General features: G+C 42.0%; 4 protein-coding genes across 10 annotated transcripts in view; all 4 read right to left on the minus strand.

Annotated features, from left to right (window-relative positions):
- Positions 1 to 4528: 4528 nt before the first annotated feature.
- ttyh2 (tweety family member 2) lies at positions 4529 to 139502 on the minus strand. Its single transcript, XM_078225547.1, has 14 exons — positions 139163 to 139502; positions 111469 to 111641; positions 83423 to 83534; positions 72396 to 72616; positions 59756 to 59851; positions 39021 to 39093; positions 25883 to 25952; positions 24539 to 24594; positions 23602 to 23694; positions 22895 to 22987; positions 17744 to 17886; positions 14992 to 15192; positions 14226 to 14304; positions 4529 to 8825 (listed from the first exon to the last, which is right to left on the minus strand). The coding sequence occupies exons 1-14, from the start codon at positions 139286 to 139288 to the stop codon at positions 8745 to 8747; spliced, it is 1617 nt and encodes a 538-aa protein (XP_078081673.1). The 5' UTR covers positions 139289 to 139502; the 3' UTR covers positions 4529 to 8744.
- Positions 139503 to 153596: 14094 nt separating this feature from the next.
- Positions 153597 to 204905, minus strand: rpl38 (ribosomal protein L38). Of its 4 annotated transcripts, none has more exons than XM_078225566.1 (5): positions 204808 to 204905; positions 160743 to 160785; positions 156981 to 157041; positions 156218 to 156340; positions 153597 to 153680 (listed from the first exon to the last, which is right to left on the minus strand). In XM_078225566.1, exons 1-5 carry the CDS (start codon positions 204888 to 204890, stop codon positions 153655 to 153657), a joined length of 336 nt encoding a protein of 111 aa, XP_078081692.1. In that variant the 5' UTR covers positions 204891 to 204905; the 3' UTR covers positions 153597 to 153654. The 4 variants fall into 4 exon arrangements, with proteins under 4 accessions (XP_078081692.1, XP_078081694.1, XP_078081693.1 ...); XM_078225568.1 differs by lacking the exon at positions 204808 to 204905 and adding an exon at positions 192161 to 192293; XM_078225567.1 differs by lacking the exon at positions 204808 to 204905 and adding an exon at positions 161001 to 161055.
- On the minus strand, positions 180345 to 204909 carry cdc42ep4b (CDC42 effector protein (Rho GTPase binding) 4b). Of its 4 annotated transcripts, none has more exons than XM_078225561.1 (2): positions 204808 to 204909; positions 180345 to 186260 (listed from the first exon to the last, which is right to left on the minus strand). In XM_078225561.1, the coding sequence occupies exon 2, from the start codon at positions 185973 to 185975 to the stop codon at positions 184962 to 184964; it is 1014 nt and encodes a 337-aa protein (XP_078081687.1). In that variant the 5' UTR covers positions 185976 to 186260; positions 204808 to 204909; the 3' UTR covers positions 180345 to 184961. The 4 variants fall into 4 exon arrangements, with proteins under 4 accessions (XP_078081687.1, XP_078081689.1, XP_078081686.1 ...); XM_078225563.1 differs by lacking the exon at positions 204808 to 204909 and adding an exon at positions 192386 to 192460; XM_078225560.1 differs by lacking the exon at positions 204808 to 204909 and adding an exon at positions 192161 to 192296.
- A 38125-nt stretch (positions 204910 to 243034) lies between these two features.
- sdk2b (sidekick cell adhesion molecule 2b) overlaps positions 243035 to 288358 on the minus strand; it is a 939592-nt gene continuing 894268 nt past the window's right edge. The window contains exons 44-45 of the mRNA XM_078225548.1: positions 274657 to 274786; positions 243035 to 245844 (exon numbers count right to left, since the gene is read on the minus strand). Coding sequence (XP_078081674.1) covers positions 245464 to 245844; positions 274657 to 274786 — 511 coding nt within the window. The 3' untranslated portion in view covers positions 243035 to 245463. The remainder of the gene's footprint in view (positions 245845 to 274656; positions 274787 to 288358) is intronic.

Here is a 288358-nt window from a genome sequence, read left to right on the forward strand (position 1 = left end):
TCTTTACCTGAGGTGGTTGTGAATGTTCCATTGTAGAATATATTTAAGGCTGATACAGACAAATTTTTGGTGTCTCAAGAAATAAAAGGATATGGGGGAGCAAGCAGGAAAACAGACTTGAAGCCCAAGATCATCAACAATCATATTAAATGATGGATCAGGCTCGACAAGCACTATGGTCTACATCTGTTCCTATCTCTCATGTTTTTGTAAGTTGGGAGTGGGAAGACTGTTTGACTTGATGGCTGCATTGGAGGCAGGCAGTTGTATGGTGAAACCTTTGGATAAAAAGTGCTAGAAATAAGAGAAGTAGCGTTGAATGAATATTTTGTCAGATTTGTCGAGGAGCACGGCAAATGATGCAAATATTCAAATAACCTATATTCTTTCTTCTAAGCTCCACAAACTTTAAAAACAAAACACTTAATATCTTCTGCTTTTCTTTCTCGGATACCCAACACAAAGCTTGTGCTCTCCCCATGAATTCAGGGCTCCATTTCAAATCACAATTAGGCACGAGCCCTTTATTTTTGGTGTGTTAAAATAATGGCACTCCTTACCTAATGGTTCAAGAAGGCAGCCTGCAACCAGCTTCTTAGGGGCAAGGTAAAGCCAAAGCAGTGACACCCACATCATGAAAATGAATGAAAATTCTATAAGAGGCAGTGAAAATAGCAGAGTTTTTAATGACATTCATTGAGACAATGAATAGGAACAAATAAATTAGCATGTAAATATTAATAGAACAATAACTTGTATTTATATAGTCTCTTCCTTCACAACACCAAAATGTCCAACGTGCTTTATATCCAATAAAGTTATTTTTGAAAAGTAGTTGCTGTTGTAGTAAATCTAACAGCCAAAATGTACACAGCAAGGGCCCGCAAACAGCAGAGAGATAATGTTTAATTAATCCTTTTTAGTGATGTTGGTTGAAGGATTAATATTGGTCAGATTACCACAGACAACTCCTCTATTCTTTGACTAATGCTGCAGGATCTTTTACATTCAACGAAAAGGGCAGACAGGATGTTGATTTTACAAAGGTCACATTTGAAAGGTGGCACACCTGGTAGTGCAGCATTCTCTCAGTAAGGCCAAAAAGTATCAGCTTGGGTTTAGTATTCAAATCTCTGGAGTGGACAACAATCCACAACCTTCTGACTAAGAGGTAAGAATGCGTATCAGTGAGCCAAGGCTCACACGTATCAAACTCAACTGTATCCCCGAAATAAGTTTCAAAGTTGATGCATCAAGATAAAGGGTCATGGCAATGCATGGTCAACTTAAGAATCAGGTTTGGGGAAGATAGATAAGGAAAATTTGCATCTTGTCATCTTAGTCATTTCTATTAAAATCTTGCAATTGCTACACTTCATGAATCAAATGTTATAATGGAAAATCCATGTGCTATATTGTATGAAATTGTAATATTTCTTCTTCCTATTTTGATGAACCAGTTGATTGATTCAAAATTAAAAAGGTAGTGTCCTAGGCCCAACTATCTTCAGCAACTTCATCAATTATCTCTCCTCCATATAAAGTCAGAAGTGGGTGTGTTTGCTTATGTTTGCACTATGTTCAGCACTCTCTGCGTCTCCTCGGATACTGAAGCAGTCCATGTTTGTATGTAGCAAGACTTGGAAAACATGCATGCTTAACTGATAAATTCCAAGTAATATTTGCATCCCAAAAATGCCAGGCAATTACTATCTCCAAAAAGAGGGAATCTAACCATCTGCCTTTGACATTACCAATCACTGTCTCCCCACAATTAATATCTGGCAGGGAGGGGGTTTATCATTCACTCTCCAGTAACCTGGGGTTACGACTGACCATGAACAAAACTTCCATATACAGTGGCTACAAGAGCAGGTCAGCGGCTGGGAATTCTGTGACCAATGTGATGATACTGTGCTATTTTGATGTATTTTGTGTTTAAGGTGGGGCTGCTTTAAGAGGCAATGTTTTGTTACAGGAGTCGATTTGTCTTGGGAAATATGCAGCAAATGCTGAGAGTGCAGAATCATAACTGATTTTAGTTGGGACGTGTTTCTTTGTAGAGTTAATGGACCTTTTGTTTATATAGGTTCTCCTGGAATTTCAGACTAGGTAGACAGTAATGTGGTTAATGAGTGCAGCTAAGCTGGCAGGGAAGAAAAGACTTTCAATTTAATTTTAAAAACAAAGGGAGTGTCTGCCTGGCTACCAGAAAAAAGCACTGGTTCTCTTTCTCTCTGAAAGCTCCAGGGTTTGAAACCTAAGTCACAGCAAGTATGCTTGTGGTTTGCTAACTACTTTTAAAGAGGGGATTTAAGTCTATATGAGGAATATTGCTCGAATTGGAACTCATAGGGATAGGTTAGCAGTTAATAAATGTATCTTGTCATGTTCATGTATTGTTCACTCTGGATAAGTGATGGAGATACAGAACTTATGGAAAGCAAATCTTTAAAGTAGCTACTGCCTGTTGCTTATTCAACCATTAAAAAATACAGGATAGTAGTATAGCATAGTGGAGGACATGTCCCTGTCTACATCAACGGGGACAAAGTGGAAGTGGTCAAGAGCTTCAGGTTTTTAGGTGTCCAGATCACCAACAACCTATCCTGGTCCCTCCACGTTGATGCTACAGTTATGAAAGCCCACCAACACCTGTACTTTCTCAGGAGGCTAAGGAAATTTGGCATGTCAGCTATGACTCTCACCAACTTTTACTGATGCACCATAGAAACCATTCTTTCTGTTTGTATCACAGCTTGGTATGGCTCCTGTTCTGTCCAAGACTGCAAAAAACTACAAAGGGTCGTGAACGAAGCCCACTCCATCACACAAACCAGCCTCCCATCTATTAACTCTGTCTACACTTTCCACTGCCTTGGAAAGGCAGCCAGCATAAACAAAGACCCCATGCACCCCGTGAAGAAGAGCGTCTTCCCTGCTGCCATCAGACTTTCGAATGACCCTACCTCGTATTAAGTTGATCTTTCTCTACACCCTTAGCTATGACTGTAAAGCTACATTCTGCACTCTCTCCTTTCCTTCTCTATGTATGGTATGCTTTGTCTGTATAACGCACAAGAAACAATACTTTTCATTGTATACTAATATATGTGACAATAATAAATCAAACCAAAGTAAAATGATGGTTAAACCACCAAGGAATTTTGTACCACATTTGGGCGTGCACCAAAGGACGCTTTCCCCATCCCCAGCCATCTTGGAGGTGCCAACAATACATCTTTTCCCAGTACATATAATTTGTCTGTACCATAACAGGAGTTAAGAGATTCTATAATCTGAAATACAAAAAATACACAAGCCCATAATTTCTAAGGGGGGTTTTCCTCACTGGCTCTGAGAACTCATAGGGCCCTACCCACTACCTCCATATTAAACCATTCTCCCACCTACCTGCAATAGCGCTTCTCATTTCAACCACAATTATAATAAAGGATATCAGATGAAAAAGTCCACCACTATATAGGCCAGGATTATAAGATGAGAAGAGTATAAAAATCACACAACTCTGCTACCATAAAACCGAAACACATTCCTCAGAAACGAGAAGTACATTGCGAGATGTATTCCACTAAGGATAAATGGACATCCCTGGGTTCACCAGTGAAAATTTGCTACCTTGTTCACTCATTGGATTGCCCCTATTAATGTGATAAATGACATAGCACGATCAATCATGAGATGAAATTACAGAGGATACATTCAAGGATTAACAAAGAACACAGGATAGCAGATGATAAATACCTCTGTGCTCATGTATCATACATCCTTGTCAGGATAAAAGATAAGATCACAAAATCAGGATTATAATCACAAGGGAACAAAGTTCAGGATTAATGATGAACTGCAAGATAACATAACCAACCATGGAACTTGAAAAGGCCAAAACCATGACAGGAACATTGAGCAACATCCAGGGTCCATCCAGAGTTTCACCAAAGCCTTTGCATCTCCGCCACGTTGAAGCCTTTGCACCTCCTTGAATCCTGTTCTGGATCTCTCTCCCACCCAAGGACGCTAGAATATGCTAACAAGGCTTCAAAGGCTGCCTGTTAGACCATCACAGCCTTTTTGTTTGTATATAAATACTAGTGATGGGGGAAAAACACTGATGAGATAAATGATTTATTTATTTTTGATTAATCTGTATGATTAGTTAGAAAATCAAAATGTGCACACTCCGTGTTGCCACATGAACCAAGCATCAAATTTGATAGTTGCACCAAATGACAAAGAAGTAGGGCATTTGGCCCAACTGGTCTATGTAAAGATGTTTATGCTCCACATTAATCTGCTGCCAACTCTTTTATCTGTCTATGGTTAATAATCTGTAACACAAGGGATAATTTGTCAGTCCCAGGCTGCAATATATTTAGTCAAATAAACCAAAACTGCCAAGTCCTTTTGAAGATTTAGAATGGTTTAAATTGAGTCAGTACCAATGAATCATTTCAATAATCCTGCGCATTTAGTTTTCATTAACATAGTCTGAAACTTGCAACACAATGAAGATAAACTGTTTATTGAAAATCAATAATTTATTCTGTATATAGTTGCATTTTTCATTGTGAAATGGTTACTTCTTTGCAGAGAAGATAAAAAAAGATTCCTAATGCAATACCTTGAGAACAATGTTGACACAATTCAATACATTTACAAAAATTGCTATAAAAAAACTAAATTGAAAATAACTAGACAATATAAAATGAGGATATTACACCAGAGTTAAATATTGCTGATATCTCATCAATGCCAATGGTCCTAATGATTCATAAACAACTTTTGCCTTCTAACACTGAAACAACAGCTGGATGATTGGTTCTAGTCAGTCACCGTTGAACAGACTGGATGCAGATTACTTAAATTCCTGTATAATCCTTAATAGCTCTCACGATAAGCAAAGTCCATCACTCATCCCTGAGGTCGATTTAGTCCACAAACGTAGAGTAGTCTTGTTAAATGAATCATTTCAACATCTTGACAACTGAGTTACTGTTTGGTTTTGAGATCATTTTCCAGTGTTAAATCGCAGACAGAGTTATTTTATGATGCAGATTTACTGAATTTTGCATGATTCCTTTTTTCCCACCAATTTCACTGGGAATGGCAGAGCAGGAAAAATGGTGGCAAGACTTAACTTGGTTTTAATACTTATGTTTTCAGTCTATATGGTGGAAATTAATGCCTTAAAAAAAGTTAAAGTATTAGTCCGCAAGAACTAATTTCTCATTGAAATTAATGAGGAATTGGTAAAAATAAATTTACTTACAGCATGGTAGTCAAACTCTACAAAATATCAAAATGTTATCTTGCGTTCATTGTTTTGCCCACAGCAGATCACAAGGGATTCATCAGTGGAGAAAAATCACATAGGAATCTAGCTTTGCATGGTGATTCTATGAATTGAACAGTGATTCAATACAGAGAAAAATGCTTTGTCTCTATTCCAGAGATAAAGTACAAAATCCTTAATAACAGTATTAGAATAGATTCCATTAATTATGCGTGCTTCATTCATACACAAAGTCACATTGCATCGGAATGTAATGGAACGTAAAGGCATGCCAAAAACAAAGATAAAACCTTCTCTCCCAAACCTTATAGGATTTTGGTGCAACTGTACCATTAAAGGAAAATTAAGCATGTTTGAAGAATCACATGGGTTTTAAATTGTGCTTTACAACTCTTAAATATAGAACTTTGAAGACAAAGTTAATACTAGTCTGCAGTGAAGTAGTGAACAGATTTTAAAATTTTAATAATATAGGATATTCACTAGTACAATAAGAAAGGAGCTGCTGCCCATGTGCCATTTGATGCACATGAACAAATTGTAGCCTCAAAGTTCTTCATTTTATCCAGTTAGTCTATTACTTCTTAGGGGCTAACTTGATAAAACAATTAACTAAATGGACTTGAAATAATTTTCCTTTGAATTATCTCTGTACTATAGTCATTCCACATGTTGACATCATATGGTACCCCCTATGATTATTGTTGGCACAGTAAAACATCATGTACCTAAGTTAACTGTCACTACACTATCACTATATAATAAAACCAAAAATACATTACAATTAAAACATTATATTCACAAAACCATTATTGTTGGCTGAATTGGTTTGAATTCAAGAAGCTCGCTCAGGCAGCATGCTATTTGAGGTATTCATTTTAATCTTTTGACCACTCTCATTGTTAAAAGCAGCCAGCATAATCAAGGACCCCACGCACCCCGGACACTCTCTCTTCCACCTTCTTCTGTCGGGAAAAAGATACAAAAGTCTGAGGTCACGTACCCAACCGACTCAAGAACAGCTCCTTCCCTACTGCCATCAGACTTTTGAATGGATCTACCTTGCATTAAGTTGATCTTTCTCTACACCCTAGCTACGACTGTAACACTACATTTTGCACTCTCTCCTTTCCATCTCTATGAACGGTATGCTTTATCTGTATAGCGCACAAAAAACAATACTTCTCATTTATGTTAATACATGTGACAATAATAAATCAAATCAAAATCAAATTAATGGAATGGTTATTTCTTCCAAATAATATTGTGATAATTTAAGAATTTATAGCTACTCGTTGTGAGAAATTTAGAATTATTTCTGCCATAACTGAAAAAGCATTAATGATTAGCTTGGAAAAGCCAAACAGCATCAGTTCCCTTATTCTGATTAGAAACTGGAACACAGCATATATTTTAGTTACATATGCCAGAATTCTACCACCATGGAAGCGGAGCAGGCGAGGGGCGGACATTGGAAATATCCATTGACCTCGGGCGGGATTTTCCAGTCTCCTTCGAGTGAGGCTGCAAAATCCTGCCCATAATCCTTTCTATTGGCTTGGTTCAGATCCACTTCGTTTTACATTGCAACATAGAGGTTACCTGCTATAATTGGCTTTATGCTTTGAGAGAATCATTTGGAATTACTACTAAAAGTATTAACTATCTGAAAGTATTATATAGTCCTCTTAAAATTGTCACTAAATTTTCCACAATTCCAATTTGGTGATCTTAATTTGCCTTAATCCTTTGTGACATGGACCCAGTGAATTTATAATACATCAAACATGCTCAAAGTAGATCACAAATGGCTACTTTGTTTCACAGACAGAATGTTAAAAGACAGTCTTTTTGTTGGCTCAACCCAAAATAGACTGGATTACAATCAGATTACATAACATTTGCTCAAAAAGTATCACTACATACAGATAAATCACTGAAATACAGGCACACAACTAGTTAGGAAAATCTGCTCATTTGACACACTCTCAGGAATATAAAAGAGGATTCCTAAACAAGGTTGGTTTCTTAATTTATGGAAGCAAATTACATCCAAAACCACTTCACTGGAGTACATGTAATATTTTAAACCATAGCTGCTCCTTTAATTGTAAAAAACTTCAACATTTTTTCTCCATATAAGTGTAATATGCAGGAAACAGCATTTACTGCAACTCCACAGGGGAGATAAGACCTGGAAGAAGGAATCTATAAATGGTTATCATACCATAATACAGGTAACAAATAATTCAAGTTGGTGAAATATTGTCAAGTTATTTCATAGAACATTTTACAATGTGACGATTTAAATCGAGAACTTAATAAATATCTGACAATGAATTTGGCAGCTGTATTAGAAAGAATGATGTGTGAGCAACTTGAAATATTATGTTGCCAGTCACAAATTGTAGTTTACATATAGTGCCAGTGTCTGTCATACCTATCACAAATGACTTGGGTGGGAGATTGGAGGCAGTCATCAAGTACGAAATGGGATTAAGCACTTAAAATTCAGAGCAGATGACTCAATTTCTGAAAGAAACCATTATGTGCTGAGCGTTGAATTTTTTTTTGTAAAATGAGTAGTTTAGATTTTTCGGCCACCCCACCCCAACTCAGTTTTATGCAAGAGCCAGTTCCAATTTGTCCTCCTGGAAAGATGTGCTTGCTCCATAATCATTCAACCTTGCTCTGCAATTAGCCAAAAGAAACCAAAGCCACAGTAGCATGAACTGACCAGGTTAGGTTACTTTTGCTTTTTTTTGGAGATACAGTGCGGAATTTTCCCATCCCACCCACCACGGGAATCGTAGCGGGTGAGACATGGACCTTGGGCAGAATTTTCCGGTCTCGGGGCAAGCACAGCCGGAAAATCCCACCCACAGTGTTTGAATATATCTGAAGTGCACTGTATATACTAGTCAAGAATAACATGAAGCATCATTCTAACAGTTATATGCAGGCAACATTCACAACCCTAGAATCAATTCTATTATCCAATTGAGAGTTAGGCACCTTGGATGTTAAGTTCAAATTTACACCATTTTTTAAAAGTCTGTCTGCTTACAAGGCACTTCTTATGTCAGATTCTAATCACAATTCAATTTAAATTCAATACCTCAGCACATACCAATTATATACCAGCTCCAATAAGAATGATACTTTAAAAACAATGCAAAATTTTCAGATATAACCTCAAGCATTCAGTTTAACAGTTGTTTTGAACACTAAGACTCAGGGAATCCATTTGATAGCTGGACAGCATCAAGCTTCAACAGTTCTCTATTGCTCCCTTGTGGTGATTATCACTTCAAATTCAGAGAATGGGGAAGAGTTTTAGCCAGAACAACTTTTCTTTTAGTACAGTGATACTTCTTTCTAGCTGGCATTAAGGAACCTTGAAGTCAACTTATGAAGAACAGCGTAATTGTTAAACAGGAAATATATTTCCATAAATTCTGGTAGGTTCTTCACTCACTGCAAGGTAGGTGGCTCTCATACTGGGCGAGTACTAGGAGAGAAAAAAAGAAACTCAGTAAGTAAACCTTTCAGTTCAACATTTTGAGTAATAAATTCAAACTCAGAAGGAGAGAGAAATGGTACTGTCATCTCAAATAACCAATTTTTGGTACTAGTCTACTGAGAAATGGTGCATCTCTCTAAATTCAGGGATCACAGAATGAAGTCAAAAAACAGTCGGATTATAAACCATTCTAGGTGAATGGACAGAACCCTTTACAAGAGCCATAGCATTTCCACTAGTGAGGGTTCAAGGAGGGTGCAAATAAATATCTTGTTCCACAATAATTGTACTACTAGTTAGCTATTGATAGAATCAACCTGGTGTGGAAACACAATGAAAAGAAAATGGAGGATAACAGAAGAAAGATAAATGCCAGTGGGACTTTAGGCTTAGCTACAATATGACAAATTACTTCATTTATTGATCATGTAATCTCAATTTTACACAAATTGTAGGGTATAGTATAGATCATTTTAAAGCAATTTGGACATTTGAGTGACAGGATTAATACATAATTACTGCTAATGCTCCTTCACTCCAGGTGGCAGACTATAGAATACAATTAGGCAAATACCCAGCTGTTAATTCCGATACTCCATCTATCCAGTTACCGAGATGCCAACCACGAAAACCCAAGGTAGGCAAGTTTGAGACAAGCGGGATTTTATTGCCTCGCTCATCCCAAAACTGTAAAATCCCGCCTGAGGTCAACGGACCTTCCCATGCCCCGCCCCTCGCTTGCTCTGGTTCCCATGGCGGGTGGGCCAGTAAAATTCCAGCCAAGATCTTACAACCTTTTGGAAGAATTGCAAGATCCAGATTTATGACAAGGTTGGCAATCATGCTAAACCCCAGATAGCCAATGATATATAAGAGTGTGCAGTCTTCACTGGGGAGATATTTAAAACAGAGAAAAGATTTGTTCAAAATATAAAATGGGATACAAGTAATTATGCATACATATATAATAAGAGAAGCAAACTTTCTGATTGACACCATGATAATATTGGGTCAAGGATATTTCACATTTCTGGTTGTAATTTTTTTCAAAACCAGTCTAATCAATGCTTATAATCAGATGATATTGTGTTTTTCTTGAAAATCTTTTTCTTTCTTACATCATATAGATGTTTGGATGATGTAACCATGTAGAGATACTTAGTTAATTAATCATTATAATTTGACAAGCATATGGAGGCTATAATTGGTTAACTATATTCATCTGACATAAATGAAGGAATCAGAACTATTAGTTGTAATTGGATATCAATGACTTCAGAACAAGTGTATACTGATTGGTATATGCAAATTATTTTAAGATAAGCAAAGATATAATTGTGCCCATGTATCATTCAGGAAATCTGTATGCCATCTTGTGGGAGGCAGATTTCCTTGTTACAGCGTGAATTAGGGCCAATTTAAAACTCTGAAAGCTTTGTCTGATCTGTCAAGGGTGCGAGGTACGATTTCAGTGGATGGCGGCAAAATTCCGTATCGATCTTCTTAGTGACGTCGGTTGGGACATAAATATTGGCCTTGACACCAGTCGAACTCTCCTATTCTGATTTGAAGGGCTTTGAGATCTTTTGCATCCATAAGGGGCCATGGCTTAACATCTCATCCAAACAACAGTGCCTCAGACCATGCAGCACTTAATCAGTGCAGCACTGAAGTATTAAATGAGGTTATGTGCCTAGGTTTCTGGAGTGGTGCATGCACCCATTGAGCCAAGACTGACACTTCAAAGTTGGCCTTGTATCCAAAATATTGAAGTGTGCCTGAAACAGGTCATTTTACTAGGGCTAGTATCCTGGGGTTACTGCAACAGCATTGGTCCTCACTGAGCTTGTATATGAGGAATAAACAAAATAAATAGAAAAGACAGCTAAAGGGATAACTAAAAGCTAAAACTATACTTAACTCTTCTGAAACTCATGGAAAAAAAGCAGCAGGACCTAACTGGGGAGTTAAGAATCGAGAGAACCTTTCCAAACTTGGGAAAAGGAGAAAAAGTAACTGTTGGGAAATTTTTATCTTAATTGTCAGTGTGTGGCAAGGACATCAAATCATGAAAAATAAGAATAGAATCCAACAAGATTGGACAAGTTTCTATGGTGTATGAAAGGGGGTGTCTGAATAAGGAAGTAAAATTAAAAATTCTGATGATCCAAAGCCATATACAAACTTGCATGCTGAATTCAAATATTTTGCTTCGCCTTATTAAATAGGTAGAAAGTAATGAATCCAACAAATAACGAAACAATGGAACAAAAAAGCACAGAACATCAGTTCAAAGAATATTAAATGACAACTGGATGGAAATGAAACAAAATGTGATGTAACATACTCAAATTCACAAATGTTGAAAACTTACTGTTTTAAATCACTCATATTTCAGCTCCAAAACTCAGTCAAAAAAAAGATGAAAGATGAAATAGTAAAACAGCATAGCCAGTAACACAATGCAGATTTAATTTGAGTGCATGGAGTATTCCTCAATCTTGAGGGGGAAGAGATAATTTTAAAACATCTTTAACTTACCATTAGGAATACACTGTTGTTAGAAAACTCTTGCTCCAACTAGAAAGACACTTTTCTCAAAGATGCAAAACGGAGTTTTGTACAGAAAAGAATGACTGGGGAACAGTACACATGTTTAAGCAACTGTACAGTAAGTTTACAGTATGGAACCAAACTAGAACTGACAACGAAGCTGCTCAAATTCAGGGACCCAGCAAAGAACTGGATTCAAATCTCTGCCCTGGGATTTAAAATGGTATTTGACAAACCCAAGGCTGATATGAAATAGCAGGAAATGCTGGAAAAACCCCAGCAGGTCTGGCAGCGTCTGTGGAGAGAGAAACAGAGCTAACATTTCAACATTGACGCTGTTTATCTTTCCACAGATGCTGCCGGATCTGAGGAGTTTTCCCAGCATTTCCTGTTTTTACTTCAGATTCAAGGCATCATGAACGGCATGGGTTTGGAGGACTGAAGGGCCTGTTCCTGTGCTTTGTTCTCTTTCTTTCCAGCCTCTGCAGTATTTTGCTTTTTATTCAAAGTTAAGGTGACTTGATTACAATGGGAACTAGGCAGATTCTCAGCCTTGTGCACCCCACCAAATTATAACTGTGCACCCTAATCCAGTCTCTATCTTTTAAATTGGCATACAGAAGTACACATCCAGGCTTTACCAATGTATTTTCTCCCTCAAATACGTAATCTTCACCAAAAGGGTGAAAAGTTTAGCAATCAACTGGTTTCTAGGCCTGTGGCAATGTTGTTCTACAGCTAGTTATTAAAGGAAATGCATGGCACAAGTGGATATATTGCATTCCTATACATCTTTCTTCCATCGGTGGATGAATCATATTTTAATTTCCATCTTGCCCAGTTCAGAGCAGAACATCATTGTATTACAGAATTATACAGCACAGTATATTGTGCCTGTGCTGGCTCTGCAAAAGAGCTACCAATTAGTCCCACTTACTACATTTGGATTGTTCTGCAACTCCACATTAACATGGCTGTGTGTGAAAGTTGTGCATTCACTTCTTTTCTACACCTCTTCTTCATGCACCACCTCCTCCTTGCCCTTACTGGTCAAAGGTCAGGATATGGAAAAATGATGTTAGAAAGATAAGGTAACACAACATAGAATCATAGGAGCAGCATGGTGGCAGAGTGGTTAGCACTGTTGCCTTACAGCATCAGGTACCCAGGTTCAATTCCGGCCTCGGGTCACTGTCTGTGTGGAGTTTGCACATTCTTCCCATGTTCATGTGGATTTTCTCCAGGTGCTCCGGTTTCCTCCCACAGTCCAAAGGTGTGTGGGTTAGGTTGATTGGCCATGCTAAATTGCCCCCGAGTGTCAGGGGGACGAGTAAATCATTGGGTTACGGGGATAGGACCTGGATGGGATTGTCGGATCAGTGAAATGGGCCAGCACATTCCACTTGAGATTAAGAATTAGTTTACCAATACAAATATTTAGATTAATCTATTATAACCTTTTTGATTAAGCCTCGAAATTAAACTGAAACTTTTCAAAGTAATTGACTCCATAACTGCAATGATAATTACTGACAATAAATCAATACAGCAGCGCCATTTACTGGCAGAAATGTTGTACTACATGGACAAGGATTCCTTTGTTGAACAAACATCTGTGATGAACTTTCGCTTTGAAATTATTTAAGTTTGTTGTGCAGTGTGTTGCTGAGAAAATTAAAAGCCAACTGTCAAGCATTTAACGTGCCCAATTTAACGATGAAAGTTAATTTCAAAGTAAAATATGTCATTACAGGAATTAATTTCATTGTCATTCCTGTTTTCCTGTGCTTTTAAAGCAAAACCTTGAATAACAATTAAGAGATGTGCCTTGCCATAAAATATATTTTAAAATTACATTTTGCTTTCTCTTAAGCATCATTTTAATTCCCTCCAATGAGAGTCAACTGCTGTATAAAAGGATTATCACCATTATCTTTGCTAAAAATACCCTTGTCTTGCCATTTCATACACGGTCAGTGATAAAGCTGCAAGCTGGAAAATACGAGAAATGCAGAAGTATCATTTCAGGAAAAGGGAGAGGGATCGTTCCCCATCCTCAGTCCTATTTTGAAGGCAGTAATTTACCCTGGAGTTATGAGACCATGAGGTTCTGATGGCTTCCGGCACCTCATACAAGTGGCAAATCTTTAATGCTTGAGCCTGTACAATGAGTGAACTATTCAACCATCACAGACAGTCCATTATCTACTTACGTACACTTTCAAGATGGCGAAACTTGGAAACATGGCCCTCCCTAGTCAAGGTTGTTGGTTAAATCATTGTACACCAGCTCACGATAATCTTGATAGAGACTGAATGACCACATCTAAGAATTTTGAGAGCAGTATTCTTCAGGATTGACTTTATATTAATGCTACTGGAATTAAGGGGCCTAGTCAAAGGTGAGGACAGAGTTTATTTAGGCCATTATGACTTTATTCCTGCTTCCTTTAAGAGGCGAGTCAGACATGCTGCACAATGGTGATCTGCCTGGCCATATCACCTCACCTTCGCCCCGAAAAAATCTACCTGCAAGTGTATCCACCGTTCATTTAACTGCTGTTACTTTTCCCAGCAGCCTACAGAGTGAACTAGCTCACTGTTTGATATTTCTACGGTCAAGCAGATCATATACAAATCATACTTTCACAGTTCAATTATGTACTTGCAATTATGTACGGTGCAAAAATGGTACATTGATTTGAGGTACCAGTTATTGTCCCAAAGAATACTAACAGCCCAAAGGAGCCAGTCACCAATATCAAAGAGGAAAAGTGAAGAAGAGAATTGCAAAGTGGGTCATAAAAATGACTCTGTCTCAAATGCCCAACGTACCGAAGGTGGAGGTGAATTTCTTCCAATCAGTGGAACATTTTCGTAGCGAGGGTTTCCACCAAATAACACTGTGTTATTCCTGTGTTGGAGAATGGATATTAATAGTGGCAGCCACTAATTTTCACAGTAAATATAAACATAGCCAGAGTACACACGATCACTTATGCCTCCTGGGACAAGTACTCTTTGATTGAACTCTTTACAGAAGTGTTAGATGTAATCTGCTGCAATACGTACGAGCCAGGTAGAAAGTGTAACAGTTTAAACTTTAGTCATTACAGTTTTCATCAATCAATGAGATTGATTTTCATCTCAATCTGAATTGATTAAGAATCTTAATTCTTTTCAGATATTTACAGTATAAAATCATTGATACAATCACACAATAACATTGCAGTGTTTATAGTGATCAGATAAACTAGATCCCTTGTTTTGCTAATGTAAAACCTTTTAAATTGAACAATACATTCCTTCACAGAAGCATCGGAAGCTAACTTCTGCTTCAGTAGACAGTAGTTTTAATTTGGATTGACAGTTGTTTTTTTCTATCCAGTTCAGTCTGTGTGTACATTGAGCGATGAAATACACTTGATACTAAAATTGCACCTTGTAATGTAGCCTAGGGTGGACAGGTAGTCTGCTCATTTATGACAAAACCCTGCACATTTCAGTATTGGCACAGAGTCTGAACGTGCATTTGAGCAGGTGAAAGAATTGGAGTTTAGGAGAGAGATGCAGCCAGAGTTTGTTTGGTCACTGTACTTACATATACTCAGGTGCAGGTGCTGTGGTGGCTGTTTGAGTGGTGGTCGTGTTTGCAGGTGGCTGGAGGCTGGTCTGACTGCCCAAACTACTGTTATAACTACAAAAACTACGTATCTGGCCTCGGGTTGGGTTATGTGCTGCTATGCGACGGGCCTGAGGATTAAAAGGATCAGCCTCGTCCATATCATCATAATCCCGATCTCTGAAACACAAAAGGAGCTCATTCAGGCCAGCAGCAGTTAAACAGCAAAATACCCAACCTATGCAATGGTGGATCATCAGAAAGCAAAATTTCCATATTTCGCTTTGTTATTTACACGCTTCAGACAAACTGTATTTGGATCGACGCACATAAAACCACCATAGCTTAACTTGCTTCTCAAGTTTAATTCCTCGGATGAGATTAATTAAAATTTGGGTACGATTGTCACCTGCTTCTTAAATAGCAATGTAATATCTGAAAACAATTTAACACATTTTCTGAACAACTAAACTGCAGTAAGATAACTGGAGATACTTAACACAAGGCTGACCACAACCCACTCACTGTTCAGCTCAGAGGATGGGTGGAGATGTTTTTTTATGCAAAGTTGACTGTAACATGCTTGTGAATCAGTTTGTGGGTTATCTAGTCAGCCTATCTCAGATTGCTTACCGTGTTCTTATCAAGAGTTCAGTTAGAGTGCTACGTGCAGTATTGTGTTCCACATTAGCAGGAAGGATACTGAGCTTTAGGGAGGGTGCAATGCATACTCACCAAGACACTGATTACCAATCTGAAAAAATATATTGTAAAAATAGTCCTATCCCATTAAGCACCACAATATTTTCAGTGATATTGCATTAGTGTTGAAAATTAGGAAAGGCTGGGGATAGGAGAGGTTGGATCGAAGGAGTAGACTCTTTCCAATAATTTCAGGGGTCAGGTTGAGATCTATAATCTCAAGGTGACATGAAAGAGATGTAAAACAGGGAGCAAACAAATCTTCACGGAGAACTTTTTAAAGTTTTTAAGTTTTAAAGTTTATTTATTAGAGTCACAAGTAGGTTTACATTAACACTGCAATGAAGTTACCGTGAAAATCCCCCAGTCACCACACTCCGGCGCCTGTTCGGGTACACTGAGGGAGAATTTAACATGGCCAATGCACCTAACCTGCACGTCTTTTGGACTGTGGGAGGAAATCGGTGCACTGGGAGGAAACCCACGCAGACACAGGGAGAACGTGCAGACTCCATTGACAGTGACCCAAGCCGGGAATCAAACCCAGTCCCTGGCGCTGTGAGGCAGCAGTGCTAACCACTGTGCCACCCTTTTGAGGTTGTGGAATTTACTTCCATGGATCGTGAAATTATTTCATCCTTGAAGGTTTGATTGGATAGATGGATGATGAATGAGAGATGTGGGATAATGCTAGATAAACATAATTAGAACTCTCTGCTCATGTTGAAGGTAAATGGCAGCACAGACTGAGTGGCCCAAATGACACATTTTATGACATGGTTATGCATTTCTAAGCCTATTCACGTATTTAGTTATCATGTTTGCTTATGTCATAAAATCTGGTGAGGAAGACCTTAAGCCAGTAACCATTATTTTTAAAAAAACGATGTTCCTCCCTCCTAACTTCATACACTGTTTAAACCCCTCACTAGATTTTATTTTCTGAAATACTTCCTATTTACAAATCAAAAACTGAATGACCAAACAATTTAAATGTCATTAAACATGATGGTGAAGGTCAAGTGATGAATATCAGTGCAAATTTAATGATGTACTGCAGTCTATAACACTCCTTCCTAGTTGGTCTATCGAGTGTTATATGACATCATGTATACTTTTCAATATACACTACTGGCATGCTTTATTCACTTTATGCTGAATCATCTGTTTTAATGCTTACATTGTGCAAGTGAAGACTGTTAGAACTATATTTGTATGGTGAGATATCAGGATATACTTTATTAATCTGAAAATACTCCATATCGCTTGAGATTTATAATAATTCCGTCACTCGGTATTATTCACCAACTGTAAAATGATGTACTATAACTACACTTGAATAGTCCTCGTTCAGTGAACAATCATAAAAATGTCAACAAAATGTGTTACTTGATGATCAGATAATCACACATATGATTACCACAGTGCTTATGACCATTCCAATATCAGATTGGATCACTTGCCTTTTAGTTGGCACCCTTTGTCCAACATATAAAATAGGAATAGAAGGCGGCCACTTGGTCCCTCCTGTCTGCTCTGCCATTCAATAAGATCTTGGCTCTACTTTGTAATAGGTTGTAATTTTCTACTTAGAAAACATGAAAGCAGACAATTTGGCCCAACCAGATTATGTTATTCTTTAACCTCCAGGCAAGCAGTAGTCATAATCCCATGTGCCTATTCAGTTTGCAAGTCCCTTTATTCTCTTCTTCAACCACCTGTCCAAGTTATATTTAAATGTCATGGTTCTCTATTTAAGTTGTTAACTCAGTGGGGTAGGTACGCCATTCCGTAGTCTCATTACTTGCTGTGTATTAAGGTTTTTGCCTGCTCTCTATCCTAAATCATTTCCCTAATTCTAGATCCCTCAATCATTTGAAAGTGTTCTTTGGCTGACTCTGATCCCATTTATTCATTATTTCAAATACCTCTATCATCTCACACTTTAACCCTCCTCTCTTCTTTATAATAGGAATTGTGATGACAATCCCCATAATCTGTACATGACATAAGATGCCACGGCACTTACCTGATTGCTAAGTGATTGCAGGCACGAGAAATTGAACATATCATGGCACAAAATGCAACCGCAGCCAGGATAGAAAAGAGTGAAAGGTAGAGTAACCCCTCAACCCCATCGTAACACACGCCAATCAGGGCATCCAGATAATCCTATAGAAAAACAAAGAGACAAGCTGGGAGGTGGGACACTGTACAGAGGCAGGGCCATGTTACTGCACCAGAGATGTATAGAGATATATAAATTCTTAATCTTAGTTATATTGTATATCACACCAAGGTCAATCTTAACTGAAGTGGATGGAAAGGAAACAAATTGGGCCAAGTGTAAAAATAGGCAGTTGACCCACTGCTGCCCATTTCATACTGGGCAGGAACAACTAAAATCCGATCCACAATGTATTATTCTGCTGTTAAAGTACAGCTACTGTAATTGCTATAAGACCTCCCCTTCAAAGCAACAAGGTACAATTGCTAAGGAAAAGTAATGGGGGTGGGGCACAGGTGGACGCAAGTAGGAAGGCACCTAGTCTGGATGGAATGGGCTTGGTGAGTTTGTGTATGTATTTTATAAAGCAGACTCCTGCAAGTTGCTAAATTCTTCCTCCTGTTTGGCATACTTTTTTCCTGATGATCATCCCTGAAGCGCCTAGGAAAATCTCTTTCAAAATACCACGCCAGTGATTGCTGCAGGTTTTTGCAAATATATCTGAAGAACAGTCATACGGAGTGGAAACATTAATCTGTTTCTCCTGTCACAGATGCTGCCTGAACAGCTGAGTCTTTCCAACATTTTCTGTTTTCATTTCACATTTCCAGCCTTCGCAATATTTTGTTTTTATTTGAAAATATGTCACTTCTTTTCATAGAATTCCCACAGTGCAGGAGGAGGCTATTCGGCCCATTGAGTCTGCACTGACTCTCTGACAGAGCATCCCACCCAGGCCCTATCCACGTAATCCCAACCATTTAGCCCGCTAATTCCCCCTAACCTACAGATCTTGGGCCTCTAAGGGGCAAATCCACCTAACTCGCACAACCTTTGGACTGTGGGAGGAAACCGGAGCACCCAAAATAAATCCATGCAGACATGGGGGAGAAGGTGCAAACTCCACACAGTCACTCAAGGCCGGAATTGAACCCAGGTGCCTGGCACTGTGAGGCAGCAGTTCTAACCACTGCGCCACCTGTTATAAAAATATTTTTTCACCTGCTGGCTAAATAAAAAACATGGCATAGCATTTTCAGCAATTTAATAGCAAATGGGTCACCCTGGCCTTGCTCAGAAATCTGCATATTTAATATCCTTTCTGCCATAACGATCTTTTCTTTCCTCGGTAACATTGCTCAGCTCTGACCTAACACCAGGCCTTTACATATCAATCAACTGTAAAAGTTGGCTACGAACATGTGTGATGCTCAAAATCTAAGGAACACGGGCTATATGTATATAGATATATAGGATATATATGTGCAGCTAAGTGTATAGATATATACAGATGGATATAATTATGTATAGATTTAGATGCTAGCGGATCTCTCAGCATTGTTCATGATTAAATCGGATGATATGCTGCTTTAAAGGGACAGGAATGTTGTATCAGGCAACTCACAAAGCAGCATTTTGCTCAAGTGGAAGTCTATTCCTTTAAAAACCACAAAATATAATTTTATAACATAAAAACAGCCTCAGTTCATAGAATCCCTACAGTGCAGAAGGAGGGCATTCTACCCATCGAGTCGGCACCGACCACAATCCCACCCAACCCCTATACCCATAGTCCCACATATTTACCCTGCTGATCCCCCCTGAAACTACGGTCAACTTAGCATGGCCAATTAACCTAACCCGCATATCTTTGGACTGAGGGAGGAAACTGGAGCACCCGGAGGAAACCCACGCAGACACGAGGAGAATATGCAAGCTCCACACAGACAGTAACCCAAGCTGGGAATCGAACCCAGGTCCCCGGCTGCTGTGATGCAGCAGTGCTAATCACTGTGCCACTGTTGAATCAAGCTCACTGGGCAGGAACCAGACTACGTCGGGGGGGGGGCCGCCCCAATGCAATCTGCTCGAGGCACGACATGGCCACAGAATGGTGGGCATGATTTTTAATATCTCTAACATATCTCCTCTCAACCTTCTCTTCAAAGAGAACTTCTCCAACCTTTCTACATAACTGAAGTTCCTCTTGTGAATCTTTTCTGCAGCCTCTCTAACGTCTTCACATTCTTCCTAATGTGTGGCGTCCAGTGTTTTATAAAGGCTTAACATAACTTCCTTTCTTTTGTTCTCTATCTCCCTACTGATAAAACTTCAGATACCGTTTGCTTTATTAACGACGCTCTCAACCTGTCCTGTCACTTTCAATGATTTATACACGTATACATCCAGGTCTCTCTGCTCCTGCACCTTCTTTACTACCCTTTATTTTATATTGTCTCTGTGTTTTTCCTACCAAAATGAATCACTTCACACTTCTCCTCATTGACCTTCATCTGCCACTTGTCTGTCCAATCCACTAACCTGTCAATGTCCTTTTGAAGTTCTGCACTATCCTCCTCATGATTCGTAACACTTCCAAGTTTTGTATAATATGCAAAATTTTGAAATTGTGCTCTGTGCTCCAAGAAGAGCAGAGGTCCTAACACTGATGACTATAAACCTTCCTCCAGTCTGAAAAACAACAAGTCATCACTACTTTTTTGTTTCCTGCCACTCCGTCAATATCATGTCCATGTTGCTACTGTCCCTTTTATTCCATGAGCTTTAACTTTGCTCACAAGTTTGTTGTGCATCACTTTATCAAATGCCTTTTGGAAGTCCATATATACCACATCAACAGCATTACCCTCATCAGCCCTCTCTATTACCATATCAAAAAACTCAAGCAAGTTAGTTAAACGTAATCAATCCATGCTGGTTTTCTTTAATTAACCCATATTCGCCAAGTGACTATTAAACTTGTCATCCAATTGTCATTTCTCGAAGCTTTCCCAGCAGAGGTTAACCTGACTGGCTTGTTCTTGCTGCGCTTATCTACATCCTTTTTTGAACAAAATTTGCAATTCTCCTGTCTTCAATATCACCCGTGAGTCTAAAGAAGATTGGGAGATTATGGCCATTGCCTCCACAATTTCTACTCTCACTTCCCTTGGTATCCTTGGATGCATCTCAACTGGTCCTAGTACCTTATCAACTTTACATATCAAATTAAACCCTTCAAATGTCTAGACTACCTCCTCTATCACTGCAACTGGGCAGTGTCCTCTTCCTAGGTAAAGATGTTTCATATATAAAGTACTCATTTAATAAGTCAGCCATGCCCTCTGTCTCCATGTGTAAATCTTTGTTTAAATCCCTAATCAGCCCCGCTCCTCCTCTTACCACCCTTTTACTATTAAAAGACATTTAGATTCTATCTCATGTGAGCAGATAGTCTTTTCTCACACTCTATCTATGCTTCTCTTATTTTCTTTTTCAATTCCCCTCTGAACATTCCATATTCAGCCTGCTTTTCAATTGTATAATCCAACCTGACATCTGTCATAAGCACACTTTCTCTGCTTCATCTTAATCTCTGTCTCTTTCGTCATCCAGGGAGCCCTGGATTTACAGTCTTGTCTGTTAATCTTTGGTTCCAATTTATCTGGGCCAGATCCATTCTTATCTCAATGAAGTTGGCTCACCCCAGTTAGTTATTTTTACTTTTGATTGTCTTTGTCCTTTTCCATAGCCAACATAAACCTTATGATCCAATGAGCAAAGTCCGCCTACTGACACTTGATCCATGTGGTCCTCCTCTTTCCCAAGAAACAGGTCCAGCAATGCTCAGTAAAGGCACGTCTTATTCATACCTTCAACACGGACTACATTCAGAATATAATTGCCTGGGACTGTCTTTTCTTCTAAAAATGGGACAATGCAAGGTTGGTAAGGCGGCTGCTGAAGGTCCGGTGACTTTTCTGTTTGGAATCAGAACTACCTCACATCTCCAGTAAGTTCCTAATTGAATGACTATGGGCATGTTGCCCCATGAATGGGCATACCAAGACAAGATATAGCAATGGCTTCTAACTTCAAATCATTCTGGGTGAACAACAGAAGCATTGGTGTGATCACATAGAATCATAGAAACCTTACAGTGCAGAAAGAGGCCATTTGGCCCATCGAGTCTGCACCGACCACAATCCCACCCAGGCCCTACCCCCATATCCCTACATATTTCCCCGCTAATCCCTCTAACCTACACATCTCAGGACACTAAGGGGCAATTTTTAGCATGGCCAATCAATCTAACCCGCACATCTTTGGACTGTGGGAGGAAACCGGAGCACCCGGAGGAAACCCACGCAGACACGAGGAGAATGTGCAAACTCCACACAGACAGTGACCCAAGCTGGGAATCGAGCCCAGGTCCCTGGAGCTGTGAAGCAGCAGTGCTAACCACTGTGCTACCGTGCCGCCCCTAAACTTTACCATCTGCCGTGGTGAGAGTCGAACTCTGGTCCCCGGAGCATTAACCCGGGTCTCTGAATTACTAGTCCAGTGATAATACCACTACACCACCACCTCCCCCAAAACCATGACCAAAACCAACCATAGATAATATATTATTATCCCACGAACCAGGGAGAAACCACTCAGTCTGCAAACAACACAGCAAGAAATAGCAGTAGCAGCGAAGGCAGCAACATCTATATCTTAAGGCTGCAGACTACAACATCATGAGGTCTCCAAGCCTATTCCTTTACAAGTCTGCCAGTACAGAAAACTGACCTGCTAATAATAGGACCGCAAACAACTAACATTGAGATCTGCTGAAAATCAACTCTTGGAGGGAATCCTGCAATGATTTTGATATATGGTTATTTAATTCTCCTGAATACACTTTAAGGGTGACACAGAACTGTTTTTTCATCAGGCAGGCCTACACCAAAATGGGCCAATCACATGACTTACAAACTATTATTATGTTTGCATCTTGCAAAAGTGCACTATCTTCTTTAACTGTATTTTCATAGAAAGAGGACAAATGGGAGTGCACACGCATGCAGTACTCCCCATCGGGAAAAGGTAGCAAACGGAGTATAGAAAACAAAAACATAAATCGTTTAAAACAAGCAAAGGTATCACTTCACTTCTTTGACAATTCACCTTGTGGAGTCCTCGGCAGTCAAGCATTGCTGTGAGCTGGTGCAAATTTGATTCAGATCGATTCAGCAGTGTCTGTATCCCAAGAAGATCCTTCTGTGAAAATAGAATGGACAGATTTTTTTTGCATACAAACATATTCAGCCATGCAAGTATCACGTTAACCCCAATCTCAAAGTATCATAAATAATGTGGAGTCACCCAATGGCTCAGAGTTTAAGGGAAAAGGCAATGTATGCTGCAATTGAGGAAGATCCCAGTTCACTCGCACACAACGCAATTAGCTTATTTCAGTTAAGAAGCACAACAAGTCATAATAATGTTGTGTAGAGAAGTAGATCATAGGCAGGCTCCAGAGGCAACAGTGCAGGCACAGGAAGAGAAGCCATTTTAGGAGATGCTCTGGGTATTATTGGACAGTAAGGGTAACAGGGTGGATTAACACAGGAGAAGTGTGGTTGATGGTGTGGCTGACTTTGACAAAACAACAGAGGTCGAGAAGGGATAATGTACTGTAGTTACAGTCAACAAGGATGCCACTGGTAAGCTTGGTTATTCTGAGAGGGGCAAAACTCTGATTGGATAGCCTGGAACAAGGTGCTATGGTAAATTCAAATGGAGTTGGGAGATGACAACATGTTTAAAGATTCAATCGCAGGAAGACTAAAAAACAAATTGAAGGCTTTGCAAAGAGAAATTTTATCTCCTACCTTTGCCATTGGGAATAGCGGCACTGCAATATGCATCATTCCTTGGATCTGCAGTTCCATGGTAGTCAGAGATCGTTGGAAAATTGATAGAATCTATAGGGCAGGAAAGAAATGTTGTTGTCTGATTCAAACAATATGTTGTACTGGAAATTCAAAAATCAAATACATTCTGCTTTCAGTTTACATGTGAATTATATAGCTATTAATAGTAGAAAAAAATCCTCCTTTCCAAAAGAAAATCAAGGTCTTTTCCTGTCAACAGCAGTTGACAGGAAAAGACCTTCGGGCCCATCCAATCTGTACCATGTGATTGTGCCACATTCTGTTTCACATTACATACGCTTTCCACCCCTATTTGAAAACCGTTCCTTCACCTCACCCATTCAAATCTATACAAATGAAATAGCACCACAGAATTTATCAACATGGAAACAGGCGCTTCAGCCCATTGCATCTATGCCAGCTTCCTCAAAGATCTATCTACTTAGTTCCATTCCCACTCCCTCTTCCTTTTCAAATAGATTGACGCCTATAATGAAGAACTCAGTTTGCACCTGTATTGTTGGAATAGTGTACTCAACCAGAGGGTGGTGAATGTATGGAATTCACGACCACGGAAAGTAGTTGAAGTCAAAACGTTGTCTGATTTCAAGAGGAAATTAGACATAGCTCTTGAGGCTAAAGGGATCAAGGGTTATGGGGGGATATGGGAGGAAGTGGGGGGGATATGGGAGGAAGTGGGGGGGATCAGGATATTGAATTTGATGATCAGCCTTGATCATAATGAATGGTGGAGCAGGCTCGAAGGGCTGAATGGCTTACTCCTGCTTCTAGTTTCTACGTTAACCTCACAATTTCAAACTGTACATTACAACCATTTAAAAATAGTCAATCCAACTATTTCCCAAAAGTTGCAGCAATATAAAAAATTGCATACCTGCTGAAATGGGTTGGTTATGCTGTGGCTGCAATACAGGTAGTAATGTACCACTTCTGTAAGGGAAACAAATAAATATCAATTAGAAGAACTCCCATAGGACAACATGTATTATGTGCTGAAACTATGTATGAATGTGCACATCTTATAGGTCAGCTATTTTTAGTCAGATTCTTGATGTGAGGTAGACTAAACTTGAAAATTATAATTTCAGCTGATGAATGAATTATTTGGATTTCATATTTTTGGGGAAAAATGAGACAAGAGGATGTGTTCAATGGCTTGTGTCAACGTCACTGCAGTTTTGTTACTTTCTAATAATGCATGTTTAACATTTGAGATGATTTGGGAAGGTCATCAAAATTACGAAGAGAACAGAATGCAACCTCAAGGAAGACACAGACAGATTGTGGGCAGATAATTATTTGAAATTTGAGACAGAATAAGGAGAAACGCATACTCAAAGGGAAAAACCCTCAAAAGAGTAGAGTTGCAAAAAATAACTTGGGCAATTCAGATAGAAAAATTCTGAAAAGCGGGAGGAGGAATTGAAAAAGTTGTTAATAAAGGATAGACTCCGACGTTATACAGAGTAGGGCAGACACAAGCAAATAGATGTTAATCTTACACAAATTATTAGATTGGTCACAGTTAGAACATAGGGGCCAATTCTGAGAATCTTACATTGGAAAAGACAGTAGGCCATGGACAAGATACAGAAAGATTCACTGAGGTGATACCGAGGGGTGAGGGGTTTTAGTCTGAGAGGAAAACTATGGCTCATTTGTACCAGAACAGTAAAAAGTTTTCTAATCAATGTTATCAAAATTATGAAAGGGTTTGGTCAAAGTGAGTCAGTAAATGAAGAGCATAAATTGTCACCAAATGAAGAAGTAATATATGTATGAAAAAAAAACCACAGGAGGCTGTGGGTACATAGAGCATCTGAGCAAAACCAACGACGGAAGCAGAATCTCAATGCTTTTAAAAGGGAAGTAAATGAAAATTTGTAAAGTTTTAAATAAAGTAAAAGTTATCAGGAAAAGAGAGTGGGAATGGGACTAGATTCTTTCAAAAATCTGGAAAAAGGCATGGTGGGCTGAACTGCTGTGTTAGAAATTTCTGTAATTTTGTGTACAACAGAATCAGCCTGAGCTCTGACAGCACCCACAGATGAAAAGCTATCACTGACTGTCTGGAGTCAGATGTAATGACTGGCTGCCGAAACAAAATGGTTAGAAAACCACTGATCCGGAGAACTGTATTCCCACATTCATTGCATACTCTGAGGGAAAGGAGAAGTGAAAAATTGATTTTTTTTTTAATGGGAGTGTGGAAGGTTACCTGAGGTAATTTTATTGTGTGTCATGTTCATGATGAATTTGTCTGGAGCAACGCAGAAATCACTGATCCCCTGAAATATATGAAAGATAAGCAATTTGTAATGACGGGAAAAAAAAAGACAGTTCTAATAAATTTGTCTCATTAAAAAATTGAAAAGGAAGAAATATAACCCAAGTACATTGGAGTGATGCCAAAATAACACAGACGCTTTTAAAATATGGAGTAAAACTGCATCCACAGTTCTGTAGTTTACAACATCACTTATACAAAGAGTTCTACATCAAAATGAGGCAAAATTCAGGGTTATTGGTGCATTTATTTATAAATTTCAGGAATCAAAAGACTATTTTGCAAGATACTAACTTCTTGCCTACACCAAATCTTTTCTAATAAAATCAGCATTACTCATGAATGATTCAGATGTTTCTGTGACGACTGATCTTGAATTCGGAGCTGCTTCACAATCAGTTAGTTATTGTGAAATGTGGCTGATGGTCTTGTCAGGAAACACAAGCCTTTTTTGATCCACAAACAGCACATGAAGGGAATGACCAGCTAATTAGGTATCTGTGGTGCTGGCTGATGGAAATAGGTGGGCCAGGATACTGGGGTGTGGAATTTACTGGGATCTTTTACATTCACCTGAACAGCTCAATAAAACTCAGTAAGAAGTTTAACAACACCAGGTTAAAGTCCAACAGGTTTATTTGGTAGCAAATGCTAAATAGTAGTGGCATTTGGTAGTGGCAATTGCTACTAAATAAACCTGTTGGACTTTAACCTGGTGTTGTTAAACTTCTTACTGTGTTTACCCCAGTCCAACGCCGGCATCTCCACATCAATAAAACTCAGCCAGCATCTCTGGCCGCTACTGCAAATGACACGCTCCAATTCTACCATTCTTCCCAGCTGCCCTCAGGCTGAACTGGAGAGGAGAATGCGCAGTGAAATTAAAAACCTGCAAAATCAGGGGGAAAGCACACATGTTCTCAGTGTGGCAGGAAGACCCGACACGACACGAGCAGGAAGAATGGCCAGCAGGGGGAGCAGAGTGCCACAACTGTGGGGAGTCAGGTCATTTTCAAACTGCAGGTCCAAAGTTCTCATCGTTCACAGGAAGGAAAAGATAACAATGAAACCCAAGTAAAATCCAAGAAGTGGAAGAGCCACAGCAAAAATAAATAACCTTCTGAGGAGAAGTTAACAAAACAGAAAATAATTATTAGAGCATTAAACTAGAAGTTGATGGTCACCCTTTGGAATTCAAGCTCAATACTCGTGCAGGTGGTTCTGTATTATCTGATGAAATATCATGGCTTAAAAAGCCTTCAACCAGTCACCCTCCGCCCCGTCACCCTCCGCCCTGTCACATGGTCCACAGAAGGACAACACAAAGTAATAGGCCAACCCTTGGCAACACTAAGGTTCCAGGATAAACAAAATGTGATAAAGAACCAGGAGTCATCATTACGGAGCAGAAAAGCATGTTTGCAGCTGAGGCTGATGTACAAGGTACAAGGAAATTGCTGATGAGCAATCCAGTAACGGTGGCACAGCGGTTAACACTGCTGCCTCACAGTGCCAGGGATCTGGATTTGATTCCTGGCTTGGGTCGCTGTCTGTGTGGAGTTTGCACGTTCTCCCCGTGTCTGTGTGGGTTTCCTCTGGGTGCTCCGGTTTCCTCCCACAGTCCAAAGATCTGCGGGTTAGGTTGATAGGCCATGCTAAATTGCCCCTTGGTATCGGGGAATTAGCAGGGTAAATGCATGGAGTTATGGCGATAGGGTCTAGGTGGGATTGTTGTTAGTGCAGACTTGATGGACCGAATGGCCTCCTTCTATACTGTAAGGAGTCCATGACTTCTATGAAAAAGTGAATAGACAACAGCAGAGTGAACCACTGACACTCAGCACTTTTCAGCACCGTGGTGGAAGCAACCAAATACATCATCGCGATGAATCTTCACGACACGTGACATCTCAGGCATGGTGGTCAGACAACAGACCTCACTTTGCTAATCTGTTCCATAACTTTGTGCTGGAACATGGTTCCATGCAAGTGACTAGTTCACCTAGAAAAACTCATTTAAATGGAGAGGCAGAAAGAGGAATTCGAACAATCAAGGAGTTGATGAAAAACAAGATATTAACTTAGCCCTTCTTAACTACACCCCTCACTGCTAAAATACATGTTCTTGCCATTGGAGCTATTGGTGGGAAGATGGCTGCGAATACAACAGCTCTACAACACTATAATCTAACATTACCTCAGATGATCATGAGAAAGTTAGGATGCATGAGGAACAACAAAGACAGTCAAGTTCGTAATGTCAACTGTACACAGGGCACGAGGGCCCAGGGAGAGTGTGGATATGAGTTCAACAGAAAGAATGCACTGTAATAGAATGAGCTCTGACAGAATTGAGACAGAACAGGGAAATATCAGAAGTAACCAAGGAGCTTTGGTATCATTAAATTCTACGACTACCCATGTGGTTTATTGAACAATGAGAGTGTGCTTAACCTCGAAATGAAAGCAGGGACAGATTGGGGAGATGAGTCAAGACACCACAAGAGACTAACCCTGTGAAACATGAGCCTTTGGGGGACCATGTATATCATTGGGATAAAGACCTGGGGAGAGATGTAGAATAAAGGGTTAGCAGGAGCATATGATACCGATGTAACTATGATGCAATGTCACATGACTAAAAGACTGAGATCTGATGGGAAGCAGTTGTACTACTTCATGTAGAGTACTGTAGTGTATATAGATCTGTGTACACACAAGAACGTTTTTTTTAGGAGTAACAGTCCAACAGGCAAACCCTAAAAAAAACACCCCATATAGACCCAGAACACAAGATGAAACAGGCCCCTGAAATCCAATCAGGCAGAGCTAGTAAGATGACCAAGAACCTGTTTGAAGGAGTGCAGAGGAAGGCAAGTGGAGCTCCAAAATCAACAGATCGTGTGTCGACAGTTGCATTCTGAGCAAATTTCAAGGCAGATTAATGTATATTACTCAAAAAAATCATCTGTATCCTCTTTTAGTAAGTACTCTGCTAACACATGGGCTGTAATTTTCCGGCCGTTCCCGCTAGGATCTTCCGGTCCCGCTGATGGCGTACACCCAACGCAGGTTTCCCAGTGGCGAGGGGTGCATTCAATGGGAAAGAAACACTGTTGTCAATGGCGGGATCAGAAGGTCCTGCCGTCAACCAATGATGGGCCACCTCTGTAAAACATGCAGCGTGTTGCATAACTCCTGCCCATGGTATCAAAGTCCCCTCAATAAACGAATGATCCCAAGGTTTGGTGCAAAGGACTAAAGGCAGAATTATCCCATTTTGAGACCAAGTTGGTGGCGGGTGGTTCTGGCAGTGCCTGTCCCACTGACCAGATGCCAGGATCCCGGTGCCACATCCTGCGCTTGGAACCTCGTTAATTATGCACAAGCACTTTCCCCTCAGTCACCAGGTGGGCCATCAGCTGGCAGGTTCAAAGGTCCCGGCACCACAATGAAATACCAGTTCAACACATTCATATCAATCTCTCCAGCCTAGCTGTCTTCACCAGACTGTGCAGGACGTCAGCAACCCAGGAGGAAAAGGCTTGCAGCCACGAGAAGAAATCTGCCCCTCGATTCAACTACACCCCACCCAAGTTGTTGCACTCACCCCAAAGTCTCTGAGGACCGCCTTGTGCACGCCGCTCATTAACAATTGGGTTTGATGCTGACATAATTTCCCGCTGGCATGAGGCAAGATTGAAAGGCCTGATGGGATGCTGGCAGGAAGTTGTTTTAATGAGCATTCATGAGATGCAAATAAATGCAAATGCTGTCTGTGCCACCTGCCAATGGGAAAAGCGACCATTAACCTGTTGGCCATTAACCTGCCATTAGGAGAATTGCAAAAAGATTTCACGCTGGCGGGTTTCCAACTTTTTGCTTCTTGCCAGATTCTCCGCGCCCGCCCACAATCAAACCTACCACAGGTTGGGAGAATTCTGCCCTGTGGTGGGATTTTCCAGTCCCGCCAGTGACTGGCATCATCACAGGCAGGAGCAGAAAATTTGGAGAGTTGGCCAAATTTTCCTGACCCGCCCACGACAATGCCTGCCACTGACAGGATTGGAAAATCCCAGCCTATATGATGGGAAATTGTCTTTGATTAGGCACTTTGAGTCAGAAACAACAGCAGCACCTTTATTGTTATAAAATATCCCAAGATGCTTCACAGTAGCAAGATAAAATTGAGACCGAGTCAAAGAAGGAGACATCAGGACAGGTGGCCAAAGCTTGGCAAAAAAAAGTAGGTTTTAAAGGGAGACAGATGGAGAGATAACGAGGGTTGGGGTGAAAAGTCCAGATCTTAGGTCCTAAACAATTAAAGGCCACAGCTGGCCCAGGAATTGAGCCCGTGCTGTTGACGTCGCTCTGCATCATGAACCCGCCCCCAACTGAGCTAACCAACCCCCTTACAACCAAGCAGCAGTAAAATAAGAGTTATTTCAGAATGTCTTGACTTATATTCTCATAAGACACTTGATAAAGTTCTAAAGGTAATACTTCCAGAAGAGGTTAGGATTCAAAAAATTAACAAGTTAGCCAGCTGGATTAAAAACAACTGGAATTGAAAGCCAAAAGTCAATGAAATATGGAAAACCACACCTGTCAAATTGAAGTGAAATCCCAAGGGATTAGAATATGGCTAACAATTTAACCACGTTGCCTGTTTTTAACCTTCATTGTAAGGGGGAAAAAAGTCTTCAAAGCAATTTTGGGCAAGTGTGTGAAAGGCAGCAGATGACAGGATATCGGTGATATGAGAATGGGTGAACATGTTGAGTTTAGCTCATTCTTGATGTACTTATACAGACCACATTGTCAAGAGACTAAAATGCCTTTTCTGGCCTCAGCCAGCCTATACTTTGCTCATTCATCCTTCAGCTTGAATCAATCAGGGAAACATCTGCAGACCTCATCTTAAAAACTGAATTACAGTCTCACTAGATAGTTCCAAAAACCAGAGAATTGATCTTTCGTGAATCCATATTCTAATGTTGTTGAAAGTGCTAGGATTTATCTTTCCATTTTAATATCTATAATTATTTTCCATAATCTTTCTTAATTATATATACAAAATGAAGTGTTATGAAGTTATTGCTCTAGAAAGGCAACTGTAGGTAGCAGTGCTAAGTATTATCTTGATCTTACTGTAGATTATGGCGTATCGTCAACCTCTGACGCCTCCAAATGTGGGGGGGGGTGCTCGACATTTGCCCAATATAAAATGTGAACTGCCGGTGTGGGTGTTCTCAATTTTGAAATGTGAAGGTAAACATAACGATAATTTGTATTGTGTGGTATGGTTTATTGAATGAATTATTCATACAATGATACCTCAAACGAAGATTAAAGCATTTTAAAACTGTCAAATTCATTGTCTTCGGCAGAGAACTTAAAATGTTCTCCAAATTCATTGAGTCACTTTGGCAATGACATCATCAAAAGGATCCCAACCTGGAATTGGCGCTTTTCCTTTTGGAATTGTCCCCACCATTCCTCCCCACCTCTGCCCCCACCCCCACAACAAATTGTCTTCCTCTTCATTGGATATATGCAGATATTCCATATTCCACCATCAGATGACAATTGGCACATTTATAGTATCCCACAATTTGATGATGAAACCACGCGCTGTATCAAGCGGGGCACCACACAGATTTTCATTCTGAGAGGTTTTTTTCTCCGTTAACCATCCACCTGTTCCATTCACCACAAACGTTATCCTTCATTGGCTTGTGGAGACACACATCCAAAGGCTGAACTATGGATGTTAGTTAGATTCCTTGATGTATCTACAATGTGGGTGCTATTTCTTCACAAACATATTTTGATCGTATTATTTATGTTGGATCTGAAGATGTCCCACACTAATAAGCTCTTTGTTTACATAAGCAAACAGGATACTTATTCCACACATTACCGATCCATAATTTCTCTCTGTCTTCAACCATTGTCATGGGCATGCACAGAAATGCCTGCAGGAAAGTTGATGTATGTACGGATGACAACACACACGGGTGCACACACACAAAGCAGCTACACCAACTAGCTCTTGGTCTGAAATTTTTGCTGGACTCACTGATTTGGCCCGTTTAAGTGCATATACACGCAATGCATTCTGTTGAAGATGGAACCATTCCGACAAATGCTTCTCACGCTCAGGCTGGTGGTGGGTTTCTTATTCTCAGGACACATTTGGTCTTGGGCATCTTCTTCAGGACAGATTCCTCTTTCCTTCTTGCACCAGTTTTTCACTAACATTGAATTCCCTTGCTGCAGCAATTTATTTCACAAGTTCGCAAACATCACAATTTTTGGCTTGAAAGCAATTTGATACTTCATTCTTTTTGCTGAAGGACCCATTTCTGCTCATCACTCACCATTCCATGCATGTTCTGCTTTGTGTGGGCATGTCTTAAACTCCCAGGCACCTTCTTTATAACACAACTCACTGCCTCCTTGAAGCCATGCATTGGCCTACAGTACAAGGTAAGTAAAATATATTGTTCTGTGGTGAAAAGTTGAGGCTGACTACTAATGCTGGTTTAGCATTTTGTAAAGATGACTTAGACACTGAGCATATGCAAAAAGCATGATTTTTTTGTGCTAAAACATGGAGTTGTCTTATATGCTGGGTCAACTTATGCATCGCAATCTATGGTACTTAAAATGATTACTTTTTAAGCTTTAAGGACATGGGAAATATCTATATATTAAATATCTGTATATAACATACACTTCCTGTCTATAAATCGCAATTTTTGTGTCAAAAGTTTGATTCGCAAATCTAATACTGAAACAGCCTATGTGGATATTTATAATTGGCATCAGTATAATATTTACAATATTCAAAGAGGAATTGGTTAAGGAGGAAAGTGAAGAAAGAAAAGGAAAGAATAGGAGGAAGAAAAGCCAAGAATGGAAAGATCCCAATCTATAAATCTTAGCAGAAAGCAACATCATCCTGCACATGACATTTTCAAAACCTGCTTTACAGATTACACAAATAGGTACCTGTGCTAGAAGCTATGTCCATTTCTAACAGCTGTAAAGAGTCGATCAGCTGTTTAAATTGAACCAAATTGAGCCAAATTAATGTGAACAGACAACTAAAGGAATTAAAAATAGCAATGGGGGAAAATGAATTATTTAAAAGAAAAACTTAACTTAAGGAAGTGCTGAAGTAAACTGATTCACCCAACACTTAATGGACAGGTTTGCCGTTGCTGTGCATTTAGAGAATATAATGCCATCGCATAATAATCCAGTTAGGTGTTGGAAGACCCAAAGACAGCAGAAATGTCAATCAAATCAGAAGATTTCAACTAAGCACAACATGGTTTCAATCAATCAGTTGACTTCAGCTACTGCCAGTAATCTGCTTACCAGATTTAGCAGCTGACAGGGCTGTAGATGGGGGAATGGAATAACTAAAAGGGAATCATTTTGTATCTATACTGAAAATTTCAAGCAATATTCAAAGGACTTTAACCAAACTAAACATGCCCATGTTAACCACCTGCTCCTGACCGAAATATTCTTTCAGTGCTCATTTCTCCTAAGTGAATGGCACAGAAATGTCACAATTTGTCCAAAAGCATTTGGAATAAATCCATAATTTAGCACTTAATGCTTCACCACGATGGAACCTTGAATTAGATCCTCTGTCTGCAGTGCTGGTACATTAGGCAGAATGCCCACTTATGTAATGTAGAATATGTTCAGCTAATTAAGTGAACTGGGAATATATGAATATGATTCATCTTTAGTCAGTATTTAGGTTGCTCTTCCAGTTTATTGTTCAATCATGTAGAAATACATAAATACAATGTAGTTATATGATTACCCCTTCGATCTTCTACAAATTTCCAATCTTAAAAACAATACCTGTTCCTGAATGTCATTTGGGACCACATGATAAAAGTCCAAAGATGTGCGGGTTAGGTGCACTGGCCATGCTAAATTGCCCCTTAGTGTCCCAGGGTGAGTAGGTTAGAGAGATTAGCGGGATAAATACATGGGATTACAGGGATAGAGCCTATGTGGGATTGTTGTCAGTGCAGATTCGATGGACCGAATGGCCTCCTTCTGCACTGCAGGGTTTCTATGATTCTATACACTCCAGAAACAAGAAAACCCTGAAACCTATTGTGAATGGTGTTGAAAAGTGGAACTTTATCCACTCTTGAAAGAATCCACTCTTTGAGGAGACGGTGGCATTGTCACTAGCCTAGCAATCCAGAGACCCGGGGTAATCCTCTGGGGACCCAGATTTGAATCCCACTATGGCAGATAATGGGATTTGAATTAAATTTAAAAATCTGTAATTATAAGTCTAATGATGACCATTGTTGTAAAAACCCATCTGGTTCACTAATGTCCTATAGGGAAGGAAATCAAATGCCCTGACCTGGTCTGGCCTACATGTGACTCCAGACCCACCCTCTGAAATGGCCAAGCAAACCACTCAGTGCAATTAGGAATGGACAATAAGTGCTGGCCCAGCCAGCAATGCCCACATCCCATGACAGAATTTGAAAAAAATTGTTGGCAATTTATAACTTGCAAAATCTGGGAAAATATTTGTTTTTTTAAATTAACACCAGATAAGCAGTAAGATCACAAGAAAGAAATTACATGCACACTGCTGCCTACACATCATCCTGGTTTCATTATGTTGAATGGTTGAAATAGGCACTGAATTTTCAAGCATCAGAGCTGACAAATGGTTTTAAACTCAAGTGAAAATTGACATCTCTGTGTGCGGCTTGACATCGAGAATCCAGTCTGATTGGAATACATCTGGCTAAAATAGACTGTGTGTTAACAAGGAAATTGGTAGTTGCCAGCAGCCTAAGAACACCACAAACACACTCTGTTCCATATCTTGAGGTAAAAGGGACAATGCTTCCACTGCAGAATCCACACCCGCAAAGCTAGTCAGTTTGTCTCTGCCTTCAACTCTTCATCTCCTTTCTACATGCTTTTTCTCTTTCCCTTAACCTTTTTTTTTTACTTTTCTATGTGTGGTGCTCCCTCTGCATGGTAGTATGGACAGCAGAAGACCAAAGCATGCAGGCTTAGGTGTTAGGCTAAGTGGGCAGCATGGTAGCACAGTGGTTAGCACTACTGCTTCACAGCGCAGGGACCTGGGTTCAATTCCCGGCTTGGGTCACTGTGTGGAGTTTGCACGTTCTCCCTGTGTCTGCTCTGGTTGCTCCGGTTTCTTCCCACATTGTGAAAGATGTGCTGGTTAGGTGCATTGACCCGAACAGGCGCCAGACTGTGGCGACTAGGGGAATTTCACAGTAACTTCATTGCAGTGTTAATGTAAGCCTTACTTGTGATTAGTAAATAAACTTTACGTTACAGGCAACAGTAGGTGCAACTCAGTCGGCAGAAAGCAGCAGCACCAGGAACTAGGGAGGTGGACAGACAAGAAGCAGCTAGCGAGTCTTGAACATGTTGGGAAAGGCTGCCACTAATGCTGCTAGATCTTTGGGACTGGGTCCAAAAATCCCTCGATTGGTGGCTGACTATCAGGGGCAGGGCTGCTCGTATTTTCAAACATAGCCTTTCAGAGCCTGGGTCAGTCAGTTGCTCCAAATTTAATTCCCCTGCCACTCCCACAACTACAACAAAGCCACTGATGAAATGAGTGCTAATATTTTAAAAAACACACCTCTGAAAAGACAAGCATCAAAATGGAAGTTTATCTGCCACTGGGATAAATAAATATAGAAATATAATGTACAAAATTGCAGGTAGAACTGTCAGCTTTGACATGCATCTCTTGCTTCAAGCAGTTACACAATATTTATAGCTCAATAAAAGGCCATTTGGCCAAACAGGTGTCAACTCCAATCAAGCCTCTTCGCACCTTCCTTTATTTCATCCCATCAACATATCTTTCTCTTCTTTTCTCTTTCATGTCTATATATCTAATTTCTCTTTAAAATGCATTTATTCCCTCTGAGTCGCAAGGTTCCAGGTTGAAGCCCTACTCCAGGACTTGAGCACAAAAATCAAGGATGACACTCCAGTGCAGTACTGCAGGCGTGCTGCACTGTCTTTCAGATGACATGTTAAGCCAAGGCCCCAACTGCTTGCTTGGGTGCATGTAAAAGATGCCATGGTGCTATTCTGAAAAGGAATAGGGGTGTCCAGGCCAGTATTTATCCCTCAATCGACGTCATAAAAAGTAGATTATCTGGTTAGCATTATTGCTGATTGTGAGAGTTTGCTGTGTGCAAATTGGTTACATTTCAAAAAATACTTCAATAAAAAGTATTTAATTGGCTGTTTTGAGACATTAAGTGCTCATGAAATTGTTACATAAATACACGTCTTTTTTTCCCCCCCTCGATTCACCTCAACTATTTCTTGCAGTAGCAAGGTCGGCACAAGTTCCTAAATTGCTTATTGGACTTACTATGATTTAGTTACTACTAATTATTTTGGCTGTAATGTGTCTGCTCTCTCAAGCCAGGGTGTGAAGTATTGTTAATTCCTGAAATTGATCCGAATAAACCTCATGTACAAAGGAGGTAACTAGACTGTCAAATCAATAAACGATAGTGACCTCTTCTCAACTCCTCTCCTCCAGACACTGCAAATTGTGCTAAAGGCACAATAGCACTTTGCTCCAGTTGTCATTCTCCATTTGTGACTGGACAGTTGGTTCCAGCAAGTTGTTTGATTGCAAAGCACATCACAGTCAAATTAAATTCTCATCAGATGTGCACACACATGAAATTCCAGATGGTAGTGGATTGTGACTAGGAGTATGCAACATGATCAAATTCTCTCCTCTTGAACCTGGGTATGTATTTGCCACTTCAGATAAGTTACCGCTGGCTTGTTTTTATTTCCCCTGCTTGTTTTTAATCAAAGAAACCAAGAGCAGTGAAGTTTTGTCGTAAAACCAAGCAACTTGAACCATGCAAAACCAGGTCATCCCTGGCTTTGATCTGTGGCCCGTATTTAGCTTGTCAATTTCAGCATTTAAGTATCACTTCCACTGACTGCATTCCACTCAGAATGGCACTAAAATCCCCCCTACTTAAAACCTTCGCCACAGACATACTTAAATTAGAACAACGCATCGCGTGAAAGGACTTGAATCTGATTTTCATCTGAAGTGCATTTTCTTCTGAGGGTTTAAATTTCACATACATTACTCTGCAAAAGCACTGCAGATCTACTAGATGTATTGTAGTCTGAATGTTTATCAAATTCACTTAAAGCAATAATCAGTGCATCAAAGGGAGAGAAATAATCAGCCACTTCCAGTGCCTTACTAACAGCTTCTGCATACTGAGTTCACTGCTGACTCATTTTGCAGGGGGCTTGGGAACAAGGAGACCAATAAATGTTTCCGGATTTAACACGTACAGTTTGCTGAATAGTACTTACAATATTTGCGAGGTGAAAAGGAGACAAGGCACTCCATTCAAGGTGGGGCAGAGAGCCAAACGTTAAGAAGCAACCACGATCAGCTTTTGAACAGTTCCTGGCTTCAAAGCCAATAGCCAGGATTTGATGAGGGAAGGCAGAAGGACCCTGCTGCACGGAAATAACTAATTGGAAATGTACAACTGTGTTCGTGACAGAGGCTGGGAATAAAGGCTTTTACTTAAATTGCCCTGTCCACTCCAAGGGAATTCTGCATTGCATTGTCTACGAAGTGTTAAACCAAGCTGTGTCCTTTTAAGATAAACAGAAAAGATCCCATTGTAACATGGGCAGCATGTTGGCAAAGTGGTGAGCACTGCTGCCTCACAGCACCAGGGACCCGGGTTCGATTCCCGGCTTGGGTCACTGTCTGTGTGGAGTCTGCACGTTCTCCCTGTGTCTGCGTGGGTTTCCTCCGGGTGCTCTGGTTTCTTCCCACAGTCTGAAAGACGTGCTGGTTAGGTGCATTGACCATGCTAAAATTCTCCCTCAGTGTACCCGAACAGGTGCCCAAGTGTGGCGATTTTCACAGTAACTTCATTGCAGTGTTAATGTAAGCCTACTCGTGACACTAATAAATCAACTTAAACTTAAGAGGAGGGGGTGGGAGGAGGACAATGATGAGGACACAATCCCAGTGTACATTCTTCCCACAAACTACACGACCATAATCTGATTTAACTGGTCCATCATCTCAAATATTGTCTTTGGAATCCTGCTCAGTGCAAACTGACTGCAATGATTGGCTACATGATTGCACTTTAAAGGCGTTTTGTTAGCTGTGAGATAGATGTTTTTTAATATTCTGAGAATGAAGTAACGGTGCTACACAAATCCTTCCTCTTCCACAGAATCTCCAAGCTTAAAACCCTGCAGCCCAGCAAGCCCACCATGGTTAAAACTTGTGATTAAGCCAGGTCCTAATATTGGGATCAACAGTGGGTGCCAATTCTGTTCGGGCAGCAGCTGGCCAATTAACATACAGGAGGTGCAGACGCCTATCAGCTAAAGTGCATTTCTTCTGCTCTCTGGCAGCAGGCCCCCGCAGTGCTGACAACTTTCCCCATGCCCACCCCTGGCTTTGTGGCTGCTATCCTTGCTACTCCACTCTCCCTGGCATGCCACTCTAACTCTCTTGATGGCTACCAGAGACAGCCAACACTGAACTCACACTTGCTTGTTGCCCCCTTTAACTGAGTGAGTCTCTGAAACACGGTGGATGTTTGTGCACCATTAGTGATATTAAAAAATCCCACAAACCTGCTCTCAATTTGCCAAATAATTGCCTTAATTACCTCCCCAACACATCCATGGGCAATGTCTCCTCACCATGCCAGCTGCCATCAGAAAAACGTGGAAACCATGTTCAGACAGCAGAATTCTGGTCCAAATTTTATGACTCCCCATCCCTATCCCAAAGCCCATTCCTACAGGGCCTGGAAAGTTCCAAGTTTTGATTCCAAGAAAAGCATAACATGCCCGAATACCTATACTCTGAGTTTCTAGAAACATAGTGACGCTTTACACATGCAATTTTCTAAAAAAAATCTGTTATTCACTTGATAGAAATACATATAGCAAGAAAGGTCACCATGAGCATTCTGTCACTTACCACAGCTGCAGCGGTATCCAGGCCCAGGGACCCCCAGCTAAGGATTAAAGTCAGGACCCCACTGATAATCACTCTGGAAAGAAAACGTAAATGTAACGAGTTTCAAATAGAACAAAGCAATCGTTAAGGATTTAACTTTAGATCTAGTTCCCTCAATGTTACAGGACATTAACAACTGAAGCCAGATTCCATGTTTAATGTTGAAGAGAAGTTACTTTACACAGCACAAAATATTATTAACAGGCTTCTGCTGTAGAATCAAAACTTTCAGAATAAAGAATGACCATTGAGCCCTTCACTCCTGTGCTGGCTCATTCTCAAGATATTTCCCCATACACTTAAACATTTAATCCAATTCAGTCGTATAATGTTGATCTACATGTCATGGAACATTTGAAGTGGTAGATATTGTGGATTGGCTGGGTGTTTCCCCAGACAACTTGGTGAATTGTTCATGAGAAGCTGTACTTTGCACGGGGCAGGAATTGAACAAGTTTGATCTTCTGACCTGTTGTCAGTCAGAACAACTGGCTGGGGGGTGGGGGGAACAAAATCTGTGAGCGTTCCTTTCCCTGGCTGCCACATACCTCCCTACAGCTGCTGGAGGTATCCACTGACATTTGGATTTTCTCAAGCTATTACCGAGTTCTGAAAACACAGGAACCCTATTTCCATGAACGAGTTTCCCTACAACCTAAAATCCATTGTTTTACACATACCATGAGTGACGAAGCATGTCACAGGACCACTAATCACCCATAACCAGATTATACTGCACCAAAGATCATATGGTAAATACTACAATATAAAGTTAAAAGTTTATTTATTAGTCACACGTATGCTTACATTAACACTGCAATGAAGTTACTGTGTAAATCCCCTCGTCCCCACACTCCAGCGCCTATTCTGGTACACTGAGGGAGAATTTAGCATGGCCAATCCACCTAACCTGCACATCTTTGGACTGTGGGAGGAAACCGGAGCACCCAGAGGAAACCCACGCAGACACGAGGAGAATGTGCAAACTCCACACAGACCCAAGCTGGGAATCGAACCTGGGTCCCTAGTGCTGTGAGGCAGTAGCGCTAACCACTGTGCCATCAAATGCAATATGCCAAAATGCGACAAAATCATCAGGCCAATGTGGAAGATTAAAACTATATAGATTTGCTTTTAATTGAGATTATAAGTAAAGCAAAAATGCCCAGCAAGTTGTCTATGGTAGAAATTATTGAAAGAAAATAAGGCCACCGAGAAATCTAAGTATCTTCTTTAAGATGTATTTATTAAGCTGGATTTGGAAGAAACAGACTTCTGGTGGTTTCCCAAGATAGTGGGTGCATATGGGTACTGCAAATTGCTGCCCTTTGCACAAAGCCCACTTGTTCATTAGGCTGAACTGAAATGGAAATGAAGGTCAGCAGCTAGGTTATTTGTGTTAAATGAAGCCTGGACGTGTACCCAGGGAATTAAATTATCAGACTTCCATTAATCTGCATTTGTTATAGTTCAATAACTGGATTCAATGTGGTCTCAAATTCTGCTTCTAAACGCTTCCAAAGTGACAACTGGCATTGACCGGAGATTACAGAATTATATTTGAATCACAGTCAAATAGTTCAATGCATAGAAAATAGGAAAATACTATGGATACATTTTAAAAGTCCCAATCTGGTCTCAATTTCATGACAAAAGTTCTGATTCTTAACTGAAAATTCTGTCATCTTTACCCTCTCCCACTCAAATCTTAACTTTCTCTTGGACAGGGCCTGTTTAAGTGATACCTTTGATGATTCAGAAAACTAGCTTTCAAAAGAACTCTTGTACAGTATTAGACACGTGCTTTTAACTCCATGTTAGAGAGACTGACAGCATGAATCAAGACCATTGCATTTCAACTGGCTTTTCCCAGATAAAACTGCTCCGAGGCTTCCTTTGATGAAATCAGATATTACAGCCGTTTGAAATTGGAAAAATTGCAACCTATTATCTGCAATAAAATCAAATGAATCTCAAGTCAATTATTCATATATTGACACAGCAAAGTATTTGATTCAACTTCCAATTATTGCCCAGTGGTGGGTAAAACCGGAAGGCAACACGAACAACAGTTATGAAAGATATATTAGGATGATAATCATTATCTGTCAGATTATCCGAGGACAATCCTTCCTCTCGCCCACACACACAAAATAGTCATGCCACGGCAGAGTCAAAAACATAATTTAGTGAATCGTCAGTTCTGTTCGGAACGTGAAGGAATAATAATTTTCAGACAGATTGGAAAGATGCAGCATTATTTTTAAAACAACATCAGAGTAGAGTTCCTTTTGCTTTATTTTTGCAAATAGTAATGATTCGCTAAAAATAAGCAGCATGGCTAGGTTTAGAAAATTCTGGTTAAAACCTCCCATTCTTGTTTGTCACCCCAAGGCATTGGTACCCGAGAACATGTTCACTGTATACTAATACATGTGACAATGATAAATCAAATCAAAATGTTCTTATTATTTATATTTTCTGAAGTGAGTAGAGGAAGACAAAATTCTCCAGAATTTCTCAGGTGTTGTAACAAAACCTCTGTAATTCCCACACTCTTAGCAGTTGCATAGAATACAGCACATCTCCATGGCGAACAGCAGCTGAACGTCACTTATGTACAAAATAAAAACTCTATTGTTGAAACATTTGTATAGTGTTGGCTAGTGAAATTGTGTCGCAAAGCACAGCGCCACAGCAGCAGGGCACGGAGGCTTAGTCCCACTGCCCACCTCACAATGCCACTAAGCTCACAAATCCAGCTGGCCTGTTTGTCATGCACTTAAGGAGCTTTTATTTCGAGCTGTAATAAACTCCAGCCCGGAGAGCAGCAGGTTACCAACCTCCTGGTGGCACTCTCCCCTTCCATTTAATTTTTCATCAAGCTTCATATATATACTGACTGGCACCATGGAGATACATTTTCTGTGCACATTCACAGGTCCCCGTTTTCATCTCAGCATGTATTTCACGCTAGTAACAATATTATGTTATTCATATCAGGCTGCAAGATGTACTGAACCAGCTCCAAAATTCAGAAGGCCAGGAGTAGGGAGTGGGTCTATTGACAGTTCACAAGACCCCTCAGAAAGAAATCAGGAGGTCAGTCTTTAACCATCTCCAAGCAGACTGGGAGAGAACGGCATTTTCCATTAGCTGAGCTTATCGTAATGCGAAAGCATCTTTAGTGGCCTGTCAGAAGCACAGTGGTTAGCACTGCTGCCTCTCAGCGCCAGGGACCCGGGTTCAATTCCCGGCTTGGGTCACTGTCTGTGTGGAGTTTGCACATTTTCCCCGTGTCTGCGTGGGTTTCCTCCGGGTGCTCAGGTTTCTTCCCACAGTCTGAAAGACGTGCTGGTTAGGTGCATTGACCCTAACAGGTGCCGGAATGTGGCGGTTAGGGGAATTTCTCAGTAACTTTATGCAGTGTCAATGTAAGCCTTACTTGCAACTAATAAATAAACTTTTTTTACTTTAAACTTTAAAAAGATCTAAACCTGGACTCCTAATTCGCCCTGTAGGCCACAGAATGCATTTAGGTCCAGTGACATGGAAGGAAACAGGATGGTAAAAATCACGCTGTCCAATAAATTGCATTTTCTTTTAAATGATGAATAAGCAATATAACTCAGAATCTGAAAGCTTTACACAATAATCTTTTTAAATGTGTTGAACAGCATGAGGCTGCTGTCGCAATCAAGTGCTGCTTCCCAAGTGAAATGGTGAAACTCCATTAGCCAGCTGAACCTCTTCACACAAGACTGCATTTTCTATGTTTTGTATTGTCAGTAATGGAGTGCTATTTTAAAACTGTTTCGCAACAGTTACAACTTATAATTAAATTTGATGCTGGTTTCACCATACATACAACTACCCAATTTCATACAAATACATTGGATATACAGCATAAAAACGTGCTATTCTGTCTAACCAGTCCATGTCAGTGTTTATGCTTCACCTGAGCCACCCTTCCATCTTTCCTGATAGACCTAAAATCGCAACCTTCTATTCCTTTATCCCTCAAATACATCTTGGTAAATGTATCTATACTTTTCTCTTTAACAATTTACTGACTTCCACAGTCTCACCATTGTCTGTGAAGAGGTTTCTTCCCAATTCCCTACTGAATTTTCTTGGTGACTTGGCTATCAGTTATTATGCTTTTCCCCGCAGAAGGAAACATTCTCATTGCATCCTCCCTGTTAACATCTGTCATAGTTTTAAAGGTCTCTATTAGGTCGTCCCTCAGCATTGATCCTTGTGTGGAACACCACTTCCCACCTCCTGTCACTCTGAATAACCGTTCTTTATCCCTACCCCTCTGCTTTCAGTCTTGAAGCCAGCCAGCATTCTATTCTGCCACTTGTGCCTCAATTCCACTGCATTCTCTGACCTTATTCATTGGTCAATTATATACAAACACATGAAACAGGAGTAGACCATTTGGCCCATCGAGGCTGTTCCGCGATTCAATAAGATCGCAGCTGATCTGTTTGAGTTTCAAATTCCACATTCCCATTTACCCCTGATAAGCCTCAATTCCCTTTCCTAATAAGAAGAATCCATCTACCCCACCTTAAAAATATTCAATGACCCTGCCTCCACCAGCTTCTGAGGCAGAGAGTTCTAAAGTTGCACAACCCTCAGAGAAAGAAATTCTCCTCATCTCTGTCCTAAAAGGGTGACTCCTAATTTTAAAACAGTGCCCCCTAGTTCTGGATTCACCCATAAGAGGTGACACCCCTTCCACATCCACCTTGTCAAGACAGTTTAGGATATAGAAACAGAAAAACTACAGCACAAACAGGCCCTTCAGCCCCACAAGTTGTGCCGAAGATATCTCTACCTTCTAGGCCTACCTATAACCCTCCATCCTATTAAGTCCCATGTACTCATCCAGGAGTCTCTTAAAAGTCCCTATTGAGTTTGCCTCCACCACCACTGACGGCAGCCAATTCCACTTGCCCACCACCCTCTGTGTGAAAAACTTCCCCCTAACATTTCTCCTGTACCTACCCCCCAGCACCTTAAACCTGTGTCCTCTCGTAGCAGCCATTTCCACCCTGGGAAAAAGCCTCTGAGAGTCCACCCGATCTATGCCTCTCAACATCTTATATATCTCTATTAGGTCTCCTCTCATCCTACGTCTCTCCAAGGAGAAAAGACCGAGCTCCCTCAGCCTATCCTCATGAGGCATGCCACTCAATCCAGGCAACCTCCTTGTAAATCTCCTCTGCACCCTTTCACTAATTTCCACATCCTTCCTGTAATGAGGCGACCAGAACTGAGCACAGTACTCCAAGTGGGGTCTGACGAGGGTCTTATATAGCTGCACCATTATCCCCGGACTCCGAAACTCAATCCCTCGATTGATAAAGGCCAGCACACCATACGCTTTCTTAACCACCTCCTCCACCTGCAGGGCCGATTTTAGAGTCCTATGGACCCGGACCCCAAGGTCCTTCTGATCCTCTACCATACTAAGAGTCTTTCCCTTTATATTGTACTCCTTCATCCCATTTGACCTGCCAAAATGGACCACGACGCATTTATCTGGGTTGAAGTCCATCTGCCACTTCTCCGCCCAGTCTTGCATCCTATCTTACATAGTTCAATCAAGCCATCTCTCACTGTTCTAAACCCCAGTGGAAACAAGCCCAATCTGTCCAACCTTTCCTCATAAGACAATCCGCTAACAATTTTGTAAACCTTCTCTGAACCATCTCCAATGCATTCACCTCCTTTCTTAAATAAGGTGACCAAAATAAAATCTTTGTGATTTTTATAAATGACCTGGATGAGGAAGTGGAAGGATGGGTTGGCAAGTTTGCTGATGACACAAAGGTTGGAGGTGTTGTGGATAGTGTAGAGGGATGTCAGCAGTTGCAACGAGACATAGATAAGATGCAAGACTGGGCGGGGAAGTGGCAGATGGACTTCAACCCAGATAAGTGTGTGGTGGTTCATTTTGGCAGGTCGAATAGGATGAAAGAATATAATATTAAGGGTAAGATACTTGGCAGTATGGAAGATCAGAAGGATCTTGGGGTCCGGGTTCATAGGACGCTCAAAGCAGCGTTGCAGGTAGAGGCTGTGGTTAAGAAGGTGTATGGAATACTGGCCTTCATCAATAGAGGAATTGAGTTTAGAAATCGGGAGATAATGCTGCAGCTGTATAGGACCCTGGTCAGACCCCACCTGGAGAACTGTACCCAGTTCTGGTCGCCTCATTACAGAAAGGATGTGGAAGCCATAGAAAGAGTGCAGAGGAGATTTACAAGGACGTTGCCTGGGTTAGGTGGCATGCCTTATGAGGATAGGTTGAGAGAGTTAGGTCTTTTCTCCTTGGAGAGGCGAAGGATGAGAGGTGACCTGATAGAGGTGTATAAGATGTTGAGAGGTGTTGATAGAGTGGATTCTCAGAGGCTTTTACCCAGGGCTGAAATGGTTGCCACAAGAGGCCACAGGTTTAGGGTGCTGAGGAGTAAGTGTAGAGATGTTAGGGGTAAGTTTTTCACTCAGAGGGTGGTGGGTGCGTGGAATCGGCTGCCGGTAGTGGTGGTGGATTCGATAGGGTCTTGTAAGAGACTTTTGGATAAGTTCATGGAAGTTAGTAAGATAGGTTATAGGTAAGCCTAATGGGTAGGGACATGTTTGGCGCAACTTGTGAGCCGAAGGGCCTGTTTGTGCTGTAGCTTTTCTATGTTCTAAAACTGCACACAGTATTCAAGATGTGATCTCATCAATACCCTGTATTAACTGAAGCATAACTTTTATTGAACTTTAATTGAACTTTCATGTTCAATTCCTCTCGTAATAAAGGATAGCATTCAATTAGCCACCTTAATAACTTGCTGCACCTGCAGACTAACTATTATGATTCAAATAACTGTGGGTCTACTAGTTGCACACATACGGTTATGGGTCACCTTATCAAAGGTCTATTGAAAAAATAAAATACATCTACTGTATTACCATTGTCTACTCTCTCTGTTGTCCTCAAAAAATTGAAGAAGGTTGGTCAAGCAAGACGCTCATTTTTGAAACCTATTCAATCTATTCATTATTTATTTTCCATATGCTCTTCTATTTGCTCCTTTGGTAAGGATTCTATTACTTAGGGCGGCAGCACAGTGGTTAGCACTGCTGCTTCACAGCTCCAGGGTCCTGGGTTCGATTCCCAGCTCGGGTCACTGTCTGTGTGGAGTTTGCACATTCTCCTCGTGTCTGCGTGGGTTTCCTCCGGGTGCTCCGGTTTCCTCCCACAGTCCAAAGATGTGCAGGTTAGGTTGATTGGCCAGGTTAAAAAATTGCCCCTTAGAGTCCTGAGATGCGTAGGTTAGAGGGATTAGCAGGTAAATATGTGGGGGTAGGGCCTGGGTGGGATTGTGGTCGGTGCAGACTCGATGGGCCAAATGGCCTCCTTCTGCACTGTTGGGTTTCTATGATTTCTATGATTTCTCCTGCCACTTATGTTAAGCTGTCTCTTCCCTGAGCATATTCTGTCCCTCTTCTTCAGTAAAGGAAGTACATTAGCCATCCTCCAGTCTAGAACCTTCTTAGCAAATTGATATGTGTCATGATGATTTATTTGATTCTTAATTTAAATAATAGTTAACAATAAATTGTGACTCAACTTTACTGCCCAGCACTTTAACCTGAAAAACAATTTACTCACCATTGGGTTTTTATGTCCGTTGGAACTGATAAATATTAATGACAAACTATATATTTTTTTTTTAAATGGAGGATTTAGAGCAGGATAATGGGGCTGACTGGATTGCTTTACAGAGAGCTGGCATGCACTCAATGGGCCAAATGGCCTCTCTCTGTGCCGTAAATGGCTACGATGACATGAATCACCATCAAATGATGAAGTGTATCCCAGGACATTGTGGGAGGCTAGGGAGGAAATTGTGGGTCCCCTAGCTGAGATATTTGATTCATCGATAGTCACGGGTGAGGTGCCTGAAGATTGGAGAGTGGCAAACGTTGTGCCTTTGTTTAAAAAGGGCTGCAGGGAAAAGCCTGGGAACTACAGGCCAGTGAGCCTCACATCTGTGGTGGGTAAATTGTTGGAAGGTATTTTGAGAGACAGGATCAACAGGCATTTAGAGACGCAAGGACTGATTAGGGACAGTCAGCATGGCTTTGTGAGTGGAAAATCATGTCTCACAAATTTGATTGAGTTTTTTGAAGGGGTAACCAAGAAGGTGGATGAGGGCAGTGCAGTTGATGTTGTCTACAAGGACTTTACCAAGGCCTCTGGCAAGGTACTGCATGGTAGGTTGTTGCATAAGGTTAAATCTCACGGGATCCAGGGTGAGGTATCTAAATGGATACAAAATTGGCTTCTAGACAGAATAAGAAGTCTCACAACACCAGGTTAAAGTCCAACAGATTTATTTGGTAGCAAATACCATAAGCTTTCGGAGCACTGCTCCTTCGTCAGATGGAGTGGAAATGTGCTCTCAAACAGTGCACAGACACGGAAATCAAGTTACAGAACACTAACTAGAATGCAAATCTCTACAGCCAGCCAGGTCTTAAAGGTACAGACAATGTGGGTGGAGGGAGCATTCAACACAGGTTAAAGAGATGTGTATTGTCTCCAGACAGAACAGCTAGTGAGATTCTGCAAGACCAGGGGCAAGCTGTGGGGGTTACTGATAATGTGACATAAATCCAACATCCCGGTTTAGGCCGTCCTCATGTGTGCGGAACTTGGCTATCAGTTTCTGCTCAGCGACTCTGCGCTGTCGTGTGTCTTGACAGAAGCCAGAGGGTGGTTGTAGAAAATTGTTTTTCAAACTGGAGGCCTGTGACCAGCGGTGTGCCTCAGGGATCAGTGCTGGGTCCACTGTTATTTCTCATTTATATTAATGATTTGGATGAGAATATAGGGGGTATGGTTAGTAAGTTTGCAGATGACACTAAGATTGGTGGCATAGTGGACAGTGAAGAAAGTTATCTCCAATTGCAACGGGATCTTGATCAACTGGGCCAGTGGGCTGACGAATAGCAGATGGAGTTTAATTTAGACAAATGCGAGGTGATGCATTTTGGTAGATTGAACCAGGGCAGGACTTACTCAGTTAATGGTCGGGCGTTGGTGAGAGTTACAAAACAAAGAGATCTAGGGGTACATGTTCATAGCTCCTTGAAAGTGGAGTCACAGGAGGACAGAGTGGTGAAGAATGCATTCAGCATGCTTGGTTTCATCGGTCAAAACATTGAATACAGGAGTTGGGACGTCTTGTTGAAGTTGTACAAGACATTGGTAAGGCCACACTTGGAATACTGTATGCAACCTACCAATGCTTGGTAGGTTGTTGCCTCCTATTATAGAAAGGATATTATTAAACTAGAAAGAGTGCAGAAAAGATTTACTAGGATGCTACGGGACTTGATGGATTGAGTTATAAGGAGAGGCTGGATAGACAGGGACTTTTTTCTCTGGAGCGTAGGAGGCTGAGGGGTGATCTTATAGAGGTCTATAAAATAATGAGGGGCACAGATCAGTGAGATAGTGAATATCTTTTCCCAAAGGTAGGGGAGTCTAAAACTAGAGGGCATAGGTTTAAGATGAGAGGGGAGAGATACAAAAGTGTCCAGAGGGGCAATTTTGTCACACAGAGGGTGGTGAGTGTCTGGAACAAGCTGCTGGAGGTAGTAGTAGAGGTGGGTACAATTTTATCTTTTAAAAAGCATTTAGTTAGTTACATGGGTACGATGGGTATAGAGGGATATGGGCCAAATGCAGGCAATTGGGATTAGCTTAGGGGTTTTAAAAAAAAGGGCGGCATGGACAGGTTGGACCGAAGGTCCTGTTTCCATGCTGTAAACCTCTATGACTCTATAAATGATAACGGATTATTTGCAATGATTGCATTTGACCTGTTTCAACTGATCTGGAACTTCTCAATCTGGAAAACTCAACTAGGACGTGAAAAGAATGATGTGGAGATTCCGGCGTTGGACTGGGGTAAACACAGTAAGAAGTTTAACAACACCAGGTTAAAGTCCAACAGGTTTATTTGGTAGCAAAAGCCACAAGCTTTCGGAGCCTTAAGGCAAGAACGGGCTTAAGGCTCCGAAAGCTTGTGGCTTTTGCTACCAAATAAACCTGTTGGACTTTAACCTGGTGTTGTTAAACTTCTTACATGAGAAGACGACAAGGGGGTGAGCAGAAAGGGGAGAGGTTTCATTCTGCACAACACTCGTTATAGTTTAGTCAAAGTTAATCAGTGTATTTGAATAATTATACACTATTCTCTATCAGGCAAACAGAGGAGTACAGATTTGCTCTCAAGAAAACTATCATAAACAGCTCACCACCACCTTATCAAGGGCAATTAGGAATGAGCAATAAATGCTAGCCTAGTCAGCGATGCCCACATCCCAGGAATGAATAATGAAACAAAAAATAATTTCAGAGCACAATTTTAGCTAAATTCTCACATTGCCAATATTTTCAAATGAAATATTGGAAACATAAAATAGACTGTAAATGTTTAAATTCGTCAAAGTGATTATATACTGCAGCATACACCAAAGCTTTCCTGTTCCATCAATTATTAACTAAAACATTGGTAATTAGATTTTATAGCAGCTGCAATTGGTCAGAGGTCAGGACAGAAAATCGATAGCTACTACTCAGGCTGAGTAAAGCGAGACTGCTTTTCCAAGCCACTCCCATGAATGAATTCAAACTTTATTTCTGAACTTGCCAAATGTCAGGAAATTTGTAACCAATCTTTCAGTTTCATTACAGGGTGGGCACAAGGGAAGGGGGAACCAATTCACTCACAAGCACAAGTGTTGAGGATCTAACTAAAGCTGCACCAATATGAACATGGCTCCGAGTAGCTCTGTCTGGCAGTGGATTGGAGAATTAGCACCACAATTACGACTGTCCTTTTCAATGAAGTGGTGATGCCGGCGTTGGACTGGGGTGGGTACAGTAAGAACTGAGAAATAAAAAGGGGGAAATCACTTTGATAGGGTTGTACTATAGACCCCCAAATAGTCAGCGGGAAATTGAGGAGCAAATATGTAAGGAGGTTACAGATAGCTCCAAGAAAAATAGGGTGGTAATAGTAGGGGATTTTAACTTTCCCAATATTGACTGGGACAGCCATAGTATTAGAGGGTTGGATGGAGAGAAATTTGTTGAGTGTATTCAGGAAGAATTTCTCATTCAGTATATGGATGGCCCGACTAGAGAGGGGGTAAAACTTGACCTCCTCTTGGGAAGAGCCGTGGGGTTATGCTGCAACTGTACAGGACCTTGGTGAGACCACATTTGGAATATTGTGTGCAGTTCTGGTCACCTCACTATAAGAAGGATGTGGAAGCGCTGGAAAGAGTGCAGAGGAGATTTACCAGGATGCTGCCTGGTTTGGAGGGTAGGTCTTATGAGGAAAGGTTGAGGGAGCTAGGGCTGTTCTCTCTGGAGCGGAGGAGGCTGAGGGGAGACTTAATAGAGGTTTATAAAATGATGAAGGGGATAGATAGAGTGAACGTTCAAAGACTATTTCCTCGGGTGGATGGAGCTATTACAAGGGGGCATAACTATAGGGTTCGTGGTGGGAGATACAGGAAGGATATCAGAGGTAGGTTCTTTACGCAGAGAGTGGTTGGGGTGTGGAATGGACTGGCTGCAGTGATAGTGGAGTCAGATACTTTAGGAACATTTAAGCGGTTATTGGATAGGCACATGGAGCACACCAGGATGATAGGGAGTGGGATAGCTTGATCTTGGTTTCAGATAAAGCTCGGCACAACATCGTGGGCCGAAGGGCCTGTTCTGTGCTGTACTGTTCTATGTTCTATGAAATAAGGAAGGGCAGGTGACAGAAGTATTAGTGAGGGATTACTTTGGGACCAGTGACCACAATTCCATTAGTTTTAAGATAGCTATGGAGAATGATAGGTCTGGCCCAAAAGCTAAAATTCTAAATTGGGACAAGGCCAACTTTGATGGTTTCAGGCAGGAACTTTCAAAAGTTAATTGGGGGGAGTCTGTTGGCAGGCAAAGGGACATCTGGTAAGTGGGAGGCTTTCAAAAATGTATTAACCAGGGTTCAGGGTAAGCACATTCCTCTTAGAGTGAAGGGCAAGGCTGGTAGAAGTAGGGAATCCTGGATGACTCGGGATATTGAGGCCCTGGTCAAGAAGAAAAAGGAGGTACATGATATGCATAGGCAGCTGGGATCAAGTGGATCCCTTGAAGAGTATAGAGGATGTAAGAGTAGAGTTAAGAAAGAAATCAGGAGGGCAAAAAGGGGACACAAGATTTGGCGGGATAAGGCAAAGGAAAACCCAAAGAGATTCTACAAATACATAAAGGGCAAAAGAGTAACTAAGGAGAGAGTAGGTCCTCTTAAGGATCAACAAGGTCATCTATGTGCGGATCCACAAGAGATGGGTGAGATCCTACCTGAATATTTCTCATCAGTATTTACTGTTGAGAAAGGCATAGATGTTAGGGAACTTGGGGAAATAAATAGTGATGTCTTGAGGAGTGTACATATAACAGAGAAGGAGGTGCTGGAAGTCTTAAAGAGCATCAAGGTAGATAAATCCCCGGGACCTAATGAAGTTATCCCAGGAGGTTGTGGGAGGCTAGGGAGGAAATTGCTGGTCCCCTAGCAGAGATATTTGAATCATCAACAGGTGAGGTGCCTAAAGATTGGAGGGTGGCAAATGTTGTGCCTTTGTTTAAAAAGGGCTGCAGGGAAAAGCCTGGGAACTACAGGCCGGTGAGCCTCACATCTGTAGTGGGTAAGTTGTTAGAAGGTATTCTGAGAGACAGGATCTACAGGCATTTAGAGACGCAAGGACTGATTAGGGACAGTCAGCATGACTTTGAGAGTGGAAAATCATGTCTCACAAATTTGATTGAGTTTTTTGAAGGAGTAACCAAGTCGTCGATGAGGGCAGTTCAGTTGATGTTGTCTACATGCACTTTGGCAAGGCCTTTGACAAGGTACCGCATGGTAGCTTGTTGCATAAGGTTAAATCTCACGGGATCCAGGGTGAGGTAGTCAAATGGATACAAAATTGGCTTGATGACAGAAGACAGAGGATGGTTCTAGAGGATTGTTTTCCAAACTGGAGGCCTGTGCCTCAGCGATCAGTGTTGGGTCCACTGTTATTTGTCATTTATATTAATGATTTGGATGAGAATTTAGGAGGCATGGTTAGTAACTTTGCAGATGACACCATGATAGTGGATAGTGAAGAAGGTTATCTAGGATAGCAACGGGATCTTGTTCAATTGGGCCAGTGGGCTGACAAATGGCAGATGGAGTTTAATTTAGATAAATGCAAGCTGATGCATTTTGGTAAATCGAACCAGGGCAGGATTTACTCAGTTAATGGTAGGGCGTTGGGGAGAGTTATAGAACAAAGAGATCTAGGGGTACAGGTTCGTAGCTCCTTTAAAGCGGAGTCAGTCACAGGTGGACAAAGTGGTGAAGAAGACATTCAGCATGTTTGGTTTCATTGGTCAGAACATTGAAAACAGGAGTTGGGACATCTTGTTGAAGTTGTACAAGACATTGGTAAGGCCACATTTGGAATTCTGTAAAAAAAGATGCAAAAAAGATTTACTAGGATGCTACCTGGACTTGATGGTTCAAGTTATAAGAAGAGGTTGGATAGACTAGGACATTTTTCCTCTGGAACGTAGGAGACTGAGGGGTGATCTCATATAAAATAATAAAGGGCACAGATTAGCGAGATAGTCAATATCTTTTTTCAAAGGTAGGGAGTCTAAAACTAGAGGGCATAGCTTTAAGGTGAGAGTGGAACATAGAACATAGAACATTACAGCGCAGAACAGGCCCTTCGGCCCACGATGTTGCACCGACCAGTTAAAAAAAAAACTGTGACCCCCCAACCTAAACCAATTTCTTTTCGTCCATGAACCTATCTACGGATCTCTTAAACGCCCCCAAACTAGGCGCATTTACAACTGATGCTGGCAGGGCATTCCAATCCCTCACCACCCTCTGGGTAAAGAACCTACCCCTGACATCGGTTCTATAACTACCCCCCCTCAATTTAAAGCCATGCCCCCTCGTGCTGGATTTCTCCATCAGAGGAAAAAGGCTATCACTATCCACCCTATCTAAACCTCTAATCATCTTATATGTTTCAATAAGATCCCCTCTTAGCCGCCGCCTTTCCAGCGAAAACAATCCCAAATCCCTCAGCCTCTCCTCATAGGATCTCCCCTCCATACCAGGCAACATCCTGGTAAACCTCCTCTGCACCCTCTCCAAAGCCTCCACATCCTTCCTGTAATGTGGGGACCAGAACTGCACACAGTACTCCAAGTGCGGCCGCACCAGAGTTGTGTACAGTTGCAACATAACGCTACGACTCCTAAATTCAATCCCCCTACCAATAAACGCCAAGACACCATATGCCTTCTTAACAACCTTATCTACTTGATTCCCAACTTTCAGGGATCTATGCACACATAGACCTAGATCCCTCTGCTCCTCCACACTATTCAAAGTCCTCCCGTTAGCCCTATACTCAACACATCTGTTATTCCTACCAAAGTGAATTACCTCACACTTCTCCGCATTAAACTCCATCCGCCACCTCTCGGCCCAACTTTGCAACCTGTCTAAGTCTTCCTGCAAACTACGACACCCTTCCTCACTGTCTACCACACCACCGACTTTGGTGTCATCAGCAAATTTGCTAATCCACCCAACTATACCCTCATCCAGATCATTAATAAATATTACAAACAGCAGTGGCCCCAAAACAGATCCCTGAGGTACACCACTTGTAACCGCACTCCATGATGAATATTTACTATCAACCACCACCCTCTGTTTCCTATCCGCTAGCCAATTCCTGATCCAATTTCCTAGATCACCCCCAATCCCATACATCTGCATTTTCTGCAGAAGCCTACCATGGTGAACCTTATCAAATGCCTTACTAAAATCCATATATACCACGTCCACTGCCTTGCCCCCATCCACCTCCTTGGTCACTTTCTCAAAAAACTCAATAAGGTTAGTAAGGCACGACCTACCTGCCACAAAACCATGCTGACTATCACCTATCAATTCATTACTCTCCAAATAACTATAAATCCTATCCCTTATAATTTTTTCCAACATCTTGCCGACAACAGAAGTGAGACTCACCGGTCTATAATTCCCGGGGAAGTCTCTGTTCCCCTTCTTAAACAATGGGACAACATTCGCTAACCTCCAATCTTCTGGTACTATACCAGAGGCCAACGACGACCTGAAGATCAGAGCCAGAGGCTCTGCAATCACTTCTCTTGCCTCCCAGAGAATCCTTGGATAAATCCCATCCGGACCAGGGGATTTATCTATTTTCAGACCCTCCAGAATATCCTGCACATCCTCCTTATCAACTGTAATACTGTCTATTCTACTCCCCTGCAACCCAGTGTCCTCCTCAGCTATATTCATGTCCCCTTGCGTGAACACCGAAGAGAAATATTGGTTCAATGCTTCACCAATCTCCTCCGGTTCCACACATAACTTCCCTCTGCCATCTATAACTGGCCCTAAACTTGCCCTAACCAACCTTCTGTTCTTGACATACCTATAGAACGCCTTAGGATTCTCTTTAACCCTATCCGCCAAAGTCTTCTCATGTCCCCTTTTAGCCCTTCTAAGCTCGCTCTTCAACTCCCTCTTAGCCAATCTAAAGCTTTCTAGTGCACTACCCGAGTGCTCACGTCTCATCCGAACATAAGCCTCCTTTTTCTTTTTAACCAACAAAGAAACTTTTTTGGTGCACCACGGTTCCCTAGCCCTACCAATTCCTCCTTGCCTGACAGGGACATACCTATCACAGACTCGCAGTAGCTGCTCCTTGAAAAAACTCCACATGTCGGACGTTCCCAGTCCCTGTAATCTCCTAGTCCAACCTATGTTTCCTAATTCTCTCCTAATAGCCTCATAATTACCCTTCCCCCAGCTAAAACCACTGGCCCGAGGTTCATGCCTATCCCTTTCCATCACTAAGGTGAACGTAACCGAATTGTGGTCACTATCACCAAAATGCACACCAACTTCCAAGTCTAGCACCTGGTCTGGCTCATTTCCCAGCACCAGATCCAATATAGCCTCACCTCTAGTTGGCCTGTCTACATACTGAGTCAAAAAACCTTCCTGCACGCTTTGAACAAAAACTGACCCCTCTAACGAGCTAGAGCTATAACAATTCCAGTCAATATTAGTCAAGTTAAAATCCCCCATAACAATTGCCCTATTACTTTCACTCCTAAGCAGGATTGACTCCGCAATCCTTTCCTCAACCTCTCTAGAACTTTTAGGAGGTCTATAAAAGACTCCCAACAGGGTGACCTCTCCTCTCCTATTTCTAATCTCCGCCCATACTACCTCAACAGATAAGTCCTCATCAAACCTCCTCTCTGACACTGTGATACAATCTCTGACCAATAATGCTACCCCTCCCCCTCTTCTACCTCCTTCCCTACTTCGACTAAAACATTTGAACCCCGGGACCTGCAGCATCCATTCCTGCCCCTGCTCTATCCATGTCTCTGAAATAGCCACAACATCGAAGTCCCAGGTACTGATCCACGCTGCAAGTTCACCCACTTTATTGCGAATACTCCTGGCATTGAAGTATACACATTTCAAACCCTGCTCCACCCCACCTCTGCAATGCCGTGCATTGCAGTCCCCATCCATGCATCCATGCAGTGGAGAGGTACAAAAGGATCCAGAGGGGCAATTTTTTCACACACAGGGTGGTGAGTGTCTGGAACAAGCTGCCAGAGGTAGTAGTAGAGGCGGGTAGAATTTTATCTTAAAAAGTGTTTAGACAGTTACATGGGTAAGATGGCTATAGAGGGATATGGACCAAACGCGGGCAATTGGGACTAGCTTCATGGTTAAAAAAAAAAGGGTGGCATGGACAAGTTGGGCCGAAGGGCCTGTTTCCATGCTGTAAACCTCTATGACTCTAAGAAGTCTCTCAACACCAGGTTAAAGTCCGACACGTTTATTTGGAATCACAAGCTTTCAGAGCGTTGCTCCTTCATCAGGGAGTCAAGGGGTAGGTTCACAAACACGGCATATATAGACAAAGACACAATTGCAAGATATCTTGCAATCATGCAATTGTGTCTCTGTCTATATACGCCCTGTTTATGAACCCATCTCTCCGCTCACCTGATGAACGAGCAGTGCTCCGAAAGCTCGTGATTCCAAATAAACTTGTTGGGACTTTAACCTGGTGTTGTGAGACTTCTTACTCTTTTCAATGAAGGTAAAGAGATAAGATCAGCATTTTCCCCAGCATGTTCACAAAGTAAATCAAACTTATTTTGAAATAAGAAACTCTTTCAAAGAGGACATGCTCAAACCAGGATAACCTGTGATTTTGTCCCCTGCTTAGTTGACCATCTTTCTATTTCCACCATTTTCTGCTTTCATTTCAGATTTCCAGCAAACATCAAAGTTGATCCTGGCTGGGGACAAAGTCCCAAACAAAAACAAGTTTCAATCTGCATGGCATAGCTGACTGCATAATGCGGTTTACAGCAGGTTACATTTCCAGAAAATCACTCGTCATATCATTTCCAAGAAAAACCATCACTGTCAACATTAAAGTGAAAGGTACTTCAAAATACTTTGGTCCTTAAATAACACTAAAGTTAATGATAACTGGTACAACAGGTAACAGGAAATGAAAGGGTGCTTCCAACATGTAGCCTTGTTCCTTGGAAGGGCATTTTGGACACGTGCTCCACACCATTTACCATAAAAAAACATTCTGTTTGTATCACAGCTTGATACGGCTCCTGCTCTGACCGAGATCTCAAGAAACTACAAAAAATCATGAACGCAAACCAGCCTCCCATCCATTGACACTGTCTACACTTCCCGCGCTTCGGAAAAGCAGCCTTCATAATCAAAGACCTCATGTACCCAGACATACTTTCTTCCACCTTCTTCCGTCGGGAAAAAGATACAAACGTCTAGGCCACGTACCAACCTACTCAAGAACAGCTTCATAGTTCATAGAATCCCCACAGTGCAGAAAGAGGCCATTTGGCCCATCGAGTCTGCACCGACCACAATCCCACCCAGGCCCTACTCCCACATCCCTACACATTTATCCGCTAATCCCTCTAACCTAAGGGGCAATTTTAGCATGGCCAATCAACCTAACCCGCATATCTTTGGACTGTGGGAGGAAACCGGAGCACCCGGAGGAAACCCACGCAGACACAAGGAGAATGTGCAAACTCCACACAGACAGTGACCCAAGCCGGGAATCGAACCCAGGTCCCTGGAGCTGTGAAGCAGCACTGCTAACCACTGTGCTACCGTGCCACCCCTGCTGCCGTCAGGCTTTTGAATGGACCTACCTCGTATCAAGCTGATCTTTCTCTACACCCTAGCTACGGCTGTAACACGACATTCTGCACCCTCTCCTTTCCTTCTCTATGAACAGTATGCTTTGTCTGTATAGCGTGCAAGAAACAATACTTTTCACTGTATACTAATACATGTGACAATAACATATCAAATCAAAATTAATCATCACATTAGTTTCTAGCCTCAGCCTTTTGGCGTCAGGTCAAGCCCAAGATGGGGTGCAATGCATTATCTTGTCAGCTTGGATCTTATTCGTCTCCCTTGTGGGGACCTTGAATTGGATTCAATTGGAATTTGAATTTGGTTTTTGGAGCAAGCAAGGAATGTATTTAGATTTGCCCAGTCCATTCTGAGCATTGGCTTTGTAACTTTAAGGATGAAGTAAACAATTTTAAAAATTGGTTCCTAGTATTTCTACAATCTTTCTCTTTTCATCTCTCAGGGAACAGGCATGTGGTTATCATGCAAAAACGTATTTATGTCATTCCACGGGTTAGAAAGTCAAGTGGCATAGTGGGCATTATCCCTGCCTCTAAGCCGCTGGCTCCAGGTTTGAGTTTCACCCGGGACCTGACGACCATATGTTCATAATGTGGCCAAAAGAGGTCGAGTGGCGACAGACCAGCAATCTGTTCCAGGAAATTTGAGCTATGTATGTGCCTTCTCTGCCTTGTGTGCCTGTAGGCACTGGAAGAGATTGTGATGATCATTTCATGGGCTAATTAGAGAAAGAAAATTCCAACACAAATTACTTAATGCAATCTTTCACCTTGGCCAATGGATTTCATTTTTAAAAGTTTAGATCCTTTTAGCCCAATCTGAGCAATTTAATGAATTTTCCTCATTCTGCACGCTTTCGAAATAAAACTTTTAAAATTAGCTCTCATGAATGAAAGGTTTTTTTTATTCATTCGTGGCCAGCAGTTATTGCCCATCTCTAGTTGCCCGTGGAGGACAGTTGAGAGTCAACCATGTTACTGTGGATCTGGAGTCACATGTAGGCCAGACTGGGTAAAGATGGCAGATTTCCTTCCCTAAAGGACATTAGTGAACCAGATGGGTCTTTCCGACAATTGACAATGATTTTGTGGTCATCAGGAGATTCTTAATTCCAGATTTGTGTTGAATTGAATTCAAATTCCACCATTTGCCATGGTGGGATTCAAACCTGGGTCCCCAGAACATTAGCTGAGTTTCTGGATTAATAGTCTCGCGATAATATCACTCGGCTATTGCCTCCCCAAAGGGGAGGTAAACCTGGTGAAAAGTGGTATAGGATTAAATGCCCATGAAACTGACATTTGACTGGTCAATTACATGCCCCACTATCCCAATTAAAATGGTTAATTCAGCAATGTCTAGAATTCAAACCCAACACTTTGCTCTGATCAGGCGAAGCATTTTTTTTGAAGATGTAACATGTAAAATAGTTCAGCAAAAAAACCAGACGTGTTAATGTATCTATCTTGACTGTTCCTAACCGAACAAATAAATATACAAATTAGGAGCACGAGTAGGCCATTCAGCATCTCAAGCGTGCTCCACCATTCAATAAGATCATGGCTGATCTAACAGTGGCCTCAACTCAACATTCCACCTACACCCAATAACCTTTGACTCCCTTGTTAGTTAAAAGTCTACCTATCTCTCCTGCCTCCACTGCTCTCTGGGGAAGAGAGTTCCAAAGACTCTCAATCCTCAGAAAATACTTCTTCACATCTCCATCTTGGTATCAATTCTTAACTCAGCTTTTTGGCTAAGGTCAAACCTAAGATGGGGTGCAATGTCTTATCTTGTCAGCTTGGACCTTGTCTCTCTTATGGGGATCATGAATTGTATTCAATTTGAATTTGATTTTTGGAGCAAGCAAGAAATGGATTTGCCCAGTCCACTCTGAGCACTCGCTTTGTAACTTAAAGGATGGAGTAAAAGGTTTTTTAAAAATCTCCATCTTAAATGGGAGGTGCTTTATTTTTAAACTATGGCCCCTAGTTCTAGTCTCACCCACAAGGAGAAACATCCTATCAGCATCCGCCCTGCTAAGGTTATCAAAGGTCACCACTACCTAGAGATGCCCAGTAAAGTTGACTCAGAGTGCAAGTGTGTGAAAAGGGAAGCTGAAGTTGAGGCCCTGACAAGAAAGTATCAGTATTAGTGTGTGCGAAGCCAGACGTCTTTTTAATCTATAAAAATTACCTTTCAAAAAAAATGTGGTTCCTTCATATGCATTGCTCTGGAGGTTATGCATTCTATAATAATGGATATGATACTTACATTGTGAGAAGCCACCTGGATCGTTTGGCCAGACCCAGGAACGCCACCAGACAAATAACCAAATCAATAACAAGGAGCAGAAGATACGATAGCCATCTGGAATGAGAGATACGGTGAGAAAGTTAAATACCAAGTTAAAACGCAATAATTAAAAATGTGAGACAGCAACAGTCTTTCAAAGTTTTAGAAATGATTGGTGGGGCAATGGTATGTTACAGATCACTTGGCATTCCAGCTGCTGTGGCAACAAGTTCCTTTACATCCATGTTATAGTCTGGAGCTAGGGATAGTGATGGTGGAGGCTTCAATTTCTTTCCGTCACATGGCTGACCAAGAATCTCTTACTCTTACCATCTACCATTGGCATGTGTTGGGAGGATTTGCAGGCCGATTATCAACCTATATGGCCGCGTTATGAATGTACCTCCCTTGGCCATCATCTTGGGGTGGGACTCAAACCCCAAGCTTCTTGCTCAGTAGCAGGGTCACTGTGCCACAAGCCCTCCTAGAAATTATTGAGGTTAAATATTGGACACTGTTCAAACTTTACCGGTTAATTTGATTAGGTATTGAAGGACACTGGAAAAACTCTTTTGCCAAAGGATTTATTCCGGCAACTTGAACATACAGACGGGGTCTCAACTTAATCTAATCTTAATCCAAAAGGCATCATACACCAGAGGCTTTCGCAGAGGCTTATGTGCTACCCACAGAGCCAAGTTGATATGAAAATGGTTGCAGCAGCACCATTTTCTCTAACCCAAAATGCTGAAGTGATGCCAGAAACTCTTACTTCCCTTTCTGTTCACACAGATGCAATTGCATCATAAAACCTCAGGGACAGAACATGATGCCATTGCTTAATCCAAAGAATTCAAGTTTAAATCCCACCATGGCTGTTTGAGAAGTTGAATTCACCTTAAACATGTTTTTTCATATTAGTTCATGGGATGTGGGTATCTCTGACTAGGCCAACGTTTATTGCCCACCCAAAATTGCCCTCGAGAAGGTAGCTGCATGCTGCCTTCTTGAACCACTGCAATCCATATGGTGTAGGTACATTCTGTGCTGTGAAGAAGGCAGTTCCAGGATTTTGACCTAGTGGCAACGAAGGGGCAGTGATATAGTCTCAAGTCAAGATGGTGTGCGACTTGGAGGGAAACTTACATGTGGTGGTTTTGATTTTGTACACCTCAATCAGGCTTTCTCGCCACCGCCACCGCCACCACCACCCCAGCCTTCTCTGTTTTAAGGAAATCAACTCCAATCCAGCCAGCCTCACTTCATAGCTGGAACGCTCCATCCCAGGCAATATCTTGGTGAATCTGGGTTCCAGTATATCGCATGATGAATAAGATATTTGGATTGGATGGAATCTAGTCGATCCACCGGGTAGCCAGTTTTGGGTTTGTGAAACTTGTTAGTTAATTGATGGTCATGACTATCCAAAGTCATGACCATCAATCCAAAGATGTGCGGGTTAAGTTGATTGGCCATGTTAAATTGACCCTGGTGTCAGAGGGATTAGCAGAGTAAATGTAGAGGGTTACGGGAATAGGGCCTGGGTGGTATTGTGGTCAGTACAGACTCGATGGGCCAAATGGCCTCCTTCTGTACTGTAGGGATTCTATGACTATAGTTTTAAAAAGCAATCAGCCAGTTTTGCTAATGCTACTTTGTCTAACCTGGAATACAACTGTAGCAAGTGCTTATCCTGAAACAATACGAGGATGTAGACATGCGTTAGATTCTCTTCAGTTGAGGTATTGATCACTCCTCAAGTTATATAAGGTACAACAAACACATGGGCCACTCAGCTCAAACAATCATTGCTGGTATTTATCATCCACGTGAGAGAAATCGATTTCATCACATTTGTCGACCCAGTTTTATTGTCCACCTTTCCAACAATTTCCAACTCGCCACATAAACAATGTGGCTACAATAGCAGGTCAGAGGCTAGGAATACTGCGGTGAGTAACTCACCTCCTGACACCCCAAAGACTGTCCACCATCTAAAGTTTATTCATTAGTGTCACAAGTAGGCTTACATTAACACTGCAATGAAGTTACTGTGAAAATCCCCTAGTCGCCACACTCCGGCACCTACTCGGGTACGTTGAGGAAGAATTTACCATGGCCATTGCACCTAACCAGCAGATCTTTCGGACTGTGGGAGGAAACCCACGCAAACACAGGGAAGATGTGCAGACTCTGCATAGACATTGACCCAAGCTGGGAATCGAACCCAGGTCCCTGGCGCTGAGAGGCAGCAGTGCTAACCAAGCTTGCAACCATGCAATCTACAAGGCACAAGTCAGGAGTGTGATGGAATACTCCCCACTTGCCTGGGTGGGTGCAGCTCCAACAACACAAGAAGCTTGACACTATCCAGGAAAAAGCAGCCCGCTTGATTGACACCAGATTCACAAACATCCACTTCCTCCACCACCGACACTCAGTAACAGTAGTATACACTATCTACAAAGTGCACTGCAGCAATTCACCAAAGATCTTTTGATGAACAGCACCTTCCAAACCCATGACCACTTCCAAGGGCAGGGACAGCCGATGCATGGGAACACCACCACCTGCAAGTTCCCCTCCAAGCCACTCACCATCCTGACTTGGAAATATATCGCCATTCCTTCCTGGAATTTCCTTCCAAACGGCTTTGTGGATCAACCCACAGCACGTGGACTACAGCGTTTCAAGAAGGCAGCTCACCACCACCTTCTCAAGAGCAACTAGGGATGGGCAATAAATGCTGGACCAGCCAGTGACGCCCATGTCCCACGAATTAAAAAATTGAATTGAGATAGCAAGTTGAGGAGGAGAGGTAGAATAATGGCATTGATTTTATAGTAATAATAACCACAAAACCATCAACAGAATAATGTGGTCATCCATGTTTCTGTCAGTGATTCTCTACTTCACCAGAGGGTGCGCTGTTGAGGCTGCAAACAGTGGAAGTCAATTGAATTGACAAGAACTCCCATTCCTACATTATTGGTCTCTGTGGAAAAAACATCGAAAATGTTGCAACCTGTTGAATAAGGTGCAATTGAGTTTTTAACAAAGTACTTTAAAAAAATATATAATTCATGGGATAGCAAAGGCAGCATTTTTTGCCCATCTTTAATTGCCCTTGGCAAGGTGGTGGTGAGCTGCCTCCTTGAACCGTTGAAGTCCATGTGGGGTAGATACACCCACTGTGCTGTTGGGGGGGGGGGGGGGGGGGGGGGTGGAGTTCCAGGATTTTGATCCAGCAACAGTGAAGAAAAGGCAATATATTTGCAAGACAGGATTGTTAGTGGCTTGGAGAGGAATTTGCAGACAGTGGTGCTCCCATGTCTGCTGTAGATGGTAGCATTTATGGGTTTGGATGGTGCTAAGAAGTCTTGGTAAGTTCCTGCAGTGCATCCTGGAGATGGTACACACTGCTGCCACTGTGCGTCAGTGGTGGAGAGAGTGAATATTTATTGTGGTGGATAGGGTGTCAATCAACTGGGCTGCTTTGTCCTGGATGGTGTTGAACTTCTTGAATATTGTTGGAACTGCGCTTATCCAGGCAAGTAGAGAGAAATTATGCCCTGATTTCTGGCTTGTAGATAAGGAGGACAGGGTTTGGGGAGTCAGGTGGTGAGTTACTTGCTGCAGGATTCCTAGCCTCTGATCTGCTCTTGTAGCCACATTATTTATAAGGCTGGTCCAGTTCAGTTTCTGGTCAACGGTAATCCCCAGGATGTTGATAGTGGCCGATGCAGCAATGGTAATGGCACTGAATGTCAAGGGGTAATGAGGTAATGCTTAGCTTCTCTCTTGCTGGAGATAGTCATTGTCACTTGTCAGCCCGAGCCTGGATATTGTCCAGGTCATGCTGTATTTGAAACAGACTGCCCCACTTGAGTGTCACAAGTGGTGCAGAACATCATACAATCATCAGCCAATATCTGTTAGGACAGATGTAAAGACAGTTCACTGAGGCACTCGGTTCATTATTACTTTTAAACACCTCCTCTCAGCTTAAAAAGCTAATTCTGTGTTTGCCTTAAAAGTTTGTCTTGTCTTTGATTATTTTAGGTTCTGTCCTAATACAATCATTTACTTAACTATCTGAAAACTTGTGAATACCACCATGATTACCAGCTTACCTGTTTGACATCATTACTGCTGCACGGCAAGCCACCACCTTGACTCGGTGCCAGGTTTAAACTGCCACCTCAGAGATCACTAGAACTAGATCCATGTGGGCAGCTTTCTTCAAGGTCAGCAGTGAACAAACATGCTTGCTTTGCCCCTGTCCCCAAACTCCGGGCTTTTATGCCCCGTCATGTGGGTACTCTCCTGCCCCATGGCCATCAGAAGAGGTGGACATGTCAGATAAACTTTGGCACATTTCATATTATGAGCTGAAAAATATTCTCATTCATTTAGTTGAAAGGTAGGCTGCGGAATTTGATCTGACGGTTTTATGCAGGTTAGTGCATGTTAAAAGTTCCTGCGGTAGATTTATCAAGGACATGCAATATTGGTATGAGAGCTATCATTCAAAAAAAATTATCTACAAATCAAACTTTTTCAGTTTAAACCTTCTTTATTATTCTTCTATTAAATGCTGCCACATTCTCCAAACATTGCACATTACCTTCCTTGTGTTCGTGTCAGTGAACACGATTGTGTACAAATCCAATGAATTGGTACGCTAGTTAGAGCCGAATGAGTCACTGTGCCCAGCTAGCATCAGCAGTTCCAAGCACTTTTGTTTTAGATGACCTTTTAATTTTGTTCAAAATCTCAACAGGGTTATTAGAGTGGAAGTAATGCTTTTTAGTCAAGTTGGAGCCAGGCTGCAAAAAGCTGGGGGTAGGGGAGAGCGGACACCAGGATGGAATTTAAATAAAAATATGTCCTTGCCATTCAAGCTGGTTTGTTTCCTGCCACCGCCCCCCCCCCCCCCACCCCATTGCATTATTTTTTATTTACATGAACAATAGAGTGAGTAAATTGTGAGAGTAATTAAAGTCCGACTCCATTCAAGGATTCAGTCTGATTTTTCTTTGGCTGCTTGTCAACCTCATTTGGTTGCTCTGGAGTGGGTGTATTACAGCATTAACCCACAGCCGTGCAGCATTGCAGAAAGCTCCATTCGGGGACATGGGGATCGCGGCTGGTGGAATGTACAAGGGATGACTTGGAGAAGACAAAACCAGAATCTGAGGATCTGGTTGCCATTAATTTCTTGCTGACTGATCATGAAACAACTGATGGCGGTTTACAACAGCCTGTGGCCAGACGATCTGATAAAGCAGGAAACAGTTGGGCTGATGATGTCTGTGGGGAAAAGAAAAGCTTTTGAAGGGAAGATTGGCTGAAATTATGACTTGTTTTGTGTTTTCTGGGCACTTGGAAGGATTTTTTTTTGTACCTTGGTAATCCTGTTGTGTTCACATTAAAAGGTTTCTACTATACCCAGGATCACTTTTCAGTATTTACTCAATCATTGCCAAGACAGATTTACAGCTGAGGTCAATCAGAATTTTCCAAATAACCAAATTCCTTAGAGTGCGGTTTCAGATTTTTAGCTGCAACACCACCGTCTAAAAAGAAACTAATGAGCAAAGACAAGGGTAAAATGAACGTAATATAGATATTGAATGAATGCATAGCACTTTTCCTGTTTTCACCCCTTTCTTGCCCTTTTCCCTCCCCAATCTTTTTCAGAACTGCAGATGTAGTTGTTCTGTTCAGCCTTATGCAGAATTTACGGATCTCCGTGTATGTTCCCGATGATCCAAAGTGAAGTGAAATGATATTTTTTGCTTCCTGAATAATCAGGTCTGTTGTGACAGGAATTGTTTCTAATATTCTCTACATTACAATAAGAAGTCTCACAACACCAGGTTAAACAGGTTTATTTGGAATCACGAACTTTCGGAGCGCTGCTCCTTCACCAGGTGAGTCACACACCTGATGAAGGAGCAGCACTCCGAAAGTTTGTGATTCCAACTAAACCTGTTGGACTTTAACCTGGTGGGGTTTCTTACTGTGCCCACCCCAGTCCAACGCCAGCATCTCCACATCACAATATCGAGAAGCCAGAAACTCCTAATAAATTGCAATGACTTTTAAATTTCTCTCGTGATTTTGAGAGGACTGGTGTTTTTCTGCTTGGGGTGAAGTGCTAGTTAAACATCCTGTCTGGCTCTGCAATGACTGTATCCATAAACTATGAAGCTTTGGCTTTCTTTCCTTTGTGAGTATGTCATATTGCTGTGTAATAGGATGTGTAACAGAAGTGTTCTCATTATACCAGATGATGTTGGAGATAATTGTCTGCATCAGCTGATCTTGGAAGGCAACTGAGCAGTTGATTTTGTGCTTTCTGTCCAGTAACATGTCATCTGGTGCTTCAGCAGTGAGATTTTAACCTATTTCTACAGTTTGTGGCATTGAAATCAATTTTGATTGATTATTTCGACCCATTATGCACAAATTCAATTACCTTCCCTCATAAAAGCTGGGATCAAAGAGGAGGGATGGTGTGTGTGATAGAAAGAGAGAGAGATGTGCAGCAAATATATTTCAGTTCCCCTCTCACTGTAGCAACGACAACGGGCGGGAGGTGTAGGGATTTTTTGAGGCATCTTTGTCACAAAGCTTTTTTGTACAATAGGATCTTACAAGATGGAAAGAGAATGAGGCCATTCTGCCCACCATACTTTGAAAGAGTTATCCCATTAATCCCTTTCCCTTTTTATATCAGTTTGCAATCTTAAGTGTATATTCCTAAGTACACTGTAGCATTCTGTTAGAGCTTTAGGAAATGTATTCTTTTGGAACTGTTTTACAAGACTCTCTTTAAAATGTACATGCAAATTTATATAAGGTGGATGAAAAAAGCTGATGGTACAAGGATTTGGGGGACACAAATTTATGGTTTTAGGCAATGAATGCATGCGGTGGGTGGGGGGATGTGAGGAAGAGCTTGTTTATGGAGAGGTAATGACCTGGAACACTCTACCTGGCAGAGTGGTAGAAGCAAAAGACTTAACGATTGCTGAAGGAGAACTGCATGAACATTTAAGGGAAATAAACTTGCAGGGCTACTGGGATAGAGCAGAGGAATGGGGCTAACTAGATTGCTTGACAGAGCATTGGCATGGACTCAAGGGGCTGAAGGCCACTTCCTGCAGGGCGACATGTTGGCACAGTGGTTAGCACTGTTGCCTCACAACTCCAGGGACCTGGATTCGATTGCCAGCTTGGGTCACTGTCCGTGCGGAGTCTGCACGTTCTCCCTGTGTCTGCATGGGTTTCCTCCCACGGTACAAAGATGTACAAGTTATGTTTATTGGCCATGCTTAATTGCCCCTTCGTGTCCCAGGATGTGTACATTAGAGGGATTAGCGGGGTAAGCATGTGGGGTTTCGGGGATAGGGCCTGGGTGGGATTGTTGTCAGTGCAGACTCGCTGGGCCAAATGGCCTCCTTCTGCACTGTAGGGCTTCTATGATTCTGTGTATTGGAATGACTCCATTACTCTGTCAAACATTGCTGTGTTAAGTTGGGTCATTAATCCATTTTGCTCCTGCATTATTTCTGTCCCTTAAGAGAATCATATTAGTTTTAACCTGAATGAAATGGTCTTTTGGGTGCATTCTGCTGATTCAAGATGATCAGCATAACTGTATATCTGATGTATGCACTTGGACACAGTGATATTAGTGGGTGTGGATAGTGAGTTGTTTTAATAACAGGCAGCTGATCCACAGTATCAGCTGAATGTGCAGATGGCATGTTGAAAATGTCGTTCATTATATCCTCTATCCTTGGACAAGATAAAGCTTCAGTTCATAGGAAATGAGCACTCTATTCAGCACAGTTTATAAAGTGCCTTGAAGCAGCCCAAATTATAATTCTATGAACAGTCAATGCTCTGTGTTCGTAACTTGCTTGCACTCTGCCTGGCTTTAATATTGTACAATGATTCCGACATTGTTGCTCGAGTGGAACTACTCTACTGAGCAGCCTGAATGTATCTTGGTGAGCTGCTAGGCCCCTAGCAGGCTTTTTGTTTAATTCTCTGGGCAAGACTGATAACTCCAGGGCACCTTTTAACCTCCTGCATATTAGTTTGTCAAGAGCAATTAGAAATCGATCCAAGTGTTGAAATGCTGTTGCTATTAGCACCATTTCAATACAGCTAAGAGTCTTGCCGGGCCACTTCCAAGGAAGATCCAGCACACTGGCTTGGGATGGGAGTCTCAGACGGGCCAGACTGGGTAAGATTGGCACCTGTCCTTCCCTAACGGGCATGACTGAGCCTGCTGGAATTTTATGACAATCCGACAGCTTTAAGATGACTTTTTACAGAAAACAACATCTTTGTTGTGAAGTGACCATGGCACCATTGTCGATTGCCTTGAAAACCCATCAAAACTATGGGTGTGCTAAATTGGATAGATTTCCAACAGGCCTAGCAACTCAAAAAAAAAATTGGACGTCTGTGAGATGCTGTGGGCTATCAGTAGTTGTAGAATGGTATTCAAACACAAGCTGTAACCTCCTGGCCCAACATATCCCCCACTCTGTACAATTAGCATCAAGCCAGGAGATCAACCCAGGTTTAATGAAGAGTGCAGAAGGGCATGTCAGGTGTGGCATCAGGCAGACCGAAAGATGAAATGTCAACCTGGTGAAGCTACTTGCATACCAAGCCTCTTCCTGGTTACAACATGGAGGAAGCACCGAATGTGGCAAAGATACAGAATGTACACTCAATGGGGAACTTCAACTTGGAAGCCAGCATGTAATAGCCGGAATGAAGTGATCTCACAACCAGAGATTAGATCGAAGCTCTGCAGTCCTGACACATCCAGTCGTGAATGGTTTTAGACAATCAAATGACAAAATGGAGGAGGAGGCTCCACAAATATCCCCATCCTCAATTATGCGGGAGCAAAGCACATCAGTGTAAAAGTCAAACTTAATGCACATGCAACCACCTTCAGCAATGACGAGTGATCCATCTCCGCTTCCTCCCGAGGTCCTCTATCACAGATGTCAGTCCATAACATGTGGCCATTGCTGGCTGGGCCAGCATTTCTTGCCCATCCCTAATTGCCCTTGAACTGAGTGGCTTGCTAGGCCATTTAAGAGTCAATGACATTGCCGTGGATCTGGAGTCACATGTAGGCCAGAGCAGGTAAGGACGGCAGATTTCCTTCCCGAAGGGAAATTAGTGAACCTGATGCATTTTTACAAGAATCAACATTAATTAGACTTCTAATTTCAGATTTTTAAAAATTGAATTTCAACTTTACCATCTGCCGTGGTGAGAGTCGAACTCTGGTCCCCGGAGCATTAACCCGGGTCTCTGAATTACTAGTCCAGTGATAATACCACTACACCACCATCTCCTCCAAGAAATGGCTGTCGGCACTGAATAGTGCAAAGGTCCTGACAATATTCGGGAAATAGTACTGAAGACTTTTGTTCCAAAATTAGCTGCGCTCCCTAGCCAATCTCTTCCAGTCCAGTTACAACACGAAGATCGAGCCAGCAATGTGGAAAATTGCCCAGTTGCTGCCTTCCACAAACAGCAGGATAATTCCAACCCAACCAATTATTGCCAATTAATCTACTCGCAATCAAAGTGATGAGAAGTGCCGTTGTCAGTGCTATCAAGTGGCACTTACACAGCAATAACGTGCTCACTGACGCTCAGTGGTGGTTCGGCCAGGATTACTCGGCTCTTGATCTCATTACAGCCTTAATCCAAAAATGGATAAGAGATGAATTCAAGAGGTGAGGTGAGAGACTGGCCTTGACACCAAACATTTGACCAAGTATGGCAAACTGAAGTCAATGGGAATCGGGGAAATTCTCCACTGATTGGGATCATATCTAGCATAAAGGTAGATGATTGTGGTTGTTGGAAGTCAATCATCTCTGTCCTGGGACATGACTGCAAGAGTTTCAGACCCTACCGTCTTCAGCTGCTCCATCAATCATCTTCCTTCCATCATAACGTCAGAAGTGTGGATGTTCACTGATGATTGCATAATGTTCAGCATCATTTGCAATTCCTCAGATACTGAAGTAGTCCCTGTCCAGCAAGACCTGGACAATATCCAGGCTCGGGTTGAAAACTAGCAAAAAAGTGCCAAGCAATGACCATCTCCCAACAAGTGGGAATCTAACCACCGCCCTATGACATTCAATGACATTATCATTGCTGGACCACTCACTATGAACATCCTGGGGGTTACCATTGAACAGAAACTTAACTGCACTAGCCATATAAATACTGTGGCTAGAAGAGCAAATCAAAGGCAGGGAATCCTGCAGTGAGTAACTCACCTCCTGACTCCCCAAAGCCCGTCCACCATCTGCAAGGCACAAGTCAGGAGAGTGTTGGAATACTGTCCACCCGCCTGGATAAGCGCAGCACCAACAACACTCAAGAAGCTCAACACCATCCAGGACAAAGCAGCCTGTTTGATAGGCATCCCATCCATCACAATAAACATTCACTCCTCCCCACCACCACACACAGTCGAGTATGATGGAATACTCCTCCTTTGCATGGAGGATGACCAAACAGCTGTTTTTTGTGCTTTTTGTCCAGTAACAGGTTATCTCATGCTTTAAGGAAGCAAATATATGGGAACACAATCACCTGCAAGTTCCCCTCCAAGCCACACATCATCCTCACTTGGAATTACATCACTGTTCCTTCACTGGCACTGTATCTACATCACATGGAGTACAGTGGTTCAAGGCAACAGCTCACTACCATCTTCTCAAGAGCAATTAGGGATGGGCAATAAATGCTGACCTTGCCTATGATACTCAAATCTCATGAACATGAAAAAAAATACAAGTGACAGCCACAGTGACCAGACAAGTAATAAAATCAGACTATTATTTTGCAACAACCCCGTTCTACACACTAAAGTAGCTCAGAATTCAATTACACCCCTCCCACCTTCGCAATTATAAACACTAAACTGATAAATTCCCTTCTAATATACTTTAATGATCAAATGCTACACAAATGACTGAGCGTAAGACTATCTTGGAAATACCAGGGGGAAACTTCCAGTCCCACCAGCAATGGGAAGCTTGGCAGGGGGGGAACTTAATTTGATGCAAAGCCAAAAATCAGTTTCCTGATAGCAGAATGAACTCCAGCAATTAAATTCTTAGGACTATAAAGGTGGGTACAGATGAACAATGTCAGGAAGTCCTTTTGCATATATTAGCATGTCATGCATGCTCATTAAAAGGCCAGCTTGCCAGAATTACATTCCCCCATCAAATTAAGTTCCCCACCAGCGAGGAGTTCACTTTTACAACTGTGCATAAGTGGCATGCACTGGAGAGGTTGACTGCTTCTATGATTAACGGAGAGTTGCTGCTGTGTTGCCCCTTTTGGGGAGCGCCTGTAAATGCCAGCCTACGATTGACACTGGGAGCTGGCAGTGAGAGTTGCGTGGCGGGTGACTGAGGGAGAGTTAGCAAGGAAGGGTGGAGGAGTGGGCCGGGCACAGGTGGAAGGGATAGTGCAGACAGTCCAGCTGCCCTTTAAATACGACGCCCACCCTTTGACCCGAGGTGGTAATGGCGTGGATGACAAATTCCTGTCTGCCCCCGCCAGGAGAATTGGTGAGCACCTTGTGGATGCACATTTAATGTGCTGGACAATGCAGAATCGCATGTGGTCAGCCGTCCCGCACCCCCCCAATGGAAATTACTCCCAATACCATGCCCTTCAGAACGGAAGATTCCAGCCGTATATTGGGATTCTATTAGTCCAGATCAACCTATTTATTTGTATTTGATGTCAACAAAAATATTTCACTCAAAGGTCTCATTTGTGAGAGTTTAAATTTTTTAATTTATTTATTAGTGTCGCTAGTAGGCTTACATTAACACTGCAATGAAGTTACTGTGAAAATCCCCTAGTCGCCACACTCCAGCGTCTGTTCAGGTACACTGAGGGAGAATTTAGCATGGCCAATGCACCTAACCAACAGGTCTTTCGGACTGTGGGAGGAAACGGAGCACCCGGAGGAAACCCACACAAACACAGGGAGAAGGTGCAGACGCCGCACAGCCAGTGACCCAAGTTGGGAATCAAGCTGCGAGGCATGATGTGGAGATGCCGGCGTTGGACTGGGGTAAACACAGTAAGAATTCTCACAACACCAGGTTAAAGTCTAACAGGTTTATTTGGTAGCAAAAGCCACTAGCTTTCGGAGCGCTGCTCCTTCATCAGGAGAGTGAGGCAGCAGTGCTAACCACTGTGCCACCGTGCCGTCTCTGGTATACCCTCTGAGTCGGTGTATTTAAAGATCATAAAGTTGCATCAAGAATGACCTGTTTTAATAACAACATTAATTGTATCAATGCTGCAAAACTACAAGAAACTGCAGAACAATTTTCTTCCTTAGCCATGGACTACACAACAACCGTTACACAATTTGCTGTACTATTCATTTTTATTAACTTCAGTGTGATACGGAGTTTCCTGTATCCAATACTTTCATTTAATCAGAAATAATCGTGGCTCATATAAAAATCTTGATCGTGTTAGTTTATTTCAGGAAGGTTAATATCCTGCAGGTCCTTACCTGTAATATTCGAAGTAGCTGATATCATCAGCTATTTTTGCCATGTTCAAGTTTATATTACGCCATGTTGGGAGACCAGCGAGTTGTGAAACAATCGCATCCGCCATCTGCTGCATGAACTTCAGTGTCTGAATAAACTCTATCCTCTGTGCAAAGATCTCATCGAGCCTCGCTATATGCTGCTTCATATCGACTTTCATATTAATTGTCGTCCCAGAGACCTGAACAAAGCAAAAAGACATATTTTTAAATTAAATGCCCCACTGAAATAAAATGCTGTAAATCTCATTTTCAACACTTTTTTTCAATGGATGATTCTTCACCAGGTGTGGAACCACTCTTGGGTTCTGTTCTTTAACACTGGGAAGCCAACCTGAGATGTAGATTTTCTTGGAGATAGACCTTGTCTTCAATCAAAGTTAAAACAGCCTCACCTTGGGTCTTGCTGGATGTGTGTGCACTGAACAACAATCTGATAAAAAGGCCAAATCAATCAACACTTGGATGTAGAAGGCTGAAATTAGCAACCAAGATACATTCAATTATAATTGTCAGAAATTCAAAGAAAATCTAACAAATTTATTTGAAAGAATCCACAATTCCGAACAAGATTTCAGCCAACTCTTTTTTCATTAAAATTTTTTATTTCTTTCACAGGATTTGTGCATTTTAGCTACCCGTCCCTAATTGTCCTGGAGAAGGTGGCGGTGGGTCACCTTCTTGAACCACTGCTGTCCATGTGGTGTCGGTACACCCACAGTGCTGTTCCGAAGGGAATTTCAGGAATTTGACTCAGCGACAGTGAAGGAAGAGTGGTATAGTTCAAAGTCAGGACAGTGTGTCACATGAAGGGGAACTTCCAGGTGGTGGTGTTTCCATGCATCTGCTGCCCTTGTCCTTCCAGTTGCTGGAGGTTGCAGATTTGTAAGGTGCTGTCAAAGGAGCTGTAATGAGTTGCTGCAGTGCAATAGTACATACTGCAGCCACTGAGAGTGTGATGGCGAAAGTGAATGTTGAAGGTGGTGGATGGGGAACCAATCAAGTGGGATGCTTGGATAGTGTTGAGCTTTCAGAGTGTTGTTGGAGTTGCACGCATCCAGGCAAGTTGAGAGCATTCCATTAAACTCCTGACTTGTGCCTTGTAGATGGGGGCAAGTTACTTGGCACAGAATCTCCAGTCTTTGACCAGTTATGGTGCTCCCAGTATTTATACCGGTGGTCCAATTTGGTTCCTGTCAATGGTAAACCTCAGGATGTTGATAGCGGGGGATTCAGCGATGGTGATGCCATTGAATGTCAAATGGGTAAATTCTCTCTTGTTGGGACATGGTCATCACCTGGCTCTTGTGTGGCACGAATGTTACTTAACACTTACCAGCCCAAGCCTGAAATATTGTCCAGGTCTTGTTGTATTTGCACACAGCCTGTTTTGATATATGAAGAGGTATGAATGGTGCTGAACATTGTGCAGTCATCGGCAAACATCCACACTTTTGTCCTTATGATGGAGGGCAGGTCATTAATTAATCAGATGAAGATGGTTATGCTGAGGACAATACCCTGAGGAACTCCTTCAGTGATGTCCCTGGACTGAGATGATTGACCTCCCAATAACCACAACCATCTTTCTCTGTGCTTGGTATGACTCTAATCTGTGGAGAGCTTTTTCCCACTGATTCCAACTGACTCCAGTATTGCAAGAGCTCCTTAATAGCATACTCAGCCAACGGTGGCACAGTGGTTAGCACTGCTGCCTCACAGCGGCAGGGACCCAGGTTCAATTCCCGGCTTGGGTCGCTGTTTGTGTGGAGTTTGCATGTTCTCTCTGTGTCTGCGTGGGTTTCCTCCAGGTGCTCTAGTTTCCTCCCACAGTCTAAAGATGTGCAGGTTAGGTGAACTGGCCATGCTAAATTCTCCCTCAGTGTACCTGAACAGGCACTGGAATGTGACGACTAGGGGATTTTCACAGTAACCTCACTGCATTGTTAATGTAAGCCTACTTGTGACTAATAAATAAGCTTTACTTTTGAGGTCAAGGGCAGTCACTCTCACCTCACCTGAGTTTAGCTCTTTTGTCCATGTTTGGGTCTAGACTGTAATGAGGTCAGCAGCAGAGTGGCCCTGGTGGAATCCAAACTGAGCATCAGTGAGCAGGTTATTGCCGAGTAAGTGGTAACCAGCATGTTTGACCTGTTACTATGAGACTTCATGGGGTCTGGAATTTGAGGACTCCAAAGGCACCCTCCCAATTCTATATCACAGTGCCACCACCTCTAGTTGGTCTGGCTGTCGGTGGCTCAGCACATAACCAGGGATAGTGATATCTGGGACATGGTCTGTAATGTATGATTCCATGAGTATGACTACGTCAGGCTGTTGCTCGACACGTCTGTGAGGTAGGTCTTCCAATTTTGGCACAATAAGCCCCCAGATGTTACAAAGCAGGACTTTACACTCAGAATCCCTAAAGTGCAGAAGGAGGTCATTTGGCCCATCGAGACTGCACCAACTTTTTGACAAAGTACCTTACCCAGTCCCTCTCTATTCTGTAACCCCACACATGCCCCATGACTAATCACAGAATCTAATCCAACTAACCGACAGATCCTGGAACACTAATGGGCAATTTAGCATGGCCGATCCACGTAATCTGCAGATCTTTGGAGTGTGGGAGGAAAGCGGAGCACATGGAGGAAACCCATGCAGAGACGGGGAGAACATGCAGACTCCGCACAGTCACCTGAGGCTGGAATCGAACCCGGGTTCCTGGCGCTATGAGGCAGCAGTGCTAACCATTACGCCACCCGTTGCAGGGTCAAAAGGGTTGGCTGTGCCATTGTCATTTCTGGCACCTAGGTTTACGCCGTGCGGTCTGTCTGGTTTCATTCCTTTCAGATTTTGTAGCAATCTGATACAAAGAAAACACAGGTGTCTGAGTCACAGGATTGTTATGGCGTTGGAGATCATTTGGCCTATCGTGTCTGCACTGGCTCTCCAAACAAGAATCGTGACTTAGTGTCATTCCCCTGCCTTCTCCCCGTACCTCTGCACTTTGCTTCAATTAAAATAATCATTGAATGCCCTCTCGAATGCCTTGATTGAACTTGCCTCCACCACACTTCCAGGCAGTGCAAACCAGACCTGAGCCACTCGCTATGTGCAAAACTTTATTCTCACATCACATTTGCTTCTTTTGCAAATTAATTTAAATCTGTGTCCTCTCGTTCTTGATCCTTTTACGAGCGAGAACGCTTTTTCCCTATTTAGTCTGTCCACTCCCCTAATGATTTTGTGCATCTCTATCAAATCGCCTCTCAGCCTTCTTCTCTCGAGGGAGAAGGGTCTCAACCTCTCCAATCTATCGTCATAAATGAAGTTTTTTTATCCGTGGAACTATTCTTGTAAACCTCTTCTGCACTCTCTGTAATATGTTCACATCCTTCCTTTAATGTGGCACCCAGAACGATCCACAATATTCCAGCTGAGATCTAGCTAGTGTCTTGTACAAGTTCAGCATAACCTCCTTGGCTCTTGTACTCTGTGCCCCTATTAATAAAGCCCAGAATATTATATGCTTTATTAACTGCTCTCTCCATCTGTCCTGCCTCCTTCAATTATCTAGGCACATAGACATTCAGGTCCCTTTGCTCCTGCACCCCTTCAAGAATTTTACCCATTATTTTGTATTGTCTCTCCATGTTCTTCCGACCAAAATGCATCTCTTCACACTTATCCGCATTGAGCTTCATCTGCCACCTGGTCTACACTGTCCTCTTCACAGTTTACAATACTCCCAAGTTTTGTACCATCCTCAAACTTCGAAATTGCCCCCTGCCCACCAAGATTGAGATCATGAATCTATATTCCCCACATGTGACTCATTTTTGATTTGATTTGATTTATTATTGTCACATGTATTAACATAGTGAAAAGTATTGTTTCTTGCGCGCTATACAGACAAAACATACCGTTCATAGAGAAGGAAATGAGAGAGTGCAGAATGTAGTGTTACAGTCATAGCTAGGGTGTAGAGGAAGATCAACTTAATGCAAGGTAAGTCCATTCAAAAGTCTGACAGCAGCAGGGAAGAAGCTGTTCTTGAGTCGGTTGGTACGTGACCTCAGACTTTTGTATCTTTTTCCTGAAGGAAGAAGGTGGAAGAGAGAATGTCCGGGTGCGTGGGATCCGTAATTATGCTGGCAGCTTTTCTGAGGCAGCGGGAAGTGTCGACACAGCCAATGGATGGGAGGCTGATTTGTGTGATGGATTGGACTACACTCACGACCTTTTGTAGTTCCTTGCGGTCTTGGGCAGAGCAGGAGCCATACCAAGCTGTGATACAACCAGAAAGAATACTTTCTATGGTGCATCTGTAAAAGTTGGTGAGAGTCGTAGCTGACATGCCAAATTTCCTTAGTCTTCTGAGAAAGTAGAGGTGTTGGTGGGCTTTCTTAACTATAGTGTCAGCATGGAGGGACCAGGACAGGTTGTTGGTGATCTGGACACCTAAAAATTTGAAACTCTCGACCCTTTCTACTTCGTCCCCATTGATGTAGACAGGGGCATGTTCTCCTTTCCGCTTCCTGAAGTCGATGACAATCTCCTTTGTTTTGTTGACATTGAGGGAGAGATTATTTTGCCGCACCAGTTCACCAGATTCTCTATCTCATTCCTATACTCTGTCACATTGTTGTTTGAGATCCACCCACTACGGTGGTGTTGTCAGCAAACTTGAAAATCGAATTGGAGGGGAATTTGGCCACAGAGTCATAGGTGTGTAAGGAGTATAGTAGGGGACTGAGAACACAGCCTTGTGGGGCACCGGTGTTGAGGATGATTGTGGAGGAGGTGTTGTTGCATCTCCTTACTGATTGTGGTCTGTGAATTAGGAAGTTCAGGATCCAATTGCGGAGGAACGTGCCGTGGCCCAGGCCACGGAGTTTGGAAATGAGTTTCGTGGGAATAATAGTGTTGAAGGCTGAGCTGTGGTCAATAAATAGGAGTCTGACATAAATTTCCAAGCAAAAGCAAATCTCTGAAACTGGAAAAAATGGGTTTAAGGAAACATCAAACCCTGCAACGTCAAACCCAGAGGAAAAATCCCATCAGGCTTGTGATCAGAAACACAACTTCACATCGAACAAAAGACTCTTTGTCACGCCAGGATACTGGCATCAACAAGTTGCACAATCACAAGATTTAAGCTCCAAAGACAGGGAGGGATTTTGTGCCGATGGGGAGTGGGGGAGGGAAGAGAGTCAGAGGAAGAGGTCTTGACTGGTCTGGCAGGATACAAACTATAATTCTGACTCATTTTTTGCACTCTCAAGTGACTTATTTTCCTCCAGATGCTGGCTGCACTAGTTTGACCTGAGGTTTAAAATACATACAGTGCATGGCAGCAGTTTAAAATGTGAATTAAATCTGCGACAGCGCAATTATTTCCTCCTAGTATCAATTAAATCAGTTCACTGGTGTCCACTCCAGTTGTGTGTCTCTGTGAATACAGGATCGTTTTTATACACTGCCAAATCCCAAACTGTCCTCTGCAGTTCACTTCTGCTTGAAACTGCCCAAAGAGGCAGCTTAACCGGTGAGCAGTGATACACCAGAACTAAATAACCTCACTGCTAGTGCAACTCTTTTAGGTGAGTGGATTCGCACCAGATTACAGATTTAGGTATTTACAGCTGGGTGAAATGCATTGCACATAATGCACATCTCGTTTTGCTCCAAGAGGAACACCACTGGGACTGTAACATTTCATATGCCTCACCTCTTCCAATATCTACAGTAGAAAAACAGGAAACTGATGTTTCTTTAGATATAACAATTTATTATACCTGTAGGAGCCGAAACCTCCACCAGCTTAAGATATTGGCAAAATCAAAGCCTTTATCTACAAGTTCCCACAAACACCTACCAAGCTTGGACTCAAGGTGTTTAATCTCTCGCCATCTGCCAACTCAGGACTTACTTTACTGCTCAAACTCGAGATCAGCTTCCTGCCCCAAACTTGATCTGAAGACTTCTTCCATTCAACTCCATAGCATCGTCTATGTCTGCTATCTCTCCCACCTCCTTCCTCTGCCCAACAAGTCATCTGGGTGGCTTGATTGTTAAAGGGGGTAGTGAGGTGCTAGATATTCATACTGATAGATAATGGTAAGAGTGGACAGACTGTTACAATGAGTTACTAGAAATGTCAGAGTAATTATATTTTGAACTGTAATTCCAAGATGTTGGGGATAGCTGGGATAAGAGGACAGCTAATTAACATTTCTACCTGGATACAAGGCCCACATGCTTCACGCTGTCATGAGGATGGGTTTTGGGAAAGGAAAAAGTCCATTGTGGTATCAGGTATACAGAGAGAGAAAAACAGTGTGGAGAGAGGCAGAAAAACAAGTTAAAACGGCAGGGGAAGAGAGAGCAGATTCAGAGAGAATAATGCAGAGAGGGGTAGAAAAACAGCCGGGGGAAGGGAACTGTGGGGGCAGAGCTCAAAACAGTGAGAAAAACAAAAACAGAGTGCCATCACAGGAATACAGTACCCTCATTGGTGGCAATGACGGCGAGGGGAGCGGCGGCAAGGGGAGTGGGGAGCACCCGGAAGAAACCCACGCAAACATGGGGAGAACGTGCAGACTCCGCACAGACAGTGACACTCGCCGGGAATTGAACGCAGCTCCCTGGCGCTGTGAGGCAGCAGTGCTAACCACTGCGCCACCGTGCCGCCCCAGACAAACCAGTAGAATAAAGTCATCTCTGCGCGGTCGGCTTTGTCGAAACAACAAATTGGTCGGACGTCCCAATGAAACCCCCTGCGGGGTGAGCGAACGTCTCATAACCCGAAGGCTCACTTTCCTCCAGAAGCAGCACATCACAGCTTCAGTGCCGATGCTCCAACCCTAGATGCAACGGACGAAACAAAAGAGGCATTCTAATCCAGCCTCTAACAATCGCTGTCCCACATCCCATTGGGAGGCAAGTTGATTCTTTTTGGAAACTTCAATGCTAGAGTTGGGAGGGACACAAATCTTTGGCAGGGAAGGTGTGGGGAAAACAAACGCCAATGGAGTCCTCCTCCTGACAAGATGTCTAGAATGTGACCTGGTCATTACAAACACCCTGTTCCGCCAGAGGGTCAAGCAGAAGACTTCATGGCAACACCCTGCTCCAAGCACTGGAACCTAACAGACTATATCATCGTCTGAGCAAGTGACTGCAAAGATGTCTGCATCATCCATGTCACAACCGGAGTCAAATGCACTGACTAATCCGCTCTACCATCTCCCTCACCCTGGCCCCAAACTGGCAGAAGCAGAAAAATCTCTGCTGCAGGAGATTCCATGTCGCCAAACTCAAAAGACTCTGAGAAGAAAGAGCTGCTCAGTTGGCGCCTCGCAGCTAACCTGGCGACAACCAACGTGCCAGAGCTGCAGAGTGCCCACAGTGCCTGGTCCGCCCTAAAAGCCACCTGCACGGAAACGCTCGGATTTTTAACCAGGAAGACTGGTTCGTCAAGAACAACCAGGAGATCCAGGATCTCCTTGACTGCAAACGGAAGGCATTCCTGAACTGGTAGCAGTTGGAAAAGCCATCTGGCAGCTGAAAAACAACAAGACCTCCAGCACTGATGAAATTCCCACTTAAATATTAAAATACAGAGGAGAGGCACTCTTGATAAGAATTCATAACAACATCAAACCTATGTGCAAGGGAGCTTGCAAGATCTCAGAGATGCCTTAATTGTGATCACCCTCAAGATAGGAAACAGGTCCAACTGCAGAACTTAGAGGGATTTCCCTACTCTCCGCCACGGTAAAGAGAATCCTCCTCAATCACCTCCTCCCAGTGGCTGAAGAGTTCCTCCCTGAGTCTCAGTGCAGCTTCAGCCCATCAAGGGGCACAATGGACATAATCTTCAGCGCATGACAAATTCATGAAAAGTGCATGGAGCAATTTCTTCAATTTTGCAAAGGCCTTTGACTCTGTCAATCATGAGGGCTTGTGGAATATAATCCTAACTGACTTAATCTCTCCTCATATGACAGACCTGCCATCCCAGGAGTCAGCCTGGCAAACCTTCGCTGTACTCCCTCTATAGCAAGGACACCTTTCTCAGATAAGGACAGCAAAACTGCACACAATACTCCAGATGTGGCCTCACCAATGTCCTATTTAATTGCAGCAAAACATCCCTATTTTTATGGTCAAATCCTCTCGCTATGAAGGGCAACACACCATTTGCCTTCTTTACTGCCTGCTGTACCTGCGCACTTGCTTTCAGCGACTAATGCACGAGGACTCCAAGGTTTCACCGAGTATCCACCTCTCTCAATTTACACCCATTCAAGTAATCATCTGTCTTCCTATTATTGCTACCAAAGTGGATAACTTTTAAAATGGCTGCCTAGGGGGGTCAGTTGACCTTTACAGACTATCAAGCTTCTGGAAAGCTCTGAATTGACTAACCGTGGGGGGAGAGGGGGGCTCCCCTTGGAATGGACAGAAGATGAATGTTAACTGTGGAATGCACACCTGCCATTGTTTGAAGCATGCTCAAAACAAGAGTGTCACTGGACTCATGTCTCCAGGTTTTCAGTTCAACAAAGGAAAGCTGATGCAACCGGTTAAAGTGTGAAAGACCATCATCTGTCTCCTATTGTACTTCAATGATGTGCTCACACGAAGCCATTCTGTGTGGACAATGGCTGTTGACCATGTGATTGAAAGTGGCTTCTGATACCAAGATCCTTTATTATCCCAAGATTCAGAAGAGACCTGGGCATACTGAAGAATTACACAAGCAAAACTACAGCTGCAGAGAAAGGCTAGGTCATCTTTGCCTTTTACGCATCATCAGTTGTCAGCCAATCTGAGAACCAGACTCAAACTGCGTGTAGGTCATCAAGCAGCCAAAGTACTTAACCTGTTTCAAAGCTCATCTGAGAATCAACTTCCCAGATATTCAATGACAAGAAAATTCAGCCTGCTGTGAATTCTTCACTTTACAAGACCCTGACTTCAACTTTAAATCATCAAATCCATTCAAGAAACCATAGGCCAGTCATGTGGGCCATCAGAAACACTTAATCGGAGGATGAAGTAACTGTAATCTGTAATAGTAGTGCACTATCGTTATCTGTATCCAATATTTGTGTGCATGTATGTGTGCATCTTTATCTGTATATAATCATTGCATATACACACACATTGTACATGTAAGTGCATGTGTGAAAGCAGATGTGCAATGTTGTATTAATTTGAGGTAGTGAGAGAATAAATAACCTAATTTATTTTGAACTCACAAAAAGTTTGCTGTTGAATTATTTAATTGAAATATATATTCCAAGCATAGTGAACATATTGTTTTCAGGTAGTGGGAGAGCAAATACCTGCTCACCCCAACATTCTCCAGCAACAGTTACATAGAATTACATAGGCTATATAGCATGGACGACAGGCCGTTTATCCAACCACTCTGTGCCAATGATAACGCTCCACTCCAGCCTCCTCACATCCTTCCACATTTAACATTGGAACTAATATATTTCTTTGGCATTGCCTATTTGATCCCTTGGTGACTGTTTCATATTGATGGCCTCCAGTTTTGTTCTTCCTCACAAGTAAAAACACCATCAAAACCTTTCAGAATTTTAAGGGTCTCCTTTCTTCAAGAGAAAAGAGACCCAACCGATTCACCCTTTTGTGATAGGTGTAACTTTGCAGTTCTGGTATCAACTTTATAAATCTTTATTGTACCTTCTCCAGTGCCTCTATATTCTTTTTATAAACTGGTGACCTCTACAGTATAAAGTACTCCAAGTATTGCCTAACCAAAATTGAATACAATTTTAGCATAACTTTTGTGCCCTTCTGAAAGTAAAGCCTAGTTTTTGGTTCATTTTTGTTACAGCCTTATCAACCTATGATATAACTATCAGTGATTTGTTTATTTGTACTCCCAAATCTCTTTGCTTCGCTACCCTATTTAGTTTCTTATTTTCTAAGTAATACATGACCTCCTTGGTTTTCTTAAAGTACACATCACCCTTCTCGATGTTGAAATTCGTTTGCCCATCATATGCTCATTCTGCAAGTTTATTTATATCTTTTTAGTCATCCTCAGTGTTGATTATCCTTCTCAATTTGGTGTTGTACACAAATTTAGAAATTCTGCTTTTGATTCCAATGTCTGAATTGTTAATATAAATTGTGAACAACAGTGATCCCAGCATTGATCCTTGTAGCCCACACTTCCCACATTCTGACTCCCTGAAAAGCTATCCTTCACTCCTACGTTCTGCTTTCGGTCACGCAGCCAGTCAGCAGCAAAACATTCTGCACGTATTCCTGACATGCGCTTGGCCTTATTCAGTTACCACTTTTCTGTGGTATTTTATCAAAGTCCTTCTGCAAATCTAGATACATTACATCTACCACGTTACTCTAATCTATTCTCCTCATTCCCTCTTAAGAATTAAATGAGATTGGTCAAGCAAGATTTTCCCTTTAAAAATCTATGTTGGCTATTCATTATTATAGTTTTGGTTTCTAGATGTTTTTCTTTTTTTCTGCTATGGTATAGATTCCATAATTGTCCTGACTATTAATGTTGAGGTGATTTGTCTATACTGCCCTGGACATGTTCCATCAATCATCCTAGCTATGGGTATAATGTTAAGCTATCCATCAGTTCTCTGGCAGAACACCTTTTTGCAATGAAATATTAAATACAGTCACCTTCTAAAAGCTAAAAGATCAGGTTGCATGGTTATGTGCGGTTAATATTAATGACAGCACATGCTCCACATGTTTGAGGAGTTTTGGGCTATAAAATTGCATTTAGAACTGCAGACATCAATAAAAATTTATCATTTATTGAACAAATATAGTGCTCAAAAATACTGAAGTAGTGAATTCCTTGCAATAGATTTAAGTTTCTTTGAAGTCTAAACTTTCCACAAATGAATTTTGGCACTAAATAATTACCAGGTAGATGCACAAATTAGTTGCCTTACCAAACTATCAACTCCAGCAAGTGTGTGATTAGCATTGTAGATGGAGTAGGTAAGCTGGTAGACACCATCATTTGTTTCACTGTTTCCATAGAAGCCAACCCCAACAGCAGCACTGTAAAAGAAAAATGTACTTCTTTGAAAAGAAGGCAATATGATGGATCACTTGCAGCTGACAAAAAGTACCAATGGAAGAGAGAATGAAAAACTAGGTAGTAATACAGTAAAGGGTTCAGATTGCATCCAGCGATGAGCCACACTTCAGGCCATGACCCTCTCATGGCTATTAGCATATGTAAGCCTGTGCAGCATTTCCCAATACATTGCAAGCTGTTCTTTCCCTTAAAACCAGTCACCGTTCATTACAGGATGTCTTCAGAACATAACATTCTCTAAATGCATTTACAGTATTAGTATCTATGTTTTACCAAGGCTACAAAGCTCTCCAAAAATCCGCTCGGTTTCTCACTCCATAGATACAGCCTGGTCTGCTGAAAATTTCCAGGATTTTCTGTTATATTTTAGATTACCAGTATCTGTGGTTTTTTTGCCTTTGCCAATTAGAACATATGTGCAGCAACTTGGAACACTGTGACCAGACTACACATAATACTCCAAACAAGGAGGGGCATTAATCCATTGTGGAAATGTGCAAGAAAATAAATTTATTTTGTTTCTACGTACTGAATGAAAAGTTACTCAAAAAGCAGCCAACCTTGAATTAGCACTGCTGCCTTACAGCGCCAGGGACTCGGGTTTAATTCCAGCCTTGTGTGTGGAGTTTGCACATTCTCCCTGTGTCTGCATGGGTTCCCTTCGGGTGCTCTGGCTTCCTCCCACAGTCCTAAAATGTGCAGATTAGGTTGATTGGCCATGCTAAGTTGTCCGTCCATGTCCCAAGATGTATAGGCTAGGGGAGTTAGTGGGGTAAATATATGGGGTTACGGGGATAGGGCCTGGGTAAGATGCTCTGTCAGAGTCAGTGGAGACTCGATGAGCAGAATGGCCTCCATCTACACTGCAGGGATTCCATGACTCCATGTACCAAAAAGAGGTTGCAGTGCAGGAGGCTCGTGCACAGAAGTTGCCAACACAAAGCAAGAGCAAGAGAAGAGGGCACTGGCTGAAGGGGCTAAAGTCATACAGGCAATTGAAAATAAGCATGAGGATTTTAAATTCAATGCATCGGAGAATATGGGTGTTAATAATCTGTTGAGGGCATGGCTGATGATAAATGTCATGTTATCCAAATCCCAGAAGGTGAACTTGAAGCAACTAGCCTCAACTGTGTTTGCACTTCATACAGTATGAGGAGAGGTTTGAAATTCAGAGAATGATGGACCTGGCTCTTTGTGATGAATTTAATGAAACAAATTTTTATTAAAAAGGGAAAAGCAATAAAATAGAAGTACAATTAACAAAGGCAATGGTTTTACCCAGTTTCACTGCTTTAAACAATTCCAAACAATCTTAATTTGAATACCTTCATAGCTAACTCTCCCCCATCTGTTGCACAACATCATATAGATTTTAAAATCTATAAAACTCCAGTAACTGTTACCACACAGGTCTTTTACATCACTTGGGGTTGCTTCTGAGGTTAACCAGCAGCTTCCTTATCAAACCAGGTTGCCTTCAAACATGCTACTTGCTGGGAGGTAAACAACTATCTCCGTTGTTTGCTGAGATGCAGAAAAAAGTTCCTTTCCATCAGTTAAGATCCCATTCGGTTTCAATATCCTTTTAAATATGTTTTTTCCTTTGATATTTCCCTTATCTGACCTAATTTATTTAGAACTGCTCTCTTTCAGACTTAATTATCTTCACCTCTCTATCTCAGCTTTTAGAGTTTAAAAGCGAAGTAAACTCACTTTATACACAGAGTCATAGAGGTTTACAGCATGGAAATAGGCCCTTCGGCCCAACATGTCCATGCTGCCCGGATTTTACCATTAAGCGAGTCCCAATTGCCCGCATTTGGCCCATATCCCTCTATATCCATCTTACCCATGTAACTGTCTAAATGCTTTTAAAAGACAAAATTGTACCGCCTCTATTACTACCTCTGGCAGCTTGTACGATTTGAATTATTGTCACATGTATTAGTATACAGTGAAAAGTATTGTTTTTTGCATGCCAAACAGGCAAAGCGTACCCTTCATAGAGAAGGAAAGGAGTGTGCGCAGAATGTAGTGTTACAGTCATAGCTAGGGCGTAGACAAAGATCAACTTAGTGCGAGGTAGGTCCATCCAAAAGTTTGATGGCAGTAAGGAAGAAGCTGTTCTTGAGTTGGTTGGTATGTGACCTCAGACTTCTGTATCTTTTTCCTGATGGAAGAAGGTGGAAGAAAGTATATCCACTCTGAGTGAAGAAATTGCCCCTCTAGACCCTTATGTATCTTTCTCCTCTCACCTTAAACCCATGCCTCTAGTTTTAGAGTCCCCTACGACACCTTTCCTTCACACCTTGCATCTCTTCTTTTGAATCCTTAACAACCTATTCATCTTCTGTATCCATTGTTAATAGGCTAAACATCAGTTTGTGGTGTTATTAGGCTCATTACCATATCAAGTACACTAGTTCCATTCACACAGTCTCACACTATCCCTGCCTTAATTATTTTATGATGTGGAGATGCCGGCGTTGGACTGGGATAAACACAGTACGAGTTTTAACAACACCAGGTTAAAGTCCAACAGGTTTATTTGGTAGCAATGGCATTTGCTACCAAATAAACATGTTGGACTTTAACCTGGTGTTGTTAAAACTCTTACTTAATTATTTTACTCACTTATTTCCACAGTTTAAAATATATAAACAGAACATTACCCGCAGAAAGGGAAATTGGAATACTATGTTTTCACGACATAACCAGAAAAAAATTAAGAACACTAATTTGCTTTGATTAAATTAATGCTAAAGCACAAGTTCAAAGTTTCCACAATGAACAAATGTTTTTGTTTAAACATTGCCCATGCAGCCAGCAGGAGTCCGATAGCAAGGTATGCTTACTTGTGCTTTTTCTCACGCAAGCTCAACTCCAAAAAGAAAAGCAGGAAAATACCTTCTGAGATTTATTGGAATGAGCACAATATATTGGCGGTTCCAGTTTTGAAGTTATTCCAATATTTAAACACATATCACAGACAACCTGTTAGTAAATTTCTTTTGGCACCGGTCAGAAATTCTAATGTTGTTGGGATTAGTGATGTAGAATTTTAATCAAAAAGGAATCTTTTACCAAAAGCTTTTAATCTTCTTTAATAAATGAACCTCCAGGTCATGCAAATCAATGCATCCCCCTCTAACACTGAATTAAGTTGTCACAAGCAAGATATATTTCACATGTAATTTGTCAACAAACTTTTTTAATGAGCTAGTTCACTTGCCCGTAAGTTTCTAATGTCAGATGCTACCACATGCACACTCAATTATGGTCCATTTATGTTTTCTGCTTTATACTTCTCATATTCTGATTTGCAACTCTGATTTTTATCCCTTTTCATGCCTTGCTCAAAAGGCCAATTTTGAGTAATTCTGCACATTGGCCCGGATTTTGTTGGCACTCTGTGATCGCCAGCATTACCTCTTTGAAATTGACTGCAACTTCAACATTTCGTGCAAGCGCAGGTTAACATGGAAATCCTAAAGTTGCGTCTGTCACTCGCTGCTCCAAAGAGGTTGAGCTGTGCACACCCAACCCCTCGAGCCAGCAATCATTGATGTCGGTTGATGTGGCAAGAATTTCCCCACTTTTCACTCATTATGGACTTTAGCAAGGCCTTTGACAAGGTACCGCATGGTAGGTTGTTGCATAAAGTTAAATCTCATGGGATCCAGGGTGAGGTATCTAAATGGATACAAAATTGGCTTCTGTGGTGGTTGTACAGAGTTGTTTTTCAAACTGGAGGCCTGTGACCAGCGGTGTGCCTCAGGGATCAGTGCTGGGCTCACTGTTATTTGTCATTTATATTAATGATTTGGATGAGAATATAGGGGGCATGGTTAGTAAGTTTGCAGATGACACCAAGATTGGTGGCATGGTGGACAGTGAGGAAGGTTATCTCCAATTGCAGCGGGATCTTGATCAATTGGGCCAGTGACCAATTTGCTCTCTTTACCAGATCAGTGTTGGCAATGCCATGATATCTCGAGCGGAAGTTGGCCATCTCAGCAAAAGCCCACTGAGCCAGTGGAGTTTATAGGCAGGTTTCAGTTTTGATTTGATTTATTATTGTCACATGTATTAGTATAGAGTGAAAAATATTGTTTCTTGCATGCTATACAGATAAAGCATACCATTCATAGAGAAGGAAAAGAAAGAGTGCAGAATGTAGTATTACAGTCATAGTTGGGGTGTAGAGAAAGATCAACGTAATGCGAGGTAGGTCCATTCAAAAGTCTGATGGCAGGAGGGCAGAAGTTGTTCTTGGTCGACTGGTACATGACCTCAGACTTCTGTATGATCAGAGTCACTGTCAGATATCTGGGTTAAATTTATGAATACTACATTAAAAAAGCTTGCCTTTAAATTAAATTACTTGCAATCATTTAGAATATCAAAAATGCATACAAAAATTAATTCAATAAATGTTGCTCCTTACCACCCTATCCACCCCACCACCTGGGATTAGCAACAAACATTACAGGGCTGAATTATAAACCAGCTGTTAAAATTAATGAGGTACATTCCTTGGGGTATAAATAAAAGTTTATCTCAATCTTAAAACGCAAAGAAATGATAATAGTCATTGCAGTGATTTACCCTCTAACAAATCCCCAACAGCTTGTGTTGAGTTTGCCTGACCTACACCGAGTCTTGGATGAGCCATAACTTCCTCCAGTTAAACACTGACGAGATCAAAAGCTTATTGCCTGCAACCCTCCAACGGAAACTCTGTACTATCATCATGGATTCTATCCCACCTAGCCAATGGCGCGGTCTGAATCTGACTCGCTGCAACCTCAGCATCCACTGCAACCGAGACGGAGGTTCCAACATGTCCTTGGTGTAAAGGACACCTAATTTTACCTCGTTAATATTGCCCATCTCTGCATAACACAGCTGATCTGCAGCTGAAACTCTCTTCATGCCTTTACAATTACAAGATCCGACAATGACTTCCGAGCTAACTTCCCATCCTCAACCCTCCGCAAACTTCGAGCCACTCAAAATTCTGCAGTCCAAATTCTGTGCTGCACCAGCTTTCACTCAATCACCTCATTGGCCAATACTTGGCTCCTGGTCCCCCGACATCAATTTAAACTGTTCACCCGTGTGTTCAAATTCCTTTAAGGCCTTCACCCAATCACCAACTGTACCTCCCAACACCACAATTTCAGTAACATCCTCCAGTCCATCAATTCCCTGCTGACCATTGCTGATCCCCTGTCTCAGCCCCACCACTGCCAGCTGTGCCATCAGCTGCCTTGACTGCTTTCTTTTTAAATATTACCTCCTCCTTTAAGACCACTTCTTCAACCGAGTAGTTGGTCACCCCTCGTAATATTTCCTTCTTGGTTTGGCATTCATTTTTTCCTTGTGCCTCGGGGAAGCACGTTGGGATGTTTCTCCTACTTTAAAGATGCAATATAAATGCAATCTGTAGGCTTGGAATGCAAATTTAAAGATGGTTTTGGAGATCACAATGTACTTCATTTAAAAGGAAATGCTAAGAATTTTTTTACATTAATAACTCTTGTACTCTCATTTGTTTTACAGCATTATCACTGATGGCAGTGAGACTATACAATAAATTAGGCTGTGCCAATGCACCCAACGAGAAAGAGGCTTGTTCGGGCAATTGGTAGAAGGGTCAGCAATGCAATTTTCCACAGTGTTTTGTACTGGTGGAATGTAGAGCTTAAAAAGGCTGAATATGTATCTGACAATATTATCATTGCAAATTCCATTGCACCAAGAGTCTTAGGCAAGATTATAAAATAGCTCCTGGAGGCAGTTCCATAATATAAATAATCCATAAAAACCTCACAAGAAATACATTGTTAGTTTGAAGTTTATTTATTACAGTCACAAGTAGGCATACATCAACACTGCAATGAAGTTACCGTTATTTGAAGGCATGACTGGAAATGCGAGGGAATGACTTTATTTTCTGTAATTGTTCAAGATAGTTACAGACTTATTCCAGCTACTTATGAGCGCGGGAGACAGCTTTACTCATCATGGATTGAATATGTTGATCAAAATACTGCTAAAAAAAAGTTCAGAAATTCAGCAGTATGCGTGAAGCATTACATACCAATTGTATCATGCTCTTCCACGAGCCTTAGATGATAAATTTAGGACAGTACAATTGCTCTATGAATGGTACACCATCAATATTAGCATGGCCAAAATGGCACTTGGTATCCACCCGATTGCTCAGTTCCCCACCCACAAAGTGAACGTAGATTCCTTCTTTCCTGAGAATTTTTAAAAATCCCTGTGCACTTTGGTGCAGTACTGATGGCGTGCTATACTGCCCGAGGTGCCATCTTTTGAAAAAGCAATAAAGCAAGGCCCCAATTACTCTGCCAGGTGGACAAAGATCCCACTGCACTATTCTAAGAGCAGGGGAGTTCCACGTCCTGGATGATGTAAATACCTCAACCAATGTCACAAGCACAGATTAACTGTTTTTTGTGGGGCCTTGTTGTGCACAAATCGATTGCCATAATTCCATACACTACAATTGAAAAGCACTCTGTTTGCTCGCAAGTGCTTTGGGATATTCCAAGTAATAAAAGGTGCAATATACGCAGGTTAATTTTCTTTCTTTCTTGCAGGAAAGTAAAGCAAATTATTTTGAGATATCGCTGTTACATTCTCCTCTACATTAAAAGCCTGAAAAGATAGCCACAGACATCTATAATTAGCGGAATTAATCTATCTTCAGGGAACATTACAGTGCTCCCATACAGATGGAATTTCATGGATCATCTCCCCTCTCACAATCGACTGTGAGGCATTGTCAGACAGCTGACATCTGGTTGTTTAAAAATATCCTGAACAAAAAGAGTTTTATATTTATCTCAGTAGTTTCACTCAACGCAAACTCAGTTTACTCTCACTATAAGGAGTACGGCTAGCTTTGTATCACAAGACAAGGTTGGGATTACCATTCCTGCCAATGGCATTCAGATTCCTAATGCAAGGAAACAAAGGGATATTTAAAATGGAGCCACAAGAGCCTTTGTAACAAGTGTTCAGGTGGACAAGCTGCACTGGAGACATACTGAGGAAGAGGTGGTCAGAAGCAGAAACATGCAGAGGGAGAAAACAGCATGGAACACAAAGCAAGCAGTGGCCTCCTAATATGTAAATGGTTCCTTGTAGCCTGTCATTTAGCAGGCAAGTATGTCTGAATCCTAAGTTTTCATAAGAATATAAGAGCTAAGAAACAGGAGAAGGAATGACCATACAGCCTGTCTCGGTACTATATATATATACACACATATATTATTTATATATATTGATTTCATAGAACTGTATGAAATTAAGGGATGCCAATATGTTCTCCCTTCAATTCTCAATGTCACTGAAAAGCAGTCCCAGTTAGGCCAAATGCAAAGGGAAATCTCCATTACTCTGCCCCATTGCGCCTGACCCTTAATCAGATTCAACTCACCAGAATGCCACTGCTGATGGATTCTGCATGAGATAGAACAAAAAAATGGAGTAGTCTTCATCTATTAGGTTTATCACAAATTGACTTTTGTTCACTTCCTTCCTCATTAACAATAACTTTCAATGTGACCCAAACCAAGGTCTTTGGCCTTTGTAACCTAAGACGCTTGAGTTAAAATCCAATAACTTCATTTAGAACTATAAGAAGCCTCTTTTTTTGTCAATTTTACTCCCCACCATCCCTTGTGAAGCAGCAAAGCACACGAACATTTTATTTCCCGATCCATTTCAGAATAAGACTAGATATCTTGCATTACACAGAACATGTTTAACGCAGGGAACTTGCCAAAAAAACAGGCAGCAGGTATTGGTCTCAACTGAATATCAAATAACAGGCAAGTAACACTTCTTAATTTCACTCATTCTTTTTGCTTGTTCCTGAAGGTAATAGTCCTACAAGAAAAAGGTATTTGAAGCAACATTTAAAATCTCAGAAATAGAATATATTGGAGCTGCAGCACATTACAGTACGAGGAGTTTGCACATTCTCCTCGTGTCTGCGTGGGTTTCCTCCGGGTGCTCTGGTTTCCTCCCACAGTCCAAAGATGTGTGGGTTAGGTTGATTGGCCATACTAAAATTGCCCCTTAGTGTCCTGAGATGTGTAGGTTAGAGGGATTAGCGGGTAAATATGTAGGGATATGGGGGTAGGGATTGTGGTCGGTGCAGACTCGATGGGCCAAATGGCCTCTTTCTGCACTGTCGGGATTCTACTCTATGATAATGGTGGGACAAGTTCATGGTGCGGATAATGAATTCCAAGTCAAAACAACAGAGAAAAATGAATAAGGAAACAAGAGGGAAAATCATCTGATACACCTTGTCCAATTGCCAATAAGCTGCTGCCAACCACAGCAAGTCTGACAGCATCTGTGGAGAGAGAATAGAGACAACATTTCGAAGGGTCATCCAGACTCGAAACATTAGTTCCATTCTCTCTCCACAGATGCTGTCAGACCTGCTGATATTTTCCAGCATTTCCTGTTTTTGTTTCAGATTCCAGCATCCGCAGGGATTTGCTTTTGCATTGGTCATGGGTTTCAGTTTGAATTGCAATTCTCAGTCTTAAAGTTTCTCGATTTTCCCTGCTAAACTCAACAGCTGAACTCAATGAAAATTTCAATCAGTATTTAAGAAGGTGGCAACGCCTTAAGAGCGCAGTATGTGCTTGTCTCAAAGATTAAGCCATGCATGTCTAAGTACACACGGCCGTTACAGTGAAATTGCGAATGGCTCGTTAAATCAGTAATGGTTCCTTTGATCGCTCCAACTGTTACTTGGATAACAGTGGTAATTCTATAGTTAATATATGCAAATGAGCACTGATCTTTGTGGGGATATGTACATTTATCAGCCCAAAACAAATACCGGCTCAACCAGCAGAAATAATTGAGCTCTCTTGGTTTGATAAGGCTAGTGCATCTGTAAACATTGCTCTGTCTATCTGTTCATGGACTGATTTCTGAAATCTTAGTTCAGTTTATTTATTCGTGTCATAAGTAGGCTTACATTAAGACTGCAAAGTAGTAGTCGCCACACTCCTGCACCTGTTCGGGTATACTGAGGGAGAATTTAGCATGGCCAATGCACCTAACCAGCACATCTTTCAGACTGCGGAAGGAAACCAGAGCACCTGGAGGAAACCCTCACAGAAACGGAGAAGTGCAGACTCCGCAAAAACAGTGACCCGAGCCAGGAACTGAAACTGGGTCCCTGGCGCTGTGAGACAGCAGTCCTAACCACTGTGCCGCCGTGCACATAACTACTTCATCAGGTGAATGCTTTTACCTGAACATAAATGAATAAAATGTTTGACTCAAAAAAAGAGCAGCATTAATCATGTCTGTATAATTTGCTGCAACATTCTTCGGAGATTCCACCTGTCAGTTCCACCACCCTTAGATTGCAGGGTGGCCTAAGTAAAACACTCCAGTTGAGGAATTCTGGTAGGAAACATCTTCTTTCCAACAGCTTAGTCCAACTTGACCCACAAGTGTGCATATTTTTATGGCCATTTCACCAAATCTCCCTCCTACAACTGCCAGCGATTCACCGCTGCCTCACAGCGCCAGGGACCCAGGTTCGATTCCCGGCTTGGGTCACTGTCTGAGTGGAGTCTGCACATTCTCCCCGTGTCTGCGTGGGTTTCCTCTGGGTGCTCCGGTTTCCTCCCACTGTCCAAAGATGTGCGAGTTAGGTGAATTAGCAATTCTAAATTGCCCCTCACTGTCAGGGGGACTAGCTAGGGTAAATACATGGGGTTATGGGGATAGGGCCTGGGTGGGATTGTGGTCGGTGCAAACTCGACTCTGCACTGTAAGATTCTATCTTCTGTTTGCAAATCATAAAGCGTGTGGAACTAACCAACCTCAAACAAAACAGCAGTGCTTCTCCCCATTGCTTAGCTTCTTCACAAAGAAATAGAAATATTGGGGAATACCATATGAATCCAACATAGTAAAAATCCATCAGATTCACAAATGTCTGTTGGGGAAAGAAATCTGCCATCCTTACCTTGTCTGGCCTACATATGACTCCTGACCCACAGCAATGTGGTTGATCCAGAACTGCCCTCTGAAATTACCTAGCAAGTCATTCCATTCAAGGGCAATTAGAGATAGGTGAATGATACTTCAAATAAAAGGTAAATTTCACTTTAAGTAGTCGATACAACAAAGAAACATCTTAATGCAACCACAAACAGCCGCCTCACTCTCTGCACAAATGTTCACACAGGCTGGATCAAGAGTCCTACCCAACAACTTTCACCTTTGAGTTTCATGGATATGATCATCATTAGCAAGATATTCTTCTACAAACCCTCCGGCCCTCAGCTCACAACAGTCCTGACGGTGCATCTTTCCAGAGTTCCTTTTCAGCCGACCAACGAATAACACTCCGGTTCACGGATCGGCCACCTCATAGAATCCTACAGTGCAGAAGGAGGCCATTCAGCCCATCGAATCTGCACCGACCACAATCCCACCCAGGCCCTATCCCCATAACCCCATGCATTTACCTTAACTAGTGCCCCTGACACTAAGGGGCAATTTAGCACGGCCAATCCACCTAACCCACACATCTTGGAGTGTGGGAGGAAACCAGAGCACCTGGAGGACACCCACACAGACATGGGGAGAATGTGAAAACTCCACACAGACAGTGGCCCAAGGCTGGAATTGAACCCAGGTCCCTGGTGCTGTGAGGCAGCAGTGCTAACCCCTGTGCCACATCAGGGAAAACCCACCTGGCTCTTTAGCTGTGTGTCTGCTTTCTCTGTGTGCCGACCGGCTTCATCCTCCAGCTCCTCTGCTTGTAACTCTCCTTTATGCAGTCAGCTACATGGCTTTTGGTCCTAACTTCCTTCCAGTTGGTACTGTTTCCAGGTCAAGGGTGTCCAGGCCACAGGTCAGTATTTCTTCTTATCCAAGAAAATGTATAAGTGATCCTTTTACAGCTGATACAAAGAGTCCTTTAGGAAACCATAGAAACCTACAGTGCAGAAGGAGACCATTTGGCCCATCCAGTCTGCACCTACAACAATCCCACCCAGGCCCTATCCCTGTAACCCACATATTTCCCCTGCTACTCCCTCTAACCTAAGCATCCCAGGACGCGAAGGGGCAATTTATCATGGTCAATCCACCAAACGCACATCTTTGGACAGTGGGAGGAAACTGGAGCATCCAAAGGAAACCCATGCAGACACGGAGAGAATGTGCACACTCCACACAGACAGTGACCCGAGCCGGGAATCGAACCCAGGTCCTTGGCGCTGTGAGGCAGCAGTGCTAACCACTGTGCTACCGTGCTGCCCTTTTATGGATATCATGATCTTCAGCAAAGTACAATTCAACAAACCCCTTCACCCTCAGGCCACAACAGTCCTGATAGTGCATCATTCCATCTGACCAACCAAGAATGCCCCAGTTCACTATTTAAGAGTCCTTTTCAAATATTCTCAAAAACAATTACAGATTCTACAAACCTTTTAAAGAAATCACAAATTCTGCTTACTATAATGTTTACAGGTGGTCATAACATACAAACTCTCTCAAATTCATCCTGGGATATCCAATTTCTGAGCCTTGCTCCTAATCTCCTGCTGGAACTTTTAAACCTTGCAACTTTATTTATTTTTCTAAACACATGCACATGCCCTTGAAACAGATCAAGCCTTTTCCCAAAGCTTATTGGGAAGGCTATCGCAGCTGGGAGGAAGACTCTTTCAGGCTGGCTTGTGGCTGATAACGATGATCATCAGTGATCAGTCTGCTGGTGATCAGACCTGCCCAGGATTTAAACATTTTGAAACTTCAGACAGGTTTTATTCACTTTCTCTGAATTGTTTATATTTTACAGTGGAAGGCTAATAAGGGCTGTGATGTGGAGAAGCTATTAATGCAAATAGCTGCATTTTGCATTCAGCAGTTTTTCCTGCTCTGTCGACTTTTGGTTTTCCCATTTCAGTTTGATTGCCAATGAACTCAGGGATTTGTTGATAATTCCCAAGTATGGCTGGGTTTACATATGTCACAATGATGGAGGGTGAAAAAAAAACACAGAATTACGCATGGAAATATTGACTTAATAAGACCAGAGTTTTGTTTTTAAAAATGGACAAAACCCACAGAGAATATATACGCAAACCACTAGCTTGCACTGCAGTGATTCTCTCGGAGACACAATGGAATTCCTCCCCGTTTCCAGACAAGATATTTTCAAAAGCTTCCAGAGACTGATTACCATCTCTGGTAAAGACAAAGGGACATAATGGCCATCTCAATTCAAAAGATCCTATGTGGAAATTAGACGGGTAAATTGGAAGGAGGCATTCTTGGGGAAAAGTACCGAAGGAAAGTGGAGGATTTTCAAGGAATGTTTGTCTGGAGCTCTGCATGACAACGTTCCGATGAGACAGGGGGGTGTTGGTAGGGTACGGGAACCGTGGTGCACGAAGGTTGTGATGAACCTGGTGAATAAGAAAAGAGAGGCGTACAGAAGGTTCAGAGAGCTAGGAGGTGTTAAGGATTTAGAGGAGTATACGGGATGTAGGAAGGAGCTTAAGAAGGAAATTAGGAGAGCGAGAAGGGGTCATGAGAAGACCTTGGCGGGTAAGATTAAGGAGAATCCCAAGGCTTTCTACAAATATGTCAAGAGTAAAAGGATGAGATGTGAAGGCATAGGACCCTTAAAAGGTGAAGGGGGAAAAGTTTGTGCGGAACCGTTAGAAATGGCGGAGGTGCTTAATGAATACTTTACCTCGGTATTCACGGTGGAAAGGGATCTGGGTGGTTGTACTGCTGGTTTGCGGTGGACAGAAAGGATCGAGCATGTGGACATAAAGAAAGAGGATGTGTTGGAACTATTGAATGGCATCAAGGTTGGTAAGTCGCCGGGACCGGATGGGATGTACCCCAGGTTACTGTGGGAGGCGAGGGAGGAGATTGCGGAGTCTTTGGCGATGATCTTTGCATCGTCGATGGAGACGGGAGAGGTTCCGGAGGATTGCAGATGTGGTCCCTATATTCAAGAAAGGGAACAGGGACAGCCCGGGAAATTACCGACCGGTGAGTCTAACCTCAGTGGTTGGTAAGTTGATGGAGAGGATCCTGAGAGACAGGATTTATGATCATCTAGAGAAGTTTAGTATGATCAAAAGTAGTCAGCACGGCTTTGTCAAGGGCAGGTCGTGCCTTACGAGCCTGGTTGAGTTCTTTGAAAATGTGACCAAACACATTGACGAAGGAAGAGCGGTGGATGTGGTCTATATGGACTTCAGCAAGGCGTTCGATAAGGTCCCCCATGCAAGACTTCTTGAGAAAGTGAGAGGGCATGGGATCCAAGGGGCTGTTGCCTTGTGGATCCAGAACTGGCTTGCCTGCAGAAGGCAGAGAGTGGCTGTGGAGGGGTCTTTCTCTGCATGGAGGTCAGTAACCAGTGGAGTGCCCCAGGGATCTGTTCTGGGACCCTTGCTGTTTGTCATTTTCATAAATGACCTGGATGAGGAAGTGGAGGGATGGGTTGGTAAGTTTGCTGACGACACCAAGGTAGGTGGTGTTGTGGATAGTTTGGAGGGATGTCAGAAGTTGCAGCGAGACATAGATAGAATGCAAGACTGGGCGGAGAAGTGGCAGATGGACTTCAACCCGGATAAGTGTGTAGTGATCCATTTTGGCAGATCCAATGGGATGAAGCAGCAGTATAATATGAAGGGTACCATTCTTAGCAGTGTAGAGGATCAGAAGGACCTTGGGGTCCGGGTCCATAGGACTCTTAAATCGGCCTCGCAGGTGGAGGATGCGGTCAAGAAGGCGTACGGCGTACTAGCCTTCATTAATCGAGGGATTGAGTTTAGGAGTCGGGAGATAATGCTGCAGCTTTATAGGACCCTGGTTAGACCCCACTTGGAGTACTGCGCGCAGTTCTGGTCACCTCATTACAGGAAAGATGTTGAAGCCATTGAAAGGGTGCAGAGGAGATTTACAAGGATGTTGCCTGGATTGGGGGGCATGCCTTATGAGGATAGGTTGAGGGAGCTTGGTCTCTTCTCCCTGGAGAGACGAAGGATGAGAGGTGACCTGATAGAGGTTTACAAGATGTTGAGAGGTCTGGATAGGGTAGACTCTCAGAGGCTATTTCCAAGGGCTGAAATGGTTGCTACGAGAGGACACAGGTTTAAGGTGCTGGGGGGTAGGTACAGAGGAGATGTCAGGGGTAAGTTTTTCACTCAGAGGGTGGTGGGTGAGTGGAATCGGCTGACGTCGGTGGTGGTGGAGGCAAACTCGTTGGGGTCTTTTAAGAGACTTCTGGATGAGTACATGGGATTTAATGGGATTGAGGGCTATAGATAGGCCTAGAGGTGGGGATGTGATCAGCGCAACTTGTGGGCCGAAGGGCCTGTTTGTGCTGTGGCTTTCTATGTTCTATGTTCTATGTAATACTATGTGGATTCCATTTCCCCACTTGGAATATTCAAAGAATGGCTTAAAAGCTGGCTGAAAGAGCTGCCCCAGTGTCTGTGAATACGCTGTGCGGATAAACAGCTGATAGTTTTACACATTGATGTTGCGTGGCAGCGTAACAGCAGCAGAGCCTCTGCAAAATAGCCATTTTTGCAAGTATATCTCAAATTTCTCTCTCTGACCGTGGAAATCAGCCCAAACCAGCAAAGGGATCGCAGCTAAAAGAGGAACGAGAGAATGTCTCTACCAAACAACAGAACACTGGAATGGAAGAATCAGCTATTCGTTGAAGTCAACTCAGCTGGAATCAAATCATAATTGTGTTTAGCACCGCTGCCTCACAGCGCCAGGGACCCGGGTCCAATTCTGGCCTCAGGTCATTGTCTGTGTGGAGTTTGTACGTTCTCCCTGTGTCTGCGTGGGCTTCCTCCGGGTGCTCTGTTTTCCTCTCACAGTCCAAAGATGTGCAGGTTAGGTTGATTGGCCGTGCTAAATTGCCCCTTAGTGTCAGGGGGATTTGGAGGGTAAACATATGGGATTACAGGGATAGGACCTGGGTTGGATTGATGTCAATGCAGACTCGATGGGCCAATAGCCTCCTTCTGCACTGCAGATTCTATGATAATGGCTTGCGAATCAAGGACAGTTGCACATATCTTTTTATTTATGTTACAAAGAACAGTACAGCGCAGGAACAGGCCCTTCAGCCCTCCAAGCCTGCGCCGATCACGTTTACCTAGCAAGACCAACCGCTTATATCCCTCTATCCCCTGTTTGTTCATAGGCCTATCAAGATAAGTCTTAAATGTGCCTCAACCACCTCCACACATTCCACTGAACCTTTCCCCCCTTATCTTGAACTTGTGCCCCTTGTAATTGTCATTTCTGCCCTGGGAAAAAGCTTCCAACTGTTCACCCTATCCATACCTCTCATAATTTTATAAACTTCTATCAGGTCGCCCCTCAGCCTCCGTCTTTCCAGGGGGAACAATCCCAGTTTATTCAATCTCTCCTCATAGTTAATACTCTCCTTATCGGGCAACATCCTGGTAAACCTGTTCTGCACTCTCTCCAAAGCCTCCACATCCTTCTGATAGCGTGGTGACCAGAATTGGACACCGTATTCCAAATGGGGCCTATCCAACGTTTTATACAACTGTAACATAATTTGCCAACTTTTATACTCGATGCCCTGTCCGATGAAGGCAAGCATGCCATACGCTTTCTTCACCATCTCTTCCACCTGTGCTGCCACTTCTAAGGATCTGTACTCCCAGATCTCTCAGTGTGTTGTTCTGCCATTTATTTTATAGCTTCCACCTGAATTGGATCTACCAAAATGCATCACCTCGCAGTTGTCCGGATTAAATTCCATCTGCCATTTCTCCGCCCAATTTTCCACAATCTTCATCACTATCTGCAACTCTGCCATTCTTAGTATCATCCACAAACTTGCTAATCAGACCAGCTACGTTTCCTTCCAAGTCATTCATATATATTACAAACAGCAGAGGTCCCAGCACTGATCCCTATGGAACACCACTAGTTACACACCTCCATTCAGAAAAACACCCTTCCACCACTACCCTCTGTCTTCTGTGGCCAAGCCAGTTCTGAGTCCATCTCGCTAGTTCACCCCGATCCCATGAGATTTAATCTTTTGCACAAGCTTGCCATAAGGGACCTTGTCAAATGCCTTACTAAAGTCCATGTAGACAACATCCACAGCCCTTCCCTCCTCAATCTTTTTTGTCACCTCCTCAAAAAACTCAATTAAATTAGTGAGACATGACCTCTCACGTACAAAAACATGCTGTCTGCCACTAACAAAACCATTCAGTTCCAAATGTGTATAGATCCTATTCTTAAGAATCTTCTCCAACAGTTTCACTATCACTGACGTCAAGCTCACTAACCTATAATTATCCAGGTTATCCTTGCTATCCTTCTTAAACAACGGGACAACATTGGTTATCCTCTAATCCTCTGGTACCTCACCAGTGGCCAACGAAGAAAGTAAGATTTCTGTTAAAGGCCCAGCAATTTCATCTCTTGTCTCCCTCAGTAACCGGGGATAGATGCCATCTGGCCCTGGGAATTTGTCAACCTTAATGTTTTTTTAATTCGTCTAACACTTCCTCCTCGTTCATTTATTATTGGACTCAATTCTCACTTCTAATCTGCATCAACGTATGTAGGCGTGTTTTACAATTTTTCCTTGCTTCTTAGTAGTTAATAAACTCTCTATCACTAACTCAAAGTCTGGTTAAATTGGCTCTTTTCTAAACATAACTACTGGGTCAGGAAAAGGTACCCACAGGAAAGGGAACCTAGCTGGATTAAACCATGTTGCTTTTGGAAATAGGTGGGTTGAATAAAGATGGAATCACTCATCCCTCCCTCACCCGGTTTTGTAACAATTAGGGGGCATCCAGAAGGTGACAAATCAAGGGGTCTCAACCAGATCAACAAAATTGGGAGACCTCACCTGGGAGTGGGTGTAACACATATCACTCTGATATGTTTACGCAGACAACAAATGAGATTGCAGGATGCTAGACCATTAATATTTGATAGGGGAATACATATTTTCCTTTTTGACAACTACAGCACGTGGCAGAGTGGTTAGCACTGCTGCCTCACAGCGCCAGGATCCCAGGTTCAATTTTGGCCTCGGGTCACTGTGTGTGTGGAGTTTGCACATTCACCCGTCTTTGCTTGGGCTTCGTCCGGTTGCTCCGTTTTCCTCGCATAGTCCAAAGATGTGCGGGCTAGGTTGACTGGCCATGCCAGATTGACATTCGTGTCAGGGGGATTCGCAGGGTAAATGTATGGGCTTGCGGGAATAGGGCCTGGGTAGGATTATGGTCAGTACACTCTCAATGAGCCGAATGGCCTCCCTCTGTACTATAGGGATTCTATGATACACCAGTTTTTCAGATGGTGGTTTGGACATTACTCTGGATGTTAAATAACAGAACATAATGAATGATACTTCACTCCATTGTAAATATTGTGGCAGGAAGAGTATTATAATCAGAATAGTGAAAATTAAATAAAATTTTCTATTTTAATAAAATTGGAGAAATGCAACTAAGGCCTATTTAGCAGCAACTGCTTCCTGCAAAATGGACTCCACATAACTTGTTCCCCCCAAAAATGGAAATTCCTTAAATGCTGCAGACTGAAATGTGTGTATTTCTGCAAGGCAGGTCCCTGAATGTTTCTTCTAATGAAATTAAGGATAGAGATCAGTGTCAGTAAAGAGCTGCAAAAAACAATACTGTAAGAGTATATTATGAAACTGTCAGGGAGCTTGATGGTCTGGAAGGTAATTGCTACTCCATTAGCCTCTTAAAAGCAGGGAAGATGTATCCTGCATCCACAAGGATAGTCACAAGAGAGATTATAATGCCAAGAACAGATGCCATTCATAGGAGACTTTTGAATTTTTGAAGCTCGATGATCCAAGATAATAACAGGTCTTTACCCATTCCAGGCATTTTGAAGTTATTCTACAGGATGTACAATAAAGCAAATGCATGTTCAGAGAGAGAGAGAGGGTAAATTGTAAGATTTGAATCTTTCCTTCCCAAGTGTAATTACTCCAGACAATACAGTCTATTATTTGAATGGAGTAAAACCAAGTCCCACAGCAAGGAAGTATTCTTATTCATTCTGAATTCCTACTGTGCTCACATCTGCCCTATTTAGGTTCATATATCTAATTACTAGATCTCCTGGAGGATTGTACATAGACAGTCAAAAGAAACACCTTTTTTTAATAAGAAATAGGGGTGCTTTTGCAATCTCCAGTGACTAAATAAAAAGGGAATTTGATGGACAAAGTGCTGATTTTTTTTAAACGAGGACTTCTGGGGCTGCATTCTGCCAAATACTCGGAATGGAGATGAGTAGTCATACATATTTATTTCTTCATGCATTCAATTTTCAACCGGATAAAATATAACAAGATGACATATAAAATATAGCAACTGGAAGTAGATATTTGCTAAATTAGCAATGCTGAGGAGAGGGAATGGAGTTTCCCCATTAGACATTACTGCATCGAGGAACATATGAATCGGAGCAGGCCAATTTTATTGTTTTTTAATTTTATTAGTGTCACAATTAGGCTTACGTTAACACTGCAATGAAGTTACTGTGAAAATCCCCTAGTCGCCACACTCCAGCGCCTGTTCAGGTACACTGAGGGAGAATGTAGCATGGCCAACGCACCGAACCAGCACGTCTTTCAGACTGTGGGAGGAAACTGGAGCACCCAGAGGAAACCCACACAGACACGGGGAGAATGTGCAGACTCCTCACAGACAGTGACCAAGCCGGGAATCAAACCCAGGTCCTTAAGGCAGCAGTGCTAAACACTGTGCCACTTATGTTCCACCATTCAGTGTGACTAATCTGTGATCTAACTTCACATACCCATCTTTGCCAATATCTCTTGGTACCCTTGGTTATCAGAAGTCTATAAATCTCAGATTTAAAATTAACAACTGTGAACTGGTGCAACCACAATAATCTCTCTCTCAATGTAAGTAAAGCAAAGAAGATAGTCATCGACTTTGGGAAGCATAATGGAGGGCATGCCTCTGTCTACTTTAATGGGGATGATGTGGAAATAGTCGGGAGCTACTAATTTCTATGTGTCCAGATCACCAACAACCTGTCCTGGTCCCTCTACGCCGACGCTATAGTTCAGAAAGCCCACAATGCCTCTACTTTCTCAGGAGACAAAGGAAATTTGGCATGTTCGCTACAACTCTCACCAGCGTTTATAGATGCACAATAGAAAGCATTCTTTCTGGTTGTATCATAGCTTGGTATGGCTCCTGCTCTGTCCAAGACCACAAGAAACTACAGAGGGTCCTGAACGAAGCCATGTCCATCACGCAAACCAGCCTTCCATTGTCGATTCTTACCGCTGCCTCGGAAAAGCAGCCAGCACAATCAAGAACCCCACATACCCCAGACATATTTTCTTCCACCTTCTTCCATCGGGAAAAAGAAACAAAATTCTGAGGTCGCGTATCTACTGAGTCAACAGCTTCTTCCCTGTTGCCATCAGACTTTTGAATGGACCTACCTTATGCTAAGTTGATCTTTCTCTACACCCTATGACTGTAACACTACATTCTGCACCCTCTCCTTTCATTGTAGATCCTCAAAGCATACAAATGGTATGCTTTGCCTGTTTAGCAAGAAACAATACTTTTCACTGTATAATAATACATGTGACAATAATAAATCAAATCAAACATTTACGACCCTTGACTTATATTTCCAAACTTCACTGATGAAAAGCTTGGCACTAATTTTTTTTGTCCCTTGTTCAAGATTCCCAAACTAGCAGAAATAGCGTATTTACATCTGTTCCTCTTAATTTCTTAAGACTTTGATTAAATCACCTTTAATGTCCCACATTCAAGGAGATACAACCCAAGCCTCTATAATCACTCCTTGTAATTTAATCCAAGGAGTCACGTTATCCTGAACATAGAACCCCTACAGTACAGAAGGGGGCCATTGAGTCTGCACCGACTCACCAACAGAGCATCTTACCCAGGCCCTATACCCAAAACCCCACATATTTACCCGCTAATTGCCCTAATCTCCACATCTTGGGTTACTAAGGGGCAATTTTGCATGACCAATCCACTTAACCTGCACACCTTTTGGAGTGTGGGGGGAAATTGGGAGCACCTGGAGGAAATCCATGTAGACACGGGGAGAATATGCAAAATCAGGATAGGGTCTGGGTAAGCAGCTCTGTCAGAGAGTCAGAATTGAACCCGGGTCCCTGGCCCTGTGAGGCAGCAGTGCTCACCACTGTGCCACCATGCCACCCCAGTAAATCTATGCTGCACAATCTTCAAGGCCCAAGACCAATATTATCTTCAAGGTGCAATGCCCCAAACTGAACACAATACTTCAGGGGTTGTCCAACCAGGCCGTGAGTGGATGCAGCGTGATTTCTCACCTCTTGTGTTCTCATCCTGTTGGTAATAAGGTCAGCATTCAATGAGCTTTTTTGCTGATTTTTGCTTGTCCATAACCTCTAATCCCACCTTACAGAGTATTGATGCTTGGTACGTTTGACCTTCTATTCATTCCATCGATAGAGCTACTGGATCTAGATAAATAGCCAATAGAAAGCACCTCCAATCCAGGATTAGCCAAACCAGTGTGAGAATGTCATGCTGGCCAAGAATCCAGGAATTCAGAACATTTGGCTTAGATATTAGCCGAAGTAACATCTTATTAAAATGCTCCAGTATGGAAAATACTGTATAAAAAAAACTCAATCCGATTAACGAGATGCAAAAAAAGTGTGACAAATTGAAAATAGCAATAGATTGTAGATCCTCAAAAGAAAGTAATGATTAATCTCAACAATAGGAAAAAAGTTCAGGAGATTTCAGTACCAATCCTAATGGGGGAAATCACAATTTATGAAACCACAGCTTAAAAAAAACTTCTAAAACCAACATAATTTTTTTTAAAATTGAAGAATGGATCTCAATTCTGACTAATGTGGATCTTTTCACCAAACTAAAACAATCAAAAAAAGGTGGAAGCAATTGGGTTTGTTATGAACAAGGTTCTGCAACTTCTGTAGTATCAAATCTAAAAACGAAAGTTAGGAACTAAACATCAGCCGGAAAGTCACAAGATAAAATTAAGTTTGGCTGTGTACTGAGAGGACATGGTCACAAGAATTGAAATTCCAAAGAGATTCAATTTATTAATGTTGTAAATGCCTGACACTTCTCCAATAAGGGGTTGAAAATAATGTCTCTTCTGTTAGTCAACAGGAATTCTTCTCCAACCAAATTACTCAATTTTACACAAAACTACTCATCTCTAACCAAAGTCTTGTGCATTCTAAATGGTTACTGCTGACCAGACTATTCTACCAACTGGGCAATATTGCAAAGTGCTTCACTCAATAGTTCAGTGGCTAAATCACGTGGTGCCAGAATATACAAGTGTAGAAAGTACCAGATGCAATTCTACATCAAGTTGGTTCCCCAGCAGGCAAAGAACGTAAATAGCAGCAATAGACTGTCTGGCCCCTCAAACCTGCTCCGCTATTCAATAAGATCATGGTTGATTGGATTGTAGCCTTTACTTTCCTGCTTGCTTCCCACTAACCTCGACTTCCATGTCAATCAAAAATCTATCCCACTCAACTTTGAAAATATTTAATGACCCAGCCCCCACTGCTTGCTGGGGAAGAGAAGAAATTCCTGCTTATCTCAGTCTATGCTCAGCAACTCCATTCTCAATTAGTGATCCCTAGCTGAAAGTGAACACGTAGGAGCAGTCAAATTGTATTTTGCTGTGATAACTCTACGATTATATTTCCACTTAATAGTAAGTAGGATCACAATGAAATGGTCACTTAGGCAGGAGAATAAGTGTAGATGTCCCGTGTGGGATTGTATGTTCATCAAACACTATCATCAGGTCAAGATTGAAGGGAGAAAATGTTGAGGCACCGAGGGAATTAACAATCATCTCTCATCACCTTTAATATTTCCCATAAAACATTTTCCAACATAGATTAAACAGTGTCCTTCCATAGGAATCTGTGTCTCGCTACCATGTTAAAGCAACAGTAACTTAAGGATCCAACCTGAATTTTCAGCTGTTTCACCAATGGCCTTCCATCCAACACAAGGTGAGAAGTGGTGATGTTTACTGATAATTGCACAGGTGTCAATAACATTCGCAACTCCTCAGATATGAAGTAGCCTGTCCCTGCACACAAGACCTGGACAACATTCAGGCTTGAAAAGTGGCAAGTAATCTTCGCATTGTATAATTTCCAGACACTGGCCATCTCCAACAAGAGAGAATTAAACCATTTTCTCATGACAATTAAATTTGCTGAATCCCCCACCATCAACATCCTGAGGGTTACCATTGCCCAGAAACTGAACTTGACTGGCTGTATAAGTACTCTGGCTACAAGAACAGGTCAAAGGCTGAGAATTCTGTGTTGAGCAACTCACCTCCTGACTCCCCAAAGCCTACTGACCATTTGCAAGTAGAAAGCAAGAATGCAGTGGAATAATCTCCATTTGCCTGGATGAGCGCAGCTCAAATACTCAAGGAAGTCGATGCCATCCAAGACCTGAGACTGGCATCACATCCACCGCATCAACATTCACTCTCGCTATCACTGACGCACAGTGTAGTGTGTACCATCTGCAAGATATGCTGCAGCAACTCACCAAGGCTCCTTCAACAGCACCTTTCAAACTCGGACCACCACCACCTAGGAAAACAAGGGCAGAAAGGCTTATGGGAACAGCACCAGCTGCAAGTTCCCTTGCAAGCTACTCACCATCCTGACTTGGAAATATATCGCAATTCTTTCAGTGTCACAGAGTCAAAATCCTGGACTCCCGAACAGCATTGTGGGCGTAGATACGTCACATGGACTGCAGTGCTTCAAGGAGGCAGCTCACCACCACCTTCTCACGGGCAAGTGGGGAGTGCCAGGTTTTTGACCAACAATAAAGAAATGACAATATATTAGACTGGTGTTCCCATGGGCCTTCGCTGTATCCTGTGTTCTCAGCTATTTCTTGGGAGCACAAGTGTGAATCAAATTGGCTGAAGACTGCCATCTGTGATGTTGGAGTCAGGAGGAGGCCAACATGGATTATCCATCTCGGCACTTCTGGCTGAAGGTAACTGCAGATGCTTCAACCTTTTCTTTTGTACTCTCACACTGGGCTCCACCATCATTGACATTGGGGATGTTCATGGAGCCTCCTCCTCATGTTAATTGTTTAATTGTCCAGCATCATTCACAACTCGATGCGGCGGTTTTGATCTGTTGTGCCTAGTGCTGCTTTTATACATCCTCATTTAACCAGGATTCATCTCATCTTGTTGATGATAGCAAGTGAGGGATATGCCAGGCCATGTAGTTACAGCATACAATTCTGCCACTAACGTTGATCCACAGCACCTCAGGGATGTTAAATTCTGAACTGCTAGATCTGTTCTGAATCTATTCGATTTAAAATAGTGATAGTTCCACACAACACAATGGAGGGTGTCCAGTTTGTGAAGGTGATATTTCAGCTCTACAAGTACTATTTAGTAGCCTTAGAATCACACAGTGCAGAGGAGGCCCTTCAGCCCATTAAGTCTGCACCAACATGTGAGAAACACCTCCCACCTTATCCCATTTACCAGCACTTGGCCCATAGCCTTGAGTGTTATGATGTGTCAAGTGCTCATCCAGGTACTTTTCAAAGGATGTGAAGCAACTCACCTCTACCACCCTCCCTGACAGAGCGTTCCAGACCAAAGTGTATCACCTCACACTTTTCAGGGTTAAATTCCATCTGCCACTTATCTGCCCATTTGTCCATCCCGTCTATATTCTTGTAGCCCAAGAAACTCAACCTCACTGTTAACCACACGACCAACCTTTACGTTATCCACAAACTTACTTATCCTACCCCAACACACTCATCTATGTCATTTATATACATGACGAATAATCGGGAACCCAGCATGGATCCCTGTGTTACGCCACTGAACACGGACTTCCAGTCACTAAAGCAGCCTTCTGTCATCATCCTCTGCCTCATACAATATTTAATCCACTTGATTAAATTACTCTGTATCCCATGTGCACTTTTTTTGATGGGACTTGGGCGTTGCTGGCTGGGCCAGCATTTGCCTTCTTTATAAGTCTCCCATGTGGGACCTTGTCCAAGGCTTTGCTGAAATCCATATAAACTACATCAACTGCACTATAATGCACCTGGTCACCCCCTCAAACATTCATTCAAATTTGTTAGACATGACCTCCCTCTGACGAAGCAATGCTGAATATCCCTGATCAAACCTTGCTTCTCCAAGTGGAAATAGATACTCTTCTTCAGAATTTTCTTCAATAGTTTCCCTATCACTGACGTGAGACTCACTGCTCTGTAGTTTCCTGGCTTATCTCTACACCCCTTCTTAAAAATAGTGGAACTACATTAGCTATTCTCTGACCAATATTGTTATGGACAGATACATCTGTGCCAGATAGAATGGTAAGGACGAGGTCATGCAGCTTTTTCCCTCGTGTTGGGCTCTTTTTATTCATTTCTTGGATGTGGGCATCACAAGCTAGGCCAGCATTTATTGTCCACCCCCTGATTGCCCTCGAGAAGATGGTAGTGAGCTACCATGTTAAACCATGTGGTGTAGGTATACCCACAGTGCTGTTCGGGCAGGAGTTCCAGGATTTTGACCCAGTGACAGTGAAGGAATGGTGATATTTTTCCAAGTCAGTATGGTGGGTGGCTTGGAAGGGAACTTTCAGGTGGTGGTGTTCCCATGTGTCCGCTGACCTTGTCCTTGTAAATGGTGGTGGCCCTGGTTTGCAAGGTGCTGTCTAAGGAGCCTTGGTAAGCTCTTGCATTGCATCTTGTAGATGGTGTACACAGCTGTCACTGTGCATCAGTGGTGGAGGGAGTGCCAATCAAGTGGGCTGCTTTGTCCTGGATGGTGTCAAGCTTGAGTGTTTTTAGAGCTGCACTCATCGAGGCAAGGGGAGAGCATTCCATCACTTTCCTGGCTTGTGACTTGCAGATGGTGGACAGGATTAGGGGAGTCAGGAGGGTTTTCTCGCTGCAAGATTCCTAGCCTCTGACCTGCTCTCATAGCTTCAGTATTCATGTGGCTAATCCAGTTCAGTTTCTGTGCAATGATAACCCCCCCAGGATATTGATGGGGGCATTCAGCGATTGAATGTCAAAAGTGATGAGTAAAGTTTCTCTTGTTGGAGATGGTCATTGCCATGGTGGTTCATCACCTGCTACAGGACCAGTCTGGCATCTATGTTCTTCAGGACTTGTCCAGTTCGGTCAGCACTGGCGCCATTGAACCACTAAGTGATGGACATGAAGTCCCATGCTCAGCACATTCCTCCAACTGATATTCAACATGGGCAGTAGGTGGTTTCCAAGCCTGTGTTTGACCTGATACAATGAAACAACATGGGATCCGGACCCAATGCTGAGGGTTCTCACGGCCACTCTCTCTCAACTATCACCGACATCATCTCTGGTGGGTTGGTCTTGATGGTGGAGCCAGGGCCATTATAGAGTTAATACCACACTGTTACTGGACTAGTCTGTGGAATCTCTCTTTCAATTTTAGCACAGGTTTCCAATAAGTGGAACATTGCAATATTGACTGGGTTGGATATGCCTTTGTCTTCAGAGTCCAGTACCTAGGTCAATGCTTGGTAGCACCAAGCCATTTTACTCTTATAATAGCTTTTCATATTGGCTTACTAGGCCATTTCAGAGAGCATTAAATCTGATTTACTCACATAAAAAAGTTAAATTGTTTTAATGACCATGCATAAATCTGATTTAATCCAAGAAGGAACATTTGCATAACAACAGGACACAACATTTTTGACTCCAACAGAAGTCTTATTACATTAATTCAAACACAACAAAAATTCTGTTCATGGGAGGGGAAGATGATGACTGAAATTATAGAACTAGCTGTGCAGCACTTTGAGACAACATAAAAGATGTGCAAAGTATTATATGAATGTATTTTTTCCTCCACCCTACACTGTACCATGCAGATGTAAATAAAAGAAACCTCTTGCTGAATTCTTATTGCACTCACATCATCCATTGTTCTTGGCTTTCAGGCAATGCTAAATAATCCTCTCCCATTCCCTGGCTCTATTCCATTAGTTTATTTAAAAGTGAAAGTTTTTTTATTAGTGTCACAAGTAAGGCTTACATTAACACTGCAATGAAGTTACTGTGAAATTCCCCTAGTCGCCACACTCCGACGCCTGTTGATCAGCCTTCAATGCAACCTCCCACCAATCAGTTTCCTCCCTCCACAGACCATACTACACGCTGCGACCCATCAGCATCACCATACAGAGTACTTATTCCCTCTCACGCAAGTCTCTCTCCATTCATAATCTTAGACATTGAGGTTTTGGATCAATCTCAAATGTAGCATGTCCAAAGTTGACTTCTTCCCACTTAATGCTCACTTCTCTTGCACTTAAAATGGAATTTTGAATGTGAATTATGTTAACTTCAAAGAAACTGCCCCAGTTTTTGCACTGAATGACTTGCCAGACAGATCTCAAGCTAAGCAAAAGGTTCCCTGTCTCATTGTCTCAGATTGCTCTGCCCTCACCTTCCTCAACCTAACCATCCACAAACTCCCTTCCTACAGAGCTACCTTCTCCCCAACTGGATCACATGACAATTCACCATTCCAAACTTATAGAAAAAGGGTCATTTCAGGTCACTTCAACTATCCCCAAGACACATTTCTGCCCATTCCAACACCTTCATATTTCTTTCTATGCTTAATGGTGGCAGTGGTTGTTGGGGGGTTACTAACTTGCATGTTTATAATTTCAAATGCTTTCTCTTTTATTCCATTACCAATGCAAACATGTATATCTTCATCAATCTAGTCCACAACCCCCAGGTTTCTGGTTTCAGAAAACTAGAAATTAAAAACTCCAGGCGAGGAAAGATGGGAAGACTGGCTAAAGAGAATCACGCTTTTTCTTTATTTCTTCCAATTTTCCCTCATACTCTCCTGAAGACATGAAACATGAATTCACACCGAGCTACAACGGACTCTGCTGCCTTCTACCACATTATCCAAATGACCAGTTGCTCATGAACCATGATAACCTACAGTGCAGAAGAAGGCCATTCAGTCCATCAATTCTGCACCGACAACAATCCCACTGAGGCCCTATCCCCATAACCCTATATATTTACCATACTAATCCCCCAACAGAAAGGGGCAATTTATCATAGCCAATCAACCTAGTCTTCACATCTTTGGACTGTCATTAAACTGTTCACCACGGAAGGAATCATAGATCAATCCACTCTACTACAGAAACACATACACACTTTATAATCAGGAATAGGATCCGTGTTTGATCCACCTCTCTCCAGCCCACTCTCACATCAGTTACAACAGGTCAACTGCAGAGATCAAAATTGGCCAATACCATCAAGAAATGAGACCTGTAACCTAAAGTGCATTTACCCACAGGGAGCTTTAATTGAAAACTTAGTGGAAGCACACAACTTTGAACAATAATTTTTCACGTAACCAATTTAGCTTGACAGATACATAGGCAACAATATCATTGCCATCTCATCAAATGCACAGTTAAATGTTAAGCTGAATTTTAGTGTGTGAATGTAAACTGGCAGAAGCATTGTCACTGTGAAGATTTATTGATTGAGCTTGACAGGTCACAGAGTTTGGCAGGTCACAGGGAAGAGGAAAATGCATCTCATATCCCCTCTATTCATTTCAACTTCCATATCTTTTACTCACCAGCAGATAAGGCCAGCAGTCACAGATGTCCACATGACACAACATGAATGTGGCCTCTTGATTTCCTCATCGTCAGTTCGCTTGCAGCAGCAGAGGCATAACAAGTAAATGGAAATGAAAATCAAATTGAGGGCCAAGAAGACGGCAGCAATTGCAGCCAAAAACATCAGTGCCTGAGGAAATAGAAAGAAAGACAACACTTAAAAAGGAAAAGCTGGGAGAGATTTGCTTGCCACTTACATCACAGCAATAATGATTCCAGTGTTTTCAATTATCAATTAATAAATGCAAAGGTTCATCATTTTGGTAATTTTCAGAGTCTAACATAAGGACACAGATTACTCAGCTCACTGGTGTTAGTAATCAGTTGGAGCTATGTAACTCTACTTGTGATAGACTGCTTGAACCAACCTGGCAGTTCTGCTATATATCTAGATTTGGAACATATAACAGCAGTTGTGATCATCACTTCCTTTTATAGCAGGCACAATTATAAAACAATACTACTCTCACAATGACACCAATTGAGGGACTCCCCGAGATGAGAGTTTTGGAAAGTGAGCAATCTGCCAAGAACTTTATCTTGAAGCAAGTGCCTTTTAAAGGGATTTTACTATAAACAGACCGGGCATAATCTTACCACATTGCCACATCTACAAGAGGCGAAAAATTAGGTTAGCGCCCAGTTTCTCGCCTCGCCGGGGGGGGGGGGGGGGGGGGGGGGGGGGGAAGGAATCCAGGGTGGTGAGGGGGAGTGACAGATCTCCCAGTGTAATATTGTGTACACAGTGTACTGGGATCAGGGCACCTGTGCAATTGCACCCCTACAGCTCAGCAGCTGGCTTCATAGATGAGCTGAGGCTCCGCCCCTCCCCTTTGGCAAGATTCACATTACGGCTTCTATATTGCACAGTGCTGTAAATTCACATTATTTATGTCACTGAAAAAACTGGCAAGAAAGCCTACCATTTTCTCGGCCGCTCAACACTTTAAACTTATTTGACAAAATTCCACCTACTGTGTTTATCTCAACTTAGGGCTGAGCTTTCTGTGGTTAACAGTGAATTTCACCTGTAAATGTGTTTACTCCATTGTAACTTCCTTCCTCGTTAGGTAAAGCCTCAAAACTGCTGATCATTTTGAAGACCAATTTCCACCGAATAGAAAGAGATTTCATTTTAATTGCTGAAACAATTAAAACAAAGTCATAAATGAATAGAAAATAAATCGGAGAGATGGATGCATGCAAAAAGATAAAGGTTAAGTAACTGAGCAAGAAAATAGTAGATGAAGTACAACGTGAGGCAACTCACTTTGGAATTCACGTTTTTTTTTAAATGGTGAGAAACTATGAAATGATGGTGTTCAGAAGGGTCTCGATGCTTTTGTGCATAAAACACAAAATGTTAACATGCAAATGCAGCAGGAAAGAGAAATGGTATGTTGGCCTTTACTGCAAGGGGGCTGGGGTTTAAGGGGAAGTAAGTCTTGCTGCAATTTTACAGAGCTTTGGTGAGAGGGCACCTGAAATATTGTGCAGTCTTTTATCCCCTTACCAAAGGATATACTTGCCTTGGGGGCATGCAGTGAAGGTTCATTGGATTGATTCCCAACATGAGAAGATTAAAGATGAGAACTCACTGCTTAAATTCTAAAATTATATCCCTCTGTTCTTAATTGTCCCCCAAGAGAGGAACATTCATTTCATGGTGACCTGTTCAAGCCCCTTCATCATTTAAATACTCTCAAGTCACACCATAACCCTTCAACTCATGTATTTGTGCCATCTCAGCATTACTCAATCCTTTCAATCGCTACATCATTGCACACCACTGTATATAATCTGAAAGAGAGGGGTAGGAGAGGAGGGGAGAGAGAGCGGAAGGGTGAAAAGGGCTGCTTAAGACTGAACACACTACTGAAAGAGTGATTGGTATAACCAAAGCAGTATTTAGTCAAATTCTTTAATATTTACAGCTGCTTGAAAAGAAGCCCAAGTTCCTATTTACCTTTTCCGCCAGCTTTTAATGGCTTACGTAGCTCCATCCCTCAATTACCTGCCTTGTGGCTCATAATTTTATTATATGCCTATTTGCCATTGTAATGTCCAAAACATGGTTACTAGTCCTTAGTCAGTTGTGCTTTTAGTTTGTTTGTGACAGTAAAAGCCTTAAAACTTGAAACTTTGTTGTCCAGTCACTGGAAATTCAAGTACCTTTTTAAAAGATATTGGTCTCTATGGGAATTGTAACAACATCTAGAATAATGCAGGCAAGACAGCCATGATTAACATGAAACCTGACAGGCTGAACATTGACATAGCTTCCTTACAAGAGATTAGGCTCGTTGTGAGCAGATTACTGAAAGAAAAACATTACAACAATCATCTGGCAAGGGAAGAGTTCAGAGTAAATGGGTGTGCAAGGTATAGACTTTGCTGAAAGGAACACTCTACTCTCGATGACCCACCCCCAATCACGAACTATGTGCAGAGCTTCAAGTTTCTAGGTGTCCAGATCACCAACAACCTGTCCTGGTCCCTCCACGCTGACGCTATAGTTAAGAAAGCCCACCAATGCTTCTACTTTCTCAAGAGGCTAAGGAAATTTGGCATGTCCCCTTACGACTCTCACCAACTTTTAAAGATACACCGTAGGAAGCATTCTTTCTGATTGCATCACAGCTTGCTTTGGCTCCTGCTCTGTCCAAGACCTCAAGAAACGACAAAGGGTCGTGAATATAGCCCAATCCATCATGCAAACCAGTCTCCCATCCATTGACTCTGTCTACACTTCCCGTTGCCTCGGAAAAGCAGCCAGCTTAATCAAGGATCCCACATACTCCGGACATACCCACTTCCACCTTCTTCTATCGGGAAAAAGATACAAAAGTCTGAGGTCACGTATCCACCGACTCAAGAACAGCTTCTTCCCTGCTGCCATCAGACTTTTGAAAGGTCCTACTTTATATTAAGTTGACCTTTCTCCAAAACCTAGCTATGACTATAACACTACATTCTGCACCCTCTCCTTTCCTTCTCTATGTACGGTATGCTTTGGCTGTATAGCACGCAAGAAACAATACTTTTCATTGTATACTATACATGTGACAATAATAATTCAAATCAAAACAGATGTCAGGATTTTTGTTTTCACCCAGAGGGCAACTGGAATCTAGAATGAACACCCTAAGGGGGTGATGGAGGCAGATTCGATCAAAAAGGGGACTGAATTACTATCTGAAAAGAATGAATGTGCAAGGCTATGGGATAAAGCAGGGCACTAGGAATAGTAGAATTACCAACACTTGACATTTCACAAACTAAGCATACAAGTATTGTTGTGCTTTGTTCAGTTCTTACAGTATTGATTTGCAATATAGACCTTTCCATATCATAGTTTTCCATGTCATAGAAACTACAAAAGGTTGCGAATGTAGCCCAATCCATCACACAAACCAGCTGCCCATCCAATGACTCTGTCTACACTTCCCGCTGCCTCGGCAAAGCAGCCAGCATTATTAAGGACCCCACGCATCCCGGAAATTCTCTCTTCCACTTTCTTCCATCGGGTAAAAGATACAAAAGTCTGAGGTCATGTACCAACCGACTCAAGAACAGCTTCTTCCCTGCTGCTGTCAGATTTTTGAATGGACTTACCTTGCATTAAGTTGATCTTTCTCTACACCCTAGCTGTGACTGTAACACTACATTCTGCACTCTCTCATTTCCTTCTCTATGAACGGTATACTTTGTCTGTATAGCGCACAAGAAACAATACTTTTCACTGTATGCGAATACATGTGACAATAATAAATCAAATCAAAATCAAATAGTTAAAGAATGTTGTTCATTTACAACAACAAAATTTTTGTCTCGATTTGTGAATAATCATGCAATCTACCTCAGACCAGAGCTTTGGGATTCAAGTCAGTCTTAAATCAGCACAATCTGGATTTAAACTGAATTTAACCCAAAAAACAAAAATTGGTCACAACAGTTCCAGGCTAAATTCTGAAAAGAAAAGCAGGTTTGTGCGCCATCTTCACCCAAGCTGCATAACAGTCTGATATTTTGTTATCATGCCTTTGTTATCTACCACAGGAGAAGTGTAAAACCAAAATTCAAAAACAAGTGTCCCCACCCAGCCTCAAAGCTCAGCAGTGACTTATAACTGCATCACTGCATCCTTTGACTTGGTCCTAACTCAGGCGGCATTGGTGTTTTTTTAAAAAATGAACGTTGTGAAATAATGGTGTCAAATATTTTGCAATGTTATTTTAGAAGGCCAAAAAGCGACTGTTACAAAATACAATCTTGAAAGCAGGCACTTTATTAAATTAAGTATTCTACAAGCTGATAAATAAAAGTTTATTGCACCCAACAGGAAATTGACTAGACTACTATATAAAAAAGCACATTTCACTGCACTTATTAAACCTTTCAAGAGAGTTCAACAAAAATAATCTCCATCAGTTGACACTGTCATTTCTAAATTGAAACCTTTGAAGATTTATGGTCATTTGCTCCCAAGGTACTGACAAATACAAAGCGATCACTTCCTTTCAGTTGCTACCCACACTACCCAGCATCAGCATTAAACCCACAGCAACGGATTTAGATTTCCCTTGTACTACTGTCACACTGCGAAACCTGGAGGGGGACGAGGAAAAAAGAGAAAGCAAAGAGGTGACCTCCAATTCGAGTGAGCTGAGCAAAATAATTTGAAACTCAAATTTTCAAAAATTTATTTTAAAAGCAATTTATTTTGCCCATCCTTCAAGACACAATATCTCCGATGCTATCTGTCCAGAACTTTGCTTCATTGCATATTATTCCACGCTTTCCTAGAATGTCAAGACTTTCTACTTAACTCTCAGCGTACAAAGAGTGAAGCAAGAAAAACATGTATTGGTTTTTATATGGAATTCCAATCTGTGCACTTGTCCCCTCCAAGGATTCACAAATCTGAACTCTATCGCTGTACATATTTGTTACATAACATAATTTCCCTCTCTACACCCTAGCTATGACTGTAACACTACATTCTGCACCCTCTTCTTTCCTGCTCCCCTGCTTATTCTATGAATGGTATGCTTTGTTATTATTATTTTATTTATTAGTCACAAGTAGGCTTACATTAATACTACAATAAAGTTACTGTGAAAAGCCTCGAGTCATCACACTCCGGCGTTCGTTCGGGTACACTGAGGGCAAATTTAGCATGGCTAATGCACCTAACCAGCACATCTTTGGACTGTGGGAGAAACCAGAGCACCCGGAGGAAACCCACGCAGACACAGGGAGAACGTGCAAACTCCGCACGGACAATGATTCAAGCCGGGAATCGAACTCGGGTCATTGAAACATAAAAACATAGAAGATAGGAACAGGAGGAGGCCATTTGGCCTTTCGAGCCCGCATTACGATTATGGCTGATCGTCCAACTCAATAGCCAGGGTCCCTGGTGCTGTGAGGCAGCAGTGTTAACCACTGTGCCACACAAGAAACAATACTTTTCACTGTATACCAACACATGTGACAATAATAAATCAAACCAAATCAGAGAAATCAAGAATGAGGAAAGACATTCCTCTCATTGAATTTCATCCCTCAACTCATGGAACACAATTGCTTCTTGATTTCAAACCATTTCAACACATCATCTACTTTTATTGGCAATTTAGTTTTTGCCCTGCAAAATTTAATCTTAGTATTAACACAAGACAGGAAATTCTGTAGGAAAAAAAAGTGGACTCCACAAAGGAAGATAAATTTGGATACGTTGGTTTAGATGAAAATAGAGAAAAGTACTTTTGGTTTATATTTTGAAAATTAACAGCCAAGAAAACAACCCAAGCACCTGAAAAGACAGAGTTAAGGATAAACAACAAACAACAATTCTTTTGCACATTTCATGGGCACCACTATCACAGGCTCACCAATAAATACTGTCCAACATAGGTTCAAAACTAAACATGAACTGGTGTTTACTGTTGTGACTCCAGTCACTCACCTGCCACTGCGATAGTGGTATAATAAAAATTGTTGGGAGATAACAGAGGAACAGTTATGATCTGGCTTTCAGTGTGATTTCAGACAGTGCTCGACTGCTGGCCTCAGTTTACAGCCAGCCATCTGTGCATAACTCATTGCGCTGCTGTCATTGTTCCACACCCAAACTGGAATTAACAATTGGTGCTTGATGTAGGAATAAAAACCCTCAGAGCCATAAAAATGATCCAGGGTGCACTCATCACATCCACAATGTTAGAATGGCACAGCATCAAAGCTGAAGCACACATTTTTAAATTAATTTTTTAGTGCATTCTTAAAGTTACAAAGCCAATGCTCAGAATGGATCGGACAAACCCAAATCCATTGCTTGGTTGCCCCAATACCAAATTCCAATTGAATCCAATTCAAAGACTCCATAAAAAAGGACAAACAAGATCCAAGATGACAAAATGAGGCATTGCATTCCATTTTAGGCTTGATTTTAGCCAAAAGGCCGAGAAAGGTGATGCACACACATTGGGATTGGGTGTGATAAATTTCAGGAGGCGTTTCCCCACCACAATCAGGGAGAAATCTTTCTGAGTCAATATGCCATCACATTTAAAGAATGTAGCAATTTCACTTGTTAGTAACCTGACATTAAACTGACTTTGCCGATTGCCACACATGCAGGTTATCTGCTCAAGAGTATTAATTGCCACTAAATTGCGATAATTTTGTGAAAAATATTGTACTGGGAACAAATAACGCACCAATGATGAAACTTTATTCCCCAGCCTGACTCATTGGCAGCTTATTCCCGAGCAGCCTTCAATCCATTCTGGCTAATGAGCCAATTGCAAATCTGAGAAGAAAGGTCACTGTGCCAAATTAACCTTCGAGTTGCTGCTCCCTCTGGATTTTTATACCATCAAAGGCTCGCTGGATAAACAGATTTTGTTTGATAAGCGAGGGTAACTAGGTCAAGTAAAAATGTGTACAACCAATTAACAACAAAGCCAGTTGTAGCCAGCAAAACAAAAAGGCCAGCATGTTGGAATATACAAGCACCAAAAAAAAAATCAGGGTCAATGATTACCCATGTGCTGTGAAGCTCCAACCCAGATGCAGTTACGACCTCATATTTGATGTTTCTAAGAAAGAAATTCAAAACCTCCAAAATATTCTTCAGCAGTATGGGGCACAGGGGCGGGGGGTGACTGTTAATTCCCATTCAACACTTAATTGGTTAAAATTAAATGTAATTACTTTGTCCACAGCCAGGATAAACCCAGTCCCCGGGTCTTCTTTTCCCCCATTCTAATGCTCCAGAAATGCAGATAGACAGTCATCCAGTGGGAAAATTTAGAATTTGTGGCCATCAACTTGTAATCAAACACTTTTCCAAACAAGGCACTCTGTTCAAACAAAAACAGATTTCTAGCGCAAAGGAAATGTTGTACGCCAAAGCTGCTCAGTCTCAAAAAAAATATCGAATCCCTGGGATTAGAGACAAAGATTTAGGAAAGAAACAAATGGTATAATATCAACTCCCCACTCACCCCCAAAGAGTAAAAATGTGTGGCTGCGAAGATACGCTAAAAAACACCATATATTAGGACATTCGTTATGCTAACGTAATTTAAGGTGGACAACTAGTTTAACAGCTATTTCTTTCCTGGTCAGCTATGGCTAGCCTTTACATCTTCCCCTTCATGGTATGTCAACATTTGTGTGTCTCAATGTTTGACATTTCATCTCCCAAGCCTGATCAGCATTCTTCACTGCTCCCGCCAGTTCAGTATTAACTTAACATGAAGATTTAAAATGAAGATTCCGGAATAACATGAATAAATTATTTCTATATTCATTAAACCTTCCAGTGAAGTCAAGGAAATGGGGAGACAATTATCCCTAAACTGGCATTGGAATGGGTTTTTCAAATTGAGAGAGATGGAATACATTTTCGCAACAGCTTTTTAATGCACACTTCAGCACCAAAGTGATTAAGGCTGTATGGTGTTATGACATATCAATGCCAGTATTCAAAGCTCTAAAAGTCCTCAAAATAGGCAAATGCTAAAAGGGAAGAGCTGTGTGTGGTGGCGGGGGGCGGGGGGGGGGGTGCATGCGCTGCACTCACGGTAGAGTGCCTTGCAGAATTACAACCATCTTTTAAACGTGAAAATTTAAAGCACCACCACTGGAAAGCTTTGTAAATAAGCAGCTGGCAAAATAAATGGAGTTCAGTCAGGCAGGCAGAGTGAAACACAAGAACCTTTTATTGTAGGTTTATGCTGGTTAAACAATAGTATTAAACTATCGCACTCTCATTTGCTATGCTGCCGACCCATTCAGCCCAAGGAGGTCCAAGCTTCAATGCCTTGGCCGAAAATTTCCAGTCTTTCACTTGAATGGAGATTTCAGTGACTTGCTGGCCACAGAATGCTGGAAAATTCCGGCCCTTGACTGTGTTATGTTGATATCACCTGGAGCAGGAATAAGTTCACTAATAAAGAAACAGAGTGTCCCACTCCCCTGCTATGTGGCCGGAAAGAGTAAATGCATGAAATCAGGCAATAACAGTGTAGTGTTTGGCTGTAAAGGCCCCTTGTTGAAACAACTATTTCCATAACTAGAACAAATCGAGGAGATTTAGACCATGACTCCCAAGACGTAACAGAATTTACTGCAGTCACATTTTGTGGATAGTCTCGTATGAATTTTTAAAATTTCATTTATGGGATGTGGGCATCACTGGCTAGGTCAGCATTTATTGCCCATCCCTAATTGCCCTCCAGAAGATGGTGAACTGCTTTCTTGAACCGCTGCACTCCCTATGGTGCAGGTACACCCACTGTGCTGTTAGGGAGGGAATTCCAGGATTTTAACCCAGTGACAGTGAAGGAACGGTGATATATTTCCAAGTTAGGATGGTGAGTGGCTTGGGGAAAGGGATGGTGGTGGTGTTCCCATGTATCTGCTGCCTTTGTCCTCCTAGATGGAAGCAGTTGGGGATTTGGAAGGTGCTGTCGAAGGAGCCTTGGTGATTTCCTCGCCGATGGTACACACGGCTGCCACTGCGCGTCAGTGGTGGAGGGAGTGAATGTTTGTGGATGGGATGTCAATCAAGCAGACTGTTTTGTGTCTCAAGTAACCAAGTTGATTCAAGTTATAGTTATTCATGCTAAATTCCCAATCCTCTAACAAAGTCACCCAAGCCAGCTGCTGAAGTAGTCTTGCCAGAGTTTCTGCTGTCAGAGAGAATTTTCTACCTTTGTCAGTTGTCGACCAGTGATTGGGAACTCCTGTTTGAAGATTTTGCAGGATGCAAACTTGTACGTCTCACCCAGACAGATCTTTTAATTCTACTCACTTAAAAGCGATTTCCTTCCCTCAACCAAAGGCACAGATTCAAGCTGGAGTACAATTCCAATCGGACAGCTATCCCTCACACACAGACATAGAAGTGAGGTTATTTTATCATGGACTGCATTAGAACTAAGCTGGATCAGGTGTAGCATTCACAGAAACAATCCAGAAGAGCGTCTCAGTGCAGTGGTTAAGAGCAAAAAACTCAGCTGATTTATACTTTTCCCTTACGTTATTGAGGGTTCCAAGGGTGACTGCAGCAAGGTCTGTTAAAAATTGTACATTTACTATACCTAAATGGAGAGGATTGTCACCTTTGGAGAGGCAAGAGATAGTTCGCAGCGAGTAATTCAATTTTCAAACTCATCGAAAATGCTTGGCCTCAATTTAGGAAAGAAAATTTGAATGTGAAATACATCTTTTAAGAACATGTGGATTTAAATTCCGGTACCAAAAAGTCTAGATTTGCTCAATGTTTTCATTAAAAAACCTCAAAAGGAGACTAGGCATCAATATTTCTTTTGATCAATGCCTTACCCAGAAAACATGTTTTAGATTTTGTGCAAAGTGAGTGCTTCATAAATAATGTGGTATCTAAAGAGCAATGCACAAAGTCACAGGGGATTGCAGAAAGAGCAATTAAGATTTTATACAGTAGTTCAACTCAGTGCGTGATGTTGAATCTTGATGGGTTTTAAAAAGTTTGAAGGCAATCTATGACAGACATGCAGCACTTTGACACCATGCTAACTGCATTTATGTAACACCGGATTAATAGGCTCACGAGTGCTAAAATCCAACCAAATAGAAACCCTACAATGAAGAAAGAGGCCATCTGGCCCATCAAGTCTGCACCAACCACAATCCCACCTAGGCCCTACCCTCATATCCCTACACATTTACCTGCTAATCCCTCTAACCTACACATCTCAGGATACTAAGGAGCAATTTTAGAATGGCCAATCAACCTAACCCGCACATCTTTGGACTGTGGGAGGAAACCGGAGTGCCCGGAGGAAACCCACGCAGACACGAGGAGAATGTGCAAACTCCACACAGACAGTGACCCAAGCCGGGAATCGAACCCAGGTCCTTGGAGCTGTGAAGCAGCAGTGCTAACCACTGTGCTACTGTGCCATCCACAATAATTAACTCAACCTTAGAAACTAAGAAATGCACAACTTGGCAATAATTTGCAATATCGTGGCTAGCTGAAGATGGTCGAAGATAAATAAAACTAAATTACTTCCATCTCCAACTCAACAAGACATATGCATTGCTGCTTTTATAATAGGTTACATCAAAATTTATTGTTAAGTCCCTTCAATATTCTCGACATTGTTTCTCAGCCAAGAAGCATTTGGCAAGGATAATTGTCAGGATCCCTTCTCCTGTTGCCAGCCCTCCCCTACCCAGCAGTAAAAGGTCATTCACACCACCACATATTCATTAAAGTTTATTTATTATTGTCACGAGTAGACTTACAGTAACACTGCAATAAAATTACTGCTAAAATACCAAAGTCGCCACACTCCGCCGCCTGTTCAGATATGCTGAGGGAGAATTTAGCATGGCGGACGCACCTAACCCGCACATCTTTCGGACTGTGGGAGGAAACCGGAGCACCCGGAGGAAACCCACGCAGACACGGGGAGAATGTGCAAACTCCGCACGGACAGTGACCTAAGTCGTGAATCGAACCCGGGTCCCTGGCGCTGAGAGGCAATAGTGTTAACCACTGTGTTGGCCTATTAACTCAAGTCATGATGTACACTGTTCTTTTATTAGTCTGCAGAAGAACACAAAAATAGAAGCAGGAGTGGACCATTGGGCTGTTCTTGGGTTTTAGCTCCACTTCCCTGCACAATTTCAGATTTTGCCCTTGTATTATTCTACATCTTTTATTTCAAATGCCACAATATCCAGGCTTGGGCTGACAAGTGGCAGGTAACATTCATGCCACACAAGTGCCAGGCAATGACCATTACCAATAAGAGACACTCTAACCACTGCCTCTTGACATTCAAATGGTATAACCATCACTGAATCCCCCACTATCAACATTCTTGGGGTTACCACTGACCAGAAACTCAACTTGGCTAACCACATAAACACACTGTCTACAAGAGCAGGTCAGAGGCTAGGAATACTGCAGCGAGTAACTCACCTCCTGACTCCCCAGAGCCTATCCACCATCTACAAGGCACAAGTCAGGAGTGTGATGGAATACTCCCCACTTGCCTGGATGGGTGCGGCTCCAACAACACTCAAGAAGCTTGACACCATCCAGGACAAAACTGCCCGCTTGATTGGCACCACATCTACAAACATTCAATCCCTCTACCATCAACGCTCAGTAGCAGCAGTGTGTACTACCTACAAGATGCACTGCAGCAATTCACCAAAGATCCTTAGACAGCACCTTCCAAACCCACGACCACTTCCATCTAGAAGGACAAGAGCAGCAGCTACATGGGAACACCACCACCTGCAAGTTCCTCTCCAAGCCACTCACCAACCTGACTTGGAAATATATCGCTGTTCCTTCGCAGTCGCTGAGTCAAAATCCTGGAATCCCCTCCCTAACAGCTTTGTGGGTCAACCCATAGAACATGGACTGCAGCGATTCAAGAAGGCAGCTCACCATCACCTTCTCAAAGGCAACTAGGGGTGGGCAAAGAGGTGATTTGAGGTCAAGCAGAACAAATAATATCACACTGCTTAAACTGGCACTTTAACAATATTTCAAATAAATAAAAGCAAAATACCGCAGATGCTGGAAATCTGAAACTAAAAAGTATTTCAAAACTCTGGAAATTTATACAAAGGGAAAAGTTTAAAGAAGTTACAACACCATTCAAGCACAAACTAGAGAAAATCAGATTCCCTTAGAGACTGAAAACCTCACAAAGGCTCCTTTTCAACTGAGAACTCAAGTCCATCAACAAATATTCAACTTGCACCACCTTACTATTGAGACACCAGCATTTAGTGGCTTAATACTGAGCCAGTCCACTGATAGTATTGCTGACGTTTAGGATCACACTAACTTAAAATCTAAAAACTTTTAAGATCAAAAGCCAAATTCTGCAGATGCTGGAAATCCGAAACAAAAACAGCAAATCTATTCCTGGAATGCCCAGCTTGAAGAAGCTTTGCTCTTCTCTCTGACGAGATTTCCGTTCGTCTCTTCTTGCCTTGTTCACCTCCATTGCTTTCTATTTCCCTTCTCGGGTATTACTCTGTGCTCCACCCTGTCACAGACCTTCTCTTTTTTTTCGTCCTGTTCCCTCTCCCTTTCCACTGGCTCGAAACCAATGCCGTTTCTATCTTCCCTCAGTCCTGAAGGGTCAATGACCTGATCATTTCTCTCCACTAAAGCTGCCTGCTCTGCTGACCATTTTCTGTTTTAATTTTTAACTCTCAAGACAATTGACAAAAGGACCAGAGGTGAAATGAGGAAAGAAACATTGACAGAGATTCATTAATAACTTTCATAGAAACATAGAAAATAGGAGCAAGCCATTCGGCCCTTCGCACCTGCTCCACATTCATGACGATCATAGCTCATCACCCAACTCAATAACCTGATCCTGCCTTTCTCCCATATCCTTTAATCCCCTTCACCTCAAGTGCTACACCTAACTGCTTCTTAAAAACATTCAACGTTTTGGCCTCAACTACTTTCTGTGATAGCGAATTCCATAGGCTGACCACTCTCTGGGTGAAGAAATTTATCCTCATCCCTGTCCTAGACCATGTATCCTCACACTGGTTCTGGACATCCCCACCATTGGGGACATCCTTCTTGCACCTTCCCTGTCTAGTCCTCTTAGAGTTTTATAGGTTTTTATGAGATCCCCCCCCCACTCCATTCTTCTCAACTCCAGTGAATACAATCCCAACCGACTCAAATCTCTCCTTATGCATCAGTCCCATCATCCCAGGAATCAGTCTGGTAAACCTTCTCTGCACACCTGCTAGAGCAAGAACATCTTTCCTTAGATAAGGAGGCCAAAACTGCACATAATATTCCAGATGTAGCCCCCCCTCCACCCCACCCCCACCCCGACACTATAGTTAAGAAAGCCCACCAATGCCTCTACTTTCTCAGAAGACGAAGGAAATTTGGCATGTCAGCTATGACTCTCACCAACGTTTACAGATGCACCATAGAAAGCATTCTTTCTGGTTGTATCATAGCTTGGTATGGCTCCTGCTCTGACCAAGACCACGAGGAACTACAAAAAATCATGAATGTAGTCCAATCCATCACACAAACCAGCCTCCCATCCATTGACCCTGTCTACACTTCCCGCTGCCTTGGCAAAGCAGCCAGCATAATTAAGGGCCCCATGCACCCCAGACATTGCCTCTTCCACCTTCTTCCAGCAGGAAAAAGATACAAAAGTCTGAGGTCACGTACCAACCAACTCAAGAACAGCTTCTTCCCTGCTGCTGTCAGACTTTTGAATAGACTTACCTTGCATTAAGTTGATCTTTCTCTACACCCTAGCTATAACACTGTAACACTACATTCTGCACGCTCTCGTTTTCTTCTCTATAAATGGTATGCTTTGTCTGTATAGCGTGCAAGAAACAATACTTTTCACTGTATGTTAGTACATGTGACAATAATAAAATAAAATAAAATCAAAACCAAGACCCTGTATAATTGTGTTAAGACATCCCTGCTCCTGTACTCAAATCCTCTCGCTACAAAGGCCAACATATCATTTGCCTTTTTTACTGCCTGTTGCATCTGCATGCTTACCTTCAGTGACTGATGTATGAAGACACCCAGGTCACTTTGGCCATCTGCTCCTAATTTATGAACATTCAGATAGTAATCTGCCTTCTTGTTTTTGCTACCAAAGTGGATAACTTCACATTTATCCAGATATTACATTTAGTTCCCTCATCTAAATCATTATATATATAATGAATAGCAGGGGTCCCTGTACTGAAGCCTGCAGTACCTCACTAATCATTGCCCGCCATTTAGAAAAATACCCATTTATTCCTACTTATTGTTTCCTATCGGCCAACCAGTTTTATATCCTCAATACACACCCCCTAATTCCATGCGCTTTAATTTTACACGCTAATCTCTTGTGCGATTTTGACCAAAGCCTTCTGAAAATCCAAATAAACCATATCCATTGCCCCTCCCCCATCATCAACTCTACTAGTTACATCCTCAAAGAATTCCAGTAGATTTATCAAGCATGATTTTCCCTTCATAAATCCACGCTGACTCTGTCCAATCCTGCCACTGTTTTAAGTGTTTTGTTATAAAATCTTTGATAATGGATTCTTGAATTTTCCCCATTACCGATGTCAGGCTTATTGGTCTATAAATTCCCTGTTTTGTCTCTATCTCCCTTTTTAGCAGTGGGGTTACATTAGCTTCCCTCTGATCTATAGAAACTGTTCCAGAGTCTACAGAATCTTGGAAGATGACCACCAATGCATTCACGATTTCTTGAGCCACTTCAAGTACTCCGACATGTAGGCCTTGGGGATTTATCGGCCTTCAATCCCATCAGTCTCCCCAACACCATTTCTCTGCTAATACTGATCTCCTTCAGTTCCTCCCTCTCACTCAACCCTGAGTTCCCCACCATTTCTGGTACTTTATTTGGGAAGATTCTTTGTGAAGATGAAATCAAAGTATGTTTTCAGTCGGTCAGTCATTATTTGTTCCCCTTTATAAATGCCCCTGTTTCTGACTGTAAGGGACCAAACTTTGTCTTTCAAAAGGGAATTGGATAAATACTTGAAATAGAAATATTTGCAGGGTTACTCAGAAGGAGAGTGGGACTAATTGGTTAGTTCCTTCAAACTGCTGGCACAGGCACGATGGGCCAATTAGCCTCCTCTGTGCTGCATCATTGTGCGGGTTTAGCCGTGTTCTACAAGCACAAAAACTTATTTCTTTTCAATTCCAAAAGGCAAGTGTCCCATGCGTACCATTCCAAAAGTTGAAGTGTGCAACAGCAGTTATTTGCACACATAAATGCAAGAAGATATTGAAACAACAACTGCTGACCGAAAGAAAAATTCTTGTTTACACAACATTGCTGACCTAGGCAGAGACATCAACATTCTTCCTCCTTTCACTTGGAGGAAAAAATTACTGGGTGTAGGATGATTAATTTAAGAAAAAAAACTTTTGTTAATTTCACTACAAGTGACACATGACAGCCAGCAGTATTCCTTCTGTTTCAAATGGTCTCACTTTGACTGAAATCATTTCCTTGCCCTTTTATGTCAGTTCTGATTCGCTGCTCAGTTGTAGATTAAAAAGTCGATGATTCGTCTTTTCCCATTGGGACTGTATGCCAATGGAAGACATGACAGTTAAGCCATATTGTTTTAATACTTGTGGATCATAGTTGTCCCATTCATTGTCTAGTATTTAATCCACAAATTCAACCAGGCATTGAAGATATTTTAAATAGACTATCCAATAAAATTCTCATTTTCTCCTCTTTTGTGGTCTGCCGAGGCAAAAGACATGACAAAAATAAGCAAAATACCGTGGATGCTGGGATATAAAGAAAAAACCAGAGACAGGGATTTTTGTACAAGATATAATGAGATGGTTAAGACAAAATGAACGAGGTGTACAAGATGATGAGGGACATGGACAGAATGGATAGGGAGCACCTGTTCCCCTAAGTTGAAGGGTCAGTCACGAGGGGACATAGGTTCATGGTGAGGGACAGGAGATTTAGGGGGAAGTGAGGAAAAACATTTTTACCCAGAGGGTAGTGACGGACTGGCATGCGCTGCCTGGGAGGGTGGTAGAAGTGGGTTGCCTCACATCCTTTAAAAGGTACCTAGATGAACACTTGGCACAACTTAACATTCAAGGCTATGGGCTAAGTGCTGGTATATGGGATTAGGTGGGAGGCCAGGTGTTTCTCACATGTCAGTGTAGACTCGATGGGCCAAAGGGCCTCTTCTGCATTGTATAATTCTAATTTTGTGAAAGTGAAAAGGTGGCTTTGATAGTTAAGATGTCAAAAAAAAGTCCTGTATAGCCAACATGATTTTTCAAAATATCCTAAAACGTGAAGCAGATAGAAATTATTCAGTCGGAATAGACATGCAAGAGATTTTCCTGATCAGTATCTACATGGATACACAAGAACGGAACTCACCAGAAAGAACAAACCTGACAAATATACTTTGAGTAGGTCCAAGGCTATTTAAAAATGAAGTAATTCCTACGGAAATTGGCACAATAGGTTGCAAAATGTATCCTTAAATAACTGAGTCACAGATTTGAACTATATTTAACGTACATTAGTGATACATTTCCCATCAAAAAGAATGATATTCACAGCTGTGCAAAAACTCCACGCTGTTACTTCCTCGCAACATCCCAAGAGATCCTTTTAACTGCAGTGAATGTTTCTGCAACTACAGCCATGCAAGAATTTATTGCCCATATTTGCGTCCAATTACCTTAATGATGATACAATGCCATCATGTGAACTATTGGCGACTCATCTAGAAAGGAAGGCATCCATTAATTTGTATTGCACCTTTACCTATCACAGGGTGTCCCATGGCACTTTACAACCAATGCAGTGCTGTTATAATGAATTTGCTCACAGCAAGCTCCCATGAACAGCAATGTGGTAATGACCAGATAATGTCATTGAGGGATTCAAATGGGCCGGACATCAGAGATAACTTCCCTATTGTTTTTCAAAATACTGCCATGGGATCTTTGACAACCGCCCAAAGGCATCTGAAAGATTGCACCTCCTACGGTGCAGCACTCCCATGCAGCACAAGCATTGATTTTTGTGCTCAATCCTGGAGTTGGATTTGAACCCACAACCTTTTGACTCAGAGGTGAGAGTGCTAACAACCGAACTGACACACAGGCAATTTAATCAAGTATCAAGCTTTCCAGAATCTTTACCTGAAACAGCAAACTTGGGACTGTTTTTGTTTGTTACAAAAGAAAACTTCGAAACAGTCACTTCTACTCAACTTAGGCAAGGAGGAATACATTGTATAATCAGATCACTAATTTATGCAATGCAAGTCAAAGCTTCCTGTACAACATACTAACCTTATTGCTTCCAGTCTGTAATGCATTTAAATATATACAAGTTTTTAAAGCTTAACATTTTTTAACCAATTTCGGGCATATTTTTCATCACTCAGGATTCACATAAAGACTGCAGACTGACACTACTATTGTAGGAAGTACAGTTTGATTAGAATTATGCTTCTTGAAAGTTTTGTGAATTAATATGCCCATTGCACCTTGCAGTAATAAGCAAGGCCACTGCAAGATATTCACAAATGTATTCCAGGGTTAAGAGCTTTAGACATTTAGAGCAATGTGCAATTGAATTAGTGCTATAGGTTTGTCACAAGAGTTGGCTGCGCAATGCATGATATTTAAAATTTCTGTTTCAAATGGTCTTACTTTGATTGCAGCGATTTCCTTGCCCATTTATGTCAGTTCTGTTTCTAATTTGAATGCTCAAGTTGCAGATTAAAAATCAGCTGATGACTCTAATTTTCCTACTGGGACTGTATTCCAGATGCCAATAGATGACATGGCAGTTTGGTCATACTGTTTTAATATTTGTGGATCACAATTGTCCCATTTATTGTCTATCGTTTAATCTACAAAATTCAACCAAACATTATTGAAGGCATTTTAAAATGGACCGTCCAATAAATGTCTAGTTTTCTCCACAATTGTGGTCTCCCCTCAGTCATGCACATAACTAACGCCCACACTACGATGACTGCTGCTGATGGTTGCGAGAAGCCCCTTATGACTGACCCAAAAGTTTTTTGTTCTCTTGGGGGGGGGGGGGGGTGTTCAGTGGCCTTTGTATAAATCCTCGTCAAAACACATTAGATCATCATGCTGTAAACGTGATGGATTGAATTTGTATTGCCACACTCAAAGCTGCAGCACTCTGATGTTCTAACGTGCTGTTCCATTTAGCAATTCCACAAATGGTATTGATTTTAGCTCAGTGAGAGTTTGTATCTAGTGCACACCGCTGGAGAAGCACATGCTGATATTTGTTAAAACTCGGTGGGATAAAGTCCAGTTTAGTGTTTCTTTCTGATGCGAGGTGATCGGAAACTGCTGAGTGTGCAGATCTATTTTTAACCTCCCTCAAGTCCTTGCGATTTTAAAAAATGTTTCTGATCAGGTAGCACTAAATATTTATCATTTCTCAGTTGTCACTAAAATAAGTCTTTTTCTTTTCAGGGTCGTGGACTTGTTATTTCTACGGGATCAGAATACAACAGTTCTGTTTCATTAAATGTTTTCAGTCATGATCTGCAAATATGAAACTTCTGTGTAATTTTGAGTATTTTCAGAATTAGTTCGAAACATTCTACTATTCTCCCCAGGGATTGAGGAGTTGTTTGAGTTAGTTCAGTCTCAAAATACTGAAATCACTGAAATAGAATGAATTTATTAGAAATTACAAAGGGCAATACACACCGAAATCACCCCTCACATAACCAGTAGCCACACCAGTTATTGTGTGATACTGATAAAGCTTCCATAATAACATAGTGAATGCATTACACAACAGCCTTTCAACACATGGACCCTATTCAGTCTCTAGGGCTGGGCTGCACTGATCTTGAGGGATGAACAAATGACATGATCCATTTAACAAAACGCCAGTAGAGTGGTGGACAATAATTAATATTCTGATCCTTTTCCCAAGGTGAAGTGGTCAGATCCCATTTGCCAGAAAGTCCACAACTGTATCTTGCTGTGTGGTAAGAACGGCAGCAAAGCACCAACTCAATGCCTAAAAATCTTCTCCGACTCCTGATACAGGATTAGTTACACTACAAATCTAGTATACTGATAAGCTGCATTCAAGTCACCCTTGATGACCGGTATCAATTTGGTATTTTATTTTTGAGGCAAGCGTACAAAAATGTTCCCAACATTAAGTAACTACCGGTCATAGTTTCAGCCTTGGCTCAGTGACAGCAGTCTCGCCTCAAGAGTCAGAAGATTCTAGATTCAAATTTTACTCCAGAATGTTGTACTGAGTGCTGCAGTCTTTCTGATTGGATGTTATTAAACTTGGGCTTCTTCGACCCTTACAGATGGATGTAAAACAAGTCCCAAGCCACGATGCAAAGAGCAGTGAAACCGCCCTGGAGACATGACCAACCAACATTTATCCTTCGATTACACCTCTCATCTTGAGAACACCATCCACCAGGTACACGGTACATAATCTTGCAACTCGGCCAATGTTATCTACCTGATACGCTGCAGGAAAGGATGTCCCGAGGCGTGGTACATTGGGGAAATCATACAGACGCTACGACAACGGATGAATGAACACCACTTGACAATCACCAGGCAAGACTCTTCCTGTTGGGGAACACTTCAGCGGTCACGGGTATTCGGCCTCTGATCTTCGGGTAAGCATTCTCCAAGGCGGCCTTCACGACACACGACAACGCAGAGTCACTGAGCAGAGACTGATAGCCAAGTTCCGCACACGAGGACAGTCTCAACCGGGATCTTGGGTTCATGTCACATTATCTGTAACCCCCACGACTTGCCTGGACTTGCAAAATCTCACTAACTGTCCTGTCTGGAGACAATACACATCTCTTTAACCTGTGCTTAACGCTCTCTCCACTCACATTGTCTGTACCTTTAAGACTTGGTTAGCTGTAAAGACTCGCATTCCAACCATTATTCTGTAAATTGAGTTTGTGTCTTTATGTGCCCTGTTTGTGAACAGAACTCCCACTCACCTGACGAAGGAGCAGCGCTCCGAAAGCTTGTGGCTTTTGCTACCAAATAAACCTGTTGGACTTTAACCTGGTGTTGTGAGACTTCTTACATCGGAAATGTACAGACTAAAGTTCCCTTCAAGCCACATGACTTATCACTCACAAATGACAGTCAGCAACCAGCAGAGAGCAGAAAATAGGTCATAATATCCCCAAATCAGACAATGGGGAATAATTTAATCATGAATGGAGGTATACAAGATGATAAAAGATATGGATAAAGTAGACGTGGAGTGGATGCTTCCTCTTGTGGGGCATTCTACGACGAGAGGTCATAGTCTTGGGATAAGGGGTAGCAAATTTAAAACAGAGTTGAGGAGAAACTACTTCTCCCAAAAGGTTGTGAATCTGTGGAATTCGCTACTCCAAAATGCGTTGGATGCTGGGACAGTGAATAAAGTTGAGGAGTTAGACAGATTTTTAATTGGTAATGGGTTGAAGGGTTATGGGGAGAAGGCAGGAAAATGGGGATGAGGAACATAGAACATAGAACATAGAAAGCCACAGCACAAACAGGCCCTTCGGCCCACAAGTTGCGCCGATCACATCCCCACCTCTAGGCCTATCTATAGCCCTCAATCCCATTAAATCCCATGTACTCATCCAGAAGTCTCTTAAAAGACCCCAACGAGTTTGCCTCCACCACCACCGACGTCAGCCGATTCCACTCACCCACCACCCTCTGAGTGAAAAACCTACCCCTGACATCTCCTCTGTACCTACCCCCCAGCACCTTAAACCTGTGTCCTCTCGTAGCAACCATTTCAGCCCTTGGAAATAGCCTCTGAGAGTCTACCCTATCCAGACCTCTCAACATCTTGTAAACCTCTATCAGGTCACCTCTCATCCTTCGTCTCTCCAGGGAGAAGAGACCAAGCTCCCTCAACCTATCCTCATAAGGCATGCCCCCCAATCCAGGCAACATCCTTGTAAATCTCCTCTGCACCCTTTCAATGGCTTCAACATCTTTCCTGTAATGAGGTGACCAGAACTGCGCGCAGTACTCCAAGTGGGGTCTAACCAGGGTCCTATAAAGCTGCAGCATTATCTCCCGACTCCTAAACTCAATCCCTCGATTAATGAAGGCCAGTACGCCGTACGCCTTCTTGACCGCATCCTCCACCTGCGAGGCCGATTTAAGAGTCCTATGGACCCGGACCCCAAGGTCCTTCTGATCCTCTACACTGCTAAGAATGGTACCCTTCATATTATACTGCTGCTTCATCCCATTGGATCTGCCAAAATGGATCACCACACACTTATCCGGGTTGAAGTCCATCTGCCACTTCTCCGCCCAGTCTTGCATTCTATCTATGTCTCGCTGCAACTTCTGACATCCCTCCAAACTATCCACAACACCACCTACCTTGGTATCAGCCATGATTGAATGGCGGAGCAGACTCGATGGGCCGAATGGCCTAATTCTGCTCCTGTATCTTATGAGCTTATAAGGAGCCCAATTTGAGGTTACAGCTCAGTGAAGGGTGCGCAGTTAGTGAAAAATCACAACACCCAATTTCCAGTTTCTCATCATTTTGAGTTTGTGCATTAATGTGACCCAGAGGTACTTGGTTTCACAGAGCTTTATTTCCTCAGGATGTCCCAAAGCACTTCAGGAATTACTTTACATACAGTCACTATAGTATAAGCAAACACAGCAGTAAACCTTGCACGCATCAAGTCTCACAATCCCAGGATTAACGACCAGTTCGTCTGTTTGCAGTGGTGTTGGATGCAACAGAACACTTCCTAGCTTTTTAAAAAAAATAGTAGCAGGAAACACTGGGCCAGGCTTATATGGCCCTAGATTTAACAACACATCTGATGACCAATATCTCAGACAGTGCTTCCCTGAAATGTCAGCCTTTTAAAAAAAATAATCACTCTGCAAATTGAAAGACAAATCAAACAACTAAAATGCATATTCATGTCAGTGGCTTTAGAGAGTAATTGATCGGGATTGCATTCAAACTTTAAAATAGCATTCAGGCTATATAATTAATAAACATAATATTGTCTATCGTATTGATAGAAGCTCCAGGACTCCCTCATACGAGTGTGAACCGCTGCCTTGCAGACTCTGAAGACAAAACTCAAAAGCTAATTACTTAGATTCCAGCATCTGCAGTATTTTGCCTTTATCTTAAAGTAATTAATGTCTTCTCCTTCTTCGGCAGGCCCTCAGGGTCAATGAAGACTTGCTTCCATCCTATTCTGAGATGGCTGAGAAGACCAAGAACAAAGAACAGTACAGCACAGGAAACAGGCCCTTCGGCCCTCCAAGCCTGTGCCGCTCCTTGGTCCAACTAGACCATTCGTTTGTATCCCTCCATTCCCAGACTGCTCATGCGACTATCCAGGTAAGTCTTAAACGATGCCAGCGTGTCTGCCTCCACCGCCCTACTTGGCAGCGCATTCCAGGCCCCCACCACCCTCTGTGTAAAAAAGCAATGCAAACTTTGCCACATGTGGGGAAGGCGGCACTTGAAGGGTTGGATAGATGGATTATTTGGAGTTTTCTGGGCTCCCTCTGATGCCTCAGCTCTGCCCAAGAATGTTCCTGATGAAATCCCTCGATGTGTTTGGTGCCCTCCCGAATGGGCCTTTGCCATTTTGGTCGGTCACAAAGCCAGGGTCTCCCATGAATCAGTGGATATGTTTGACCTCATCAGGGATGCTCCGAGTACATCCCTGAAACATTCCCACTATCCCCCCCCCCCTCCCGTGATCAAGTTCAGAGTAGAGCAGTTGTTTCAGGAGTCTGGTATTAGACATGTCAGTGACGCATCTTGTCCAGCAAAGCTGGTATTGAGTGATTAGTGCTGGGTAAATTTGCTTGGGAGCTGCTGGTAAACAACCTTTCTTGCCATCCCGATTTGGAGGATCTTGTGAAGGTATCAATGGTGGTACTTCTCCAGTGCTTCAATGAGCATGCTGTGGGTCGTCCAAGTCTCCGAAGTATAAAGCGGCACAGGATCGCTGCTGCCAGGTGCACTGTGACTTCAGTCTCGGGTTTGAGATTTTGGTTTTCAGATACTCTGTTCCTCAGTCAGCCAAAGGCTGAGCTGGCAACTTGGAGGTGATGATAAATTTTGTCACCTATGGCGGCCTTCTTTGAGAGGAGACTCCCAAGATATGGAAAATGATCTACATGTCCATGATCTTGCCGATGACCTTAATCATCAGGTGGTGGTGCTTTGATGTGGGAGCTGATTGGAAGAGGATCTTAGTTTTCCGGAAGTTTAGTGCAAGGTCCATTTTCTCATAGAATCTCTATAGTGCAGAAGGAGACCATTTGGCCCATCGAGCCTGCACCAACCACAGTTCCACCCAGGCCCTATCCCCATACCCCATATACTGCTAGTCCCCCCGACATGAAGGGACAATTTAGCATGCTTCGGATGCTAATGTACTATCACAGCGGCAGCACCACCTGCTCTTTTCAGTCTGTTAATTAATTTTAAAATGTCCAGTCTCGGTAAATCACGGGATTATTTCCCTCAGCACAGTGCAACCACTTGCTGTTGCTTCACATTTGTTAAAGTGGCACAACAGCTGGCACACAGCATCGCATACAAGAAAAATTCTCGAAGATAAGCCTCCATTCACACACTGAATTATCAATCACAATAGATACGTCACTGCCAAAGTCGACATAGACTTCAGACAGATACTGTAATCATTGAGACACCGTTTTAAAGTTTCAGCATCAACCAGAGCCACACACCACTTTAAATAACAATGGCCAAAGTACTGAATAGTTTATTGAAGATATTTAGTATTTGTCAATAATTTATGTTGCCCTGAGCTCAGCTCATGGGTTTTAAATCCTTAAATCAGTCAGAAGCTTAAAATTGTACATGAAATTAGTTGCTTAAATATTGGAAATAGCTACATTATAGGAAACATAAAACCAATTTGTCCCTCCCACAATTCTGCCCATTCTTCAACTTTAAATCTTGCCTTTCAAATTTATAATAATTAATTTACATTTATTTTACCTCTGCCCCGATTGCTCCCGACTAAGTAAAGGAATCAAACATTACTAATAACCAACATCAAAAGGCCATTTTCTATGCACTATCAGTTACATACCATCCCAGGTAAACTTGCCAATCAAGTGGTAAAAGTGTTAAGATTGACTTGCTCACGCCATGAATGTCAACAGGCCAATGTTAGATGCACATAATCAGGAGTGCTCCTCTCTGGTGGACATACCCATCCAATGGGTTAATATTGTTACAATAGTAAAACATTAAAATGGATATGCTTATGGACCAAAGGTCACTTTGATAAAACTGAAAGGTTTTCCACGGGAGACTGGCATTTCACTTCTGCCCAGACAGAAAAAGTAGAAATGCTAAATAAACTTGATTTGCAAAGGTTGAGCATACAGAATGTACAGCAGCCTGTGGCACCATATCCAGAAAAATCAATAAAACATATTTAACCAAGAACTTATGTACCTCACTGTTTTGAGAGAGTTCAAAGTTGAGTTGAAGCAGAGATTTGAATGTACACAAAGTGCTGTCGCAAAAACGTTTTATCATTCACTGAAAATCTTCAAAGGGATCTACGATGCTGAATTTGGACTCTGCAGCCAAAGGCAATTGCTCCCAGAGCTTGCTGCTAATACAACACCTCATTGGAGACTCAGTGGTGCAGCACATCACCTCAGTGAATTTGAAACAAAAACAGAGTCTGACGAAGGGTCATCCTGACTCGAAAGGTCAGCTCCATTCTCTCTCCACAGATGCTGTCAGACCTGTTGAGATTTTCCAGCATTTTGTGCTTTTGGTTCAGATTCCAGCATCGCAGTATTTCATCTTTATCTTTGTGAATTTCTCTGTCACAGAAAATTTCATCGGGAAGTAGAAATCAACCATGAAAATTCCAGAGGAACAGTGAAAAACTACGAAGACTGCAGGAAGGTAATTTGGAAAAATAAAATGCTTGCATCTGAAGCCAATATGGTCAACCTGGGGTAAAAAGAGCCAAAAAAATAAAACTTGAGAATAGGTTTTGGGGTGAATAAATGACTTGAATATTAAGGACATTTTGGAACCAGTGCATAATATAAATGGATGTTTCATCAAGGAGGAATGATTTTAAACTGTTATTTACTACTTTAGTAAACTTGTTGGATTACAGTAATGTAAAACTATCAGGTTCTGGCAGGATCATGGTAAATATCAGAATTCACTGAATGATGGGAGACTGACCAGTATTAATTAGCGACTTTAGTCATTCGAAAACGTGTTGGGACATATGGCTTCACAGGGATTAACAAATAAAGACATCAACGCTTTTTTCGCAAATGTAATATCAGACTCTGGTCAATACAAAGATCACATTTTCCAGAGTAGAAATTATGAGATGACCATGAGCACAAAGGCTAAATTTCAACGTTAAATTGGGGGGGCTGCAAATAAGGAAGGTGAGTTTACCTCCTAGACAGTTATTACCATAACTGAAATATTTAAATTGCCCCAGATATTTGCACTTTATTCCAGAAAAAAAATACAAAATACTTTCTGGAAGGCTCTTTCCTGCACTTGTCACTTATTTGGCCTGAAATTAGAAAACCCTAGGATTTGCACTATATTTCAAGCTAACGCATTAAGACCCCCTTTGAACTTTATAAGCACATTTTAAATACATATCCCACATTGTTTTGGTCAGAAATATCACAAAGCATTTCTTTTTATGAATCAAATTGTTTTGAAAATTTTAAGGTTGGTTCACAGACTCACCGCAAAAATATTGCTAGCCTGGGAACCCTGGCTGGCTTCTCTCTATAGTCTAAGGCCAAGGCCCTAGAACAGAGAGATGTTCGCTCTGTGGACAGAGCTTGGGATTTCCTTGTCTTCCTGGCTTGGTACCAACAATTCAGACATTTTTCACTCAAGACATTCTCCAAGGTCTAATTTTTCAAGGGAAAGTAATCTCCATGTAATATTCTAAGGGGGCTAATTCTTCAATTTAATTTATTCAACTGATGTTACATTTAAGTTTACTTGTGAAGGATTAAACATAATGTCATGATAAACACATTGTTAAATACATTACAATGAAGCGAACAAAATGCAAAAACAAAAGCTTAGGGAAGACTTCAAGTCAGGGTCCTCCGACAGCAGAGTGAAAATTCACAACGTAGGAACTCAATATGCTGCACACAATCACATCTGCACATAACAAACGCAATAAAATCATCAGGGACGAGGAAAGGAATAAGACAAACTCGCTAAGATTTTGGGATGCAATAAGGAGGACACTAATGCTGCCAAAATATATGTTTTATGTCAAAGTGGTGGATTACTTAGTAAACTACACCGTTTGAGAAGAGTTTCGAAATAGGGGCAACTGATGCAATTCCACTATGCAAAGGCATGCAGTTTACTCTCAATACAATGGACAATGGGGCATGAATCAAACCATTAAGTTGGGGGGGGTTCTGAATGATGGGGGGGGGGGGGGGGGTTGGCAGGGGAAATCTGGAGGGGGACTGTCGGTGGGGCGGGGGGTGCCCCCGAGGGGGCGGAACTGAGGGTTTTTGGGGGGTGGGGGGAGTGATGGCCTGCAAAGATGGGGGGAGGAGGGAGAGCAGTTGGCTGCAAGATGGATGTGCGGAGGGGGGAAGCAGTCCGCAGGGGTCCACAGGGGGCTGACTGGGGGAGGGGTGGTCCGCAGGGGGGCTGACTGGGGGAGGAGGGGGTCCGCAGGGGGGCCGACTGGGGGAGGTGGGGGTCCACAGGGGGGCTGACTGGGGGAGGTGGGGGTCCGCAGGGGGGCTGACTGGGGGAGGGGGAGGGGGGGATCCGCAGGGGGCTGAGTGGGGGAGAGGGAGGGGGGGATCCGCAGGGGGCTAACTGGAGATGGGGGGGACCCGCAGGGGGCTGACTGGGGGAGGGGGGGATCCGCAGGGGGCTGACTGGGGGAGGGGGGGATCCGCAGGGGGCTGACTGGGGGAGGGGGGACCCGCAGGGGGCTGACTGGGGGAGGGGGGACCCGCAGGGGGCTGACTGGGGGAGGGGGGGGTCCGCAGGGGGCTGACTGGGGGAGGGGGGGTCCGCAGTGGGCTGACTGGGGGAGGGGGGGTCCGCAGGGGGCTGACTGGGGGAGGGGGGGGTCCGCAGGGGGCTGACTGGGGGAGGGGGGGTCCGCAGGGGGCTGACTGGGGGAGGGGGGGGTCCGCAGGGGGCTGACTGGGGGAGGGGGGGGGTCCGCAGGGGGCTGACTGGGGGAGGGGGGGGGTCCGCAGGGGGCTGACTGGGGGAGGGGGGGGGTCCGCAGGGGGCTGACTGGGGGACGGGGGGGGGGTCCGCAGGGGGCTGACTGGGGGAGGGGGGGTTCCGTATGGGGCTGACTGGGGGAGGGGTGTCTGCAGGGGGCTGACTGGGGGAAGGGGGGGCTTTGGGTGGGGTGGGGTGGGGGGGCTGGGGCGGTACAGAGGGGAAGTGAGAGAAACAAGTGAGGGACAGAGTCTCTGACCTGCTGGTAGTTGCCATCCTGCGGGTTGAACGCGCTGCTCACTGGCTGCAAGCGGAGATTCAGGTGCGGAAAGTTGTGCAGCCAGTAAGTCCACCACGGAGCGATGTAATCCACCCGGGAAGCCATGCCTGGGCAGCGGGAATGGGATCAGGAACTCCGGGAATGGGAGCAAGAACCCCGGGAACGGGAACCCTGGGAATGGGAGCAGGAAGCCTGGGATCGGGAGTACCGGGATGAAGCCTCTCCCCCAGCAGCGATGCTCACAGCCCGGCAGCCAGCAGCTCCGTGCAGCCAGAGCCCATCCCCGCGGCGCGCCGGAACACAAACGCGTTCCCGAAGCAGCGGGGGCGCGCGCTGGCTCGCGTGACCGCGCATCCTGTTCCATTCACAGGAGCTTTCTGTCGCTCTCTGTCCCTGGCAGCTCCAATTCAGAGAAACCCTACAGTGCAGGAGGAGGCCATTCGGCCCATCCAGTCTGTACCGACCACAATCCCACCCCAGGCCCTATCCCCACCCCAGGCCCTATCCCCACTAATCCCTCCAACCTACACATCCCGGGACACTAAGGGGCAATTTAGCATGGCCAATGCAGCTAACCAGCACATCTTTGGCCTGTGGGAGGAAACCAGAGCACCCGGAGGAAACCCACGCAGACACGAGGAGAATGTGCAAATTCCACACAGACAGTGACCAAAGCCGGGAATTGAACCCAGGTCCCTGGAGCTGTGAGGCAGCAGTGCTAACCACTGTGCTACCATGCTGCCTTATTTGTGTTACAACTAATAAGTGAACATGAATCAATCACATTTTGATCCCGGGTTGGTCACAGAGTAATCTTTAATGCTGCAAAGATTTCAGCTCAGTCCCAAACCCCCGCTTCCCAGCTCATTCCAACCCCCGGGGCCACTCACTGACTCCCGCAGGCGGGGTGGTGGCTAGTTTAGCGGCCCTTGGTTAGATCAGAGCAGCCCACTGGGGAAATACACAGCTAGTACGGTAGCACAGTGGTTAACACTGCTGCTTCACAGCGCCAGTGACCCAGGTTCCATTCCTAGCTAGGTCACTGTCTTTGTGGAGTTTGCATGTTCTCCCCGTGTCTGCATGGGTTTCCAACGGGTGCTCTGGTTTTCTCCCACATTCTGAAAGACGTGCTGGTAAGGTGCATTGACCCGAATAGGTGCTGGACTGTGGCAATTAGGGGAATTTCACAGTAACTTCCTTGCAGTGTTAATGTGAACTAGTAAATAAACTTTAACTCCGCGTGATTTAAGCAGACCTTATACCGGTAACGAGAAAATATTTCCCTTTAACTGAACCAAAAACGAGAGAAGGAAATGGATGAAAATGTCCACTGCTTTTATTTTGAACCAATTAACCACTCATTTTATTTAAACAATGCACAAGTACAAAATACACTTTCGAATTACAAACCAGAATACAATCTCACAATAAACAACACCCGATATAACACAATATCAACAATAACATGCCATTTTTAATACAACAGCACAAACCGACATAGCACAATAACAAGCAGATCATATGCATTGGAAATCCACAACCGGCCTTCCAAGGTTGCATACAATTCACGACGACTATAAACCAGCAAGTTATAATATAAACACAGTACCGACAGCACCGTCCTTACTCCCTTTCAATAAGAATGGGATTCATTGTAAGGTATCTACAACTTTCCAGGCTTTTGCCCTCCGTTTTCCTCTTCCGAGGGTCCACTGCTTTTAATGCCGTAAACGTGCCAAAATTAGACGTATCAATTAAAGTCAGTTCACTGAGTGAGCAAGGATTAAAACACAATTTTATCCACTCGCTGTTTAAGATGCATTGGAGGATCTGGTTGCTGAAGATTTAGTCACTTGGCTACCTCTGGTGAAACAGCTGTGTGTAGCTGATACTTTATGGTTTTATTAGATTTCATGTATTTGCATTTTCCTCCCTTCTTTGTTCTATTTTTTTATTGCCTAACTTGACTCCACCTTCCCTGAAATTGCCAATTGACCAGTGAGCTGTTTGTCCCCGAGAAGCAATTAAATCGGCCAGTTCAAATTTTCCTCACCACAGGCAGCTGCCCCATCACTTAGCACAGCTCCTTGAATTAGCTGATTTTAACTGACAGCATTCTCCCCCCACCCCCCCCCCCCCCCCCACTTGTGAAATCCTGCAACTCGAGAGAGGCGAATTGCATAGGAGGCTTCAGTAAAGGATTAAGCAGGCAGAGATACATTAAGAATTAGGAGAAGAATATTGTGAATGTGGGGATTACGAGAGCTTCATTTTAATCTGTTTAATTATTGGAGGGCCGAAGGGCCTGTTTCCTGTGCTGTACTGTACGCCAGGCATTGCTGCCCATGCTTTTGGAAAATCCGGGTGCTACCTAAAACCTTATGCCCAGATATTAACACTTAATTAGCCTATATCCCTTTATACCTTACTGCTCCCACCTACATGTTACCCCTTAATTTACTCTCACGTACAGACTTGCACATACTGCCTTTTATCCCTTCAGCCAAGTTGTTAATAGTGAAAGGATGAGAGCCCAGTGCAAGTCCCTGGGGGACATCATTTGATGTCTCCAACCTCCCAACCAATTGTCAATTAATGTCGCAGTTTAATTTCCAAATCTGTATGCCTTTATTATTGCTTTTTATCTCTCAGGCAGAATCTTACCAAAGGCCGCCTGAAAGTCTGAATAGATCGTTTTGTGCAATCCATTGAAGTCCTCCTTATTCACTTGTCACTTTTAAATAGCTGCCTTGTATTTGGATTTCCAGATTTGCTATTTGCCTCTCCTCCATAGTATAAACACATAACTTCAATGCTGAAACAAGGTGGGCAAAAGAACTTCACTCATCAACTTCTTATTAATTCTTGGCAGCATTCACTGATTGCAGACAGGCCTCCAACTCATGTTCCTATGAAGCAATATAGCTAAAAAAACAGGAAGTCAGTTGAGGTGGGAGAATCACATGCCCAAACCCACAGCAAAGTACTCGACCAGCATATAGTAACTTCTCTGGTACATAAAGCTAAAGAAAAATGTAATGCAGATTTAATACATGTGCCTGCCATTTAACGATAGCAGAGAAAGAGAAAATTCTCTCAAGAGAATGCACTATTTCTCATGAAAATAGTGTGAAGCTGTATTTAATTTCTGATTAACTTACATTATATAAATTTTATGACAATTCCTTTCCTCATTAACATGTGCTGTTTGCATTTGTCGCCATCAAACCATTCACCAACAGAACCTCTATCAAAAGCTTTCATAGAAACATCCAATTTTCCTGGCATTTACTTTTGGTTTTCCACTTCTGAAGAAATCCTTTCAAAGGATTTCAGAGGAAAGCACCCGGTTGGCTCTGTTCCAAATTAAATTTGCCAAACTTACAGTGCTGCTATCGAGGAGGCTTTTCTTTCTGTTGTTTCATGAAATCATAAAATAATTTTCCACAAGAAATTCAATTGTACAAGAATACAAGAAGCAGGAGTAGCCACCAGGCCCTTCAAGGCTACCCCGCCATTCAATACGATCATGGCTGATCCTTTTCTGCTCCTTTTCTGTGCCATTTCCCCATAGCCCTCCATTCCTCGATCTGTCAAATATTTACCCAGCTCCACTTTGAATACTTCGAATGATCCAGCCTCCGCTACCCTTTGGGACAGAAAATGCCAGGGATTCACGACCCTTTGCAAGAAGAAATTTCTACGCACCTCAGTTTTAAAGACTGGTCCCCTTTTTCGAGACTCTCCCACTAATGAAAAAACATCTAATCATCCACCCTGTCAAGCCCCCTCAGGATCTTATATGTTTGAATAAAGTCCCCTCCCCCCCGACACCCAACCACCCTCCCCCCCCCCCCTCCCCCCCCACCATCAGTCTTCTAAACTCCAAGGAATACAGACCCAGGCTATTTAATCTCTCTTGATAGGACAACCCTGTCATCCCAGGAATTAGCCAAGTGATTCTCCTTCGGACTGCCTCCAATGTTACTATATCCTTTTTTTAAGTAAGGGAACCAAAACTGTATGCAGTATTCCAGGTGAGGCCTCACCAGCACCCTGTAGAATTGCAACAAAACCTCCCTATTTTTAAACTCCAAATCCTTTGCAATAAAGGCCAAAATGCCATTTGCCATCCGAACTACTTGTTGGACCTGCCTGCGAGCTTTTTGTATTCCATGCACTAGAACACCTAGATCCTTCTGTACTTTGTTCACCTGCAGTCTCTCTCCATTTAGATAATAATCTGCCTTTTGATTCCTCCTACCAAAGTGCATGACCTTACGCTTCCCCACATTAAACTCCATTTGCCAGACTATGATACAAAGATACAAGAATGTTGCCAGGGCTTGAAAATTGCAGCTAAGAGGAAAGATTGGATAGGCTCGGGTTGTTTTCCTTGGAACAAAGGAGGCTGAGGGGGTAACCTAATAGGGGAGTAAAAAATTATGAGGGGCCTATAGGATAGAGAGGAAACAACAGTTTCCCCCTGACCGAGGGGTGAATTATTTAGCAGGGGCATAGATTTAAGTTAATTGTTAGAAGGATGAGAGGGCGCATGAGGAAAAACCTTTTCACCCAGAGGGTGTTGGGCATCTGGAGTTCACTGCCTCAATTGGTGGTTGGGCTGAAACACTTATTTAAAAAGGGGACCTGGATCTGCACCTGAAGTGCTGTTACCTGCAGAAGCTGGAAAGTGGAATTAAAATGAGCAGCTGGTTTCTTTTTTCTCTTTTTTGGCCGACACAGACTCAATAGGCAGAATAGTCTCTTTCTGAACCTGCCAGGGATTCACGACCCTTTGATTCAAACCCTGAAAGGTTTCTATGGTTCAATCCCAAGAGTAATAATTTCATAAACATCAGCTAGCAACGCTCTTAATATCGAGAAAGACAGATGGAAAGTGGAAGAAGTCACCTGGTAGTTGCTACTCCTTCAGGTGTCAGACCCAAGGAGGCCATTGGTGGCCATGTACTTCCATCAGATTGATCCATGATATGCTTGGCAAAATACTGCAGTACAGCCAACCAGGAAACTCCCACTCTTACTGCCTGCCATCAGGTATATCAAAAAGATTAATCCCAATCAATCTGTTTGGCCATATTACGAACACACATTTCAATGTCTGAAGTGGGACTTGAACCTAGAGGCTCTGGGCTAAAGGTATGGCAGCTCCCACTGCACCCAAGATCTCAATATGGGATCTATTATCTCCATTTAATTTTTCCTGAGACCGTATAGCCGATCCAAACTTCCTAGATACTTTTAAATTCTCAAATTGGGGTTATTTGTTCAAATTTCTTTGCTCAGTGTATTTTAAGGCCAGTTCATTAAGCTCTGCAAATAACTTGTTACATTGCTAAGCATGGTATGTTTTGTCAAATTAAGTCAGTGACCATTGCATGTTTTTAAAAAAATATGCATTATCGTTTGAAGCAAGAGGAAGATGCATGGCTACAGGAAGAGTGCAAAGCCTTGTAATTCTGGCATTGCTTTAGTCAAGATGATTGAGAGTAGACAGGGCAGCACACTGGTTAGCACTGCAGCCTCACAGCACCAGGAAGCCAGGTTCGATTCTGGCCTCAGGTCACTGTCTGTGTGGAGTTTGCACATTGTCCCCGTGTCTGCGCCGGTTTCCTCCAGGTGCTCTGGTCTCCTCCCACAATCCAAAGGTGTATGGGTTAGGTTGATTGCAGTAAGAAGTCTCACAACACCAGGTTAAAGTCCAACAGGTTTATTTGGTAGCAAATACCATAAGCCTCAGATGGAGTGGAAATTTCCACTCCATCTGATGAAGGAGCAGCGCTCCGAAAGCTTATGGTATTTGCTACCAAATAAACCTGTTGGACTTAAACCTGGTGTTGTGAGACTTCTTACTGTGTTCACCCCAGTCCAACGCCGGCATCTCCACATTTAGGTTGATTGGCCATTGCCTCTTCGTGTCAGGGAGATTGGTGGGGTAAATGTATGGGCTTACAGGGATAAGTTTTATGTTTATTTATTAGTGTCACAAGTAGGCTTACATTAACACTGCAATGAAGTTACTGTGAAAATCCCCCAGGGATAGGGGCTGGGTGGGATTGTTGTCGGTGCAGGCTTGATGGGCCAAATGCCTCTTTCTGCACTGCAGGGATTCTGTGATTCTGTAAGAGCCCAGATTGACAATAATGGCTGATCAGCTTCCTTCCGGATGGTTTAAATTCCTAAAGTTTAATATAAATGGCAAATCTATTATACGCTGGCTCCCTCTAATGGGCACATAAAGATATGATCCTACATTACGTTGAATTAACTCACCGTAACTAACAAATGTTCAACCACACAAGAATTTGTAGGAATTTTACTTTTAAAATATGAAACATGTCACCACCCCACCCCCCGCAGATAATTTGAACATGCAAGTGATTGGATAGAGAGGAAAAAAACGCAACTTTTCATTCTATGTGTTGTGTCGGACCACAAACTGAAACAACTTGCATTTATGTAATGTCTCACATGCAAGAATATTTCAGACGACGAGAACCAATTTAAAACAAAAGGCTACATGGTACCTCACATTTATCCACATTAAAGTCCATGGTACCAAAGGCACGAAATAATTTAAGAGAAAATTATGCGACTGAAGGTGAAGAGGTAACAGATTAAAATGTTGTTGGGCATAGTAACTAATCAGCCTTAGCAAAGGAAATGGACAAGAAACTGCACAGGGTAGTACCACTGAAGACAATTGGGAGCAAGAGCTGTTTTACAACACGCATATGGACAGGATTTTATTCAAGACTAAGTTTTGCATTCTGGATTGTGAAATATGAGAAGGGGATGGGGAGGTGAAGAGCCAGCAAGAGCAGTTGATGTCATTTCTGCAGTAACCACAACATTTTATGCAGGGGGAATTGGGATATGATTTTTGTACCATACAATATCACATTACCAGTGAATATAACAATACAACACCACTGTTGCATACAAACTGGATGCATCTTTCCTACCTGCCTTTGCACACTTCTCCAATCTTTTCAAATAAGAACATAAGAAATAGGAGCAGGAGTAGGCCATCTAGCCCCTCGAGCCTGCCCCGTCATTCAATAAGATCATGGCTGATCTGAAGTGGATCAGTTCCACTTACCCGCCTGATCCCTATAACCCCTAATTCCCTTACCGATCAGGAATCCATCTATCCGTGATTTAAACATATTCAACGAGGTAGCCTCCACCACTTCAGTGGGCAGAGAATTCCAGAGATTTACCACCCTCTGAGAGAAGAAGTTCCTCCTCAACTCTGTCCTAAACTGACCCCCCTTTATTTTGAGGCTGTGCCCTCTAGTTCTAGTTTCCTTTCTAAATGGAAAGAATCTCTCCACCTCTACCCTATCCAGCCCCTTCATTATCTTATAGGTCTCTATAAGATCCCCCCTCAGCCTTCTAAATTCCAACGAATACAAACCCAATCTGCTCAGTCTCTCCTCATAATCAACACTTCTCATCTCTGGTATCAACCTGGTGAACCTTCTCTGCACTCCCTCCAAGGCCAATATATCCTTCCGCAAATAAGGGGGCCAATACTGCACACAGTATTCCAGCTGTGGCCTCACCAATGCCCTGTACAGATGCAGCAAGACATCTCTGCTTTTATATTCTATCCCCCTTGCGATATAGGCCAACATCCCATTTGCCTTCTTGATCACCTGTTGCAACTGCAGACTGGGTTTTTGCGTCTCATGCACAAGGACCCCCAGGTCCCTCTGCACAGCATGACCATGAAATGCAGACCATGAAAACTTGGTGAGACAAACCAGAAACAAATTGTTAATCTGTATTAATCTTCAGAAGAAGTGAAGTGTTAGGATCAGGCACACAAATAAACACAACTGGTCTTCACATTATACAAAATAACATTGCACATCACAGAATTCCAACTGTCGTCTTGCATTCTAATCTTTCATTTCTGGCGAATGCTTGCCCTCAACATCTGCATTTAATTGCCTGACAAGGTGCACCTCACTTCTTCCTAATAAAAAATCTGGTGTTCCCAAGTAGAACATTGCCAGATCACTTTTTCCAACAACCTGTAATTAGTGTCCCCACATGTAACAAAATGTCCTAAGGAACTTCCATAGGATCATCATGAAGCCAATCCTGACATTGCCATGTAAGATGACATTAAAGCAGATGATCAATAGCTTGGTCAGTGGGTTTTAAAAGAACATCCTAAAGGAATAAAGTGAATGAGGGAGGTAGAGAATTCCAGAATTCAGGACTTTGGAAGCTGAAGACATGGCCAAGGGTGGAACAATTCAAATCGAGTTTACTCAGCAGGCCAGAAATAAGGGAGTGTAGCTCGCTAACAATTGTGGAGCTGGAGGGGAAGAGGTTATGGAATGATTTGAAAACAAGTGAGAATTTTAAATTTGAGACAATGTTTAACTTGGAGTTAAAATAGATAAGCAAGAATATGGGATGATAGGAACATAGGAATTAGGAGCGAGATTAGGCATTTCAACTCTTTGAGCCCGCTCCGCCATTCTATATGATCATGGCTGATCTCCATCTCATCCTAACTCCACTTCTCTGCCTTTTCCCCATAGCCCTTTATCCCGCTTTTGATCAAATATTTATCTATCTCTTTCTTGAATCCATTGATTCTGCATCCACTGAACTCTAGGGCAGTGAGTTCCATAGATTCACAACCCTCTGTGAGAAGTAGCTTCTCCTTATCTCTAGCTTGAACCTGCCCCCTCTTACTCTACGACAATGACCTCTTGCCCTATACTATTCTAGAAGGGGCAACATTTGGTTAACATTTACTTTATCAATCCCGTTGAGTATTTTATATACCTCAATCAAATCCCTCCTCATTCTTCTGTACTCCAGCGATTACAAGCCCAAGCTACTCAACTGCTCCTCAATGACAGCTCCTTCAAACCTAGAACCAATCTAGTGAACCTCTTCTGAACTGCCTCCAGTGCCACCACATCCTTCCTCAAAGAAGGTGACCAAAACTGAACACAATATTCCAAGTGTGATCTCACTAATGTCTTATACAATTGTAACAACAAACTTCACTGCTTTTATATTCTAGATTCTTTGCAATAAATGCCAAGATTCCATTTGCCTTCCTTATATCATTTTACACCTGCATACCCACTTTGAGACTTATGCACAAGGACACCCAGATCCCTCTGCACAGATGCTTTTTGAATCTGCTTCCTATTTAAATAATAATTTGCCCTTTTATTTTTCTGGCCAAAATGGGTTACCTCACATTTATCCACATTAAACTCCATGTCAGATTCTGGCCCATTCCCCTAGCCTGTCAATTATCCATTTGTAAACTTTTTATCTCCTCATCACAGCCTGCTATCCCACCTATTTTTGTGTCGTCAGCAAATTTTGCTGTTACACTCTGCCCCTGCTTGTAGATCGTTGATATAGATTGTAAATAATTGTGATCTGAGAACTGAACCCTGCAGGAGGACCCCACTAGTTACAGATCGCCAACTGGAGAAGGACCCATTTATCCCAACCCTCTGCTTTCTATCAGTCAGCCAATCCTCAATCCAAGACATTACTCTACCCCCAACCCTTTGGGATCTAACCTTCTGGATCAGTCTCTTATGTGGCATCTTACCAAATGCCTTATAGGACATGGTGCAAGGTTGCCAAGCATACCAGACTAGAAACATCCCAGGCCAGTGCAAGCACTGGTAGGTAATCAGCAAGCTAATACATTGCTTGTTTTGTGAAATGACTTCAAAGCCTAACTCATTTTAACTTTTGCTGCAGTGCCATTTTGAAGAAACTTGAGAATGCACCACCATAAAACATAGCCCTTAAATACAATTACTCCAAACCCCTTTGTGTAGCAATGGTGACAGAACGATAGAAGTTAACAAGTTGGAAGCAATTTGGCCAGTTATAGATTTTACCAGTTCTACGTTGGAACAATCCAAACCAAGCTCACTGCCTCATTTGATCCTTGTAAGTGAGGTATCTCGTTCCAGTTCAAATATTTATTCAATTTTCCCTTTACAATACAATGGTCTTTTCATCAACCACTCACCACAACAAAGCACCCTATAGTTTAACAAACAAAGATTTCTCTAATGCTTCCTCATTGTGATAATTCATCACCCCATAACCAGGGAAAGAGTTTGGGGAAAAGATTATCAAAAGTCTTAAATTTCAATGTGTTATATGAAAGATAAATAGAATTTGATGAATTTGTTTTCTGGAGGGTGTAACTGGGTGGATATAGAATGTTTCAATTTTCTGAAGATATCCAATAAAATGCCACAAGAGGTTGTTACAATGTAATTTATTGGAAAGTATCAGTATGTATTGAGGAACCAACAGAAATAAGGATAGAGGAATAAACTGGTAATTTTCAGGATGGCAGGCTGCAACTGCTTCTTCAGTGCTTAGGCCTTACTTCTTGCATACTATTCAATGACTCAGATGAGGGAGTCAAAAGCAACGGAACAAAGTTTGCTGATAAAAAAAAAGCTATGAGGAGCACACAGTAAATACAAATTCATGTTGCCCAATCATTTAACCACTATACAAGGCAATTAATGGCAAGTATGAAATTCAGAGAATAAAAAAGCAGAACATTTAATGAGACTAGTAAATAAATACAGGTATAAGGACATTTTGAGGGGGTTGGGGGTTTTTGGACATGAATCACAACATTAACATTTGTGACGTTAGTGTACCTTAAAGAAGGGATTTCTGCAGCTCTCACAGCTTCAATGATGTCATTGTTGCCAGCTTGACTGATAAATATCCTTCTATTGCTATTTAAGTGGCTTAAATAGGGTTGAGTTTACTCTGGGATTAGTTTTACCACCTTACATGGTTAGGAGGGTCATGTGTTTTTGAAGTTTTTCTTTCATTTTCAGTTTGGAGTTGCAGGTTTTCAGTTTTAGAAGGGACAGCAAGCTAAAAATAAGTGTTTTCCTTCTTGTTTTGAAAATTCGGTTGGTTAGCTAAAAATAAGATCTTGTTTTCCTTAAGGGTGAAAATCTGCTGCTGTTGGGGGCTGGACCAGAGTCTCTGGTGTTTTGGGAAACTGTCGTCTTCAAACTGTTCGGAGTGAATCCAGAGAACTGCAGACTTCAACGAAAAGACTCAATTTCCAGTATCACATGAGCATTAGTCTGTTGTGTTAAACCTGTGAAAAGGGTATTTTGTCTATGGGATTGGTTTGACCAGAACATTGTAGATATCTTTGTTAAGGGTTATACATTATCTTTATTACATTATCAATGTAATTGATTAACAAATCTTGCTAATTTTCTTACTATACATGTTAACTATATTCTTAAATAAACTGTTTGATAAAAGCTCCCTAATGGGTCACTTGAATCATACCTGAAGTGAAACACCTCATGCTTATCCTAGCCAAATACAAGATGCAAAACTTATGTTCCCGACAGGCTCCGTAAAACACTTGAGTTTCAGACCTGAACCATAACACATTCAAATGCAGAATCAATTAAATTATATTCACCTTTACTCAAGGTGAGAGAGAAGTGTTGATAAATATTGCTGAAATTATATGGGGCTTTGGTGAAGCCACACCTGGAGTACTGTGTAGTTTTGTGCTCCTTACCCAAGAAAATTTGCCTTTGGTAATGCAACCAATGTTCACTGGATCAATTCCTGAGATTAGAGGGCAGTTCAATGAAATTGAATAAAATGTGTCCATATTTGGGTTAGAGGAATGTAGGATGATCTCTTTGAACTGTCTAAAGTTCATAGAAGGCTTGACATGATAGGTGCTGAGGTGGTTTCCCCTGGTTGGAGGTGTAAAATCTCAATGAGAGATCAGCCATTTGGGACCAAAGGGATGAGAAATTTCTCACAAGGGCTGTGAATCTTTAGAATTCTCCATTATCACAGGCCTAGATGCTCAGTTGCTAAATGTATTCAACAGATCAGAGAGCTTTGGGGCATAAAGGAATACAGACATAGGATAGGACAAGTCGAGTTGATGTAGAAGTTTATCTATAATCTTAATGAATATTGTAAAGCAGATTCAAGATTGTTACTCCTGTTCCAATTTATGTTAAATTAAATGTTATCATTCACATTTCCACTCCATCTAACGAAGGAGCAGCGCTCCGAAAGCTAATGGTATTTGCTACCAAATAAACCTGTTGGACTTTAACCTGATGGTGTTAAAACTCTTACATCATTCCTAGAATCATAGAATCACTGCACGGCAGGAGACCATTTAGCCTGCACTGACAATCCCAGTAAGAAGTCTCGCAACACCAGGTTAAAGTCCAACAGGTTTATTTGGTAGCAAATACCATAAGCTTTCGGAGCGCTACTCCTTCGTCAGATGGAGTGGAAATGTGCTCTCAAACAGTGCACAGAGACACAAAATCAAGTTACAGAATAGTGATTAGAATGCGAATCCCTACAACCAACCAGGTCTTAAAGATACAGGCAATGTGGGTGGAGGGAGCATTAAGCACAGGTTAAAGAGATGTGTACACATCTCTTTAACCTGTGCTTAATGCTCCCTCCACCCACATTGTCTGTATCTTTAAGACCTGGTTGCTTGTAAGGATTTGCATTCTAATCAGCATTCTGTAACTTGATTTTGTGTCTCTGTGCACTGTTTGAGAGCACACTTCCACTCCATCTGACGAAGAAGCAGCGCTCCGAAAGCTTATGGTATTTGCTACCAAATAAACCTGTTGGACTTTAACCTGGTGTTGTGAGACTTCTTACTGTGTTCACCCCAGTCCAACGCCGGCATCTCCACATCATGACTGACAATCCCAACCAGGTCCCATTCCCATAACCCCATGTATTTACCCCACTAGCCCCCGAACACTAAGGGGCAATTTTGCAATCAATTTAACCCACACCTTTGGAGTGTGGGAAGAAACCAGAGCACCTAGAGGAAATCCTGCAAATATAGGGAGACTGTGTAAACTCCAGTGACCCAATGCTAGAATCAAACCTGAGTCCCTGGTGCTATCAGGCAGCAGTGCAAAGCACTGTGCCACCTTGTTCCAATTCAGGTTCTTATATTCAACATGTTCATCTTCACCTCAGTTTATAATAAATGTTAACGGGGAAAATATTGCAGCTTATGTATTTGAATATACTTCCAAAAATATTTATTTCTCATAAGTCTCCTTCAGCAAATTTTCGGCCAAGTGAAATGTAACAAATTGACATTGTAAATTGGATTAAGTGTGTCAGGTAACAGGAAACCAGTCAACAATGGCAATGTATTAACTGGATAGCAGTAATTAAGTTAACTTCTTCCTCATACAAATGTAGTCTCGTGCTCATTAGATGCTGGCTAGGTGCATTGACCCTAACAGGCGCCGGACTGTGGCGACTAGGGGAATTTCACAGTAACTTCATTGCAGTGTGTTAATGTAAGCCTTACATGTGACAAATAAACAAACTTTAACTTTTTTAGTATAACTGGAGTTTGCAGATTTGAATTTTTGATAATGTAAAATATTTAGAAAAGGGATTTCCCTTTTTTTTGTGTTGCAAAACTAACTTACATACCAGATCAATTTAATAGAAAAAAGTGCTGGAAATGCATAGAATACTTAGAACGCAGAGCTGGTTTCCTCGAAATTGCTAGCTTGGTTTCAGATCTCAATTCCTTTCCAGCAAATGTCCAAACATCATTTTTAGAATGGTGCAACAGTAACCAAAATTCAATACATCAGGATGAGTTGTGTTAAAGTAGGTTTAGACTAGCAATTTGTAACCACTTCCAAGTGTAACGCCAACTATTTACAAATAATTGAACTGGTATGTCAGAGCCATAAGATCAAGTGTAGTATCGACATGCTGTGCTTGGTTGAAGTCATTAGGTTACATTTTAGCTTCATTTGAAGCAATTTTTAAAAGCGGCATCTCGGCCTTTTGGCTAAGATGCAAATGAGAGCAAGCCTTGGAGGAGGAGCTATACCAACTCCAATCAGCTTGGATCATGTAGATCAGGCCCAAGGCAGGAGGTGAGAGCCCTGTCTTGTCAGCTTGGATCGGGAATGTCTCAACTTGTTGAGACTCTGAATTGGACTTGATTTGATTGAATTGGAATAAAAACAAAAACAACATGCTTCATTGTCAGAGATGCTCATACGCCTTGGACCAATTTACCACATTTCAGGTCTATACAAAATATATCAAGATCCGGCTATCATGACCAATATTTATCTCATCCAACAAACATCACCAGTCATTTCATTGTCGACTGTTGGGACTTTGCAGTGTATGAATCTGGCTGTAGTAATTCCTTGCAAGTAACTACACTTAGCATAGTACTGACTGATTCACTTTGCGATGTCCTGGGGTCACTATTTCCATGCAAGTGCACTGTTGGCAAAATTATCTTCTGTTTGGATGTGCAGAAATACCACAAATCACAACAAAACTTCTGCATTTCTTTTATTCAATAAAATGCAAATAACATTAGGGATTTCAGCTCCTCACTTCAGCTCCTTCACAGCCAGACCTGGTGAAAAGAAAAATTAATGTTAGGATAGAGGCAAAGAATTACAGATACTACCCAAATAAACACCTACAATGTGATATTTAGAGATGAGATGAAAGAAATAAGTTGAAATTTCCTATTTTGCTGGGAGAAATCTGACATTTTAAATCTAAAACTCAGCAATGTGTTTATATAGGTGCCTTTCACCTCAGCTCCCAAAGCATTTTACAGAGAAGGCAGCAAATTTCACACAGCAAACTCTCAAATGCTTTAAAAAAAATATTGAAGGGAAAATTCTAGCTTGGAAACAAGGGATAACTCCCTTCCTCTTCAAAAAGCGCCATGCTCTTTTATGCCCAGCTGAGAGCAGATGTTTGGTTTGATGTTTAATCCAAAAAAACAGCATCTCAAATAGTGCAGCATTTCATAGAATCCTACAGTGCAGGACACCATTCGGCCCATCGAGTCTACACTAACTGCAATCCCACCCAGGCCCTATCCCCATTACCCCATAATCCCACGCATTTACCCTAACTCATCCCACTGACACTAAGGGGCAATTTTAACATGGTCAATCTACTTAGCCCGCACATCTTTGGACTGCGGGAGAAAACCGGAACACCCAGAGGAAACCCACAGACACTGGGAGAATGTGTAAACTCCACACAGTGACCAAAATTGGGAATCAAAACCCAGGTCCCTGGCACTGTGAGGCAGCAGTGTCAACCACTGTGTCACCCCTAATTTACTCAGTATTGCAAGCCACTGAACCACAGTTCCAGGTTGGCAGGTTACAAAAGTTACGATAGTGCAGTGGTTCAAAATTCATAAATTATGGGATTTTCAATCTGATAACTGGCTATAAAGAAGCAGATTCCCCAATATGGGCCATGTATATGCAAATTACTTTATTAGGATTTTTTCCCACATGCCTAGTGAAACTCATGGGAGCGGAGACAGCAGATGCTCCCTGCAGCATGGAACTTGTGCCTACTACTCTGCCAATGTGGCCTAATCCATGAATTAAAACCAAACATCAACATTAAAAATGATTTCCCCAGTCCTTCAAACAATTTCAACATTGGTTGGATCGCTGCCTTAAAACCATGGCCTGTTTATCTATGTAAGAAGTCTCACAACACCAGGTTAAAGTCCAACAGGTTTATTTGGTAGCAAATACCATAAGCTTTCGGAGCACTGCTCCTTCGTCAGATGGAGTGGATATCTGCTCTCAAACAGTGCACAGACACAGAAATCAAGTTACAGAATACTAATTAGAATGCGAATCTCTACAGCCAGCCAGGTCTTAAAGGTACACACAATGTGGGTGGAGGGAGCATTTAAAGAGATGTGTATTGTCTCCAGACAGAACAGCTAGTGAGATTCTACAAGCCCAGGAGGCAAGCTGTGGGGGTTACTGATAATGTAACATAAATCCAACATCCCGGTTTAGGCAGTCCTCATGTGTGCGGAACTTGGCGATCAGTTTCTGCTCAGCGACTCTGCGCTGTCGTGTGTTGTGAAAGCCGCCTTGGAGAACGCTTACCTGAAGATCCAAGGCTGAATGCCCGTGACTGCTGAAGTGCTCCCCCACAGGAAGAGAACAGTCTTGCCTGGTGATTGTCGAGCGGTGTTCATTCATCCGTTGTCATAGCATCTGCATGGTTTCCCCATGGCTACGACATGGCGATGCATGGCTACGACAACAGATGAATGAACACCGCTCGACAATCACCAGGCAAGACTGTTCTCTTCCTGTGGGGGAGCACTTCAGCAGTCACGGGCATTCAGCCTTGGATCTTCAGGTAAGCGTTCTCCAAGGTGGCCTTCACGACACACGACAGCGCAGAGTCGCTGAGCAGAAACTGATAGCCAAGTTCCGCACACGAGGACAGCCTAAACCGGGATGTTGGATTTATGTCATATTTATCAGTAACCCCCACAGCTTGCCTCCTGGGCTTGTAGAATCTCACTAGCTGTTCTGTCTGGAGACAATACACATCTCTTTAACCTGTGTTGAATGCTCCCTCCACCCACATTGTCTGTACCTTTAAGACCTGCTTGGCTTTAGAGATTCGCATTCTAATTAGTATTCTGTAACTTGATTTCTGTGTCTGTGCACTGTTTGAGAGCAAATATCCACTCCATCTGACGAAGGAGCAGTGCTTCGAAAGCTTATGGTATTTGCTACCAAATAAACCTGTTGGACTTTAACCTGGTGTTGTGAGACGTCTTACTGTGCCCACCCCAGTGCAACGCCGACATCTCCACATCCTGTTTATCTATTGTACAGGACTGGTGCAAAGATTCATTTAGCTCTGCAACTGCTGATACATTGCAAATTGTAAACACAATTTTTACTCCAGCACAAAGGCTGGAATTTTACCGCCCCGCCCACCATGGGAATTGGAGCGGGTGAGGGGCGGACCGTGGAAAGTTCCACTGACATCGGGCAGGACAAGCAAGGCCGTAAAATCTCACCCAATGTCTCCGTAAAAATTAAAATTTGACCACCCCCATCGGTGCCCCACAATTTGTACATTCTGTAAACTTCTTACCTGGAGGCAGGGACTGTTTCAGTTTTTCAGCCTTTTCTTTATCTGTGATAACTAGTGTGTATAGGTACCTGCTGCACCGCACTTTGAATTTCACATTGTCCTTGTTCTTCTTAATTTTGACAGCTATATAAAACAAAGACAAATTGTCATCATGCAAGCAGACGACAAGAACAAATTCTGTTCTTCGTACAGGTTAAAGCCGTGCTGGAATAAGTGATTTTGTGCCAAAACGTGGGGAGGATGTTGGGAGGAAAGGCTATGCAATGTTAAGAGGCAGACATATCTGTTTGCCAGAGCCTTTTGTGGGGGAGGGAGTTCAGATAGTAAATTGGAACCAGATTTGTGCAATTTGATCTGAGCCAGGCATGCCTGCAATTCTAGAAACGCTGCAGTAGACAGACCTGGGATGTCCTTGTACGCAATTCACAAAATGTTAGCATGCAAGTACAGCAAGTAATTAGGAAGGCAAATTAAATGCTTGCCTTTATTGCAAGGAGAATGAGGTATAAAAGTAGGCAAGTCTTGTTAGAACTATACAAGCACTGGTGAGCTCACACAGGGTGGTCTCCTTAATTAAGAAAGGATAATTCTCACAGTGAAGACAGTTCAGAAAAGGTTCATTCCTATAATGAAGGGACTGTCTTAGGATATAATATACTTGGATGAAGGGGCCTAGTGTAACAGATTTGGCACGTTGGCCCTTTGTCACATTCACCATCTTAGCAATAACATTCCAATTATAAATGCCTTACAATTCACTTACATTTTGCATCCTTTCTTCTTGCTGTTAACAAAAAGTCTTTGATTTCTGCAATCATCCGAGGCTGTTTAATAACAGGAACATGAATATTAGTTTGAAACCAAATGCACAAGAGCAGTGCCTATTAGTTAGTTACAAAAAAACTGTTGACAACTTAGTGCAGACATTAATTCTCCAAGAGGCAAGTTCTTTTCTGGGAGAACATAACTGTATTCGAATGGAATCATTTTATGACCAGGCCATCTGATTTATACTCCAGATTGTGCAGTGCTATGTTGTTTTGGACTCAAGACATTAACTTGGGAGTAAATGGATACTCTCGAGTTGAAAGCACATTGTTGGTATAACTACAACAATATAGATGCTATTACATAGCCTTCGTATGTGGCAAACATTTTTCCAGTTTTAATACTGCCAAACGTGTCAAGAATGTCAAACTGGGCAGCATGATGGCACAGTGGTTAGCACTGCTGCCTCAGTGCCAGGGACCCGGGTTCAATTCCGGCCTCGGGTCACTGTGTGTGGAGTTTGCACATTCTCCTGGAGTCTGCGTGGGTTTCCTCTGTGTGCTCCGGTTTCCTCCCACAGTCCAAAGATGCGCAGGTTAGGTGCATTGGCCATGCTAAATGGCCCCTTAGTGTCCCGGGATGTGTAGGTTAGAGGAATTAGCGGGGCAAATGTGTGGGGTAATGGGGATAGGGACTGGGTTGGATTGTTGTCGGTGCAGACTCGATGGGCCGAATGGCCTCTTTCTGCACTGCAGGGATTCTATGATTCTAATAGTCTACATCATTATAGGCAACTTTTGACATGCTTACAAGCAACTATGTACATTTATGTAGTACTTTTAATGTAACAAAACATCCCATAGCACTTCACAGCAACATAATTAGACAAAAACTAACAATAAGCCAAAGAAAGCAACGTCAAGTCCGGTGACAAATTTTAATTAAACTGCGTGTTAAATGAAGAGGTGGGAGATAGGGAGATGGAGGATGAGGTTTATGGAGAGAATTTCAGAGCCTTGGGCCAGACAGCTGAAGATACGGCTGGAAACGGTGGGGTAAAAGATGCTGGGAGTGTCCCTCACACTGGGGTTGAAGGAATGCAGAGTGCTTAGAAGGTTGGAGGATAAAGCAACGAGGGCCCAGACCATGACAGGATTTAAACACAAGAACAGGACTTAAACAATAGGGTTCAGTTTTGCATAAAAGGTAGTGTTAGCTAGAAGTTAATGTAGATCAGTGAACATGAGTCAAACAGGAGGTTTGTAGAAGCTCGGACAAAGGGGGCTCCAGATAACTTCACATTTACGAAGGATGGGAGATGATAGGCCTATCAGTCAGCATTGTACAGATTGGAAGTGAGATGCAGAACTACAATGCAAGTTGAAGAGACCAGCAGGCAAAGGATGGTGACAAATTCTGAAGACAGTCAAATCTGAGGACTCCTCAAACTCTCACGATTAACAGTTACAGTAGTTGGTGCTGCTCCCTGCATTTTTCCTGGATCTTCTGCACAGTGAAGATCATATCAGTAGTGCCCCTCAGTGGGAAAAATTCACCTTGCAACTCTGGGAGGTCTTCAGCCACTGGGAGGTTGAAGAGGATCCTCAAAATGATCTTCTATGGCAGACCACACAAAATCCGCTCCTGCCTTTTATGTGCCAGCTCAACCTTGGCCAGCTGAGGAAAAGAATTTCCAAGTAACAGGACTGCAGATCTGGGAACACGGTCATGGTTTACCAGGCAGCAGTGATCCCTGTGCTCCTACTTGCTTTGGAGACCTGGATAACTCAGCAGGTGGCTTAAGGCATTGGGGAAACACTGCCAATGTTGACCCTGCAAATTCCTTTAAATTTGTTGGCAGGATAGCAATCTAATATCAGCATTGCCTCCCAAGACAATATTGCCAACATTAGGCACGGACCACCCAAAACCAGCTTGGCTGGGAAGAGGATTCTCATTATTCAAATATCTGACACCAGGCACCTGAAACAACTGCTCTACTCAGAACTACGTCTTTGCAAGAGGCTTCCAGATGAGCTGGGGAAATGCTTCAGCGATGTTCCCAAAACATCCCTGCACAAATCCAACATCCCCACCTATTCACGGCGATCCCTGGCCCACACCTATCCAAAATGGAGCATTTGCAAAGGCAGCAAGCATCAAAAGACTTCATTCAATGGGAGTAGTTCTGCCACCCTATCACATCCATACAATTAACAACTAACGCAATGAGGAGGCTACATAACTAGCCAAATATTAATGACTGGAGCACAGACTGAGTGCAAAGCTCAAGGCAGAAGAGTTTGCAGCCAGTCCAGCAGACGATTCATCTCAATCACCTCTCAAACTCTCTGCCATCATTAAACCAATCTTCAAGCAATGTGATGCATTCCATGTGCCAAACAGCTGAGCAAACTCAAATCCTATGGACCCCAATACCAACTATAGTAATGATGACTTGTCCTCCAACATTGCCCACATCTCTAACCAAGCTGCTACAACACTTAAACTACCTGACAAAATAGAAAATTGCCAAGTATATTCTGTCCACATAAACAGGACAAATCTAATTTGTCCTATTACTAGTCCATCTATCCATTCTCAACTATCAAAGTGATGAAAGGTATTGCCTACATTGCAGTTACTCAACAATAGCTACTCACCAATGCTCTACCAAGATCACAGACCACATAACAGCCTTGGTCCAAACATGGACAAGAGCTGAATTCCAGAGGCACAATATCCACATATCATGGGAACATTTGACCGACCATAGCATCAAGGAGCCAGAGTCAAATTCAAGTCAATGAGAACTGGGTGGGGTAAATTGCCACTGGCTGGAATCATACCCAACACAAAAGGAGGATGTTTGTAGTTCATGGAGGTGAAACACTTCAATCCTTGGAGTGTTCCTCAGGGCATGTCCTCAGCCCAACCATCTTCCTCCCTAAGGTCATAAAATTGTGATGTTCACCGGTGATTGAACACTGGAACAACGAGCACAAGTCGTCATTCAATGAGATCATGGCTGATCTTTCCGTGGACCCAGCTCCACTTACCCACCCGCTAACCATAACCCTCGATTCCTTTACTATTCAAAAATCTATCTAAACTGAAAACTATTCACAAATCCTCAGGAAATGGATGTCAGACAAATGTGACAATGCAACAAAGAGCTATTGGGGAGGTAGAGTGGAGACTGCCAGCAAATGTGTAAGCCAACATGTCTTTGAACAATGTCATCCAGGGGCAGAATGTAGATGTGAAATGTGAGGGCCAAGCACATATATTGTTGTGGGACTCCAAGGGAACTCCAGCAGGTTCCAGGAGCACTCAAATCATTTCACAGGTGAAACACGAAATGTGAAGCATCTGGAAGCAACTGCTCGACAAGTTTCCCGAGGGTTAACAGTTGCAGAACAAGGAACGTAGGAAGGAGCATGTTCAAATTCAAAGAATATAATGTAAACTTTATAAAATAGATACAGATGTACCAAATTAAAAATAGACAATTTTAGGACAGGTTAGATGCAAGAGAAGGTCAAGTGAGTTCCATTCAACACTCATTCAGTTCTTGACAGGAAAGTGGGATTAAAATCCTGCTCTCTGCAGTTGTGGCACCAACATCCCCCAGGCCAAAGTACAAACTGGCCGGGTGGTGGGAGGGTTCACCCGCTCCCAGGCCCACGCTGGGATTTTCAGCGGTACATTAGCAGGTTATATTTAAAGCAAAGTCCCTCCCCCGGCCCAGGCTTACCATGGTTGCGTTGAGTTCAGCGGCGGGGAGACCAAACCGCGTTCTGTAAAACACAAGAATGAAAAAAAAATCAACGGGTCAGCAACGGAAACCGGCTTTAAAAATATAAACATTCCGCACTCGGGGATCTGCTCCCTACAGCCAAAGATAAGCCGCTCGGCCCTTCACGCCCCGTCTGAGCGCGGTTACAACCCGATTCCGCGCGATTTGAGGCAGGATGGAGAGAGATGGCGCCGGCGGCCGCAGCGACTCCATTACCTGACTCTCAGGAGCTCAGCGAGAAACAGAGCAGGCCCGGCCACATCCGGGAATTAAACCAGCGCCCCCTACGGAAACCGCGCAGGGACAGAACACACCAGCTAGAAAGTCGAAACGCCAAGCAGCCTGTGGATGAACACATTGGTTGTGTGCATACCTGATATTAGAGAAAACCCAAGTCAACCCACGGATTCGAGATGATTTGGCTGCCCACCTCTCCCCCCCCCCCCCCCCCCGCGTCAAAAAAAAATTCTGACAATGCAAGACCAGTCCTGACTTCATCTGAAGTCTGTTAGTAGTTACAACGGGCTTTGCAATTTCATCTTCAGCTATTTGCGCAAATCATGAACTTGTTTTAGAGGTGAAAAATATGCAATGCTTGGACAGGAAATCCTAATATTTAAAACACAATTTGGCAATGCATTTCTGGAGGATCCAAGGGGTCATGATGTGGAGATGCCGGTGTTGGACAGTAAAAGTTTTAACAACACCAGGTTAAAGTCCAACAGGTTTATTTGGTAGCAAATACCATTAGCTTTTGGAGTGCTGCTCCTTCGTCAGATGGAGTGGAAATGTGCTCTCAAACAGGGCACAGAGACACAAAATCAAGTTACAGAATACTGATTAGAATGCAAATCCCTACAGCCAACCAGATCTTAAAGATACAGACAATGTGGGTGGAGGGAACATTAAGCACAGGTTAAAAAGATGCGTATTGTCTCCAGACAGGATAGCCCGCAAGTCCAGGAGGCAAGCTGTGGGGGTTACTGATAATGTGACATAAATCCAACATCCCGGTTTAGGCTGTCCTATCAGTTTCTGCTCAGCAACTCGGGGCACAGTGGTTAGCATTGCTACCTCGCAGCGCCAGGGACCCAAGTTCAATTCCAACCTTGGGTGACCGTATGGAGTTTGCACGTTCTCCCTGTGAATGTGAGAGTTTCCTCCCACAGTCCGATGCTAACTTGCCCTTTAGTGTCCAAAGGTGTGTAGATTAGGGTGATTAGCATGGTAAATACATGGGGTTATGAGGTAGGGCTGTCTGAGGTGGAGACGCAATGGGCCAAATGGCCTCCTTCCGCTCTGGAGGAATACTATGGTTCTATGATACTGAAGATTTTAGACACCTTACTTTAAAAATAGTGCATTGGACACTTTTATATCTGCTTTGATCTTAAAACGAAAACAATAAAGTGACATTTGGAGTTTCAGCTGGACTGCTTGGGTGCTTCAACAAACACTGTCTCACATTAAACTACCATGTCCCATTTTGCGGGTTGCTAACTATGATTAAATATATTCCTGGAGGCTTCACATGCCTTTCCCCCATGCTTCTGCCATTAGTTGGGCAACACATCCATCCTTCCTGGGGTAACTGGAATGAAAAAGACTCATCAGCAAATGGGGTGATGCTTGACTGTCAGCAAAACAGCCCCCTCCCCCACTTTCAATATTTGAGAAATATTAATATTTGAGAAATATTAAAAGAAAATGCCAAAAAAAAAATCTTATTTTAATGCCCTGATAATTTTCCTCCAGGATCGCGCCTGTGACTGGGAGATTGGTCTTCAATTCCAGGAGACTCCAGGTCAATCCTGGAGGGTTGGCAACCCTACTCCTTTCAGGGACAAAAGGTCTGATTTTGCTCATAAAATATCAGTAAGGCAGTTGCCATCATTGCAGATGGTACATACAATTCAGATGAAGAACAGATGCATAGTTGAATGCTAATATACAAAAATTACTACCCACTGCCTCTATAACTTTGCAAAAACAGCATCTTGTGGTTTGCTTTGCTGCTGAATTGCATCAAATGGCCTTAAGCGTCCAACTAGGAACTAAATCACCCAGAAAGACAAGTCTTGTCATTTTGGTCCAAATACTTAAAATGTTTGCATATGTCAAATGTCAAACTAAGAATCATGGAATCCCTACAGTGCAGAAGGAGGCTTTTCAGCACATTGAGCCTACTCTGTCAACAACCTGGGGGCAGCATGGTGGTCATGATGTGGAGATGCTGGCGTTGGACTGGGGTAAACACAGTAAGAAGTCTCACAACACCAGGTTAAAGTCCAACAGGTTTATTTGGTAGCAAAAGCCACAAGCTTTCGGAGCGCTGCTCCTTCATCAGGTGAGTGGGAGTTCTGTTCACAAACAGGGCACATAAAGACACAAACTCAAATTTACAAAATAATGGTTGGAATGCAAGTCTTTACAGGTAATCAAGTCTTAAAGGTACAGACAATGTGAGTGGAGAGAGCATTAAGCACAGGTTAAAGAGATGTGTATTGTCTCCAGGCAGGACAGTTAGTGAGACTTTGCAAGCCCAGGCAAGTCATGGGGGTTACAGATAGTGTGACATGAACCCAAGATCCCGGTTGAGGCCGTCCTCATGTGTGCGGAACTTGGCAATCAGTCTCTGCTCAGGTGACTCTGCGTTGTCGTGTGTCGTGAAGGCCGCCTTGGAGAACGCTTACACGAAGATCAGAGGCCGAATGCCCGTGACCGCTGAAGTGTTCCCCAATAGGAAGAGGACACTCTTGCCTGGTGATTGTCGAGCGGTGTTCATTCATCCGTTGTCGTAGCGTCTGCATGGTCTCCCCAATGTACCATGCCTCGGGCCATCCTTTCCTGCAGCGTATCAGGTAGACAATGTTGGCCGAGTTGCAAGAGTATGTACTGTGCACCTGGTGGATGGTGTTCTCACGCGAGATGATGGCATCCGTGTCGATGATCTGGCACGTCTTGAAGAGGTTGCTGTGGCAGGGTTGTGTGGTGTCGTGGTCACTGTTCTCCTGAAGGCTGGGTAGTTTGCTGCGGACAATGGTCTGTTTGAGGTTGCGCGGTTGTTTGAAGGCAAGAAGTGGGTGTGTGGGGATGACCTTGGCGAGATGTTCGTCTTCAATGACATGTTGAAGGCTCCGGTGAAGATGTCGTAGCTTCTTCGCTCCGGGGAATTACTGGACGACGAAGGGTACTCTGTCCACCGTGTCCCGTGTTTGTCTTCTGAGGAGGTCGGTGCGGTTTTCCGCTGTGGCGCGTCGGAACTGTCGATCGATGAGTCGAGCGCCATATCCTGTTCTTATGAGGGCATCTTTCAGTGTCTGGAGGTGTCTGTTGCGATCCTCCTCATCGGAGCAGCACGGTGGCACAGTGGTTAGCACTGCGACCTCACAGCACCAGGGACACAGGTTCAATTCCAGCCTCGGGTCACTGTCTGTTTGGAGTTTGCATGTTCTCGCCATGTCTGCGTGGGTTTCCTCCGGGTGTTCGGGTTTCCTCCCACAGTCCGAAAGACGTGCTGATTTGGTGCATTGGCTGTGCTAAATTCTCCCTCAGTGTATCCACCTACAGGCGCCGGAGTGTGGCATCTAAGGGATTTTCACAGTAACTTAATTGCAGTGTTAATGTAAGCCTACTCGTGACACTAATAAATAAACCTTTTTTAAAATCCCACCCAGGCCCTATCCCCATAATCTCAAAGTATTTACCCTCGTCCCGCTGACACTAAGAGTCAATTTAGCACAGCCAATCAACCTAACCTGCACACCTTTGGATTTTGAGGGGAAACCGGAGCACCTGGAGGAAACCCACCCAGACATGGGGAGAACGTGCAAACTTCTCACATACAGTGACCCAAGGCCGGAATTGAACCCAGGTCCCTGGCACTGTGAGGCAGAAGTGCTAACTACTGTGCAGCCCTTTTTTAAAAAACTTTATCTTTACTTCTCTGTCAGTCAATCTTTCTTTCCCTTTCTGTACCTAATTCGATAATGAAAGTCCCCCATTCTAATTGGTACTCGTGCTGTTAATTGCAGACTGGTTTGGTATCCCTGTCCACTTTTGAACATGATGTGGATGTCTTAAACTTAAACATCTTAAACTTAAGCTGTGCTCCGAAAGCTGATGGTATTTGCTACCAAATAAACCTGTTGGACTTCCTGGTGTTGTGAGACTTCTTACTGCACTTTTGAACACCCAGCTACAGCAAAATTGGTCCATACCATTCCCTATTCTTTCAGGAATACTTCCCCAATCTCCAAACCTCCCCGTTTAGTTTGTTTCGCAATCAGTGAGCATGCTAGAATGTTAGGGATATCCCAAATGATGAGCACAAGGAAAACTTCTTATATAGTGTCATCTTATACCATTAGGAAGCTGCCAAACACTTTGCAGCCACTTGACAAGGACCTGGCAACAGTGCAATTGCCCTGTCTAATTTCATTCAGCATCCCTAGAGTAGCTGGGCTCAGATCAAGTTATCAGTGGTGCTGAGAATCCAGTTGAACACATTTAATTGCGTCTGTGCTGAGGAAACTGGTTGCAGTGGGAGCAGTGGTAGTTGCGAGTTTGTGGGAGAGTGGTTGGATGAGCAGAAGGAGGGAGAAATTTGGCCAAGGTTTGTATTTTGCTTGCTGTCCAGCAAACCCGGCTAGAAATGCACAGGAGAACATCAGGACAGAAGAACCATCTTCCGTATCACTGATGATTCTTCCGCAGTTTAGCACCCTCCAGTGGGGAGAAGCTTTAGTGGATCTCTTGTTGCAGGCTTGTTTTGCATTCCTTTAAAAGAAAAAAAACATACTTGTGATTTCCTTTTAAACTTAAACTGCATAATTAATACAGCATTCAATATTCACATCCAACACAACCTCATTTGCTAGGGTATTCATTTTTCATGCTGGTTAAATCACCTTGTTTACATCAAAAGCTTCCTGCAATTAATTCCATTTTAATGAACCATAAAACAGAACGGTTACAGGACAAAAGCTGCTTCAGGTGTGAATGAAAAGACACAACATGAACAATTTAACACACTTTATTTAGTAGGCCTGAAAGCAGACAACATTATTGCTCGACGAGGAATCAATAAATCATCTGTTAACTTTGAAGATATACTAAAATTATTTGATGTTTATTTTAACCCAAGCACTAAAATCCTTGAAAAAGGCTAAATTTAATAAGTGTGTCCAGCAGCCAGAAGAACCTGTCAAATCATTCATCAATGATCTGTCCAGGATGGCTGAATATGGAGATCTAAAATCTGAACCTATCAGGGATAGAATAGTTGTAGGAGCAGTGGATGACACATTCTCAGACATACTGCAAGTGAAGGAAGATCTAACCTTCAAGAAAACTGTTCAGATTATGAGGCAGTCTGAAGTCCATGTGCAGCACAGGTCTATTTTAAGAGAAAGTAAACTGTGGTACTCCACAGTTCAGTTAAGTTCAACAGCATAAAAACAGGCTAGTCCAGGCCAAGGGAAGCAATACTCTAGTCTGAGCAACCTGTAGAGCAACCATAGCAACATGTCCCCACATGCGAAGTCAATGTCCTGCAATTTCAGCCCCATGCTTTCAATGTAACAAGGTTGGAAACTTTGGCAAACTGTGCAAGTTCAAAACATCTCAGGCAGGACCAAAGAGAGCCCCGCATCCTCTCAGAATTCCCTCCCAAACCATAGTAGAGACTGGGCATCAATCCATTTGTCTTCAATAACAAATTCTTTCTTATAGAGGTAGATTACTTTTTCAGACGGGTTGAGGTGAAGTAACTATCTACAACTACTGCAGAGGCAGTAATTAAGGCACTGAAAGAGATATTCATGAGCCACGTCATCCCAGACGAGACAGTGTCTGATGTCGCAACATCATTTGCAAATGAGTACTTTGCATACTTCACCACCACTTCTGGCTCCCACCATCTCCCAGCAATACTTGTAGTTGAATGAAAGAAGGATCCGCACTGTAAAAGTCCTCCTGAAGCAGAAGGTGGACTCTCCAAAGCACTGCTAATCTACAGGTTCACCCTGTTACAATATAACTTGGCCCTATCCAAATTCCTGATGAGCAGGAAGTTCCAGTTTCCAATCCTTCCAAAAAAAAACTAACACCGTGGTTGGTAACTAAGGACTGCCAGGTCATCCAAGCAAGAGAGAGTAGTCATGAAGGCAGTACAGGTTACCACCGACAACAAAAGGTACTGCACCAGACTCTTGCTGCAACCACAAAAGGATGACATGGTCCAGACAATTGAGGAACAGTGGAGGACTTTCAAAGTAATCTTTCACAGTGCTTAGCAAAAGTATATACCAGTGATAAGGAAGGACTGCAGAAAAAGAGATAATCAGCCATAGATATCTGAGGAATTAAAGGAGGGTATCAAATTGAAAGAAAATGCATACAAAGTGGCAAAGATTAGTGGGAACCTCGAGGATTGGGAAATCTTTAAAGGTCAGCAGAAAGCCACAAAAAGATGGATGATGAGAGTAAACTAGCTCAGAATATAAAATCAGATAGCAAAAGTTTCTACAAATATATAAAACAAAAAAAAGAGTGGCTAAAGTAAACATTGGTCTTTTAGAGGATGAGAAGGGGGATGTAATAACTGGAAATGAGAAAATGGCTGAGGTATTGAACAGATATTTTGTGTCGGTCTTCACAGTGGAAGACACAAATATTGATGTTAGGAAGGCTATGGCAGGTGAGGACCGAGAAACTATTATCATGAAAGAGGTAGTGTTGGGCAAGCTAATGGGGCTAAAGGCAGACAAGTCTCCTGGCCCTGATGGAATGCATCCCAGGGTACTAGAAGAGATGGCAGGGGAAATAGCAAATGCACTAGTGGTAATTTACCAAAGTTCGCTGGACTCTGGAGTGGTTCCCGCAGATTGGAAAACAGCAAATGTGACGCCACTGCTTAAAAAAGGAGGTAGACAAAAGGCAGATAACTATAGGCCAGTCAGCTTAACTTCTGTAGTAGGGAAAATGCCTGAATCTATCAAGGAAGAAATAGCGAGTCATATGGATATAAATTGTCCCATTAGTAAGACGCAGCATGGGTTCTTGAAGGGCAGGCCATGTTTGACTAATTTGGTGGAATTCTTTGAGAACCTTACATGCGCAGTGGACAATGGGGAACCTGTGGATGTGGTGTATCTGGATTTCCAGAAGGCATTTGACAAGGTGCCGCACCAAAGACTGTTGCATAAGATAAAGGTGCACAGTGTTATGGGTAATGTATTAGTATGAACAGAGGATTGGTTACCTAACAGAAAGCAAAGAGTGGGGGTAAATGGGTGTTTTTCTGGTTTCTGGATCCGTGACTAGTGGTGTGCCTCAGGGATCAGTGTTGGGACCGCAATTGTTTACAATTTACATAGATGATTTGGAGTTGGGGACCAAGTGTAGTGTGTCAAAATTCGCAGATGACACCAAGATGAGTGGCAGAGCAAAGTGTGCAGAGGACGTTGAAAGTCTGCAAAGGGATACAGATAGTCTAAGTGAGTGGGTGAGGGTCTGGCAGATGGAGTATAATGTTGGTAAATGTGAGGTCATTCATTTTGGTAGGAATAACGGCAAAATGGACTATTATTTAAATGGTAAAGAAATTGCAGCATGCTGCTGTGCAGAGGGACCTGGGTGTCCTTGTGCAAGAATCACAAGGAGTTGGTTTGCAGGTGCAGCAAGTCATTAAGGCAAATGGAATTTTGTCCTTTATTGTTAGAGGGATGGAGTTTAAAAACAGCGAGGTTAAGTTGCAGCTGTACAAGGTGCTGGTGAAACCTGGAGTACTGTGTACAGTTTTGGTCTCCTTGAGAAAGGATATACTGGCACTGGAGGGGGTGCAGAGGAGATTCACTAGGTTGACTCCGGAGTTGAGAGGGTTCGCTTATGAGGAGAGACTGTGTAGACTGGGTCTATACTCATTGGAATTCAGAAGAATGAGGGGAGATCTTATAGAAACATAAGACTATGAAGGGAATAGATAAGATAGAAGCAGGGAAGTTGTTTCCACTGGTGGGTGAAACTAGAACTAGGGGGCATGGCCTCAAAATAAGTGGGGGAGCAGATTTAGGACTGAGTTGAGGAGGAACTTCTTCACACAAAAGGTTGTGAATCTATGGAATTCCCTGCCCAGTGAAGCAATTGCGGCTACCTCATTTGAATGTTTTTAAGGCAAGGATAGATAAATTTTTGAACAGTAAAGGAATTAAGGGTTATGGTGAGCGGGTGTGTAAGTGGAGCTGAGTCCACAAAAAGATCAGCCATGATCTTATTGAATGGCAGAGCAGGCTTGAGGGGCCAGATGGCCTACTCCTGCTCCTTGCTCTTATGTTCTTATTAAAGACCTTGACAGGGCACTATCATCAGGAAGGATGATGATTAACCTTGGTCCTACCTGGTTGGCATTCTAGGGTACAGTTAGGAGAAACAGGAGGAGTATCCCCTAGGTTGTCCATTCTCACAGACAAAAGTGGTACAAACCTCCAAATCAACAGAACTTACCTGCAACAACAGAGCCTAACACTCCTCCAACAATACTGCGAATGAGATATGGATAGTGTTGGATAGAGCTGTGTGCACAAGACAGCAGGAAGACCGCTCCTGGCTTGAATAACTTATACTGTATATGTGCATCGTTTTTGTTAGTAAATACGTGGTTAACCTATTTAAGACCACAAAGACTTCAGTAAGACCTACCAAATGGAATCCGACACCCTACAACTTCCACTTGACGCTATCTCCACTAAGACAGTGCATTCCTGATCTTAATGACTTGCTTGCTGAATTTAAATGTTTTTCCTTGTGTAACATTGCATATTTTATTAATTACTGAGGACTTTACTACTTCCATCACTGGGAACAAGCTTTTGCGTCTCTACTCTGCCCTGGGTGCTCATGATTTTTGAATACTGCTATAAAATCTCCTCTCAACCTTGTCTCCAAGAGCAGTCCCGATTTCTCCAATCTAAGAAATGTTCAGCTAAAAAAGCAGTTAAAGATTATTTATGTTAACTAAAACCATCAAGTCTTTAGTTAGCAGCAAAAGAAACTTTCACGAACATGTTGTAGCCACTATTCCCTGTTTTTTATAGTCACTTGGTCGACTTGCACACTGGTGCCCATTATTAACGTGGGAACTCAAATGGTACATGTTGCTCGCCGTGTAACAGAAAGGCAATTCACAAGTGGAGCTGCCCTCATTCAGGTTCACGTACATACTTGTAGTAGAGATAGATCATTTGAACAGTGAAGACAGCAAAAGTAAAAAAGGAAAGTGTCAATTCAAGTATCAAACATCAAGGAGCTCAGGTTCACAGTGTACAGAATTGAAGCACTTGACAAAAGGGGCCACATAATCTGTTTGGTCTCCACCGTGGAAAGGAATTCACAACATCGAAAACAAATATGGAATACTAAAAAAAAGAGTTGCACTGAATCGCCTCAGGATCTCTCTCAAGTACTTTCCAGCCAAAGAAGTACTTTCTTTGATGAGCAGTCATTGTTCTAATATTAGAAACACAGCACACACCAAAATCAACATTTGATAATAATCAGATAATTGATTTGTCTTAGTGATGCAAGTTTAACATAAGCCCTACTCTTTTTCAAAACAGTGCCATGGAATCATCCTTGTCCAACCGAAGGGAGATGGATTTAATTGTGGGCCCTGTCTACCAAGGTAGGAATCCTTTGATAAGGATTTGAACACATTTTAGAAGCCAGTGTTATCAGGTTTATCAGAGCAGATGTGATGGAGACAAAGGGGAAATGGAGTACTCACAGGAAATAAAACAGCGAGTGCAAGTTGGCGAATTATAACAGACAGCAGTAGAAAGCCCATCTCCAGTCAGAGAAATAAATCTAGGAAGGGAAGTATTTTGTTACAGATTCCCAGTGTGTAACGTTTTGATAAGACTCTATCTGTTTGTAATTTAGTTGATAACATAAGAATGAATTTGGCATTGGTCACTGTTAACAAAATGCAAAACGTTACACACTGGGAATCTGTAACAAAATACTTCCCTTCCTAGATTTATTTCTCTGACTGGAGATGGGCTTTCTACTGCTGTCTGTTATAATTCGCCAACTTGCACTCGCTGTTTTATTTCCTATGAGTACTCCATTTCCCCTTTGTCTCCATCACATCTGCTCTGATAAACCTGATAACACTGGCTTCTAAAATGTGTTCAAATCCTTAACAAAGGATTCCTACCTTGGTAGACAGGGCCCACAATTAAATCCATCTCCCTTCGGTTGGACAAGGATGATTCCATGGCACTGTTTTGAAAAAGAGTAGGGCTTATGTTAAACTTGCGTCACTAAGACAAATCAATTATCTGATTATCAAATGTTGATTTTGGTGTGTGCTGTGTTTCTAATATTAGAACAATGACTGCTCATCAAAGAAAGTACTTCTTTGGCTGGAAAGTACTCGAGAGAGATCCTGAGGCGATTCAGTGCAACTCTTTTTTTTAGTATTCCATATTTGTTTTCGATGTTGTGAATTCCTTTCCACGGGGGAGACCAAACAGATTATGTGGTCCCTTTTGTCAAGTGCCTCAATTCTGTACACTGTGAACCTGAGCTCCTTGATGTTTGATACTTGAATTGACACTTTCCTTTTTTACTTTTGCTGTCTTCACTGTTCAAATGATCTCTCTCTACTACAAGTATGTACGTGAACCTGAAGGCAAAAGGTATGTTGGCCTACATTGCAAGAGAACTTGAGTACAGGAGCAAGAATGTCTTACTGCAGCTTTACAAGGTCTCAGTGAGACCATGCCTGGCGTATTGTGTAGTTTTTGGTCTCCTTATCTGATAGAGTGCAGCAAAGGTTCACCAGACTGATTCCAGAGATGGCAGGATTGTTACGTGAGGAACGATTCTAAGATTGAATCCAAAAGATTCCAAGCCACTGGGCCTGTACTCACTGGCATTTAGGAGAATGAGAGGGGATCTAATTGAAATGTATAAAATTCTGACAGGGCTGGAGAGACTGGATGCCAAGATATTGCATCTTCGGGTTGAGGGGGTGTCTGGAACTAGGGGTTACAGTTTCAGGATACAGGGTAGTCCATTTAGGACTGAGATGAGGAGAAACTTTTTCACTCAGAGGGTGGTGAACCAGTGGAAGCCAAGTCACTGAATATATAAAAGGAGATTGATATATTTCTAGACTCGAAAGGTGTCAAAGGATATGGGGCGAGCACAGGAGTTTGAGATAGAGGATGAGCCATGATCTTATTGAATACTGGAGCAGGCTCAAAGGGCTGAATGGCCTGCTCCTGTTCCTATTTTCAATATTTATATTCAGTTTGATTGTTTTTAAAATATATTAGTTCGTATTAATTCAAAACATGTACTTCTTAGTCGATTTGAAATGTTTAACTAAGCCACTCAAACTGAGTACGTGCTCTCCAATGTAGATTACGATGTTGGGGATGACAAGCTTCCGATACCTTGCCTAAATACATATTATCATGAAGGCCTGCCTTCTCAACCTTGCCCCTCACCTGAGGTGTGGTGATCCTCAGGTTAAATCACCACCAGTCAGGACTCCCTCTCAAAAGGGGAGAGCAGCCCATGGTAATCTCGGACAATGGCAACTTTACCTTGATTATTCATGTACAAAACCTTATCCATTCTCACTTGATGGCCACTCAAGTCCTAGGACTGTGGTCAGAACTGAATATTTTGGGGAGGTCAAGTGTCTTGACCACTGTCCCCAGCCGAGTTCAACTTTGTGTTTCAGGTGAATACAGCTCAGTGCCACATCCCATAGCAAATTATTCACTGGGCCAATTTCGGAAATCCCATTTTAAAATGTGACCTCATCCAAAGAAAAAATATTTCAGTAGTTCACCAAGACTTTATTTTTATTCATTCAGGGTATGTGGCCATTGCTGGCTGGGTCAGCATTTATTACCCATCCCTAATTGTCCTTGAACTGAGTGTTATGTTAGGCCATTTAAGAGTTCACCACATTGCTGTGGGTCTTGAGTCACATGTAGGCCAGACCAGGTAAGGACAGCTGATTTCCTTTCTGAAAGGGCATTAGTGACCAGATAGGTTTTTATGGCAAACAATGGATTCATGGTCATTAGAATTTTAATTCCAGATTTTTATTAATTTCACCATCTGTCATAGTGAGATTCAACATAGGTCGCCAGACCAGCAGTGTGTGTCTCTGCATTACTAGTCAAATGACAATACAAGTACGCCACCACCTCCCCCCAACTACCAGTGAACATCTGACAAGTTAGTAAGAAACTGCTGGAAATGGGGAATTTCAAAAAAGCTTTAAGTGAAATATTAATCCTTTACACAGTTAGGAAGGGATACATTTTGCTTCCTGTGTCAAGGACACAAGCGGGAAACAAATCATGCAATCATAAATCCATATAGCAGAGTCTAATAATTTTAAATTCTTCACAAAAAAATCAAAGGCATACCTCCCATGAATCTACAAATGTTGTTTGATCGTCCAACCCAAGAAAATTACAGTAAAACCACATCTAATAAGATTTTGGAAGTCATTCTTTAAAATCTGTGGTGACCCACTGTAACTACGTATTATATGCCTGGACACACCCCTGCTGCACCTGACCCGAGACTCCTCTCTTTCCACTTGATCGAGGTATAAAGGTAACGGTTCCTCCCCTCTGCCTCAGTCTAGACCAGGCTAGCTACAAGGGTGTGTTCCAGTTCTTTATGATTAAAAGGCTGTTTTATTTCACACTCGCTATAGTCCTCGTGAATTGATGGTGCATCAATTTTAATCACAAAAAAAAATCAAAAATCATAGGATGGAACAAATTTTGAAGCCCAACAAATTAGACCTGGACCCTCGAGCTGTGGGAGCTTCCAACAGCTTCAACCACTGGCTGAAGTGCTTTGAAGCCTTCCTCGAAGCCTCCGCTGTCATCCAGACAAGCTACACGTGCTCCACGCCCAGTTAAGCGATGTAGTATATTCCACCATCCGCGACGCTGAGACGTACAAGGACACGATAGAGCTCCTAAAGAGTCAGTATAGTAAACAGATGAACAAAGTCTATGCCAGACACCTTCTGCCTACTCGAAGACTACGCGCAGAGGGGCAAGATTAAGAACGATAAGATACTGAGCTCCTCCACGCCAACCCTCAATATGCCTATGTGGCGTACCCCAATGGGCGGGAGGACATGGTCTCTATCCGGGACCTGGCACCTGCGGGTGCCCTGGAGCCCACTATGACCCTCCACCCTATATCCCTAGACCCCACTATGACCCTCCACCCCACACCGCTAGACCCCTCTGTTGTTCAGGTAGCACCAGGTCCGCTTACTTCTCTGCCCCCCGTGTACAGCTCGCCCGAGCCCTCGGAGTCACCACGCAGTACCCGATCGGGAGGACGGCGGACTCGAGCGGATTCACCCTGCCACCTGAAACAACACCACAACTGGTACTATGGCGGTCGCAGCGACGGATCACACTGCCCGATGGGCTGAACCTGTGAGGTGTCGACATCTTGCTTCAGCGGTGACTTTTGTATATATTCGGTGACTTTGTATATATTGTTCCACCCATCTCACCCCCCCCGGACTCTCTTTTTTAAAAACAGGGGGTGAATGTGGTGACCCACTGTAACTACGTATTATATGCCTGGACACACCCCTGCTGCGCCTGACCAGAGACTCCTCCCTTTCCACCTGATCAAGGTATAAAGGTAATGGTTCCTCCCCTCTGCCTCAGTCTGGACCAGGCTTGTGATTAAAAGCCTGTTTTATTTCACACTCGCTATGGTCCTTGTGAATTGATGGTGCATCAAAATCTTTATATTGAATTGAACAATTTACATTTTTCCCCCCCAAGTTAGTTCAATCAAATTGAAACAGAGTTCTACAGTTTGGGCCCTGAAATTGCAGCTATAGAATCATGCAAATTAGTTTCTTTATTCTGAATTGGAAAGCAATAGATTTTGCACATGTATAAATTAGAAGTGACTCAGGCAGAATGGCACCGCCTGTGACTTAGAAAAAATACATTTAAAACTTATAAGCATCAACTAAATAAATCTTCAAACTGAAATCTTTCCAAGTAGTCGTATTATACGATCATGAAAAGAGACACAGATTCCATGCCATATCTTGCAAATTCATTAACTCCACAACTTGTTTAACTAGGCAAGTTAATTTGGATATAAAAGTTTCTTAAAGATTAATAGTTTAGTCCAGGAAAGAATACAAACAAAGAAATTAAATCCAACATTTTAATACGATGGAAGTTTTAAATGTAAAGCTCATTTCATTATTACATGCTTCAAAGCCTGAGGAACAAACAATTGTTTTGCTCCTCTTCTCAAACAGCTGCAATAGCTTTGTACGTCTACAAAAGGCTTGTGTAATCCAATTATAGTGCCGTGTGTAAAAGCTGGCAAATAAACATGTTTTGTATTTGATTTGTTTTAAAAGACCAGTATGAATAAGCACTTTCTAGCAAGTCTGCTGTCGGCATCATTGAAATCTTGTTTTTACAAACCTTTTGACACTGCTATGAACGCACCATGGCCTTCAGTTTAGATTGTGGCTCAAGTCCTTCATTTTAAGAGCACGTTTTCTCAAAGTCTTAAAATTTCAAACACTTGATTGAAGCCAATCCATATTGTGCATGCATTTCCATTTTAGACTTTAAAAAAAATTAGTCTCAGAATGCAGTCTCCATTCAGTATGGCCTCCATTGACCCAGCCAGGAACAGTACCTTAGTAAGTTGGTGCACAAAAAGAATGTTAGTAAAACCAAAAGTTAGTTTTATGACAGAGGTATCGGTATCAATTTGAGTACAAGATTAATCTAGATTATGAGATTTATAGGGAAGCCAGTGGTGTAGTGGTATTCATAGAATCCTTATAGTGCAGGAGACCATTCAGCCCAGTGAGTCTGCACTGACTCCTGTACAGAGCGTCCCACCCAGGCACACTCTCTGCCTCTAAACCAATACATTTATCTTGCTAATAAAGACAAGACATAGGAGCAGAATTAGGCCACTCGGCCCATCGAATCTGCTCCGCCATTCAATCATGGCTGATATTTTTCTCTTCCCCATAATCCCGGATTCCCTTATCAAGAACCTATCCATCTCTGTCTTAAAGACACTCAATGACCTGGCCTCCACAACCTTCTGTGGCAAAGAGTTCCACTGATTCACCACTCTCTGGCTGAAGAAATTCCTCCTCATCTCTGTTCCAAGGGATCGTCCCTTTAGCCTGAAATTGTACCCTCTGGTTCTAGTTTCTCCTGCTAGAAACATCCCCTCCATGCCCACTCTATCCAGGCTTCGCAGTAATGTGTAAGTTTCATTAAGATTCCCCCCTCATCCTTCTAAACTTCAACAAGTACAGACCCAGAATCCTCAACCGTTCCTCATACGACATGCGCTTCATTCCAGGGATCATTCTTGTGAACCTCCTCTGGACCCTTTCCAAGGCCAGCACATCCTTCTTTAGATACAGGGCCCAAAACTGCTCACTATATTCAAAATGGGATCTGACCAGAGCATTATACAGCCTCAAAAGTACATCCCTGTGAAGGAGGAAAAATATACAGATGGGTACACATAAGATGGTTGCCTGGCACACAAACAGTCACCTGGGAAAGAGACATTAAATGGACACTGACTTTCAGTACAAACAGCCACCTGAGATTAAAACATAAAAGGACAGACAGCTATCCAAAGTTAAACATGCAGGAATTAGATACCGCAGGAAGCCAGTGGAAATAAGGACAAAAGGGTCTGGTAAAGAGATTAGCTACAGGTGGGATCGGGAATACAAAATGCAGGAAAACCAATTACTGTAAACTACTGTATGAATAGACCGAAACTAAAGTCATTGATAGTCACTGACGTAGGAAATGTATCCATTCATAGAACAATGCGATGTTAACATGCTTATGTCTGTATCTGTCTGTATTTGTCTATAACGATGTGTTTAACGATCGATCACCTACTTGATTACAACGATGTGATAATGGCTAGATGTCCGGTCCATCTATTGTGTAAAGGGTATAAAGATGGACTGCTCCTATTGTCTCATTGAGAGACGGTAGTTGTCTAGAAGTACTGCGGAGTGCCAGTGCCTTTTCTCCATGAAGCTTCGCTAAATAAAACTGTATTGTTGAAACCTTCAAGCCTGACTCACAAAGTCGCATTTTTCCCACATCACCTGCTCTTGTATTCTAGTCCTCTAGACAAGAATGCTAACATTGCATTTGCCTTCCTAACTGCCGACTGAACCTGCACATTAACCTTGAGAATCTTGAACAATGACTTCCAAGTCCCTTTGTACTTCTGATTTCCTAAGCATTTCCCCATTTAGAAAATAGTCTATGCCTCCATTCCTCCTTCCGAAGTGCATAACCTCACAATTTTCCACATTGTATTCCATCTGCCACTTCTTTGCCCACTCTCCTAACCTGTCCAAGTCCTTCTGCAGCCCCCCTGCTTCCTTAAAACTACCTGCCCCTCTAACATATCTTTGTATCATCTGCAAACTTAGCAACAGTGCCTTCAGTTCCTTCTGAAATCTAAATAAATCGCGCCCACTAATCCCCCCTAACCTACACATCTTTAAATAGTAAGGGGTAATTTAGCACGGCCAATTCACCCAACCTGCACATCTTTGGACTGTAGGAGGAAACTCACGCAGTCACAGCGAGAACGTGCAAACTCCAGTCACCCAAGGCCGGAATGGAACCCAGGTACCTGGGGCTGTGAGGCAGCAGTGCTAACCACTGTGCCATGGGCTGCCCACATCTGGACTAGTAATCCAGAAACCCAGAGCAATATCTGGGGACTCAGATTCAAATTCAGATGGTGAAATGTGAATTCAATAAAGAAATTTGCATTTAAGTCTAGTGAAGATCATGAAAGCATTGTCGACTGGTGTAAAAAAACATCTGGTTCACCAATGTCCTTTAGGGAAGGAAATATGCTTACCTAGTTTGGCCTACATGTGACTCCATGCCCGCAGCAATGTGGTTAACTCTTAAATGCCCTCTGAAATGGAGGATAGTTAGGGCTGGGCAATAAATGCTGGCCCAGCCAGCGACAGCCACATCCCATAAATGATTTTTTTTTTTAATGACAGGGTGCCTTTGGTTGAGATTCAAACCACAAGATTTAGTCTCAAATTCCATGACTTAATGAATGTTTTAAAGCCAGCATCAGGAACAGCAGTTTCAATTCTTGTGGTCCTGCATTTAAAAAAATTGCTGTTAGTGCAGATTACCAAAAGAATGCTTCCCTCCCCTTGCACCAACTTCAATATTTCTCTCTTACTCTCCTAACCCTTATGGTACAGTTTCAAAAGGTGCTGGAAAACGCTCTATACCTCAGCCAAGTGCTCACAGTTCTCATGCAAGTCTAGGCAAGCAGCATTAGTATTCAACTGCAGGGTCATCACACTCATTTCATTCTATTAAACAGAAATTAAAGCGTGGGAAGAAACTATGTAGTATAGTTCATGCTATTCCCAAGTGTTTAAAGCTAATTCATCATCCTTAAAACGTGATCAGTTATGTAGGCAAATAAAGGCCAATTTGTGCACATTGAGACAAATTACTAGTTTAAAAAAAGTGGAGGAGGAATAAATTTTGGCCAAGTTACCTGAATGCTCCTGCTCTTCAAACAGTACCATGCATTTATTAAATGAAGTGGAGATGCCGGCGTTGGACTAGGGTAAACACAGTAAGGAGTCTAACAACACCAGGTTAAAGTCCAACAGGTTTATTTGGTAGCAAACACCACTAGCTTTCGGAGTGCTGCTCCTTCGTAAGGCGAGTGGGAGACCTGCTCATAAACAGAAAACAGGGCATATAAAGACACAAACTCAATTTACAGAATAATGAATAATGATTGGAATGCGAGTCTTTACAGCTAATCAAGTCTTAAAGGTACAGACAATGTGAGTGGAGAGAGCATTAGCACAGGTTAAAGAGATGTGTATTGTCTCCAGGGCAGCCAGTGAGACTTTGCAAGTCCAGGCAAGTTGTGGGAGTTACAGATAGTGTGACATGAACATATTCTGTAAATTGTGTCTTTATATGCCCTGTTTGCTGTTCATGAGCAGATCTCCCACTCACCTGACGAAGGAGCAGCACTCCGAAAGCTAGTGGCATTTGCTACCACATAAACCTGTTGGACTTTAACCTGGTGTTGTTAGACTCCTTACTGTGTTTATTAAATGAACGCAGACAGGGAGTGGGTGGGAGAGAGTGATGATGCTCATTGTCATAATGTCTTATCAAAGGATGGAAGAAAGCATCCTAAACAGTGCAAGTGCAAATCTAGATCAGGTGTGTAATCCTGCAATTGGGCTTGAACCCACAGCCTCCTGCAGAGAGATGCAAAAGCTACCAAATCAAGCCAACGCTAGAGTGAGTCAGCAAATGATTAACAGAAATGAGAACCTTAACTGATTTTTCTCTTATTGCCGGTCTCTCTCTTAGGTACCATGCCATTGGGCATTGGCAACTATTCATCCAGTTTGCAAGACTCTTCAAAAGGTCATTTTTTGTCTCCCTTGATGTCTTTTACCATTGATCTTTCCCATCAGCATCAGATCTTTTAAATCATAAATTACGTACCTGTTATATGCCAAGAAATTCCAACTGTGTCTTTCTGATCTTGATCAGTTTGCTAGCACTTCCTCAATGGAAGTGTGATTTGTCCAAGATATTTCCGCTATTTGTCTCAAAAACCATAATTTTGCACTCTCAATTCTTCCCCAATTTGCTTTTGCACGTCAAGATTGGTGGATTCTATTTCTAATTTTGCATTGATCATAACCTTTTCATTTTTTTGAACTGTATCTTTGGCCATTCAATCATCATATTTCGAGAATGCACTTTTGGTCCAATGTTATCGTATTCTTCATTGTGATTTTGCATTCTGATATATTTTCTTTTTGGACAAGATATTTTGTTTTCTCACAATTTACGCTCAGCCCTTTCTCCTCAGTTTCACTCACTCACTACTCTATCCAAAATCTTTTGCAATTTCTCCTCAGAGCCGACAAGAAGGATGGCGTCACTGGTGTAAATTAAGGTTACAGCCTCCAACAAATAATCCAGCAAGGTCCTGAATCTGTAAGAATATTTTCACGGGAATAAATCAAGGGAGAAAGGACACCTGTCTGACCCCCCCCCCCCTTTTTAAAAAAAAAATCATTTCCACCTTTTACAGTTGCAGTTTGTTCCAAATAAGAATTTCGTATTGTCGACAGATAGAAAATTTGGACCCAATCACCAACATAGCTAAATAACGGAGCACTAATAAAAATCAAAATGATATTTTCTACTATGTATGATGCAATTCTTTCAATTCACGATCACTTTCCCTGTCCCTGCTGGACAAATCGTACCTGTACACAAGCCAACTCCATTTGCTCAAAAGCACATAATAGTTATTTTGTTGTGGCGTTATTCACTACTGACAGCCTTGCTTGTGTCAGCAATAGATACATGGCCAGAATTAGGTCAAATAATAGCAAAAAAACAATTAACACACGAAAAAAGAGAGTGCACTTTGCATACAGTTTATTAACCAAACCCCCCCCCCCCCAAAAATCAATAAACTACTGTAGTTTAGTACTCTGATATAACAAAACATCTTAAAATATTAGGCTGTGTTCAGTGAAATCAGTGATAGTACCATTTGGGTTTTAGTATTGCTGATGCATTTCAAAAATTAAACCTTTAAAGTAAGACTTGTCAGTTTATTTCATTCATTTTCAAGAAAAAATACATGATAGAAAAGTGAACTGTCAATACATATACACGTACAATGTAGTACCTCTGTGGTTAAATATGGTTGGGAGAGAGAGCGAGAGCACTTCACAGCTGCAGTATAGTTTAGCAACTAAGTTTTCTTTAAATATTTGGCACACAATTGGATTTATTAAAACAATATGAGCAAAATAGGTCATGTGCAAAAAAAATCACTAGTGGTAAGTTTCAAATCAGTTTTGTGTGTATTACATTCATGGACCAGTTTAACAGGGAACCTATATTTTCTGAATAATTAGGTTTTTGCTCAATATTTCAGACTCCCCTTTATCCACATCAGTTTTATTTACAAAAAAATATCAAAAATATTCTAACTATGCTCCTTCTATCCCACCTGTTCAGTGGTTTTCTGCATCAGCAGTAATGGTATCTGCAAGCCCTGCAGTTAGATGGAGTGAAAGAACACAACACAAATGAAACAAGCATGAGATGCCAATGTCCTTTATCCATGCACTATGTTCTCTACATTACTGAAACATCATACCCATTACAGAGACCAACTGGCTGAGTGTTGCAAGCACTTTATTTCAAACCACCAGCATCTGCAGCTTTAACAATGGACATGAATCAAAATTAGATCAGAAACAATTCTATACATGATAACATTACTTTGCTGCTACTGTCTGCTGGTATGCTCTCATCACCTTCTCCTCCCCCTCTCCTGAAACAACTCTTTATTGAACACGCCAATTTTAAAGGTGATCAAATACTTTTTTTTTCATAAAAGCAACTTAAAAATTTAATGTGCTGCAGCTTACATCACAGGACAGGAACACTCAAGTTATGTACACTAATTTCTCTTTTTAAAACACAAGGGAATTAATTTAGTGTTGAAGCTATATTACACACAAAACATACGTATAGCACTGCATCATCTAGTCTGACCTGTCTAGAAGACAAGTAGGGTCAATCTCTGAACAACTCCCCAATGTATTAACCTTCACATTTCCTGTTAAGCATGCAGTTAATGCAGTACACTGGATAGTATGCCCAGTTGTCATCTTGAAAATGAACAGTGTTCATGCTGAACAAAAACGCTCCAGATTAGACCAACACTTTACACTGTACCATATAAAACATATAATGGCTAGAAAATGTACATGATTACAATGTTGAAGAAAGTTACTGTCCCGCACAAAATAGAGTTTTATGGCAACTTGTCTCTTATACATTCCAGCATTCATGGTAGGAGTCATCACCAATCACTGAATAATAGCATAAATTTTCAAACTAAAAATTTAGGCTGTTAAATAAGATATTGTGCAACACCAGCAACAGGAACATATTCCTGAAAAAAATGCAACTACCTTTGCCCATTTTTAAAAGAATATTCTGCTCTTAATCAATACTGCATTGATCTGTAATGTGAAAAAATTAAAGAAAATTAATATCACAAGGCACTATTCTGATTCCTGCCTTCAAAAAGCATTCATATTGTACATGAAGCACCACAAACTTGTGTTGCAGTGCAGTTGTGGGGAAGCAAGGCAATAAAAAAGGAGTAAAACAAATGGGTATCAAAACATTTAGTTTTACAATAAAGCAAACATTTAATTCTTCATCAGTATAAAGAAATAGATACTCATGTTGCCCATAGGTGGATGATTTGGCCTAATTTACCAGCTTAAACTAGGATAAGAAACCGGAGATAAAAAAGTCAGAATATCTAACTCCATGACATGCTCCTTTACAACACTTTTTCTGCTTATCATAGAGCAAGATTACACATTGTAATATTCTCATTCAGAAGCTTTTGCAGGTTGGGTTTTACTTCTAAGCCTAATTTGCATTGTAGGTGGAAAATTGGGCCGTGATTGGGATGTCCTCCAAATAACTGGCAATCAGTAATTGGCCTAAACCACCTCCAGTAGCTGGTCCATGGGTTTGTACTGGTAGGCATACTTCAAACAAGTACAACCAGACCTGCAGTAGAATCAAGTGAAACTATTTTTCAGGGCCAGAAGCATTCATGATGCTTCTCCTGATAGTATTGTTAAAGCAATGTACCTACTGTATTTTTGTAGCAGCTTCAGCAGGTCCTATGAACACTGTCGGTTAAGTCACACTCGGAACAGTTCTGCACCATAACAAATGGAAGTACAACATTTTACATCATAGGACCTCAATTTGTACATATGAAAGTAGACTCCTACATGTTTCAAGCAGGAGCACTGCTTACTTCCTGGTTTTTGGCCTACTGGAAAATTGTAGTGGGTTGGACACCGGTAGGAACTGAATATTAAATGCCATATCTGATTTTCAACTGCTACCACTTCAAGAGGATGAAGAAAAAAGGGAAAAGGGCTCCAGTATTTCCGAAATTGTTTTGGTGCAAAATGAAATTAGATTAAAATGTGAAAAATTGAAATTGAACTACTGATTCATAATTTTCTTTCCTGTGAAAACAGTTTGCTTTAATTCAACTCTTTTCAAATGAGTCAGTAGAATAAATTGCTCCTTGGAAGAAAACTGTCTTTCTTTTGCACTGCTGGATTATGTTAATGCAGTCACTGTCATTTTGCATCTGAGGCTTTTGATCCAAAACATGCATTTGTAAGTGTAATATAAGGCTGCATTACAAATTATTTCAGCTTTTGCATATTTGCCCTCAAGACTTTTCGGCTACATAATGCATATAAACTAATGATATATAATACTACACTTTTAACAACCAGTATTGATTTTGTGAATACAGTCTGCCGACAATTGAAATTGCACAAAGCAAGACATTATTGGAGGCATTAATTTAAGGCTGCCTATGCAAGACAATTTTATTCTACATACATATATGGAGCAGAACATTTCAAAGATCTTGAAGCAGGATGTCTTTTGTTAATAGCAAGGTAACAGCTGGCATGTCCAGAGACTCTTGATTAGCATTCACTAGTCCTAGAAAGCACACTTAAATTCTTAACCCAATCTGCGTCTTGGCAAAAGGAGGATTAAAACTCCCTTTCTTATGCTACCCTAAACCATCGACATTAATTTTATGAACCAGCTGGTCGATCTGTTCTTGGGGTGTAAACCACCCCCTGCCCTCAATCTATTATACCTGTGGAATATCTGCACCGTGCCTTATGAGAGTAATTTGGGGTTGGGTGGGAGTAGTGTTGAGGGGAAAGCCAAACAAATACTACATGGATTATTGCCTTCATTTAACAAAACATTGGAATAGAAAAGTTAAGCCTTAGAAAAGCCCCATACTTGAATGCAAGTGGATAATGCTTCAAAAACTGGTTATGAACAAACTTTCATTTATATAGTATCTTCCATGACCTCATTATGCCCCTAAAGCTACTTTGCAGCCAATTCTTCTGAAGGATATTCACTGTTGTAATTAAGTAGGCACCACTCAGATGTTAGACCAGCAGGAATATTCGACACGTGCAATACTGGGATCAATTCATAGATCAACCCCCACTTAATTAAATGAAAGTGGATTATCATGTTATCAACCAGGCAGGAAACAGTCACCATACCTCTGGCTGGCAGGTTTCAATTGCAAACTCGACAGACTTTTAATCAATTAGTAAAACCATTGTGCTATTATGTCATAACTGCATTTCACTGAAACAGAAGAAAGGACATTTAGAAGCATTAAGGGTATTCTATAGTGAACAGTATCTGTGGTTTATTTTAATGTTTAGAATTGTTAGAATATTCCAATTTTTCAATATTTCTATACACTATTTCTGAAATGGTGATAAGTAAAGAAACTGTAGTCCACATCTTAACCTGTGAAAATAAATTAGTGCCCAAGGAGTTGGTGAAACCAGTCATCGCAGTGAAAGGCTTGGTGCATTACAAGTGACTGTGTGCATACCCAGAAAAGATTTGTCCTAAAGCTGCCAAATGAGCATCTAGAAGAACAACCAGAGGGAGGAAAGGGTAAATAACTGAAATTTAGGACTGGAGCACCTAAACCCAAAGTTTCTCAATACAAGTTTGAGTATTGAAACAGGAAGTAGACAAGTCACATCTTGTGAAGAAAGTCCTTTGGGCCTCACGGTGAACTGTCAAAAATTAATACGAGATCAATAACAAAATGTACTTTTTATATAAAGGTAGCACAAACACAGCACTTGAACCATTTAGGAACGTGCATAATACGCAATTAACTCTGGTTGAACAAAACATAAGCAGTTAGCCGCCAAGTGTAGCTGCAGATTTTGCTGGCCTATGTGGACTGAAGAATTTTGGTTACAGCCTTTAGTACAGAACTTAGTTTGAGTCTGTAGTGTAAGAGTCTAGTGCAATCCTGCCATAATTCATTAATGCTGTAAATTCTAGGACAGACAAATTCATCTTGCTCTCCAAATCCTTAAAAAGCAATATTCCATAAAGGCCAATTCTACACACGGATTTCATCCTCTTCATCCATGAAGGTAAAATCCTCATCTTCATTCTCTTCCTCTCTGAAGGCATCTCTGGATTCAGCAATATTTTTCATACTGTCTACATCTCCATGACTAACTCCCTCATAAACTGATCGCCGCTCTTCTGTAGTCCCAGATGCCAAACTTGATACAGAGCCACTATCTTGTGATAAGTGACTTCCAGATGCTGTGCTGTATACAACGCTATTAATGTTACTTTGCAATGCCACTGTTGATACTGCAGGCCCCTCTACAAACTTTTCTGCAGTCTCCTTTTGCGAAATAGAATAGGGTTTTTGTTCGTCATCTCCAAAGCCAGGGTCAATATTATTTTCCCAAGAGTCTTTTTCCATAACACTTAAAATATCACCAAGCATCGAAGGACCAAGATCAACATGAAAAGACATGATGGATTCAGCATGTTTTAGTGGAAAGCCACCACTGGAGAGAGATGCAGGAAGGTCTGTAATATCTCCAAAATCTCGCTCATCTTGATATTCAGTAGATTTGCTTTCAGCTATGCTTACAGCCCCATTGACAGGTTTCTCTTCCATTTGTTCACTTGCAAGCTTCTTCAGGGGGCTTGATGAGAGGCTCTTTGCCATCTGACTAGTTGGCTCCACAGCTTTATCATTGAGCTGTGGTAGGGACACTGCATTTTTCACAAAGATAGCTGAATCACTTTGTGCCAGTGTGTCTTGCTTATCAACACGTGTCACAGACTGAGACCGTTTGCTGCTACTTCTGAATTTCCGAGACAGTAGCCCTGGTTTGGGGGTTGCTTCAGGAGGAGGAGGAGGAGCAGCAGCAGCAGCTCCAACCTTGCTAGAAAGGAATGAAGTATCTCCAAAGACATCACCCCCACGACCAACGTGCATAGTATGGCGGAAATCACCAAGAGGAGCACTGATCATATCTGTAGTCAAGTCTATGCGAGACCGCCGTTTGGACTGATTGGAGCTGGCCACAAGCTGTTTCAGGATTGGCATCTTCCAAAATTAAATGGATCACAACACAAGCGTACTGGAATTCTGGAACTTAAATCCTCAGCAATCAAAAGGTTTTGGTCTTCAGATATATTTCAATATATTCCAAGAAAGCCAAATTAATTCTTGATGCAGATAAAAGCCAAGGTTCAGCCTTTCATCCAACCACAATGTAAAATTGGCAAGACCAATTTGTCACAAATCACAGTTCATGAAGTTTCATATTATCTTCCATTGCAACTGTTCTTTGCCAATACTTGCTTCAATATTCCAGTCTACTCAATGCACCTAAAGAGAAAAAGAAGAGTTATTTCCAAACACATTCAGATCATAGAATTCTGATTTAGACAAAAAGAAAACAAAAATTATTTAGCTGAACATTTTCAAACTGACCAACCAAAAAGCTCGATGAAATTTTAAATTCACTACCATTTGCTTCAGAAGATGGCAAACAACTTTGGCAAAATACATTGGCACAGGAAAGGTAGGTTAACAGAATCATTGAAGCCCAGATAAGTTGAAAAGACTTAAAATCATGTGATCAGTTGGTTCATAGAAGTGCAAAAGCAAGCATGTTATGAATCACTGGCTAAGCCTCGATCTGAAGTATTGTTTCCACTGCTGGGTGTCACTCTTCAGGAAGGATGCAGGGAATTTTCTGGAAGGATACAATGTCTGAGGAAGTTCAGTTTTGTGGAGTAGAGAAGCTGGGATTGTTACTCTTACAGCAAAGGCGAAGAAGATGAAAGAAGAATTAATAGAGATATTCAAAATGATGAGGGGTTTGATAGAGTAAACAGAGTGAAACCACTGGCAGAAGGGTCTGTAATTATGGGACACAGACTCAACACCAACTGACAAATGAACCCAAGGAAAGATGCAACTTTTAAAAATGAATTCAGCACTTTGATAATCTGAAATGGAGTGCTTGCAAGGGTGGTGGAAGCAGACTTAATTCTAACTTCCAAAAGAAAATAGGATAGAGTTGGAAAGGAAACATTTTGCAGAGGACCAAGAAAGTGAAAATAATCAGATAACTTTCAAAGAATCAGCACTGGCAAGATAACCTGAATGCTTGTGCAGTACAATTCTATGAAATCAAGAGTTTAAATGGGTGAATGAGATAAACCCAATTTCATTAAAAAACACATTTGTTTATAACCATTTTGTGCTGATGTTTCTGCAAAAAGCAATTACAAACTACAATCTCACATTTTAAATAAATGAAGCTTTGCATGTCAAGATAAACATCAATTTTAATGTTATATTATTACAGTACTGGCTTCAATGACTGGCAACCTCCCCAACTCCAGTGATTGCGCATTTGGTGACAAGATGATACATTTCAGACCATGGTTCAGCTACATACTACCAGAAGGCAGAGATAATCCTCAGACTCCTGTACAGGCCAATAATGCTGGCCTATATACATCTTCCCCTATTAACACAGAGCAAGTTCTGTAATGGCTATCTAAATTCTACACTGGGCTGCAAATAAGGTAGGATATGGAGTACCAACAGTCTCAGTACATCACAAATAGCACTGTTAGACCACAACTGACGAAGGAGCAGGGCTCCGAAAGCTAATGGCATTTGCTACTAAATAAACCTGTTGGACTTCTTACTGAGACCACAACTCTGTCATGGACTCGACTCTACAGGGAATGATCCTTTTCTTGATTTCCATTGTCAGCATTACACTCCAGTAGTTACGTTGAAAATTACCCCTTGTATATTCATATAATGACCCAATACAGAAGTAATATACCTTTTAGGCTTCATCACAGGATAGCAGTGAGAAGCTGCTTAAAATCATTAATTCAACAGGTGTGGACAATAAAAAGAATGGATGACCAATTATATTGTCAGTGCAAAATTACTTCATAATCAATTAATTTTCTTTCAGCATACTTATTGTTTGTAGGTGAATGCAAGAGAGTTGGCACACCAAGATCCCACAAACATCAAGGAGAAACTACTTCTTGCAGAGTGTGGTAGATTTGTGGAACTCGCTGCTCAATAGTATGGTGGAGTTTGAATCATTGAGCGGTTTCAAGAAGACATATTTCTAATTTTTAAAAAGGATAAGAGGATATGGGGAACAGGTGGGGAGGTGGATTTGAGACCAGGGAGAGATCAGCCATGATCGGATTGAATGGTGGAACAGGCTTGAAGGGTTGAATTTGCCTACTTCTGCTCCTAATTCTTATGTTTCTATGTTAGATAATCTGTTTAGACGGAATGTTGGACACCACAGCCAGAGAGACTCCACCCTCAATAGGTCCATGTTTTTTAAAAAACCCAAGTATGCTTGGTTTAGGTTCAACATCTTTTTGTACCACATTGAAATGTCAGCCTGCATATTGATTAAATTCTGGAGTACAGCTTGAATCCACGATTTTTATGACCGAGAGGCAATGGTATTAATACAGAGCTAAACTGACACAAACATAAGGGGGCAAAGTACTTAGCATATTGTTCTCACTTTAGAATTGAACAATGGTTGATGAGATGGAAAATATATATCTCAGCCTCCAAGAGGACCACACCTTAAGTGAAGCTAGCAAAGCCACTCAGAACAAAAATAAAAGGGTAGTAGAGAAAGAAAAATGACTTCACTCTACCAAGATTCAACAATTGGTGGTAGAAGTGGCAATAAAAGTATCCAAAGAGAAATGTGCAGACTCGAAAAAAATGTTGGGACACTCAACGGTGCAATAACAAATTTAAAATTGGATTACAAAAGGCCAATCCTCCAGCGATCTTGGGTAATACATCAGCTCTCAAGTAAAACAGATCTTGCTTGGCTAGGGATACTGCAAAGACAAGTGCAATGCTCCTGATATAGTTATAGCTGAGATCAGTCAACCTGATTACAAGCCTGCAGAGGGGCTATTAATATTTTGGCTGCATGTCTAGAAATTTACCTTTGCTGGTACTTGAATGGAACAAGGCGAAGACATGGAAGCAGTTGCACTTAAAACTGTCACACCCAGGCTTCCAAACTATTTTCACCTCATGTGCAGTTACCTAGGTAATGAGAGGATTGTGCAATGGCCTGCAGAATATTTGGCTAAAAACTACAGAATAAAAAAAGCAAACTTGGGTTTCAGCTGATTTATCATCATCTCCAAAAAAACAAGTATTTATTTGCATCTTCAGAAAGGCAATATTTTTTCCTCATTATTGTACACCACAAACATTTACCAGGGAGAACAGGGACCAAAAAAACCCCCTAAAATTATGTATTCCCACACTCACCAACAAAATTTATGGGAAGCATTCCAAAACTGAAATACAATAATTTGAGAAAGACAACTCATTTTCAAGTTTGAACAGCTCTGATCAATTTTAAGCTGATTACAACCTGCTGATTTTAATGAATGGGTAATAAAACTGCTCTTCAATTAGTCACAATCATGGTTTCTGCCAAAAGCCATAGTAAACTTTACTCACGTAGATGAGACACAGGCTGCTTTATAATCTAAAAGATAATCCAGTGATAATGACAAATTCAGAACTAAGAATTGCATCATTACTTTAAACTCGCACTACAATTTTGCTCCTCCAGTTACTATTGTGATGTTGTCACACGGTTCTCTGAATGAGACAAAGTAATTTTGATTAGATAAGCTTAAGCTTCTCTGAACACAAAGACGTCTCCCCAGAATTTTATACTTCAGATAGTTGACTATTCATCCCGATGAATGAACACCGCTCGACAATCACCAGGCAAGACTGTTCTCTTCCTGTTGGGGAGCACTTCAGCGGTCACGGGCATTCGGCCTCTGATATTCGGGTAAGCGTTCTCCAAGGCGGCCTTCGCGACACACGACAGCGCAGAGTCGCTGAGCAGAAACTGATAGCCAAGTTCCGCACACACGAGGACGGCCTCAACCGGGATATTGGGTTCATGTCACACTATTTGTAACTCCCACAGTTGCGTGGACCTGCAGAGTTTCACTGGCTGTCTTGTCTGGAGACAATACACATCTTTTTAGCTTGTCTTGATGCTCTCTCCACTCACATTGTTTTGTTTCTTAAAGACTTGATTAGTTGTAAGTATTCGCATTCCAACCATTATTCATGTAAATTGAGTCTGTGTCTTTATAAGCTCTGTTTGTGAACAGAATTCCCACTCACCTGAAGAAGGGGCTTAGAGCTCCGAAAGCTTGTGTGGCTTTTGCTACCAAATAAACCTGTTGGACTTTAACCTGGTGTTGTTAAACTTCTTACTGTGTTTACCCCAGTCCAACGCCGGCATCTCCACATCACAAATAGAGTTGCCAGCAACATTGAAACCCCTGGAATAAAAGGGAAAGTGACAGCAGGGATACCAAGCTGGCTGAGTTATGCAGTGTTGTTTTTCAGACTGGAGGCAAGTAAACAGTGGGGTTCCCCAAAATTTAGTATTGAGCCCATTGCTTTTCTTAATATATTTTAATTCAGCTAGGCTTGGTAGTTTCAAAATTTGCACATGACATAAAACACAAATAACAAGTATTGCAAACTGAGAGGAGGACAGTGATGAACTTCAAAGAGGATTTAGATAAACTGGTGCAATAGGCTGACATATGCCAGATTAAACTTAATGCAGAGGAATATTAAGTGATAAATTTTGATGGGAAGAATGAGGAGAGTCAATATAAATTAAACGGTACAATTCTAAAGGGCACACAGAAACAGACATTCCTGGCAGCAAATGAAGCTAGTTCCAAATTGTTGTTTGGTGGAGAGGTTGAGAAAGTTAGTTAAAAAGACACTATCAATCCCAGGTTTTATAAATAGAAGAGTACAAAAGCAAGCAATTTATGAAGAACATTTATAAAACTTTAGTTGGGCCTCAATTGAAGCACTGCATTCAATTGCAGGCACCACACTTTTGGAAGGCTTTACAGAGACTGCAGAAAAGATCCATAGAATTTCACGAAAGTGGAAATTCAGCTTCATGGATAGATTGGAGAAGCTTTGGCTGCGCTTCTTGCAGGAAAGAAGGTCGAGAAGAAATTTGATAGGGGTATTCAAAATGAGGAGGGGTGTAGACAAGAGAAACTGTTCCCAGTGGTAGGAGGGTCGAGTAAAAGACGAACACCAACTAACTGAAAGGTGATTTTGTCTAAAGAGCCAATAGTAACAAAGGAAAGGCTTTTAAAAAATAAATGTGGCAAATAGGTATGATCTGGAATGCATCACCTGGTGTGGTGAAGACAGATGCGAAGAGTATTGCAGGACTATGGGAAAGGATAGGGGTGGGGCTTACCTGACTTGCTCTTGTAGAAAAACAAAAACTGTTGCTATAGCTCGCAGATAAGAATATTGCCTTGAGCTAAGTTAGTCATAAATGCACACATTCATGAATCTTTACTAGTCACCTTCAAAAGTCTCCAACAAGCTTTTGCTCACTTTCCCCAATTCAATATATGATATTGGATATATAATTGCCATCCAAATGTTTAAAATCATTAATCTGGAATAGGTAAGAGATGCTCCTGTATGACACTGGTCTTTGCCTGTACAATGCACCTCCTAAAATAGTAATTTGACTGTAAAACAGTCATTTTAATCTGAAACTACATCGGAAAATGCCCAATTTAGTTTCATGCTGAACATGGCCTTGAGAGATTCAATTAAGCGACCATTTCAGCTGGATCACAAATTGTTTCCACATTTCTGTGGTGACATAGGGATCCAAATGACTGTTCAATCCAAGCTCTATCCGCAATTGTTTATTCATGAAGACAGCAGGCAAATTCAGTTCACTTCGACCATCCCTCTTACAATTCTGACCGTTTATTCGGATTCTTCCTTCTTTCCCTTTGCAATTTTGGCTCCGATTGCCAAACTGCAGCAGTCGCCTCTCCGGGTCACTGTGGCGAAACCAAAATACCACAAAATAGCCGACACACCGGTCCCAACTCTTACCCGATTGTGGGGGGTTGGCAATCAGCTGGCAGTTAAAATAAAACGTCCTTGGAAATATAAAAGGGATGAAATGCAGCTGGGCACTGCGGAGAACTGGCTCTTACAATCATCTCTGTATCCGGACAGGGGGCGGTAAACCACAAACTTCAGCACTCTGAACTAACATGAGCAAACAGTGACATCATGCTCAGAAAGTCGCAGCGCCCGGACTAATCTTTCAAAAATGTTACAAGTAATGCACAGAAACCGAAATAAATCAAGCTCACCCGGTTGATAAAGTCGATAACCCTCAAAATCTGTAATCCCAACGCTTAAAAATGACAAGAACTGCAATAATATTCTTAGCGATCGCAGTTCGGATCTTGGAGTTTCCAACACACGAACCCGTTCCTTTTTAATCGAGTTTTTTTTAAAAAGGGCAGAGACGCTGACACCCAGATTCGTGAGAAGCTGGAAAACCCGACTCCGTAAACCGCGTTCAGTTGTCACACCTGAAAGGAGGGATTCTCAGGGGCTCTCCGCGGACTTACTGGAACAGAAAGAATGTAGACTCTGACCGCGTCGCTGGAAGAGTACACACTCCAACTGGGATAGGTGGCGCAGTTTGAGCAATGTACACCATCTCCTCCCCTTTAACTCTCACACACATCCACGTGGTAAACTTCACATCAGGACACTTAATTCAAGTAGACACGCAGTAGGACGGACGTACGAGAGGGTTTACTCGACAAAAGATCGTTGTATTTATTACCTATACAGATAATGAAACAATAATCGGTTTCCAGATGTACAATTGACATTGCGGATGTGGACTGCACAAGTTTAGGTCAATCTTGGGTTCGATTTATAGCATCTTCCGAATTAGCTAAACCACTAAACCTATCCACAACCATTGAGGATAGAAAGGTCCATCCATTCTCAAAGAATATTAAAGTCTCCTCCTTTCTTTCCACATCTCAATCGCAGTAACAGCAAGAAGTATTTCAATAGTGTAGCATGAAGGAGCCGGAGAAAACTGAAGTGGGAATTGGGGAAGAACTTTAATGATTGAAGTCACACTAGGTGCAAAAGGAAGATGGTTGGAAGTCGGTCATTTCAGCCCCAGGAAGTCTTTGTGGGAGAGCCCTAGGTCCGAAAATCTTCAGTTGCTTCTTCGCTAATGGGTGGTTTATAGATCACCCAATAGTGGGAGGGTGGTGGAGGAAGAAATATGCAGACAAATTAGTGACTAGAATAAAAAGGGAAATTCAGCTACCCTATTATCAATTGGATACAAGTAGGTAAAGGGGATAGAAAAACGGAGTTCCTATATTGTGTACAGCAGTGCTTCCCAATTTTTTTCCATTGAACGGGGGAGGGGAGGGGAGGGCAGTCACAGATGGAGGGGCAATAGTTCTACGATTAAATACTAGTGCCACGAATCACAAAATGTTAGTACGCAGGTACAAGTAATTAAGGTGACTGATGGAATGCCGTCCTTTATTAGGATAAGAGTTGAACATAACAGCAAGGATGTTATGCTTCAGCTATGATGTGGAGATGCTGGCGTTGGACTGGGGTAAACACCGAAGTTTAATAACACCAGGTTAAAGTCCAACAGGTTTATTTGGTAGCAAAAGCCACACAAGCTTTCGGAGCCCCAAGCCCCTCCTTCAGGTGAGTGGGAATTCTGTTCACAAACAGGGCATATAAAGACACAAACTCAATTTCCATGAATAATGGTTGGAATGTGAATACTTACAGCTAATCAAGTCTTTAAGATACAAACAATGTGAGTGGAGAGAGCATCAAGCCAGGCTTCATCAAGCCTGGCTTGATGCTCTCTCCACTCACATTGTTTGTATCTTAAAGACTTGATTAGCTGTAAGTATTCACATTCCAACCATTATTCATGGAAATTGAGTTTGTGTCTTTATATGCCCTGTTTGTGAACAGAATTCCCACTCACCTGAAGGAGGGGCTTGGGGCTCCGAAAGCTTGTGTGGCTTTTGCTACCAAATAAACCTGTTGGACTTTAACCTGGTGTTAAACTTCTTACTGTGCTTCAGCTATACAGACCACATTTCAAACTGTGTACAGTTTTGGTTTCTTTAGTTAAGAAATAATGTAAATAGGTTAGTGGCGATTCAGAGGAGGTTTACTAAATTGATACCGGGAATGAGTGAGTGGGTTGTCTCTGTTATAGGCTGGGCTCGTTTTCACTGGAGTTTACAAGAGTAAGGGGTGACTCGATTGAAGTGTACAAGATCCTGAATAGTTTTGACAAGGTCAATGTGGAAATAATGTTTCTTCTAGTTCCAGAACAAGGACTTCTTCTAGGACAGATGAGAATTTTTTCTCTCGGGGGTGGAATGGCTTTGGAACTTTGCCTCAGAAGATGGTGGAGACAGGGTCATTGAATATCTTTCAGGTGGAGATACATAGATTCTTGTTCAGCAAGGAGTCAAACAGCATTAGGGGATAGATGGGAATGTGAAATTTGAAACAAATAAACAGCCATGGTCTTACTGAATGACAGAGCAGGCTTGAGGGACTGAATGGCTTACTTCTGCTCCTATTTTGTATGTATGTGCTTTACTTTTGGAAAACATTATAGCACATTTCATAAAGGAGGACTGTACATCTAAAAGTAACACTTCCATTCCGACATGAAAAAAATTACTTCCTTATGACAACAACCAATAATTACCCAAATGCAATTTAACCAATGTAGTTGCAATATATTCACTTACAACCACTGGAATGGATGTTCCACTGCCTTCCTTAAGGCAGATCTAAGCACCTGGAATTTCCCTATTACACATGCCAAATGAATCTGCTAATGCTCAAGAGAAATCCCCCACTTATGCAACAGATATTTAAATGTTTTCATCACCAGATTTCAAATGGGTTTATTTTATCATGGAATTACAGTCACACAAATTCCATAGTGAAGTGCAACTTCATAATTTACAAGTAGAGTTGGCAGGGGAAAAGAGTGTCATCGATCTAGAGGTATTCAGCACAGAAAAGGGTCCTTTGGCCCATCGTGTCTGCACCGGTCAAAGACAAACTAACTATTCTAATTCCATTTCCCAGCATTTGGCTCGCACATCTAAGTACTACTTAAATGTTACAAGGGTCTTTGCCTCCACCACCTCTTCAGGCAGAGAGTTCCAGACTCTCACCACCCTTTGGGTGAAAAAGATTTTCCTCACATCCCCTACCTTAAATCTATGCCCCTTAATCATTGATCCCTCCACCAAGGGGAAATATTTCTTCCTGTCTAATATTAATAGATTAAACAATTATTTTGCTTCGATACTAATGGGAGATAGCATGACATTAAATCATCAGATGAGTACTGAGTGATTAAATAAAATGGAAATGTTTAGAACAAAAACTCAGGATAAGCCACTGGTCTGGATGGATTGCATCCACACATTTTTAATAATAGAGAAGACAGAAATTAGTGCACATTTAATAATTTAAAAAGGTGCAATGCCATAGAATCATTGAATCCTGACAGTGCAGAAGGAGGCTATTTGGCCCATCGAGTTTGTACCGACTCTCCAACAGAGCATCCCACCCAGGCCCTACCCCCATAACCCTATGTTTTTACCCCACTAATCCTCCTAACCTACACATTGTGGGACACTAAGGGACAATTTCATAGAATCCCTACAGTGCAGAAGGAGGCCATTCGGCCCATCGAGTCTGCACCGACCACAGTCCCATCCAGGCCCAAACCCCATGCATTTACCCTAGCTAGCTAGCCCCCCCCCCCCCCCCCCACCCCTAACACTAAGGGGCACATCTTTGGAGTGTGGGAGGAAACCAGACCACCCAGAGGAAACCCACACAGACACAGTCACCCAAGGTCGGAATTGGACCAGGTCCCTGGCACTGAGAGGCAGTAGTGCTAACTAACCACTACCAATTCCTATATTATCATCGCCAAATGCCTCACTATCAACATCTTGGGTTTTACCATTGACCAGAAACTGAACTGGACCCACCATATAATAGTAGCTATAACGACAGGTCAGAAGCTGGGAATTCTGCAGCAAGCAACTCATCCTCCTGACTCCCCAAAGCCATCAACAAGACAAGTCAGGATTGTGATGGAATACGCTCCACTTGCCTGAAAGTGCAGCTCCAACAACACTAAGAAGCTCGACACCACCCAGGACAGAGCAGTTCACTGGATCAGTACCTCATTTGCCATGTTAAAACATTCATACCCTCTACCACTGATGCAGTGGCAGCAGTGTGTACCATGAAAATACAATATGTACTGTAACAACTTGCAAATGCTCCTTCAACAATAACTTCCAAACCTATGGCCTCTACCACCTAGAAAGAGGGGGGCAATAGGACACTTGGAAACATCACTATCTGCAAATTCCCCTATTTTATATATTAAACAATTCAAGGGATAGAGAAGGAAAATGGTGAAGGAGATAATCAGCCATTATAACAGAATAGTAGTACATGGTCAAAGGGCTGAATGGCCTAATCCTGTTGCTGCGGTTTACATTCCTGTGTTATGACCCAAGAGAGGCCCATTTGTGAAATGTTGAAAGAGTGGATAGAGAGAAAATGTTTCCTCTTGGGGATAAAAGTACATCTAGAAGCTATCAATGTATGATAGTTACCAATCCAGAGAATTATCCAAGCATGGTGAAAATGTGAAACCTGCTGTTGGAGTGGTTGAAGAAAATAATATAGATCCATTCATGGGGAAGTTAAACACGCACACAAGGGAAAAGGGAATATAGGTGAGGAAACATGAGACACGACTAGAGTGGAGCATAAATGCCAGCATGGATCACTTGGATCAAATGGCCTAATTCTCTACCATGTAATCCTGAATACTGACCTTTACTCTTATTATAAAGTCATAAATGATAACTGCACAATGACAATTGCACAACATTCAGCTGCACTGGCAATTCCTTATGATAATAAAATAGTCTGTGCCTGCATGAAGCAAGACCTGGATAACACCCAGGCTTTGTCTCACAGCAAGTAACATTTCTGACACACAAGTGCCAGTTCATGACCATCTCCAAGAAGAGAAAGCCTAACCACCATTTTTTGACATTCAATGGCATTGCAATCACATCTTACACCAACATTCAGGAGATGCTGGAATACTCCCAGCTTGCCGAGGGGAGCACAGCTGCTGTAATACTGAACAGGTTGACACCATCCAGTGGAAGGCAGTCTGTTTGACACCCCATCCACAGCTTAAACATCCACTCCCTCCATCAGTGACCCACCAGGGCCAAGTTTATATTAGCTGTAGGGTGCATGCAGCAAATTGTCAAAATTTCTTTGGGAGAACCTTCCAAACAGTCCTTAAGGATGGTGGAAGTCGCCAAAGGATAACAGACCCTTGAGAACACCAGCACTTCCAAGATCCCCTAGCCAAGTTGTACACCAGCCCGAATTGGACATTCATCGTCAAGCCAAAGAGCTGAATTTTGAGCCTGCCCATTGTTTGTGGCAAGGCACTAACAGCCCTGCAGGCCTGAATGCCAGTTTCCCACACCTAGAGGTGTGATTGGAGTGGAATAGAAACATTGAAAATAGGAGCAGAAAACCATTCAGCCCTTCGAGTCTGCTCCACCATTCATTAACATTCAACTCAATAGTCTGATCCCACCTCAACAACACCCCCTCCCCCCAATCCTGTGATCCCTTTCACCTCAAGTGCGATATCTAACTGCTTTTTGAAAACATTCAATGCTTTGGCTTCAATTACTTTCTGTGGCAGTGAATTCCATAGGTTGAGCACACCCTTTTCTCATCTCTGTCCTAAACCATTTACCCTGTATCCTCAGACTGTAACCCCTTGTTCTGGACAGCCCCACCATCGGAACATCCTCCTCGCATCTACCCTGTTTAGTCCTGTTAAAATTTTGTAGGTTTCTCTGATTTATCCCCTCATTCTTCTAAACTCCAATGAATACGATCCTAACCAACTTAATCCCTCCTAATGCATCTGTCCCACCACCCCAGGAATCAGTCTAGTAAATCTTCTCTTCACTCCCTCTGGAGCAACAGCATCCTTCCTCAGATAAGGAGACCAAAACTGCACACACTATTCCAGGTGTGGCCTCATCAAGGCCTTGTATAATTGCATCAAGACATCCCTGCTCCAGTACCTGAATCCTCACTTATGAAGGCAAACATACCATTTCCCTTTTTTACTGCCAGCGGCACCTACATGCTTATCTTCAGTGACTGATGTATGAGGACACCCAGGTCTCGTTGCACATTCCCCTCTGTGTCATTCAGATAGTACTCTGCCTTCCCGTTTTTGCTACCAAAGTGGATAACCTCACATTTATACAAAATTATACAGCATCTGCCAATCATCTGGCCACTCAACTTGTCTAAATCACACTGAAGGATCTCTGCATTCTCCTCAGCTCATCCTCCCACCCAGCTTTGTCTCATCTACAAATCACTGCCTACCATTAGGAAAATGACCCGTTTATTCCTACAAGGTCTCTCCTTTTCCTCACCTCAAGGCTTAAAGGACCCAATTTGACTGCTCTATCTTCATAACCTGTCATTTAAAGCTCAAGGGAAATCTTAGGGCTCTTCAAAATCTAGGTCTTGAATCTTGGCCTTATTTCCTGTCTGCCACCTAGTTTTCTATCCATCTCAATACACTATCACTATTCCATGTGCTATAATTTTACACAATTTTCAACATGACTGTTGCACTTTAAGGCGGTGGTACCACCATATCAACAGCAACTGAGAATCAGCTATACATGCCAGCCTTACAACACAAAGAACAATGTAAAGATAATGGTATAGCTTTTGCCTTCATTGATCCATATGGATATGTTTTAATTATTCTACGAACAAAATAATAAATTTGCCAGTTTAAACTTTTGCTCTTACGTCTGTCATATTTGGAACTTACTACAGGTTAAAGTGTTTTGGGATGTTCACCCTGTGGCCATAGGGCCCCGAAAATCCATTAATTAAAACCATGACAATGTATTGTGCAAATTTGTAATTTGTAAAAGGCCCAAAAGGTCAGATTTTGTTTGGAGGGCTCTTTTTCTAGAAGGCTACATTTGGAGTTTCAGTGACTTTTGGTTTTCTGGGGCTCCTTTTCATTTTCAGGAAGAGTTCAGGATATGTTTCTTGGTACTTTCTCTCAAATTTGGTTTCTAAATGCAGTCCCCAATTAACAATAATAATCTATGGTCAGATTAAAGGCAAATTCCAATTTGATGCAATGAAACAGAAATTGCAGGTTATAGAGACAGAGCATGGATGCAAGTCTACAGAAAATGTTCAACATAAGAAATTAAAATTCAAAGTAACCTAGTCAAGAATTTCAATTGCAAGCCAATTAAGCTTCATTAACAACCTTGAGTATTCCCTCACTTTGCAGGATAAATAACATTTTTGCAATTCAATTCTGGTTTATGACACCTTGTTAGAAACATCAGTGCAAAGGATCAAGTTACTGAAAATAATTTAGTAAAGCAGAATGACAAGATGAGGCTCTACTATCTGGGGAGAGACACAATCGAGGCTAATGCCCAGTGCTGGCTGCTCCTAAGGTGCAAACCTGCCTCAGTTGAAGCCTGGGGGCAGTGATAGGCAGATCTCCTTCCTCGTCACTGAGTTTTCAGAACTGAGAGATTTCCAGGACAAATCTACCCACCACCTCCATATATTTTGAACCTGGAAAGGACTCAAACATTTTCTGATTTAGGATTGTTAAGGGAAAGTGTGAGGTAATTTACAAATTTACAGAAGCATTGATCTAAAGAATGGCACTTGAGACTCCATAAAATACACATTCCCCGCCATAAAAGAAAAAGATTACACATGCCTTGTTTTTATACCCAAACTTTACAAGGTCTCTCCTTTACCTCACCTCAAGGCTTAAAGGATCCAATTTGACTGCTCTATCTTCATAACCTGTCATTTAAAGTTCAAGGGAAATCTTAGGGCTCTTCGAAATCTAGGGCTTGAATCTTTGCCTTATTTCTTAGAAAGCAGAGCTGGTCACAGTGTGTATAACACTTAGTTTATTTTACCAGCTCATCTAATGCACATATTTAACTGTAATGTGCTTTGACTGTAGTTCAGCATTCTCATTTGTCAAATGCTGCTCAGTAGTGATTTAACACATTGATATCCAAGCCTTTCAACTTTGCCCTCAATTCAGCATTATTCATGAACTGTGTCTGTCACCCATTTTTCTTTCAGTATGTAATAAGCAAACTTGTCTGTACAGTTATCCCTCTTAGCAAAGCTATTGTTTTCCTAATAAAGAGAGTCAGGATAAAAATTCAACAAGAAACCAAAATGGGTTATGTTCCTGACCCACATTAAAAACCTATTGGCTGCCTTGAACTGGCTCATAGTACTCTTCCTAACATACCTCTATCGCCTTAAACCCCTCACCATCTCTCACATTCTCTCCAATTTGCCACCATTCTCCCCAACCCTTGGCTACTTCCCTGGCTGAGCACTCACAATGAGCTTATAATGAGGGCAGGGGAGAGGTCCCAAAGAGATCACAAAAAGGAAAAAGAACAGATTGAACATCCAAAGTCACAATGTGGTTTTTGGTAAGCACAGTAACCATGCTAAAATTAAAATGGAGGTGACACTCCAGGTAAATTCCATTATTTATAAATCATGCCAAAATGAAAACACATTATTAGAACACACTTTAAATGGGGATACATGAATTAAGTCTCACCTACTACTGTTCAGCTCTCTTGCATGTTAATCCAATTTATTTTGTAATCCCCCAAGTTGTATGCTCACAGTTTGCTACTAGTTGGAAATTTATGTCCTAAAGAGATACAGTCCCAGATTCCACAACCTCCTGGTACAATACCCAAGTAATCTTTTCTTATGCATAAGCCTAGACAGCAATTTTTGGCAAGCTGTTCAATTCTTGTTTGAATGAGATAGTTTTTGATACTTACCACTTATCCTTTAAATTCATCACATCTAAAAAGTGCTTAACAATGAATTAAAGCACTGAATCCTACTCAAAACCTTCCAAGCAGCAGCTACTGGATTGTGAACTAGAATGGAAATCATTCTTGGAAACAATAATAAGAATTTTAAAATCCATGTGTTCCTTGACTGGGAGCCAATATCAATCAGCAAACACGGTGAATCAAATCGATGCAAGGACATAGGGAGAGTTTTATATGACGTGCGGTTTATAGAGGGTTGGCTAGGAGCCAGTAGAATAATCAGTTAAGAATGGAGAAGCAGGGGACTAGGACTGAATGGCTAGCCATATCAAAGGCCACAGAGTCTATGGACAAAAAATATGGTTATAATCTCAAAAGGACACTGTTGGCAACACAGCCTGGGGATAATCTTAATTCCATAGGCAAGGTGGAACTATAAAACTGCACGTAATGGGAGTCAAAGCTTGTGGGGGCCAAAACCCTTGCCCCTCAGATTTGAGGATGGCACGTGAAAGTTGGAAAAATGGGAATTACACTTGGATTTGGTAGGAATGAGCATATGGGAGTTGTTAGCAGATCAGCTCAGGTGTCCATGTTGTAATGACTGGATCAAATATCAGGTGCTCCTGAAGGATGATTCACCTTTCTCCACCCCAGGCGAGGGCTATTGCAGGAATGCAAGGGAAGTCAAATGTTGAGAGATTTTAGGTTACCAAATCAACACCTCAGAAGACAACATTAACAGGATGGTCTTGTTCAGGAGTTAGGGAGCTCTTTTGAATACCAAACAAATAAACTAACTCAAATTAACTTAGGGATAAATTAAAAGGGGCAGCTCCCCAAAAGGAGGGAGAACAGCCCGAACAAAAAACAAAGTGCAAGGGAAACTTAAAACATTAAATCAAAATGTTATCAGGGTTACACCCCAGCCCGTGGTGCCCAGCGGGCACAGAAGGCATCAACTGCACCCGTGGACACCACATGCTCCCTCTCCAGGGACACCTGGCTGTGAATGTAGCCACGGTAGAGGGGCTGTCAGGATGGACGACCCCGATCGCCCGCTGCCTGGACCCGTCTATGCTCAATAAGGTTAATGGACAGGGAACAGGGAGAAAATATAGGGAATTTAGGTGAAGATTGAAATCACTTGGATGAATCAATTAATGTTTGCTTGGTTGTGGGAAAACATGGCCTTCCAATGCGGGGATCTGGGACTTGCTTTGCTGCAGAGTTTTAGGTTGTGTTCCTCAAATTCATGTATTTTCTTCCATGCCTAAACCATGGAAGGGGAAAAGAGGAGGAAATAGCAACTTAATTACCATTTTTAAAAAATGTTCCTATTTATAAAACTTTCCAGGCTCGTAGCAAAACGCTTGGAGCAAAAACCGTAGTTAAATGTGCCTTGGTTTGCTCGCAAGCTTCTTTCAATGATCAGGAAGTTGGTCATTTCATGGCATTGTGCAAAATTGTAACAAAAATTAGGTTTTATACAATCCAGAAGAAATACAAACTGAAAATGTACTCGAGTGGAAGAGACAAGAATTGGGAAGAACAAAATGCAAGGCAAGCAGAGAACAGCAAATATCCCATGGAGGAATTTCATGAGAGCTTACACAAGAACTTCATGTTCTTCGGAGCTCAATAAATCCTAGATATTCCACTTTAACGAAGTCATTGCACCATCATTTTGAGGACCGAAGAACTACAGAACTTGTTATTGTCTGCGTTCTTCCCATAATCTACGTATTTTAAAAACCATTGCATTACTTTGAATTCCTACATTCTCTAATACCAGAACAAAAACAGCAGGTCTGGGAGCATCTGCACTGCTCCTCCAATTTGTGCTGGGCTTCACAAACATTTTAGCATGCTAAGGACAGACATGTGGGAATGAGAACAAGATGTTGAGTTGAAATAGCAAGCAACAGGAAGGTTGGAGTCATGCTTGCAGACTGAGCATTGGTGTTCCACAAAGCACTAACCCAGTCTGCTTTCAGTCTCCCCATGTAGAGACGACCGCTTTGGGAGCAGCACAGAAAACCAAATTCTTTTCAACCTCAGTAAAGGTAACCAAATTATCCTTGGTCTTTCATCAAGGTTCTCATTACAAAAGGAGGGACAATGTTCATTGATCTTTTTGTGTAACACAATTTACATGCCATAAAACACTGATTTCCAGGGTTGAAGGTGGCATAGTTTGCAAGTGCCTCTTATGAAAGTGACAAAACTTAAAATCAATATCAATAAACACCAGACTAAAAAAAGATATGTTCCAGCTATTAAATATCTGAGAAAACAGGAGTAAAAAAAAAGATCTTAATTCTTTTCTTTTCATAAACCTACAGTCCGCATCTGCCAACTGGCACTAACTGGAGTTTAAATAAAGGAACTGTAAAAATATACTCATTCATATATTTGAAACCATTTGCAATCAATGCCATATGAGCAGTACTCCAAATTATTAACATACTAAAAATTCCATCTGCATGTCACTCACAAAAGAAATATAAACCTGAAGGGGGAAAACATTTTACTCAATGTAATCTTAATACCAGGCATAAAATTTAACTGCTCTGAGATAAACTTGCAGAATGGCCATTTGAATTCTTGGTTGAAAAAAAGCATTATCTGCCGCTCCAGGTTCAAGTTGCTGATCTAGAGTTAGTGAATGTCAGGCTAGGTAGGCCACAATATGTAGCTGCACTCATGGATGGCAAGGGCAGGGAAAGAAATGTGAAAACACTAATCTAGATTGCAATGAGTCAGCCACACATACATATTTGAATTGAATGGTGACCTCCCTAAAAGTCAATCAGCCTAATAACTCAAGGTTTGCTACACATGAAGAGATACTTGGGGTGTGTATTGAAGTCAGCTGCCTTACCCAGAATCATAATTTATGTAGGGAGTTACATGGCGTCTACAAAAGGGATGAAAACCAGTCTACTGTGTGTTTATATCCTCCACCCTGGCCATAGACCAGGGTGGAGGATATATAAACTCCACCCTTCTTCAATCACCTATCTGACTCATCCTTAAAAAACCACTACAGGGCTCGTCAAACAAAACTCTCCTGCTCGAAAAGCACATGGTTAATAGTGGGTGTAGTTCTACATATGCAGATGGTTAAACATTTACTAGCAACAGCGATGATACAGCGGCAGTTACAGAAGGGAGTCAGAGTTATCTTTATTCTGTGCAGATTAGTCACTTCATTATGTACACAGGGTTCCCAGAGAACACTTTGGACAGGTTGGAGGCATTGTTCTGTCTAGCTTCGGTGGAGTCTCATTTTTTTTGTGGAAAGTTTAGCCCCGTCAAGGTCTCCGAACTCTCCGGGAGGGGAAGAGAAGAATCAAAACAAAAGGGGGGGACTGATTGGCACAATCCCGATGGCTGGAGATGATGTCCATCGGGACAAAGAAGAATTTCAGCCCAGATCACTGCACAGTCAAATCACCACGAAGTGACCATATGGCGAGAAGCTCAGAACGATGCCATCGATAGTGTAGCTCCCCCCTCCCCCCCCCCCCGCGGGGAAGGACCTCCCGCTCTGGCTGTGATCAGTCAGCTCGCGCGGGGGGGGGGGGGGGAAAGAGAGAGAAGCGGCCGTTAACGGTCGCCGCTCGCGAGTAGAACGTTCCTGACCCCAGAATTCGAACGCGTCAGCCGCCCAACACCAAGCCCGAGACCAACGCCTGGGGGGGGGGGGGGGGGGGAAGGCTCCCTCCCTCCCGTGCTTACAACAACAACAAAAATGAAGCGGCAAAGGTTAAAACTCGCGCAGAACAAATATAAAAGAGCGGCCGCCTGACGGCACGAACCGGCGGCAACGGTGAACGCCCCATACATCAATGACAATAGCAACGGCGTACGTTAAATGAGGCGAAATGACTCCCACTGGTATGTAACTCCCCGCCCTCCCTACCTCCCTAATTACAAACACCTCCTACCTCCGGCTCCTCCGTTTAATTGTTCTTCCTCCCCCCCCTGCCTTGCTCCTATTTTTTTCGCTTCTGTTGTTCCCTTTACTCATTGTGTGGAATGGCTCCAGGGGAGGGGGGAGGGGTCACACACACCGTCCAATCACCGTCTCTAACGTCATCGATAGCGTCATTCCGACCAAGAGCCAATCAACTGCTTCCCCCAGATCCACAGACTCCCCAGCCGCATCATTCAAAAAAAAGACACACGCAGCAGTGGGCGGGCCAACAGGTAGTGGAATAGTATCTGTTAGATAGTGTTGCAGATTAAGGTCCGGGTGCTGAGGGACGCACTCAAGCTTGGGGCAGCCGGCCACCACCAAGGCACAACAGGGAAAGGCCACGTGCAAGGGCTTTCAGCCAAAGTAGACCGAGGGGCTAGTAACTGGAAAAAGACCTCTGTGTGTGTAATTCAATTAAAGCACCACAAAGTGCAATTTGTACAGTTTCATAAAGAACTTTGCACTTGTATGTAATGAGTGGACACAGTGCAAAATGTTGATCTCAAGAAAAATGGAAATATGACCGCTTTTTGCTATTGGAATGATTGCAAATGTTTCTGTAAGGTGTTTTTCAAATTATACATGAATAAAGTATATTTTTGAAATATAAAAAAAATTGGATAGAACAACAAGAAAGGCTGAAATAAAAACATTCACATTTGTTCTCCCATTAACACATTTTTGATATCTTGACCTTATCACCTACGAGCACCTTCTCCGACCATTAACACTTCCTGTCTCTGGTAAGCTACAGATCTTCATTGCAATCTCTCCTAACTCCCACTAATCACTGACCTACTCTGCTCCAGCTGTTCCAAACCCTCTTACTTTTCTCCCTCTAATATAAAGGCAAAATATTGTGGATGCTGGAATTTGAAACAAACAGAAAATGTTGGAAAATCTTAGCAGGGCTAACAGCATCATTGGCGAGAGAATAAAGCCAATGTTTCAACCGTTGTCTCTGCTCTAACTCCATAGATGCTGTGAGTAGAGAAATAAAGCCAATGTTTCAAATGCTGACTCTGTTCTCTCTCCACAGATGCTGTCAGATCAGCTGAGATTTTCCAGCATTTTCTGTTTTTGTTTTATTTTTCTCCCTTTCTTTCTCTCTGAAAAACAGGCTGGTAACTCTATTTTTGCTCTCCACTGATGCTATCAGACCCGCTGAGATTTTGCAGCATTTTCTAAACCATTAGAAGAAAAACACAAGACATAGGAGCAGTAGGAGGCCATTCAGCCCATTGTAAGGGGAAGTTTCTTGCTTACTACCAGCATAAAAGACAAGCAGACATGAGTACAGTACAAAAAGGCAACACAAACTTTATTCCCTGTCCAAAATAACAAAGTAAAAAGTTTAACAACACCAGGTTAAAGTCCAACAGGTTTATTTGGTAGCAAAAGCCACAAGCTTTCGGAGCCTTAAGCTCCTTCTTCAGGTGAGTGGGAATTCTGTTCACAAACAGGGCATATAAAGACACAAACTCAATTTACAGAATAATGGTTGGAATGCGAATACTTACTGCCAATCAAGTCTTAAAGGTACAAACAATGTGAGTGGAGAGAGCATTAAGACAGGTTAAAGAGATGTGTATTGTCCTCAGACAGGACAGCCAGTGAGACTCTGCAAGTCCAGGCAAGCTGTGGGGATTACAGATAGTGTGACATGAACCCAATATCCCGGTTGAGGCCGTCCTCATGTGTGCGGAACTTGGCTATCAGTTTTTGCTCAGCGACTCTGGGCCGTTGTGTGTCGTGAAGGCCGCCTTGGAGAACGCTTACCCGAATATCAGAGGCCGAAATGGCATTCGGCCTCTGATATTCGGGTAAGCGTTCTCCAAGGTGGCCTTCACGACACACGACGGCGCTGAATCGCTGAGCAGAAACTGATAGCCAAGTTCCGCACACATGAGGATGGCCTCAACCAGGATATTGGGTTCATGTCACACTATCTGTAATCCCCACAGCTTGCCTGGACTTGCAGAGTCTCACTGGCTGTCCTGTCTGGAGACAATACACATCTCTTTAACCTGTCTTAATGCTCTCTCCACTCACATTGTTTGTACCTTTAAGACTTGATTAGTTGTAAGTATTTGCATTCCAACCATTATTTGAGTTTGTGTCTTTATATGCCCTGTTTGTGAACAGAATTCCCACTCACCTGAAGAAGGAGCTTAAGGCTCCGAAAGCTTGTGGCTTTTGCTACCAAATAAACCTGTTGGACTTTAACCTGGTGTTGTTAAACTTCTTACTGTGTTTACCCCAGTCCAACGTCGGCATCTCCACATCAAAATAACAAAACCACAGGCCAGGGGAAAGACAGCTGCTAGCCACCTGCTTCCTCTAAATTGTAAAGCACACACTGGCCATAGGGTTTTGAACTTCAAGCCAAACATATGGTAATGGGCTCATTCAAGCAGTTGCTGATAGCATGAATGGGACCCATGTGGGTTATTGTCATTCACTACAAGTTATGTGATCAGTACCTACTAAAACAAATAACACAAAGCAGTGACACAATAGCGAAGTATTGAAAAGCCATTATAGATAGGTGGAATTGATCTGTGGCTAATGATGAAGTGATTGTATTTCCCCTGGGCTGATCTCTTTCCGGAGGGTTCCCTTTGTGATTTGAACTTCTTGCATAATCTAATCAGTTGAGCTATTGTCTATGTTTTCCCTGCCTGGAGTCTAAAGTGATTAAGACTGTCTGAAGTGATTAGGGGGTGCAAGGAACCTCTCCATGAGTCATCGCATTGCTGTGAGCTGCTGACATTTCCCATCATTCATTACCGGGCAACATAAATTTGATATAAACGCGTAAAATGTCCGTGATATTAAGCATAAAAGTTATCAAGCAGAAAAGTCGTCCCCTTCACCATCATGCCTGGTCTGCCATTCTATGAGATCCTGATTGTTCTGGTATGGTAATCCTCAACTCCACATTCCCACCATATCCCCATAACCTTTGGTTCCCATGCTGATTACTGATCTGGTTTTGAACAAGTAAAGCAAAATTTGTCATTGGCCCTCAGTTTGCCCGAGCAGAAAAGTGGGAATTATCATTGACCAACAGTTAATTCAGTTACCAAAAGAGAAAATGCTGGAAAATCTCAGGAGGTCTGGCAGACGTTTCGAGTCCAGATGACCCTTTGTCAAAGCTAAAAGGCATAGAAAGTGGGAGATATTTATACTGCAGGGTGAGGGAATGAAAGATGAGTCATAGCCACAGAAACCAGGGAAAACAACTGCTAATGGCTGTCCACAGGGAGACTAAAGGTTGTGAAAGGCCAAACGGCAGATAAGCTAAAATGCGAGGTTAAGCTGTGACAGATGAAGATGTCGTCACCCCTTTTCTGCCCTCCAAGACATCCCTTATCTTATCTTTCCAACCCACTAGCCTCTATATTCAAAGGATTATCCCCTGTCATTTCTGACCACTCCAACATATTGCCACCACCAAACAAGCTGCCTTGCTGGGAATGAGAATTCCAAACACGAGTGACCATCTGAGAGAAGAAATTCCACCTTGTCTCCACCTGAGATAGGAAACTCCTTATTTTGAAACAGTGACTCCTAGTTCTAGATTCCCCCAAAGGGGAATCATTCTCTCAGCAGTTACCTTGTCAATTCTCCATAGAATCTTATACGTTTCAATAAGACCACCTCTCATTCTTCTAAACTCCAATTAACGTAGGCTGAATCTGCTTAATCTTTCACTCATCCCTGGAATCAGCCGAGTGAATCTTCGCTAAACTGCTTCCAATGCAAGTATGCTCCTCTTTAAGCAAGGTGACTCCAAAACTGCATACAGTACTCGAGGTGTGGTCTCACTAATGCCCTGTACAATTGCAGTAAAACATCCATACTTTTAAACACCATTCCCTTTGTCTTCCTAATTATTCAACGGGGATGAAGTAGAAAGGGTTGAGAGCTTCAGGTTTTTAGGTGTCCAGATCACCAACAACCTGTCCTGGTCCCCCCATGCCGACACTATAGTTAAGAAAGCCCACCAATGCCTCTACTTTCTCAGAAGACTAAGGAAATTTGCCTGTCAGCTAAGACTTTCACCAACTTTTACAGATGCACCATAGAAAGCATTCTTTCTGGTTGTATCACAGCTTGGTATGGCTCCTGCTCTGCCCAAGACTGCAAGGAACTACAAAAGGTCGTGAATGTAGTCCAATCCATCACGCAAACCAGCCTCCCATTCATTGATTCCGTCTACAGTTCCCGCTGCCTCGGCAAAGCAGTCAGCATAATTAAAGACCCTACGCACCCCGGACATTCTCTCTTCCACTTTCATCCATCGGGAAAAAGATACAAAAGTCTGAGGTCACGTACCAACCGACTCAAGAACAGCTTCTTCCCTGCTGCTGTCAGACTCTTGAATGGACTTACCTTGCATTAAGCTGATCTTTCTCTACACCCTAGCTATGACTGTAACACTACATTCTGCACTGTCTCATTTCCTTCTCTATGAACGGTATGCTTTTGTCTGTATAGCGCGCAAGAAACAATACTTTTCACCGTATGTTAATACATGTGACAATAATAAATCAAATCAAATTTGCTGTACCTGCATGCAGCATTCTGTGATTTATGTACAAAGGATGTACATTTATATGTACTTTCCAGCAAGGATAGGGATCAAGTACAGGAACCCTGGCTGATGTATTTTTCCATTCAGGGGTGCTGTGGTCATTTAGCATCCAGCTGCTGGATCAGTTGACAACAATGAAATCAACCTAGACAACACCTGGAACAGAACCTGGAATTCTTTTACTAGCGTACAAACATAATTAAGTTTGATGATTATTCTGTTATGGGATTAGTGAACCAAGCACATTGTTTGCCAACATCAATCATGTTGAATCATTTTGTGATTCTAGTTATTTTATATTAATAAGTCACTTTTATCAGTTATTTAAAAACATCACTAAAGCAAGTGATTGACAGCACTGGTCCTGTTTTGTAAACATTATACAACTGATTTTGGAATCAAAAATTTAAATTGTCATGACATCAAATTTCAAACAATGCCAATTTTGGAAAATGGACCCAGTTTACAGATGTCTTTACAAGTTACAGAAAGCACTGAAATTGGTTCCTCTTATCAAATTGAAATTAAGCAGTGACATCAGGTACTTCTTCTAGTTGCCCAAAACATTGTTGTAAAAAAAACCTGACATTGAATATGGAGGCAGCATAGGAATTTACTAACATATTTGCATTAATAGTTTCTATAGATTTCTTATCCATGACATTTTCAAATACAACGGCCGGGAGACACCAGGACACACACTAAAGGTGACCTTTAGCAAGGTTCGTGAATGGCATTACACCAGTTGCAAGTCTCCCAGGTGCTTTTTAGAGTGTAATCAGCTCCGTGCCGGAAATCAGGGTGGAGGTGATTATCATATTGAAATTAGGATTTCATTATGATTAGTGGCCCAGGACAGTATTCTTCAGGCCTGCTAGCATCTCTCCCACCGCCCCCCCCCCCCCCCACTCCACCCCCTGCTGAGAGTGGTTCCCTCCAGCGGGGTTTACAACTGGTCTCCACTAACAGGGAATAGGCACCCTGACTCTATTGGAGGGAACAGAGGCTATTGAGTGCCCCCCCACCCCCCCCCGCCAGAAGTTCGGGGTAAGGAGGGGTGCCCTTTGGGCAATGCCATCTGGCACCCTGGCACTACCCCAGGGGAGGTGGGTGGGGCCTGTTGGGGGGGTGATTGGGGCTGGCCATTGGGGTGGTGGGGGGATCAGGGCCAGTGAGGTGGTACACATTGGGGCTAGCCTGGTGAGGTCGGGTAGGCCAGTGATCAGGCGGTGGGAGTGGTCTGTAAGGCCAGTGATCGGGGGGATGCAGGGTGGGCCAGCAATCTGGAGGCCGGCAACGAGGGGGCCACTGAGCATGCACCAATTTCCACTCTGACAGATTGGCACATGCGCATGGCCCACTCAGCGCTATGCTGCTGGCCTCGTGGGCGGGAATAAGCCCTGCCCCTACTTGCCAGAGAGAATCACACTAATGCACTCTATATTGCTCAGTGTCAGAGATTCGCACAGGTAAGTACACCCAAAAAATGGATGGGAAACACTCTTATTTTCCTGCACGTTGGGCACTTTGTTGTAAATCATTACACTGAAACCCAGTGCTGTGTTGTAATTGGACATGGATTCCCTTTCATTGCATATTGCAAGGTCTTTATCTCAGGTAGACACATTGGAGAGCCATTAAATGACGAAAATTTATTTTTCGTGGATGAATGATGGAACTTAAGTGTGTTTAAGCCTGTTCTCCCACATTCAATAACTAGGAATTTGACTTTAAAACCAATGGCATTTCAGGATGGTATGTGTGTACGTATAGCTATATGCAATAGGTTGAGTGGACAAACCAAGTCATGAAGAGGAAAAATTTCCATGTTGGATCAATGGCTTTATCGAGCTAAGTCATGGATAAGATATTTGCTGCTTCAATAATCAGTTTGTGCTCAGTTAGGATAGTGATAACTTGTAGCTACATGACAACTAAGCTCAAGAATGCTGGGTTAGAGATCAGAAACAAGTGAGAATTCCATGAGCCTGTTGGGTGAGGATGAGGGCAGGATAGAATCAGCTCAGCATTGATGACCCCTTTATGATTGAATGATTTGTTGACACTACATAGGTTCACGTTTGAACAATGACCATTTGAGCAACATACTGGTATCTGTAGAACTGCATACAGCAAGGAGTCTCAGTTGAAGTGAGAAAATGCAAAAATAGTAATTTACTTAAACAAATTTCTGATTGGAATATTTTGGCTAAAAGTTAGATAACCATCAATAAGCAAATTTGTGTTTTGCTCCCCTCGCATTATATAGTTTTGATAGAACACCCTCCAATTGAAATGTATTTTTTATTTGAAAGGACCCTGCCAAATAAAGATTCTAAGCCTCTGTATCATGAACCAAGACAAAATTATCTTTGATTGTGAGGTTCATCACAATAATGCATTCTTCTAAAGCACACATAGTAATTATCAGAATGTTCTGGACAACATCACAACTCTCTTTAATTTTACTGAAGTTCCATAACTTTCATCCTCGGAATAGTGTAATTTTGAGAATTTGAACTCATTGGCAACCTTTTCCAGTAATCTTAAATTTCAAATCTGAGTATCTTCATATAGCAATATAGCACTGGGCAGCACAGTGGTTAGCATTGCTGCCTCACAGCGCTAGGGTCACGGGGTTCAATTCCAGCCTCAGGTCACTGTCTGTGTGGAGTTTGCACATTTTCCCCGAATCTGCGTGGGTTTCCTCTGGGTGCTCCGTTTCCTCCCACTGTCCAAAGATATGTGGGTTAGGTTGATTGGCCATGTGAAATTGACCCTAGTGTCAGGGGGAGTAGCAGGGTAAATATCTGGGGTTACAGGAATAGAGCCTGGGTGGGATTGTGGTCGGTGCAGACTCGATGGACCTAATGGTCTCCTTCTGCACTGTGGGATTCTATGATTCTTGAACTACTTTATTTTGGAGGTTTTATAATCCGGTTCACTTAAGCAATATGCACTGCAAGCTCCCTGTCTCCACACGCATCATGATGGCCAATACATTGTTGAGTTATTGAGCTGTATGACAAAACCTCAGTTAGGATGGCAAAGGGGAAATGTAATTGGTTTCAGTATCCCTCAGTTAGGGAGGGGAAAACAATTTAAGTACTCAACTCTAATCATTATCTATTGACGCCTTGTGAAAGTGCTGATCTGTGGATTCCCCTCAGTACGGTAGCACTCATATCAACAAAAGCTACTTTGTGCAAAGAAAAATAAGTAATCTTACCTTCATGGAACTGTGGTCACTAGTAAGTGCACAACGTCAGCAGAGAAAGAGTTTAAGTTTATTTATTAGCGTCACAAATAGGCTTACATTAACGCTGCAATGAAAATCCACTGTGAAAATCCCGAGTTGCCACATTGGCGCCTGTTTGAGTACACTGAGGGAGAATTTAGCATGGCCAATGCAGCTAACAGCACATCTTTCGGACTGTGGGAGGAAACCAAAGCACCTAGAGGAAACCCATGCAGACATGGGGAGAATGTGCAGACTCCACACAGACTGTGACCGAGGCTGGGAATGGAACCCGGGTCCCTGGCGCTGTGAAGCAGCAGTGCTCACCACTGTGTCAAGCTAGGGAGGGGAGAAAACTAGTAAAAATGCTGAAAGTTGAACTATACCAATACAGAATTCGGGTACAAAATCTCATCCCTTGTGACCCTCACTAATCATTGTTTAATCCCAGTGGAATAAGAATGTTCTGCATTGATCCACTTTGCATCAATTGTGGAGGGAATGTCTGTTGAAAGTGATGAATAGAGTATCAATCAAGCAGGCTGCTTTGTCCTAGGTGGTGTTGAACTTCACGGTGGCACAGTGGTTATCACTGCTGCCTCACAGCGTCAGGGACCCTGGTTTGATTCCTGGCTGGATCATTGTCTGTGAGGAGTCTGCACCTTCTCTCCGTATCTGCGTGGGTTTCCTCCTGGTGCTCCGGTTTCCTCCCACAGTCTGAAAGATATGCTGCTTAGGTGCATTGGCCATGCTAAAATTCTCCCTCAGTGTACCCGAACAGGCGCCGGAGTGTGGCGACTAAGGGATTTTCAAGTAACTTCACTGCAGTGTTAATGTGAGCCTACTTGTGACTAACAAATAAACTTTAACTTGATGGAACTACGCTCATTCAGGAAAGTCAAGGGTATTCCATTTCACTTGTGACTGGTGCCTCGTAGATGGTGGACAGACTTTGGAAAGTCGTGACTCGTCACAGAATTCCCAGACTCTGACCTGTTCTTGTAGCTACTTATATACTCTTGTAGCTATTGTAGTTATATGGCTGGTTCAGTTTCTGGTCAATGGTGACCCGCAGGATGTTGATGGTGGGGATTCAGTGATAGTCATGCGATTGAATGTCAAGGGGAGATGGTTGAATTCTCTCTTGTTGGAGATGGCCATTGCTTAGCATTTGTGTGGTGCAAATATTACTTGCCACTTCTGACCTTGATGATACAATTGAAGATGGTTGGGCTTAGGACACCACCCTGAGGAACTCCTGCAATGATGTCCTCGAACTGAGGTGATTGATCTCCAACAACAACACCCATCTTCCTTTGTGCTGGATATGACTCCAACCACTGGAGTGTTTTCCTCCTGGTTTCCATTGACTCCAGTTTTGCTAGGGCTCCTTGATGCCATTATCAGTCAAATGTGTCACGATAAAATGCCTTTAAGAAATGTATTTGTGTCATGTTTCTTATGAAGGAACTATTTTATAATTCAACTCGGTTTAATTAATGCTGATTTGTCTACAACTTGCAGCCCACACGCTGATAGTTCAGAACAATAATTGCTCTTAGTTATTGGAGTGTTTGTTTTAATCTGAGTTAATGCATTTGTGTTATTTTTGGGGTTGTCCCTTGTGATTTCAGATTAGGGTTTAAGTAGAATGATTGACAAGAAGAGAAAAATCATCTGAATGGGCGGAGCTAGGCTTACAGAGAGAAAAGCAGGCAGTTGCTGTCTGAATTTGAAAAGAGCAGGAAATTGAAATCTGGGACCTGCTAGAAAATAAGCATCTCTATCCAGAGGTCTGCAAAGGGCAAGAGGTGTTTTCTCCCTCTCTCTGGAGTTCTGCTATTTGAGGACAGCTCTTTCTCTGGAGGCTGCTGCCTGAGAGTCAGAAGACAGGTGTCTTTCTGTATCTCTGTTCAGAGGGGTTAACAACCAGCGTACCGGCAACTCATGTACGCCTGCATGTTTTGCTAATTGATTCTGAAGAAGTATGGGGATTTTGCTTAAATTGGAACTAATAGAAATCGCTAGCAGTTAATAATTATACCCTGTCATGTTTCAGTATTTCACTTGGTATAGTTTTTATAGTTACACTGTATTGTTAAATAAAGTTTGTTTTAATAAAAGCTTCCTAGTAGGTCAATAGAATCACACCTGGAACGAAACACCTTATGTTCACACCAATGCCAGAAACAAACATAGTTGGGGTCTAATCTAACTTTGTACTATACCTTGGAGTTTCTAATCTGGTCCCTAAAATTGGGGGTTCCTGTGGGATTAAAATATATAATTCCTTGTTTGGATTCAGATTATTGAATTTAAAGACAGTGAATGTTGAGTATTTGTGTGTTCTTTTCAGATGTTGCATTCAGTTCATTTAAATAGGAATACCCTGTGGAATAATGGCTGTTTCAGTGGCTAAAGTTTTTCTGGGTATGGAAGAACTCACTCGTGGTGGTTTACAAAAGGTGGTTAAAGCAAAGCTTTCACTTAGAAACAGTTTGAATTGTTAGTAAAAGTAGAGGGGAGGGGAAAAAGAAAGAATAGCTCTGGCAGAACAAAAAGAAAAGAGTTGATACAGTTTGCAATTGAATTGCAATTAAATGAGAGAGATAATTTGAACTTTGGGAACTGGAACTGAAACGTGAATGTCTACTCAAAATGGTGGAGGTAAAGGTAAAAGTTGGGAGTAGTGATGAGGACCGTGAAGAAGAGCGAACCCCTCATAGTCAAAGGCTTGGTAGGGAATTGATTAAATATCTTCAAGCGCTGCCAATGTTTGATGAGAAGGATGTAGAAACCTTTTCCATTTCATTTGAGAAAGTAGCTAAACAAATAAAATGACCATAGACCATGTGGGTATTGTTGATTCAAACAAAGTTGGTAGGTAAAGCTAGTGAGGTGTTTGCGTCACTATCAGAGAAAGTATCTCAGGATTATGATGTGAAAAAAGCCATTTTAAGTGTATATGATCTAGTACCATAAGCCTGCAGACAAAGGTTTAGAAATCTAAGGAAAGAACCAGGTCAGACGTACATAGAATTTGAAAGGATAAAACAAAGTAACTTGGACAGGTGAATGAAAGTATTGAAAGTAGACCAATCGTATGATGCTCTTGGGGGGAAAAGGTTATTTTGGAGGAGTTTAAAAATTCACTTCCCGAAGTAGTGGGAATTCATGTGGAAGAGCAGAGGGTTAAAAATCCGAGATTAGCAGTAGAAATGGCAAATGATTGAGTTGGTTCATAAATCAAATTTTGGTTTTCAACATCAATTTCAACATGTGAGGGATAGTAACTGGGGAAAAGAAAAATCCTCAGGTGGTAAAGCCAAAGGAGATCTCGTTGGAGATAGGAAAGATAGTTTACCTTTGGTTAAAAAGGAAACATTTGAAGGTGGTTGGGCTTAGACTTAATAAAATATATACATATACATTGTAGAGTATGAATAGTGTGAAACTAGAGGTTTTTAAAATGAAGCCATCTTTGCATATTGATGGTTCATTTCTTTTTTAAGGGGGGGGGCATTACTGCCAAAATCAAAACAGTTGGGGTCTAGTTTAACTTCTAATCTGGTCCCTAACAAATGCTGCCTTGATATCAAGTGCATTCACTCTCAACTCACCTCGATTTCAGCTCTTTTGTCCATGTTTGGACCAAGGTCAGGAGCAATGTGGCCCTGGCAGAACCTATATTGAGCATCAGTGAGCAGGTTATTGCTGAGTAAGTACTGCCTGATAACACCGTCCATCATTTTTCTGAAGATTAACAGTAGACAGTGCCAGGGTCCTGTGTTCAATTCCGGCCTTGGTGACTGTGTGGAGTTTGCACATTCTCCCCATGTCTGCATGGGTTTCCTCCAGGTGGTTTGGTTTCCTCTCACAGTCCAATGATGTGCAGGTTAGGTGTATTGCCTTTAGTGTCCAAAGATGTGTAGGTTAGGTGGGCTAGCCATGGTAAATGAGTGGGGTTACAGGGATAAGGTGGTTGTACGGCTGCTAAGCGTCCATGCTGCTTCTGTTGTTTGGCATGCAGGTAGTCCTGTGTTTTAGCTTCACCAGGTTGACATCTCATTTTTAGGTACTCCTGGTGCTGCTCCTGGCAAGCTCACTTGCGTTCTTCATTGAACCAGAGTTGAACCCCTGGCTTCCTGGTAATGGTAGAGTGGGGGATATGCTGGGACATGTGGCTACAGATTGTGGTCATATACAATTCTGCTGCTGATGGCCCACAGTGCCCCATGAATGTCCAGTTTTGAGTTGCTAGATCTGTTCAAAATCTATACCATGCTGTAGTGGTAGTGCCACACAACATGATGGAGGGTATACTCAAAGTGAAGATGGGGCTCTTGTCTCCACAGGGACTCTATAGTGGTCACTCTTGGTGGTTTTTCCATCTTGTTGGATCCATCACCAAACCCTGTCCAGGAGCTATTTCCTTTAGGACTTGGCTAGCTTGGTCAGTGATTGTATTACCGAGTCACTCTTGGTTATGAACATTGCAGTCCCCCACTCAGAGCACATTCTGTGCCCATGCCACCTTTGCTTCTTCATCCATGGTGTTTAACATGGAGGAGCACTGATTCCATTGAGGGAGGACAATAGGTAGTAACCATCAGGTAGTTTCCTTGCCTATATTTGACATGATAACCTGAGACGTCATGGGTCCAAAGTATATCACTGTGCCATCCTTCTGGTGGGTCTTTTGTGTTGGTGGGTTGGGACATACCTGGGATGATGATGGTAGTATGTGGGACATTGTCTGCAAAGTATGATACCGTGAGTATAGCTATGTCAGGCTGTTGCTTGATCATTCCCTGGGACAGCATTCCCAATTTTGGCAAAAACCCTAAATGTTGTCGAAGAGGACTTTGCAAAGTTGACAGGGCTGGGTGTGCCGTTGTCATTTCTGGTGCCTAAGTTGATGCTGGGTGGTCCATTTGGGTTTCATTCCTTTTTTAGGCTTTTATAGTGATTTAATATAATTGAGTAGTTTGCTAGCCATTTCAGAGGGTATTTAATTGTCAACCATATTGCCCTGGGTCTAGAGTTACATGAAGGCCAGTCGAGGTAAGGATGGCAGATTTCCTTCCCTAAAGGACAGCAATGAACCAGATGGGTTTTTACAACAATTGGTAATGGTTCCCTGGGCACTATTACTGAGACCATCTTTTATTTCCCAATTTATGAATTGAATTTAAATTCTGCCAGCTGCTGTGGCGGGGTCTGAATCTGTGTCTCGATAACATAAACCTTTCCCCCTGGATTGCTAGTCTGGTGATTATTGCCACTATTTCACTGCCTCCTCCAAAAATGCCAGAGCTAGTATAATGGCACATGTGGTGTTCTGTGGATTTTGAGATATGTATATCCTTTAGTCAATTGCCTTTATAATTTTCATGTTGCCCTCTGCATGTTGCATATAAAAAAGGTTAGCTTCAGGTTAACATGGCTGGAGTTAGTTGCATACCTCGATATTAAGGAATCTAGGAATCCAGTTGTTATTTTTAATGCATGTTTTGTTAAATAGGAATCAGTGTCATGAAACTGAGGTTCAATAACCAGCTGGCTTGAATTAGAATTCTGACACCACCTTCTTAGTGATAGACATTTTGATTATTTGATAGCCTTAAGAAATCAAGTCTTGAATTCTAGTAGCTGATAACCTCAGCACTGTGGTTGTCATTCAAGTTACGTTGTGAACTGGCTATGATAAACTAATCATTTTAAACTCCAATTTGATTCCTTCATGACAATACTAGTCATGTAATTCTGAATAGTATTAAAAAAACAACAGCATTTCATTCTAATTCTCAATGGGCTGGATTTTCCAAATGTTGATCCTGAGTTGGGAATCTGGAAGTTGCCTGTGGTGGGATATTCCTCCTAATCTTTCTGGAGGTGGTCGATTTGATTTGATTTATTATTGTCACATGTATTAACATGCAGTGAAAAGTATTGTTTCTTGCACGCTATACAGACAAAACATACTGTTCATAGAGAAGGAAATGAGACAGTGCAGAATGTAGTGTTACAGTCATAGCTAGGGTTTAGAGGAAGATCAACTTAATGCAAAGTAAGTCCATTCAAAAGTCTGACAGCAGTAGGGAAGAAGCTGTTCTTGAGTCGGTTGGTACATGACCTCAGACTTTTCTTTGTCTTTTTCCTGATGGAAGAGAGAATGTCCGGGGTGCGTGGGATCCTTAATTACGCTGGCTGCTTTGCCGAGGCAGCGGGAAATATAGATAGAGTTGGTGGATGGGTGGCTGGATTAGGCTACATTCACGACCTTTTATAGTTCCTTGCGGTCTTGGGCAGAGCAGGAGCCATACCAAGCTGTGATACAACCAGAAAGAATGCTTTCTATGGTGCATCTGTAAAAGTTGGTGAGAGTCGTAGTTGACATGCCAAATTTCCTTAATCTTCTGAGAAAGTAGAGGCGTTGGTGGGCTTTTGTAACTATAGTGTTGACATGGGGGGACCAGGACAAGTTGTTGGTGATCTGGACACCTAAAAACTTGAAGCTCTCGACTCTTTCTACTTCATCCCCGTTGATGTAGACTGGGGCATGTTCTCCTTTACGTTTTCTGAAGTCGATGACAATCTCCTTCATTTTGTTGACATTGAGGGAGAGATTATTGTTGCCGCACCAGTTCACCAGATTCTCTATCTCATTTCTGTACTCTGTCTCATTATTGTTTGAGATCCGACCCACTAGGGTGGTGTCGTCAGCAAACTTGAAAATCGAATTGGAGGGGAATTAAAAAGCCACCTCAGGCAGCATTGTCCAATTAAAGACAGTGGGCAAATCAGTGGAATGGGAGCCCAGAGGGCCTTAAGCGATGTCTGGAAGTAAGCCCCAACATGAGAGCTGAGACAGACAAGTGAATTTGATCTCTGCAGCAATGTAAAATGTCAACAAAATCCCTCATGGTCGTGTACAGCTATCAGACAATCAATGTGGAGAGGTATTGCTCCACAGGATAGCCTTCAATTGCTACTGTGGCTGTCACAATCCACCAGGTCTATGTTGGAGTGATAGAGAGAAGGCCCCGATGGATAATCCCCACATTGGCTTGCCACTGGGAAACAAACTCCAGTTCACTTCTGGCCTCTGGCCTTAGCAGGGAGCCTGGCTTCAATTAGGAAAATCCAAGTTGCAGCGGCATCTCTCCCCAATTGGCTTACTAATGGGCTAAATTGGTTACCTTTTGCTGCCTGGCAGATAGCCTTTACCATGTTCACCCCATCTCTGAAAAGATCGCATGGAAGCAGGAAGGTTTGGTAACCAATCCACTGTGCTCTTTTCCAACTTTTGTCCTGGTCCTGGTTCTTAAATCACTTCTGGAGGACTAGGAAAATTCAACCTTTATTTTGACCAAATTTCTGTTTTGATGATCTTTGTGGTATCGCAATGTCCTTGAAATTCAATTTAAACATCAATATTTCATGAAGTTATTTTTTGAAGGAACTTTGAACAGTTATCACTTTTGTAATACACTGATGTTTTCAACATAAAATAATAGTGTTGGAATACGCCAGTTACATGAAATAGTACCGTATGCAAAACATTGTCCCCTGCCAATGCAAGATGGCTGCTGACAATGTCTGCGCATGCTCACTGATCCACACGTATGGAAAACATCAATAAACTTTTTCACCTGTTGAAACTTTCCTGTGCTTAATTAGGAAATGGACACCTCAATTTAGTAAAATTGGCCTTGTTGTTACCACTAATCTTCCTACATCTCAGTTGCAAAAAACTAGGTCAGATTTTTATTTTACTTATTTTATCTGGACAATGTAGGAATCTATGGTCTCAGATGGCCAGTTGCAATAGCATATTTGACTAGATGCATGATATCAACTAAAGTCAATCTAATGTGCTATGGGTTCAAGGTTTGACTAGGTGCAGGAGACAAGACAAAGGCAAGAGAATGGACTGGAGGGCAAATATTTGCCTGGAAGATTTGGGACAAAAACATCTCATGGCCAGATAGAAAAGAGAGTCAAGGCAGCAGTCCGAAGGGAGTCCCAGGCAGGATGGCAAGACAGCTGACTAAAGAAGCACTTAGGTAGTAATTTGAACTTGAAAAGATGGCCTTTGTCACAGTCTAGGGAGGGGGGAGGCATGTCAGTCTAGGGCGGCACAGTGTTATCCACCTCAAATGATTCTAGGGGTAACACAGGGATATCAACCACTATAACAATGGGATCCAGAATTACAAGGGGAGATTTAGGCAAGGAAACCTGAACTTTACGTTCCTCCAGGACATTGGGAGGGATTTCCATAGTCACACAGCAGGTCAAGGCTGATCTAGTCATATGACTATTATCTTGGAACTTGAAGCAATGGAGCAGTGGAAAATGAAACTAAAAATAATGCTGTTGTGGAGGGCTGTTAGGGAGTAGTGGCTTTGGTGGGGGGATTAAAGGCACCCATCTGAAATCTGTATTCCCAAATGAGGAATGCACAGCTGAGACATGTTAGGAGCATCAACGATACAACAGAGGCAAATAACGAACCTTCAGTATAAAACATAGAAACTAAAAGCAGGAGTTGGCCATTCGGCCCTTCGAGCCTGCTTTGCCATTCATTCTGATCATGGCTGATCATCATCAAATTCAATATCCTCTTGCCCCTTCCTCTCCCCCAGATCCCGAGAGCTATATCCAATTTCTTCTTGAAATCAAGTCCATTCATGTGACATTAATTCCAATTATTGATCTCTGCGCAGTAACCCTTTAAAACAATTACAGTTATTCCCATCTGTGATAGTGGCTCAAGAAACAAGTGGGCATCTGGAAAAGCATGAGAAGCCTTTTGGAAACATTACCTCAGAACACCATAGCTGTCAGGTTCAGAGATGGGAATCTCAAGCCTCACAAATCAGAATCTCATGCCATTTCAGAACATTTTCCCTTGGTGTGTATTGCAAAGGATGTAACCGTTCAGTCCACTGAATGAGTAATGTGTAAACGGAATTGAGGGCAAATTAGTTTAAAATTTACTAACATGGCTGGGAAATTGCTGCGTGGCAGGTGACAGAAAACAATGATAATGGGTAGGTACTCCAGTTGGAAGGATGTGACGAGTGGTGTCCCACAAGAATCTGTGTTAGGGCCTCAATTATTCACATTATTTATTAACGACTTGGATAAAAGCATAGAAAGTCATATATCCAAATTTGCTAACGACACAGGAAGGTGGCACTATGAACAGTACAGATAATAGCATAAACTTAGAAAGGGATATTAATAGACTAGATGAAAGGGCAAAACTGTGGCACAGTTTCAATGTAAACAAGTGTGAGATTATCCATTTTGGACTGAAATTCAGGGTACTTTCTAGATGGCATGAAGTTAAATACAGTGGATGTCCAAGGAGGCTTGTGCATTCAGGTGCATAGATCTTTAAAATGCCAAGAACAGGTGCAGAAAATAATCAAAAAAGCTAATGGAATGTTGGCCTTTATATGTAGAGGACTGGAGTATAAGGATGCAGAGGTCATGCTGCAGCTGTACAAAGCCCTGGTTAGACTCCACTTGGAGTACTGAGAGTGGATCTGAAGAGGAAGGATATATTGACCTTGGAGGGAGTACAACATAGATTTAAAAGAGTGATGCCCGGACTTCAAGGGGTATGAGGAGAGATTACACAAATTAGGTCTGTTTTCTCTAGAATTTAGAAGGCTAAGGGGTGATCTGATCAAAGTCTTCAAGATATTAAGAGGATAAAGATGAACTATTTCCACTGGTTGGAGATTTTAGAACTAGGGGGCATAGCCTAAAAATTAGGGCCAGAGCATTTAAGAGAAATGTTAGGAAGCACTTCTACATACAAAGGGTGATACAGAGACTTGGAACTCTCTTCCACAAATGGCAGTCGATGCTAGATCAGTTGTTAATTTTAAATCTGAGACAGATAATTTTTTATTTTTTAAAGGTATTAAGGTATATGGGCCAAACACAGGTAGGTATATGTAGTTAGGCCACAGATCAGCCATGATTTAATTGAATGGCGAAACAGGCTTGAGAGATGGAATGTTCTACTCCTGTTCCTCTGTCCCTATGTGAAGCATGAACTGGTGCAGGGTTCTCACTTGGGTATGCACCACCAACCTCACCTTTGCCACAGGCTTGTGAGAGTTTGAGCTGAGAGTCATAAGAAGGTTGACTTACCCTGACTGTGCAGATGAGAAAATTCAGACATTCTCTGCATTGCATGGTCGATCTCTGGGTGGATTTGGCACTCACCACCACAGACACCTGCTCCCAAGACAGGCTTCTACTTTTGTAGACCTCTTTGGGCCTGTGCTGAAAATCAACATGCCAGGGAAACCTCTCCTCATTGTTACATTATATCATTTATGGAGAAGTAAAGCACAGCAAAGATGAAGTGGATTTTATAAAAAAGGAGAAATGTGGAGAACAGCAGGCCTGAGATGAACGTGAAAATGCATGAATATTTTGAGATTTTCTTTCCTTTGTTATCTTTGAAGAATTTTTAGTCCCTATATAGAATTACCCTTTTAGAGTTGGCTAGAGTACAAGATATCGCATGTATTTTTTTCTAGTTACATACAGTAAGATATTTCCCTGCTAGCACAAACATTTTGGCATAGATTGTTCATGTAATTATGTCTTTTAATAGGTATGGTGAGGCTTGAAAATGGACTTGAAATTTTTTTTACAATAATGTGTAGAATAGAACATTTACTCGACAATGTCCAAGAATGAACTAAATAAGGGGCTAATATGGTATGAATATAGAAACAGTAAGAAGTTTAACAACACCAGGTTAAAGTCCAACAGGTTTATTTGGTAGCAAAAGCCACACAAGCTTTCGGAGGGCTAAGAGCTCCGAAAGCTTGTGTGGCTTTTGCTACCAAATAAACCTGTTGGACTTTAACCTGGTGTTGTTAAACTTCTTACTGTGTTTACCCCAGTCCAACGCCGGCATCTCCACATCATGAATATAGAAACACAGAAACATAGAAGATAGGAGCAGGAGGAGGCCATTTGGCCCTTTGAGCCTGCTTCGCCATTCATGATGATCGTGGCTGATCGTCCAACTCAATAGCCTAATCCTGCTTTCTCCCCATAACCTTTGATTCCGTTCGCCCCAAGTGCTATATCTAGCCGCCTCTTGAATATATTCAAGAGTAGTTGATGCTCATGTTTTGGCATCAACTACTTCGTGTGGTAATGAATTCCACAGGCTTGCCACTCTTTGGGTGAAGAAATGTCTCCTCATCTCCGAACTAAATGGTCTACCCTGTATCATGCCATTGATGAAGGCGAACATCTCGCCAAGGCCATCCCCACATCCCCACTTCTTGCCTTCAAACAACCGCACAACCTCAAACAGACCATTGTCCGCAGCAAACTACCCAGCCTTCAGGAGAACAGTGACCACGACACCACACAACCCTGCTACAGCAACCGCTGCAAGACGTGCCGGATCATCGACACGGATGCCATCATCTCACGTGAGAACACCATCCACCAGGTACACGGTACATACTCTTGCAACTCAGCCAACATTGTCTACCTGATACGCTGCAGGAAAGGATGTCCCGAGGCATGGTACATTGGGGAAACCATGCAGATGCTACGACAACGGATGAATGAACACCGCTCGACAATCACCAGGCAAGACTGTTCTCTTCCTGTTGGGGAGCACTTCAGCGGCCACGGGCATTCGGTCTCTGATATTCGGGTAAGCATTCTCCAAGGCGGCCTTCACGACACACGACAGAGTAGCTGAGCAGAGACTGATATCCAGGTTCCGCACACATGAGGATGGCCTCAACCAGGATCTTGGGTTCATGTCACACTATCTGTAACTCCCACAACTTGCGTGGACTTGCAAAGTCTCACTGACTGTCCTGTCTGGAGACAATACACATCTCTTTAACCTGTGTTAATGCTCTCTCCACTCACATTGTCTGTACCTTTAAGACTTGATTAGCTGTAAAGACTCGCATTCCAATCATTATTCATTATTCTGTAAATTGAGTTTGTGTCTTTATATGCCCTGTTTGCTGTTTATGAGCAGATCTCCCACTCACCTGACGAAGGAGCAGCGCTCCGAAAGCTAGTGGTGTTTGCTACCAACTAAATCTGTTGGACTTTAACCTGGTGTTGTTAGACTCCTTACTATGTTTACCCCGGCATCTCCACATCATGACTACCCTGTATCCTCAGACTGTGACCCCTGGTTCTGGACACCCCCACCATCGGGGACATCCTTCCTGTATCTATCCTGTCTAGTTCTCTTAGAATTTTATAAGTCTCTATGAGATCCCCCCTCATTCGTCTGAACTCCAGCAAAAACAATCCTAACCTAGTTAATCTCTCCTCATACATCAGTCCTGCCATCCCCAGCATCGGTCTGGTAAACCTTCACTGCACTCCCTCAAGAGCAAGAACATCCTTCCTCAGAAAAGGAGACCAAAATTGCACACAATATTCTCGGTGTGGCGACACCAAGGTCCTGTATAATTGCAACAACACATCCCTGCTCCTGTACTCCCTGCACCATTTCTCTATTAATATTGATCTCCCTCAGTTCTTACCTCTCACTAGATCTTGCATTCTCCAACATTTCTAGTATCTGATTTGTGTCGTCTTTTGTGAAGACAGAACAAAAGTATGTATTGAGTTGCTCAGCCATTTCTTTGTCCCCTATTATACATTCCCCTGTTTCCGTCTGTGGGGAACCTACATTTGTCTTCACCAACCTCTTTCTCTTCACGTACCTATAGAAACTCTGAGTGTCAGTCTTTATGTTCCCTTCAAGCTTACTTTTGTACTGTATTTTCTTAATCAATCCCTTGGTTATTCTTTGCTGAATTCTTATCTGCTCCCAATCCTCAGATATATTATTTTTATTGGCCAATCTGTATGCTTCTTCCTTAGATCGGATACTCTCTCTAATTTCCTTTGTAAACCATGCATTGGCCCTCTTACCCATTTTGCTTTTGTGGCAGACAGGGATAAACAATTGTTGCAGTTCCCCCATGCATCCCTTGAATACTTGCCATTGCCTATCCACTGTCATCCCTTTAAGTAACTCTCCCCCATCTATCAAGGCCAACTCACACCTCATATCTTCATAGTTTCCTTTATTAAGATTCAGACCCTAGTCTCCGAATCAACTACTTCACTCTCCACCTTGATAAAAAATTCTATCATGTTATGTTCGCTCATCCCCAAGGCTAGATTGGCAATGGTTCCCTTCTCATTACACAGTACCCAGTCTAACATGGCCTGCTCTCTAGTTGGTTCCTCCACATATTGGTCAAGAAAACCATCCCGTATACACTTCAGGAATTCCTCCTCTACGGCATTGTGGCTAATTTGATTTGTCCAATCTATGTTCGGATTAAAATCATGATGTGGAGATGCTGGCGTTGGACTGGGGTAAGCACAGTAAGAAGTCTCACAACACCAGGTTAAAGTCCAACGGGTTTATTTGGTAGCACAAGCCACAAGCTTTCGGAGCGCTGCTCCTTCATCACTCACTCACCTGATGAAGGAGCAGCGCTCCAAAAGCTTGTGGCTTGTGCTACCAAATAAACCTGTCAGATTAAAATCACCCATGATCACCAATATTCCCTTATCACATGCATCTCTAATTTCTTGTTTGATGCCATTCCCAACATCACCACGGCAGTTTGGGGGTCTATATATATGACACCCACGAATGTTAGAGTTCCTAACATAAGTTCTATTTTCTCTTTATTTTAGGTCTTCTTACTCCAAATGAGAACAAGATAATGCATAGAAAACCTATTCTGTAAACAATGGCTCATTTAAACTGGGTACAATGAGGTACATTTGTGGCTGACGTTTCCATTTTCCTTAATAATAATACCTTGGGTGGGATTCTCCCAAGAAAATTCGAAGTATTGTATTCGCGTAAAAACTGGAGTAAATCCCGTGGATTTTTTCAGTGGGATTTTCAAAATGAATCTCCCACACTCTGTGCACTGCAGAGTGCACTAGCGTGAATATCATTAAAAATCTTGGGGCTGGGTCTATTCCCACTGGAGAGGCCTGCAGCATGGTGCTGAGTGGGCCCCTGCACACGTGCCGATTCTTCAGCACTGAAATCGGTGCATGCACAGTAGCCCCGCACTGCCAGCCTCCTGTTCGCTGGCCAGCTTGATCACTGGCCTCCTGGACATGTCCGTGCCAGCTTTGACACCCCCTCCCCCGCCCCGGCAGGCCACCCTGATCCTTGACCTCCCTCCCTCTGTCACTGATCCATATGCAGAGGGACCCCGAATAGGTATCGCCCTCTTGGCACTGCCTGATGCCTGGTGGGCAGTGCTACTTTGCCCCTTGGGCAATGTCAGGGGGCCAGGCTGGCACTGCCAAGCTGGCAATGCCCAAGGGGCACTCTTACCCCATATCCTCTGGGGGGGGCTTTGATTGCACCCCTTCACTCCTGTGGGGGTCGGACCCCCAGCTCCCCACAAGTGGGGAGCTATTGTAAACTCCGTTGGAGTAAAAAACTCCTGGAGTGGGGGGACTCTATCGGGCCCGGATATTTCAGTCCCGGCTCCACTAATGAAATGTAAATTCTAATTTGAATAATTTATACAGCTCCATGCCAATTTCTGCCACAGAGCTGACAGCACCGGAAATCCAATGGCTCGAGACTCGCGGAGGATGTGGCACCTAGTGGGAAGTCCTGAAACAGCCTCTGTTTGAGTCTCCCGGTTCGCTGCACTGCGGGCTGGGTGAATCGCCACCCCCCCCCCCCCCCACAACCACCACCACCACCACCCACCCCCACCCCACCACCCCCTCTACCACCGCCCCCCCCACCACCATCCCCACCACCACCCCCCCCACCACCCCACCATCCCCCCCCCCCCCCCCCAACCCCCTCTTATCTCTGCTTATAATGTCCCCAAATGGCTCAGGTGGAAACACCCATGGGGAGAACCTTTACTTCCTACTCTACAGAAAAACATTCATCTGCATCAATGGTTTATGCCACACCACTGTGATGTTTGTAATGTTTTAACATTTCTGTCTTTCATACCTTTGATAGTTCAATGGGGTAAATGTGCTTCCTAAGCTGTGCAGAGCAGGAATGTTCTATATTTGATCCTTGTCTAAGAAGGGCACAGTAGGGCTATTATAATTGCTTTAAATACCCTAGAGTTTGAAAATATAAAAATCAGTCAGCATTTCCATTCTTGATTACTATCCACGAAGCTTCACTGACAAACTGTGAATATATGGGCACTGTATGAGAACAGAATGAGATTAGCTGTCTAGATTCAACAAGAATAGGTCCTTATTCAGCTACTGGAGAACTGCCATTGTCCACACCTTGTCTTAAGTTAGTGCATTCAGTAGAGGGGGAAAATATTGATGGACAAAAGTGAACACTGCTCAAATTATACTACATACATGGTCTTTGAATAAAAAGACCACATCACTTAAACATTACTCTAGCATTTCTGAAAAAAGCATAGCAAAACAAGTTTAGTGCTAGATTGGATGTTGCTGATTTGAGATATGGCATTGGTAATGACTAGCCAGTACAATAAACACTGAACTCATTACCTTGTGCAATACAACAACCCTTACAATTAAATATTTGGGCTTTACTTTACTAATTATTTCCCACAAACAGAATCTCATTGCCTTCAATAAATGTGCTGCATTTACAAGTTATAACTGTGTACGAAGGAAGTGATCTATCACCTATTCAATCACCTGCAAGAGAAAATCCATTCTCCAAGATGTAGGAGGAGTTGGATGACATATTACTAATCTGGCACAATTTTGATTTTATCATTTCTAACTGTAAATGATGGGACAAAAATGAACAAATTTCTTGGCCAGAGTTTTACCATCCTGACCGCCACAGGAATCTGAGCGGGTGAGGGGTGTACCATGGAAAGGTCCATTGACCTCAGGTGAGATTTTACGGTTTCAGGACGAGCAAGGCCGGATAATTCTGCCCCTCCAAACATTTTGACTCAAATATTTTGTGAATGGTGGAAACCTTAGGAATGATGCTTATATAAGACATTGTTAATTCCATAAATTTAACCCATACAAACATGAAAATGTTATTTGCTGTTGCAAATAAAATTCTGTAAATGCTGCAGGCACAGGATGCTCTGATGTAAATTAAGTGTCATCTGTATCTCGATTAAAATACATTGAAATTCACTATATAATAGACTTAATGCAGGCTGTTCAGTTCATTAAATATTTCAGTTATTTCCCTATTTCTCTTAAAAAAAAATTGGCAAAGAATATTTTCCACATCATACACCATGCAAGATGAGAATGGTAATTTTTAAAAATATAGCTATTGCCAGAGCTTTATCAATGCAACTAAAAATGGATAACAGGCAGTACCTGATGAGTAACCAGTTGGATTGCACTGAGTTTGTATTGAGATGTGACATGTTGCCTCTCTATCTTAGCAGGTACACATTGTCTCAAACCTGCTACCTGAAGTGTTATTCTTGTCCATTATGTTCAGCCTATGACATTTGCTAATAACCTAAATCCTTGCTCGTGGCTGGGATTCCAGGTGCCACTGGAAGTGAATGGAGTTTTGGCTGGAACACCAAATTCTCCATTCTCACTTGCAGTGGGACGGGCATGGACGAGATTGAAGAATCCCACCCATTATCTGCTCCAACCTATAATGGATTAAATGTATCTTCTACCTGTGACACCAATGTCATCTTAACATGCTTATGGCAAATACATGTTATGTTCTTTTCGGCCACATCGAAAACTAAAAATCATGAACTTTGTTATCATATCAGGAAACCTTATTCTGTTTATGGAATTACTCAACAGTATAGGCAAAAGAAAATCAGCATAACAATGACTGATTTCCTCTGGCCTCTCTGGAAGTGTAGACATTATCTTGATACTTGCCAATATCACAATACAGAAATTCGTTTTATAGTCATAGAGGTTTACAGCATGGAAACAGGCCCTTTGGCCCAACTTGTCCATGCTGCCCTTTTCTTAAAAAAACCCTAAACTAATCCCAATTGCCCGCATTTGGCCCTTATCCCTCTATACCCATCGTACCCATGTAACTATCTAAATGCTTTTTAAAAGATAAAATTGTACCCGCCTCTACTACTACCTCTGGCAGCTTGTTCCAGACACTCACCACCTTTTGTGTGACAAAATTGCCCCTCTGGACACTTTTGGATCTCTCCTCTCTCAACTTAAAGCTATGCCCTCTAGTTTTAGACTTCCCTATCTTTGGGAAAAGATATTGACTATCTACCTTGTCTATGCCCCTCATTATTTTATAGACCTCTATAAGGTCACCCCTCAGCCTCCTACGCTCCAGAGAAAAAAGTCCCAGTCCATTCAGCCTCTCCTTATAACTCAATCCATCAAGTCCCAGTAGCATCCTAGTAAATCTTTTCTGCACTCTTTCTAGTTTAATAATATCCTTTCTATAATAGGGTGACCAGAATTGCACACAGTATTCCAAGTGCGGCCTTACCAATGTCTTGTACAACTTTAACAAGACGTCCCAACTCCTGTATTCAATGTTCTGACCGATGAAACCAAGCATGCCAAATGCCTTCTTCACCACTCTGTCCACCTGTGACTCCACTTTCAAGGAGCTATGAACATGTACCCCTAGATCTCTTTGTTCTGTAACTCTTCCCAACGCCCTATCATTAACTGAGTAAGTCCTGCCCTGGTTCAATCTACCAAAATGCATCACCTCGCATTTGTCTAAATTAAACTCCATCTGCCATTCGTCAGCCCACTGGCCCAATTGATCAAGATCCCGCTGCAATTGGAGATAACCTTCCTCACTGTCCACCATGCCACCAATCTTGGTGTCATCTGCAAACTTACTAACCATGCCCCCTATATTCTCATCCAATGTTCTAACATTTTTCCCAAAAGAATAATCTTTGAAGAAGAAATAAATGTAACTAGTTGAACATGTCTTTTCTTGTAGCAATGTTTAAAGTATCAGCCTCAAAATACATTTCTGTTCTCTACTTTTGTATAACTGATGAAATCTTTTGATAAGTGTAAAAAATATTCAAAGTGTTAAGCAAATGTCTCTATTAACCTGAGATTCACAATAAAGCCAAGCATCAGGGACAGGGGAAACAAAGATAAAATGAATGTATTCAAACATCATGAACAAGGCATATCAGAAAAAAAACCTCACATAACAGCAAAATACTGTGTACAGAGAAACACACATATAAAACAATAACATCGTAGACAGATTTGGCATGGATTTGGCAAAATATTAACTTTAAAGAGCTTAAACCACTAAAAGAATAGTACAAACATACTGATTTATAAAAACCAATGGAACTGAAAAATTCACACTTTAAATGATAATGAAAAGGAATAAAGCAATATTTAAGTCTACATTTCAGAGCAGGATTTCCACCACACAGCAGAAAATATCACAGCATGTTAATAGTATAGTGATACTTTTCAGAAAACCAGTTCAGACCTTTGGACTCAGCGGCAAAACGTAAAGCAAACATAGGCAAAATAATGGGGCAGTTTTCTTCATAAACATTTGCAGGTTGACAAAAGTCAGATTTACCGCAAGAAGTTGAAATATTATGTAGAAGAACATCCCTCAGTTTGGATCTAACATATTGACACATCTGTCTGTCATTCATTGCATGGACATAAAACTAAAGTATGAAATTGTCTATTACTTCAGAATATTGATTTCTAAAATAATTCAATTTTCTTCATGATTTTGAATTACATAGGATTAAAAACAATAGTGCCATTTCAGAAAGTTTAAGAAAATATATAGAAACACTTTTTTGTATAAAGATCACAAATATCATCAAAAAAAGAACTGGTTAACATTTGCAGTTGTCATTCCCCTTTGGCCATCATTTGCATTCAGGGATTTTAAAAAAAACTTCTTGTTGGTAATATCAGGTTTGATGATGGAAGTTTGTGGGCAGCCAGAGAAAAATAAACTTTTATAATACCCTCCGGGTGAGACTAAAATTCATGTACCAAAGGTGAAAGAGCACTTATTAAAGAGAGAACAGTTTGGTTCTTTCTGCCACAAATGCAGAACTGAGATGAAAGAATAAACAATGAAATGGATTTGTGTTTGTCAAGGAATGAAACACTTCCTACTTCATATATTTGGATTAATTTCAACTGTGACCACCTGGTGTAATGCAGCACTAATGCCTGGTACTGGGTCACCCCAATTACGCAGTATAGTGGGGTCAGGGGAGGGTGGTTGGTTTGGCACATGCATCCCAATGCAAGTTAGATCTAGGCCTCAAAATGGCTCAGCACCTATAACGGCAGGAGACACATGGGTTCTGGCCACCATTTGGCTATTTTGTGCCAAAACATAAAAGCAGCCCCTCAGATCATTGCACCAAACGCTCATAGATTAGCCATTGCATTCACCAAAGGCAAGGTAAAAATTCCTTCAGTCACAATAGCTGTAATCCCTGCTAAAATCATGTGATTAATTCACTTCTTATTGTTAATATGCTTTCAAATTGTTGCAACTGAAGACTAACTTAATGTTGCCATTATTAAAATCACCAAGGACTTTGGAGAAGTTCATTCTATTGATATAGACTGAAATGAGATGCAGATCTTAAATATAAAGGGGTAACTCACTTTGTTACCTGTTGCATTTGTCCTATAAGTTTTTTTTAAATTGTGTCAGATTCCAACAGCATCACTATCTGCTAGATGTCCTTGATTTGCCAAAGATCTGAAATTCCTTCCCTAAACACCTTTACCTCTAACTCACTTTCCACTTTTAAGACACTTCTCAAAACTCACCTCTTTGACCAAGATTTTGGTAATCAATTCCAATATCTCCTAATGTGACACAATATCATCTTTTGTTTTATAATGCCAAAATGAAGTACTTTGAGACATTTATTATGTTAAAAGTTCAATTTGGTACAAGTTGTTTCCCCCAAGCCAAAACACACAAACCAAAATACAGGATTTTGGTGACTTCTGACTCCCTCAAAGTCACTTGTATGGAGTAGAATTTTGATTAAAAAATAATCTAACCATTCTATGTGCAAAACACCATTAGCAAACAAATTGTATTTTTATAATTCTTAAATGTTCTCTCTGTCAGAATGTAGTTTAAGTAATATATTATTCAAAATTTAAAGAAAAGCTTTTCAAGATTCAGTGATGAATTTCAAAGCGCACTGTATGCCACCTCCAGAAAGTACTTGATTGAGATGATGACAATATAAATAGATTGTTGGTTTAACTCTACACTCACCATATATTTTGTTTTAGTGATCTGTGCATGTCTTTAGGCAATGTTAAATATTTAATTTGAGGCCAATACATGGCCATATAATGCATGAGATTAAATGCAGGATGTATGTTTACATTCTATAAAGACTGATTATTTTCCGATCAAATGTTTGGAACTGACTGAATCAAAACACTAGTCAGTGTGCATTGTTCTTTTACAACAAGCATAATTATGCATTTCTCTTGCTTTTGTAAAGTAATTCTAGAATGACAAGATTCCATCATAAATCTCAAGAACAAAACATGAACTGTTAACAACCATCATCTGAACTTGAAGTCTCTTCCAAAGTAATGTGTACCCTTTTCTGTATGTGTATGCATTATAGATGGGAGGGTGGGAGAACTGAATAATGTGGCTGTTAATTGGTGGGATTTCTCAGTGGCAGGAAGCAGTGTGCCGTTCGTTGGTGGCCGGATTCTCTTGTCCCGCTGCTGTCAATGGGATTTCCCATTGAAGTCATTCCACGGTGCTGGAAAACCCGTGAGCAGGTGTGCGCTGCTGGCGAGACCAGAGAATCCCGCCAGCAGCGAATGGTCGGAGAATCCCGCCCAGTGTGACTCATCCTCTTGATTCATGACAGTATTCATATTAAAAATGGATCACCGTGACAATGGGCTGGACTGTCATCTTCAAGGTGGGTAGCGGGAGTCAGGAAAATTCCCACCCTGCTTGTCCACCTCAGGAGAAAGTGCCAGGGAAGATGGGGATTTCACTGTGGGGGTGTGGGTGCAGACTGCAGTCTGGCCCGCCAACCCAGGAAAAAGTTTGGAGGCAGCCACAGAAGCTGCTGCGTGACGATCTGGGCTGTTTAAAAGGCCCATCTTTGTGCTTTGGAACTTTGTCCCAGTTATAATACAAAAAGGTAAGACCCTCTAGCCCTTATCCCTCACATCCCCTTACCACCACACACTCCCCATGCCCCATCTGTGCCACTTCATGTTCCCCACCCACCCCCATGGCCCCTTGTGCCCCATGCTAAGGTATGCTTCCCAACCATTCCCTGTGGCCTTCAGATACCATGCCAAGATATGACACCCACTTACCGCTTATGCCCCTCTTGCCAAGCAATGGCACTTATTCACCCCGATACATTATATACTGATATTAGGAAATGTAAAAAAAGCTTTAAAAAAAAGTCATTCATTGGTAACTTTCCACTTTCTCAAAATAAACTTCCTTAAATGTACAGGCCAATAAAATTGTCAATCTTCTACACCCCATAAAGTATCAATAGCTGAAGTGGCAAGTGGTTGAAACTGTCACATTTCAGGCTGAAAGTACAACACTCAAAGTCAGACTTAACCGCAGGAACAACATCATTCGATCTGCCATGTTAATCCCGAACATGTGCTATCTGACCTTCAAGCCCCAGGTCAGGAGACCTCATATGTAGTAAAGATTGTACCTTACAGTGCCTTGTCTAAGTATCATATAGTATCTAATAGTTAAGTCCATAGACAGAGTCAGCTATCATTACATCCCTCCTTTATTAGACCAAAAACATGTCCATGATTCTCCTGCTTGGTGTATGTAGCTTAGACTCCATCTTAAAGTTTTGTGGTACTATACGTCTGCTGGCCCTGAGAACACGCTTCCCATTTGTGCACAGTTTGTCTTATTATAGCAATGTACACCATGAATAGGTAATTCTCTGAGTTTGTTGCTGGGATTCTCTGATGTCATCCAATTCTAGATCTTTATCTGACTCTCTTTCGATCTCTCTAGTTATCACTTCTCTCAGTGACGCATGAACTGCCACAAAACACACTAATGAATCATAGAATCCCTACAGTACAGAAAGAGGCCATTCGGCCCATCGAGTCTGCACCGACCACAATCCCACCCAGGCCCTACCCCCATATCCCTACATATTTTACCCACTAATCCCTCTAACCTACGCATCTCAGGACACTAAGGGGCAATTTTAGCATGGCCAATCAACCTAACCCGCACATCTTTGGACTGTGGGAGGAAACCGGAGCACCCGGAGGAAACCCACGCAGACACGAGGAGAATGTGCAAACTCCACACAGACAGTGACCCAAGCCGGGAATCGAGCCCAGGTCCCTGGAGCTGTGAAGCAGCAGTGCTAACCACTGTGCTACCGTGCCGCCCTAATGATTCAGCTACCTCCTCCAGTGAGGATCTGTGTGTTTGATCCTCCTTCAACAGTCATGACAACAGGTCAGCGATGTTCATCTATCCAGCAACATGAATCATTGCTATAGTTTCGAAATCCATCTTTTGATCCTGGCTCATGGTTTGGATTTGGGAGAATAAATCATCTTTAATGGCTTGTGATCACTAATTCAAACTCAATGCTGAACAAGTATGCGTGGAATCTTTCATATGCCCACACCAATTCGAGGGAACTACTCCTAATCAGAAGGCACGAGAATCTGCTGTGATTTTCATTGGTGCACTTTGATCATGGTATCCCAAGTTTCGAGTACCTTGTCAAGTTTTCAAAGCTCTGAAGGCAGCTTTCTATTCTTCATCAAATCTGAAATGTTCATTCTTTCTGGCCAACTTCCTCAATGGATCAGCCAGGATAACAAAGGTTGAAATATACCTTGCAAGATAGTTCACAAGTCCCAGAAAACTTCCCACTTTGCTGGCATTTTGTGCTTCTCATGCCTCTGCTATTGCTTCTATCTTGTCTTTGACTGGCTTGATTCTGCCGTTTATGAGTTTATGTCCAAGACCATTAGTTATGTCATACCCAAGCAAGCACTTGTCTGCATTTAGCATGAGTCCTGCTGACTGCAACAATCAATATTAATCTCAGCCTCTTGTAATGTTCCTTTATTGGCTCCATGGATAATGATGTCAACTGAGATATTGGCTGTTCCTTGGATCTTGTGTATCGCATTTTGGATTTTGTGTTGGTGAAGCTCTGGTGCCGCATTAATGCCAAATAGCAATCTTCTATATTAGTAAAGTCCACAATGAGCGACAACAATGATTGTGTTGTCACCTTCCTTGAATCAGGATGAAGCTCCAGCTGGTGGTATGCCCATTTTAAGTCTAATTTGGAGGTACCTTGTTTGTTGACAGCTCTTGAAAGTCTTTGACCACAGTGGGAATCGGTTGAAAGTCTCTCAATATTGTGTTGTTCACCTGTCACATATCAACACAGATACTGATGTCACCATTTGGTTTAGGCATAACCACAACAGGGCTTACTCATAGTGTCAGTCCTTCAACTTGCTCAATGATGTCTTGATCTATCAGTTTCTTGATCTTTGCCTCAACTTTCCCTCTCAAACCAAAAGATGTTCTGCACACAGGCTGAGCTACAGGCTTCATGTTCTCATCAATGTTTAATCTCACATGGCAGTTATGAAACTTCCCAATTCCTTGAAACACTGGTTTTCAAACTTTTCGCTAAGCTTAACTTAAGGCTTAACAGAATTCACTTTCAGTCTTGTCAGTAGCATCCCAAGGCTTGGGCAATTTCTTTGTTCATTAGAGGCTCATCATCTTCCTCAATCACTACAAATTCTGCCTCTGCATTCCAATTCCCAGCTCACATCTGCAATGAAGTATTCAACAGTTTGAAGTGGGGTTTTAGATATGTATGCGTAGGGCTCTTTGACACATTCTTCAAGATGTGCACTTGATTCTCTTTGTCTTCAGTTCTTTCTACAGTGATGTATTGATGACATTACTGATGCCTGAGTCAACAATAATGCTCACTTCAACACCACCAATAATCGCTCGAACTTTTGTGGTTGCATACATTGACAGAAAACATGTAACCATGATTGCTATTTGTGTTCTCACTCTTTGCATCTTCCAACTCATCTCACATTATGTTATTTTCATCCTTCTATCCTTTGCATGGTTTGTCTAGCTTCTTCTCTGTTCAGTCTTGCTTCTACACTTCTTGGCAAAATGGTCTTTGCCCCCACATTTTCTGCATATTTTTACCTTGGCAGACAGCAGGTATCTTTTATATAGTACCTGAAGTTGCCACATCTGAAATACTCTCCCTCAGACTTTTACTGTTTACATTTACATGGATTCCATTGTGCTATTCAGTTAACCTTGATTTTTGTCATTCCAGCAGCAGAGGTGGGACCCAGCATCATTCTGCAAAATTGTCCATCCACTGCTTCCATTGCAGCAGCTATTTTCAAAGTGTCATCTAACATTTAGTCACCTCCTCTTTCCAGCAGATTAGGCCTCAACTTATTCGACTTGCAATATTGGACCACCTGACCCATTATCTGGTTATTTAACTCAGTCACAACAAAATTGCAACCATCCAGCATCTGCCTCAAATGGGTCACAAATTGGGCTATATTTCCCCTCTTTCTGTCTTATCTGATGGAAATCATGCCTTTGGAATGTGGTATTTGGTGTACCATATAATGGCCACTCAAAGCTTTCACTGCACATTCATAATATGCCTTTTCTCCTGTGTCAGCCAACATCATGAAAGTCTCCCTCAATGAAGCAACCACATTATACAAAAATAAAGCCTGTTGCAGTGTTACCAACATCACTGTTGCCCTATCCAAAAACAGACCACAACCGTCAACATCCACTTGAAACACTTCCAGCCACAATTTCTATTTGATGCAGAAGGTATTGGCATCACCTGTTGGATCAAATGGCTTAATTCCCTGGATTGCAGACATATCAGCTCCAGTAAATGTCATGACACAATCATAAATATCTCTGTACTTATCTTGGTTGCCAATGTCACATCTTAGACTGAAAGAGCAACACTTAAAGTCACATATTTAACTGCAAGAACAACATAATTTAATCTGAGATGCTGGCGAACTTCCTAACAGGTGCTATCTGATCTTCAACCCCCTCCAGTCATGTGACCACGTGTAGCACAGAGTGCATCTTACTGAGTATCATATAGTATCTAATACTCAAGTCCGCACATATAATCAGCTATCATCATGACAGAAACCTCTTTACTGTGTGTAAATAAACATTGAGCAATTGAGGGAAAAGATCAAACTGCCAGTGCTGTCAATCAAGCAATATTTTCCCTACGGTTCAGGTATTTCAATCCTCCAGTTGTCTTCTGGGCTCTCAACCAAGCTTCATTATGTATTTTTGGCTGAGAGCCCAGACATCCATTAGAATGCTGAAACACCCAAGTCCCAGGGAAAACATTTCTTGATTGATGGCTCTGATTCTCTGATATCTTCTTTCTATTTCACAATGTTTATTTGCACAAGATAAATAGTTCAAGTGCTTAGTTTCATCTGTTGATACTTTAAAGGGTCTGGATGATTGACACTCTTATTGGCCTATAATAAAAAGGAGCTATTTTGAGAAAGTGAAAAGTTATCAGTGAATGGCATTTTAAACTTTATTTTATACATCTTATGTTAAGTATAGGGTTCATTGGTTTTATGTGGTATACAGTGGGTGAATGGACATGGAGGTGCCATAGTTTGGCATGAAGAACCATTGGACATGTGTGTGGGCAGATATTGGCATGAGACAGACCTTTTGGATTCACCTTTCAAAAGGTTTCCTCAATGCAGAATATAGTTCAGGACACCTCTAAGGTGAAATGAACCATGACTCTTTGAAAAGCTGGCCTGACTTCATGAAAATTATGGAGAATTAGGACATGCCTATCCTCACAACAGAGCCAGCCAAGTCAAGTCAAGAGTGCAGGATGCGGGCTTGTGATCCAAAGCAGCTTTAAAGGCACTCTTGAAAATCAAAAACCCCTGGAATGGGGTCAGATAACCAGAATCGGGTCTCAGCATCATTTGCACCCCTCCATGAAAATCTAGCCCAAAATGTTGTATCACAATTTAATGACTGATTTTCCCACTTTGATGGGAATGAACAAAAGGAATACCTTAAATATAAAGACTCTTTTTTTCCATCAATCTAGGGCTTTTCAAAATTGTGCAATAGCTCCATTGAAAGTGTGTCAACAACTATTCATCTATAAAGGCCATCAAAATCAATCAAGTATGTACATTTTCCAGTTGGAGTAACAGTAAGAACTAGTAGCAGCAACACTGCTTGATTTTTCTGCTCCATGTCTTGGCACAGTGGGTCATTTATAATGTCCCATCATTGCTCCACTTGAAACCAACTAACTCAGCAGACGCAGGATGGGATTTTTCCACTCCCATTTGTGTTGGGTGGGCTCAGCGATGGGAGTGGAAAATATCACGAGAAGTGCATTTTGCTTTGGCATAAACGTATGATGTGATTGTCCTCTCCCCCGTCAGTAACGGGGCACATTTCCCGATGTTCAATGTTGGGAACCTTATTTGAATAAATTACCATGTATTTATCAGGTCCATACACCAGAATCATTCCCCCCACCACCGTCAAAAATTCCACTCACAACACTATGACAGCAGAACGGCATGAAGCCTGACTGGTCGCCAAAGGCATGCTCCAGGTGAGCAGACATCCTAGGGGAGCTCAGGTGAATGCAGGGGAGAGGGTCATGTCCGGGTTACTGTCCAGGTAGTACCCCGGTAACCTCAGCACTGTCCTGGCACCCCAGCAGTGCTTGGTTATTGCCAGGGGGCATTCAGGTAGTGCAAGTGGTGCCTAGGTAATGCTGGGGATACATGGTTACCATCTGGGCAGTGACAGGGTGTCTGGGTAGTGCCAGGGAGTGGGGTGGGAGGGGGGAGGGTTTGCTCTAGGGTTTGATCGCTGTGCACTGGAAAAAAATGGCACCCCGATCCTTGTAACTCTAAGTTGCTGGCAGGGTGGGTGAATCAAAGGCTGCCCCATCAGCGATACATTGTGGGACCTGATCCTTGAAATTCTTTTTTCTAAATTCTGGATTATATGGTGAGTAGGCCGCCATTGCCATTGCAGCTTTAATGCTGTTTTTGGCTTTGGTTTTTGCCGATTTCCAGGAAAATCTCACCCTCAGTATTTTCTTGTTTGTTTGGATCATGAGCACATCATGCTCTGCAGTTAAGAAAACTTTGAGCCTCACATTTCAAATTTCAATTTTATTTTCATTCTGCATGGGAATCTATTTTCTGCAAGAAGTTGCTGCATTGCTATCGATATTGAATAACTCCACTGGAATTCATGTACATTGACATCAAAATTATCAAGATACTTATCGGGAGGCAACTGAACTGGCATAGTTCAGATCCCATCCAAAATTAAGTTCATGAAGATCATGAATTTCAAAAGCTACACTGTCTCGGATTGGTAGTTCTTCTTTAAACTGCAAACATTCCCCACTGCACATGTCTACCAATTAAGTCACTTGTGTTAAAAAGTATGCTTTATTTCTCCCGCTATCACTTGTGATAGATTCTGAGTTGAGAGCTCAGGTCGAAGGAGGTTTGCTTACTCCAAAGTGAGCAAAATATCTGATTAAATCTTTAGTATCATATTCAAAGTCAGAACTGTTGATATTTTGCAGCTCTGTGCGTTCAGGCACAATCCTGTGCATTACACATCAGAATTTCAATGATACAAATGCCTGTATTTTGTATTAAGTATATTTATGAGGCTAACAATTCCAATTGTCATGACATAGTAAATCAGATTGCAACTTTAGCCATCCGCAACGCACAATTAAACACAGAAATAAGGATACCCTGCTCTTACATAAACTTCACTACATCTGTATTTTGCTGAGAGATTCAGATTTGAAATAAATGAAACAGTATGGATTTGGTGTACTTATCTATTGGCTATCTACTAAACACACAAGAAAAGGGTTTGAGCTTTCAGGTGAAGTGATTTTTGCATTGTGTGATAAACCTTAATTACTGCAAACATCCTCTCTGAAATTAATTTTTTGAAATGGTGGGGGGAGAGGGGGAGGCGGGGAGAGGGCAATCTTATGAAAAAAATCCTAAACCCCGAATGAGTGTGAAAACAGGAGAGTTTCAGATTCATTTTTTTGGTGAGTCCAAATGTCAAATCTTATGCACCTGGTGCATGAAAAAATGCTGAAAAACATTTCTCGCCTGTAGTGGAGGGGGAGCGGCTTAAATCGTCAGAAAGCGATAGCAGCAGAGGGTGCCATTACACATGTGCAGGTCTCTGCTCTCACAGCAGAGACCTGCCACAGCCTCTGCTAGCTACAGTCGGCCTCTGCAGCCTAAACTCAGTAGACCTCTCCCATGCTATTGCGGGACTCCATGGCTGATCGCAAGCCCACTGGGCTGGAACAATTGATCCCCGCACCCCCCCAACCGATCGTAATTGCAGAGTGACAGCTGTGTCCCCCCCCTGCCCACTGGTCACAACTGCATATTGTGTAGCAGTCCCCCCTTCCCTCCCCCAACTGATCGCTTTGCAGAGTGTGCAGTGGTTTCCTCCCCGGTTGGCCTGCCCCCAGTTTGGCCTCACTCCAATAGGCCCAACCCACTGAGACCCCACCCCCTTGGCACTGCCTGGTGCCCAGTGGGCAGTGCCAGGGTGCCCGGTTGGCAGTGCCAAAGTGTCTGGTGGGCAGGGCCAGGGTGCCAGGCTGTCACTGCCCAAGGGGCACCCCACCTTGCCCCCAACCTCCCGGTGGGGGGAGGCCTCAGTCATCTCCGGGTCTACTGCCAAGACCATCACGTGTAGTCCCCATTGGTGGAAATTACATTAATATGAAATTTAAATAATTTATTCAGCCTTGCACCAGAAATGGACGCGAGGCTGATTGCACCAGATATCTGGTGCAGCTAAGATCGCAATAGGTGAGAAATCAGGCGCAAACCTGATTTCTTGGTCCTCTCACGATCTTACCGGCTTGCCCTACCCATCGGCTGGTGGGGCGCAATAGTAAGATCGCTCCCATGGAGTCTTATTCTTTCAGATTTTAATTACTGTTTAAAATGAAAAAGAACTTATCTACTTTTTCTTTCTTTCTCTTGTCATTCCCTAAACCCATATTTCTTTCCCTCACTTTGTTTTGCTTTCCAGACATGATTTTACATCGGATTAAACATTCTAATAATATACTTCCTTGTTTTGGCGCTGTATGGCTCATTCTTCTAAGGATTCTTCAATGTGATTGGTTGAAGAGACACACAGCCACACATGTCCTTTAGAGAGCATTGTGTTGAAAATGACTTTGAGCAACTAAATTGCTACTCAAAAGCCCACAACTAGCCTGTCAACATCTGTATTGGTTAAGAATTTGAGTTGGTGATTTGCTGCTGACCACAAAATCTAGGCCATTGCTTGGTTAAGGGCTCATCTCACTGTCTCCTGTTCAACCTAACTCAGTCTACCTAGCATGGAACATCTTCCTATCCTCAGGCTCTCTTCTACAATTCTATTTTTTTAAAAAACAAACTTGGCTTCACCTAATTTCAATCTCTTAATTTATCTTTCTCTATTATTATTTTCAGTCTTTGTGTATTCTTGAACTGTAGATCTGGTCCCTATCTACGTTTTTCTATAAAAAACACAACTATAATTGCAAATCATTTTTGTGATCATTATGAAATAAAAATGCTAACAAATATATGCATCTGTGTATGGCTATATGTATGTTAACCTAAATATGCATTTCTGTGCCCAAATACTTTGTTGCTTCCTCGCAAAGTCATGACAATTGTAACATCATGATTACTTTTTAAAAATTCTGACAAATAAACTATAATTCTCCAGCATCTTGAAAGGATTAACTCTGAAGTTAAAAGCTGCTATGTTATTTTACCCAGATTACACAGCTTCCCTTTAACTCTATGTTCTAAATTCTTGGTTACTACCAGGAACATCTGTCTCATCAATTATTCAGAAATATATTATTGCATTGACTCCATTAAACCTCAATTATTTTAGAAATGGTATTCTGTTTTCATCTAGATAGAGTTGTTGCTTCAGTCTGAAATATCCACTGCCATTAACTGACTAATTACATTCTGCAGACTTCTGTAACATTTCCAGCTTTGGTGTTGCCTTTACTGATAAGAGATATGTTTTCCTGATACAGGTTCACATCTGAATTAGACATTTAATTTGGGGATTGATGATGATCACACATAATAGAAAGGTGGTCCCCAAAGTAAGTTTCATAATTTATATTTATTTCATTATCCAGTATTGCAAACAGGAACAGAAAATACTTTATATGCTGCACTGATATAATCTGCCATCTCCTTGTATAGTGTAAACTCTATCCCTATGTTATTTGTTTACAGAACCAAAATCAGCAGAACTTAGAAAAGATCCCCTTGGGTCAGGACCACATCAAGATGTTTTCTGTAGGATATATTAGAACCATTATTTCATTTTCCTGTATTTTCTTTTAATAATAACCATCAATATTTGATACAAATGACTATACTCTGACCTGAAGGCCATAATCCACCCTCAAGTCACAAAATACCATTCAAGAGAACACTGTTGGTATTTAAAGATATTAAATATTCCTCTGACATTACAATCAACTTCATTCTAAATTTGGAAGTGAATGGTCGTCTATATGGCATCCAACTTTCTTATCTGATAAAAGGCATACTAAGCTATCTAGCCAATATGGTCAGACTAAAATCACTGCTGTGCTGAATCATGTTTTTACAACTGCCTGTGAAATGGATAAAATGAGAAAGTAAAACTGATTTTTAAAAAAAGAGAAATGGAAGGTCACAATGACATCTGGCCACAATATATTAGTTCTTGAAAGTTCATAGTATGATCTGTAGAAATTAAACTTGTTTTTCCCAAAGGTTCAACTGTTTTCCTTGTCGCATGAATTTGCTTTCAATTGAAATTTGCTAAGAGCTTCTGTGAAAAGCAGAATGGCGATTACCAGTGGCTACCTCTGTTATGAAAAAGTTTGCTCAAGGTAAAGTCGCCATAGTCCCAGATGACTGTAGGCTGTGACTGGTGGTAATTTAACCTGAGAGTCACGACGCCTCCGGCAAGGGGCAAGGTTGAGAAGGCGGGGCCATCATTCTTAACCTCAGCTCGTATAGGAATTGAACCCACGCTGTTGGCATTACTCTATATCACTAACCAGCTGTCCAGCCAACTAGGGCTTTGACAAAGGGTCGTGTGGACTCGAAACATCAGCTCTTTTCTCTCCTTACAGATGCTGCCAGGCCTGCTGAGATTTTCCAGCATTTTCTCTTTAGGTCCAGCCAACTATAGCTGTTTGCTACAGGCACAAGAGTAATCCCACATACTAATCCTATCTTGTTGCTCATTGCTAGACCAATGTCCCCATTTTACTGAACGTTGTTCTTCATAGCAATGACAATGGCCCCATATTATGCTACTCTGCTGTTCTTCACATCTAGGACAATAATACTGCATGACAGTACTATGTCATTCTTTGCATCTGCAGCAACTTCTCCATGCAAAGGAAATCAAGTTGAATGGAGAAACCATTATATAAGACTCTGCCCAAAGAAGTGGCATTGGCATGAGGCTGATTAGTGAACTTGACAAATCTTTTGCCTAAATTATTCTTGAATTTACTAACACAGTAAGAGATTTGTCAGTCATGAATTAATGTGCATTTGACACTATTTTTGCAACCATTGTATGCTCAAATTTAGGGACTGAAGAAATGGGAAATAAAATGTCCACTAGCTAAGGCCAAATGTTCTTGATTCATGCCATTAGAATAGCAAAATCTTTGCATCGGAAACAGGTATACTGTGTAAGAAAATCTATTGACAGTCTTCACCTATTAACTTCTACTGATGCGATATCTCATTGCCATTTCTCCTGCTTTAAACTCAAAAATGGATAACTTGCCTTACTTTTGAGAGAAAGCTGGAATTTTGTAAGGATCTAATGAGAAAAAAAATTATATCGCAATGACTGTGACTTTACAAAGACATGGCCAATAATGTCTTATGATTCATGCAAACAGTTGTTGTCTTTGTGAATGACAACTCACAAGTTAACAGACAAAGAAAAGGCAGACTTTTTCAAAGCTTCAGGTATGAATCTGAAGATTTGTCCAAAGAAAATATAACAAAAATGTAAAACCTATCAACATTATAGTATTTGATAACAGGTAAATTATACAATCTTATTGAGGAGTCACATTGTAGCAGTCATGCAGCAGTAATAAAGTGAAAACTAGTCAATAAAAATAGTTGCAAATAGCCAGGATAGCAACTAAATTAAACCTGTTGCTTTTATACATAATAGGCACGTTGAAATTAACAACAGCCACCAGACTTTTTGACTTGACCAATTGGCTACTATGGTATCAGGTTATATTTTTCTCCCAATGTGTATAGACATACATGAGATTCATACATTTCTCAGCTGATCAGAATGTAAACCCATTGGGGTAGCATGACTAGTTCTAAGTTGCAACTGTCTGCCCCTCCATTTCTTTTGTAGTTGCTAGAGACCTCTTTCTCCTCAGACCATGACAGGATGTTTTTTTTTCTTTCAATTGTGTTTTTTCCGTGAATAAAATCTGTGCAAGTTTGCAAGCAGCAGATCACTGATTGTCTTCCACACAATAACGCTTCAGAACTAAGAAAGAAACACCTTTTAGCATTGTTTAAACAAAAGAAGAAAATCCTGCTAGTGGGGTTCTGGATCCTGGAGCAAGGCTGCTAGCGGGCCGATACACGGTGCCCGACTGGCTGTTGTTATTGGAGGGATGTTGGGGTGTGGGTGTAAGACTCCGCTTAGCTCGGTAGAGGCTGCCTTGCTGTGTGGCCTGAGGAACATGGATGCTGCTGGTTGAATTAGTGGAAGGTTGGTGGTTATGACCTGGATCACCTGATTCACTCTCTGTGTAACTGTAGGCCTGAATTCTTGAGATGCCTTTCTGCTGCCGTCTCCATGAGTTGTAATATGTAGGATCACTTATGTAGTGATTAACAAAAGAATGTGTCTTCGGTCTGTTTTGATCGACTTCACAGTCGCTATCACTTCCCTGTTGAAGAAAAAGAATTGTCAAAAGTTTAATGATTACAGTTTTTAATGTGCCTGTGAAAAAGAATATTTGTGACAGATGCACAGTTCAATTTTCAAAACTTTTGTTGTTTCTTGTCAGAAGCTGCTGCAATTATGTCTGTCGGAGAAAAGAGATTAATAAGACATTTAAAAAATTTAATAATTATCAATAACGGATGGCAATAATAAATTTATTGACAAGCATTTTCCTTTATATAAAGATTAGAGCAGTAAGACTGTGCATTAGTAGTGAGAGACCTTGCCCACCATAAGCACATATATATTGGAAACCCGTAGACGAATTGCATGCATTTTTTTTGATGTTGACCTAGATTAGCTCCTGCAAGCAATGTCTTCATTTTAATAGTCACATCCTCATTTTCAAATCCCTTCATGGTCTCAGGCCTCCTTATATGTAAGTTCTTCAAAGCTATTGAGTTCGATGCAATCAACCATAATTAATTTCCTAATTCATACTTCTTCTAAAAAGTATTTTATTGCAACAACTTCGACCTCACTGAGAATTTTTCTGAAGAACATGCAACAGACTAGGTTTCAACAAAAGCTGATTTTCCTTCTTTTCAAATTAGACTTGGCATCTGTGTTTCATAAACCTTGTACTGTAGCTTAAGTCCTCTGAAAATTAGCTCCAGCCTTGCATGCAACTGAAACATTCAGCAGCACACATCATGCATGCATACTGTTAGGATACCAGATCAGAAACCTAAGGTATATTATGAAGCAGACTAGGCTGCAATGATTTTCTATTTTTGCATCAGTGTGAGGATAAGATGTTTCATTCTAGGTGCGATTCTACTGATACAGTGGGAAGCTTTTATCAAAGCAAACTTTATTTAACAATACAGTTTAATTATAACAAATTAATTAGCTTAACTTTTAGTAATTGAACAATACTTAAACATGACAAGATACAATTCTTAACTGCTAACCTACCGCTATGAGTTCCAATTCAGCAAAATTTAATTCATAGACTTGGACCAACTCTCACCATTTTTACAGATGCACCATAGAAAGCATTATTTCTGGTTGTATCACAGCTTGCTCTACCCAAGACCGCAAGAAACTACAAAGGGTCGTGAACGAAGTCCAGACCATCACTCAAATCAACCTCCCGTCCATTGACTCTGCCTACACTTCTCACTGCCTTGGAAAAACAGTCAGCATAATTAAGGACCCCAAGCAGCCCAAACATACCCTCTTCCACCTTAAGTTACAAAAGTCTGAGGACATGTACCAACTGACTCAAGAACAGCTTCTTCTTTGCTGCCATCAGACTTTTGAATGGACCTACCTTGCATTAAGTTGATCTTTCTTTGCACCCTAGCTATGACTGTACTGCTACATTCTGCACTCTCTCCTTTCCTTCTCTATGAATGGTATGCTTTGTCTGTATAGTGCGCAAGAAACAATACTTTTCACTGTATACCAATACACGTGACAATAATAAATCAAATCAAATCGAAACCTGTCTTTAAAGTTAGTTAGCAAAACACAGGCATATTTGCTTATCTTAAGTTAACAGAACACCTCTGGAAAGAGAGAGGGGAAAACCTGTTTCTTCTGGCAACCCAGGCAGCAACTGCTTGTATTTTAAAATGAAACTGAAACACTTTCTTTCATGCAAGTTTAGATCCTCCCATTAAGCACATGACTCTGACCCTATGGGTGGGGGGGTGACATGTCAGGGGTCATGAGGGGGAGGCATGTCAGCGGTCATGAAGGGGAACTCATTGGGAGGGCCCCAATGCCCGCGATCCATATCGGGGAGGGGGTGGGAAATCATGCCACTGATGAGAGGTGGATCCCGAAGGGGCCTCTCAGTGAACTGTGAGATTGGGCTGCCCATCCAAAACAGCGCCCGACTGCTCTGCCACAGGGCTCACCCTTGTGTTTAGGCTCCACCCCTCCTAGAACTGCATGCTACTTGCCACTCTCCCAAAAAACGACCAAGTGTGGGACGATTGCGGTCCGAATCACGCCAGTCTGTATGACGTAGATCACACTGGCTTCCTTGTCGTTATGACAATTAGGGCGTGATCTTACTGGCTCACCATGCCAGTCAATCAGCCACAAGCTGGTAAGATTGTGTGCAGAGTAAAAATTCGGGTTCACACCTGTTTTCATGCTGCGTGCAGAGTTACTGGCACTGTTTTGTCAGCGTAAAGCTGATTTCCATATCAATGACATGCTAAACATGTCATTAACACATCCCGCATGGCATCTTCCAGTCTCACCACAACTTACCTCCTCTCCAGTCAGACCTCACAGCATTGAGAATCACAGCTGGTCTCTGTGTGATGGCCTCACTGGGTGATTGGAGGTTTGTCAGGGGCATGGCTGGGCAGTGCCCACCAGGATCCTGGCATTGCCCACTAGGCACCATAGCTGTGCCGGGGCAGTGCCAAGGGGGTAGGGCCTGAGTGGGGGTGGGGCTATGACAGAGAGGCCAGGGGGGAGCTCAGCAGGTGAGTGGCAAGGGGAGGAGCTCTGCAGGGGAGGGGGGCTCTGTAGATGGGAGGTTACCGATGGGGGGGCGGGGGGGAGTTTCGGCAAGGCAGGGTGATCAGGAGGAGTATGCAAGGGGGTTGATCAGCAGGAACTTATGCAAGGGGGGAAACTGCCTAAGGGGGTCATCAGCGGATGGAGGTAATTGGTAGATGGGGGGTGACTGCCTAAGGGTGTTGGGGGGGGTTCTCACCAGTTTTGGGAGCCGAAGCTCGCCAGGGAAGCTGTCTTCAGATTGCTCAGGGCACCATTGCGCAGGTGCCCCAATCCCCCAGTGAACTGGGAGATCTCCCGCCACCCCTTGGTGGGCCGTGGAGGGGGTCATGATGGGGGACTCATTGGGAGCTTGTGACCCGTGTTCCCATGGGGGGGTGGTTACACTGCCACCCATGATGCTGTGGGGAGGGCGATGTCTGTGGGGGGTTGTGGGAAGTCTCCCAATGCACTGAAAGACTGGCACCCTGAGCCGTGTAAAGCTGGCTTCACTGGCGAGCTAAGGCTCCATGACCCCCTCCCCCAAACTGTTGAGAATTGCACCTCTATGCAAAAAATTGATAGTTTCATAAAGATTGTATTTTCAAACTCGCCCAAAAAACAGGTCTGAAACTCACCCGTTTTCATGCTCATTCAGCACTTAGAATTTTTTTTGTCAGATCGAAACCCTCACTAATTTTTTGGGAAAATTGTGGCAGTGAAATAAATATGTTTCTTAAGGGCACAGTATCATCACAGTATTCACACACTGTCACACTCATGCATGTTTTTCAATGGGTTCATTCCTTCCTGGACATTCCGATTACTCATTTGTGCCTCTTCTCGGCCTAAACAATGTGAATATTTTAGATTTATAAACAGAAAATAAATTTACAGGAGAACTGTTTTTTTCAATTTTGGTGCTGTTTTCATTTAACTTTTATGACGCTGGGTAGAAACTACTGTTGGGGATATTACTTTTGCAAATTAATAATGCTTTCACACTTCAAGGGTATCACTCTTGCCTTTATGTCAGGCCTGATTTCAAGCTACAATGCAGGATATGACCTCACAATCTAAGCTGACACTTCACTACAGTATGAGAGATTGCTGCATTGTTTGGTCTCCATCTAATGGAGACATTAAATTAAGGCTCTTTGTGCTTGTTCAGATGGATCCATCATATAATTCAAAGAGAAACAGATTACTTCTTCTGGTGATCTGGTATTCATCTCTCAACCAACACCACCAAAGCTGAGTAACTGGTCATTTATCTCAATGCTCTGTATGGGACATTGTTGTGCATAACCTGTCTGCCACGTCTGCTTACCTACCAATATTGATTATGCATCAAAAGTAATTTGTTGGCTACTTTGCATTCAGAATATGTGAAAGGCACTAAAGAAAATCAAGTAATTTCCTCCCTTTATTGATTTTGTTATTTTAGTGGAGGCATCAACCTATTTATTCTAATGAAGGCATTAATATTGCTTATTTTAAGGGGCATGTCATTAATGTGGCCGGCATGGCCATTTCCAACATCCTGGACAAATCCTCCCTCGCAGCAAGACCTCTCGCCGACAAGAATCACTCATGGTCCCCACTAACGGGGATCAGGAATGTTGGGCCGAATGGCTTCCTTCAGCACTGTAGGGATTCTATGATTCTAAACCTCTTGTGAACACTAGCAGAAGCATTTTATACAATATATGAATAATGTGTGATGTGGTACAGCAGTTAAGCAGGACAGTCAAAAAGCAGCATATGTCTTGCCTTCGGCCAAGCAGCTGTTTTTGTTGAACAAGAACAGTAGAAATCTGACCTGATTGTACAAAACATTAACTTTTTCCTGTTACAATACCACTGAATTTGCTTCTTTGAGAACTAAATGAAATCATTATTTTCCTTTCTGATTACCCTCATATCCTTGGTGTATCTTTCAATGCACTCTTCTTTCCAGCCAAAAGGGGCTCAGTTATCCAGTAGTACAACAGGGTCTCTGACTTTCTACAAGATAGCTTCAGATTCTACTCCCAGGGACAGGAAAACTGATAAAATAAACACGACTGTTTTCCACTGCTCCAGGGCAACTCCTTCCAATTGGTAACATAATGGTAATGGCACCTTGTGTGGCTTAGTCTAAACTAAGCCACACAACTTAGCTCTCTTAACTGCATGGAATTACCAAAAAAAAATCAAAGTAGGACCATCTTATTGGCAAAGTATGTGTGAATTGTAGTTCAACGGATTTTTATTATTTCCTTGTAGATCTGCTACAAATGATGGGCATAAATTTATACATAATCTTATCCATCCTTAGCACATCATTGGCATATTTCCGCAGATGGATGTTCACAAAAATCAGGTTGGTAATTATTCTTCTTTCATTGTGTAGGTAACAGCAGGCATAAACTTGCAATCCATCACTTTACAGCACACTGTCCAATGAGCCAACCTTGATTGGAGCCTTTTCTACCTCTTCCAAAAGCTGGACATGCAGATTATGGGCTGTTCATAGGTTGTGAGACTCCTCTAGTACTTAAAGTTGTTATTCACCATTTGTAATTTCTGACATTCAAGGGCTGACTTTAATTTCCATGGAAAGAAAACCATTTAGCCCGAGACAGTGAGTCCTGGGACAATTTAAATTCCAGGCCTTGTGTGCACGGACCTTCTCAGTCTGCCATCAGGAAGTGCTCTGCAGTAAGTGTCGGCTGCTTGCTAGCCTGCAGTGGTACTCTACAGCATCAGGGAGCCAATCAATTATCTCCAGCATTTTTGTAAGTGATTGGAATGGGGTGTTAGGAGGCCACTGCTGCTGGGGAAGGCAAAGTAAGCCTGCGACAAGCAAGTCCCAAAGTTTCCACCTGCATGCTTACCTTCAGTGACTGGTGCACAAGGATGCTGCACATTCCCCTCTCCCAATTTACAGCCATTCAGGTAGTAATCTGCCTCCTTGTTTTTGCTTCCAAAGTGAATAACCTCACATTTATCCAAATTATACTGCATCTGCCATTGATTTGCCCACTCATCCAACCTGTCGAGATCATTCTGAGGGATCTCTGCATCCACATCACAGTTCATACTCCAACCCAACTTGGTATCATCTGCAAACTTTGAGATGTTACATTTTGTTCCCTCATCCAAATCATTAATTTATATTGTGAATAGCTGGGGTCCCAGCACCGGTCCCTGTGGCACCCCACTAATTACTGCCTGCCAATTTGAAAAGCACCCATTAATTCCTACTCTTTGGTTCCTCTCTGCCAACCAGTTTTCTATCCATCTCAATACATTTACCCCAATCCCATGCGCTTTAATCTTGCACGATAATCTCTTGTGCGGGACTTTGTCAAACAATCCCTACAGTGCAGAAGGAGGCCATTCGGCCCATCGAGTCTGCATCGACCATAATCCCATCCAGGCCCTATTCCCGCAACCCCACATATTTACCCTAGCTAATCCCTCTGACACTAGCGTCAACTTAGCATAACCAATCCACCTAACCCGCACATCTTTGGACTGTGGGAGGAAACCGGAGCACCTGGAGGAAACCCAGGCAGACATGGGGAGAATGTGCAAACTCCACACAGACAGTGACCTGAGGCCGGAATCGAACCCGGGTCCCTGGTGCTGTGAGGCAGCAGTGCTAACCACTGTGCCACCGTGCCGCTTTCTGAAAGTCCAAATATACCTCATCTATTGGTTCCCCCTTGTCAACTCTACTAGTTACATCTTCAAAGAATTCCAACAGATTTGTCAAGCATGATTTCCCCTTCATAAATCCATGCTGACTCTTGTCTGATCCTACCACTGCTTTCTAAATGCTCAGCTATAAAGTCCTTAATAATGGATTTGAGAATTTTCCTCCCTACCGACGTTAAGCTTACTGGTTTATAATTCCCCATTTTCTCTCTACCTCCCTTTTTGAATATTGGAGTGACATTTGCTACCCTCCAATCTGCGGGGACTGTTCCAGAGTCTATAGAATCCTGGAAGATGACATTCACTTTTCAGTTCCAGTTTCCAAAGTTCAAAAACTCTTTCCTTTTCCCTTTCCTCAGCTTTTAATTGCAATTCAAACTATTTCATTTCTTTTTCAAACTTTTTTTTTCTCTTTGTTCCACTGTGATTGTCAGTCTCTGTCTTTCTTTTGCTTCTAATTTAAGCTGTTCCATTTGTAACTGAATTTTAGCCAATTCCAATGCTTCTGACTTTGTTTTTGTCAATTTTAAATATTCAGCTATCACTGTAATTATCTTCGCCTTCCTCCCTCTTCAGGTAAAGTCAACTGCAGCTTGTTTGTCTATTCCAAAAGCTTTGTTTTGTAAGTCGCTCCAGGTGACTTCTTACGCATCCAGGAAAACTTTAGCCACTGAAAGAGTCATTATTCCACAAGGCACTCCCTACTTAAACTAACCGAATGCAACAGCTGAAAAGAAAACATCAATACTCAACACGCACTGTCTTTGAATTCAATAATCCTAAACCAAACAAGAAATTATAGTTTTTAATCCTGCAACATCACTCAATTTGTGTTAGAGCAGAAACCCCAAAGTATGTTATGAACCCCGACTGGACCCCAACAGTTTTTGCTATTTTGGTATTAGCGTGGGGATAAGATGTTTTACTCCAGGTTTGATTCGATTGACACACTAGGAAGTTTTTGTCAGACAAACTTTATTTAACAATACAGTGTAAATATAGCGAATGAGTTCGCTTAACTTTTACCAATTGAAATATTTAAACATGACAAGATATAATTCTTAAATGCTAACCTATCTCTTCTAGTTCTAATTCAAGCAATATTCCTCATATAGACTTCAACGCTTCTTCAAAATCAGTTAGTGACGCACAATCTTATGTGTTTGTACTTGTTAACAGTCCTCGAGCCTCTGGAGAGAGAGAGAGACAGAGAGACACCTGTCTTCTGACAGCCCCAAACAGTAGCCTCCAGCGAAAGAGAGAGAGAGAGTCAGAATGACACCTCTTGCCTCTTTTAGGACCAGGCAGAAATTGACTGTTTTAAAATCAAAGAGAACTGTGTGTTTTCCCTGCAAACTTAGCTCCATCTATTCACATGACTCTGCTTCTATCAATCAACCTAATCAAAGCCCTACTCTGAAACCCCAGGGGAAAAACCAAAACAAACAAAAATGCATTAACTCAGATTAAAACAAACACATCCCTGGCTAAAATCAATCATTAGCCTGCATTCTCAGCATGTGAGCTACCTGGTGCAGACAAATCGGCACCATGTAAAACAGAGCTGAATTTTAAATATACCCCTTGCGAGAAACATGATAAAAATACATTTCTTAAAGGCACAGTATCATCACAGTCGGTCATGACATATAAGCATTTGGAACATCCACACTGAAACATTCAAGTCGTATTATAATGATGAATTTGGGTTGATGTTAAACTTTTAGGGTTGGAAGCTAAAATAGGCAACACAGAAACTCTTCACAATTTCCTAACTGAGAAAATGTTAGCTGATTCGCACAGTTTTTACTCGTTAATTTTCTACCTTACAAAGTTTGCTTGTTTCATTCACAATAGCTTTATTATAACTTTCACTCACCATAGCTTTATTATGACTTTGATATCTTTGTCCCTGAGAGAAAAGTATATGTTGAAACATGGCCGATTGTAGAAAGATGGATTGTCACTTACATTTGTATTCTTTAAACTTCTGAATTTTGAAGTTGTACTAGCCCCATGCTTAAGGGGTGGTGACACTCTGTTTATATTTAACCCATTGTCTCACACTAATGGAGATAGATGCCTATGGTCATTTCTGGACTATGGCTAATTACTCACTTACTGACATTTCCTTATTGTGAAAACCAGCTCAAAACAAGGTTCTGCTATTGTTTAACATATCCAGGCCATTGTTATGACTGTAGGCTTTTACTGTAATACAATATCTACTAGATAGCGTGCTGCAGTGAAACCTACAGAATAAAAAAGTTTCACTTATTTGAAGAATGGTCAAACAGGAAATCATGCAAATCCTGCTGCTGTTCCAACTCTGCTCCCAATTTTATCTTTCCAATGACTCCTGCTATTGTTCCAATTTTATCCCAAAATCAGGCACTGATCAAATTGCAGTCAGAGCATTGTCCCATCAAACCACAAAGCTTAAACTGGTGACAGCATATCAAACTGCAAAGAAAAAAACCTAATAATTCAGCGATTATCAAGAAAACCAATACATTTCTTGGAAAATGTATTATGTTTGACCAAATACCTTATGGTTGCTGGTGAACTATGCAACAACCATTTAAATGTATACAGCCACAGATGAGACTGACATTCTTTTCATTTTAAACAATGGAAACACTCACTAACATCATGTGAATCTTAATGTAACTTATTAAATAACTCAATTCAAAAGATAGTAGACAAAGCCAATTTAAACTATGTGCAGACACATGAGATGTGAACCAAATTGAATGCACATTTTTATCAGTCACAGTGTCCAGGTCTCTCAGCCAGTGTGTGCACTTTACACTCAAACTAAACTACAATTCCTTTGCTCCCTCCAATGATAGGAGTGTCACATTGTTGTTCTATGTTGTCATGAGTTCTTACTGTAGTCTTAGGGTAGAACACATAACTGGTATATTCACAAAACCACAGCTATAAAGTGCCTGTAATGTAGCAAAATATCCCAAGTTCCTTCATAGAATCATAGAGGTATGCAACACAGAAAAGCACTCAGAAACATTCTGCACTCTCTTCTTTCCTTCTCCATTTACGATATGCCCTGTCTGTATAGCGCACAAGAAACAATACTTTTCACTGTATACTAATGCATGCGACAAAATAAATCAAATCAAATCTGTCCTTTTTAGGCCCACGCTTGCCTATACTGAAATTGATTTTCATTCAGTTAATCTATTACATCTCTTTCTAATATTATGCATCCATCTACACTGTTCACAATGCCACTTTGTGTTTTCAGCATACTTGGATATATGACCGACTATCCCATCACCTAAACCATTAATAATTATAGTTGAGATGCCAACACAGATTCCTGTAGAATGCCAATGGTCACATTCTGCTAATTAGAATATCTGCCCTTTATCCCTCTGTCTTTGCAACTCGGCCAATATCTAATTAACAATTATAGTCAATGATTTCTACTCAATTCCATTAGCCTCAACTTGAGCTAACAAGGTCTTATGAGGGACTTTATCAAAATCCTGCTGAAAGTCCAAATAAGCAATATGGGGGGCACGGTGGCACAGTGGTTAGCACTGCTGCCTCACAGCACTAGAGACCCGGATTTGATTCCCAGTTTGGGTCACTGTCTGTGCAAAGTCTGCATGTTCTCCCTGTGTCTCCAAAAGATATACTGATTAGGTGCATTGGCCATACTAAATTCTCCCTCAGTGTACCCGAACAGGCGCCGGAGTGTGGTGACTAGGGGCTTTTTACAGTAACTTCATTGCAGTGTTAATATCAGCCTATTTGTGACACTAATAAATAAAATAAGTATCCGTGGACATTCCACTGTCCACGACTACTTCAAAACATAGACTTGGTGTAATCAGGCATGACCTACCCTTTACAATTCCATGCAGACTCTCTCTGATCAGCTGAAAATGTTCACAGCTTTCAGTCACTCTATCCTTAATTATGGACTTCAATAATTCTATAGACGTTAGGTTAATCTCACCATTCTTAAATTGCAGAGTGATGTGCAATTTTCTAATTTAAAGATCTTCCATCAAGAGAATTTGCTTCCTTGAAAACTCTGGGATGAAAACCATGTTAACCATGAAAACCTAAATTTTTACACCCTTTAGTGCCATTATTTTCTCTATTGCTGTTAAGTTGTTTGTGTTTCTTTTGATGGGTCCACATCCCAATTCAATTTACTTTAAAATCTTTTGGCATTACATATATGGTATGTTACCTCTCCTACACATGCATCTTCTGTCTATTCTACAGTGTAAAACAAGTAAACAAAAAACACTTCCATCAATTAAGAGTTGCTTTGCAGTTCTGTCGAAATTCAACACAAAAACTAAATGTTCCCCATTTGTTGACTTTTTGGGTATGTTGCCAATGGCTTCAGAGAAGGATTGCATTACCACAAGAACCTAGTCCAACACAATGCAGAACTATCACCTTACACAAACTTTCGACCGAAATAAGATCTATCTGCATTCTCCAGAGACTTTTACTGGACCTTATGTTTGACATAAAATAGCTAAGTCCTTTGGGAGTGAATTACTGAAGCTCTTGTAGTTGTTTTTGCTCTTAAACAAAACTGCAGTTGTACAACTACATTTCCTGCTAAATTACACAGGTTACAACATGTCAACGCCCACTCTTTAGATTTAATGAATAATTTACATTTAATTGTTTTCTAAATATTCATAGACAAATGTTAGCCAACTACTTTCACAATAACATTGGACAATGTAAGTTTGACTGAATTGGTAGGAATCTTGGGCAGGATTCTTGCATGATATGGGGGTGGAAACAGATGGGCAGGTGAGTAATTTTGCACTGCCAGCCAGTATACGCATTTATTAATGCTGTTTTGATAGTCAACAAGTTTGCTCACAGAAACTGGCAAATACCCGATTTGGATCAATGTCCAATTAAGCTTGTTAATGAGTTTAAGGGCCAGGAAAGGCATGTGACCCAAGCTAAATCTGGACAGTTCAAGTAGAAGGAGGTGGCATGACAGTAAGGAGCCAGTCATGAGGTGGACTTACAAAAGGGTGCACAGCTGAGAGGGACATCATTTGAGCAGATTTAGCAGAGCAAATGATCCTTGTGCACTTGGACAATTGAGGGGATCAACATCCAGGGAATGTGGGATCATAAGATCGGGGTACAGTAAGCATTGTGAATGAAGTTCCCTGCAAGCAAGGCAACAACACATGGGACTGAGGTACTAGGTGGTAGGGACATTTGGCAATAAGGAAGCACTCAGATCTCACAGTACTACTCTCCATACCCTGTCACTAGCTGTTAAAATCACTGTGATTTTGATCTTTTTTGCCTGTGGCTCATACCAAGGATCAGCAGCGGTTCTTGGTGGCAACTCTCAAGTGGCTAACACCATTGCATCTTTCAGATCACAGATGGTCTATTTGCGAGAGCAGGTATGGGGTATGCGGTGTATGTGGGGTGCATAGGCCTTTAAGGGAGCAAGTTATGTGACTCTTGGGGGCCTAAATCTGGCCGGGGACTGCCCTGGAGCATAGGTGTTGGAGTGTGAAGCCGCAGGGTCCTGTCTCCATGGTGAGTGCAGGCAGGCTTCGGGCCTAGGTTTTCGGAGGCAGAAGAAATCCTGCTGGCGGCAAAAATGAAGGAGCCAGTTAAACTGACCAGACACCGTCAACATTGATAAGGTCCTGTCTCCACTGTGGGTGCAGGCAGACTTTGGGCCTAAGTTTTCAGGGGACGGGAGAAACACTAGCAGAAAAAGTAAAGGAAATGCTGGGCGAATTCAGCTCAATGGACTCATTCAGCAAGGAAGCCAAGCCGTGAGGCCTATATTGAATGATTTAATATATCTGTGAAAGCAAATCGGGTGGCGGACAATCTTGTCATGCCGGTTTTTTGAGCACGATTGGGAGCAAAACGTTCGGCATTCTGAGGAGTTTAATGCAGCTGGAGAAACCAGCTGAAAGATCTTTCTAGGGCTGTATGATGTACTGGAGTGCTATTTCACACCAAAACCACTTATGAGCACAGAGCATTTCCGTTTTTACAAGGGGGATCAGTTGAGGGGTGAAACCATCACCCAATACTCAATTCCTTTACTTTAAGATTAGCGGAGCATCGTGAACTCGGGACCTTCTTTCAGGACATTCTGCGTGACAGGCTTGTGTATGGCCTCCAGCAGGAAGCAATTCAGTGAGGACTACTGGCAGAACTGCAACTGGATTTCAAAAAAGCTCTGGAAATTGCAATCTCAATGGAATGTGCCACCAATGAGGCAGCACAGTTGGGATCTAGCACAAGGGTGCACAAGTTGGCAGAGGCTCCAAAGAGGCAGTTACAGCCCGAAGAATGCTGCCGTTGTGGCCGGATGGTTCACAAGGAGTCCAGTTGCTGGACAAGGGGTGGTGGGGGGCAGGGGGGTGGTGGATCTCAGTGCTGGAACTGTAGAAAAGTGGGCCACATTATCTGGAACTGCAGAGTGCCAGTGCCCCAGGAGAAGGGGAAGTCAAAGCACGCAATGTCGAAATGGAACAAGAACTGGCAAGTGTTGATGAGGATGAGGAATCCATGGGGTCTGCTGATGAAGCAGAGCAGTCTGAGAAGATGCTGTTTAAACTTAACATTTTGATTGTGTGGAGTGGGGCAGACCATTTCTGGGCAATGCCCAAAGTGGATCGGGAACTGGTGAAAATGGAGGCAGCAGTGTTGCTGATCCCAGAATTAATGTGTCGGGAAAAGTTGAGTCTAGTGGACCAGTGCGCTGAATTACCTTTGTATGTAGTAAAAGGTGACTACCCTGCTTTTTTTGGACAATCCTGGCTGAAACAGTTGAAAATGAACTGGGAGGTAGTGAACAGATTAATGTTCACGTCTAAGTGACATTTTGGAGAAATACAAGAGTGTGTTCAGTGGAACCCTTGGTGAGATGAAGGGAGTGAAAGTGAGTCTGCGGCTGAAGCCAGATGCATGCCTATAAAGCATAAAGGCACATCCCGTGCCGTATGGAAGGTTTGGGGGTATTGGAGCCCATGACTACAAGTGAGTGGGTCACGCCGATTCTTCCCGTCATGAAGACTGATGTCTCAGTGAGACAATGCGGGGATTTTAAAATCACAGTGAACCTTGTGCTATGTGCAGACCAGTATCCAATGCCCCTTATCAAAGACCTGTTTAGTGGCCTTGCTGGCAGTCAGAAATTTACCAAAATGGATCTCTCCCAGGCCTATTTACAGGTGGCGGTGGCCAAAGATTCACAGCTGTCCTTGACCATCATGACCCAAAAAGGGTTGTTCTGATACAAGTTGCTGCCTTTTGGGATCACGTCGGCTCCAGCCTTATTTCAAAGAACCATGGATCAGATATTGAGTGGTATCCCGAGGGTCCAATGTTACCTATGTGACATCCTGGTAACAGGGTCTAAGGATGAGGAACACATGCAGAACTTGGAAGAGACATTGAAGAGACTGCAGGAACATGGGTTATAGGTTAAAAGGGAAAAGTGAGAGTTTTTTAAGGACATTGTCAAATATTTAGGGCATGTTATCAATGGGGAAGGATTAGATAAGGTGCCAAAGAAGTTGGAGGCCAGAATGAAGGTGCCAAGACCTGGAAATGTCTTGGGGTCCCTTTTGGGACTCATAAATTATGACAGATTTGTGCCAGATTTGGTCACAGTACTGAAATCACTGCATTGGTATTAATGAGGGGACAGGTTTGGAAGTGGGCACCGATGTGTGAGAAGGCTTATCAGGCAGCAAAGAAGAAGGCATTAAAGGACTCTGAGATCAGAATTTATTTTAATCTGATGCTACTTCTGCCGCTGGCTTGTGAAGTCTCGCTGTATGGTATGGGAGCTGTTCTATCCCATGTGATGGCAAATAGGGAAGACAGGCCCATTGCTTTTGCATCTATGTTGCTCTCCAAAGCAGAAGAGGAATACACGCAAGTAGTGAAGGAGGCATCATTTTTGATTTTACCAGATTTCACCATTAACTATATGACATGCAGTTAATTTTACCGACAAATGATTTTGGGACTTCACACAGGGATTCCATCGATGTTTGCAGCTCAGTCACAGTGGTGGGAGTTGATATTATCTATGTACTCATATGAGATTCGCTACCGCCAGTTGGACCAACATGCAAATGCTGTTGTTTTAACCAGTCTGCCGCCACCGAGTAATGAAGAGGCCCTAGACAAGATTATCCAAATCATGTACTTTTCAAAAGATGACAAGATACCAATTATCGCTACGTCGGTAAGAACGTCACAGAAAAGAATCCCATAATTCAGTAGTAGACCTCATCCACAAGGGAAGGACAAGCCAGCAGAAGAATCCAGAACAGAAGTCATATCGAAGCTGTCAGTGGAAATTGTCATTGCAGGAAGAGTGATTGATGTGAGGTACGCGGGTTGTCATCCCCCCTCCCTTTGAGAGAAAAAAGTTCTGGAATAGCTTCATGAATTCCATGATGCCACACTCAGTCAAATGCGGTCTTGATGTCCAATACAGCCACTTTCACTGCATTTCTTGAGTTCAGCTCTTTCGTCCATGTTTGGGGAGGGGTGCATTGGAGCTGGTGATTTTATCTGCCTTCATCTTGGAGCCTGTTATGTCTTGCAGACCTTGCCATAGTCGGCGGGGGTCTGTGTGGCTAGCTTGGGACTCTAGCTGCCTTTGGCATCTTTGATGGATCTCCGTAGGTCATATCTGGCTTCCTTGTATAGGTTAGGGTCGCCTGACTTGAACGCCTCAGACCTGGACTTCAGCAGGCAGTGGATATCCCTGTTCATCCATGGTTTCCGGTTGGGAAACACACAGATTTGCTTCTTTGGCACACAGTCTTCTACACACTTACTAATGAAGTCAGTAAGGGGTTTGTGGATTAAGAAACATTTATCAAAACAGGTACAATTTCTGGCAGAATCGGCAACTGAGCCAAAGTGGAAACTCGACCATCTTGTTTTTAATTGTACTTTATTATAACTGAGAAATGCAATGTTGCCCACGTACACCCAGTTAAATATCTGCTTTTAATAATGTTCAGGCTGAAAGAAAATCACATATGGTATCAGCATGCTGTATGTGCTTTGCTTATTGTTGGCACAGGATTGGAATGTAGCAGAAATATAAATTGCATGGTTAACTGTTTGAGTCAGTGTTTGAACAGTATTAGCAGCACAAAATTTAAAGGTGCCATTAAATATACACAAAGTCGATTAACAATGGGCAAAATCTTACCATATTTTTTCAAAGTGTGAGGCTCAGACTGAAAACCAGTGCACAGCTCTCCAGCTGCACAGTCCAGTTTTCACTCCAGATCTTGAGCCTCTCTGAGTAAAATAAAATGAGTAGCTGGGTTTACACCATCACTCTGGCAGAGTGGGGCCTGATACAGAGATCGGGGTGCCATCTTTACAGGCTGCCCTGATCAGCATCGTGGTGGAAATTCCTCCCCCCTCCCCTACGCTCCACTCCACCACGGAGGTATCGGGAGCTTCCCCCTGCTCCCCCCCCCCCCCCCCCCCCCAACCCCCGCCTCCCCATCATGGGATCCCCCCGGCACAAACATTGTTGGCTCTCACCCCCCCCCTCCCATTACTGTGGAAGTATCTTCGGCATTCCAACCCCCTCCCCACTCTCTACTCCCCATGTGCCTGCAGGTTCCCCCCTCACTGTCTGCTCTGCCCCACTACCACACATCATTGGTAACCACCTCCTATGGGGCTCCTATGACGTCCTGCCCTGTCACTTACCCTGGTACTACCCCTTGGTACAGGTTGGCAGTGCCACTTTTTCCCCCAGGGACTATACTTTATGCCCTCAGGGGGCTCTCCCTGATTGAGTCTCACCTTTCAAAACCTGTTGCAAAACTTGCCAACATGATGCCACGTCAGTGAGGCTTGAATATTCAGTGAGCAGGGATCATGAGGCAGAGATATGACTGATTATATGGAGATGCAGTGTTAAGTTTTCACATGTACACCCAGCTCTATCTCACGACCACTTCTCTCAACTGCTTCACTATTGCTAAATTATCAGTCTGTTTATCTGATTTCCAGTGCTGAGTGAGTAGAAATGTCCTCTCATTAAATATTGGAAAGAGTGAAGCCATTGTTTTTGGACCCTGCTCCAAATTCCATTCCCTAGCTACCAGAAAGAATTCTCCCATTTTGAGATGAAATACCGTGGTGGGGCTGGAGCGTGGAATGTGTCCCACTGTGGAAGCTGGTGGGAAAACACAGCATATCCTCCGGCCCTAATCTCATTAATTATGCACCATATTCAGTGGTGGGGCAGACCTAGATGTATGTCGTCCGCCATCGTGTTTGGCTGCCATAGTGAAAAGGTGTCCAGCAACACTGACCCACAATTGAAGAAAGAAGGTTCGACTGCCTGAAAACGAAGATAGATCTCTGGGAGCACTTGAGCCCAGAAAATGAACCCTCCTGAGAATGAAAATGGATCTCCAGGAACATTCTGAAGCTGGAAGATGGACCCCCTCCGAGAAAATGAATCTGTAAGGTCCACTTGCAGATGCAACCACAACCCACTGCTTGGTATTCCAGGATTATGGGTGGCCTCCAAACTGAACTCCGGAGGCAACCTCAGACATTGTTCAGGTGAGTCCTGATATCTACATATCATTTTGTTCCTGATACCTGCACATCTTTTGTTCTTGATATCTACACATCATTTTGTTCCAACATGTTTCATGTTGACATGTTTTCCGGCTGGCACTGCAGAGAATCTGGCTGCGGAGGTCAGGCCTTCATCTGCATCCCATTAATAGGATGCAAATGAGATTCATGCCAGCCTCTGGCAGGTTTTCTGACCCACCATGGCAGGCTAGAGCAGAAGATTCCGCTATAAATTCACACCAGCGTGAAACCAATTTCTGGGCCTCCTGCCATATTCTCTCCCCATGTGCGTCATTGAACCCATTGCTTGGAAAAAGTCTGCCTACTGACACCGTCCCTCTCCCTATCAACAGTCTGACATTAAGCCCAGCTGATTGTAACCTTTGTGTCATATATTTGACCCTGAGATGAGCTTTCGACCTCATATTCAAACCATGACTAAGAGTGCCTATTCCCACCTCTTCAATATCGCCCAATTGCCCTCTTCTCAGCTCATTTGCTGCTGAAACCCTCATATCTTTTTAAACTCGAGACTCAACAATTCCAATGTACTCCTATTTGGTCTCACACAGCCTACCCTCTGTAAACTTGAAGTGATTCAAACTTCATATCTTAACTCATGTATTAACTCCTGTTAAATCCTGTTTCCCTATCACCTCTTTGTCCTCTAACCTACATTGGCTCCCAGCCAAGCAACATGTTGATTTAAAATCTTCATCCTGTTGTCAAATCTTTCCATGGCTCCACCCCTCTCTATCTCTGTAATCTCCTCCGGCCACTCAATTTATCATGATCTGCGCTTATCTCATTCAGACCTCTTGAGCACCCCAATTTTTATCGCTCCACCATTGATGGCTGCGCATTCAGTTCCCTAGGCCCTAAGCTCTGGAATACCTTCCCTACACCTCTCTGCCTCTCTACTTCACTTTCTTCCTTTAAGCCACTGCTTAAAACCTCCTACCTCTTTACCAGGCTTATGGTCATTTGACCTAATATTTCTTTATGAAGCATTGTGATACTTTGTTTTTATAATACTCTTAAGTTTGGAATGTTTTATTATCTTTAAGGCTTTCTGTAGGTAACATGAATAGGAAAGTACAATGTAAAGAAAGCAATCTCTTCGAAGGATCAGAGAAGATTGGCTGCAGTCCATATGCTGTAGGTGTACCCACAATGTATAGAAAACATTGGTCTCTTTCCATTGACCCTCCACAATGGGAGAATGGCAGTCGAGCACTGCTTTCCTTGAACCTGTGCAAAATTGCAAAATAACCTTGTCCAACACCTCTTTTATTTGCTTTTACTTGTAAAGTAATCTGTTGTTTTAATGTTTTATTCAAAGAATATTGTTCACCGTTTTAGACAGTTCAGAAATCAATTAAATGTCCTAAGCAGACAGGAGGTTTCTAAATATGCACTACTCAAAAATGCCAAGAACATTTAGATCTTTTATTTATTTGGTTGTTTTCCCCTTGCCTAGCCCTGAGCTGACATTGTCTGCATGCATACCGCTCAGATTAAGATAACCAGTAGCTTTCTGATGTGAAATAATGGTGTAAGCATTCCAGATCTTCAAAACAAAAACCAAAGCTTCTGATTAACCATCAGCAAATCAGAAATGAAAGGCCAGTTCCCAAGTATTTAACCTTGACCGAAGGTCATTTGCACATTTGCATGTAAACCTGCTGCAGGGTACAGTGCAGGATTACAGAATTATTTTGGCCCTTGGTTCCACCTATTACTTTACCAAACTGCAAAAAGCATTGGCATAATCCCCAAAAACAGAAAATATCATTATACTTGCAACTTGAGGAGCATTTTTTAAAATATTGATATTTGAATAAAAAATGAATATCTTCAGACACAAAGGTAACTGCTTAGATATTTAAATTTTAGATCAATGCTTTTAATGGCTGTAACTGGATGGAAATCAGGGGCAGAATTTTCTCAAAACAATCTAAGGGAGCAATCTTATAATCTTGTCTCACCTGTTGTTTGGCAAGGCACGGTGGTAAGATTGCGTGAGAGGTGAACAATAAAGTTCACCTCCATTTTCTCACCTCACACAATCTTACCGGCCTGGTTTTGCTGGTGAAATTGGCTTTGCACCCAGAAAGGGTGTCCTGGACGCTCTCGTCTGGGCTCACTTCAACCTACCCCCTCGCCAGCCGAGCTTCACTGGCGAGAATCACAGCTGGTCTTCACCAGTGGAGACCAGTTGGAGGCCATTGAAGCCCCCAGGTGATTGGAGACATGGCTGGACAGTGCTCATTGGGCAATGCCAGTCTTGCAGTGCCCACCGGGCACCCTGGCACTGTCCATTGGGCAGTGACAAGGGGTTGGGGCCTGAGTGGGGTGGGGCTATGATGGGGGGGAAGGCGAGGGGAGAGCTCTGCAGGAGGGGGCAGGGAGGGAGCTCTGCAAGAGGGGACCTCTGCAAGGGATGATGGTCGGTGGGGGTACTCTGCACATGTGGGGCTGATTGTCAGGACGGAGCACTGCAGGGGTGCTGATCAGCATCAGGGATCTCTGCAGACAGGGAGTGATCAATAGAAGGGGGGAGCTCTACAGATGAGGGTGGGAAGGGACTGGCACAGGTAGTGTGGTGGAAGGGGTGATGTCCGTGGGAGGGCAGGAGATCTCCAAGCAATGACATTCCAAGTGCTCTGCAGCCAGCTTCACTGGTGAGCTTAGGCTCCACCCCATACCTACACCCCCCACCCCCTCACACCCCCCTCTGCGATTGACATCCGGGCTTTTATTTTATGTAGAATGCCATGACATTACGACTCACAACTTGCTGAAAATACCAGCGCTACTCTCTCCTGTTTCCTCGCTCATTTGGCACATGTAAGATTGCGTCCTAAGTGTCATGATAATGAGAATAATGGAGCGATCCATGCCAGTCTCCCAGGCATACTCTGCACTGCGATCGTCCCACATTCACTCAGTTATTTGGAGAGTTTCGCGCTGGTACTCGATGGGGACTGGCGGGGCAAAACATGGTGACGAGCTCAGCTTCAGAGTGCTCTGGCGCCGTTTCTCAAGGGCACCCCGATCTCGCAGTGCACTGGGAGAACCCCCCCCCCCCGCCACAGACATTGGGACCTTCCCTCCCTGACACAGGTCACTGGTATTGGTGCATCAGCGCCCTCCCAACGGGTTCCCCTGCCTGACCCCCAACCCCATGACCTCCAACATGCCCCTCATCATGACTGCTGACATGATCCACCCCTGCATGACCCCCCCTCTGCATAACTGCTCACGCCACAGCCCCCGTGCATTGCCCCCCATCTCCCACTCAGGCCCCACCCCCTTGGCACTGCCCCGGCACCTTGCCAGGGTGGCCTACTAGCACTGCCAAGGTGCCTGCTAGCCACTGCTGGGGCGCCCGGTGTTGGTTGATCAGTAGAATTAGGAACTGCTAGGCTAATAAAGGTGAAGACTCTGGACTTTGGATTGGAAAAACAAGAAAAGACTGTGATGATACTGTGCCTTTAAGAAATGTATTTTAGTCATGTTTCTTGCAGGATGTTTTTAGCCGTCCCTTCCGTTTTATCGGTGCCACTGTGTCTATATTCAGCAGCCCTGTATTGTTACTGCAGCAGCATAATTGCTCCTAACTACTAGAATGTTTGCTTAAATCTGAACTAATGTTGTTCCTTTATTTTAGTGTTTTCCTGCGGATTTTGCAGAGTAGGACTTGATTATGTTGATTGCCAGGAACAAGTCTGGTGACTGGGTGGAGCTAGACTTACACAAGGCTCAAGCTCAGTCTGCTGTTTGGGATCTTTAGAGAGAGGTCACTATCTCTGTCTCTTTTTTTCATTCTGGATTTAGAGACTAGAATCCGCTAGAAAATAACTCTCTGCGTCTGAGATTCTGCTGTTTGGGATGGACCGTTCTATGGAGGTTGCTATGAGAATTAGAAGACAAATCTCTGTCTGGATCTTTATCCAGAGGTGTGAAAAGGCTGGAAATTTAGCATCCATGTGCGCATGTCGGTTTTTGGTGCTAACTGGTTCTGAAAAAAGTATAGAGATTGATAGTTGCTCAGAATTATACCTTGTCATAGCTAAGTATTTTCAATTGGTAAACGTTATGCTAATTACTTTTGTTACATTTTAACTGTTTTTAAATAAAGTTTATTTTGACAAAAGCTTCCAAGTGGGTCAATTGGATCATACCTGGAGTGAAACAGCTTATGATCACTCTAATGCCAAAATCAAAATGAAAAGTTAGGCTCTAGGCTAACTTCATAATATACCTTGTAGTTTCTGATCTGGTGCCTAACAAATTGGGGGTCTTTGCAGGATTAAAATCTGTAATTCCTTGTTTGGTTTCAGATCATTAGACTCTCAGACAGCATCAGGCCACACCCCCCCACCCATGCCAGTATCAGGATCCCACCCTCCCCCAACACCGATATCAGCCTCCCACCAAATCAGGTATCAGGGTTCCCCCCTCCACCCCCCCAGAACGAGACCTCACTATGGGGTGGGCAAAGTCCCTGGCCTCTTCAGCCCTCACCCCATGTTGGCACTGCCAGGGTGTCAGGGGTTAGTGCCAGGGCCCTGTGCAGCCATATCCCTGATCACCCAGGGGCTGCAATGGCCCCTGGGCGATGGTCATTACACTGGTTTCCAGTAGTGATTCCCGCCAGCTTCACATCATGCCAGTGGGTAGCAGCATCTAACAATTCTTGAGAGTTCGGCTTAAAGTTGATTTTTGAAAATTTAAATCATCATCATCAATGTATAGTAATCGGGATCACCTTCCCTGGGTGTGAACCAGATTATGTCACTGGCCGGGGGCGGACAGAATCTCAAAGTGAGATCTCCCTGTCACAAATCTCGTTATGGCCCCTCTCATGACTGTCTCTGGCCATAACGGGATTTGCACCTGCATGAGTGGGGCCAGGGAACTGCCCCCATCTATTATAAAATCCTGGATCAGAAAAGGATGTATTAGATTTCCTTTTCTTTTATTTTCTATTCATTCAGGGGATATGGGCATTGCTGGCTAGGCCAGCATTTATTACCATCTCCAATTGCCCTTGAAAACATAGTGTGAGTCGCCTTCTTGAACTGTTGCAGTCCATGTGGTGTAGGTACATCCATAGTGCGGTTAGGGAGCGAGTTCTGGGATTTTGATCCAGTGGCACTGAAGGAACAGTGATATATTTCCAAGTCAGCATGGTGAGTGGATTGGAAGGGAACATCCAGTGCAGCACAGCTCATATTTATGATGAATATTGTTTTCAAGGTTACAACTAAGATGTGTAAATACCTGTGACTTCAATAAATGGGTTGTTCAAGGCAGATAGCATCAAATGTAGCTTATGTAAATGCAAAGTAAAAGTATTATGACAACCAAGTTAATGTGCTAATCTAAAAGGTCTGAAACATAATTGCTGTTTGGAAACCTACTAAAAGTCATGATGTCAGGTATCTTACAACCAATTACAGAAAAATGTGATTTTCAATAATCTGCAGTGATGAGTGCTCAGAGAAAGGTTATAGTGTATTGCACTTGAAAAATAATGTAAAACGAAAATAAGATGGTCACGAGGGTAGGATATTGGACAGAGCACATGCACTGACGTATGATAGAGTGGGACAGATTCCAACTGCAGTGGAGAATCGAAAGGAATTTTCTGAGAAACAAGATCAGTTTGACCAGTATTCTATTTTTGGTTTTCTTATCTGTGCCTGTTTCAATTTTTCTCTTATTTTCACTTACCTGCACACCTGCCCGAGGGAAATATTTTGTTTCTTTTCTTGTCCCATCACATTCCCTTTGACTAATTCTTCTCTTATTCAATCTCACCTGCCAAAAATTTTCATGCATGGGTTCCATGCCGTCTTACAGACCTCCCTTTTGTCGTTGTCCACCTACGCCTCATTCAAAACTTATTACATCTCTAACTTTTCCTAGTTCCGATGAAAGGTCATCGACCTGAAACATTAACTGTTCCACTCCATATGTGCCACCTGACCAGCTAAGTACTTCATGCATTTTTTTGCTTTCAATTCAGATTTTCAGCATCCACAGCATTATTTCCTACATTAGTGTGTCAAATCAATAAACAAGTTGAAGCAAAACAGACAATCATGTTCCTCCCTTTCCACAGCAACACATAACTAAATTAAAGGCCAACATAGTTTAATAAGAACAGTGTGACTCACATGAATAGGTATTACTTGTGCTCTAAACAGACTTGTTGATGAACCTTGCAAAAGCAGCTGCCTTGACATCAACACAATATGCTGACTTGCTTCAGCCTGCACCAAAGCTAAGCAACTGTAACAGCACTACTTTTCAACATTTCCTTCACACTAGAACCTATAATGAAACAATGCCAAATGACGTCTTAGATAACAAGTTAAAATGCAACAAATATTCAATTAAAAATGAGGTTGAGTGAATAATCAGGCTGTTCTGTGGTTTCAGATAATCGCTTACTCCCAATGAAGTCATCCAGATTTACATAGTAATACATAGTATTTACAGCACAGACACAGGCCATGCAGCCCAACAGGATCATGCCAGTGTTTATGCTTCACCCGAGCCTCCTCCCGTCCTCCTTCATCTAACCTCATTAACATATCCTTTTCAATCTATTCATCCGGAATTCCCTTAAATTGTCCTTCTAGATCATGAAGGTCATGGCTTTGGAAGGTGCTGTTGAAGAATTTTTGGCTAACAGCAAAATAAAGGATAACTACTTTTAAAGTGGGAACTGCTCAGGAAAAAGAAACAATATTGTTCTTGCCTCCTACATAAACATACTCGGCTTTCTGTGAAGCCAAGATTTATATCAGAAAATAGATGGTTTCATTTCCGTAATGAATGCTTCAGATGCCTCTCTTTATTCATTGCTCAATATGTTTTCTATTTTAAAAAAAAGTTTTCTTGGATGTGGGAGGTATTGAATCCTTGTTAGTGTTGAATAACTATGGAATAGGGCCAGCTTTTCCAGTCATGCTAAAAATGGAATGAGGCTATGATCTGAAGCTATTTATGGCATACAGGTTGACATAGAAAATCATTGGGAATTTGAATACTATTTATTATAGCTATTTTAATATTTCAAGTGAATGTAACTTGAATGTAATGTGACAAAAAGATTTTTAAAAGTTTATTTTGAAACAAATGTTGAACTACATGTGCCAGATTAGTACATCTTCATAATATCCTAGTGACCTTTCCACCTCTTATTAGATAGACACTATGAGCATGTGGATTCAAAGAGATTCAGTTCAAGAATTCTTTCATGAATTCATATTTTTACTGGGCAGTTCTCATCTTGGTATTATACACCAAAATATAAATATAAATTCAGCCAATGGGGAAACAGCCTAAGTTTCCATTATTAATTTTTCTTTGCAATGTCCAGCAGTTCCTTCAGATTTTTTTCCTTATAAAGAGCTGATAAGTTTTAATCTCACAGAAGGTTGAGCTGTCTGAAATTGAAGTTCAAATCATTAACATCCTAAAATATTTGTCTTCACTAATCTGAATTTCATCTAGCAACGAATCCAGAGCCAAAACCTCGATAGTATTACTTACTTACAGTTTTGTTAAGTGCTAATTCTTATACTGTTACATTGGTATTGCAAATTGTCCTGATGAGTGCAAGGCAAAAAGCTTTGACAATATGTCTTTTTTCAGTAATACTCTGTAATATTTACTGAACATGAAATTGGTAAATAACTGCATAAGAGTTCTCAATTACATACAGTAATAATCTCAAGAGATAAATAACTTACACTCCAGACTGGGACCCAGTAATCACACTAAAGTGTGCTAAGTATTTCCTGTAGTCAAACAGCCTGCAGAAATTCACTATCAAATCTCTTACACGAAGAACAAGTGAAAAGGACACTTAGAAGAGTGTATAGCTCCACCATGTTGTGTCAACTCAACATTATCAAAAATACACAGCTCTTCCGTGAGGCTTTTCCCTGCCTGAGGAAGCTTCAGGCCAATCCACATCCAACAACCTGCTCTGAAAACTGCTCACATATTGACAGCTGTGAAAAGTTCCACCACAGCAGTTGAGACAATGCACACATTCTAAAACAATCAATAACATTAAAAAAACAGTTCACCCTATTTCTCAATGTTAATGGATCCTTTCCAAAATGCTGAGATCTGGATCTGCACCTTTGCCACTTCTTTCCTGGGCCATACCCAACTGTATAATAATTTTTGTTGAAATCCATCAATAGTTGTGCAATATGTTATTTATAAACAGAAAAACATACTGATAAACAGAGGTGACAATATTACCTCTGCCCACTTTCAATAGCAGAGGTAATGACTACCGTATGAAATAACATTGGTGTCTCTCGACGCGAAAGAAAAACTAGACAACAAAAAAGTAAGCCATGCATTTAATTATGAATAACGAAGCAAAAGGACATGCTCAAGGCAGTCATGCTATCCTGGTATCCGATTAATGGTTAGAAACCACTTGAATGTCTCATATGTTTTGTCATAATACAAATCTTTCCATAATTAAATTACAGCTTTGTAATTCACTACAAGATATTAATCCTTTTTCACATGACAATTGGGACAAGCTTCAACCCCTGTGGACAATTGGGAGTCCAGTAATCAGCAATTAGGATGAGTTAATTGAACTGAAGGATAAAATTGAAGATGTTTCTCCGCTACAATCTACAGTAAAGCTGCAACACTGTTATTTCTTACTGAACATTTTTTCTTATTTATCATTGTATTCATGATATCCAACCAAGGTGGTACTTACACACCCACACTCCCATATTTCTTGCTGTCAAGTCCATCATAACATCATATATCCTACCAGCAACTGAGTGTCAGATAGAAATAAATGAAAGTCAGGCTGCCTTCCTTTAAGGTTCATAGGAAAAAAACCTCACTTTCAACCTAGAAGCTTGCTGACTTAAATTTTCAGTGTTGCAAGTTACTTAAAACTCACTCATTCTCGTTGAGGAAATTGAATTAGTCTTCATCCATCCTGTTGATGGACAGCATCTAGGATCACTTTCTCATTCTTTAAATTATTCTATCTTTCACTTATTCCCATTGATGATAAACTATTCATTGGCAAATTTACTTATTCCTATATATCCTGACCCCACCTTTTTCCATAAGTTAACACAACTTACAGTCGAATAATAATTTTAAACTATTTAGCGAGTGATATGATGGTTGCTCCAGGCAACACGTAGATAAATTGGGTAACATATAGACAGAGGGAGCAATATAAGTTTGATCAAAATCAATGTAGGAACACACTGCTTCCTTATGCTGAATATAAAGAAAATGGTACTCTTCATTTTAAGAAATTGCATCATATATTTCACTAGTTCAAACGATGGTCTGTATATTAATCTTAGCACAAGATTTACATTGTGTGTGGACCAGAAATATGTAATCCCTTCTTCTCATGTCATTAACCTTGATTTGAAAGGATGCTGTGTATTTGAAATGATTATCACCAGGAATATCAAAATCAGCAATGGATTCTAGATGAATTTTAGTAGAATTAGGCAAATGTTCTCATGAGTTAGACATTGCTGAAGGAGTCTTCACCTGAATACTAATCTGAAACATTTTCTACATAGCCTTGCCACTGACTATAAATGAGTGGAAAATCTAATTAATGTCTTACTAATAGACAGTTGTGCACTTCTGCGATGTAGTTAATTACTTTCATTTTTCTTTCCAAAATCGCTCACAGAATCACAGAACTGTTACAGAGCAGAAGGAGGACGTTTGGTCCATTGTGTCTGCAGCAGCACTCCAAATGAGTATCATGACTTAGTGCCATTCCCCTATCTTTTCCCGTACCCCTGCACACTTCAATAATAATCAAATAATCATCTAACACCCTCTTGAATGCCTTGATCAAAACTACCTCCACTACACTTCCAGGCAAAGCATTCCAGACCCGAACCACTCACTGTGTGAAAAAGATTTTTCCCACATTACATTTGCTTCTTTTGAAAATCACTTTAAATTTACACCCTCTTGTTCTTGAACCTTACGAGCAGGAACAGTTTCTCCCTATCTATTCTGTCCATTCCCCTCATGATTTTGAACATCTGTATAGAATCTCCTCTAAGCCTTCTTCTCAACAATCCCAACTTCTCCCATCTATCCTCATAATTGACGTTTCTCATCCTTGGGACAATTGTGATCTGATTTGCATGGATTGTACTAGTTTACTCGCCCGAGATGACATAGTCATTTCTTTGGGAAAATTCCTCCTTTGGTCTACTTGGCTCACCTCATTTTCGAGAAGTGGGTCTAATAGTGTATCTTTTCTTGTTGGACTGGACACATACTGCTGCAGAAAATTTTCCTGAACACAATTGAGGAACTTTTGCCCCTCTTTGTCCTTTACACAACGACTGTCCCTGTCTACACTTGGGTAATAAAAGTTCTCCATCGTAACTATTTTATAATGCTTGTATCTCTTTGTAATTTGTCTACAGATTTGTTCTTTGACATCCTTCTCACTAGTTGGTGGTCTATTGACTGCACCGAGCAATGTAATTGCTCTCTTTTTGTTCCTTAGCTCGACACAAATTGATTTTGTCCTTGAATCCTCTGTGATATCCTCTTTCTCCAGCACTGCAATGCTCTCCTAAACCAATACCCCCAGCCCTCCCTCTTTCCTATCTTTTCTGAACACCTTGTATTTAACATGGAGGCACATTACGAAATTTTGGAAAATCTCTTACTTTACTTTTCTCTTTAATTTTTCACCCTTGTCTCTTTTCTTGAAAATGTCAATTCCTTTCTGGATTATGAATTACCAGGCTCTCTCTGAGCCTTATCCAAGCGTCTAATATCTATAATTGAGGCTTCATCCATGAGCATTGAGAGGCTATTTGACTTTCAGCTACAATACTGAACAGCACCCTAGAACAGGAATATCAATTGATGTAATAATTCCACTCAAGGATACTGAGGTCCCTTATTGTATCTCTGCCACTATTGAGCTGAGATCAACTTAACTCAATGCAAAGTAAAAATCAATAGATCAAACCTGTCATTTTTCTGGTCTTAGCAACTCATTGGATAAATTCATTCAAAGAAGGTTCATCATATTTGCGTAAAAGAATCACAGATAGCTATTTGGGCCAAAGCTGCTTTGAACTCAATCTAATTAAGTTATTGCTGATTCAATGGATGATGGGAAATTTTTCTGTCAACTCAGGTCATGACAATCAAAAAGTTATGATTTCACTTACAGCGAGGTGTGAAAACAAGCAAAACATTGTGTGGCCAATGTTTGACAGTTCAAACTACATTTACTTGAGCGTTAAAAATTGGCGACATCTTAATGGTTTTCCCATTGAAAATAAATTGTTTAACTGATTGAACCTGCCACAACATCATTTAAAAAAGTACAATTGAAGAGCTAGGTGATTCTCAGTTACATGTTTTGCACATAGTGAATCAACCAGGTGGGGTGAGGTTCTCTCTCATGTAATGTCTATGAAATAGTACAAGAATGTTGAGACATTTTCTAGATTGTGTAACTTTAGTATAGTATCCTGTGTATTACTGCTTCTTAAAAGTAAACTTATCTCTTTGTTCTAGCCTGTTCATCAGAAAGCATTACATTTATTTTATTTTAATTTTATATTATTTATTACTTCTGGGTAACAGAAGAACATTCTCAGCGTCTTATGTGATCTCTGATGCTCTAGAGTAAAAGAATAATTGTCCATCTTGTCGGATACTCTGTTATTCATGACACATGTATTTTGATTCACAGAATACTTGTTTTGCTTATGGTAACCGCCTTACTGATGTGAACTCCCAAGTTGTGAAACTGGGAGAAAGTCCGACCTGTAACACTGAGTGCCGTTTGAATCAGTGCTTTACATTTCCAAGAAAATTCTAGCTACCTTGGGTATCACGGCATTCCCGACAGAATGGTGCTTACCTGAGAGTCTGATATTTCAGAGGGTTTCTCGGTCAGGCTGCTGCTCTCTGCTGGGATTAGGTCATTGTATTTTGTGCTCACATCCTCATCTGAGTAGTGAAGGCTACCAGGACTTGGCCGTGGGGGAGATCTGCGGAAATGAGATACCTGTGAGAGCCTGTAATAACCCTTGATAAGAAGTGCGTGGCATTTTTATTCATTATCAGTCATCCTGTTACAAGCATAGAAATGAACGGAAACGTTCTGAAAGCAAGTCACACCCCATGTAACAAACAGATTGATAACACAGGATTTTGGAAGAACGTCAAAGTAAATTTCAGAAGAATTCTAAATATTCATGTTATATCTTTTTAATTAAACTTCACTAAAATTTATACTTTGCTTTTTTGTGTTTACACCATAGGAAGTAGAAAAAATATCAGGATTGCACGAACACCAGGTTGAAGCAAAAATGTACTGGCATCAGTCTGTGAATAGTTTGAGGTGTGTCTAAAGATATCAGATGTGTTACAATTATGAGGTTTATAAGATTGTCATGTTTTGGAACTGAACCTTTAATTTACCATAAAACAGAATGGGTCATATGACCTGTTCTGACGCCTGTTTGACAACAGGTCTATTGCAGTTAAAGATCAAAGGGATGTCCAGATTATGTTACTGGGGTGATGATGCAATATGTTCACAGTTGGAGACAATGGCAGCAGTCTCTGAGTTCAAAACAGGTAGATTCTGAGTCTCCCAAAGTCCCAGAAAGGTGCTGAAAATATTTGTTTGTAAACAGTTGTGCTGTAAGCTGCCAAAGTTCCAAGATGAAAGAGAATTGGACTCTCAAGGTCAGTTAATAAGCATTTCTAACTAGATACAATGCCCATGTGATTCACATTGTCATTAGCGAGGATGCAGAGGAAGCCATTGTACCGATCAGGTTATAGGCTTTCCTTGAATATCACAAAACATCACAGGCAGGGTTTTGAGTCTCCGTGGGTGATTTTGAGCCTGCACACTCTATATGACAGCATGTGCTCAAACTCTGAAGAGTGCAATTGATAGTGGCGACTTTCCGAGTTCCAATCTTACTGGCCCCTCACTGGTGGAATGGCGTGTAACATGTCACGAGACTGCAGAAAGCTCATTTTAATACAGCAGCATGTCATTAACAGGCACTCTCTACAGGAGTGGTGGTGGAGGTGGGTGCTGACTCAGACAGCATGCGGAAGGAAGGAGGAGAATGTGGGAAGGTGCAGATCATCAGGGGAGGAGAAAGGGGCCAATGATCGAGGGGGGGGGTAGAGAAGTGCCGACTCTGATTGGGGGGTGGGGATGGGAGTCCCTGAGACCTCCGTGGTGGAGTGGGGGGAGGTTTACTCAGGTTCTGATAGGGTGCCCTTTAAGAATGGCACCCTATCTCTGAACCACAGGGTTTTGCCGGCATGTTGAGGCCTCACTCCCATATAGGACGGTGTGAAACATGTCCCCTTGATTTTTTTTTGCACAGTGTTGTAAAATCTGGAGAGAAAACCAACTGGTTTCTCTGGAGAAAAACATGCTGATTTTCTCACCGCAACCAACACTCTGCCATTTAGTCATTAGATTTCACCCTCCCTATATATGGAAGAGAGAGAGAGCAGTTAGAGACTGAAAAAATGTCTGTGTGGTTCCCTGCACAGGACTGCAGGTCCTTGTACCTGGATTAAAAATATCAAATTCATTGAGAGTCAAAACAAGGTTGGAAACATTGTTTAGATTGGGCTAGAGGGAAAGACTCCTTGAAAAGAACACCTAACTGTGAAAGACAGTGCTAAGAATGCAAGTTACCAGACTGAAAAAATAAAAGAATGGGATTAAACCTTCAGGAGCTAAGAGTTACTTTGGATTGACTCTGGGAAAATGTAATGTCTCTGTAAAGGACCATCTAAAGTTGATCTATGAAGTGTTTTTCAGTTGGGCTAATAAGGGGACATTGCTTTCTGTAGTTGAATGTATTAGTTGCCAACAAAAAGAAAATTGTTTTTAGTCAATAGTGCTTTTCATTCATTTGTTACAGTAAATGTATTAAAATGTAAAATCTTGGTGCATCATTCATTCAGCTATTAACTGGAAGTTTTAATTTCTTCGTTTATCAGTGTAAACAGGATCATAACATTGAACAATCTGCAACTTTACGATTGAACTACATAGAATATTATATTTAGTACCATGATTTCACCTCTTCACAAATGATAGTGTCTATTTAACATAAAAGCCGTGTGTATATCATCATAATGTAGAGATGCCGGCGTTGGACTGGGGTGAACACAGGAAGAAGTCTCACAACACCAGGTTAAAGTCCAACAGGTTTATTTAGGGTATTTGCTACCAAATAAACCTGTTGGACTTTAACCTGGTGTTGTGAGACTTCTTCCTGTATATCATCATATCCAAGCACCATTTAGCTTACGTTTGGCAGGACACAACAAAGATTCTTTAGAATACCTCTATAATGTTGTTAGCTCTGTATTAATATCTACTGCAGTATCCACAGTGTTCTCATGATCTTCCATTTGTAGTTTACTTAATTCTCACAGTTAGATAAGCAGAGTAAAGATTTCTCGAATTGTTCAGAGATAAAGCCACTGTCAATAAACATTTGGAGCCAGAATGTCCCACATTAAATCTGTGACCTGTCCTGAATTAGTGAATATTATTCTAAGCAGTTGCATGGGCATTGTAATTGGGCTCAAGTTTTTTCATTAGAGAGGATAAAACATAGTCAATCCACATTCCTTCTTGCTGTTCAATTAATGCAGCTGTAGACAGTCCTCCCCAGCCCTCCTTGTGTTTGAATAGCCTATCAATCATTGTCTTTGATAGCCAATTGACATTTTCTTTTCTTCATTCATGGGTATGACTATTGCTGGCAAGGCCAGATTTTATTGCCTATCCATAGCTTGCCTTGAGATGAGTGTGAGATGCCTTCTCGAACTATTGCAGTCTATTTGGTGTAGGTACACCCACAGTGTTTTTAGGGAAGGAGTTCCATCATTTTGTGACAGCAATAACAAAGGAATGGTGATAGAGTTACAAAACCAGAATGGTGTGTGACTTGGAGGGGAACTTGAAAGTGGTGGTGATCCCATGCATCTGCTGCCCTTGTTCTTCGAGGTGATAGAGGTTGCAGATTTGGAAGGTGCAGTCAAACGGCTTTGACAAGTTTCTATAGTGCATCTTGTAGCTGGCACACACTGCTGCCACTGTGCAGCAGTAGTGGAAGAAGTCTTATCTGGTGGAAAGATGCTAATCTAGCAGGCTGCTTTGTCTTGGATGTGTCAAGTTTCTTTAGGGTTTTAGGAACTTCACTCATTTAGGCAAATGGATATTATTCCATTATGGTCCTGACTTGTGCTTTGCAGATGATGCACAGATGTTGGGAAATCAGGAGGTGAGTTATCCGTAGCAGAATTCCCGGCCTCTGATCTACTCTTCTGGCCACATCATTATATGGTGGGTCGAGTTGAGTTTCTGCTCAATGGTAACCTTTAGGATGTTGATGGTGGAGCATTCACAAATGGTGGTGTTATTACATGTCAAGGGAGATGGTTAGATTTTCTCTTGTTGCAGAAGGTTAGGCACTTTTGTGGCACCACTGTTACTTGCCACTTCTCAGCCCATGCCTGAACATTATCCAAGTCTTGCTGCTTCAGTTTCTAAGGAGTGTGAATGATACTGAAAACTATGCAATCATCAGCGAACATCCACACTTCTGACCTTATCATAGCAGGAAGGTGATTGATGAAGCAGCTGAAGATGGTTGGGCCTAGGACAATCCCCTGAGGCACTCCTGCAGTGATGTCCCTAATCTGAGATGATTTGCTTCCAACAACCACAACCACGTTCTTTATGCTAGATATGATGCTAAACAATGGAGAGTTTTTGCCAAGTCCCATTGACTTCAATTTTCCCAGGGCTCCATGATGCCAGTCAGTCAAATGCTGACTTGATGTCAACAACAGGAACTCATGTGTCATCTTTGAAATTCAGCTTTTTTATCCATGTTTGGACCAAGGCTGTAATGACGTCAGGAGCCGAGTGGTCCTGACAGAAACCAAATGGAGCATCAGTGCGCAAACTGCAGCTGTGTAAGTGCCACTTAATTGCACTAGTTAGTTCTGGAGCATAAGTCGTTAGTATTGTAGCTGGCACGTTGGGGCTTATACCGTTACTGTATCCATTTTGTTACATGTTAAATTACAGGAAAATAAATGATTGCAAAATCAATAAATTAAAAACAACAACACACTATTTATATAATAAATGCAGTGCCCAATATGATATTGAGCCATATAGGTTTGAGTCAATTAGTTGATTTCAGCTTTGACAGGTGTAGGGGTGCTACAACATTTCCCTTGTTTTAAGGAGAGAACAATAGAACAGGTTTCCTATTCCTGACTGAACTCAGTTAGAAATTAATGTGGATGTTATGATGCAAGGATGCTTCACTGTGTTGTCTATTATGATGAACAACCTGTGGATAATTTTCACCCAGACTCACATTTGAGGAATGGTCACTTGGGCAAGATGCCATAGGTGACAAGGAGGATCTCTGAAATTATATCCAAAGTATTAAGGGAACAGATAATATTCATGAGAGAATGAAAATATAAAATGGGGAACAGTAGGTCATTCTAATATTGATTATAAGACTTTCAATATCACCTGTAACCTTGTTACTAGTGAGTTCAGTGGTTTCATTTATTCAAAAAACAAATTTCATATCCAATTTTTCCACTTTGATTTTTACCGCAAGTAGGTATTGAAACTAGTGGAACATTTCTGTCACAGCCTTGCTGTGAATCTTTTATGACATCAGCAATAATAATCTCACTGCTATCAAAAAAGCTTTTTAATGGTGTAAAAAAACTTGAAATGCTAATATTTACCAATGTTTGACCCAAAAAAGCAAATTAATTATGAAAGCCCTTATGTTTGCATTTAAAACAATCAAATAGTTTGACTCTTTCTGGACTGCACTGCAGGCACTTTATTTCCATCAACCTCAGCAGCACATGACATGGTCACACAAGCACGCTGGCATTGTGGATCAATATTTGTACTGCAAACAAAACCCTGAATGTGTTCTCAGTGGTGCTGCCAATCCTCGCACAGTGGGGATGATAACATCAATAACATCATAGAGCTTCACTTTCAGTATTTGCAGACACCTAACTCAGTAAAGCATTTGAAAGTCCAAGTGTGGCATGCCATGCTGTTGGAACAGCAGCAACACTAATTCTTTAACAAAGCATTTCAATACTTCATAAGGAATGGCCGCAAATGACTAAACACATTCCCTGTGCAATATTTGAACAATGGTCATTCTTGGCAACCCAGAAAACACTGGACAATTAAACTGGTCTGACATTTATAGGTTTTCATATCTTTTTAATGCACATGAACTGAGCCGTATGGATCATTTGAAGGGTCACAGTGGCACAGTAGTTAGCATGGTGCCTCACAGCACCAGGGACCTGGGTTCGATTCCGGCCTCGGGTGACTGTATAAGTGGAGTTTGCATGTTATCTCGTGTCTGCGTGTGTTTCCTCTGGGTGCTCCGGTTTCCTCCCGCAGTCCCAAAGTCCGTAACGTGCAGGTTAGATGGATTGGCCATGCTAAATTGTCTCTTAGTGTCCAAAAATGTGTAGGTTAGGTAGATTAGCTTTGGTAAGTGCAGGGGTTACAGGGATAGGACAGGGAGAGTGGGCCTAGGTAGGATGCTCTGTTGGAGAGTCGGTACAAACTCGATGGGCCTGATAGAATCCCTACAGTGCAGAAGGAGGCTATGATCTATGACAAGCCTTGAGCTTAATCTTTGGTTTATGCTAAGTTAGATGATCTCACGTATGATGTTAATTGAGATACTGTATTGACCTAACTGCGACTAGATGAAAACAGCCGTTATTGGAGATGCTGTGGCTATGATGAGTTAGGTAAGAGTGGAGAAGTGAGGACAGTTCCACAGAGCTGAATAACAGAGGAAAGGCATTGGAGATGAATGATGCGATCAACTACCTGAAAGGCTATAGAGAGATTGATGAGTTTGAGCAGAGATGGTGGCCACAACAGAGAGGATCATTTGTGATTTTGACTTGGATCATTTTAATATTGTGGCAGGGTGGAAACTTCATTGCAGAGATTCAAGAATGGAGTGGTATGAAAGATAGACACTGACTTGGGAGAAAACAACATATTCAAGCAATTTGGAGACAGAAGGAAGTTTGGAGATGGAGCAGTAATTTTTAAGTGTAGAGGAACCAAGGTGAGTTTTTTGAAGAGGCAGTGTAGTGAAGCAGTTTTGAAAAGGGTGAAGGATTGCCAGAGGAGAGAGAACCATTCGCAATTTCAACTGACATGCGGGCCAGGAAACAAAGTGTGGTGGTCAGAGGGTTAGTGGGAATGCAAGTCTCATAAATACGATAGCCTCAGAGATGACATGAGGGGAGATAGTTTTGATTTATTATTGTCACATGTATTAGTATACAGTGAAAAGTATTGTTTCTTGCGTGCTATACAGACAAAGCATACCGTACATAGAGAAGGAAAGGAGAGGGTGCAGAATATAGTGTTACAGTCATAGCTAGGGTGTTGAGAAAGATCAACTTAATATGAGGTAGGTCCATTGGAAAATCTGATGGCAACATGGAAGAAGCTGTTCTTGAATTGGTTGATATGCGTCAGAGACAAAAAAAGAGTAAGTCACAGTTTCAGGGCTAGAAAAGGGAATGTCTTGGGTGATACTTGGCTTGCTGCAAAAGAGGAATGGAGAAGCAACAAACATAACTGGATATTGATCTCAATAATAATGGCAAATAAGTTTATAAACTCCTCATATGTTGTGAGAGGTAAGAGTGGAGGAAGTGAAGAGGGGGGCTTAAGGAGATGTTTGATAAAGTGGAAAAGATTATTATCTTTGCCCTCCATGATCTTCCTGGAGTTGTGGAAGGTTTTGGCTGGGAAGGTTGAACCCTAATAACCTTTGATGTGGTCCAGCCAGAAATATGATAATGAATGTCTAAACCAGATAAACCAGTCTATGCCTCTTGGAGTTGGAGTGAAGTTGAGAGTCATACCATGATGAATCACCAGGATGAAAGAGAGCAAATGGTTTTACTGAGGAAAAGAACATTAATGGTGGATAAGAGTGAATGGTTGAGCAGATTGATATGTGCAGAAATATGTAGGCAATGGGGGAAGGGAGGTGCCAATGACTAGGCGGCAGCACCTTGAATACTTTTTCCAGGTTCTGCAAAGGAAGTGGTGATTGCAGAGTGGTGAGAAAATGAAACTCTCAATCACAGAAGTGACTGAAACAAATAATATTGATCAGGGGTTCCCAAATTAGGGTCTGCAGACCCCGAGGGATCCATGAAATGTCTCCAGGGGGTCTGTGGAACTGGCAGCCACCACGTGACTGGCAAACGCTGGTTCGAAACAAGCAACCGACCAATTTCAAAAATAATCACAGCAATGAAATATGCCAATCAGAGCAAGGTCTGTTGGGGCACTGGATGCTGGTAGGCTGACTAGTCTCAGCATTCAGTAATCCCAGAGGCCTTTCTCTGATAGGCCTATTTGATTTATTCCATCTTTTGTTGCTGGGTAGAAAAGCACACGACCAAGAGCAAGGATTGAACAGTAGGAGCTGGTGGCAAAACGATTGATGCACTTTGTAAAAGTAGAAGGTGTAGCTGCTCCTTTTTATGGTATTGGAAAGCCGAAGTATTGATGTTCAATGGTAATTGGTGTGCACATACAAAGAGCACAAAAGGTATGCATCTCAGCACAAAAAGAAATTACTAGATAAATGGCATGTCAGCATTTATTGCAAGGGCTTTGACAAAAAGTTCCTCGAGCTTTGACCATACCTGGAGTATTGCGTGCACTTTTAAAAAATATTTTGAGGGATTATTAGGGTAAGGTCACCATATCAGTTTGCCATAATCAGAGGGATGTTCTCTGATGAGAGGTAGAATATATTGGGCTACATTTATCTCGAGATTAGGGAAAACTGAGGTGGTTTAATTGATACAATTATGAAAGGGTTTGAAAAATTTGGGAGGTTGTTTCCCCTGGTTTTTGAATATATAAAGGGGAGGACGCGGGAAGAGTGTTGCTGGGCAGATTTCAGATAATCAGTCAACTCAATGGGACTGAGATAAGAGAAATGACTTCACTCAAATACTTGGAATATTTTTGAATTCTCTGCTACCGTGGCTTCTGGATTTTAAACAGTTGAGTAATGCAAGGCTGATTTTATTGTTGTTAATATTCAGTCATGGGATGTGGGCTTCGCCGGTTAGACCAGCATTTATGGCCCACACCTAATTGTTCTTGTTTATTTGGAGGTAATGTTGTCCTCTTAAGAACGGGTGTTTGGAGAATTACTCTGGTGGCACATCAGTAATTGGATATCATTAACATGAGGAGGTATTGCTGAAATGGTATTGTCACTGGACTAGTAAACCAGAGACCCAGGGTAATGTTCTGGGGACCTGAATTCGAATTCCACTATGGCAGATGTTGAATTTTGAATATAATAAAAACTCTGGAATTAAAAGTCTAATAATGTCCATGAGTCTATCGTTGTAAAAACTCACCTGGTTCACCAATCCCCTTCAGGGAAGGAAATCTGCAATTTTTAGTTGGTCTGGCCTACATGTGAGTCCAGATCCACATCAGTGTGGTTGACTCTTAACTAACCTCTGAAATGGCCTAGCTGCTAGGGGTGACTGTGTTTGTGAGAGGGGTGAATGAGAGAGGTGTGTGTCTGTATGTGAATGTGAGAGAGACGTGAATGCGTGCATGTACAGTGTGAGGGAGAGAGAGATGAGTGTGTCCAATATGAGAATCAGCATTGTTCCTTCAATTAAAAGATTTTAAAAATTTATTTGTGTCACAAGTAGGCTTACATTAACACTGCAATGAAGTTACTGTGAAAATCCCCTAGTCGCCACACTCCGGCGCCTGTTTGGGTTCACTGAGGGAGAATTTAGCATGGCCAATGCACCTAACCAGCACGTCTTTCGGACTGTGGGAGGAAACCGGAGCACCTGGAGGAAACCCACTCAGACACGGGGAGAATGTGCAGGCTCCACACAGACAATGACTCAAGCCGGGAATCGAACCCGGGTCCCTGGCGCTGTGAGGCAGCAGTGCTAACCACTGTGCCACCATGCTGCAAAAGGTAAAACTTAAGTTTTTTTAAAATAAGAATGCTTTAATTATTACCAGATTATCCACTCAAAGTGGATACTACTTCCAGGGATTAATATTAAAGGTCCATGGGAAGGTGGCTTGGCCAGGGGCTAATCTGAAGGGGGTATGTAGTTGGAGAATGTATTGGTCATTTGTGTGCCTCTTCCTAATTCCTAATATATGCATAGATATATCAAATGAAAACAAAAAAAATGATTTGTTTACATTTGATTCTTGTGTTGCACCTATAATGCTCTTGTGAGGTCACTAGGGGTTTCATGACTTGAAAAGTTTGGGAAACTCTAGTATAGATGCATTTAATTGGATGCTTGATAAATATGTGAGAGAGATGGAAATAGAGAGTTATGCTGAAAGATTTAATTGAGGAAAGACAGGCGGAAGCTTGAATGGGGCATAATACTGGCATGGACTGGCTGGGCGGAAGTCTTTTCTGAGCTGTGTATCCTGCGTAATTCAATGTATTAGGGTAATGTTGATGAGGAATTCAAGGAAATAGGGACGACAGAAGAACAATATAAAACATGTTAAGAATTAATTACAGCAAAGTGCCGACCACATTTTTCATTTTGTGCATTCAGTCCCCCATACACTTGCGAATAATGCTTCCAATAAATAGCAATGAAGTTCACATATTTACAATCAATTTTGACCTCCCCATAATTTTTTCTTTATGCCTCTTACCACCATGCAGATATATAATGGTAAAACAGAACTTGTATAAATAGCATGAATACATTTCTATAGCAGTGGTTTGGATATCTTTTCATTTACTTTCTGAGGTTGCCAGTTCTGTGAACTGTGACAGAATATTAATGATCTGTTTTTTCATGATAATATGGAAGGACTTCAGATCATTAGGTATTTGAATGCACACATGAACAACTTCAGTTTTATCGATCATCTTTCTAAGTATTATATATTTTAATACTGCATTGTATTATTTTAAAAATCTTAATAAAAAGCCATATTTGGATCAGGATTTTGAAAATTTACCGTACACTGACATGTGGAATTTGCCTTGTAGAGAGAGAAAATTCTCTCACTTTGGCTTGTAAATATTCATTCCAGTTTTTGGTGCTGGTGTTCACTGCGATTATAATAGCGATTTTATCAGCTGTGCACTTGCTGGCTATTTACAATTTAGAAAGGATTTTGTCTTTACGTGTTATTAGCATCTCAAGCCACACATTCATCATGAAAATGAATTGGCCCACCATGGTACAGAATACCAAAATCATTGCAATTTTTAAATTAACTATGTTCAAAACAGTTAATAATTACAGTATAGTCTTAATGTGCAAGTTACATTACATTAACATTGCAAAAGCTCCACAGAAATATTGGCCTGAATTTCACACTCCCCCAACAACAAGCTTTTAGGCAACAATGAAATAGAAATAGCGGGGGTGTGAAACAAGGAACGGGCTTCCCTTTAGGTTCTCGCCTACCTCGACCTTACAGTGATTTTATGCTGAAGTGGGCACGGCTTCAGACCCACCCATCCCCCAATCGAGGCTCTCAAGTGGCCATTTAATGGCCGTTTCCCACTCAGCCTTAATTTTTAGGCTAGCAGTAGGATTTCACAAGCTTGGGGGAAGCCCAAAAATTATCAGGATTAAGCTCCGGGCAGATGTGTGGGGGTTCCTCCATCAGGAGCTCTCTTCTAACTTTAAGGTTTGGTTTGGTGGCCACTGGACTTTCCTCCCCTGGCCTCTCCCCAACATTCCTTTCCCCCACTTTCCACGCCCTCCCTGTCCCCCTTCCAGAACTTCCCTACCCTTCCCGCCCTGGACCTGTAAACTTTACCTTTCCATCTAGTCTCGGGACCTAGGCTCTGATATGTTGAAGCACTTCCTCTTCTGTCCGCTGAAGGTCCTGTCACTGCAGGGACCAGAGAGCTGCAAGCGATCAGTTTGACCAGGCGCCCTCTCAGGGAGGAATTCTTCCCAAGTGAGGGATAGAAGTCCTGCCTGCAGCCAATTGATGCTCATGGGAACTTGAAATGACTGTGGGGCAGGTAGAGTTAGCAGTGATGTGTTCTCCGCTGACTCTTCGGATGACAGGGAGGGAAACCCCCTCCATCTGAAATATCCTGACCATTGTAATCGATCATTATAGGCTCAAAATTCACAATCATGTTGGATTGTTAATATTCTATTGTTGTCTGCCTAGTCTCATCAGTGGGTCTCCTCTGAGTCAGAAAGTTGTGGGTTCAAGACCCACTCCAGAGAGCACCATAAGGCCGATACTTCAATGAAGTGCTCCATTTTCAGAGCTGCCATCTTTCCGCTGAGACATTAAAACAAGGCCTATGCTGTCGTAAGTGGATTTAAAAGATCCCATGGTACTATGTGAAAAACAGGGGAGTTCTCCCAGTGTTGTAAAAGATACTGACCCCGAAATAATATTATTATCTTTGTGGGACCTTCAAGTGGGCAAATTGACGGCTGTGTTTGTCTACATTACAACAATGACATTCGTTCAGAAGATTTTCAATGGCTGTGAAGAAATTTAAGATATCTAAGGATCTTAAAAGCATTATATAAGTGCAACTTTTTTCTGGACATTGAATGAGACTGGCATATGCTTGCACTTTTAGATGTTAGCTTGGCTCACTTGGCAGCAGTCTTGTCTCAGAAGCAAAATAACTTTCAGATTGAAGCCCCACTCCATTAGGACTTCAGCACATATGAATTGGGCTGAAATTTCAATTAAAATATTTGAAATGGTTCTCCAACTTGGAAACAGAGATGTCAGCTGCACTGCCCCTTGGATGAGACATTAAACTTAAGATCTGGTTGCCTGTTTCATTGGTTCAGGTGGATGCTAAAGATTTAAAGAGCAGGGAGTTCTCTGAGCTGCAAGATAACATTCCTTTCTTCACTACTTACAGCAGTAAGCAGATTAACTGACTGTTAATTTTATAACTCCCTGTGGGATCCTGATTTCTGCATAATTGTCTTTATTATTTGCCAATGAAATTATTCTTCCACTTAAAAGTTATTCATTGTATGAGCAGTATTTTGAGATGTTTATGAGATATGTGATCAAATGTTATATAGGTATGATTAATTTTTTTGTGTTAATGTACTTTGGTTGGGGGTGGGGAGGGTCAATATACTTTGATCAGCTGTGAGAACCAACTCATTTTTGGTCAGATGTGAAGCTGTTCATTACTGAACAAACTAGATGAATACTGTCAATGTTGAATGTTCTTTTACACTTTATCTTGTCAATTTTCTTCCCACTTTTTCTGAAATTGTTGCCTCTATTGTTGCATCAGATACTGTCCAGTATCTCACCCAAGTGGCTACTGTTGCTGCTTGAACCTTGAGAGTGAGTGCTGGGGGACTTTTGAAACGGGGATTTTCTGAGCTGTATTTTTTAAAATCTCTTCCATGGGAGGTGGGTGTTGCTGGCAAGGCTCACATTTGTTGCCCTTCCCCAAATTGGTCTTGGAAGATATTGGCGAGCCTCCTTCTTGAATCACTAGAGTCCATCTGGTGCAAGTACACCTAGGGTGTTGTTGGGAAGGGAGTTCCAGGATTTTGATCCAGCAACAGTAAAGGAACAATGATATAGTTCTAAGCCAGGAGGGTGTGTGGCTTGAAGGGAACTTGCAGGTGTTCCTATGTGTCTGCTGCACTTACCCTTCTGGGTGGTAGAAGTTGCAGGCTTGAAGAAGGTACATTGAGAGTTGCTGAAGTACACCTTGTACATATTACACACTGTTGCTGCTGTGCATTGGCAGTGGAGGGAGAGAATGCTTAAGATGGTGGATTGGGTGCTAGTCAAGCAGACTGCTTTGTCCTGAATGGTATTGAGCTTTTTGAATGTTGTTGGAGCTGCATTCGTCTTGGCAAGTGGAGAATATTCCACGAGATTTCTTACTTGGGCCTTGTAGACAGTGGACAGGCTTTGCGGAGTCAGGAGGTGAGTTACTCACTGCAGAATTCCCAGTTACTGACCTGTGTATATAGCCACAGTATTTATATAGTTGGTCCAGTTCAGTTTCTGATCAATGATAACCCCAGGATGTTGTCAATGGGGAAATTTAGTGATGGTAATGCCATTTAATATCACGGAGAGATGGTTTAATTCTCTCATATTGGAGACGGTCATTGTCTGGCACCAATGTGGCACAAATGTTACTTGCCACTTATCAGCCTAAGCCTGAATGTTGTCCGAGCTGCATATGGATTTGGACTGCTTCAACATTTGAGGAAATTGTGGATGGTCCGAAATATTTTGCTATCATCAGCAAACATTCCCACTTCTGATCTTAGGGGATTTCCACAGTAACTTCATGTAGTGTTAATGTAAGCCTACCTGTGACACTTATAAGTAAATAATTATGATGAAAGCAAAGTCATTGATGAAACAGTTGATAGTTGGGCCGAGGACACTACCCTAAGGAACTTCAACAATGATGTCTCGAACAAGAATACAAGAA

Source organism: Mustelus asterias, chromosome 12 (genome assembly GCF_964213995.1).
Source record: "Mustelus asterias chromosome 12, sMusAst1.hap1.1, whole genome shotgun sequence".
Taxonomy (NCBI): Eukaryota; Metazoa; Chordata; class Chondrichthyes; order Carcharhiniformes; family Triakidae; genus Mustelus; species Mustelus asterias.

Coding starts and splice junctions, on each gene's coding strand:
- cdc42ep4b (XM_078225561.1), bottom strand. CDS start 185,975: ATGCCAATCCTGAAACAGCTTGTGGCCAGCTCCAATCAGTCCAAACGG.
- ttyh2 (XM_078225547.1), bottom strand. CDS start 139,288: ATGGCTTCCCGGGTGGATTACATCGCTCCGTGGTGGACTTACTGGCTG. Junction 17,887..22,894: donor ACTGCCGAGGACTCCACAAG/GTGAATTGTCAA, acceptor GTTTTTCTATAG/GATTATCTGGATGCCCTGAT. Junction 14,305..14,991: donor GCACCTGCACCTGAGTATAT/GTAAGTACAGTG, acceptor TCTCCAACACAG/GAATAACACAGTGTTATTTG.
- rpl38 (XM_078225565.1), bottom strand. CDS start 160,997: ATGGAGTCGCTGCGGCCGCCGGCGCCATCTCTCTCCATCCTGCCTCAA. Junction 160,786..160,881: donor CGAGCGGCTTATCTTTGGCT/GTAGGGAGCAGA, acceptor TGTGTTTTACAG/AACGCGGTTTGGTCTCCCCG. Junction 153,681..156,217: donor GAAACAGTCCCTGCCTCCAG/GTAAGAAGTTTA, acceptor TCTTTTCACCAG/GTCTGGCTGTGAAGGAGCTG.